The sequence below is a fragment of the Thamnophis elegans genome, chromosome 6 (genome assembly GCF_009769535.1).
Source record: "Thamnophis elegans isolate rThaEle1 chromosome 6, rThaEle1.pri, whole genome shotgun sequence".
Lineage (NCBI taxonomy): Eukaryota > Metazoa > Chordata > Lepidosauria > Squamata > Colubridae > Thamnophis > Thamnophis elegans.
This window is the reverse complement of record NC_045546.1, coordinates 69,234,576-69,522,933: the sequence shown is the minus strand read 5'-3', so window position 1 is coordinate 69,522,933 and position 288,358 is coordinate 69,234,576. Positions and strand designations below refer to the sequence as shown.

At 40.4% G+C, this 288,358-nt stretch overlaps 16 protein-coding genes across 16 annotated transcripts; all 16 read left to right on the top strand.

The window, feature by feature from the left end:
* The first annotated feature begins 24,594 nt into the window (after window positions 1-24,594).
* LOC116510791 (protocadherin alpha-10-like) lies at window positions 24,595-28,468 on the top strand. Its single transcript, XM_032220443.1, has 2 exons — window positions 24,595-26,952; window positions 28,385-28,468. Exons 1-2 carry the CDS (start codon window positions 24,595-24,597, stop codon window positions 28,466-28,468), a joined length of 2,442 nt encoding a protein of 813 aa, XP_032076334.1.
* A 5,747-nt stretch (window positions 28,469-34,215) lies between these two features.
* Window positions 34,216-39,190, top strand: LOC116510790 (protocadherin alpha-5-like; the record flags this gene model as incomplete). Its single annotated transcript, XM_032220442.1, has 2 exons — window positions 34,216-34,254; window positions 36,833-39,190. Coding segments are annotated over 2 exons (2,397 nt in total), but the record flags the coding sequence as incomplete, so codon positions are not given.
* Window positions 39,191-47,783: 8,593 nt separating this feature from the next.
* Window positions 47,784-56,548, top strand: LOC116510789 (protocadherin alpha-3-like). The gene is made up of 2 exons (XM_032220441.1): window positions 47,784-50,290; window positions 56,516-56,548. The coding sequence occupies exons 1-2, from the start codon at window positions 47,933-47,935 to the stop codon at window positions 56,546-56,548; spliced, it is 2,391 nt and encodes a 796-aa protein (XP_032076332.1). The 5' UTR covers window positions 47,784-47,932.
* A 1,611-nt stretch (window positions 56,549-58,159) lies between these two features.
* On the top strand, window positions 58,160-60,658 carry LOC116510788 (protocadherin alpha-5-like). The gene has a single exon (XM_032220439.1). The coding sequence runs from the start codon at window positions 58,286-58,288 to the stop codon at window positions 60,656-60,658; it is 2,373 nt and encodes a 790-aa protein (XP_032076330.1). The 5' UTR covers window positions 58,160-58,285.
* Window positions 60,659-63,530: 2,872 nt separating this feature from the next.
* Window positions 63,531-65,985, top strand: LOC116510787 (protocadherin alpha-5-like). The gene has a single exon (XM_032220438.1). It carries the CDS (start codon window positions 63,607-63,609, stop codon window positions 65,983-65,985), a length of 2,379 nt encoding a protein of 792 aa, XP_032076329.1. The 5' UTR covers window positions 63,531-63,606.
* A 5,877-nt stretch (window positions 65,986-71,862) lies between these two features.
* Window positions 71,863-86,271, top strand: LOC116510786 (protocadherin Fat 4-like). The gene is made up of 2 exons (XM_032220437.1): window positions 71,863-74,224; window positions 83,812-86,271. Exons 1-2 carry the CDS (start codon window positions 71,864-71,866, stop codon window positions 86,269-86,271), a joined length of 4,821 nt encoding a protein of 1,606 aa, XP_032076328.1. The 5' UTR covers window position 71,863.
* A 7,209-nt stretch (window positions 86,272-93,480) lies between these two features.
* LOC116510785 (protocadherin alpha-5-like) lies at window positions 93,481-101,626 on the top strand. The gene is made up of 4 exons (XM_032220436.1): window positions 93,481-95,917; window positions 99,795-100,269; window positions 100,624-100,781; window positions 101,363-101,626. Exons 1-4 carry the CDS (start codon window positions 93,557-93,559, stop codon window positions 101,624-101,626), a joined length of 3,258 nt encoding a protein of 1,085 aa, XP_032076327.1. The 5' UTR covers window positions 93,481-93,556.
* A 6,121-nt stretch (window positions 101,627-107,747) lies between these two features.
* On the top strand, window positions 107,748-110,320 carry LOC116510784 (protocadherin alpha-5-like). The gene is made up of 2 exons (XM_032220435.1): window positions 107,748-110,212; window positions 110,315-110,320. Exons 1-2 carry the CDS (start codon window positions 107,852-107,854, stop codon window positions 110,318-110,320), a joined length of 2,367 nt encoding a protein of 788 aa, XP_032076326.1. The 5' UTR covers window positions 107,748-107,851.
* A 3,429-nt stretch (window positions 110,321-113,749) lies between these two features.
* LOC116510783 (protocadherin alpha-3-like) lies at window positions 113,750-116,761 on the top strand. Its single transcript, XM_032220434.1, has 2 exons — window positions 113,750-116,104; window positions 116,738-116,761. The coding sequence occupies exons 1-2, from the start codon at window positions 113,750-113,752 to the stop codon at window positions 116,759-116,761; spliced, it is 2,379 nt and encodes a 792-aa protein (XP_032076325.1).
* Window positions 116,762-122,941: 6,180 nt separating this feature from the next.
* LOC116510782 (protocadherin alpha-5-like) lies at window positions 122,942-125,410 on the top strand. Its single transcript, XM_032220432.1, has 2 exons — window positions 122,942-125,302; window positions 125,405-125,410. The coding sequence occupies exons 1-2, from the start codon at window positions 122,942-122,944 to the stop codon at window positions 125,408-125,410; spliced, it is 2,367 nt and encodes a 788-aa protein (XP_032076323.1).
* Window positions 125,411-131,319: 5,909 nt separating this feature from the next.
* Window positions 131,320-133,773, top strand: LOC116510781 (protocadherin alpha-5-like). Its single transcript, XM_032220431.1, has one exon. It carries the CDS (start codon window positions 131,320-131,322, stop codon window positions 133,771-133,773), a length of 2,454 nt encoding a protein of 817 aa, XP_032076322.1.
* Window positions 133,774-140,883: 7,110 nt separating this feature from the next.
* LOC116510370 (protocadherin alpha-1-like) lies at window positions 140,884-143,295 on the top strand. Its single transcript, XM_032219899.1, has one exon. The coding sequence runs from the start codon at window positions 140,906-140,908 to the stop codon at window positions 143,279-143,281; it is 2,376 nt and encodes a 791-aa protein (XP_032075790.1). The 5' UTR covers window positions 140,884-140,905; the 3' UTR covers window positions 143,282-143,295.
* Window positions 143,296-149,400: 6,105 nt separating this feature from the next.
* On the top strand, window positions 149,401-151,930 carry LOC116510780 (protocadherin alpha-5-like). Its single transcript, XM_032220430.1, is given in 3 exon segments — window positions 149,401-149,409; window positions 149,454-149,502; window positions 149,505-151,930. Coding segments are annotated over 3 exon segments (2,484 nt in total).
* Window positions 151,931-160,872: 8,942 nt separating this feature from the next.
* LOC116510589 (protocadherin alpha-5-like) lies at window positions 160,873-287,482 on the top strand. Its single transcript, XM_032220198.1, has 6 exons — window positions 160,873-163,158; window positions 183,682-183,692; window positions 200,535-200,547; window positions 263,844-263,902; window positions 267,212-267,300; window positions 286,002-287,482. Exons 1-6 carry the CDS (start codon window positions 160,873-160,875, stop codon window positions 286,310-286,312), a joined length of 2,769 nt encoding a protein of 922 aa, XP_032076089.1. The 3' UTR covers window positions 286,313-287,482.
* On the top strand, window positions 202,087-204,796 carry LOC116510181 (protocadherin alpha-C1-like). The gene has a single exon (XM_032219651.1). The coding sequence runs from the start codon at window positions 202,313-202,315 to the stop codon at window positions 204,794-204,796; it is 2,484 nt and encodes an 827-aa protein (XP_032075542.1). The 5' UTR covers window positions 202,087-202,312.
* On the top strand, window positions 231,459-233,457 carry LOC116509980 (protocadherin alpha-C2-like). Its single transcript, XM_032219298.1, is given in 4 exon segments — window positions 231,459-231,547; window positions 231,690-231,916; window positions 231,919-232,639; window positions 232,641-233,457. Coding segments are annotated over 4 exon segments (1,854 nt in total).
* Window positions 287,483-288,358: the final 876 nt, after the last annotated feature.

The following is a 288,358-nucleotide window of genomic DNA, read 5'->3' as shown; positions in this document are numbered from 1 at the left end:
ATAATTTTTTGGTTGAGTAACATCTTGATCTTCTTTAGGTATCAGGGATATGAAAGCTGCCTTCCAAGATGGGGGTACCTTCCCTTCCATTTGAATCTTATTAAATAATTCCTTAAGAGGTTCTACCATTTCTAATTGTAGATTTTTGTAATAAACCGCCGTCAAGCCATCTGTACCCGGTGCTTTCCCTGCCTTTAACTGTTTAATTACCTGTAAAATTTCCCCCGAAGTTATTGGTTGGTTCAATCTTTCTCTCTGCTCATCTTTAACTATGGGTATTTTTTCTTTATCCAGGTATCTATCTATATTGAGGCCTTGAATTTTATCACTCTTGTACAATCCTATAAAGAATTCACGAAAGACCTTTTGAATCTCATCCTGTTGATACACTTCCTTCCCTTTATAATGTAATTTCGATACATTACGAGATCTCTGTTTTTTCCTAATCAGATATGCTAACCATCTACCAGATTTATTTGCATTACAGAAAGTGTTATGTTTTGCATATAGCAGATTGGTAGCTACCTGGTCTGAAATCAGCATATTAAATTGGTCTTTTAATAAAGTAATTGCTTCTTTAATCTTTTTATCTCCTGGTTTTAAAATTAACTCCTGCTCTTTCTTCCTAATTTCATCTTCAAGTTTGATTCGCTTTCCCCCCTGTTTACGTCTATGTAATCTATTTAGATTTATCAAAACTCCTCTCATATATGCTTTACTTGCGTCCCATACTATTTCCATAGATGTACCCTTGTTCATATTAAAAACAAAGTATTCTCTTAACAATTTTTTACATTCATTAATATATTTCTCATATCTAAATAAATTTTCATTCAATCTCCAAGTCCTTCTTGCTTGCATCCCAACTCCCAACTCCATTCAAACCGGATTATGATCTGATAAAACTCTGGAACATATCTTTGTCTTCTTTACCCTAGAAAGCAAATCATTGGTGGTTAGTATGAAGTCAATCCTGGAAAAGGATTCGTGTCTATCAGAAAAGAAGGTAAAGTCATATTCTTCTGCATTCCTTTCTCACCAAATATCTCTCAGTTCAAAATCATCTATCATGTCGAAAAAGGACTTAGGTAGTTTCGCTCGCATTTGAATATTTTGCCAAAAAGGCTTCTTGTCTTTCTTGGTATCCATAACGCCGTTCCAGTCACCCAGTAATATGCAGGATCTATAATCCCAATGTACTAACTTAGCATGGAGCTTTTTATAAAATTTATCTTGTTGTTGATTGGGAGCATATATTCCCAATAGCAGTATCCTTTTCCCTTCTAATACCAGATCTATTGCAATGTATCTTCCTTGGGAGTCTGCTTCAATTAATTCAGCTCTCATGTTCTTCCTTAAGTAGATAACTATACCATTTTTCTTCTCTGGAGCAGAAGCTATAAAGTGTTGTCCAAGTCTTGTATTAATCAAGTATTTTTGATCAGTTGATCTAATATGGGTTTCTTGCAAGCAAATTATATCATTCTTGAATTGTTTAAGATAGTGATTAATTTTCTTCCTTTTCTGTGGGGAATTTAAACCATTAACGTTCCACGTTAGGAACTTAGTTGTCATCTTTAGCTCCCTGAAGCTTTTTAAGAGCCATCTGGACATCCTGGAATTTAATCTTTGGCCTGGCTCCTCCCACTGCTTCTAGACTGGTACCTGTAGCTTCTTGACCGGTGGCAGGTTTTTGTTGTAATTGTTGCTTTTTTAATTCTTGGTCCATTCGTCTGGTAATCACATGGGCTTGTCTTTGTTCCTTGGCTCCTTGTACCTCTGAGAGAGAAAGTTGATCCAACCTTGTTGATACTTGTGTGGTTTGCTGTCTATCCTGTCCTTATTGTTCTCTTTCTCTAGGTCCAGGCCGGGGGGGGGGGATGTCCAGCCTTCAATATGTTATTGTAGAAATCTTGAGCCTTCCATACTGAATTAAGATGGTATCTTTGCCCCTGATAAATGAGTGCTAGTCCGGCTGGCGCGTCCCATCTGAACTGTAACTGACAATTTTTAAGCTCTTCAACTAAAAAAGCACAGTCTTTTCTTGATCTCAACATTTTAGGTGGAATCTCCTTCAAAACAGTCACCTCCTGACTCCCAATTTGAAGCTTAGTTTTATAAGACTCTTGCAGTATCTTATTCCTCATGTCTCTTGTAGCAAAGTACACCACAATGTCTCTTGGTAATTGCTTTTGTCTGGCAAGCCAGGAGTTAACACAATAAACCTTTTCAATTTGCCATTCATAATTCCCACCTGGCCTTCCCATCAATTTATCAAAAGCTTCTGAGAAAATCTGCTTCAAATTTTCTTGATTATTCTCATGTAGGCCTTCCATACTGTTGGAACTGATACTGATAAGATAAGAATCTTATTCATACTGATAAGAATCTTATTCTTAAAGCAAATTCCATTTGTCTATACTGTAACATAATAATTTCATTTTCAGAGTCGCCAACTTTTTGTTGAACCACATCCATTTTCGTTGCCAGGTTGATATTAGCATCACTAAGATCTTCTAATCTGTCTTCAATTCCAGACACGTATCCCGAGAGGGAATTAAAAGCCACCGAAATATCGTCCCTAATCCCCTGGTTCTGAGTCACAAGCTCTTCAGACAGTTCTTTATAAGCAGCAGATATCTCCTCCTTAATTTTAATTTCCATCGCAGCTGCATGATTTTTTAAGGTTTCAGCCAATTCTTTCTGCAAAATTTCTCTGGTCAGGGGCTCCCCTGCAGAACTAGGGGGGGTAGTAGTGACTGTAATTTAGTAGCGGGAGCAGGCGAGCTACCCGCACTTCTGGATGTGTTAGGGGGGGGGGGAGGAAATTTTTGCTTAGAAGCCATTCCAAGTTTAATCTTCTTCAGCCAATTAGTAAATCTATGCAAGCCGATTATACAGCAATTGCTGTTTAGTTTGATGATAAATCACTTCCTTTTCTTTAAATGTTCTGAGCTCCGTAAAAATATTGTCAAAGCCCAATCCCTGCTACGAAGCTGCTCGGCGCCATTTTGTGTGTCTCTTTAGCAAGTAAATTATCAGAAGGAATTCTTTAAAAATGAAGCTAAGATTTATACATACAATTAGGAATTCACGAATAAAAATTCTGCTCGTTCTGGAATCAGCAATAAATCAAACTTGTGCTGAGGATGGGCGGATGCCTTTGTTCTGCAGATAAAAGCAGAAGAAATTCTTGACATGGAGAATACTACGCTAACGGGTGCCCCCCCTGCGTTCCAGATTATAGTCTGGGAAGGTTAGTTGGAGCACTGCCCAAGCATAATTAACTCACCTTCTTCTTCTAAGCCCAAAGAAGAGGTAATCAAACTGCCAAACAGCTGATGAATTGCTGTTTAGACAGTTTGACGCAGCCAAGATTCTGGAGCTGTTAAGAACAACAAGCTCCCTCAGCCCCCCCACTGGAAGTGGTGGACTATATCTTTTTTCAATGTCTCTAAATCATGTTGGATGGCAATTAGTTGTTCAAATATTGAAACCACCATTTGTGCTGTGAATTATGGCATTGCTTTGCCATAAACTCTGTTGAATTTTCCCAAGGTGTACGCTCCATACTCTGAATTATCTTATTCTTTACTTTTTTAGCCTTTAACTCAGACTCCATACAGGATGTAATTGGACTAGTTGTCTGTGAGAACAGCTGGCTTTCATTTTGTTCCTTCCCCCACCAGATCAGGAAAGTATAGTAGCTGCTGTTTTGCCAAACCTCTGATGGAGGTCAGAAGTGACTTCAGGCTTTAGCAGACTACAATGAAAAATGGGGTAGACTTGCCATAATGACTTAGGAAGTTGCAGTTTCACCATTTCAGGGTTAATAATGTGGGTGATAGGAGAAGGACCAATGTACTTAGGTGGTTGCAAGGATTTTAGAAATCTGGTGGAGAGGTAGACCTTATCACCCATCCTGTAAGACTTAGGTTCAATTCTTTTCTTGTCAGCTTGAGCCCTATAGACAGCTCTGGCTTCATCAAGTGCCTTGTGGACAACTGGCCAGGTGGTTTGCAGGTGATTTAGCCACTGTTTCAAAGTGGGAATTTCAGGTTCCTTTGAGAGCAATTCTGGCATGACGTTAAATTCTTGCCCCAAGGATACTCTGAAAGGGTAAATCCAGTGCTAGTGTATGTACAGCATTGTTACAGACAACTTCTGCAAAAGGCAGTAGTTTGGTCCAGTTGTCCTGTTGCTAATTAATAAAACAATGCAGGTATTGTTCTAGAACCAAGTTAGTTCATTCCATCATCCCATTTGTTTGCGGATGATGACTAGAACAAAGCCCCTGTTCGGTTCCAAGAAGGTCCAAGAAGGCTTTCGAGAACTTGGAGGTAAATTGGACCCCTCTATATGAAATAATGCATTGAGGTGCACCATACAAATGGCAGATGTGCAGTAAAAATAAGTTAACTAGGGCTTTTGCTGTATGAATCTTTTGGCATGTTATGATATGGACCTGCTTTGAAAAGAGATCAGTGACAACTCAGATTATTGTGTCCCCGGAGCTCTCGGGCAATTCTATCATAAAATCCGTGGAGATCTCTCTCCAAGGTGCTGAAGGTTCTGCCATGGATAGAGTAGACTGGGGTGTAGGGTTCTGCCTCTACTCCCCAAATCAATAAAGTATGGACTCTTGAAACAGCAGCATTTCAAAAGGAACCTTTTATTGAAAGGAAGTGTTGCAAGACAAAAGCAAAGCAGACTCTAAGGTCTCCTTAAGCAATTAAATTAGGTTAAAGGAGTTAGAAACGCTTCCCCTCAGTCCAATGTTGAATGAGCCAATCCACAGGTGTGAAGATGTTGTAAAGACAGTTATCCTGGGAAGAAGATAAGGAACTGTTCACAGGCGCTTCTTTCAGGAGGCTTCAAAACAGATGTTGAGACAAAACAGATGGTCCTTCTCCCTTACACATTCCCCAAATGTAAATCAAAGCATAGGGCAGATAGGTGTCAGAGCTAGAGTTATAAAATAAGGGATTACAGGATATGTAGGAAACAGGAAGAGGGTAATAAGTGAATAAATGAGCCAGGCCCCACTCTCAACAGAAATGGCAATATCACGATAGGGATCTGACAGCTATTTCTTGTGATAATCTATAGAAGTGAAAACTGGACTTTGAAAAAGCAGGATAGAAAGAGTATCATTTTATGCTTTACTGTGTTGAGCTTTCCCATGTACACAATTCTTATGTTCAGTGTTTCCACTGTAATTTGTCTTTGCAGTTTTGGATTTTGTTTTCCTACATAGTAACATCAGCAACTAAAGATCCTGAAGATTTTAACCTAGTGACATTATAAATGCCATTAGTGCTCTGAATAGTTCTCTGCTTTTTGTTGGTAACATATTGACTGCCATCTAACCTGAGTGGGCTTATCAGCTGGCACAATGTCATCAGTTCCTTTATAATTTCTATGCATGCGGTTTCCTTGGGTTCACCGACAAAAGAGCGAACGACAAAAGTGCACCCAACTAAACCGCGCTGACAAAACCGCAAGTTCTAAAGCGCGGTGATGAATGAGCGCTGAAGCGCGGCCACAACAGTGTGGCGAAAGAAGTGCGCTGTAACCCTAACCCGAAACCTAACCCTAACCTTAAACCTAACCCTAAACCTAACCCTAAATGTAACTCTTACCTTAACTTAAACCATGCTTCTGTTGGCGCGCTGTTGTTGCCGCATTGATGACGTCACGTTGATGACATCACGGTTTCAGCGCCGCGGTTTTGTTGGTGCGCTTTTGTCGTGCATGCATTTGTTGGGTCACGGTATCCATGGTAAAGTGCAGGAGAGGTTTACCGTTGCCTTCTTCTGAAATTATGCTTTTGAAATTATTATTAAAGTGAACCTGTGCCTACAGCATCTTCCTATATCACTGCTGCCTCATATAGGTGCCTGCTTGGTTTAGTTGGGCAGCTGGGATAATCTTCAAAGTTTGGGTAACCCTGTTGCACTTATATACTCTTGGCAAACATTCCTGAAATTCTTCACTTATCCTTCCCAGAAATACATCTCACCATTCATCTTGAGTCAATGCAGCAGGATGTGAGGGGGTGTCAGGTTTCCAAGTAACACCTCCAACTACAGAAGACTCTGAGGCTAGCAATTCCTCAAAGTTCCAATTTATGAGAGATGTCATATCAGCACATCTGGGAAAACATGAATCTGAGAATTCCAGGTTTTCCCCACCCAAAAGAACGTCAAAGATCCATCCCCAAGTCTGTCACATAGTCCAATGATTTAAATCCCGAGGCAACCCCCAAGTCACTCCCATCCAGGTGCGGGATGCGTGTCCTTAACTCCCATAGAAAATAATGTTGTTATGGCTAATCCTCCACTGGGTCCTTGCAATCCTTCCTCCCATTTTCCCAGGCACTAAATGTGGCAGCTCTGAAGCTCCAGTGAAAAAGATGGCTTCCAGGACTGACAGCCCTACCCCTCAGTTGAAAACCATGTCCTGGAATGAGAGGAAGGCAGGAGGTTAATTCAGTCAGCATGTGGTCTATTTACCACCCCCCCACAGGAGGACCCTTTGGCTTATGGGGAAATTTATCATGAAGTTCTTTCACTAATGAATCCACTTTCACATCCCAACCAATGTTCCCTCTAATTTTTTTTCAGTGTGGGCAGAAAAGTATAGTGTTTGAGCGGCACATTTTCATGCCTGAGCACCTGAATTTTTTTCACAGATGTCACCCAAGACCATTCTAGTTTAAACTTCCAGCTGCACTTTTTCTTCGTAACAACATTTACTCCAGCTTTACGTTTTGACATCAGCACTGACTGATGATGTACCTATAGGGTTAGGGTTTATCAATTATTACAATTATCTTTTCAAATTCATTTTGGATTAAATAAAAAAGAGCTTTGAAATGAATATATAAATGGCACTTAATACCACTAATATTAAAATAGTAAATGTTTGATATACTTCATTTTAATGAATTTCACTTGATATACTTCATTTTAATGAGTTAACATTCAATTGCAAAAATTGTCTATACACTAAGGTGACCAGATTTTCAGATTGGAAAAGAGGGACGCCCTTGACCGGGGGGGGGGGAGGGGCCTTGATTAAAAAAAAAATTTTTTTTGTCAAAAGGTCACCCCAGGACACTGAAACCAGCATAAATACGAATCTGTTGCCAAACAAAATTTGGATCACGTGACCATGAGGATGCTGCAACGGTCGCTAAGTGTGAAAAATGGTCGCAACGGTCACTAAGTGTGAAAAATGGTCATCAGTCACTTTTTTCAATGCCATTGTAACTTTGGTCACTAAATGTTTTCCCCCTCCTCGAGACTCCTCACTTCTTCCTTCATTCCTCTTGCTTATCTACCTTCACCTTATCTGTCTTCTGCTCTTTCCCTCTCTTCCTTCCTTCCTCCCTCCTTCCATCCTCTTCTTTCCTCACTCACTCCCTTCCTCCTTTTTTCTCTTCCTTCCTCCTTCCATTCTTTCAGCTTCATTTCTTTTGCCTATCTACCTTCTCTTTCTGCTCTTTCCATTTCTTCGCTTCTGTTCCTTCCTCCTTCCCTCCTTTCCTATTTCTTCCTTCTTCCTTCCTTCTGCCTATCTACCTTCACCTTCTCTGTCTTTCTGCTCTTTCCCTGTCTTCCCCTTTCCTCCCTCCCTCCCTTCTTTCCTTTCTAGTTCCATCTTTTCTTCTTTCCTCTCTCCCTCTTTTTCTTTTTTCCTTCCTTCCTCCTTCCTCTTGCCTATCAACTTTTTTATTTTTTTTGTTACATAGAGGACACATACCCACAACAATAAAAACAAAACAAAACAAAAAGAAAAAAACCCATCATCACATATAGCATGTCGTTTGGTTACAAGTGTTTTAACATTTATCATTCTTATACATTTATTATTTCATTTAATAGGTTATAATATACAGTTTGGGTTGCTTTGTTTACCATCCCTTCCTCCTGTTATAACACCACCTTATTTTCCCTTTCTTTTCTCCCTTCCTCCCTTCTCTACTTTCTTCCTTCCTGCTCTCCTTTCCCTTCCTTCTTCCTGTACCTTTCTCCTACTCCTGCTCTTCCTCATCTCCTTCCTACCCTCTCTCCTCCTCTTTCTCTCCTTTCCATCCTCCTCTCCTTACCTCTTTCTTTTCACCCTCTCTCCCTTCTCTACTTTCTTCCTTCCTCCTCTCCTTCCCCTTCCTTCTTCCCTTACCTCTCCTTTGCTCCTGCTCTTCTTCTTTCCCTTCCTACCCTCTCTCCTTCCTTTTCTCTCCCTTCCATCCTCCTTTCCTTTCCCTTTCCTTTCTCCCTCCCTCCCTTCTCTACCTTCCTCCTTCCTCCTCTCCTTCCCCTTCCTTCTTCCCTTACCTTTCTCCTACTCCTGCTCTTCCTCTTCCCCTTTCTACCCTCTCTCCCCCTCTTTCTCTCCTTTCCATCCTCCTCTCCTTACCTCTTTCTTCTTTCCATCTTCCTTTCATTCTCTCCTCCTTTCTCCCTTTCTCCCAACTCCCTTTCTGGGAGTTGAAGTCCACACACTTTCAAGTCTCCAAGGTGGAGAAAGACTGATCTATCTAATTAATATAATTATTTCTCCCTCTCTTTTTCACTCTCTCTCCAGCGCACACACGCAAATGCATAGGGCAGCCCACCTCACACACAGGTAACTCCGGGCGGCTTACGGGAAGAGGACAGCCGACCACTCAACCACGTGGGGGGGGCAGGATTTCGCCAAGAAAAGTTAACTTTCTTGCGAAAGGGGCCGGCAGCCTCTCAGCTCTTCCCGGCCGGGGAGACCTCCCCCCACTTCCACTCCTGCGACCCTCCTCCCGCCTCCTCGGAGCTTCAAGCAAGCTAACTGGGAAGGCCGGGGAAGAAGAAGAAACGGCGGCGCGAGGTCAGCGGTCCTTGGGGGCATGGCGGAAGCCCTGCCAAAGTGTCCGTTCCCCAGCCCGGCTGCCGTTTCTCTTGCTGAGGGCGGAAGGGGAGGGGGAGGAGGAGAAAGGTAAAGTGGCGGCCCTGTCAAAACGCACGTTTCCCGCCTCAGCTGCTGAAGGGATCGTGCGGCCGCCACTTTACCTTTCTCCGCTGCCCCCACGCTCTCAGAGGCGGCGATCCCATTCACGAAGAGGCAGGAGGAGAGGTGGGGGCGCTGGCAGCCGCCCGCAGACAACTTCCAAGCGGTTCAGGGGCTTCTGCCAGGCAGCGGGAGCCCCGGAAGCGAGAGGAAATTGTCTGCGGGCGGCTGGCAGCGCCCCAACCTCTCCTCCTGCCGCACGGATCCATTTTGATTCACGAACGGACTCCCCGGCAGGAGGACATGTTGGGGCGCTGCCAGCCGCCCGCAGACAACTTCCAAGCAGTTCAGGGGCTTCTGCCGCGCGGCGGGAGCCCCGGAAGCGAGAGGAAATTGTCTGCGGGCGGCTGGCAGCACCCCAACCTCTCCTCCTGCTGCGCGGATCCATTTTGATTCACGAACGGACTCCCCGGCAGGAGGAGAGGTTGGGGCGCTGCCAGCCGCCCGCAGACAACTTCCAAGCGGTTCAGGGGCTTCTGCCGGGCAGCAGGAGCCCCGGAAGCGAGAGGAAGTTGTCTGCGGGCGGCTGGCAGCACCCCAACCTCTCCTCCTGCCGCGGCGATCCATTTTGATTCACGAACGGACTCCGCGTTCCCCACCTCTCCTCCTGCCTCTTCGTGAATGGGATCGCCGCCTCCGAGAGTGTGGGGGCAGCTGCAGCCGCCCGCAGAGAACTTCCATGTGCTTCGCTTCAGGGGCTTCTGCTCTGCGGGCGGCTGCAGCTGCCCCCACGCTCTCGGAGGCGGCGATCCCATTCATGAAGAGGCAGGAGGAGAGGTGGGGGCAGCTGCAGCCACCGTCAGAGAACTTCCACGTGCTTCAGGGGCTTCTGCCGGGCGGTGGGAGCCCCGGAAGCGAGAGGAACTTCTCTGCGGGCGGCTGCAGCTGCCCCCACCCTCTCCTCCTGCCGTGGCGAGCGGAAAATTCGATTCGAATTAGATTACTCACCAGTCAGCGCAGCTGCAACCTCTTTCGTCTTTTGGCGAAAGGAAATGGAGACTCGCGCAGGCGTGCTGAAAATTTCCCATCCCAGCCAGCTCACTGATTGGCTGGAGTCCAGGCCAATCCAATCAGTGAGCAGCAGGCTGGGCTGGCTTAAATTTGTAGGAGGTAAAAGGCTAAAAGCACGCTTTTTTTGGCGCTCGCCGCTCCCGCCCATCAGCTGCTAGCTTGCTGGGCTGGCTCATCTGGTAGGATAGAGAACAGAACGATGAGCCAGCCCAGCAAGCTAGCAGCTGATGGGCGGGAGCTGCGAGCGCCAAAAAAAGCGTGCTTTTTAAAAAAGCGTGCGGGACGCGGGAAAATGCATTGGAAAGTGGGGGTGTCCCGCCAAAAGCGGGACATCTGGTCACCTTACTATACACTGTATGCTTCTGTGAATGTATTATATGCAATTTGCTATTTTAAATGAGTAAAATTATTAAAATCACCATAATTAAAGTCTCATTCACATCTAAGAGTTTTCTTCCATCGTTAATTTGTAAACTCAAGGATTTATTGCCTGCATGTTCAACAATGCTTGTTGATTGTTTAAAAATTTGTGGGAATTTGCTCCTTTCTGTGCAGAGGGTTTCAGTAACCTACTACTACTGCAAAACTAATTTCTAAACTGCATACTACTTGCAAATATAAATAGATTGTTAAAATGGCTCTAACCATAACCAAATAAGAGAAAAAAACACCTTCCTTTTGTTTATAAAGTAGTGATTTTAGTTTGCTCTATGGAAGTCACTATTTTAAACTGACAGATAGGAAGTTTAATTAGATTAAAAGCAAAAATATTCTCAATGACTTTGAAAATCCCAATGAGTTATCAAATATAGGTACTCCTTCGTTACAACGTGGGACTGGAATTTTTATTACTCAGCAATGTGGTCACAAAGCTGATATGTGTCATGACTCATGTGACCGGGCTCTCTCGCCTCTTTCCAACTCCGAGGGCATCAATCATGTTAGCCAAGGGATCTGCAAAGCTGGCTCTTTTAAGACTGGGGGACTTCAACTTCCAGAATTTTGAGAGTTGAAGTCCACCAGTCTTAAAACAGCCAACTTTGCAGATCCCTGTGTTAGCCCAAAGCCTGGCACTGGGCTTTGCTCCCCCATTGGTGGAGCCCCGAGAAGCGAGGAGGGAGAAAAAGAGCTCAAAAGAGCTACATTGTTGCTAAATGTAACCGGGGAGAGCCAGCCCAGGCAATAGCAAATTAGCCGATCTTGCAGCAGGTCTGAAGGGGGGGGGAGCAAAACTCCAGGCAGGGCTCTCTGACTTTTCTAATTCCCCATGAAAACTGTTGTTGCCTCTGAAGCATTCGCTCCAGTGTTTTAAATCTTTAAGATCCCTCTCCCTTCCTTTTTTCTTTTCGACCTACACAGAATCACAGATTAGAGAATCCTGAAGTCGGGCGGGGCTGAGGAGGGAGAAAAAGAGCTCAAAAGAGCTACATTGTTACTAAATGTAACCGGGGAGAGCCAGCCCAGGCAATAGCAAATTAGCCGATCTTGCAGCAGGTCTGAAGGGGGGGGGAGCAAAACTCCAGGCAGGGCTCTCTGACTGTTCTAATTCCCCATGAAAACTGTTGTTGCCTCTGAAGCATTTGCTCCAGTGTTTTAAATCTTTAAGATCACCCTCTCCCTTCCTTTTTTCTTTTCGACCTACACAGAATCACAGATTAGAGAATCCTGAAGTCGGGCGGGGCTGAGGAGGGAGAAAAAGAGCTCAAAAGAGCTACATTGTTGCTAAATGTAACCAGGGAGAGCCAGCCCAGGCAATAGCAAATTAGCGGATCTCGCAGCAGGTCTGAAGGGGGGGGAGCAAAACTCCAGGCAGGGCTCTCTGACTGTTCTAATTCCCCGTGAAAACTGTTGTTGCCTCTGAAGCATTTGCTCCAGTGTTTAAAATCTTTAAGATCCCTTTCTCGTTTTTCTTTTCAACTTACACTGATTAGAGAATCCTGAAATCGGGCGGCAATGTACTGCAGTAGAAAAGGTTTAGCTGGAGGAGGTTTTGATTGCGATCGCTCTGTAGTTCTGTCCAGATACCTGCCCCACGTGCCTCTGTGCGGCAATTAGAAACTACTGCGCGGGCTATTGCAGCTATGTGCGCGGCCGCGCAGGCGCGCACCTTAGAGGGAACAGTGATCCCAACTTTTAACCCAGGTAGCTTCTGACAAAGGGTATCCTTTCCAATGAACTAGATACTGTAATCTGCCCCTGTGTAACTTAGAGTCCATTTTTTTTAAATTTCATAGTGTGTCTCATCCTGTACTACAATTGGTTTGGGAGATGCTGCTTGCTGCAGTCTCAACCTTGAACTGAAAGCTAACTTTAACAAGCTGCAATGGAATACTGGATGCACTTTCCCTAGTATGTGGGGGAGGCTGAGCTGCACTGTTACTGGGTTAATTACTTTCACTATGGAGAAAGGTCCCAAGAATTTAGGTCCTAGCTTCTTATTGGGCAATTTCAGCCTAATGTATTTTGTTGACAGATAAACTTGGTCTTCCACCCAAAAGGGTGGCTGAAGAGATTTGTGTTTATCAGCTTGCTTTTTATATGCTTCTGCGGCATCAGCCAGCACCTTTTTTGTGTTTTTCCAACACTTTTTAAATGACATTGAAGGGTTATATCTGCCAAGAAAAATAGGGGGCAGGGGGGACCGTGGTTCCTGTGACACAGATTGTTGTGGCCAGCAGGTGGCGGTAGGATTTTGAACTTGGCTTGACAACGGGGTTGGTTGAATGACTTCTTTGCTGGTCGGAACTTGAACTGAATCAGGCAGCCTGGTGGGTTCATTGTCTTTTGGCTGTTCACAGTGCTGCAACTGATCTATGTGATGCCGCCACATCCATCCATCATCTAATCGGACCCTATAAGAACAGGGCCCAGTTTCCTCCGTTATTACACCCAGCACCCACTTTGGATCCCCAACACAATTTCTAGCGAACACCCAGTCCCCAGGTGTAAAACTCCAGTTTTTTTTCCATCACCTCCTGTGGCATATTTGCTACATGTGTTGGATGCAGTCCGTCCAGTACAGATTGCAGTCGTCGGCCCATCAGTAGCTCAGCCAGACTTTTCCTTGACTCTGGGCAAGGAGTTATGTGTTGTATTAACATATAGTGGTTGAGTTTATCGGGTAAATTTACAGACTCTATCCTACCCAGGGTGTCCTTAGCTGAGCGCACTGCCTGCTCTGCCATGCCATTACTGGCAGGGTGGTATGGAGCCACCAAACATGGCAAATCCCAGATCTCCCCTGAATGCCTGGAACACTGCCGAGGTTAACTGCGGCCCATTGTTGGACATGATGATGTCTGGCAAACTGTGTGTTGCAAAAAGGCCTTGTAATGCCCTGACAGTAACCTCTGCCATAATAGAATGCATGGGTGTTAACTCCACCCACTTAGGAAAGGCATCCACAACTATCAATACCATGTGACCTTGAATTGGCCCCACAAAATTCAAATGAGTTCGGGACCAGGGGCCGCGGGGCAGCTCCCACTCCCTGGGAATGGCAGTGGCTGGTGCAGACCTGGAGGATTGACAGGGCTGGCAGCAGAGCACCCACTCCATTATAGCTTCATCCATTTTGGGCCACTAGACATAGCTGCACCCCAAAGACTTCATACACATTATGCCTGGGTGGCCCTCATGGAGGAAACTAAGGATCGATTGGCAGAGCAGTGAGGGCACCACTACCCTGCTGCCCTATAGTAGGCAATCCCTTACTACAGACAATTCAAGCCATCTCCTGTAATATGGTAGGAAATCAGCAGCCAATCCCTTTCCCAGCCAACCCCTGCTAACCCAATCTAGCATTTTGGAAAGAATAGGTTCTTTTTTAGAGTGGCTGGCAATATTGGACGCCGTTAGGGGCATTTGGAGGTCGTCGATCATCAATACCAAGGACTCTGGGGCCAGGTCTTGTACCATCAGGGGCAGAGGACAGCGGCTCAGTACATCCACATGCCCCATTTGTTTTCCTGGTCTTTATTCCAAGCGATAGGAGTAGGTGGCCAAAAAAAATGGCCCATCGGGACATACACGGAGACAGTATCTCCAGGGTTGGCTGGTGCCCCAAGAAAATCCCCAAAAGTGGCTTATGATCAGTTAGAAGCAGGAAAGAACGGCAATAAAAGTAATTGTGGAATCTTTTGATTCCAGCCACGCTGCCAATGTCTCTTTATCCAATTAACTATAATTTCGTTCCGCCTTGGATAAAGTGCGCTAAAAATAGGCAATTGGAATCTCTTAGCCATTTGGATAGCGGTGTCTCAGGACTGTCCCAACTCCATAGGGAGAGGGGTCACAGGCCAAAACCCTATATTGTATAAGAACGGCCGAAGAAGTTAATAAGGCTTTAACAACTGCAAATGCCTTTGCTTCACAGCTGTCCCAATTCCAGGCAGCTGAACTATCCAGCAGCCTGTGCAAAGATTCAGCAACCAAAGCCTTATGTGGCAAAAACATGGCATAGAAGTTCAGCAAACCTAAAAAGGCTTGCAGCCCTAACTTATTTGTAGAACAGGGACCATTTTAATGGCCTCCACTTTGTCAGGGGCTGGATGGATTCCCTTAGCATCAATCAAGTACCCAAGAAACTTCACCGCAGATACCACTATTACACTCTTAAGTTTGTTTCTTAGCTCAGTTTGACTGTTTGTCGAAATTAAAACATCATCAAAATAGGGAGTCACCTCAGGAATGCCATGCAGCAGTTGCTCCATGATACTCTGGAATATTCCTGGGGCGACGCAGACTCCAAACTGGAGCCAGCAGTCATGAAAAGCCCCCCTATGGGTAACAATTGTCTGGGTGTCTGCTGTAGTGTCGTCCACAGGTAATTGCTGGTATGCCTGGGTCAAGTCAAGTTTGGCAAAAATCAAACCCTGTCCCAAGGAATGGAGCAGATGCTGCACCATTGGGACAGGCTAAGGGTTAGCCTGTAATGCCTTATTTATTGTTGATTTATAGTCGCCAAGGATCCAAATGGATCCCTCCAACTTTATTGGTAGCACAATAGGGGTTTCCTACTTCATGTAGTCCACAGGTTCCAATATGCCTTGAGCAAGTAGTTTATCAATCTCAGCATCTACTTTGGCTCTCAATGCGAAAGGAACTCTCCTTGCATTAAGCCTAATGGGAGGGGTCATTATCAGTTTAATCCCACTTGTATTGCCTAAAAGGTTTCAGATGCTGCCTTGCTTCTAATGGTTTCCATCCTGACTGATTAAAGGTTCCTTTTGAAATAATCTGTTTCAAGAGTCTTTACTTTCTCAAGTTAGGAGAGGAGCCATTACAGTTTCCCTTTAAAGAATGCATGTTCCACTTGGAACATTCTACAGCCTAAATTTTTTATACGATTACCCGATAGTCCCTTAATTTACATTGACAATTGGTTAATCTGCTTCGTTGTATAGAGGGAATTAATGCTTTAAGGATGCTCCAGGCAATTATGGACTTGGGAGACCCCATGTCTATTTCCATGTTACATGAATCCCCTTCAATAAGAACATTTAAATACATCTTCTTTGGACCCGGCTTCCTATCAGTTGCGTTGTTGACAGTTTAGTATTGGCTATTACAGGTGGCGACGCAGTCCCCTCTGGGTCGATTCGTCCCTCTATTCGGCACGTGAGTGGTCATGGTTGTCATCAAGTCAGCTGAAGGCAGGATCGCTCGGCAAATGTACTCCATATGCCCCTTCTTCCCACAGTGGCGGCAAATGGCCCCTTTATATTTGCAAGACGATCTCAAATGTTTCCTGCCACATCTGAAACACCCGGTCTGAGGTAATTTCAGAGACCATTTGTCTCACCTTGGCTGGCCCATTCTGAGGTGGCTTATCTCATCCTCCTCCTCAAAGTCATCCCCCTCCTCATACTTCTGTTGATTAATGGAGAGGAAATAGGCACTTGGCCAAGGGCCATCTGGTAATGCTGTATTTTGGCTGCAGAGCGATCGGAAATTTTCGCGGTTGTAGCCTCTTCAATCCCCATCTGCAGTGTTAATTCAGAGAGGGCCAATAAATGACGCTGTAAACACAAATCACGAACCCCGCATACTAATTGTTCCAACAAGGCTTCATCCAAATCATTAAAATAACAATGGATGGCCTCAGTTCTCAGCGTAGCCATATACTGACTGACTGACTCACCTTCTCATTGAGTACACTGAGGGAATGAGTGGTGTCTAGCTATACGCAAAGGGGTCAATGCGTAGTGGCCCCTTAATTTTTTAATCAGCACCTCCCATGGAACAGCATACACTGCTATGGAAGTTGCCAGAGCCCTGACTGTAGAAAATATTTCTGGCCCACAGAAGCCTAGAAAAAACCCCTGCTTCCTTTCATCAGAAATTTATGTGTAATCCAATGTGTAATCGTTCGCCTGCAAATAGCATTCAAATCTTTCAACGAATGCCTCCCATGACTCCTTCGCTCCCCCTGGAACGAATGCTGCAAACTGGGAAATAGCTGCCATTATTGAAAACAACCAAGTGGGCAGTTAAAAGCAGTTTTCCATCCATCTCCCTCTTTAATTCTGACTCTGTAATAGGCTTCTTTTAGGTCCAATTTCATGAAAATCTTTCCTTTACCCAATTGGACCAACATATCTTTCATTAAAGGTAGGGAGTAGACATTCTGTATACACACAGCATTAAGGTTTTTGTAATTAACACAGAGACGAAAGGAGCCATCTTTCTTTTCTCTGAACAACACTGGGATAGCCACTCGGGGCCTAGCAGGTTCAATAAACCCCCTTTGCAAATTTTTGTCAATAAACTTCCGTAATTCATCCATTTCACGGGGGGTTATGGAATAGATCTGGGTTTTGGAAGTTTTGCCCCGGGAAGAATATCAATGCTGCAATCAGTGGCACCTGGTGAGGGTAATTTATCACTGAAAACATCTCTTAGGTCCCAATATTCTTTTGGGATTTTCTCCTCCCCCTCAATTTTCTCTTGCCCTGTGGCTGCTAGGTTAGAGTCAGCGTTATTATGTTTGGGAGCCCCCCTTCTCCCTCAGGGGGTATAGCAGATCGGATGCGCACCCACCCTTTCCTCTAATTGATGTGTGGGTTCCATTTACGTATCCAGGGTAAGCCTAATATAGGAGCATAGTGGCTCTTAAGTTTGGCTGTCAGCATTTTCCAAGCTATGGAATGCTCCTTTAATGGAGCCACCAGGTTTTTGGCCATCTGAAATACCCCCATGCTGCAAAAGGTTAAAAAATATACTTGCTTTCTATCTATTGGAATATCTGCCAAATTGTTAGCAACTAAAAAACACTCAAATTTGTCAAGGTAATGTCGTAAGCTTCCGATAGTGAGTTAAAAGGGGCGAAAAATGGTAGCGCAGCCATCCTCAAATTTTGGTGCCTCTGACAGCATTTACCTCAGCCTTCCGATGTAGCATGACCTCTCATCGTGTGATCTACAGGTCAATTTGAGCCAACTCTTTCAAGTTTTGTTTGTTTTGTTTTGCCTTTATTTGTATGCCGCCCTTTTCCCTGGGGGGACTCAGGGCGGCTCACAATTCAAAAAAGGGGGGGGGAGAAGACAAACAATAGACAATACAGCATGTTAAAAAGAAAACACAACAGTCACACAATTCGAGTGGGGCTACAATCTTAACCCCAGGCCAGCCGGGACAGCCAGATCTTTAAAGCGGCGCGGAAGGACTGGAGGGTGGTGAGGGTCCGAATCTCCACGGGGAGTTCGTTCCAAAGGGTCGGAGCAGCCACCGAGAAGGCTCTCCTCCGGGTAGTTGCCAGTCTGCACTGGCTAGAAGATGGAATTCGGAGGAGGCCTAATCGATGCGATCGTATCGGTCTAGTGGAGGTAATTGGCAGTAGGCGGTCTCTCAAGTACCCAGGCCCACTACCATGAAGGGCTTTATAGGTGATAAGTAGCACCTTGAAGCGCACCCAGAGATCAACAGGTAGCCAGTGCAGCTCGTGGAGGATAGGTGTTACGTGGGTGAAGCGAGGTGCACCTACTATCGCTCGCGCGGCAGCATTCTGGACTAGCTGGAGTCGCTTAATGCTCTTCAAGGGCAGCCCCATGTAGAGCACATTGCAGTACTCCAGCCTGGAGGTCACAAGGGCACAAGTGACTGTTGTGAGGGCCTCCCGGTTCAGGTAGGGATGCAACTGGTGTACCAGGCGAACCTGGGCAAATGCCCCCCTGGTCACAGCTGACAAATGATGTTCGAAGGTCAGCTGTGGGTTCAGGAGGACTCCCAAGTTGCGAACCCTGTCTGAGGGGTGTATAATTTGACCCCCCAGCCTGAGAGATGGAGTACTTGGCCAATTCGTGGGAGGGAAACACAGCAGCCACTCGGTCTTTTCTGGATTGAGCACAAGCTTGTTGACCCCCATCCAGTCTTTAACAGCATCCAGCCCCTGGCTCATCACATCTATCGCTTCGTTGAGTTGGCACGGGGCGGACAGATACAACTGAGTATCGTCCGCATATTGATGGTACTTTATCCCGTGCCGTCGAATGATCTCACCCAGCAGTTTCATGTAGATGTTGAAAAGAAGGGGGGACAGGACCGAACCCTGAGGCACCCCACACGTTAGGGGCCTAGGGGTCGATCTCTGCTCCCCAACTAACACCGACTGCGACCTGTCCAAGAGGTAAGAGGAGAACCACTGTAAAACAGCGCCTCCCACCCCCACCTCCCGCAGTCGTCGCAGAAGGATACCATGGTCGATGGTATCGAAAGCCGCCGAGAGGTCAAGGAGCACCAGGATGGAGGCGTGGCCTCCATCCCTGGCTCTCCAGAGATCATCGGTCAACGCGACCAAAGCGGTTTCTGTGCTGCAGCCAGGTCTGAAGCCAGACTGGAATGGATCGAGATAACTGGCTTCCTCCAAGGACCGCTGGAGCTGAAAGGGCACCACCTTCTCAACAACCTTCCCCACAAAGGGGAGGTTGGAGACTGGACGATAGTTATTTAAAACAGCTGGATCCAAGGATGGTTTCTTCAGGAGGGGTCTCACCACCGCCGCCTTTAAAGTGGGGGGAAAGACCCCCTCCCGTAGAGAGGCGGTAACAACCACCTGGATCCAGCCTCGTGTCACCTCCCTGCTGTTTACAATCAGCCAGGAGGGGCACGGGTCCAGCACACATGTGGAGGCACCTACAGCTCTCATGGCCTTGTCCACATCCTCAGGGGTAACAGCTTGAAACTCAATCCAGCGATGGCTTACCAGATCATCCCTTAGTGCCTTGGCTGGTTCTTCAGAATTGGAGTCCAGGTCCGCCTGGAGCCGAGCAACCTTGTCTGCGAGGAATTGGACATAGTCCTCAGCCCTGCCCTGCAGCGGATCGCCCGTATCCCTCCTATTTAGGAGGGAACGGGTTATCTTAAACAGGGCGACTGGGCGCGACTCAGCAGACACAACCAGAGAGGCAATGTGTGTTCTCTTAGCCGTCCTAATTGCCCAAACGTAATCTCTGGTGTAGGTTGTCAAAAATGCTCGGCTCGATTCGGATTTACTGGACCTCCATAGGTGCTCTAGGCGTCTCCTTTGGCGCTTCATCTCCCGGAGTTCCTCAGTGAACCAAGGAGCCTTCCAGGATCCACTGCCTCGGAGCGGCCGTAGAGGCGCAATCCGGTTAAGAGACTTCGTCGCTGCCAAATCCCAGGCAGCAACCAGGGTCTCCGCCGGACTGCGGGCGAGAGTATCAGAAATAACCCCAAGCTCCGACTGGAACCGCAAAGGGTCCATAAGTTGCCTGGGGCGGAACCACCTGGTCGGTTCCTCCTCCCTACAGTGGGGGTTTGGTCTCCGAAAGTCAAGCCTCAATAGGTGGTGGCCTAATAAGTGACCAGCTCTTGCTTGCTACACTTCAGCCTCTGTATTCCATCTTCATTGCCAATATTGAGAACGTTGGGGAACAGACTGAGGCAATAGGCAGAGTGAAGGCTAACAGGTTTATTAACTCTAACACAGAATGCTAACCAGTGGCTGTCGGCTAATACAACAGCAGCCAGAATGCCCATCTGACAGCTCTTTTTTATTGGGCTGTCAGATGACCCACCAATCAGGAACAGACTTCGTTTTCTTGGCTGCCATTAGGGGGAGCGAACCCGGGAGGAGACTCAACAGCCATCATAAACACACTGTAATCCCTCAGCTGTGGGGAATCCTCATTATGAAGGGCTATCATCCAATCCACCACAGTCCCTTTCAGGGCCCTGGTGACACATCTCCCTTTTGCTGCTTCTTTTTTTTTTAAATATAAAAAGTTTTTATTTTTAAACAAACATAAAACAAACAGACATAAACACACATAAAATAAAAACCCTTCTCCAATTACTTACAGTGTGTTGATTGGTTACAAAATGTTTGTGCTTTCTCCCAATAGTCTTCACTTGCAATTTACATAAAGACTCATATCATCATTCTAATATGCATATATACAATTGTTGTAGTTATTAAACATTCATTTGACTATAACTATTATTACATCATTTTTATGTAAAATATTGTAAATTTAAAATAAATTTATATTATGGCATTTTGTTACATCATCCTGAAATATCCAATATTATTACAGCTTTATATTCTATTCTGTATAGAATTATTTATCTTTTGTAACAAGCTTTTCAACATCCTCTCCATAGTCCTCACTTACAATTTATATAAAATTTCATATTATCAATCTAGTGTATATATATGCATTATTATCATTATTAATCATTTATTTAGCTACAACTATTATTACTTTATTTTATACATAATACTCTAAATTTAACTAAGTTTAACTTAATTTTTATTCTAACATTTCATTTCATCATCCTATATCCTTCCAATAATAGTGCAGTCCTATAACTCTTGCCATTTGTGGTATTTGTATTCTAATTATTTTCTTGATAAGTCTTATGTGGACTTCTCTTGGCACCTTGTTGTTCATTGTGTATCTTGTAAAAACTTGAAACCCTCCATCTGTTCCTTCCATCAGCTTGCCTTTAGTTATCACCATGCTTCTGCCAGAATTTCTCTCATTGTTTCTGCCAAATTGAGATAGGGTTCCAGTTCGTTAATCTCAACATTCCACTCCTGTCTTTTCCAACCATGCTCGCTTTACTGTCAATATCAACAATTTTCTTCCCACTTTGTTCATATTTTCCTTCAATTTTTTGAACTTTATCCTCAAATTTTATCATTGTTTTATAAATATACTCAACTCTTCCCTCAATTTTTTCTGTTTTTTGTTCTATGTTCTCCATCCTCTTTTCAATGTTTTTTGTATTATTTGTATTATTTGAATTTCTTACATAATCATTTGCAATGTTAATTCTTTTTCTTCTTCATGTTGCGCCATTCTTCCAGGTTATAGATACTGCCACTAAAACATCCAAGGCTTTTTTGTTAAGTTTCAAACAAGGTCACTATAATCTTTCAAGTCAAGGCTTTCTCTTTGCTCCAATCCAGCTATTAATAGTACTCCAGAAGAGCACCTGCATAAACAATCTGTACTCTTCCCACTAACCCTTTCAATAAACAAAATCAAGAGCCTTGAAGTATAAGGTATGAGTCAGATGTTTAAAGGAAAAAGAAAACAATGCTTCCAAGCCTCCAACCTCTAGATGGCAGTGTTGCTTCTTTTTCCTCTGCTTTTACCCCTCCCTTTAAATTCCAAACTTAAGAAGAAGAAAAAAGTGCTCAAAAGCAAACAATCCAGCTGAGCGTTGTAAAAAGAAAGAAAAATTTAATCCACAAATATGAAAAAGAGGAAAAATAGAAGAAGAAGAGAAAAAAGAAACAAGTCTAATTTAAAAAGTAAGAGGCATTTGTAAAAATTCCATCCATAAAAAAAAAGATAACACACTAATTTTATTTCAGGTTTAATTCACCGCTTGCTCTCTTCTGTCTTCAATTTTAATTTTACTCTAAGTCTTTTTGGGTGTTCTCTTCTCTAATAGTACAATTTGTCTCACCATTTTGACATTCTCTCCTGCTTTCCTTCCATTCAGAGGCTGTCCCAACCTTCTGCAGCTTCAATGGTTGCTTCTCTTTTGCCGGAAAAAAGAGCTTCTCCTGGATCAATCAGGAACTTTGCGATGTCCCTGATATCAGCAGGACGTGCCCTTCTCTATCACCGTCTCTACGGGATGGTTTAGATCCAAAAGGACCGTCCAGCAGCAGAGATATTGACAGCAATCCTGGAGCTCCAAGATTGCATGTCGTGTCATCATTTCTACTACATGAACTGCATTATGGATTCAATTGAAGGTATTGTTTTTGATCCTTAGAGTCTGTCATGCCACAGAGTAGGGTTATTTAAGGACTGCCTCGTCACAATTGCATCTTCCCATTCCACTAGATCTGGCAGAAAGGTATGTTGGGGTCCTGTCTGTTAAGAATTTACATCTGGCAGGACCCAGGAGATGGTCTTTTTCTGCCATGGCATCTGCCTTGTGAAACATCATTCTTCACCAAGATGAAACTTGTCCCATCCTTGGTATCTTTTTGGAAGTTTTTTTAAATGTGTTAGTATCCACAGACTTGGCAATCTCAAGAAAATTGTGAATATAGGCTACATATTGCCTATAACATTGAACTTGCACTCTCATAATCTTTTAATGTTGTTTGAGGGGTCCTTGGTGCTCTCTGAATTTGATTGTTTTCCAGCAGATGTTTCATTACTCAAACTAGGTAACATCATCAGTACTGTAACATCATCAATGTGACATCTTCATTATCATCATCCCTGTAACATCAAGAGTAATGTTGTTTTGTTAATTGTAGAATGCACTTGTTTTTTAGTGTATGGCAGTCATGTTTGTGTGATGAGTAGATATATAAATAGAAAGAAGGGAGGAAGGAAGGAAAGAAAGAAAGAAGTAATTAAAAAACTTTCTGCCAAATTTCAAACTTTTATTTGAAAGTCAAAAATTATAGTTATTGTGTTATTTCAGCAGTAAAAAAAAAGAAAAGAAAAAAAAAGAATAAGTCTAGAAGAATGGCAGTATTATGGAGATTCTCAGTCATCCAGATCATGGTTGTTCCAAAGAAGCTTTTCAAAAGTCAATTGAACCATCTTTACATTTCCTTGAAGATACTGCCATTTGAAAAAGCACCTTTGGGACAAGAATGGGAGTAAAAAGGGTTTTGTTAAAAAATTTACAGCTTGTGCACACATGTATGTGAATATTGATTCCTGTATGTAGAAACTTACTTTTGTAAAAACATGTTTGCATGTATAAATATTAGTACACATATATAACATTTCTAAATAGAGGAAGACATGGCAAGAAAGGAAAGAGATTTGAAGCTGGTTTTTTTGGGGGGGGACGGACAGAAAGGCAGGAAGGGTCAGCACAATGAGAATTGTCCAGTGGAAGGATTGAATACCTTGCAAGCTTGTTACTAGGTTTATCAGTCCAAATATACTTTAAAAACCAGCTTAAGATCAAATCAGCACGAGTACAGGACATCAGTTTTAAACAGCATGTACTTTTAATTTGCTTTGATTTTTTGTTACTTTTAATGGATGTTAGCCATTGCGGCTTGCATGGTAAATGTGTGGCCATCAAAACTGAATAAAAAGAAATAAATAGATGAGGAATATTAATGAAGAATATTATTCTTCAAAATATTGCCTTCGTATAGTTGCATCTGATGGAAAGCAGGTAATACTGTATATGTGGAAAAAAGAGAAAGTGATTTATAACACTTTAAAAAATGAGAAATGCTTTTCTTTTCTTTAACAAAATCAAATGTCAGAAGAACTTGCAACCATAAAAACTGAAATACTGTGAAATGAAAAGACAAAAGAAGAGCAAAAAGAAAATGTATAGAAGTACACATGCACAATAATATACATACTTTTATGTGAACAATTGGCACTTTACAACAATATATGAAATGGAATTCATTAGCTTATTTATCCTGAAGCCCCTTGTGCAAAGAATCACATACTTCATTGCAAATAAATAAAAGTATGTATGTATGGTATGTGTGTGTGTGTGTGTATGTATATATATATATATATATATATATATGTATATGTATGTGTGTGTGTATTATATACATACATAGATACTTTTATTTCTATTCCTTGCAGTGAGGTGTGTGATTGTATGTATGTATGTATGTATGTATGTATGTATGTGTGTGTGTGTATATGTATGTGTGTGTGTGTGTGTGTGTGTGTGTGTGTGTATAGATAGATAGATAGGTAGAGAGAGAGAGAGAGAGAGAGAGAAGTATCTATACATAAAAGGAAACAAATTAATATAGTCTATAGGTGTACAAAAAATAAGTCTTTTTTTCACAATGGAAACATTTTTAATTATAATCACAAGAGGTCACTGTTTCCTAAGTGAAACTGAAAATGCAGAGCTCCGCCCTTAAAGGTACTGAGATTTCTGCCAGCAAGATCCACAGTGGGAATATCAAACAACAGAAAAAGCCCAACAAGCTAAGATTCAACCTCTAAACCAGTATGGCTGGGGTAGGTGGGCTCTGCTCCTCACACCTTTAAGGCAAGATATTTAGAGAAAGAAGAGCTTGCTGGTGTTGTGTCTGCAATGCTTACCTGGCCGAAGGGGCTGCTGCAGCTGCTTCTGCTACACACAGCCTGGAAAATGGGGAGCGGCCAGCTCCATTATTCTGTGCTGGAGGAATCCCAGCACGGCACCTTTGTGGGCCGCATCGCCCAGGATCTGGGATTGGAGGTGAGCGAGCTGGTGCCTCGGATGTTCCGGATGCTGTCCAAAGGAGAGAAGGACTATTTTGAGGTAAACCTGCAGAATGGGATCTTGTTTGTTAATTCCCAGATAGACAGGGAGGAGCTGTGTGCCAAGAATGCAGACTGTGTCCTTCATCTGGAGGTGATTGTGGAGAAACCTCTGAGGTTCTTCCATGTGGAGGTTGAAATCAAAGACATGAATGACAATGCTCCCATCTTCTCTGCCAAGGAACAGATCCTGAGCATAGCAGAACTCATAATGTCTGGCACCCAGTTCCTATTAGAAGGAGCATCTGATGCAGATATTGGTACTAATGCTCTGATAACATATAAGCTCAGCCCAAGCAACCATTTTGCTCTTGATTCAGGAAATGATGAAGATGAGAGTAAATCTGTAGTTCTTGTATTGAAGGTTCCTCTTGACAGAGAGGAGAGCCCTGTGCATCATTTAGTACTGACAGCCACAGATGGGGGTGAACCAAAACTCACAGGAACTGTTCAGCTAGTCATCAATGTGCTGGATATAAATGACAACCCTCCTCTATTTAATCAACCTGTTTATAGGATAAAGTTGCTAGAAAACACAGTCAGTGAGTCATTAGTTATTACTCTGAATGCTACAGACTTAGATGAGGGGATTAATAGGGAAATCTCTTATTTTTTTAGTAATAAAGTACCTCTACATTTTAAAAACACATTTGGTATTAATTCTGATACTGGGGAAATCAAGGTGATTGGAAAATTGGATTATGAAGACACAAATTTCTATGAACTTCATATTGTTGCAGAAGATAAAGGCAGTCCTCCATTGTCCAAACAATGTAAAGTTCTTATTGACATATTGGACATAAATGACAATATTCCTGAAGTATCTGTCAATTCTCTCTCAGTGCCATTGCTAGAGGACTCCCCTCCAGGGACTGTGGTAGCCATCATCAGTGCTTCTGATAGGGATTCCGGCAACAATGGACAGGTAAGATGTTTTTTATGGCCCACTGGAGTACCCTTCAAACTCATGTCCACGTTCAAGAATTACTACTCCCTGATTCTTGGTGCAACATTAGATCGAGAGCAGGTGGCTGAGTACAGGATGGTTGTGACAGTGGAAGATCAAGGTGTTCCACCACTGTCTTCTAGTATCACCCTGTTAGTGCCTATTAGTGACATAAATGACAATGCACCTACTTTCACTCAACCCTCCTACACAGTCTTTGTGAAAGAGAACAATCCCCCTGGTGCTCACATCTTCACAATATCTGCCTTGGACCCAGACATAGCTGAGAATGCCCTGATCACCTATTGGATAGATGAGAAGCTCTGGCCATTGTCAAGCTACATCTCTGTGCATTCGGAGAGTGGAAAACTTTACGCTTTGCAGTCCTTGGACTATGAGGAGTTGAAACTGCTGGAGTTCCAGGTGAGAGCCAAGGATGCTGGAATCCCCTCCTTATGTGGCAATGCGACAGTTCAAGTCTTTGTGATGGATGAGAATGACAATGCACCTGTTGTGTCAAGATCATCAGAAGAGAACCTGATTCTTCTAGTGGTCCCTGTGATGCCTGGGCATATTGTAGGCAAGATCCATGCCTTGGATGCTGATTCTGGATACAATGCATGGCTAAGGTATGAACTGGTTGAAGAAAGCAATAGTCTATGGACTGTGGGGCAGTATAGTGGTGAGGTGAGTACCAAAGATTATCTGGATGAGTCAGAAGAAAGCAAAATCCAGAGTGTGTTGGTTCTTGTGAAGGACCATGGAAAACCTCAACTCTCATCTACAGCTACCCTGAGTGTGTCACTGGTGAAAAATGCCCAGGCCATCCTAACAGAAATTCACCTTTCCAGGTCTGGGGAGAACTTCATGCCCCTGGTGGAGTCAATCAACATCTATCTGATCATTGCCATCTGCTCTGTTTCTAGCCTCTTTCTGCTGGCTATTTTCATCTACGTGATCCTGCGATGCCACTCCAAGGCAAAGGAACCCATGGTGTATGGCCCTGGTATGGCCACCCTGGTGTGTCCTGGCGAAGTGGGAAGCTTGTCCTATTCCAATTGCCACAGTCACATCCTGGCAGGAGTGAATGCAGATGCTGGTGCCAAGAGTGACCTTATGATTTTCAGTCCCAACATTCCTGTTTTTGCAAATAATGGGGAGCTTAGGAATGGGACAGAATTGATCCCAGATTCAGCTAAAGCGGTGAGTTGTGCTCATTGTGGAGTCTTTGACATTAAGTCAACACTCTATACCTGTGCTTCTAATTTAGGATTAATCATAATGCAAAATATTGTTTCAGTTAAATTTAAAAAGATAGTCTTCTCAATGAAACTCTTCCAGTTGATTTAAAAGTCATTAATTCTTAGAAATTTTGGAATATAAGTGGCTACTGAAGTACATGTTAAGTATGTAGTTTATTTAATAGTTATCAAAGTTGTTTCTATAATAGAAAAATAAGCTTACTAGTATTATTTTATTTAATATGGCATCACTGCATCAAAAGTGACTCTGGGTACTTATTAAGTTTTGCAACTTACTGTTTTTGTTCATGATTCATCTACTAAACAAATGGAACATTAATAATGATTCTGCCTTTGTGAATGATTTTATTCTTTAATGAATAAAGAATGAATTCTCAGTCTGATGGGTTTTTTGAACAATATTTATAGATGATGCATGTATTGCAAACTTAAAAGAACATTGCTTGTGAATGTTAGCAACTGGAAGGAATTAATAAACAATACAATTTGAAAAGAAGCAAAGCAGAAACATGTTTTAATTGTAGATTGTTTCTGCTACATGTATTTTATCTGGTAACTATATCTTATTATTAGAAATCATATTAAATTAAGCACAATTTTATAATTTTATTTTTATTTATAAAGTATTCTTCATGTTGAATGAATTCTTAACTTGATTCTTTTTTTCAAACCAGTGTTCATGCTATGTACATGGATTTTAAGTTTACTTAAGTATTTGGACTTCCTTAAGTTTGCTCTTAGACTTTCTAATGTTTTTCATATGTTGCTGATACTTAAAGTTATTGGATGCAATATTCTAAGTGTAGTCTTACCAAGACATTATAACATAGCCATATGATCTTGATACTATCTCTCTGTTAACACAACCTAGGCCTGCATTAGCTTTCTTGCAATGGTGGGTTCCGGATCCCGTTGCAACTGGTACGGTGCAACGGGGCCGGGCATCCACCACATGCATGCATGCAGCACGCACGCATCGCACACATGCATACTTATTGCCTGTGATGCTTTGTGATGCCCCAGCTGCTTGGCGGAGCGTCGCGCAGGCTCCTTACACTCTGTGCATGTGGGCGAAAGCCCCGTTCGGCTCAAATACAGGTAAGGAGGGCGGGTGGGCCATCCAGAGCACCATACCGGAATGGTACCTGATGCTCCCAGCAGGCACCGGTATGCCTGTATCCCACCACTGCTTTCTTGGCATTTACAGCACACTGCAGGTTCATATTTAAGTGGTTGCCCATAGGACTGCAAGATCCCTCTCAAGTTACTGTGTTGAGCCATGTACCACATATTCTGTACCTATGTATTTGATTTTTCTTGCCTAAGTGGAAAAGCACACCTTTTTCACCGTTGAATTTCATTTTGTTGGATAGGAATACGATAGGAATAAGATTCAAGTCTGTCAAAATCCTTCTGCAGTGCCTGTCCAGCTGGGAAAATATATTGCTGGTAATTGACTTACATTTTGTGTTGATGGAGGGAGATACAACAGTATTTCTTTATGCAGGACATTTTTGCAGCTATTCCACCACTGCAAATATAATCAGTAGTATATGTTTTTCTTCACTGCCCGCCTCATTGCAAATGACATGCAGAATTCATAGCCCTCCTTTTTATTCATTGAGAAGGCTGGACCAAAATGAAAGTTCTAATTTAATTTTTTAAACTATGTAGCGAAGTTCTGTTTGATTGCAATTGCTTCAATAGCTCAACTGTGAGTAAAATCATTCCACCTCAAGTAACTAGATAAATAGTGCCCCTCTGATTTTTAAACAAAAAGCCCAGAAGGAAAACTAGCTTGCTCAGGCAAAAAAAAAATTAATAAAACTGAAACACATTGTTCCTTATAATCTCCTTAGATTACTGTAATATGCTTTACAAGGGGCTGTTTTTAAATAGCATTTGGAAACCTCAGCTGATGCAAAATGTGACTGCATGGATAATGAAAACTATAAGGCACATGTAACACCTCTGCTCTGCTCTGCTCTGCTCTGCTCTACTCTACTCTACTCTACTCTGAGCAGCACTGGTTGCCAGTGTATTTCTGGGTGCAATTCAAGGTACTGTCTGTCATCTTTAAAGTCCTGCATAGCTTGGGATCAGGTTACCCAAGGGATCATCTTTTTGCAAAAGTTTCTACTCGTTCAATCTGATTTAATAGACTCAGCATGCTACAGACCCTGTAAGCCAAAGAGTGCTGACAGGCAGGAACTAGAAGATGGGCTTTTTCTGCCTTATGGAATATCCTCTCCTCAGAGATTACAATGGTGCCAACCTTGTTAGCTTTTGGCAAAGCTCTAAAAACATGGCTATGTACCCAGGCCTGGGGCTCCAAATGTGTGAGCCATTACTTGGCTTTATGATTAGCTAATGAATCATCGTGGCTGCTGTCTATACTTATTTATTTTACAATACAATACAATAGCAAAGTTGGAAGGGACCTTGGAAGTCTTCTAGTCCAACCCCCGCCTAGGCAGGAAACCCTATATCGTTCCAGACAAATGGCTATCCAACATCTTCTTAAAGACTTCCAGTGTTGGGGCATTCACAACTTCTGGAGGCAAGCTGTTCCACTGATTAATTGTTCTAACTGTCAGGAAATTTCTCCTCAATTTTAAGTTGCTTCTCTCTTTGATTAGTTTCCACCCATTGCTTCTTGTTCTCCCCTCAGGTGCCTTGGAGAATAGTTTGACTCCCTCTTCTTTGTGGCAACCTCAGAGATATTGGAACACTGCTATCATGTCTCCCCTACTCCTTCTTTTCATTAAACTAGACATACCCAGTTCCTGTAACTGTTCTTCATATGTTTTAGTCTCCAGTCCCCTAATCATCTTTGTTGCTCTTTCTAGAGTCTCCACATCTTTTCTACATCATGGCGACCAAAACTGAACACAGTATTCCAAGTGTAGCCTTACCAAGGCATTATAAAGTGGTATTAACACTTCACGTGATCTTGATTCTATCCCTCTGTTTATGTAGCCTAGAACTGTGTTGACTTTTTTGGCAGCTGCTGCACACTGCTGGCTCATATTTAAATGGTTGTCCACTAGGACTCCAAGATCCCTCTCACAGTTACTACTATTGAGCAAGGTACCACCTATACTGTACCTGTGCATTTCGTTTTTCTTGCCTAAATGTAGAACCTTACTCTTTTCACATTTAATTTCATTTTATTAGTTAGTGCCCAATGTTCATGTTTGTCAAGATCCTTCTGTATCTTAAGCCTATCTTCTGGAGTGTTGGCTATTCCTGCCAGCTTGGTGTCATCTGCAAATTTGATGAGTTCCCCATTTATTCCCTCATCCAAATCATTGATGAAGATGTTGAAGAGAAACAGAGTCTTGGGGTACTCCACTGCATACTTCCCTCCATGTAGATGCAGTTCCATTGAGGACTACACGTTGAGTGTGGTTGGTCAGCCAGATACGAATTCATCTGGTGGTGATGCTGTCTAACCCACATTCTTCTACTTTATCTAGTTATGGTTATGATCTACAGGTTATTGTGGAAGTTTTAATTTTTAAAACAATTAAATTGGGGTCATTATTAACATTTCCTTAAAATTAGTCTTCCGGTTGACATCGTAGCACTTTTAAGACACAGGAGGATGGGGCTCTACATCCTGTGCTGAATTCTTCCTGTTTGTGAGCTCTCTGAGGGGCCAAAGCCACCCTGGAGAGATGATGAAGCAAAGAGGGGCACTATGTGAGATTAAGGGGAGTTACAGCTCTCCTGGAACCCTGGGGTTTACTTTACCTCTTAGCCACAGCAAGAAGAAGAGGCAGCTAAAGATGGCTGCTGTGACAACTGATGACCATCTAAGACTGGTGCTTGAGCGAAGCAGGTGAACAGTGGCTGGATCTGGGGGAAGGATTCTCTTTAAATTTAATCCCAAAGGACAATTTGGAACTATTTGCTCAGAACCAGGGGTGGGTTTCAACCGGTTCGCGGCGGTCCCTGCGATCCGGTTGGTCGCCGAACCCGGAAGTAAGTAACTTCCGGGAACGGCGAAGCCCCCCCCCGCGCCCACGCGCGCCCGCGCCCGCTCCTTACCCGGTTTTGATGAATTCTGCGCTTCCACGCATGCGCAGGACGCATACAGCGCCTGTGCGATCCTCCAGGAGCAGCTGGAGCATCGCACAGACGCTAGTACGCACGCGCGCGCCGCACGTGTGCGCGAGGACGCCGCACACGTGCGCGAGGACGCCGCCGGCCTCGTTCCAACCGAACCGGTTGGAACGGGGCGAGAAACCCACCCCTGCTCAGAACTATCTATAAAAGTGGTGTCCAAGCATTCTGAGAATTTACCAAACTGGAAGTGAGGGGTGTGGGAGAGAAAGATACAGAAAATTGGACTCTTAAATTGGGAGAAATGGTACAGAGAAGGCATTTTAAAATGCTGGAATCATTTACTTACAAAACCTATTCTGCTTTCACAATCATTCTATAACCAGAAGAACCTCGACTAGTGGCAATACTGAAACTTACACTTGGAGTGCCAACTGCTGACGAAAGGAAATTTACAGCATGGGAAGACCTGCATGAAAAATTGTGAAAATATCCATTGGATTATTTTTAACTATCCTATGACTACTGGAAATCCAGATAAGGCCCCCTGAATGATATGTTAGAAGATTGAATTTGTAAAGGGGATGCAAAGAGGCTTTGGTTAACCTTTGGGTTTATTTAAATGGAACTGACTATTTATCTACGGGATACAGAAAACTGGGACTAGCACACTCCTTGAAGGGCAACTTAAGGACTGAATAAATAGTTCTTGGATTGTTGGACAAAAGTTGAATTTTTTAAAAATAAAACAATATACCTTATAGGGCAGAAATGGGTGGAATTTCGAAGGAGATGGCATTACTCTTTCAACGTGGCATGACATAAGTGCGAACGTCAAAATCACGACGATAAAATCGCGGCGCTAAAGCTGCGACGTCATCACCGTGCGTCATCACCGCTGCGACAACAGCGCGGCAACAGAAGGGTGCTTTAAAACGGCGCCGCGGCAGAAAGCCGACTTCATTTAAGGTAAGCGTTAGGATTAGGTTTAGGGGTTTGTTTTAGGGTTAGGTTTAGGGTTAGGTTTAGGGTTAGGTTTAGGGTTAGGTTTAGGGTTAGGTTTAGGGTTAGGGTTAGGTTTAGGGTTAAGTTTAGGGTTAGGTTTAGCGTTAGGTTTAGCGTTAGGGTTAGGGTTAGGGTTAGGGTTAAGTTTAGGGTTAGGGTTAGGGTTAGGGTTAGGTTTAGGGTTAGGTTTAGGGTACTGAGTGCTTGGGAATGCGCGATTTTGCCCTCCGCGATTATGTCATCGCGGTAGGGTCGCGTTTTTCCTTAGCGCTTAGAACGGTGTGAATTAGTCTTTGCGCTTATGTCTCCGTGCAGAAGGGCTTTGCAGATTTGTGGTGGAACCCTCTTTCAAAGCACAAATGACACCATGGAGAAAGGATTTAAGGAAATTATGGGAAAAATGGAAAATACCATATGAGGGATGATGAGTAAAGAACAAGATGCCCTGGAAAGGGAGGAGTCAGAAGAAGAAATGAAGGAAGAAGAAGACAAAGAGGAGATAACAATGGAAATAACAGTGACTGATGAATTAAATCAGGGGGAAAATGTATTAGGAGAATTGGAAGATATATTTGAAAGGTAGTCAGGGACATGGGCAGAAAATTTGGGAACTAGGCACTGGAAGAGGGTAGGAGTGGGAGAAATACTTAGATTGAATAGCCCAAAAAACAGATTCTGACAGAAATAAAGAGCCAAGAAAGGAATTTGAGAGGCAACTTGAAAGAAGCATAGCAATTAAAGTACTGAAGCGGGCAAGAGATGATGGATAGATAATTTTGTTGTTGATGTTCTGATTTCCTTTTCCTCTTCTCTCTCTTTCCTTTAAAGCATAGCAATTAAAGTATCGAAGTGGGCAAAGATGATTTCTCTTTTTTGTTGCTGTTCTGATTTGTTTTTCCTTTTTTCTCTCTCTCTTTTCTTTTCGTAGGTGGGTGACATGATTAGAAATTAGACAGAATAGAAAGAAAATGCCTTTTAATAAAGGGTGACAGGACTAAAGCTAGAATAAAGAAATAAGAGAAGGAGGAATATACATTTTTATATAATAAAATAAAAGTAATAACAAGAGAGACATGGAATAATTGAATAATGATAGATTGCAATGTAATATAAATGTGTATTATTATTAGAAAAACATAAGTTGATTGAATGTAATAATTATGATTAACTTTATCAGTTTTACTTGTATTACAAAGAATATATGACACCCAGGTACCACACTGTCTATGCATTGATTCAACATATTTGTAAAAAATAAATTAAAAAAAACCTCAACATACAGCATTTCCTTAAAGTTATTTTGTTTATGTAGTTCTTTTTCAGGATTTTTTTCTTTTCAATTTTGAAATTAATTAGTACTTTTGTTTGTATTAGTTTTTCATGTATCTGAAATGTAGTATACCATGACTTGCACTCTGAATGATAGGAAATAGGCCCTTACCTTGTTTTATGTTTAATTGTTAACTAACATATTATTGTTCCATCTTCCCTTCTTAAGAATTCCCAGTTCCTTTAATTAGCTTGTATTCAACTATCATCCTTGTTCTCATCTGAATCTCTTCAGTTTATCTGAATCCTTCTTAAAGTATGCCAAGAACTGAACACAGTACAAATGAGCTGATTGCAGGTAAAGTGGAATTTGGGATAAAACATTGATCACATTTAGGAAAATTTGCTGAACTAATAAGTGTTAGTGTCCACAATTTTATTAATAGACCACAATAAAAATGGTCTTCCCATACCTTTTAGAATAGAGAATTGAGACAAACCTGAACAATAGTAGAGTTAATTATTTGCTAGAAGATTGTATTATTGTTATAAATAAAGCTCTAATAAACATAGTCTATGAATCAAAGAGACATAGAAAAAACCTTGGAAATAAATTAGATAAACTAATGCAGAGATACTGTCAGATGCAAGGAACTATAATAATGATATGATATGATTATTGTTGCTTGACTGTACACAGGGGACTTTTCAGAGTAAAGCACTACAAAACTACTAGGGTAAATACCATATTTTTTGGACTATAAGACGCACCAGAGTATAAGACACACCATGATTCTTAAGAGGTAAACTAAAAAAAGTTTTTGCTATCTTCAGGCCTCCCAAACCCCCTGCATGCCTTGTTTTTTGCAAAACAAGGGGCATGCAGAGCTTTGGGAGGCTTGTAGAGTGCTCCTGGGGGCTGGGGAGGAAACGAGCAAAAAAACCGGTCCATTTTTTGCAAAAATGGGCCATTTTTTGAAAAAAAATGGGAGCATGCAGAGGCTCTTAGAGCGCTCCTTGGGGCTGGGGGGGGGGCAAAATGCCCCAGTTTTGTGCTCTTTTTTGCCCTCCCCAGCCCTCAGGAGCACTCTGCAAGCCTCCCAAATCCTCTGGACATCCATTTTTGCAAAGGGTGCGGAGTTTCGGTAGGCCAAATATGCTGTATAAGACGCACCCAGATTTTCACCCTCTTTTTTGAGGGAGTCTTATACTCTGAAAAATATGGTACTTTAAAGTTTTAGGAGAGATCTCCCTTTAGCAATTAAAAGGGACTCAAGGCTACTCAGCTGTTTCACTCCTGTCATTTCAGCATCAAAAATTGAAATTTAATAAATTTGTATGCCGCCCAATCCCATACGACTCTGGGCGGCTTACAGAGACAAGATAAAACAGTTAAAAATTAAGAATAAAAATACAGTTTTTAACATAACACACCATCCATTCTGTCTAGGTGGGGCTGGACATTGATCAACAGCCCCAGGCCTGCCGGAACAGCCAGGTTTTGGTGGCTTTTCGGAAGGCCGAGAGAGTGGGAAGGGTCCAGATCTCTATGGGTAGATCGTTCCACAGGGCCAGAGCAGCTACAGAGAAGGCCCTCCCCCCAGGGGCCGCCAGCTGGCATTGTCCAGCCGACAGCACCCGGAGGAGGCCCAACCCCATCAGATTTCAACAGGAATACATTACTACAGCATTCATACATATGACCATCTTGACTCTACTTATATACTTCTAGTAAAGTAGCATTTACACCTCCAGCTGTGCCTCCATTGCTGAACAACTCTTACAATATTTTCTGGCAGACCTCCTGTGATGGAACACCCACAATTCTGGGAGGCAAGTTGTTCCATTGATTAATTATTTTTACTGTCAGGAATGTTCTCCTTATCCAGATTAAATCTTTTTTTAATGAGCTTCCACCCATTGTTTCTTGTTGCTGCCAGTTGCTTGGAGAATAAGTGGACCCCCTCCTCATGTGACTACTGGAAGAAAGCTATCATGTCTCCTCAATCCTTCTCTTTGTTAGGCTATACTTAGTTTCGTTAACTGTTAATCATATGGTTTAACCTCTAGCTATCATTGTTAACTCACGAAGCATTCCTGACCTGCTCTTCAGTTCTATAGGCAGGGTGATGGGGAATTGAGCATCGCAGCTGCATTGAGGAACTTGCATTTCAGTCAAAACAAAGCACATTCCAGCCAGCAATGTCAAGGTCATCTTCAGGGAGACCCTCAGTGGCTGGAGGGAGTGACTTCTACAACCTATACAATTGCTTCATTGGGGAATGTGACTTATGACACACATTGTGGGGAGGGGAAACAGGGTCAGAGTCAGGGCACGAATTAAGTGAGGTCAGATGTAATTAATTTGTTTCTGGAGACTTAAACTTGTTTGTGGTTTCTAAATGCTCTTTAAATTTCTCTTTATTTTTCTTAGTTGTCACTTCATCTTTATAGCAATTACTCTACATTCTTTGAGCTCTGAGCTCTCCCTCTCACTAGTTATTGTTTTACCATCCTGTCATAACACCAGATCCCCCCCTTTCCTTTCATATATTACTGACGAAACCCAAAACTGATTTTGGTTGCTCTTAGTTTTCCTTGGAACCTAAAATACGTTTTAAATTTTAGCCTTTCTTATTTTCTTTTTACAGACATGTCTGCTTGCTAATAAACTTATTTGATGATAATGCCAACATTCTATTTTCTATACATGTTCTTTCAGTCTTATTTCAGTCCAAAGCTTCCTATATATCCACAACATTTTTCTAAATTATACCTTTTTTTCTTCTCATGGGAATAGTATGCAATTGTATCAACAACATCTTAATTTTGAGATGTTTCTAAATATCCTTTGACCTGAGGATTTCTTCCCATAATCTTGAGCCTACTAAATCTCCAAATATGTGGAAATCAAGTATCTACTGTATGTATGATAAGACACACATTTCTCTCTGTAGTGCCTAGTTATTTTTTCCTCTCATTAGATACTTGTTAACAGTATTGAATCTGTATGCTGAAACTTAGCTTCTTAGGGCTGATTCAATGATTAGAGGAAAAATGACAATGAAAGTTACACCAATACAGAAATATATAAATTAACTCCAACCAGTCTATGGAAACATATATGCTCATCAATACTGGAAGTTTATTAGAAATCTGTTGTGAATCAAGAATGGAAATTTGTTTCATCGGTTAGAAATTCAGTCACAAGAGGTCGCTGTTTCCTAAGGAAACTCTCTAAGTGAAACTGAAAACACATAGCCCCTCCCTTAAAGGGACAGACATTCCTGCCAACTGGATCCACAAGGGAAATATTGAACAACAGAGAAATCTCAACAAGCCAAGATTCAACCTATGCATTGCCAGTATGACTGGGGTAGGTGGGCTCTGCTCCTGACACCCTTGAGGCAAGATATTTAGAGAAAAAGAGAAGAGCTTGCTGTGTTGCCCCTGTGTCTGCAATGCTTACCTGGCCGAAGGGGCTGCTGCAGCTGCTTCTCCTCCACACAGCCTGGAAAATGGGGAGCGGCCAGCTCCATTATTCTGTGCTGGAGGAATCCCAGCACGGCACCTTTGTGGGCCGCATCTCCCAGGATTTGGGGTTGGAGGTGAGTGAGCTGGTGCCTCGGATGTTCCGGATGCTGTCCAAAGGAGAGAAGGACTATTTTGAGGTAAACCTGCAGAATGGGATCTTGTTTGTGAATTCCCGGATAGACAGGGAGGAGCTGTGTGCCAAGAATGCAGACTGTGTCCTTCATCTGGAGGTGATTGTGGAGAAACCTCTGAGGTTCTTCCATGTGGAGGTTGAAATCAAAGACATTAATGACAATGCTCCCATCTTCTCTGCCAAGGAACAGATCCTGAGCATAGCAGAAATGATAACATCTAGGATACGATTCACTTTAGAGAGAGCCTCTGATGCAGATATTGGTACTAATGCTTTGTTAACCTACAAGCTCAGCCGAAACAACCATTTTATTCTTGATTCAGGAAATAATGAAGATGTCAGCAAATCTGTAGTTCTTGTACAGAAGGTTCCACTTGACAGAGAGGAGAGCCCTGTGCATCATTTAGTCCTGACAGCCACTGATGGGGGTGAACCAAAACTCACAGGAACTGTTCAGCTAGTCATCAATGTGCAGGATGTCAATGACAACCCTCCTGTGTTTAACCAATCTGTTTACAGGATAAAGTTGCTAGAAAATACAGCTAGTGGATCATTAGTTATTAATCTAAATGCTACAGACTTGGATGAGGGTATTAATAGGGAAATCGTTTATTTTTTTAGTAATAGCCTCCCTCTAGATGTCACACGGCTCTTTAGTATAAATTCTGATACTGGGGAAATCAAAGTGATTGGAAAATTGGACTATGAAGATATTAATTGCTATGAACTTCATATTGTTGCAGAAGATAAAGGCAGTACACCATTATCAGGACATTGTGAAGTTTTTGTTGATGTATTGGACATGAATGATAATATTCCAGAAGTATTTGTGAATTCTCTCACTGTTCCATTGCCAGAGGATTCCACTCCAGGGACTGTGGTAGCTATCCTCAGTGCTTCAGACAAGGATTCTGGAATCAATGGACAAGTAACCTGTGTACTACAACCCTCTGAGCTGCCTTTCAAAATAGAGTCCACATTCAAGAATTACTACTCCCTGATTGTTGGAGCACCTTTGGATAGGGAGCAGGTGGCTGAATACAAGATAGTTGTGACAGTGGAAGATCAAGGCATTCCACCACTGTCTTCTAGCATCACCCTGTTAGTGCCTTTGAGTGACATAAATGATAATGCTCCAGCTTTCCCACAGTCATTCTACACGGTCTTTGTGAAGGAGAACAATCCCCCTGGTGCTCACATCTTCACAATATCTGCCTTGGACCCAGACATAGCTGAGAATGGTCTGATCACCTATTGGATAGATGAGAAGCTCTGGCCATTGTCAAGCTACATCTCTGTACATTCAGAGAGTGGAAAACTTTATGCTTTGCAGTCCTTGGACTATGAGGAGTTGAAAGTGCTGGAGTTCCAGGTGAGAGCCAAGGATGCTGGACTTCCCTCCTTATGTGGCAATGCAACTGTTCAAGTCTTTGTAATGGATGAGAATGACAACGCACCTGTTGTGTCAGGATCATCAGAAGAGAACCTGATTCATCTAGTGGTCCCTGTGATGCCTGGGCATATTGTAGGCAAGATCCATGCCTTGGATGCTGATTCTGGATACAATGCATGGCTAAGGTATGAACTGGCTGAAGAAAGCAATAGTCCATGGACTGTGGGGCAGTATAGCGGTGAGGTAAGTACCAAATATTCTCTGGATGAATCAGAAGGCAGCAAAATCCACAGTGTGTTGGTTCTTGTGAAGGACCATGGAAAACCTCAACTGTCAGCCACAGCCACCTTGAGCGTTTCACTTGTGACAAGTGGTCAGACAATCAAAATGGATATTAATCTTCAAAGATCAGGGGAGAGCTTTGTGCCCCTGGTAGACTCGATCAACGTCTATCTGATCATTGCCATCTGCTCTGTTTCCAGCCTCTTCTTGCTGGCCACTCTCATCTACGTGGCCCTGCGATGCCACTGCAAGTCAAAGGAATCCATGGTTTATGGCCCTGGCATGGCCACCTTGGTGTGTGCCAGTGAAGTGGGCAGCTGGTCCTATTCCAATCGGCACAGCCACATCTTGGCAGGTGTGAGTGCAGAGGCTGGTGCCAAGAGTGACCTTATGATTTTCAGTCCTAACATTCCTGTTTTTGCAAATAATGGTGAACTTAGGAATGGGACAGAATTGATCCCAGATTCAGCTAAAGAGGTGAGTTTCTGGTTTTGAAGTTGTTGATAGTCATTCAAAATTGTATTTTTGTTTTATCACTTTAGGATCAAAGTGAAAACAGAATTTTAGAAATGCCTGTAAATTTATTAAAAAGAAATAACTGAAATATCACATTGGCATAAGTATTCAGACCCTTGACTCAGTACTTTGTTGAAGGACCTTTGACAGCAATTACAGACAAGATTCTTTTTGAATGTAATGCAACAAGCTTTGCACACCTCGATTTGGGTATTTTCTGCCATTCTTCCTTGCAAAACCTCACACGCTCAGTCAGGTTGGATGGTGACAACCAGTGGACAGCCATTTTCCTGTCCCTGAAGAGATATTCAATAGGGTTCGAGTCAGGGCTCTGACTGGCCACTCTAGACATTCAGAGTCGCTCCTAAGTGACTCCTGTGTTGTCTTGACTGTGTGTTTAGATCGTTGTCATGTTAGAAAGTGGACCTTTGGCCCAGTCTGAGGTCCTGAGTACTGTGCACCATGTTTTAATTGAGGACATCCCTGTACTTTGTTCCATTCAGCTTTCCCTCAACCCTGACCAGTCTCCCAGTCCCTGCTGCTGAAAAACACCCCCACAGCATGATGCTGCCACCACCATGCTCCACTGTTGAGATGGTATTAGGCAGGTAATGAGTGGTTCCTAGGTTCCTTCAGACATAATGTTTAGAATTGGGGCCAAACAATTCAATCTTGGTTTCATTCAATCAGAGAATCTTGTTCCTCACAATTTGAAAATCCTTTGGGTGCTTTTTTTGCAAACTCCAAGTGGGCTTTCATGTGTTTTCCACTGAGTAGAGGCTTCTTTCTAACCATTCTGCCCTAAAGCCCAGATTGGCGGAGGGCTACAGTAATGGTTGTTCTTTTGGAAATCTGTTCCATCTCCGCACAGGATCTTTGGAACTCAGTCAAAGTGACTATTGAGTTTTCGGTCACATATCTTACCTTCTGCCCGATTGCTCAATTTGACCAGATGATCAGCTCTTGGAAGAGTCCTGGTTGTGCCAAACTTCTTCCATTTGAGAGTTATTGAGGTCACTGTGCTCTTAGTATCCTTCAGTGCAGCAGAAATTTTATTATAGTCTTTACCAGATCTCTGCCTTGCAATAATTCTGTCTCTGAGCTCTGCAGGAAGTTCCTTTGTCCTTATGGCTTCTGCTGTGCTACAATATGTGTTGTCAGCTGTGAGGTCTTTTATAGAGAGGTGTGTGCCTTTTCAAATTATGTCCAATCAATTTACCACAGGTCGACTCCAATCAAGGTGTAGAAACATATCACCAATGTTCAAGGGGAAAAGGAGGCACCAGAGCTAAATTTCACATGTTGCAAAGCATCTGAATAATTATGCCAATGTAATATTTCAGTTTTTCTATTTAATAAATGTATAGGCATTTCTAAAATTCTGTTTTCACTTGGTCATTATGGGTACTGAGGGTAGGTCACAGGTGTCAAACTCGATCACATCTGGTAACGGCAGCTGTTATCACAATGTTTTTTGCCATTGCGGAGCCAGGGTGGGTGTGACCTGTGTTTGATGCATCTGGGCCAAGGGCATTCAGTTTGACACCCCTGGTGTAGATTAATAAGAAAAAAAGGAGTTTCAACAATTGTAGAATCCGGTTACAGCATAACAAAACTGAACGGGATCTGAATACTTTCCGAATGCTTGCTTGCTTGCTTGCTTGCTTGCTATCTACCTACCTACCTACCTACCTACCTACCTACCTACCTACCTATCATCTATCTATCTATCTATCTATCTATCTATCTATCTATCTATCTATCATCTGTCTGTCTGTCTGTCTGTCTGTCTATCTATCTATCTATCTATCTATCTATCTATCTATCTATCTATTTATCTAATCTCATTTTACATTTACAATAACAGTCGGTAATATCTAAAAATGTGAGCTTATAATGCATTTGCTAAATCAGGATATTGAGTTGCAAATCTATAATATTTTTTTTGTAAGGAAATACATTTGAAACAATAATGGTATTCAAAGAGTTGCTTCAAAATCATATTTTATTTAATAATCTGCATGATATGAATATAAATAATTTTTATTCTTCTAATGTTCTTATATTAATTCTATGCGGATTCAAACAATGTTTCTCAGACTTGGCAACATTCAAATAAGTGGAATTCAACTCCCAGTATTCTCAGCAACAGGAATTATTGGAAATGAAGCCCCTACTCTTTTAAGCTGCCAAAGCTGAAACTGAAATACTAATCTGTAGTTCATGAAACGGTCAACCAATATATTCTAGAAATCCAAGCAGAGTTTTTCAGGACAATTTTTATCAGGCTAACCTTTTTAAAAAATTAAATAACTTCTTCAGCATATAGATATGTTCTGCCACTGCCTTTGGCTAAAAAAAATTTAACCTCCCAATTTAGCCCATAAACCAGGTGTCTCCGGTTGCTCCTTAATCCAAATACTCAAAATATGCAGATGTAACAATTGGAGAACCCTTAGGCTTCCAATAGAAAATGTGTGAAATCTTGCAAGATACAGTTCCAAGACTCCTGATGATTGAGGGAAATAAAATAAAAAAAGTTCTGAAAAAAGGTGGATTGAATCATTTCTTAAATAGACAAATCCTTATACACAATGAATTGAGTACCATACAGCAGGAGGCTTAAGATCTTGGCCTTCAACAGTTAATTGAGGCAGATATGGAAGTATTACCTTTATGGTTTGCAAATCTAATTAATTTGTTGTGCCTTTTATCAGAAGTTGATTTATTTGATGACTACAGAAGGCCAATGTTTGGAAGTAAATCCTAGCATTTGCTCAATAGATCTATTGTTAATATTTCAATTATGGAAAAAATAAATGCTTTTTGGTGAAAGTTGGGACTTTTGTTTTACAAAACCAATTTCTATTTTTTCTTAAACAAATAGAATTAAGGCTTCTAGATATCTGTGAAGTCCGTCTTTGGATGGAGAAAAGATAGCAGCAATCTCTGCATAGAATAGAACAAAAATAGGCTGGTGGATGAGGATAGAAGATGGAAGTTAGATTTAGAAAGAGGCAGGACTATATCTCTGGTAACACAGTAGAGAAGCAAAAATATACTGTGGCTTAGCTTATTTAAAGTTAAATTGGGCAGGCTATTGCTTAGTGTGTCTGCATCTGATTTGCCTAAAGATATTATCATGTAACAGCATTTTCAGCCTCAGAAGACAGTAGATTATGTAGGACAGATAGGCAGAAGGTTAGCAGAGCACATCCATAAACACCAACTAGTAGTCAGAATAGAGGATGAAAAATTCTTAATTTCACAACATATGGACAGACCCAACCATAGTTTCAACTGGGAAACTATGAACTTAAACCAAGTGAAATCCAAAAATGCTACAGAATTTGTGGAAGATTAGCACTCAGACAAATCAGTCATCAACAGACACAAAGAGATAAACCACAATTACACACCATCACAAGAGACAACAAAACATAAAGAAGGAAAAAGCCTAAAACACATTCTCTCCAACAGCCAACACACCCAGATACAGTAAGCAGGGATTAACACCAGAGAATGAAATAGAAAACAACATCCTAATCAAGGAACGACCTAGGATGGGTGTCAAACTGGCATCATGTGCAGGCCATGCCCATCCCAGCTCCGCAAAGAAAAAACATTGTGATACGTTGCTATACATACAGTATATTCTCTTCTGTTGAAAGACAGTAAGCAGATAAAGCAAGTAACCTCCTTGACACTCACTCTTGAAAACTGAACAAAAAGACACATTTTCGTTGATGAAGGCAAGATAAAAGAGCGTTTGAAATATCTGGACTACTTTAAGATGCATAGGTTTCAAATCTAGAATTCTCTAGCCATGGCTATGGGTAGAGAATTCTATAAGCTGAAGACAGCAGATGCCAAAGTTACTCAAGTTGGGAAACACTGACATAAAGGACGGCCTCTTGGAAGACTTGAATATTCCTTAGCCAGACTATAAGTCAGAGGTACCTCTGAAGATAAAAGTTCAGCCATGTCTTGGTGAGGCTGACTATCTGCCTTCAGGAGAAGATTAAATGATGGAAGATGGTCACTGTCTATATGGGAATCAACAATAAAATCTCCATAATAGGCAATAGATCTTTCTCATACTAACATACAGTCAAAGGTAGTTGCTGCTCTGCTGGCTGGAAGTAAGTTCTCTCAATGTCTCCCCTGGAGTCAAGCCTGTTAGTATCTAGGGCCCAAATATCACCTCTGGGTGGAATAATCTCCAGCCTTCAGGCTAATATCTCGAAGCATTGTAGAATAAAATGAGTGGTCTAATAATATAAAAAGAAAATGAGATGTTCAAATGTTGAAGAACACACTAATCACTGAATTCCTTTCTGAAATGAGAATTACTGGATGCTATTATTTCTGAGTTTGTGCACTGGATTTTCCGGTTGGACAGTTACTGTATTTGCGGGGCAGTCAGGGAGATGAGGAGATTGACTTATTCTACAAAGCACCTGAGTATAGGATGAGAAGCAATGGATGGAACGTCATTGGAGGGAAAGTCAACCTGGAACTCAGGAGCAATTTCCTGAGTGACAACAACAATTAATCAAGGGAACAGTTTGTCCCCCAGAGTTGGAGATATGCAAGAAAAAAAATCAGATGACCATTTGTCCAGGATGCAATAACATCTCCTGCCTTGAAGACCTCTGGTCCCTTCCAGCCGTATGAGTCATGGTTTTCTATAATCATAGGTACAACGGCTCTTAGAAATCTTTCTGTAAGGTAGGACGATATACCGTATTTTTCAGAGGTTTTGAAGAGGCAATTTTTTTTTAAAAAGTAGGTAGGTAGATAGAGGGATAGAGAGGGAGAGAAAGAGAGAGAAATACAGTAGATAAGTAGGGAGAGAGAGAGAGAGAGAGAGTAGGTAGGTACATAGGTAGATAGAAGGGGAGAGCAAGCGAGTGAGAGAAATATACTAGAGAGGTATGGATAGAGAGTGAGTAGATAGAGGGATAGAGAGAGAGAGAGAGAGAGAGAGAAATACAGTAGGTAGGTAGGTAGGGAGAGAGAGAGAGAGAGAGAGGGAGAGGTAGATGTTTCCAGGTGTATTTATCCATGTGCTGGAGAAGGAAATCGCTGACAATCTGCAGCATCTAAGACTTTGTTTCTGCTGCCACAGCACTTGATCAATCTAATTCTCATCAATTACTTTAACTACAGAGCTTTCCGAAAGGAAAAAAAGTTTTTGCACTCTGCAAACCTCCCCAAAATGGCCTGTTTTTCGCAAAAACGGGTCCGTTTTTTTCAAAAAAGGCATGAATAGCCCGGGGTGTGTGTGTGTTGCAGAATGCTTCTAAGGAGGTGGAGAACCCCAAAATGAGCAAAAAACAGCCCATATTTCACAAAAACGGGCCCATTTTTTGTCAAAAAATTGCATGCATAGCCTTATGGAGGTTTATAGAGTGCTGCTGGGGACTGGGGGGGGGGCGGCCTGTTTTCTGCTCATTTCTGCCCTCCCCAGCCCCCAGGAGCTCTCTGAAAGCCCCCATAAGGGTATGCACAGCCATTTTGGTGAAGGGGCGGGGCTTCAGGAGGCAAAAAATGCTGTATTCAGTGTATAAGACGCACCCAGATGTTCAGCTTCTTTTTTGAGGAAAAAGGGTGCGTCTTATACTCTGAAAAATACAGTACGTTGATTAGAAAAATATTTAGGGGCCCAATTTTTTAAGTCAATGACCTGCACTAAAGAGTCACAATGAATGAATGAATGAATGCTTGGATGGATGGATGGATGGAAATCAGGTACAGAATTTGGAGGAAATAAGAATATTGACCTTTCCAAGAGCTTGTCTGCTTTTCTGGTTGTATGTTGCAGAGAGAAAAAAAATGTACAGAAGTTGTCCAGTTCCAAGAGTTCTAAATCAAACTTGTACAGATAAAATTGGGCTCACTTTATTTAGCTTGCCAGTCTGCTATGTTCCAAGATAGTAACTGTGCAGCAAGGTAAAACGATAAAGGTCATAATTGGAGTTAGCCACATTGTTGATTTGGAGGCATCCGATATAGCTACTGGTAACACTGAACTAGCTAATTGACAAACTACTTAAATGTGAGCTTGATGGGCTGCCTATCTAAGTGACTAGCTGGTTTGAGACCTTTAATTTAATAAGTTGATCAACAGCAACTCATCTGACTTGAAGCAAATATGAAAGGTTGGGCTCCTATGGTCACTACTTGGCAGAAAAATAGTATTAATATTGTATGAAGAAGGGAAAAATACATAATACACTGATCGAATAGTTAATTTTGTGTATTTTGCCACTGTAAAAGAGTAATCTCTTTGAAAATCTATAATTCTTTATACATATAGAAATTATCAAAAGACGGTATAATGGAAAATCAGATATTAAAACCATATTAAAAATAAAGTTAAAGGTTTTCCCTATCCAGTCATGTCTGACTCTACAGGGCAGTGCTCATCTCTGAGGGAGCCAACATTTTCCAAAGAAATTTCTGTGGCCATGTGACTAACACTACTATATGACAAAGGTGCATGACACTGTTACCTTCCCACGAAGTGGTACCTATTAATCTACTTGCATTTGCATTCTTTCAAATTACTAAGTAGGCAGGAACTGAGGCAAGTAGTGGGAACTCACCCCATCATCACACAGTGCTTGGTCTTGAACCGCACCGTCCAGAAATTACTCTTACTCAAAGCCACATTAGATAAAACATGGATATTAAAACAAAATGCAAAATACTTTGGCAAGGGAGGATGCCAACTTGAAAATAAAAAGGAATTTCCTGACAATGAGAACTATTAAGCAGTATAACAGCTTCCCTCCTGGAGTTGAGGGTGCTCTATTGCTGGAGGTATGGAGGAATAGATTTGACATCCCTTTGTCCAAGATTTATTTATTTGTTTGTCAAACATGTACAAGTATAGGTATGAACATAAACATGAACAAAGGAAGCAAATACAGATAAATGGTGACAGTCAGACAGGGACAGTAGGCACACTGGTGCACTTATGCACACCTCCTTTACGGATCTCTTAAGAATGGAATGAGGTCAACTGTAGACAGTTTGAAACTGAAGCTGTGAGGATTTGAGGTGATCACAACGGAGAACATTCCAGGCGTTGACCACTCTGTTGCTGAAGTCATATTTTCTGCAATAGAGTTTGAAGCACTTTACCATGAGTTTGTATCGATTGTTTTCCCGTGTGTTATTGTGGTTGAAGCTGAAGAAGTCGTTGACAGGCAAAATGATATAGCAGACAATTTTGTGTACTATGCTTAGATCGAACCAATAAAGAAGATGATACGAAAACTCCTGCCTTGGGATTGAATTAGAAGACCTCCAAGGTCCCTCCCAATCCTGTGATTCTAAATTAGATTTTCAGATTATTATTTTTAGATTATAACACAATACAGTCCATTTCAGACAGCTGAAAACAAAGGGGAAAAGAGAAAATTTGAACATTGTGACAGTTTAGATGATTATAAGTTGAAGTATACAAAGCAAAACATATCACATATTAAAACAGGAGAATATGTAAAGAGCATAAAAAGGGAAAAAATATGAATCAGTTTATGAAAAGCAAATTATCAAGATTGCTAGACAATTTTCTCACAGCAATATTGGCTGCAAGAAATATGGCAGCTATTTTAGAACATGGGGCTTCTTCCCAAACATTTTTGAAGTGTGAATACAGTAGCTCTAATTATTAATTATTAATCTAATAAATTGTTCATGCAGAAATATATTATACACAATTGATGACGAGTGGCAAACCATGGTAGTTAGTGGTAACAAGTTCCATTTTTAGGGCAACACAGTTCATCAGTTGTCTAAGTCTTGTCAAATAAGTTGCTTTATGTGCATTGCTGTTGAACTTATTATGTCAGTAACATATGGCAAGCAAAAAAGGAATATATTTCTATGATTATTCAATTCATCATTTAAAAATGTACTCAATGGGAGACTCATTTAGACACCAAATTAAATATTTTAGAAATCTGCTTTTCATCTATCTATGATTTCAGAGCTCCATACAATGGACAAGAAAAAAACAAAACAAGGACAGTATTTTATATTTATTTCTATCTTTTATGTACCTCTGAGCTTCTGATGTTTTATTATTCCTCGCGTTGCTCAAAATTGCTCAAAAGGTTTGAAGCCAATTCAGTAGTCCCTCAGTGGCTTCATAGTCACATCTTTGAAGAATGGATGACATCATAAAAGTTGCAGATAATTATACATCTTATTCCTGTCCATACTAATAAAAGTACTAGCCAATAAATATATGCAGTCACATTATGAAAATTAACTTACTCTTTTTAATGACTGTTTGCTATTTAATTAACCTCTTATATTTGGTTTGATTTTTATATGTATGGTCAGGAATGTACACAAGCACTGCATGGATCTGTGCATGAAGACTGGATAATTATTAGAAATTTGTCACGAACACAGAAGGAAAGTCTCTTTGTCCATTTTGAAATTCAATCACAAGAGGGCGCTGTTTCCTAAGAAAACTCTCTAAGTGAAACTGAAAACGCGGAGCCCCTCCCTTAAAGGGACAGACATTCCAGCCAGCCAGATCCACAAGGGAAATATCGAACAACAGAAAAATCTCAACAAGCCAAGATTCAACCTATAAACCAGTATGGCTGGGGTAGGTGGGCTCTGCTCCTGACACCATTGAGACAAGATATTTAGAGAAAAAGAGAAGAGCTTGCTGGTGGTGTGCCTGTGTCTGCAATGCTTACCTGGCCGAAGGGGCTGCTGCAGCTGCTTCTGCTCCACACCGCCTGGAAAATGGGGAGCGGCCAGCTCCATTATTCTGTGCTGGAGGAATCCCAGCACGGCACCTTTGTGGGCCGCATCTCCCAGGATTTGGGGTTGGAGGTGAGTGAGCTGGTGCCTCGGATGTTCCGGATGCTATCCAAAGGAGAGAAGGACTATTTTGAGGTAAACCTGCAGAATGGGATCTTGTTTGTAAATTCCCGGATAGACAGGGAGGAGCTGTGTGCCAAGAATGCAGACTGTGTCCTTCATCTGGAGGTGATTGTGGATAAACCTCTGCGGTTCTTCCATGTGGAGGTTGAAATCAAAGACATTAATGACAATGCTCCCATCTTTTCTGCCAAGGAACAGATCCTGAGCATATCAGAACTCATAACGTCTGGCACCCAGTTCCTATTAGAAGGAGCATCTGATGCAGATATTGGTACTAATGCTGTGTTAACTTACAAGCTCAGTCCAAACAACCATTTTGCTCTTGATACAGGAAATGATGAAGATGAGAGTAAATCTGTAGTTCTTGTACTGAAGGTTCCTCTTGACAGAGAGGAGAGCCCTGTGCATCATTTAGTTCTGACAGCCACTGATGGGGGTGAACCAAAACTCACAGGAACTGTTCAGCTAGTCATCAATGTGCTGGATGTCAATGACAACCCTCCTGTGTTTAACCAATCTGTTTACAGGGTAAAGTTGCTAGAAAACACAGTCAGTGGGTCATTAGTTATTAATCTAAATGCTACTGACTTAGATGAGGGGATTAATAGGGAAATCTCTTATTCTTTTCATGATAGTGTAGCTGCACAAGTCACAAAGTTATTTAGTATAAATTCTGATACAGGGGAAATTAGAGCAATTGGAAAATTAGATTACGAAGAAAGCAAGTTTTATGAACTTCCAATTGTAGCAGAAGATAAAGGCAGCTCTCCATTATCAATGCATTGTAAAGTTCTCATTGAAGTTTTAGACATGAATGACAACATTCCAGAATTATCTGTGAATTCTCTCTCTGTGCCATTGCCAGAGGACTCCCCTCCAGGGACTGTGGTAGCCATCCTCAGTGCTTCTGACAGGGATTCTGGCAACAATGGGCAAATAGAATGTTTTCTCTGGCCCACTGGAGTACCCTTCAAACTCGAATCCACATTCAAGAATTACTACTCCCTAATTGTTGATGCAGTCCTAGATCGAGAGCAGGTGACTGAGTACAGGATGGTTGTGACAGTGGAAGATCAAGGTGTTCCACCACTGTCTTCCAGTCTCACCCTTGTAGTACCTATCAGTGACATAAATGACAATGCACCTGCTTTCCCACAGTCATTCTACACAGTCTTTGTAAAAGAGAACAACCCCCCCGGTGCTCACATCTTCACAATATCTGCCTCGGACCCAGACATAGCTGAGAATGGTCTGATCACCTATTGGATAGATGAGAAGCTCTGGCCATTGTCAAGCTACATCTCTGTACATTCGGAGAGTGGAAAACTTTATGCTTTGCAGTCCTTGGACTATGAGGAGTTGAAACTGCTGGAGTTCCAGGTAAGAGCCAAAGATGCTGGAATCCCCTCCTTATGTGGCAATGCAACTGTTCAAGTCTTTGTGATGGATGAGAATGACAATGCACCTGCTGTGTCAAGATCATCAGAAGAGAACCTGATTATTTTAGTGGTCCCCGTGATCCCTGGGCATATTGTAGGCAAGATCCATGCCTTGGATGCGGATTCTGGATACAATGCATGGCTAAGATATGAACTGATTGAAGAAAGCAATGGTCCATGGACTGTGGGGCAGTATAGTGGTGAGGTGAGTACGAAATATTCTCTGGATGATTCAGAAGGCAGCAAAATCCAGAGTGTGTTTGTTCTTGTGAAGGATCATGGAAAACCTCAACTGTCAGCCACAGCTACCCTGAGTGTTTCACTTGTGACAAGTGGTCAGACAATCAAAACGGATATTAATCTTCAAAGATCAGGGGAGAGCTTTGTTCCCCTGGTGGACTCGATCAACGTTTATCTGATCATTGCCATCTGCTCTGTTTCCAGCCTCTTCTTGCTGGCCACTCTCATCTACGTGGCCCTGCGTTGCCATTTTAAGATAAAGGAACCCATGGTTTATGGCCCTGGTATGGCCACCCTGGTGTGTGCCAGTGAAGTGGGCAGCTGGTCCTATTCCAATCGGCACAGCCATATCCTGGCAGGTGTGAACGCAGAGGCTGGTGTCAAGAGCGATCTCATGATTTTCAGTCCTAACATTCCTGTCTTTGCAGATAATGGGGAACTTATCAATGGGGTGGATGTGCCCCCAGATTCTACTAAAAAGGTGAGTCCAACTCTTGGAGTCCCAGTCATTCACTCAGTATCTCATTTCTATACTTATAATTTTGAATTAGTTTGGGGGCAATTTTTTTTTTTGAATTGTTAGACTTTGACACCGATGGTAAATAAACTGAATTACAAATCATTAATACTTTTTTAAGATGAAATATTTTTTGAATTTGAGAAACTATGGAAAAGTGCAAAGAAAGTTTGTAGTTTACAGTAAGTAAATTTGTCTTATAATGAAAGTAAACGTAAGTAGGCTCTTCACCTGATATTATCATTTTGGCCTGCCAAGCTTTTGTTAATCTTTGTCTTGTTTACAGAAGGACATTAATGAATGGTTTTTCTTTTGTTGATTGTTTTATTATTTGATGGATCAGTTCTCAATGTGATGCCCCTTTTTGTGAAAATATTTGTGTCTGCTGCATAGTAGAGAGGATTGGAAGAGGGAAATCCTTGCAACCTTCAACAAAATAAGATTTGGGAATCTAAGGTTTGGGCATTCTGACATTGGGAGCCTTAGCAGTGTTTCTCAACCTTGTCAAGTTGTAGATGTGTGGTCCTGAGCTTCCAGAATTCTCAGCAAAGGGCAGCTGGCAGGGAATTCTGAGTCTGCAATCCTACATAGCTGAAAATTATGTAGCTCAAGGAATTTCTCTTGTATTCTGAGAAGCTCATAGAGTGGTAAATGCTAACGATCTGCTTGGATTTTTCAAGAACATGTTAAATGGAAACTTTATTTGTTAATAAGATAATTTTCTGTTTAGATGTGCTTTACCAGTCCTTTAATTCTGTGAGGTATTTTTATCTTTGCAATCTCTTTTATAAACCTGGGATGTTTTGGTGGTTCCCCATCTATGTATTCACAGTTCAACTTTCTTGAGATCAGCCAAAGTCAGCTGGGTGTTGCATCAACTTACTGAAATTGTAGGAATTATATGAGTATCTTACATACTGATTTCACCAAGGCATTTGACAAAATACACTGTGACTTTCTGATTAATAAACTTGTTAAATGTGAATTTGATACCTTGCCAATTCAATGAATCTATAACTGACTTGAAATGTATATTCAAAGCATGATCATCAAAAGCTCATCAAACTGTAGGCAAGTATGAACAGTCAAACTTCTGTGGCTTATACTTGGCAATAGATCCCAAGTCTCCCAACTTTACATCACTAAATTTGTTTCCCTTTAGCCAGGGAAGGAAGGAGAGAGGGAGATCATCAGAAATATAATATTGACCTGCCTTTATATAATACAAATAAATATGATAGATCCATATATCAATATGATGATGAATTTATCTTTCCTACATAATTCTAGCCATCTTTAGGCCACTATTTTTTCCAAAGCTATTGTATCATACATACAGACATTAAACCAAAATGCAATAATAGTGGGGTAAGCTCAAATCATGTGTACTTTGGTACCAAGCTGTATATGATTGTTCATTCTTCCCTACAATGGAGTTATAAAAAAGGCCAAAAGTTATTGATGATATAGTGCCGTTTATTGTGCCCCTTATGTTGGATGGCACTCAGCAAACTACTTAGCTAGTTGAGTAGATGTCAACTAGATGTCAGGACCAAACTTAACAAGGAATTTCAAGGAACTTTTAGAAGAGACCAGAAGCAGTATTACAAGATCTGTGAGAACATATAAATGGAAACAGACATGGAAAAAAATATCTTTCAAAAAGTCTCCAAACTCAAAAGGAGGTTCCAATCTTGAATTGTACTAATGGGGAGATAGTAACTGATTCACTCAATCAAAAGTTAAAGAAATCATAGCAGTGTGTTTTCCGCTGTTTTGAGGAAGCTTCACTGGATCCATCTGTACTCAACCATTATGGGCCAGTTTCCAAGAGAAGGATGAGAAGGTGGTAGTGCTACAATTCTAGACAACCAAAGGATCCTTAAAGTCAACATTCATCTTAACCTTGTCATACCATAAGTAGGCATGTCATCCAAACCTTAATTCATGGCCCTTTAATTCCAATAATCTCTTTTATTTGGAGAGTCACCTATTTTTATAAGAATCAAAGTAAGAATCAAAGTACAATTTCAAATTTGGTCAGCCTAAACCTCTTCTTTCTTTGGCATCTTGCAGTAATTTATATCTAACTATTAGTTTTTTCCTTTGTCATATGAATGCAGAAATATCTTTTTGCCACTGTTTAAATGGAGTGATGCATGACAATATTGGTAAAATCTGAAATAAAAATAACATCTTTGGTAAGACATCAATAAGAATTATCACATCTTAATAAGGCCTTTTTAATATAATTCCATACAAGTACAAAATTGTTTTGAAACAGTTTGGTGTTTGTATTTGTCAATGTAACCTAATTGTATTTAGACTTTTTCTCCACCTTAAAACTTGAATCTTTTGTCAACATTTCATGTTCTTGAGAAGCCATATTCTTAACAAGCATTTTTGTTTCTGATTATTTATTTTGAAGCCTCTTAAACCTCCAAAGTCATTTAGCTTCTTCATCAAGTGTTTTGAGTCAAGTGTTTTGAGTCTTGCAAGTGTCTTGCAAGAATCTGTAACCAAGTCATCAGTGAAAGCTCTTCATTTATAAACTTCTTTTCTGATTTTCATGCCGGTTATGCATTTATCCTCTCAGACACCATTATTCAAAATGTCCAACACTTACATAAATAACAGTGGAGATAGATTGTCTCATATTCTTTTGAATATCATATGTTATAGTTAAATCTCCATTAATGATAACATTTGCTTGCTATGATGATTATATTATCTTAACCCTTTGGATAAATTTCTCTTCAAAATCCATATCTTCCAAAACTTTAAACATAAAGTCCCAATTTAAGTTATCAAAAGCTTTCTCTGCAACCAAAAATATTGAGCTGCTTGCTTTTCAGTATGAAATTGTAAATATTCAATAACATTCAAAACTCACCAACTCACCCACTCACCCACTCACCAACTCATTGTTTCTCAATTGTCTTTCTGGCAAAAAAAAAGAGTCAGATTGACCTTTACATCTTGTAGTACACAATCCATTGTATCCTTAATATAATCCATTATATCCTTTATGAGTTATAGGAGTTTCCCCTCAAAATATTTGTTATACTGATCTGTGAGGCCATCTGGACCTGGAATTTTACCTGTTTTCCTTTTTAATAGCTTCCGATTTTTCAAAGGTAGTTTCTGCAATCACACTTGAACTCTCTCCTTGAACTCTCACTACATTTTGCTAGCATCAATCATAGCATCCTTCTGGCCTGCCTGAAGGGATTGGAGCTGGGAGGTACAAGTTACAAGGGTCTCCTCCTTTTCCTGTAGTTGGGTTCAGTTGGTGTGGACAAGAGAGGTGAAATTGAATCTGAAGCCTTTGGTTGATTGGGTACCTCAGAACTCTGCTGTATACTCTTTTCCCTTTGGTTTACCATCTACATGAAGGCACTGGGTGAAGGAAGTATGCAGTGGGGTACATCAAGGCTCTGTTTTAGGCCCAATACTCTTCAATATCATCATCAATGATGTGGATGAGGAATAGATGGGGGAACTCATCAGGTTTGCCTGAAGCCACTCAACTCCATTTGTTTGAAATCAAGTGTACTTTTACTAATTATAAACGAACAGTAGCAAAGCTAAGATGAAAGTGAATAATATCATGTACAATTCAATCCCCTCCCCTTGGCACCCCAGTCCATAGTCTGATCAGGACAAGGAAGAAAGAATGGAGCTACCAGAAGAAACAGAGGGGAAAGTGGTGAGAAATCAGCAAGAAGACGATAACAAAGAGATGTTGGCAAAACGAATAGTGATTAAGGAACTAAAAAGGGAGGGAAATAATCTAAAAGATTTAAAAAGGGAATGGGAGAAACAGGAAGAGATCTGAGGAAAAGAGATAGGAAGTGGAATGGATAGTTCTGGAATTAGAGAGTGGGAAAGGATAGAGTTGGGAGGAAAAGTTAGATTGCATAGTCTATTAATATATATATTAATCTAAACAGGTGTATTAATAATAGAATTATATGGATTGAAGAATTGGAAAGAATATTAATAGAAATACCCTAAATGTATGAATGATCATGATTGATACTAAAACTGTATAAGGGGTTATTGAAAAATGGAAGAATGAAGGATGATTTAACTAAGGAAATATGAACAACAAAATAGGTGGAAAAGATGTCTTTGAATATTATAATGATACGAAAGGGGAGAGTTAAAATACGGATAGAAAATAGTGGGGAAAAATAATAATTATATATTAATATATACAAAAGGACAGAAAGATGGTTCAAAAAGGAAGGTTGATAATAAAAGACATGTATATAAATAATATGAAACAATGGAAATGAAATGTAATATTTAGGAATAATAAGACTATGTTTATGTGTGCTGAAATGTATATTACCCAATTACCACACCATTCACACAATGATATGTATAAAGAATATAAGAAAATAAAAATTTGATTTAAAAAAAGAATCAAGATCAAGTAAAGTGTTAATATCATTTTATAATGCTTTGGTAAGACCACACTTGGAATAAAGCATCCAGTTTGGGTTGACACAATCTAAAAAAGATGTTGAGACTCTAGAAAGAGTGCAGAGAACAGCAACAAAGATGATTAGGGGACTCCAAGAAAAATGGAAGAATGAAGGATGATTTAACTAAGGAAATATGAACAACAAAATAGGTGGAAAAGATGTCTTTGAATATTATAATGATACGAAAGGGGAGAGTTAAAATACGGATAGAAAATAGTGGGGAAAAATAATAATTATATATTAATATATACAAAAGGACAGAAAGATGGTTCAAAAAGGAAGGTTGATAATAAAAGACATGTATATAAATAATATGAAACAATGGAAATGAAATGTAATATTTAGGAATAATAAGACTATGTTTATGTGTGCTGAAATGTATATTACCCAATTACCACACCATTCACACAATGATATGTATAAAGAATATAAGAAAATAAAAATTTGATTTAAAAAAAGAATCAAGATCAAGTAAAGTGTTAATATCATTTTATAATGCTTTGGTAAGACCACACTTGGAATAAAGCATCCAGTTTGGGTTGACACAATCTAAAAAAGATGTTGAGACTCTAGAAAGAGTGCAGAGAACAGCAACAAAGATGATTAGGGGACTCCAAGGCTAAAACATATAAAGAACATTTGCTAAAATTGGGTATGTCTAGTTTAATGAAAAGAAGGACTAGGATGACATGATAGGAGTCTAATATCTCAGGGGTTGCCACAAAGAAGAGGGAGTCAAGCTTTTTTTCAAAGCATCTGAAGGCAGGATAAGAAACAGTGGATGGAAACTAATCAAGGAGAGAAGCAACCTACATTGTATGCACAATGATTAGGCAAGTGAGTATTTTAACAATATCATCATTTTATGCATATTTTTCATCTCCAAGCTGTGTAAATTTGAATGCTTAGTGGATATAAGCATATCAGGTGAAGTATATTTGTGTAATGAGGGACAGTGTTGCCTAAGGAGATCAACCTCCTATATCAAGGTGTGCATAATTATTAGGCAACTTTGAGCCAAAAAGATTTAACTGACTCTGAAAAGTAAAAAAACCTTAAAAGTCTTTCAGAGGGATTCAGCACTCCTGAAATTTGCTAAGATTTTGGGGCATGATCACAGAACCATCAAATGTTTTGTTGCAAATAGTCAACAGGCTCGCAAGAAACATGCTAAGAAAAAAAGGCATGCATTAACTGCCAAAGAATTGAGAAGAATCAAACGTGAAGCTACTGGGACCCGTTATCCTCCAGTGCTGTCATATTCCAGAACTGCAACCTACTTGGAGTGCCCAGAAATACAAAGTGTTCAGTTCTCAGAGAGATAGCCAAGGTAAAGAACGCTGAAACTTGACCACCACTGAACAAGACATATAAATTGAAATTGCAAGGCTGGGCCAAGAAATATCTGAAGACAGATTTTTCAAAGGTTTTATGGACTGATGAGATTCGAATGCCTAAGATTTCCCCCACCAACACTGAAGCGGCAAGTCACTAGAATATAAATTGACAGCAAACAGCACTGATTACTAGCACTGATGATGTTATCTAGTTAGGGTATGGGTACATATGCAAGAAAACAAGCTCAGTGAGCTCCAAGGACATCACGTTTCAACCCTGAGCTACAAATATTTTCCTTTATTGTTTTAGTTATATGCCCCTACGTCCATTTTTTTATATTTGATTTTTTTACCCTTAGTTTGTCAAAGAGCTCTTTGTGCAACCATACTAGTCTTTTATGGTGTCTTTTGTTTTTCTTTCTCTGGGGTGGTGTTTTTGCTTGGCCTTTCATTAACTCAAGGTTTCCCAGGCAGGGAACAGCGTTTCCCTGTTTTTTTCTTTTAGGATGTCCATCCAGGGAATTATTTCTAGTCTCTTAGCTTGTTGAAGTTATCTCTTTTACAGTCTAAAACAGTAGTCTCACTTGATTCATTTCCTTGTACAGCAGTTGCATTATGGTGAATTCAAGTATGATACGTAGCTCTCCCCTAAAAGTTATTATAACTTCCATTCCCTCAACCATACGGTCCCTATTAGTAAAAATTAAGGCCAGTATAACTGTCCCTTTAGTTCCTTCTTCTACCTTTTTATGACAAATTTGTCAGCTAGGCACACTTGGAAACTGTTTAATCTCCCACTCTCTGCAGAATTTTTTCCCCAATTAATGTCAGGGTAGTTAAAATCCCTCATTACTATAGTGGTGTGTTCCCTGCATACTTCAGCTAACCAATAAACTGAAACAGAATTGCTCATGTATTTCCTCTAGTTGTTTGACTGGCCCCTAGTACATATCTATATCAAAGTCACTTTTTGGTCCTCCCCATCTCCCTTCCCCCCTCCCACATTTCTGTTTCTTTTGAGCAATTTATATACTTCTAATTGTGTATTCCAATCATGGTTGTATCCCACCAAGTTTCAGTAATAGTTACAATTTCATGTTTGCCTTCACATACTAGGATTTCAAGCTCTCCCTGTTTGTTCCCTATTGTATGAGCATTGGTATATAGGCATTTGAGCCCTTTATGGTTGACCCCAGTGTTGATACTCTTCTTGGATTTTTTGTCCCCTGAGTGACATGTTGCCATCAGGCCTTCTCTAGGCTATATTTTTCCTTGTTGTTGTTTCTTCTTTGCTGTGTTTTGTTTAAACATAGACTTTTGAATTCCTCATTTTTATGGATGAGACTCCAAGTGGCTAGATGTGCCTCTAGACTCTACACTTTCTCCTCTAGCAATCCCATCAGATTACATTGGACTCAGGTATACTTTGAGGTATAATCCTCCACAGGCAGGAATATAAACACACCATACATATTGCAGGTCTTCTGCTTTCATAGCATTGAAATACCATTATGAGTTTCTTTAGAATTAATGTTCCAATGCTTGTGATGTTGATCAAAGGTCTGCTTCAAATGGTTTGCAACTTCTTCAATTCCCCACCCCCCCCTCCGTCTATCTGGTGCTCATCTATTGGGAACAATGGGAGAGATGGCCAGAGAACCAGACAAATATCCATTCCATTATAATGCATTTCCATGGAAGCACCAAGGGATCAATATGAGATCTAAATTAATATAATAGTTAAAGAACAAAAGAAGGAAAGCTACACATCGGAGATACATGAAGGCTTCAAGCAAGTCCTTGAAATCTTAAGGAAATAATATCACAGAGGCTCAGTGAAGAATAGAAGTCTGTTTGTCCATTTTGAATTTTGATCACAAGAGGTCGCTGTTTCCTAAGGAAACTCTCTAAATGAAACTGAAAATGCAGAGCCCCTCCCTTAAAGGGACAGACATTCCTGACAGCCAGATCCACAAGGGAAATATCGAACAACAGAAAAATCTCAACAAGCCAAGATTCAACCTCTAAACCAGTATGGCTGGGGTAGGTGGGCTCTGCTCCTGACACCCTTAAGGCAAGATATTTAGAGAAAAAGAGAAGAGCTTGCTGGTGTTGTCCCTGTGTCTGCAATGCTTACCTGGCCGAAGGGGCTGCTGCAGCTGCTTCTGCTCCACACCGCCTGGAAAATGGGGAGCGGCCAGCTCCATTATTCTGTGCTGGAGGAATCCCAGCATGGCACCTTTGTGGGCCGCATCTCCCAGGATCTGGGGTTGGAGGTGAGTGAGCTGGTGCCTCGGATGTTCCGGATGCTGTCCAAAGGAGAGAAGGACTATTTTGAGGTAAACCTGCAGAATGGGATCTTGTTTGTGAATTCCCGGATAGACAGGGAGGAGCTGTGTGCCAAGAATGCAGACTGTGTCCTTCATCTGGAGGTGATTGTGGAGAAACCTCTGAGGTTCTTCCATGTGGAGGTTGAAATCAAAGACATTAATGATAATGCTCCCATCTTCTCTACCATGGAAAAGATCCTGAGCATATCAGAACTGATAAAAGGTACTCGATTCTCCTTAGAGAGAGCATCTGATGCAGATATTGGTACTAATGCTCTGTTAACTTACAAGCTCAGCCCAAGCAACCATTTTATTCTTGATTCAGGAAATGATGAAGATGAAACTAAATCTGTAGTTCTTGTACTGAAGGTTCCTCTTGACAGAGAGGAGAGCCCTGTGCATCATTTAGTTCTGACAGCCACTGATGGGGGTGAACCAAAACTCACAGGAACTGTTCAGCTAGTCATCAATGTGCTGGATGTCAATGACAATACTCCTGTGTTTAACCAATCTGTTTACAGGATAAAGTTGTTAGAAAATACAGCTAGTGGGTCATTAGTTATTGCTCTGAATGCAACAGACTTAGATGAAGGGATCAATAGAGAAATCTCTTATTTTTTTAGCAATGAAGTTCCTTTACATGTCACAAAGCTCTTTAGTATAAATTCTGATACTGGGGAAATCAGAGTGATTGGAAAATTGGACTATGAAGATATTAATTGCTATGAACTTCCAATTGTTGCAGAAGATAAAGGCAGTTCTTCATTATCAGGACATTGTGAAGTTTTTGTTGATGTATTGGACATGAATGATAATATTCCAGAAGTATTTGTGAATTCTCTCACTGTTCCATTGCCAGAGGATTCCACTCCAGGGACTGTGGTAGCTATCCTCAGTGCTTCAGACAAGGATTCTGGAATCAATGGACAAGTAACCTGTGTACTACAACCCTCTGAGTTGCCTTTCAAAATAGAGTCCACATTCAAGAATTACTACTCCCTGATTGTTGGAGCACCTTTGGATAGGGAGCAGGTGGCTGAATACAAGATAGTTGTGACAGTGGAAGATCAAGGCATTCCACCACTGTCTTCTAGCATCACCCTGTTAGTTCCTATTAGTGACATTAATGATAATGCTCCAGCTTTCAATCAACCCTCCTACATAGTCTTTGTGAAGGAGAACAATCCCCCTGGTGCTCACATCTTCACAATATCTGCTGCAGATCCAGACATAGCTGAGAATGGTCTGATTACCTATTGGATAGATGAGAAGCTCTGGCCATTGTCAAGCTACATCTCTGTACATTCAGAGAGTGGAAAACTTTATGCTTTGCAGTCCTTGGACTATGAGGAGTTGAAAGTGCTGGAGTTCCAGGTGAGAGCCAAGGATGCTGGAATGCCCACCTTGTGTGGCAATACAACTCTTCATGTCTTTGTGATGGATGAGAATGACAACGCACCTGTTGTGTCAGGATCATCAGAAGAGAACCTGATTCTTTTAATGGTCCCTGTGATCCCTGGGCATATTGTAGGCAAGATCCATGCCTTGGATGCGGATTCTGGATACAATGCATGGCTAAGATATGAACTGGTTGAAGAAAGTCATAGTCCATGGACTGTGGGGCAATATAGTGGTGAGGTGAGTACCAAATATTCTCTGGATGAATCAGAAGGCAGCAAAATCCAGAGTGTTTTGGTTCTTGTGAAGGACCATGGAAAACCTCAACTGTCAGCCACAGCTACCCTGAGTGTTTCACTTGTAACAAGTGGTCAGACAATCAAAACAGATATTAAGCTCCCCAGGTCAGGGGAGAGCTTTGTGCCCCTGGTGGATTCAATCAACATCTATCTGATCATTGCCATCTGCTCTGTTTCCAGCCTCTTCTTGCTGGCCATTCTTATCTATGTGGCTCTGCGATGCCACTGCAAGTCAAAGGAATCCATGGTTTATGGCCCTGGCATGGCCACCCTGGTATGTGCCAGTGAAGTGGGCAGCTGGTCCTATTCCAATCGGCACAGCCACATCCTGGCAGGTGTGAGTGCAGAGGCTGGTGCCAAGAGTGACCTTATGATTTTCAGTCCCAACATTCCTGTTTTTGCAAATAATGGGGAACTTAGGAATGGGACAGGATTGATCCCGGATTCAGCTAAAGAGGTGAGTTTCTGGTTTTGAAGTTGATAGTCATTCAAAATTGTATTTTTGCTTTATCACTTTAGGATCAGTTTTGATATTTATCTATCTACCATATATTCAGAAAGTATTCAGATCCCCTTCACTTTTGTCAATTTTCTTATGCTGCAGCCTGATTCTACAGTTGTTGACATTGTTTTTTGTCATAAGAAAAATTTGTCATAACAAATTTGATAAAAGTGAAGGGGGTCAGGATACTTTCAGAATTCTCTCTCTCTCTCTCTCTCCCCTCCTTCCATCTCTCCCTCCCTCCCTCCCTTCCTCCCTCCCTACATCTACATCTACATCTACATCTATCTATCTATCTATCTATCTATCTATCTATCTATCTATCTATCTATCTATCTATCTATCTATCTATCTATCTATCTATCTATCTACATACATATCTATATCTATATCTATGTCTTTCTATCTCTTTCTTTCTTTCTTTCTTTCTTTCTTCTTTCTTTCTTTATAGATTTTCACGGGTACATGTATGCAGGTCTTGGCTTATTTGGGTCTTTTCCCATGCAAGAGTGAGAGTATCTTGGCAATGTTTCGATGAGGTCCCACTCGCCATCTTCAGGCTGGTGCCTTCGGCTTCATGTTTGTGCGAGCAAAGCCTGATTGGACCTCTCGTCTTTCTATAAATATTGGTGTGTGTGTGTGGAGTGCTGGCTTTGTTGCTATAAGTGAATTGGTTGGCTGTGTTGTAACATCTTGATTAGTTGATGGAGTTGATGTTTGCAGATTAGTCAGCTGTTTCTTAACATCCTGTGTGGCTGAGGTACTGACTGTGTGCCTATTGTTCTTTTGTGTTGTAACGACCTGGGTAATGGGCTGTGTGATGACATCCTGAGCTCTATTGTAGTGATATCCTGAATCCTGTGCTGCAACCTCCTGGGGGTTGGCTGCATTGTAACATCCTGAGCCTTTGCGTTGTAACCTCTTGAGTTCTGTGATGTAATGTCCTGAGCAGATAGCTGTGGTGTAACATCCCAGGCTTTGGTTTGGCTCCAAGTTTGCAGTCTTCATGTGTTCATGGCGTGTGTCAGTTTGCTTTATGTGGGGGTCGAAGGGGTGGTGGTGCAGCAGTTGGTGATGCCGCCGTGGTTTGGCTTCTGGATGGTGGTTATTTTCCACCATATTTTCCTTTATTGTTTTAGTTATATGCCCCTACGTCCATTTCTTTATATTTGATTTTTTTTACCCTTAGTTTGTCAAAGAGCTCTTTGTGCAACCATACTAGTCTTTTATGGTGTCTTTTGTTTTTCTTTCTCTGGGGTGGTGTTTTTGCTTGGCCTTTCATTAACTCAAGGTTTCCCAGGCAGGGAACAGCGTTTCCCTGTTTTTTTCTTTTAGGATGTCCATCCAGGGAATTATTTCTAGTCTCTTAGCTTGTTGAAGTTATCTCTTTTACAGTCTAAAACAGTAGTCTCACTTGATTCATTTCCTTGTACAGCAGTTGCATTATGGTGAATTCAAGTATGATATGTAGCTCTCCCCTAAAAGTTATTATAACTTCCATTCCCTCAACAATACGGTCCCTATTAGTAAAAATTAAGGCCAGTATAACTGTCCCTTTAGTTCCCTCTTCTACCTTTTTATGACAAATTTGTCAGCTAGGCACACTTGGAAACTGTTTAATCTCCCACTCCCTGCAGAATTTCTTTCCAAATTAATGTCAGGGTAGTTAAAATCCCCCATTACTATAGTGGTGTGTTCCCTGCATACTTCAGCTAACCAATTAGCTTAAACAGAATTGCTCATGTATTTCCTCTAGTTGGTTGGCTGGCCTCTAGTACATATCTATAACAAAGTCACTTTTTGGTCCTCCCCCTCCCCCTCCCCCCTCCCACATTTCTTTTGTTAGGCCTGTTTCTTTTGAGCAATTTATATACTTCTAATTGTGTATTCCAATCATGGTTGTACCCCACCAAGTTTCAGTAATAGTTACAATTTCATGTTTGCCTTCACATACTAGGATTTCAAGCTCTCCCTGTTTGTTCCCTATTGTATGAGCCTTTATGGTTGACCCCAGTGTTGATACTCTTCTTGGATTTTTTGTCCTCTGTGTGACATGTTGCCATCAGGCCTTCTCTAGGCTATATTTTTCCTTGTTTTGTTTCTTCTTTGCTGTGTTTTGTTTAAATATAGACTTTTGAATTCCTCATTTTCATGGATGAGACTCCAAGTGGCTAGATGTGCCTCTAGACTCTACACTTTCTCCTCTAGCAATCCCATCAGATTACATTGGATTCAGGTATAATTTGAGGTATAATCCTCCACAGGCAGGAATATAAACACACCATACATATTGCAAGTCTTCTGCTTTCATAGCATTGAAATACCATTATGAGTTTCTTTAGAATTAATGTTCCAATGCTTGTGATGTTGATCAAAGGTCTGCTTCAAATGGTTTGCAACTTCTTCAACTCACCCCCATCTATCTGGTGCACACCTACTGGGCAATGGGAAAGATAGGGAGAAAACCAGACAAATATCCATTCCATTATAATGCATTTCCATGGAAGCACCAAGGGTGAGATCTAAATTAATATAATAGTTAAAGAACAAAAGAAGGAAAGCTACACATCGGAGATACATGAAGGCTTCAAGCAAGCCCTTGAAGCCTTAAGGAAATAATATCACAGAGGCTCAATGAAGAATAGACGTCTGTTTCCTCATTTTGAATTTTGATCACAAGAGGTCGCTATTTCCTAAGGAAACACTCTAAGTGAAACTGAAAATGCAGAGCCCCTCCCTTAAAGGGACAGACATTCCTGACAGCCAGATCCACAAGAGAAATATCGAACAACAGGAAATCCCAACAAACCAAGATTCAGTCTAAGAACCAGTATGGCTGGGGTAGATGGGCTCTGCTCCTGACACCTTTGAGACAAGATATTTAAAGAAAAAGAGAAGAGCTTGCTGGTGTTGTGTCTGCAATGCTTACCTGGCCGAAGGGGCTGCTGCAGCTGCTTCTGCTCCACACCGCCTGGAAAATGGGGAGCGGCCAGCTCCATTATTCTGTGCTGGAGGAATCCCAGCACGGCACCTTTGTGGGCCGCATCTCCCAGGATTTGGGGTTGGAGGTGAGTGAGCTGGTGCCTCGGATGTTCCGGATGCTGTCCAAAGGAGAGAAGGACTATTTTGAGGTAAACCTGCAGAATGGGATCTTGTTTGTTAATTCCCGGATAGACAGGGAGGAGCTGTGTGCCAAGAATGCAGACTGTGTCCTTCATCTGGAGGTGATTGTGGAGAAACCTCTGCGGTTCTTCCATGTGGAGGTTGAAATCAAAGACCTGAATGACAATGCTCCCATCTTCTCAGCCAGGGAACAGATCCTGAGCATAGCAGAATTGTCAACAGCATCTGGTACCCAATTCCGGTTAGAGAGAGCATCTGATGCAGATATTGGTACTAATGCTCTGTTAACTTACAAGCTCAGCCCAAGCAACCATTTTATTCTTGATTCAGGAAATGATGGAGATGAGAGTAAATCTGTAGTACTTCTATTGAAGGTTCCTCTTGACAGAGAGCAGAGCCATGTGCATCATTTAGTACTGACAGCAACTGATGGGGGTGAACCAAAACTTACAGGAACTGTTCAGCTAGTCATCAATGTGCTGGATGTCAATGACAATACTCCTGTGTTTAACCAATCTGTTTACAGGATAAAGTTGTTAGAAAATACAGCTAGTGGGTCATTAGTTATTGCTCTGAATGCAACAGACTTAGATGAAGGGATCAATAGAGAAATCTCTTATTTTTTTAGTAATGAAGTTCCTTTACATGTCACAAAGCTCTTTAGTATAAATTCTGATACTGGGGAAATCAGAGTGATTGGAAAATTGGACTATGAAGATATTAATTGCTATGAACTTCATATTGTTGCAGAAGATAAAGGCAGTGCTCCATTATCAGGACATTGTGAAGTTTTTGTTGATGTGTTGGACATGAATGATAATATTCCAGAAGTATTTGTGAATTCTCTCACTGTGCCATTGCCAGAGGATTCCACTCCAGGGACTGTGGTAGCTATCCTCAGTGCTTCAGACAAGGATTCTGGAATCAATGGACAAGTAACCTGTGTACTACAACCCTCTGACCTGCCTTTCAAAATAGAGTCGACATTCAAGAATTACTACTCCCTGATTGTTGGAGCACCTTTGGATAGGGAGCAGGTGGCTGAATACAGGATAGTTGTGACAGTGGAAGATCAAGGCATTCCACCACTGTCTTCTAGTATCATCCTCTTAGTGCCTATTAGTGACATTAATGATAATGCTCCAGCTTTCAGTCAACCCTCCTACATAGTCTTTGTGAAGGAGAACAATCCCCCTGGTGCTCACATTTTCACAATATCTGCTTCAGACCCAGACATAGCTGAGAATGGTCTGATCACCTATTGGATAGATGAGAAGCTCTGGCCATTGTCAAGCTACATCTCTATACATTCGGAAAGTGGAAAACTCTATGCTTTGCAGTCCTTGGACTATGAGGAGTTGAAAGTGCTGGAGTTCCAGGTGAGAGCCAAGGATGCTGGAATGCCCACCTTGTGTGGCAATGCAACTCTTCATGTCTTTGTGATGGATGAGAATGACAATGCACCTGTTGTGTCAAGATCATCAGAAGAGAACCTGATTCTTCTAGTGGTCCCTGTGATGGCTGGGCATATTGTAGGCAAGATCCATGCCTTGGATGCGGATTCTGGATACAATGCCTGGCTAAGGTATGAACTAGCTGAAGAAAGCAATGGTCCATGGACTGTAGGGCAGTATAGTGGTGAGGTGAGTACCAAATATTCTCTGGATGATTCAGAAAGCAGCAAAATCCAGAGTGTCCTTGTTCTTGTGAAAGATCATGGGAAACCTCAACTGTCAGCCACAGCCACCCTGAGTGTTTCACTTGTGACAAGTGGTCAGACAATTAAAAGGGATATTAACCTCCCCAGGTCAGGGGAGAGCTTTGTGCCCCTGGTGGATTCAATCAACATCTATCTGATCATTGCCATCTGCTCTGTTTCCAGCCTCTTCTTGCTGGCCATTCTTATCTATGTGGCTCTGCGATGCCAGTGCAAGTCAAAGGAATCCATGGTTTATGGCCCTGGCATGGCCACCCTGGTATGTGCCAGTGAAGTGGGCAGCTGGTCCTATTCCAATCGGCACAGCCACATCCTGGCAGGTGTGAGTGCAGAGGCTGGTGCCAAGAGCGACCTTATGATTTTCAGTCCCAACATTCCTGTTTTTGCAAATAATGGTGAACTTAGGAATGGGACAGAATTGATCACAGATGCAGCTAAAGAGGTGAGTTTCTGGTTTTGAAGTTTATAGTCATTCAAAATTGTATTTTTGCTTTATCGCTTTAGGATCAGTTTTGATATTTATCTATCATATATTCAGAAAGTATTCAGATCCCCTTCACTTTTGTCAATTTTCTTATGCTGCAGCCTGATTCTACAGTTGTTGAAATTCTTTTTTGTCATAACAAAAATTTGTCGTAACAAATTTGATAAAAGTGAAGGGGGTCAGGATACTTTCAGAATTCTCTCTTTCCCCCCCTTCCATCCCTCCCTCCCTCCCTCCATATCTATAGCTATAGCTATAGCTATAGCTATAGCTATCTATGTCTATGTCTATGTCTATGTCTATGTCTATATCATATCTATCTATCTATCTATCTATCTATCTATCTATCTATCTATCTATCTATCTATCTATCTATTTGTAGATTTTCACGGGTACAAGTATGCAGGTCTTGGCATATTTGGATCTTTTCCCGTGCAAGATTGAGAGTATCTTGGCGATGTTTCAACAAGGTCCCACTCACCATCTTCAGGCTGGTGCCTTCAGCTTCGTTTTTGTGCGAGCAAAGCGTGATTGGACCTCTCGTCTTTCTATAAATATTGGTGTGTGTGTGTGGAATGCTGGCCAAGAGCCAAGGTGGCGCAGTGGTTAAATGCAGCACTGCAGGCTACTGCTAGATCAGCAGGTCAGCGGTTCAAATCTCACCGGCTCAGGGTTGACTCAGCCTTCCATCCTTCCGAGGTGGGTAAAATGAGGACCCAGATTGTTGGGGGCAATATGCTGACTCTCTGTAAACCGCTTAGAGAGGCCTGAAAGGCCTATGAAGCGGTATATAAGTCTACTGCTATTGCTATTGCTATTGCTATTGCTGTAAGTGAATTGGTTGGCTGTGTTGTAACATCTTGATTAGTTGATGGAGTTGATGTTTGCAGATTAGTCAGCTGTTTCGTAACGTCTTGTGTGGCTGAGGTACTGACTGTATGCCTATTGTTCTTTTGTGTTGTAGCGTCCTGGGTAATGGGCTGTGTGATGACATCCTGTGCTCTATTGTAGTGATATCCTGAGTCCTGTGCTGCAACCTCCTGGGGGGTTGGCTGCATAGTAACATCCTGAGCCTTTGCGTTGTAACTTCCTGAGTTCTGTGATGTAATGTCCTGAGCAGATGGCTGTGGTGTAACATTCTGGGCTTTGGTTTGGCTCCAAGTTTGTGGTCTGGCCATGTGTTCATGGCATGTGTCAGTTTGCTTTATGTGGGGGTCGGAAGGGGGGGGGGTGCAGCAGTTAGTGATCCTGCCATGGTTTGGCTTCTGGATGGTGGTTGCATTTGGTCTATGGGATGGGTTTGGGTTTGAGTCTGGTGAGGGTGATTGGTGGTTGCATCCTGTGTTGTTCTGGGTCCGGTGTCGGTTTTTGTTGCTGGGACTCGTTTGTTGACTAGGGCTAGTTTCCAGATGTTTGGTAGGCACGAGGTATTGTATTGTTAATTCATTTTGTGGGGGTGTTTCTCTATTTCGATGGCTTCCATAATTATTCTCTTGTTGAAGTGTTCAGTTTTGGAGATTAATTTGGTTGTTTCAAAATCAATTTCATGTCCTGTTGCTTTAAGGTGCTGGAAGAGGGAGGAAGTTTTTTCTTCTTTTCTGATTGTGTTCTTGTGTTCTGGGATGCATGCATTTATTCTACTATTAGTTTGTCCAATGTATGTGGCTGGGCAGATTTTGCATGGTATTTCATAGACTCCTTGGTTTTCTAGCTGGATTTTGTCTTTGGGGTTTCTTAAGATGTTGACTATTTTTGGTCAGTGTTGAAGGCTGTCTTGATATTGTGTTTGTGGATAATTTTGCTGATTTTATCTGTGGTGCCTTTAATGTAAGGGAGGAGGGCAATGCTGTTGTCCTGTTCTGTGTCTTGGTTCTTGGGGGGTGTCTCCTTTTGGATTAGGTTGGTAATTGTGTTTCTTTGGAATCCATTGGAAATTAATACGTTAGTGAGAGTGTGTAATCCAGTTTTCAGGTGGTCTTTGTCAGCTAGGCGTTTAGTTCTGGAGATGAGGGTCTTGGCTACAGAGTTGATCTGTGCAGGGTGGTGATGGGATTGTGCGTTTAAGTAGTGGTTGGTGTGTGTTTTTTTTCCAGTAGATGGTGTGTCCTAAGGAGCCATTGGTTTTTTTGTAGATTAGGACGTCCAGAAAGGGAAGTTGGTTGTAAGCTTCTATTTCCATAGTAAATTGTATTTTGGGGTGTAGGCTGTTAAGATGTCTGAGGAAGTTGTCCAGTTTTTTCTTCCCGTGTGGCTAGATTATGAAAGTGTCATCTACATATCTAAGCCAGAGTTTGGGTTTGTGTTCAGATTTACCCAAGGCATTGGTTTCAAAATGTGCCATGTATAGGTTTGCGATGACGGGTGAGAGGGGTGATACCATAGGTACTCCTTCTATCTGTTTGTATCTTTGTCCATTGGTGATGAAGTATGTGTTGGTTAGGCAGTGGTTGGGCAGATCTAGGATGTGCTTAGGGGGATTGTATTTGTTTTGGATAGCTGTCAAGGCTTCTTTAATAGGCACTTGGGTGAAGAGGGATATGACTTCGAAGCTCACGAGTAGGTCGCTGGGTTGTAGGTTTTGTTTTTTATTGTTTCTATGAAGTGGAGTGAGTTTTGTACATGTGAGGTGACGGATTCTGTGTAGGGCTGAAGTTGTTTGGCAAGAAATTTGGCAAGATTCTGTAGAGGTGAGCCTATCGAGCTCACTATGGGTCTGAGTGACTACTCACCAACCAGTAGTCAAAATAGAAGATGAAAACTCTTTAATTTCACAACATATGGACAGACCCAACCATAGTTTCAACTGGGAAACTATGAACTTAAACCAATTAAAATCCAAACATGCTACAGAATTTGTGGAAGCTTAGCACTCGAGCAAGTTAGTCATCAACAGACACAAAGAGATAAATCACAATTATACATCATCACAAGAGACAACAAAAAGTAAGGGAAAAGCCTAAAAACACATTCTCCCCAACAGCTAACAGTAAGCAGGGATTAACACCAGAGAATGAAATAGAAAACAACATCCTAATCAAGGAACGACCTAGGATGGGTGTCAAACTGGCATCATGCGCAGGCCATGCCCACCCCAGCTCCGCAAAGGAGAAGCTTTGTGATACGTTGCTATACATACAGTATATTCTCTTCTGTTGAAAGACAGTAGTCAACAGATAAAGCAAGTAACCTCCTTGACACTCACTCTTGAAAACTGAACAAAAAGATACTTTTTGGTTGATGAAGGCAGGATAAAAGAGAGTGTTTGAAATATCTGGACTACTTTAAGTTGCATAGGTTTCAACTCTAGAATTCTCTAGCCATGGCTATGGTAGAGAATTCTATAAGTTGAAGACGGCAGATGTCAAAGTTACTCAGGTTGGGAAACACTGACATAAAGGATGGTCTCTTGGAAGACTTGAATATTCCTTAACCAGACTATAAGTCAGAGGTACCTCTCCGATAAAAGTTCAGCCATGTCTTGGTGAGGAGGAGAGGGAGAAAAGAAGAAAAAGCATTGACTTCTGACTCCCTCTGTTGCAGTAGAATAAGCATTAACATCAAACCTCAATTTTTTACTTTTCCATAGTAATATAAACTAGCCGTTTCTATAACTTTTCCATCTCTAACACAAAGTTCAGAAATAATCTCCATGTAGCAACAAAAGTACCTATATTCTTTTCTTTAATCAAAACAGTCCATTTAGCCATCTCTTCCAACTCCATCATCTTCTGTAGCTATTTGTCCATGATAGGAATTGAAGTGTCCTTCCATTTGTGTGCATATAGTAGTCTTACTGCTGTTAAAATATATAAGATCAAAGTTCTAAAAATTTTTGCCAAGTCTTTTTCTATTAAACCCAAAAGAAAATTTCTGGTTTCACCTTTATCTTCATTTAAAGAATTTTCTGTATTAAAATATGAATCTTCAACATTTCTTTGCTTTATCATATGTCCACCATAAATGATAATTTCCAACATTCATTTGAAATACCTTTATACATTCTAGATAACTTATTCGGTGTTAAATACCAGTGATACATCATCTTATAATTTTTTTCTTTTAAATTATAGTTTAGTGTGAATTGTGTTAGACTTTAAGAACAGTGGAATGCTTGCTTACAGAGATTTGTAAGCTGAACCAAATCAAAGTACAGTATTTCTTTTAAAAGAGAATACTACATTGCAAATTGTTAATTTTTTTGCTCCTATTAGTCACTTAAGAGGAAAACCTTCCGTCCACATATTATCAATGTGGAACCCTGGAGGCCATCTTTCCACACTTAGTGCTGTGGGAAACTGGGATGGAGGATTGCATGGAGTGGTAGAGATATTGAGCCATAACAACCTTCTTTTCTCTGGGAGTCAAGGACATCTAGCCTGCAGCTGGAGTGGTGTGACTAGGAGGCATCTTTAGTTGGGATGGTGGATTGATTGGACCATGTGATGGACATGTTTGTGCAGGGGAAGGGATTGGGGTGGGGAAAACGCGGAAGCTTTCAGAGTTGGGTTTTCCCAGATGTGCCAACACAACATCTTTAATAAAATGGAACTTTGAGGAACTTCTAGCCTTGGAGTCTTCTTCGGTTGAGGGTGTTACTTGCAACCCTGACATTCCCATTGTTCAAGCATCACATTATATCCAAAGTTTCTTGCCCACTGAATCATACAGTGTTTTATAAGTTCACTTTTCAAATTCAGTTTCAGTAACATTTTGTAAGCTTTAGCAATAATATGCTCATCCCTACCACACAGTAAGATTTCCAATTCATTTTTAATAAAACCAAGCCAATGATGTTTTTTATCTAGTTTAAATTTTTCTTTCAGTTGTTGATATGTAAATCAAAGGCAAATGTAACCTTCTAAATCCAGCTCTTCCCTCGACTTTAGGGTAGGATCACCAGAGTTGAAAGATATTATTTTACCATAAGTCCACCAGTTTGGCTTCATCACCGTTTCTTTTTTAAAAAAAGCTTCCTGGAGAGAAACCCGAAGAGGCAACTTTGTAGAAAACCTTGTTTTATATTTATTCCAAACTCTTAGTATGGCATATCTAGCAAAATGATTATTAAAATCAACATTAACTTTAACTTTCTCATACCATAGATAACTATGCCATCCAACCTTAATTGATGGTTTTCTAAATCAAGTAGCCTCTTGTTCTGGAGGTTCACCCACTCTTTTAATCAGGCCAGACAGCATGCATCAAAATATAATGACAAATTGTACCAAAATTGTGTTTGGTAAACCCAAACCCCCGCTTACATTAGCATCTTGCACTAACTTGTATCTAATTCTAGGATTTTCCTTTTGCCATATAAACATGGAAATATCCCTTTCCTAATGTCTTATTCCTATCCTTTCAAATAAAAATACTAAACAATGAATACATAGAGTGACTTAATATAATAATTAATTATACTTTTCTTAATGACTGCAGGGGATTAAACCCTTATGGTTGGGTTAGTTTTTATATGTATGATCATGAATGTACTCAAGCACTGCATGGAAAAGGTATATGTTTCTGTGCATGAAACCGGACAATTATTAGAAATCTGTTGTGAATACAGAATGGAAATCTGTATCACCGGTTTGAAATTCAGTCACAAGAGGTCGCTGTTTCCTAAGGAAACCCTCTAAGTGAAACTGAAAACGCAGAGCCCCTCCCTTAAAGGGACAGACATTCCTGCCAACTGGATGCACAAGGGAAATATCGAACAACAGAAAAAGCCCAACAAGCCAAGATTCAACCTATGAAGCATTGCCAGTATGGCTGGGGTAGGTGGGCTCTGCTCCTGACATCTTTAAGGCAAGATATTTAGAGAAAAAGAGAAGAGCTTGCTGGTGTTGTGTCTGCAATGCTTACCTGGCCGAAGGGGCTGCTGCAGCTGCTTCTGCTCCACACCGCCTGGAAAATGGGGAGCGGCCAGCTCCATTATTCTGTGCTGGAGGAATCCCAGCACGGCACCTTTGTGGGCCGCATCTCCCAGGATTTGGGGTTGGAGGTGAGTGAGCTGGTGCCTCGGATGTTCCGGATGCTGTCCAAAGGAGAGAAGGACTATTTTGAGGTAAACCTGCAGAATGGGATCTTGTTTGTAAATTCCCGGATAGACAGGGAGGAGCTGTGTGCCAAGAATGCAGACTGTGTCCTTCATCTGGAGGTGATTGTGGAGAAACCTCTGGCGTTCTTCCATGTGGAGGTTGAAATCAAAGACATTAATGACAATGCTCCCATCTTCTCTGCCAAGGAACAGATCCTGAGCATAGCAGAATTGATAACAGCATCTGGTACTCGATTCCTCTTAGAGAGAGCATCTGATGCAGATATTGGTACTAATGCTCTGATAACATATAAGCTTAGCCCAAGCAGACATTTTGCTCTTGATACAGGAAATGATGAAGATGAGAGTAAATCTGTAGTTCTTGTACTGAAGGTTCCTCTTGACAGAGAGGAGAGCCCTGTGCATCATTTAGTACTGACAGCCACTGATGGGGGTGAACCAAAACTCACAGGAACCGTTCAGCTAGTCATCAATGTGCAGGATGTCAATGACAACCCTCCTGTGTTTAACCAATCTGTTTACAGGGTAAAGTTGCTAGAAAACACAGTCAGTGGGTCATTAGTTATTACTCTGAATGCTACAGACTTAGATGAGGGGATTAATAGGGAAATCTCTTATTCTTTTCATGATAGTGTTGCTCTACATGTCACAAAGTTGTTTAGTATAAATTCTGATACAGGGGATATTAGAGTAATTGGAAAGTTGGATTATGAAGAAAGCAAGTTCTATGAACTTCCAATTGTAGTACAAGATAAAGGCAGCTCTCAATTAACTGGGCACTGTAAGGTTCTCATTGAAGTATTGGACATGAACGACAACATTCCAGAATTATCTGTGAATTCTCTCTCTGTGCCATTGCCAGAGGACTCCCCTCCAGGGACTGTGGTAGCCATCCTCAGTGCATCTGATAGGGATTCTGGCAACAATGGGCAAATAGAATGTTTTCTCTGGCCCACTGGAGTACCCTTCAAACTCAAATCCACATTCAAGAATTACTACTCCCTAATTGTTGGTGCAGTCCTAGATCGAGAGCAGGTGACTGAGTACAGGATGGTTGTGACAGTGGAAGATCAAGGTGTTCCACCACTGTCTTCCAGTCTCACCCTTGTAGTACCTATCAGTGACATAAATGACAACGCACCTGCTTTCCCACAGTCATTCTACACAGTCTTTGTAAAAGAGAACAACCCCCCCGGTGCTCACATCTTCACAGTATCTGCCTCGGACCCAGACATAGCTGAGAATGGTCTGATCACCTATTGGATAGATGAGAAGCTCTGGCCATTGTCAAGCTACATCTCTGTACATTCGGAGAGTGGAAAACTTTATGCTTTGCAGTCTTTGGACTATGAGGAGTTGAAACTGCTGGAGTTCCAGGTGAGAGCCAAGGATGCTGGAATCCCCTCCTTATGTGGCAATGCAACTGTTCAAGTCTTTGTGATGGATGAGAATGACAATGCACCTGTTGTGTCAAGATCATCAGAAGAGAACCTGATTCTTCTAGTGGTCCCCGTGATCCCTGGTCATATTGTAGGCAAGATCCATGCCTTGGATGCAGATTCTGGATACAATGCATGGCTAAGATATGAACTGGTTGAAGAAAGCAATGGTCCATGGACTGTGGGGCAGTACAGTGGTGAGGTGAGTACCAAATATTCTATGGATGATTCAGAAAGCAGCAAAATCCAGAGTTTGTTGGTTCTTGTGAAGGACCATGGAAAACCTCAACTGTCAGCCACCGCCACCTTGAGTGTTTCACTTGTGACAAGTGGTCAGACAATCAAAACGGATATTAACCTTCAAAGATCAGGGGAGAGCTTTGTTCCCCTGGTGGACTCGATCAACGTCTATCTGATCATTGCCATCTGCTCTGTTTCCAGCCTCTTCCTCCTGGCCACTCTCATCTACGTGGCCCTGCGTTGTCACTGTAAGATAAAGGAACCCATGGTTTATGGCCCTGGTATGGCCACCCTGGTCTGTGCCAGTGAAGTGGGCAGCTGGTCCTATTCCAATCGGCACAGCCACATCCTGGCAGGTGTGAGCGCAGAGGCTGGTGCCAAGAGTGATCTCATGATTTTCAGTCCCAATATTCCTGTCTTTGCAGATAATGGGGAACTTATCAATGGGGTGGATGTGCCCCCAGATTCTACTAAAAAGGTGAGTCCAACTCTTGGAGTCCCTGTCATCCACTCAGTATCTCATTTCTATGCTTATAATTTTGAATTAGTCTTGGGGCAAGATTAATTTGAATTGTTAGACACTGATGGTAAATAAATTGAATTACAAATCATTAATACTTTTTTAAGATGAAATATGTTTTGAATTTGAGAAGCTATGGAAAAGTGCAAAGAAAGTTTGTAGTTTACAGTAAGTAAATTTGTCTTATAATGAAAGTAAACGTAAGTAGACTCTTCACCTGATATTATCATTTTGGCCTGCCAAGCTTTTCTTAATCTTTGTCTTGTTTACAGAAGGACATTAATGAATGATTTTTTTGTTGTTGATTGTTTTATTATTTGATGGATCAGTTCTCAGTGTGATATCTCTTTTGGGGACAATATTTATGTATGCTGCATAATTTGAAAACTTTTAAAACGTTATTAATCTGCTAGATATGCAGATCTTTATAACTTTTTTTCATATATTGTTGGTACCTTTAGAAATAGAAAGTATAAGGTTGTTAACAAGTAGATATAAGTAATATATTTGTAATACAGAATTTATAACTGATAACTGGATTGTCATATTCCTAAAATGATCAAATATTACTCTGTACTAGAGCTCTGTGATCCTGGAATGGTCTTGTCAGTTTAACAACGATTAGGTGAATTCTTTTATCCTGTTTCTGTTGCAACATCTGCAGTTTCACACTTTGTGAGATTAGAAGGAATCAAATAATCTTCCTAAGCAAAAGTCCCTCCCAATTCTTAATTATATAATTCAAATCTTTGAGAAGGGTGCCAACTTAGCATGTCTTTTAAAAGTGGGAAAGGATTATATTATATGAAAACCCAGGTCTTTATGTTATGTAGCTGAATGAATAATCTGAGAGAATAGATGAAATATGAGGGAATTGGTAGCCTTCAACAAAATAAGATTAGGGGATGTACAGTTTCGACATCCTGACATTGGTCCTGGGGAGGCTTAGCAGTGTTTCCCAACCTTGTCAAGTTGTAGGTGTGTGGTCCTGAGCTTCACAAAGTCTCAGCAAACGGCAGCTGGCAGGGAATTTTGAGTCTGAAACCCTACATAGCTGAAAATGATGGCACTCAAGGAATTCCTGTTGCATTCTGAGAAGCTCATAGATCTGCTTGGATTTTCCAAGAGCATGTCTTTATTTGTTTAATCAGACAATTTTCTCAGTATAGATGTGTTTTGCCAGTCATTTAATTTTGTGAAGTATTTTTATCTTCGCCATCTATTTTAGAAGCCTGGTCCCCCATATACATACTCATAGTTCAACTTTCTTGAGATCAGCCAAGGTCAGCTGGGTGTTGCATTAACTTACTGAAATTGTAGGAATGATATGAACATCTTACATACTGATTTCACCAAGGCATTTAACAAAGTATACAACTTTCTGATTAATAAACTTGTTAAATGTGAACTTGATACCTTACCAATTCAATGAATCTGTAGCTGACTTGAAATATGTATTCAAAGCAATATCATCAAAAGCTTACCAAACTGTAGATATGAACAGTCAAAATTTCATGGCTAACTAATTTTTGGCAGCAGATTCCAAGATTCTTAACTTTAGTGGCTAAATTTGTTTCTCTTTAGCCAAGGAGGGAGGAGGAGCAGGGGATGGGGAGGGAGGGAGGGAGGGAGAAAGAGAGAGAGAGAGCACATCTGAAATGAATATTTAAAACAGGAAAACAAGGACTTCAATAGTTAATCGTTGATTGTGTTGAGTAATATAATATTGACTACACTTTACATTACGTAAATAAATAAGATACATCCATGTGATGAATTCATTTTTTCCCATTTAATTCTAAACATGGCCTCAACTTTAACCCTAATGCCCCTGCTGCCACTCAAAAAGGCTGCTTAACACTGTCCCAAAGATGTCCTAGACTTGGGTAACAGTATTATTTCCCTGTGACCCAGCACTCCCCAGCATCTGCCATGTGCCATGTATCTTCCAACAGTGTTCTCTTTCAGTAGATAGGCCCCTGTGGCCTGCCCAAGGCTGTTCCAGACAGACAGAGCTTTGTTATTGAGGTGGTTTCAGAAAATGCTCTTCTGAAGCCTCTGTGGCCTCCAAAAACCACACCGTGCCCCATTCTCATGTGATTTTTGGATGTTCCAGAGGCTGGGCCCCTACCTCTCACATGATTTCTGGAGGATCAAATGCTAATGGAAGAGCACACACCATTCTTATTCAACCTCTACAGTCTCCAAATTTGTGTGAGAATGGGGCATATTTTCAAGAATATTCGTCAGAAGTTGGTGATTGCTGATGTGTCGTCCAAAACATTGTGATGTATCATCCTTGACACACCTATCAGAGGTTTGCCATCACTTCTCTAATGTGACAATTATTCATGTTTATGCTCCCAAAACTGATGTAGAATATGAGGATGTTAATACATTTTATAGCCATGTTTAATAGAACTTGCAAGCAGAATGCGCTGCTTATAGATACTGTGATGCCAAAGTTAGAAAAATTAAGGAAGAAAATAAGAGTTGGACTCTATGACCTAGAAAATTGAAATGAAGTAAGGGCCAGCAGGTAGGTTGGGTGGGGGCATGTAGAGAGCTTTGCCCATTGCAGCCATTGGAGGGCAATAAGCCAGCTCTCAGGGAAAATAAGTTGTAGATGCTAGACAGCTCCTCCCTGGCTGGGAAATAAATAGTAGGGTTTTGGGAGTGGTCTGTTGTCTCAGACAACCATTCGTTTTCCAGTGTACATCAATCAAGTTGGATTCCTTTGCCAGAACCAGGTTTGCTCTGTATTTGAGATGCCAACTGAGTCTCCCTGCTGAGAAATAATAGGTAGTGAATTTGCCTCACCTGGGGTGAACAGGGACTTTTTCTGCTTGGCTTAATCATTGAAGGACTTTTTATCTCACTTTCTCATGTGAACAGAGACTGTTCGTGCCCTTTTCAGAAGGGGAAAAGACTCTCATTTGTGACTAATTATTTTTGGTTTTGTCTATCCAATGTGAATAAAAAATGTTCTTGCCCTGTGTTTAAAAAGGGGGTTGTTTTACTTGTGAGTAAATGGTTTATCATTGTTTGCTAAGGCTGAGCCAGAACAGTAAGTCATCAGTGAAAATTCTTCATTTATAAACTTATTTTCTAATTTTTATGCCAATTATGCATTTATCCTCTCATACACCATTATTCAAAACGTCCAACACTTACATAAATAATAATGGAGATAGAGGACATCCTTGTCTCATATTCTTTTGAATATCATATGTTGTAGTTAAATCTCCATTAATGATAACATTTGCTTGCTATGATGATTATATTGCCTTAACCCCTTGAATAAATTTCTCCCCAATATCCATATCTTCCAAAACTTTAAACATAAAGTCCCAATTAAGTTATCAAAAGCTTTCTCTGCATCCAAAAATATTAGAGCTGCTTGCTTTTCATTATTAAATTGTAAACATTCAATAACATTCAAAACAGTACTCACTCATTGTCTCTCAATTGTCTTTATGGCAAAAAGTCACATTGTCCTTTGTGAATGTAAGACTAGAAATTTCTTCAATCCTGCCGCTAGTATTGCAATAAAACGTTTACAATTCTTGTTTTAATATTGAAATTAGTGTATAATTTTTTATCCTCAGAACATCTTGACTCTCCTTTGATAATAACACAATATTAACTTCTTTCCAAGTTTGAGGCATCTTTACATCATGTAGTACACAATTCATTAAACCCTTTAGTGGCTGTAGGAGTTGCTCCTCAAATTTTTTATTATACTGGCTTTTGAGGTCAACTGGACCTGGAGCTTTACCTATTTTCATTTTTAATAGCTCATTACGTTTCAAGGGTAGTTACTAGAATCACACTGATTCTTCTTGAACTCTCACTACATTTTGCTAGCATCAACCATAGCATCCTTCTGCCCTGCCTGAAGGGATTGGAGCTGGGAGGTACAAGTTACAAGGGTCTCCTCCTTTTCCTGTAGTTGGGTTCAGTTGGTGTGGACAAGAGAGGTGAAATTGAATACGAAGCCCTTGATAGATTGGGTACCTCAGAACTCTACTGTATACTCTTTTCCCCTTTGGTTTAACATCTAATGAAGGCACTGGGTGAGGTCCTCTGCTGGTTAGTGGTCAGATATCATCAATATATAAATAAAAGCCAATTATTTAACATGACCCCAGATTGATGAGGCACTATGGTCTGAAGGCTGTGGGAGACTGGATGGGGAGAAAAAGGTTTAGGGTCAACCCTGATAAAACTATTTAGCTAAGAGTTTGGGGACAACGTGAAGCTGCAAATGTTTCACTTTTACAAGTGCTCACTTAACAATCATTCAGAATTATGATGGTGCTGAATGAAGGGACTTACAATCCATGCTGAAAGTTTTAGTCATTGTAGCACCCCTACAGTCACATGATTGTGAACTGGGTGCTTGGTGACACATTCACACTTACAACTGATTGCGAAGTGCTCCATGAACATGTCATCACCATTTGCAATCTTTCCTGCTGGCTCCCCCAGAAATTCAATGCGAAAGTCAGAAGGGAAGGTTGCAAGCTCCCACCACCTACCAAGAGGATTCCCTCTGATTTCTGAGACTGGCTGAAAAAGGTCCACCCCAAAAACCAAGTAGGATTTTTAGCCATGGAGGATTTTCCACCCCAGAGTGGAGAAACTGGTAGCAAGATAAGGAATGCAGAGTACCTCACAGGGAGAGGCCCTGGGAGATATGGCACAGGTCTAGTGCTGGCGGCATGTGAATGTCTCGCTACTGAGGGAATGAAAATTCTCCTTGGATTTAATAGGGATATTTATTATATAAAGATTTTTATTTTTTCATTTTCATAACAAATAACCACATACTATTACATAACCAACATGGTATTATATTATTAAATATTTAAATCAATTCATCTTACCATCAACTTCCAAAAACAATTATTGGCTCTTCTGCTCTTCATACACCATATTTGTACCTTATCCATCACTTTCTTCTCTCTCTCTCCTCCTCCCTACCTCCTTTCTTCCCTCTGTCATACTTCTCTTCTCTACTTCCCTTTCATCTCTCCTTCTCCGCTCTCCCCTTTCCACTCCTTCTTTCTCTCCTCCTCCCCCCCTGCCCTCTCTCCTATCACTTTCCACTTTCTTCTTCCCTTACCTCTCTCTTCTCCTTTATATTCATCTCATTTACTTGGTGTATTTCAGCCTCTGAGCGAGCTCCATTTTATGTTGATGGTATTTATAATTCCTTTTCAATATACATCTTTAATTTTAACATGTATCTTCCTCCTTCTTTTTTAAAAGAAAAAAGTATACATATATAGTAATTATATTTTTAAACATCCCCCCCCTGCCTATTTTTGGCTGAGATTTAGACCTGGTTACAATTCCCAGCTATTCTCATCATTATATTTATATAATTATGCATCCTTACATGCCCCAAATTTGTAGTTCTGTCTTAATAATCTCAATACTTTCCCATTGTAAGTATATTTCATGTTCCCTCTCCCTTATTTGTCTTTAAATAACAATCCTTACTGTTCAATGTTCATTACAATTCCTTTAATCTACTATATAGAATAACAAGTGACACACATCTCACTTTGTTCATCATCTTAGGAGTTCTATATGTGTCCATATTTCATATATTTTAACCCATACTTAATTGTCCTTCCCTTTTTTATATTCAATCAATTAGCAACTGAGTTTAATTATCATGTATAAAAGTGAATCACATACCTCTGCTTTACTTTCTCCGCATAACAGTTTCATATTACCGAGGTGGGTAAAATGAGGACCCGGATTGTTGTTGGGGGCGATATGCTGACTCTGTAAACCGCTTAGAGAGGGCTGAAAGCCCTATGAAGCGGTATATAAGTCCACTGCTATTGCTATATTTGTCCCTATTCCATATATTTTAACCTTTATTTTATTATCTTTCCATTATCATATTCAATCACTTAGCAACTCAGTTTTATTATCATGTATAGGAGTAAACCACATAACTCAGCTTTATATTTCCCATATAGCAATTTCTAATTGATTGATTTTTCCTAGTAGGTCTTTTGTCCCACTTCTCTATTCCTGTCTTCTCCCTTTTCTGTGTTTTGACATGTTCACCTTCTTCAATTTTCCCCAAGCCACTGTCAAACCCAGTGAAATCTTTTGTATTTCCCTTTGTTGGGGCATAACCTCCCTCTTCAGTTTTCCCTATGCCATTGTCAAACTCAGTAAGATCTTTTGTCTGCTTTTTATTTCCTTTTGTTGGGACACATTCCCCCCTTTTCAATTTTCCCTATGCCACTGTCAAACCCAATGAAGTTTTTTTGTCTGCTTTTTATTTTCCACCATTTCTACCCCTTCACTATTCCCCCACTACTTCCTTCACTTCTTCCTTCATTTCCTGTTTTTCCTCAATATCTGATTTCAAAAATTTATTTAGATTTGATTTTAATGATTTATGCATATTTTTATAATTTCATGTAGTTCTTCAAATTCCCACCTTTCCATAATATCCAGTTCCAAAGTTACAGTTAGTTATACAGTTATTATTTCAGAGTTCTGGTCCACCTTAAATTTAGCTAGTTCAGCTGATGTGGAGAGGAAGTGAGACGGGAGCCATCTTGATCTTTTATTCTTCCTTCGGCAACAACCCCCCCAAAAAAACCTTCCTACTTTCCCAGCTCTGAATTTTACCCCCCCCCCCCCCATTTGTTGTCTTAATGTCCAGTTCCAAAATTACAGTTAGTTATACAGTTCTTATTTCAAGGTTCTGGTCCACCTTAAATTTAGCTAATTCGGCTAATGTGAAGAGGAAGAGAAGTGGAGCCACCTTGATCCTTTGTTCTTCTTCTGGCAGAAAAAAAACCCGTCGTATTTTCCCAGTTCTTGATTTCCCCCCCTTATTGCCTTCCACCTCTACTACTTAATGACTCACAAGATTGCTTAATGACTGCAACTGTGACCCCAAGATTACTATTGTTGAATAAAATGGTGTCATGATGTCTTGCTTAATGATTGCTTCACTCAACAACAAAGATTCCAGACCCAATTGTGGTAGTAAATAAGAACCACCTGTAGTTCTTACCCATTTGGGAATTTCTAGGACTCATGGCTCCTGCTTAAGGATCTGGTGGCAGGGGCACACCTTAGGAGAAATCCAACTTGTATGTCAATTACCTGGTGTGCTGCTCCACTCTCACACACATGTAACTGTGGTTTAGTGAGTTTATTAATGTTCCCCAGCAATTCCCCTTCACCAAGACTCAAGGAGGCCAAGATTAATCCATAAAGCAATGGGTCAATAGTCCATTAAACAAGTTTCTCAAACAAATAGCTCTGCCAAACAAACTTAAATTCACCAGGCAAAACTTAAATGCACACACAAAAGCTCACTTGGCAAGAAAAGTTCAGAGTGTCCAAGGCACAATTCCAAACATGGTAAAACAGGAAGCACATTGATTAAACAGCCAGCAAACCAACATGTTCTTCCCAACAATGTGTCTCCCTGCCGGCTGTCATAAATAGCCAGCTTTCTGGTACAGCCCATCAAGATGGGCATAGCCTTTTCCTCTCAAGTAGTCTAGCTAACCTCCATTGCTCCTGCCTTTTCTCTGCATTGTGTGCTCTCAGATTAGGGACAGAAGGCAGTTCCTCCTCCTCTTCACTGGCCATCTGCCCCTGCAAGAATTCCCCAGCTGAAGCCTCCTCCAATTCTCTTGGCTGTTCAGAGCCATTAATCAACTTAGTCCCTGATGTGCCAGGAATGATCTCATCCTCCCTTGAGCTGAGGAAGAAACTGGGGAGTCATCCAAGGGAGACATCACACTTGGATTGGGAGGTTCTTCAGAAAATTGCTCATACCTGGTTACCTTGCATGAGGACTGCTGCAATCCAAGATGCTGGTTATTACCTGTAAATATCTTAATCACAGTCATGGTCTGGTCATTTTCTCTGCCTTCTATCCAGCTGATATCATTACGCAGATTTGAACATAGAACATCAAACACAGAATCATGAGGTTGGAAGAGACCTCAGAGGTCTTCTAGATCAACATGCATGAGACCTTATACTATACTGGAAAATGATTGTCCAGTCTATTTTGAAAATCTCCAGTCATGGAGCACCCACAACTCTGGGAAAAGCTATTCCAGAAAATCTATCCTTTTAGGTTGAATAAGCTAACACCCATTACTTCTTATCCTGTCCTCTAGTGCTTTAGAGAATAAGTCAATCCTCTCTTCTCTGTGACATGCCTTCAAGTACTGAAGGGCAGTTATTATGTCCCCCACAATTCGCTTTGATAGGTTAGTCATCTCCCCAACTGTTCATTGTACAATCTAACCTCCAGACCCATTATCATCTTTCGTACTCTTCCGCATACTTTCTGGGGTCTCAGCAACTTTTTTGTATCAAGATGTCTAGAACTGTTTGCAGTATTCAAAGTCTGCCTATAATATAAGTTGGCCTTCTATCTGTAGTGATTCAGATGCTTAGCTTCCCCCTTCTCATGAAACTGATTGTTGAATGTTAACATAATGCATGCGCAGAAGCAAACCAGTAGTAAAATAAATTGAAACCCACCACTGGTGTGGGTGTTTAAAGGAAAAAAAAACCAATGAAAAATTCTTATTTGAAATAAGAATAAGAAGGTTATTTAATGGCAGACTCGTTAAGTCACTTGAAATGAAATAAAAAAGATTAAATGTTTGAATTTCAGTATCTTTTCCTTCTCAAAAGATTTAGCACAAAATTAAATAGGGGTCATAAGAAATACATGTTAGAATTAATTGTAATATATGTTACAATTAATCTACAGATTACAATTAATCTACAGGTTAGATTAATTATAAAGTAATCTATTGTAATTGTAATCTATTTCAGGAATAAACCAGTTAAGACATCACATGAATTTTGGGAACTTGGCCTGCTTGTCATTTGCCTAAAAGGTTCAAGAGCTGCATATCCAGCCAAGACTCAGAAATAAAACTAGAAAAGTACTTCTGCTTTCATAGCATCGGAATACTATTATGAGTTTCTTTGGAATTAATGTTCCAATGCTTGTGATGTTGGTCAAAAGTCTGCTTCAAATAGTTTGCAACTACTTCAACTCCCCCCCCCCCCGTCTATCTGGTGCTCATCTGTTGGGAGCAATGGGAGAGATGGCATTATAATGCATTTCCATGGAAGCACCAAGGGATCAATATGAGATCTAAATTAATATAATAGTTAAAGAACAAAAGAAGGAAAATTACACATCGGAGATACATGAAGGCTTCAAGCAAACCCTTGAAATCTTAAGGAAATAATATCACAGAGGCTCAATGAAGAATAGAAGTCTGTTTCCTCATTATGAATTTTGATCACAAGAGGTCGCTGTTTCCTAAGGAAACTCTCTAAGTGAAACTGAAAATGCAGAGCCCCTCCCTTAAAGGGACAGACATTCCAGCCAGCCAGATCCACAAGGGAAATATCGAACAACAGAAAAATCTCAACAAGCCAAGATTCAACCTATAAACCAGTATGGCTGGGGTAGGTGGGCTCTGCTCCTGACACCTTTGAGGCAAGATATTTAGAGAAAAAGAGAAGAGCTTGCTGGTGTTGTCCCTGTGTCTGCAATGCTTACCTGGCCGAAGGGGCTGCTGCAGCTGCTTCTGCTCCACACCGCCTGGAAAATGGGGAGCGGCCAGCTCCATTATTCTGTGCTGGAGGAATCCCAGCACGGCACCTTTGTGGGCCGCATCTCCCAGGATTTGGGGTTGGAGGTGAGTGAACTGGTGCCTCGGATGTTCCGGATGCTGTCCAAAGGAGAGAAGGACTATTTTGAGGTAAACCTGCAGAATGGGATCTTGTTTGTTAATTCCCGGATAGACAGGGAGGAGCTGTGTGCTAAGAATGCAGACTGTGTCCTTCATCTGGAGGTGATTGTAGAGAAACCTCTGAGGTTCTTCCATGTGGAGGTTGAAATCAAAGACATTAATGACAATGCTCCCATCTTCTCAGTCAGGGAACAGATCCTGAACATAGCAGAATTCATAACAGCATCTGGTACCCGATTCCCATTAGAGAGAGCATCTGATGCAGATATTGGTACTAATGCTCTGTTAACTTACAAGCTCAGCCCAAGCAACCATTTTATTCTTGATTCAGGAAATGATGAAGATGAGAGTAAATCTGTAGTATTTCTATTGAAGGTTCCTCTTGACAGAGAGGAGAGCCCTGTGCATCATTTAGTACTGACAGCAACTGATAGGGGAGAACCAAAACTCACAGGAACTCTTCAGCTAGTCATCAATGTGCTGGATGTCAATGATAACCCTCCTGTGTTTAACCAATCTGTTTACAGGATAAAGTTGTTAGAAAATACAGCTAGTGGGTCATTAGTTATTGCTCTGAATGCAACAGACTTAGATGAAGGGATCAATAGAGAAATCTCTTATTTTTTTAGTAATAGTCTCCCTCTAGCTGTCACAAAGCTCTTTAGTATAAATTCTGATACTGGGGAAATCAGAGTGATTGGAAAATTGGACTATGAAGATATTAATTGCTATGAACTTCAAATTGTTGCAGAAGATAAAGGCATTTCTTCATTATCAGGACATTGTGAAGTTTTTGTTGATGTATTGGACATGAATGATAATATTCCAGAATTATCTGTGAATTCTCTCACTGTGCCATTGCCAGAGGATTCCACTCCAGGGACTGTGGTAGCCATCCTCAGTGCTTCAGACAAGGATTCTGGAATCAATGGACAAGTAACCTGTGTACTACAGCCTTCTGAGCTTCCTTTCCAAATAGAGTCCACATTCAAGAATTACTACTCCCTGATTGTTGGAGCACCTTTGGATAGGGAGCAGGTGACTGAATACAGGATGGTTGTGACAGTGGAAGATCAAGGCATTCCACCACTGTCTTCTAGTATCATCCTCTTAGTGCCTATTAGTGACATTAATGATAATGCTCCAGCTTTCAGTCAACCCTCCTACACAGTCTTTGTGAAGGAGAACAATCCCCCTGGTGCTCACATCTTCACAATATCTGCCTCGGACTCAGACATAGCTGAGAATGGTCTGATCACCTATTGGATAGATGAGAAGCTCTGGCCATTGTCAAGCTACATCTCTGTACATTCAGAGAGTGGAAAACTTTATGCTTTGCAGTCCTTGGACTATGAGGAGTTGAAAGTGCTGGAGTTCCAGGTGAGAGCCAAGGATGCTGGAATGCCCTCCTTATGTGGCAATGCAACACTTCATGTCTTTGTGATTGATGAGAATGACAACGCACCTGTTGTGTCAGGATCATCAGAAGAGAACCTGATTCTTCTAGTGGTCCCTGTGATGCCTGGGCATATTGTAGGCAAGATCCATGCCTTGGATGCGGATTCTGGATACAATGCATGGCTAAGATATGAACTGGCTGAAGAAAGCAATAGTCCATGGACTGTGGGGCAGTATAGTGGTGAGGTGAGTACCAAATATTCTCTGGATGAATCAGAAAGCAGCAAAATCCAGAGTGTTTTGGTTCTTGTGAAGGATCATGGAAAACCTCAACTGTCAGCCACAGCCACCCTGAGTGTTTCACTTGTGACAAGTGGTCAGACAATCAAAACAGATATTAACCTTCAAAGGTCAGGGGAGAGCTTTGTGCCCCTGGTGGATTCAATCAACATCTATCTGATCATTGCCATCTGCTCTGTTTCCAGCCTCTTCTTGCTGGCCACTCTCATCTACGTGGCCCTGCGTTGCCACTGCAAGTCAAAGGAATCCATGGTTTATGGCCCTGGCATGGCCACCCTGGTATGTGCCAGTGAAGTGGGCAGCTGGTCCTATTCCAATCGGCACAGCCACATCCTGGCAGGTGTGAGTGCAGAGGCTGGTGCCAAGAGTGACCTTATGATTTTCAGTCCCAACATTCCTGTTTTTGCAAATAATGGGGAACTTAGGAATGGGACAGAATTGATCCCAGATTCAGCTAAAGAGGTGAGTTTCTGGTTTTTGGTAGTAATTCAGAATTGTATCTTTATTTTATCACTTTAAGATCAGTTTTGATATTTATCTATCTACAGTATATTCAGAAAATGTTGAGATCCCCTTTACTTTTGTCACTTTTGTTATGCTGCAGCCTGATTCTACAGTTGTTGACATTCATTTTTTATTATTAATGTGCAGTTAGTATCCTATAATGACAAAGTGAAAATAGAATTTTAGAAATGCCTGTAAATTTATTTAAAAGATAAAACTGAACTATCACATTGGCATAAGTAGTTAGACCCTTGACGCAATACTTTGTTGAAGGTCCTTTGGCAGCAATTATTCCCAAGATTCTTTTTGAGTATGATGCAACAAGCTTTGCACACCTGCATTTGGGCATTTTCTGCCATTCTTCCTTGCAAATCTTCATAAGCTCAGTCAGGTTGGATGGTGACAATTGGTGGACAGCCATTTTCATGTCCTTCCAGAAATGTTCAATAAGGTTCATGTCAGGGCTCTGGCCACTCTAAGACACTCACAGAGTCGTTCTCAGAGGTGAGTTGCTACCGGTTTGGCTCGGTTCAGGCAAACCAGTAGTGGCCTGTAGCAGCTGAGAGCAAACAGGTATGCTGGCTCTTTCGGTCCGCCCACCCGTGCTCTATACCTGTTTTTATGGCAAAAGGCAAATTGCACACGTGCGCATAGTGTGTGGTGGCTGCGTGAGCCCCGACAATCAGCTGGTTGTTGCAAGAGCAGTGGATTGTGCACACGCACACAGTGTGAGTCAGGCACGCTTGCGAACAGAACACGTGCGGGGATGATCAGCAAACTGGTAGTGAAATTATGTGCAACCCACCACTGGTCATTCCTAAGTGACTCCTGTGTTGTCTTGGCTGTGTGCTTAGATCATTGTCATGTTAGGGTTAGGACCTTTGCCCAGTCTGAGGTCCTGAGTACTGTGGAACAGGTTTTCATTGGGGACATCCCTGTACTTTGCTCCATTCAGCTTTTCCTCAACCCTGACCAGTCTCCCAGTCCCTGCTGCTGAAAAACACCCCCACAGCATGATGCTGCCACCACCATGCTCCACTGTTGGGATGGTAATAGGCAGGTGATGAGTGGTGCCTAGGTTCCTCCAGACATAATGTTTAGAATTGGGGCCAAACAGTTCAATCTTGGTTTCATTGGATCAGAGAATCTTGTTCCTCACAGTTTGAGAGTCCTTTGGGTGCTTTTTTGCAAACTCCAAGGGGGCTTTCATGTGTTTTGCACTGAGTAGAGGCTTCTTTGTTGCCCTAAAGCCCAGATTAGTGGAGGGCTGCAGTGATGGTTGTTCTTCTGGAAATCTGTTCCATCTCCACACTGGATCTCTGGAGCTCAGACTGAGCATCAGGTTCTTTGTCATCTTTCTTGTTAGGCCCCTTTTGCTCAGTTGCTCAGTTTCACCAGGTGATCAGCAAGAGTCCTGGTTGTGCCAATCATCTTCCATTTGAGAATTATAGAGGCCACTGTGCTCTTAGGAACTTTCAGTACAGCTGAAATTTTATTGTAGCCTTCCCCAGATCTGTGCATTGCAATAATCCTGTCCCTGAGCTCTGCAGGCAGATCCTTTGACCTCATGGCTTTTGCTGTGCTACAGTATGCATTGTCAGCTGTGAGGTCTTTTATAGAGAGGTTTGTGCCTTTCCAAATCATGTCCAATCAATTTAATTTACCACAGGTCAACTACAATCAAGGTGTAGAAACGTGTCATCAATGATCAATAGAAATGGGAGACACCAGAGCTAAAATTCATGTTGTGCCGCCTTACTCATTCACACTTACACATTTGTGTGGCTTACAGAAGGTTTCATTTGTCTTCTCCAACAGTTCTTTTCGCACAGCTTTATAACTGTCCCGACCAAAGGCAACCACGAACTAGTGCAGATTAATTCCCCAGGCAATGGCTAATTAGTCCATAACACAAATAGCAAGCTGCTCAAACAGTGAGTCCAATAAACGAACATAAAACTCCCCAGGCAAAACCTAAACTACATCCATGTTTGCTCACTGGTTATAGATAGCAACCCCCTCCCCGCATGCATTAAAAGCTCATACAAGTATGAGCTTATAATGCATAGGCTAAATCAGGATTGCAAATCTATAATATTTTTTGTAAGGAAATATGTTTGGAACAATAATGGTATTCAAAGATGTTTCAAAATCATGTTTTATTTAATAGTCTGTGTGATATAAATATAAATAAAGTTTATTCTAATGTTCTTATATTAGTTCTATGCAGATTCTACCAATGTTTCTCAGACTTGGCAACGTTCAAATATGTGGAATTCCCAGTATTCTCAGCAACAGAAATTATTGGAAATGAAGCCCCTACTCTTTTAAGCTGCCAAGGCTGGGAACTGAAAAACTAATCTGTAGCTCATGAAACGGTTGACCAATATATTCTAGAAAACCATGCAGAGTTTTTCAGGACAATTTTTATCAGGCTAACCTTTTAAAAAATTAAATAACTTCTTCAGCATATAGATATGTTCTGCCACTGCCTTTGGCTAAAAGATTTTTAACCTCCCAATTTAGCCCATAACCCAGGTGTCTCCGGTTGCTCCTTAATCCAAATACTCAAAATATGCAGATGTAACAATTGGAGAACCCTTAGGCTTCCAATAGAAAATGTGTGAAATCTTGCAAGATACAGTTCCAAAAAAAGTTCTGAAAAAAGGTGGATTGAATCATTTCTTAAAGAGACAAATCCTTATACACAATGAATTGAGTACCATACAGCAGGAGGCTTAAGATCTTGGCCTTCAACCATTAATTGAGGCAGATATGGAAGTATTACCTTTATGGTTTACAAATCTAATTAATTTGTTGTGCCTTTTGTCAGAAATTCATTTATTTGATGACTACAGAAGTCCAATGTTTGGAAGTAAATCCTAGCATTTGCTCAATAGATCTATTGTTAATATTTCAATTGTGGAAAAAATATATGCTTTTTGGTGAAAGTTGGGACTTTTGTTTTACAAAACCAATTTCTATTTTTTCTTAAACAAATAGAATTAAGGCTTCTAGACATCTGTGAAGGCCGACTTTGGATGGAGAAAAGATAGCAGCAACCTCTGCATAGAATAGAGCAAAAATAGGCTGGTGGATGAGGATAGAAGATGGAAGTTAGATTGAGAAAGAGGCAGGACTATATCTCTGGTAACACAGTAGAGGAACAAAAATATATTGCGGCTTAGCTTCTTTAAAGATAAAATGGGCAGGCTATTGCTTAGTGCTTCTGCATCTGATTTGCCTAAAGGTATTATCATGTAACAGCATTTTCAGCCTCAGAAGACAGTAGATTATGTAGGACAGATAGGCAGAAGGTTAGCAGAGCACATCCATAAACACCAACTAGTAGTCAGAATAGAGGATGAAAAATTCTTAATTTCACAACATATGGACAGACCTAATCATAGTTTCAACTAGGAAACTATGAATTTAAACCAAGTGAAATCCAAAAAGGCTACAGGATTTGTGGAAGCTTAGTACTCAGACAAATCAGTCATCAACAGACACAAAGAGATAAACCACAATTACGCACCATCACAACAAAAAGTAAAGTAGGAAAAAGCCAAAAACACATTCTCTCCAACAGCCAACACACCCAGATACAGTAAGCAGGGATTAACTCCAGAGAAAGAAACAGAAAACAACACCCTAATCAAGGAACGACCTAGGATGGGTGTCAAACTGGCATCATGTGCAGGCCATGCTCACCTCAGCTCCGCAAAGGAAAAACATTGTGATACGTTGCTATACATACAGTATATTCTCTTCTGTTGAAAGACAGTAGTCAACAGATAAAGCAAGTAACCTTCTTGACACTCACTCTTGAAAACTGAACAAAAAGATACTTTCAGGTTGATGAAGGCAGAATAAAAGAGTGTTTGAAATATCTGGACTACTTTGATCCATAGGTTTTAACTCTAGAATTCTCTAGCCATGGCTCTGGGTAGAGAATTCTATTAGCTGAAGACAGCAGATGCCAAAGTTACTCAGGTTGGGAAACACTGACATAAAGGACAGTCTCTTGGAAGACTTGAATATTCCTTAGCCAAACTATAAGTCAGAGGTACCTCTCCGATAAAAGTTCAGCCATGTCTTGGTGAGGCTGACTATCTGCCTTCAGGAGAAGATTAAATGACGGAAGATAGAAGATGGTCACTGTCTATATGGGAATCAATAATAAAATCTCCGTAATAGGCAATAAGTCTTTCTCATATTAACATACAATCAAAGGTAGTTGCTGCTCTGCTGGCTGGAAGTAAGTTCTCTCAATGTCTCCCCTGGAGTCAAGCCTGTTAGTATCTAGGGCCCAAATATCAACTGGGTGGAATAATCTCCAGCCTTCAGGCTAATGTCTTGAAACATTGTAGAATAAAATGAGTAGTCTAATGATATAAAAAGAAAGTGGGATGTTCAAATGTTAAAGAACAGGCATGGAATTCCCTTCTAAAATGAGAATTACTGGATGCTATTATTTCTGAGTTTGTGCACTAGACTTTCTGTTTGGACAGTTACTGTATTTGTGGGGCAGTTAGTGAGATGAGGAGATTGACCTATTCTACAGAGCACCTGAGTATAGGATAAGAAGCAATGGATGGAAGGTCATTGGAGGGAAAGTCAATCGGGAACTCAGGAGCAATTTCCTGACAGTGACAACAATTAATCAATGGAACAGTTTCTCCACCCCCCCCCCCCAAAGTTGTGGGTGCTCTATCACTGGAGATATGCAAGAAAAGATTGGATGACCATTTGTCTAGGATGCAATAACATCTCCTGCCTTTGGCAGGGGGTTGAGCTAGAAGACCTCCAAGGTCCCTTCCAGACATATGAGTCATGGTTTTCTATGCCTTTTTAATCACAGGTACAATAGTGTTAGAAATCTTTCTGTGAGGTGGGAAGATACGCGTTGATTAGAAAAATATTTAGGGTGCCAATCCAGTTCCAAGTGTTCTAAATCAAACTTGTACAGATAAATTTGGGCTCACTTTATTTAGCTTGCCAGTCTGCTATGTTCCAAGATAGTAACTGTGCAGCAGTGACGTGCAGTCAGGGGAGGCAGAGGAGGCAGAGCCTCACCACTGTCATCATGAAAAGAAAAAAAAATGTAAAAGGAAAAAGGCTGAGCTAGTTGCTGCCAGAGTCACAGTGGATGACTCTGCTTAATGCTTAACTGTTTAAAAAAGCCTCTAAAAAAGTGCCCTCTACAGGAGGAGCCAGGAGAACCACATGCCTCATCTAGTCTGACTTTATGATCACTCAAGCAGAGTTAAGCAAGGGTTAAAAGCCGAAAAATTCCTTATATAAATGAGGCACATGGTTCTCTTGCCTCCTCCTGCAGAGGGCGGCTTTTTTAAACAGTTAAGCAGAGTCATCCATGGGGACTCTGGCAGCAACTAGCCCAGCCTGACCTTAGCAGCTCTTGCCTTTTTCCTTTTACATTTTTACATTTTCATGATGGCAGGCAAGAGCAGAGTTGAAATCCTCTGTGAAACAGCTGGAAAAGGTATGTGGGTCGGAGGGAGGGGAAGGAATTCAAAATTAATCCTCCTGGTGCAACTGTGTGTATGTGTGTGTGTGTGTGTGTGTGTGTGTGTGTGTTTTCACTCAAACAAACACTCAATTTGAGAGAGAGTTTGTTTGAGTGAAGAGAGGGAAGGGGGTAGGAGAGGCAGGGAGGGCAGCCCACCAGCTCAGGTGGGCTGCTGCTTTCTTTTGCCCAGCTGCCGCTTTCTTTTGCCCACCTCTCTTTTGCCTGCTGCTTTCTTTTGCCTGCCTCTGTGTCCATGGCTGCCATGGACACAGAGGCATTCTCTCAGAGGCATGCTCAGGCATTCTCTCCTCTCCCCCAACATCCCACTGTCTAAAGCGCTTTCTTTTGCCCACCTGTCAGAGTTCAGGTGGGCGAAAGAAAGAAAGCGCTTTAAACAGTGGGATGTCGGGGGAGAGGACTGCCTCACCAGCCATAAACCTCACCGCATGTCACTGCTGTGCAGCAAGGGAAAACAATAAAGGTCATAATTGGAGTTAGCCACATTGTTGATTTGGAGGCATCCAATACAGCTACTGGTAACACTGAACTGGCTAATTGACAAACTACCTAAATGTGAACTTGATGGCTTGCCTACTAAGTGGTCCTGTAACTGGCTTGAAACCTTTAATTTAAACAAATTGATTAACAGCAACTCATCTGACTGAAGGCAAATATGAAAGGTTAGGCTCCCATGACCACTACGTGGCAGGAAAATAAGAGCACTCTGAACTTTATATGGTTTAAACTAGTCTCCATTTTTAAAATTCTTTTTAATATACATAAAGAGGAAAAAAATACAGAATCCATTGATCCAAGGCAAATTTTGTAAATTTTGAGTAATGATAGTCTTCTTGGTATTGTCAATAAAGTTGCTTAAGGTGCATTGCTAGTGAAATTATGTCAGTATCATGTCAGTATTATTATGGCAAGGAAAAAGGGAATAGATTTATATGGTTATTGAATGCTTCATAATTTAAAACATATTCCTAATGAAAGACTCATTTGGACATCAAACTACTTACATTGGAAATTCATATGTTGCACTGCTTTTTTAAAATCTGAATTATTACAACTCCATATGCTAGGCAAGAAACAAAAAATAACACAGACATTTCATATTTATCTCTTAACTTTAAACTTGGCACCGATGTTTATTATCCTTCATTTTGCTCATAACTAGCTCAGATGGTTTGAAACCAATTCATTGTTCCCTCATAGTACATGAGATCACAAAAGTTAGAGATAATTACAGGTCTCATTCCTGTCCATAAAAATAAAAGTACTAAACTATAAATATATGGGGTAGCTTAATCTAATATTTAGTAATACTCTTTTACTGACTGCAGGGAATTAACCTCTTATATTTGGGTTAGTTTCTTATATGTATGGACATGAATTTACTGAAGTACTGCATGGAAAATGTATATGCATCTATGCATGAAGACTGGATAATTATTAAAAATCTGTCATGAATATAGAAGAAAAGTCTGTTGCTCCATTTTGACATTCAGTCACAGGAGGTCGCTGTTTCCTAAGAAAACTCTCTAAGTGAAACTGAAAATGCAGAGCCCCTCCCTTAAAGGGACAGACATGCCAGGCAGCCAGATCCACAAGGGAAATATCGAACAACAGAGAAATCTTAAGCCAAGACTAAACCTATGAACGCATTGCCAGTATGGCTGGGGTAGGTGGGCTCTGCTCCTGACACCCTTAAGGCAAGATATTTAGAGAAAAAGAGAAGAGCTTGCTGGTGTTGTGCCTGTGTCTGCAATGCTTACCTGGCCGAAGGGGCTGCTGCAGCTGCTTCTGCTCCACACCGCCTGGAAAATGGGGAGCGGCCAGCTCCATTATTCTGTGCTGGAGGAATCACAACACGGCACCTTTGTGGGCCGCATCGCCCAGGATTTGGGGTTGGAGGTGAGTGAGCTGGTGCCTCGGATGTTCCAGATGCTGTCCAAAGGAGAGAAGGACTATTTTGAGGTAAACCTGCAGAATGGGATCTTGTTTGTAAATTCCCGGATAGACAGGGAGGAGCTGTGTGCCAAGAATGCAGACTGTGTCCTTCATCTGGAGGTGATTGTGGAGAAACCTCTGAGGTTCTTCCATGTGGAGGTTGAAATCAAAGACATAAATGACAATGCTCCCATCTTCTCTGCCAAGGAACAGATCCTGAGCATAGCAGAATTCATAACAGCATCTGGTACCCGATTCTTCTTAGAGGGAGTCTCTGATGCAGATATTGGTATTAATGCTCTGATAACATACAAGCTCAGCCCAAGCAAACATTTTGCTCTTGATACAGGAAATGATGAAGATGAGAGTAAATCTGTAGTTCTTGTATTGAAGGTTCCTCTTGACAGAGAGGAGAGCTCTGTGCATCATTTAGTACTGACAGCCACTGATGGGGGTGAACCAAAACTCACAGGAACTGTTCAGCTGGTCATCAATGTGCTGGATGTCAATGATAACCCTCCTGTGTTTAACCAATCTGTTTACAGAGTAAAGTTGTTAGAAAATGCAGCTAGTGGGTCATTAGTTATTACTCTGAATGCAACAGACTTAGATGTGGGGATTAATAGGGAAATCTCTTATTTTTTTAGTAATAAAGCACCTCCATATGTCATGAAGCTATTTAATATAAATGCTGACATTGGGGAAATTAGAGTGATTGGAAAGCTGGATTATGAAGAAAGCAAGTTCTATGAACTTCCAATTGTAGCAGAAGATAAAGGCAATTCTCAGTTATCAGGGCAATGTAAAGTTCTCATTGAAGTGTTGGACATGAATGATAATATTCCAGAATTATCTATGAATTCTCTCTCTGTGCCATTGCCAGAGGACTCCCCTCCAGGGACTGTAGTAGCCATCCTCAGTGCATCTGATAGGGATTCTGGCAACAATGGACAGATAACCTGTTTCCTCAGGCCTACTGGAGTACCTTTCAAACTTGAGTTAACATTCAAGAATTACTACTCCCTAATTGTTGGATCAGCTTTGGATAGGGAGCAGGTGACTGAGTACAGGATGGTTGTGACAGTGGAAGATCAAGGTGTTCCATCACTTTCTTCCAGCATGTCCCTCTTAGTGCCTATTAGTGACATAAATGACAATGCTCCAGCTTTCACACAGCCCTCCTATACAGTCTTTGTGAAGGAGAACAATCCCCCTGGTGCTCACATCTTCACAATATCTGCCTTGGACCCAGACATAGCTGAGAATGGTCTGATCACCTATTGGATAGATGAGAAGCTCTGGCCATTGTCAAGCTACATCTCTGTACATTCGGAGAGTGGAAAACTTTATGCATTGCAGTCCTTGGACTATGAGGAGTTGAAACTGCTGGAGTTCCAGGTGAGAGCCAAGGATGCTGGACTTCCCTCCTTATGTGGCAATGCAACTGTTCAAGTCTTTGTAATGGATGAGAATGACAATGCGCCCGTTGTGTCAAGATCATCAGAAGAGAACCTGATTCTTCTAGTGGTCCCTGTGATGGCTGGGCATATTGTAGGCAAGATCCATGCCTTGGATGCGGATTCTGGATACAATGCCTGGCTAAGGTATGAACTTGTTGAAGAAAGCAATGGTCCATGGACTGTAGGGCAGTATAGTGGTGAGGTGAGTACAAAATATTCTCTGGATGATTCAGAAGGCAGCAAAATCCAGAGTGTGTTGGTTCTTGTGAAGGACCATGGAAAACCTCAACTATCAGCCACAGCTACCCTGAGTGTTTCACTTGTGACAAGTGGTCAGACAATCAAAACGGATATTAACCTTCAAAGGTCAGGGGAGAGCTTTGTTCCCCTGGTGGATTCGATCAATGTCTATCTGATCATTGCCATCTGCTCTGTTTCCAGCCTCTTCTTGCTGGCCACTCTCATCTACGTGGCCCTGCGTTGCCACTGTAAGACAAAGGAACCCATGGTTTATGGCCCTGGCATGGCCACCCTGGTCTGTGCCAGTGAGGTGGGCAGCTGGTCCTATTCCAATCGTCACAGCCACATCCTGGCAGGTGTGAGTGGAGAGGCTGGTGCCAAAAGTGATCTCATGATTTTCAGTCCCAATATTCCTGCCTTTGCAAATAATGGGGAACTTATCAATGGGGTGGATGCGCCTCCAGATTCTGCTAAAAAGGTGAGTCCAGCTCTTGGAGTCCTTCTCATCTGTTCAGCATCTTATCTGTATGCTTATAATTTTGAATTAGTCTTTGGACAATATTGGTTTTGAATTGTTAGGTTTAGAAACCAATTTGATAATAAATTTAATTACAAAGCACAAATATTAGAAAAAATATTTTACCAATTTGAGAAGCTATAAAAAGAATATAAGTAGGCTCTTCACCTGATATTATCATTTTGCCCTGCCAAGCTATTCCCTGATTTTTGTCTTGTTTACATATAGACATTTATTAATGATTTTTCTTTTATGGATAGTGTTGTTATTTGATGAATCAATTCTCAGTGTGACCCCTCTTTTGTGATAATATTTATGTCTGCTGCATGGTTTGGAAACTTATTAAACTTTATTAATCTGTCAGATACACATATCTTTATAAGTTTTTTCATATATTGGTCATAACTTTAGAAATGGAATGTATATTATTATACAGGGGTAAACAATTGGATAGTAGTAATGTAATTACAGTACAGAAATTCTAACTCATACCTGGGTAGTCCTACTCCTAGAATGATAACATATCATATTATACTAGACCTATCTACTCCAAACCGGAATGGCCTTGGCAGTCTAACAACCATTAGGTGGATCCTTTTGTACTTTTTCTTTTGCAGCACCTGTAGTGTTACATTTTTTTGAGATTGGAAAGAATCAAGTAATTTTGATCAAAGTCCCTTCTAATCCTTACATTCTATCATTCAAATTTTCGAGAATGGTGACAAATTTGCATGTGTTTTGGGACTGGGAAAAGATTATGTTATATAAAAACTCAGATCTTTATCTTATATAGCTGAATGAGTAATCCAAGAAACTATATGAAATTTGAGGAAATTAGAGACCAAACTTTGCAACCTTCAATAAAATAAGATTAGAGGTTTTATAGTTTTGACAGCTTGACATTGGTACTGATACTACATTGGTATCAGCGGTGTTTCTCAACCTTGTCAAGTTGTAGATGTGTGGTCCTCAGCTTCCAGAATTCTCAGCAAAGGGTAGCTGGCAGGGAATTCTGAGTTTGCAAATCTATATATCTGAAAATGATGAAGCTCAAGGAATTCTTGTTGTTTTCTGAGAAGCTCATAGAGCAATTAAGGAATAAATACTAAAACTCTGCTTGGATTTTTCAAGAATATATCAAATGGGAACTTTATTTGTTTAATCACACAATTTTCTCAGTATAGATGTGCTTTTCCAGTTCTTTAGTTTTGTGAGCTATTTTTTTATCTTCACCATCTGTTTTATAAGCCTGGGATGTCTTGTTGGTCCCCCATCTATGTACTCACAGTTCAACTTTCTTGAGATCAGCCAAAGTCAGCTGGGTGTTGCATCAACTTACTGAAATTGTAGGAATGATATGAGCATCTTACATACTGATTTCACCAAAGCATTTGACAAAATATACTGCAACTTTCTGATTAATAAACTTGTTAAATGTGAACTTGATACCTTGCCAATTCAATGAATCCATAGCTGACTTGAAATATATATTCAAAGCAAGATTATCAAAAGTTAATCAAACTGTAGGCAGATATGAACAGTCAAACCTTCGTGGCTTACTAATACTTGGCAGTAGATCTCAAGGCTCTCAACTTTACGTGGCCAAATTTGTTTCTCTTTAGCCAAGGAGGAGAGGGGGAAAGGGATAGCCGGAGGGAGGGAGGGAGAGAAAGCAGATCTGAAATGAATATTTAAATCAAAGGGAAACAACGACTTTAGTAGTTAATCATTGATTATTTTGAGTAATATAATAATGACTAGACTTTATATTATGTAAATAAATAAGATAAATCCATATGATGAATTCATCCTCCCCCCACTTAATTCTAAACATGGCTTCAATTTCAACCCTAATGCCCCCACTGCCACTCAAAAAGGCTGCTTCACACTGTCCCAAACATGTCCAAGACTTGGGGGGAAAGTATGATTTCTCTACAACCCAGCACTTTGAAGCATCTGCCATGTGCCATGTACCTTCCAGCAGTATTCTCTTTCAGTAGACAGGCCCATGTGGCCTGTCCAGGCTGTTCCAGACAAAAGCTTTGTTATTGAGGTGGTTTCAGAAAATGCTCTTCTAAAGCCTCTGTTGCCTCCAAAAATCACACCATGCCCCATTCTCATGCAATTTTTGGAGGTTCCAGAGGCTGGGCACCTACCTCTCACATGATTTCTGGAGGATCAAATGGTAATGGAAGAGCACAGCCCATTCTTATTCAACCTCTACAGCCTCCAAAAATTGTGTGACAATGTGGAATGTTTTCAAGAATAGTTGTCAGAAGTTGGCGTTGTGATGTATCATCCTTGACACACATATCAGAAGTTTGCCATCGCTTATCTAAGTGACAATTATTAATGTTTATGCTGCCAAAATGGTTGCAGAAAATGAGGTGGTTAATAAATTTTATAGTCATGTTCAATTTGAATGTTTGATAGAACTTGCAAGCAGAATGCGCTGCTTATGGATATTCTGATGCCAAACCTAGAAAAATTAAGGAAGAAAATAAGAATTGGACTCTATGGCTTAGAAAATTTCCAAGTAGAACAGAATTGCTTTGAAGCCCTGAATGTCAGAGGTACTGTGGAACAGTTCCATAGAACAAAAATAGAAATTTCCCAGAAAAGAAGCCAGAGCCAAGAAAGAGAAAGATGTCAGGACCAAACTTAACAAGGAATTTCAAGGAACTTCTAGAAAAGAAGCAGTATTACAAGATGTAAAAGGAAACAGACACGGAAAATTGAATATCTTTCAAAAAGTCTCCAAACTCAAAAGGAGATTCCAACCTTGAATTGTACTAATGGGGAGATAGTAACTAATTCGAAGAACTCAATCAAAAGTGAAAGGAGTCATAGCAGTGTGTTTTCCACTGTTTTTGTGAAACTTCACTGGATTCATATGGACTCAACCATTTTGGACCAGTTTCCAAGAGAAGGACGAGAAGGTGTTAGTGCTACGATTCTAGACAGTTCTGGGGACAACTGATTATTTGGATTTCTTTCAGTCAGGTTTCTGGCCTGGACATAGCTTGTCTATGCTGGTGTATGATCTTTGATAGAACTAGGATTGTGGTTGTGCATTCATACTGGTTTTTTTTAAAAAAAATATACAATTTCATTAAACTTATTAGAGTATAAAATTGAAATGAAAATAGTGGGAAAATGGGAAAGGGGAAAGAGAAATGTCGGATGAAGGGGAGAAAAGAAACAAGCATTAACTTCTGACATTTTAACATTAGAATTAATTTCTGACATTTTTGTCAATTTATTAGGTGTTAAATACCAATGGTGCATCATATTAAAAAAATAGTTCAATTTATTTTTTTCAATGTAAATTTCAAACCTTTGTTCACATGTGTTCCCATTGTTCAAGCATTATATTATACCACAGATTCTTTGCCCATTAAATCATGCATTGGTTTACATATTCGTTCTCCAAATTCAATTTCAATGACAGTTTATAACTGTCATTATAAACTTTAAACTTGTATTTGGCCAAGTATTTCACACCATCCAAATTCAGTCCCTATTAAAGTCTGGGCAGAGAGGCAAGACAGTGAGAGAGGTCAACATCAATCTTGGGGATTCCAAAATGCTAACGGCTAAAGAAACCAAGCCCTCAGCTAACAAGGTTAGAAAAAGATGAGGACAATAAAAAAGAATGGAAATGGGGATGAATGGAAAACTGCTTTCAATTGTTCTTTGGGATGCTTCCAGTTCAGGGTACTCCTGTTTGGTCTGCAGGGGGTGCCACCAGTTTTCATGCAATTAATAAATGAAGTTTTGCATGATCACCTGTACAAGGGTGTGTTAGTCTATCTCGACGACATCCTTATCTACACAGAAAAACTTGACTTTGGTCAGCTCAGTCCTCAAGAAACTCCGAGCTGCTGAACTTTATGTGAAATTGCCTAAATGTGAATTTCATCAGGAGAAGATCGATTACCGTATCTCCTACAAAGGCATCGAGATGGACCCGGCAAAAGTCCAGGCCGTTACTGATTGGGCGCCTCCTCACACCCACAAGCAATTGCAAAGTTTTCTGGGATTTGCAAATTTTTACCGTCAATTTATTCCCTCGTTCGCTAACATCGCTTTGCCCATTACAAATCTTCTAAAATCTAAAGGAGAAGCAAAACCTAGGCCAGGGAAGCCTTTGAACTGGACTATGGAGTGTCAAGGCGCTTTTGAGAAATTAAAGCGACTCTTTGCAGCAGAACCAGTTTTGAAACACCCTGATATGGATGTGACATTCGTGGTACAGGCTGATGCCAGTGACGTGGCGGTGGGGGCAGTATTAGTTCAAGCAAACACTGACGGTAAATTGCAACCATGTGCTTACACCTCACGTAAGGTTACAGAGACAGAAAGGAGATGGGCCATATGAGAGAAGGAAGCTTTTGCTGTTAGATGGGCTTTGATGACGTGGCGAAATTTCCTGGAGGGGATGAAACACCCTTTTGAAGTATGGACTGATCATAAAAATGTAGAAGCGTTGAAGACCCCACAAAAACTGTCATCTAAACAAGTGCGTTGGGCACAACACTTCAACTGGTTCAATTTTAGCTTGAAATACATCCCTGGGGGCAGGGAAAACTTTATGGCTGATGCCTTGTCCAGGCTTCTCCAGTACAACAGCTCTAAACTGAGCATGGTTCATCTGGTCATCCCAGCTAGAAATATTGCTGCACCAATGATTACTAGGAGCCAAGGCCCAGTAGACTTGGATGTAACTATGGACCTAATGAACAAACTCAAAGACGGCCTTGAATCCGATAACTGGTTCAAGGAACATTCTGATGAATGTACCATGAAAGATGGACTGGTGTGGGTAAGAGCTAAACTGTATGTTCCGGCTGACCTGAAACCTGTCGTACTTCAACGGGCCCATGATTTGAGAATGGCGGGCCATTTTGGATTTGTAAAGACTTTGCATCTGATTAAGAGGCACTTTTGGTGGCCTTCATTGAAAAAAGACATTGAGTCCTACATAGCCAGTTGTCCCGTCTGTGCGGCCGCAAAAAGACCACTGGGGAAGCCCCAGGGTCTCCTCCAAAGTGTTGCCCATCCTGGGGCCCCATGGAAAAAGATATCAATGGACTTTATTGTCGAGTTACCAGAAAGTCTGGGAAATACCGTCATTTGGGTTATCACCGACTGTTTTCCAAACAGGTTCATTTTGTGCCGTGTTCCAAGATCCCACCAGCAAAGTTGTTGGCTAAATTGTTTATTTCACATGTATATAGGTTGCATGGAGTGCCTGAATGCATTATTTCAGACAGGGGGGTCCAATTCACCTCCCTCTTTTGGAAAGAGTTCCTGAAATTGATTGGCTCCACCCAGGGGTTAAGCTCCGCCCACCATCCTCAGACTAATGGGGCTTGTGAATGGACTAACTCTGTTTTGGAGCAGTACCTCCGATGTTTCATCAATTATCAACAGGATAATTGGGCTGAACTGTTACCACATGCAGAGGTGGCGTACAATAATTCGGTACACAGTAGTACTGGCATGACCCCTTTTAAAGTTGTGTTTGGCCAGGACTTTGTGCCAATTCCTGAATTGCATCAGGAGAAACCGCAAATTTTGTCCTTGTCTGAATGGAGTGATCAACTTCGGCAGTTTTGGGCCATGACCCGCAAAGCGTTAGATGCAGCGCACCAGGCTCACAAATGACAAGCGGATAAGAGAAGGGTTAAGCCGAAAGAATACCAAGTTGGGGATAGAGTGTTTTTGTCCACCAAGTTTCTGCAAACCACCCAAAAGTCGAAGAAGTTGGGGCCAAAGTATGTAGGTCCGTCCCCATTGTAAAAATCATAAATCTGGTATCGGTGAAGTTGGACATGCTGAAAAACCTTAGCAGAATTTATCCTGTGTTTCATGTGAACCTGTTTAAACCAGAGCATACTTCTTCCTTTCATCCGCTTCAACCTTCACCTCTGGTCCCTTTTCTTATTGAGAGAGAGCAACATTTTGAAGTTAAAGAAATCGTGGACACCAGAAAACATAGGGGTCGCATTCAGTATTTGGTCTCCTGGAAACATTTCCCCCCTTCCCAGGCTAAATGGATTGACAAATCTCATGTTAGAGCTCCCAGACTTTTGCAGAAGTTCTACACCAGTTATCTTGATAAGCCTTGATTTTATAATAGATGTATATGCTATATTGTTATTTTGTATTGTTTTTCCTATCTCTTTTCCTGCAGGGATGATATCTCTTTCTGAAGGAGGGCCAGATGTCAGCCTCTGTTTTGGTTACTTGCTTACAGCTGCTTTGCTATGCTTGCTTACTATCGGCTGCCATAGGAACTGGGGGGCATGGTATTGGGGAAGGGAATAATATTGTACTGGAGGAGTCTTGTTCTCACCATCTTCTGTGCATGCTGGTGGCTGATGTTTGGACTTGGTCAAGGCCAACTGTCTCACATACCAACTTGATGAGGCTGTTTGAAGATGCACCCCACATGACACCTTAGGGAGTTGCAGATTAGACACTGGGTTGGGGAATTGGGGATAAGGTGCTGGGTAAACATTTGATATGTATATGTTCCTGCCTTTCTGGCTCAGATCTTGCTTTCCTTTTAGCTGCTTTCACTTCATATCTAGTAAAAATACTTTATCTCTATTAATATGGAGTTGAGGTTTTTCTTTCTTGGATATTGAAGGAGGCATGCCTGACAGTCTCTCAATTGTCTTTCTAGCGAAAAACCAGATTGGCCTTTGTGAATGTAAGACTATAGAAATTTCTTCAATCCTTCTGCTAGTATTGCAGTAAAACATTTACAATTCTTGTTTTAATGTTGAAATTGGTGTATAATTTTTTATCCTTAGAACATCTTGACCCTCCTTTGGTAATAACACAATATTAGCTTCTTCTCAAGTTTGAGGCATCTTTACACCCTATAGCACACAATACATTATATCCTTTAGTGGCTGTAGGAGTTGCTCCTCAAAATATTTGTTATACTGGCTTGTGAGGAGCTAAAACCTGGAGCTCTACCTATTTTCATTTTTAAAAAGCTTCTGATATTTCAAAGGTAGTTACTGGAATCACACTGTTTGTCTTGATCTCTCACTACATTTTGCTAGCATCAACCATAGCACCTTTCTGGCCTGCCTGAAGGAATTGTTTTGGGGAGGTACAAGTTGCAAAGATCTCCTTTTTTCCCTGTGGTTGGGTTCAGTTGGTGTTGACAGGAGAGGTGAAATTGAATCTGACGCCCTTAGTGGATGGGGTACTTCAGAACTCTGCTTTATACTCTTTCCCCTTTGGTTTAATATCTACATGAAGGCACTGGGTGAGATGCTCTGATATCTGGTCAGATATCATCAATATATGTCAAAAGCTAATTATTAACATGACTCCAGACTGATTAGGCAGTATGGTCTGAAGGCTGTGGGAGACTGGATGGAGAGAAAAAGGTTTAGGCTCAACCCTGATAAAATTAATTAGCTAAGAATTTGGGGACAATCTGAAGCTGCAGTTGTTTCATTTTTTTACAGTCTTCACTTAACAACCATTCAGAATTATGATGGTAAGGAAGGGACTAATGACTATGTCCAAAGTTACTGTTGTTGTGGCACCCCACAGTCAAGTGATTATGATCTGGGTGCTTGGAACTCATTCACATTTACCATTGGTTGCCAAGTGCCCCATGATCAAGTTATCACCATTTTCAATCTTTCCTGCTGGCTTCCCCAGAAATTCAATGGGGAAGCCAGCAGGGAAGGTTGCAAGCTTCTACTACTGGCCAAGAGGACTCCCTTTCTTTTCTTGGACTGGCTGAAAAAGGTCCATTCTAAAAGCCAAGCAGGATTTTCAACCATGGAGGATTTTCAGCCCCAGAGTGGAGAAACTGGTAGTAAGATATGGAATGCAGAGTTCCTCCTAGGGAGAGACCCTGGGAGATACGGCACAGGTCTGTCACAAGCCACATGCAAGTGTGTCTCTGCTTTTGGCTGAAAATTCTGCTTGGATTTAATAGGGAGTTTTAGCTCTGAAACTGTGAGACACTTGTGCTGTCAGTTGACACTATGCTGTCTTTCATTACCAGGGTCTCTTTTCATTTGATGACCCACAAGATTGTTTTATGACTATAACTGCATGACTGCCACGATTACCGTTGTTGAAGAAAAAGGTGTAATGATGTCTAGCTTAATGATTGCTTCACTCAACAACAAAGATTCCAGTCTCAGTTATGGTAGTAAATAAAGAACCAGCAGTAGTCTTTTACCCTTTGGGACTGAAGCACATTTGGGAATTTGTAGGACTCACGGCTCCTGCTTAAGGATCTGGTGGCAGATGCACACCTCAGGAGAAATCCAAGTTGTATGCCAATTACCTGGAGTGGGAAGTTCTTGAGACAATCACTCATCCTTAGTTACATTGTATAAGAACTGCTTAATCCAAGATGCTGGTTATTACCTGTAAATATCTTCATGGCATTCATGGTATGATTGTCTTTCTTGGCTTCTACCCAGCTGGTATTATTGGGCAGATTTGTACATAGAACATCAAACAGAATCATAGGGCTGGAAGGGACCTCAGAGGTACAGATACAGATTACAGATTAACAGAGTTTGAAAAGATTTTGTAGATCATCTAGTCCAACTCGCTACCCAAGCAGTCCCTACACCATTTCTGACAGATGGCAGTCCAGTCTCTTCTTGAAAGGTTCCAGTGATGAAGCTCCCACAACGTCCGAAGGCGAGCTGTTCCATTGGTTGATTGTTCTCACTGTCAGAAAAACTATGCTAGGTTGAATGTCTCCTTGATCAGTTTCCATCCATTATTCCAGTGGTGGGTTTCAATTTTTTTACTATCTATTCTGTGGGCGTGACCTATTCTGTGGGCATGGCTTAGAGGTCATGTGACTGGGTAGGAATATGACTGGGTAGCAACTTGATGTCACTCACCAGGAGATGTCATGGATTGGGTAAAATGCGTTGAAGCTCACTTAACAGCGCTCTTGCTTAGCAACCAAAATTTTGGGCTCAGTTGTAGTCATAAGTCAAGGACTATCTCTATCTTCCTCTACATGGCAGCCTTGTCCTAGTAAACTCCTTCTCCTTTCTGGCAATTTTCTTCTCTGTTAGAGGCATCAAAATAATCCAGACAATGTAAGGTTTCCTGCTGCAGTAGGGGATTGAACTAGATGACCTCTGAATAGCCGCCTAGCCCTAAATTGCTGTGCTGTTTTTCTTTCTTTCTTTCTTTCTTTCTTTCTTTCTTTCTTTCTTTCTTTCTTTCTTTCTTTCTTTCTTTCTTTCTCCCTTCCCTCTGTGGGAAGCAACCATTCCCCCCCCCCCAATAAAATATTACTCCCAGAAAGGCTCATTCCACATCCCTGCCAGATAGATAATGAGATAATGAGCCTATATAAAGTTTGGCTCCATTCACAAGCAGGGAATGATCCAAACTCTTTTAGAAACACAAAGCCTATATTGCACAAACCCCAAAACTTCAAAAACATAGAACCAGATAAGAATTCTACCTTTTAACCAGTTTGTTGTTCAGTTGACCCAGAAACAAACTGCTGAATGTCATTTTGCAAACTTCCTTTTTCAATTTAAAGCAGGTTTCAATTTAACGTTTGCAGCATTAAGACTTATGGACTTCAATTCCCAGAATTCCACAGCCAGCAAAGCAACCTTGGCAACTTTAAGGTTTGTGGACTTCAACTCCCAGAATTCCACAGACAGGCATGCTCAGTTCCAATTTAAAGCAACAGCATTTTTTCTACTTTGCTGAATCCCGATAAAAAAGTGAGATTTCTTCTTTCTTTCTTTCTTTCTTTCTTTCTTTCTTTCTTTCTTTCTTTCTTTCTTTCTTTCTTTCTGTCTTTCTGTCTTTCTTTCTTTTTATTTATCTTTCTTTCTCCCTTCCTTCCCCCCCCTCTCCCCTCTTTTAGTTTTTAAAACCTCTTTTCCCTTGCCTGAACCGGTGTAATCCATCAGGTCCTGGTGATTTGTATTCATCAAGATCAGACAGGTGTTCTCTTATCATCTTTTTGCTTATTTTAACTTTTATTTCTAGTCTGCCTTTTACAGTTATGTTTTTGGTAGGTTGGACTATTGTTCCTTTTTGCGTGAAGACCGATGCAAAGAATGAGTTAAGCAACTCTGTTTTCTCTCTGCTGCCTGTTACTTCCTTGCCCTCTTCTCTCTTTAGTGGATTGACTGTTTCCTTAATTTTTTTCCTTATTTATATTTATGTCTTGTAGACCAACCCCCTGCTCAAGTTAGGAGACCTTATACTGTCCTGGAAAAATGGCTGTCTGTCTATTTTTAAAAACCTCCAGTGATGGAGCATTCACAACGCTGCGAAAAGCTATTCCAGAAAATTTCTCCCTCTAGTTTGGACCTCTGTTTAACAAGCTTCTACCCATTACTTCTTACCTTGCACTCTGCTGCTTTGGAGTATAAGTCAATCCCCGCTTTTCTGTGACAACCCTTTAAGTACTGGAAGACAGTTACTGTATCATGTCCCCCCCCCAAAAAAATCAGCTTTGATAGGCTATTTATCCCTAACTTCCTCAACTGTTCATTGTACGATTTAGTCTCTAGACCCTTTATCATCTTTGTTGCTCTTCTCTGCACACTGGGGTTTGGTTTTTTTTGGTCATCATTAGAAGTTGGTCATCATTTGGTCATCATCATTTGGACATCATTAGAAATCTGGTTTCACTAGTGCACTAGTGCATTATAAAGTAGCATTATCACTTCTCCTGATCTTGATATTATACATTCGTTAATGCAGTCTAGGACTGCATTGGATTTTTGGCAGCCTGCTCATACTTAAGTGGTGGTCTTCTAGCACAGTAGTCTCCAACTTTAAGACCTGTGGATCCCACGGTAGAGGAAATAGTACTGTGGGTTCTGACTTCATGAATCCCCCCCCCCAGGCTAATTAGGTTAATAGATTTGCTATTGTTTTCTTCTGTGATATGAAAAGTGAAGGCACACATTCCTTTATGATGGTTAGATGTTCAGCTTGTCTGTAGAAGTGTGTGCATAAAGGAAAAAATGAAAAATTCTTATGTGAGGTTATTTAGCGACAGGCTCATTAAGTTACTTGAAATAAAATAAAAAGGTTAAATGATTGAATTTCAGTATCTTCTTTTTCTAAAAAGATTTAGTACAAATTATATAAGCTAAACAGGGATCATATGAAATACATGGGTTAGATTAATTGTAACATATAATCTATTTCAGGAATAAGCCAATTAAGAAATCACATAAGTTTTGGGAACTTGCCCTGCTTGTCATTTGTCTAAAAGGTTCAAGAGCTGGATAGCCAGCTAAGACTCAGAAATAAAACTAGAAAAGTACTTCTGCATTCATAGCATTGAAATACTATTACAAGTCTTTCTTTCATAATTACTTTCAAATTAAGGTTCCAATAATATTAATGTTCCAATGTTTCTCATCTTGGTCAAATTCAAATTGTTTGCAACTACCTCAATTTCTCCCCATTGGTCTGGGAGCAATGGGAAACATGGCCAGGAAATACCAAGGCATCAGTATAAGATTTAAATGAATATAATATTTAAAGACCAAAAGAAGGAAAACCACACACCAGAGATACAGGAAGGAACAGCTCTTGAAGTCTTAAGGAAAGAATATCACAGTTTCTCATTTTGAAATTTAGTCACAAGAGGTCGCTGTTTCCTAAGAAAACCCTCTAAGTGAAACTGAAAACGCAGAGCCCCTCCCTTAAAGGGACCGACATTCCTGACAGCCAGATCCACAAGGGAAATATTGAACAACAGAGAAATCTCAACAAGCCAAGATTCAACCTATGCATTGCCAGTATGGCTGGGGTAGGTGGGCTCTGCTCCTGACACCCTTAAGGCAAGATATTTAGAGAAAAAAAGAAGAGCTTGCTGGTGTTGTGTCTGCAATGCTTACCTGGCCGAAGGGGCTGCTGCAGCTGCTTCTGCTCCACATCGCCTGGAAAATGGGGAGCGGCCAGCTCCATTATTCTGTGCTGGAGGAATCCCAGCATGGCACCTTTGTGGGCCGCATCGCCCAGGATTTGGGGTTGGAGGTGAGTGAGCTGGTGCCTCGGATGTTCCGGATGCTGTCCAAAGGAGAGAAGGACTATTTTGAGGTAAACCTGCAGAATGGGATCTTGTTTGTAAATTCCCGGATAGACAGGGAGGAGCTGTGTGCCAAGAATGCAGACTGTGTCCTTCATCTGGAGGTGATTGTGGAGAAACCTCTGCGGTTCTTCCATGTGGAGGTTGAAATCAAAGACCTGAATGACAATGCTCCCATCTTTTCAGCCAGGGAACAGATCCTGAGCGTAGCAGAATTGACAACAGCATCTGGAACCCAATTCCCTTTAGAGGGAGCCTCTGATGCAGATATTGGTATTAACGCTTTGATAACATACAAGCTCAGCCCAAGCAACCATTTTGCTCTTGATACAGGAAATGATGAAGATGAGAGTAAATCTGTAGTTCTTGTATTGAAGGTTCCTCTTGACAGAGAGGAGAGCCCTGTGCATCATTTAGTACTGACAGCCACTGATGGGGGTGATCCAAAACTCACAGGAACTGTTCAGCTAGTCATCAATGTGCTGGATGTCAATGACAACCCTCCTGTGTTTAACCAATCTGTTTACAGGGTAAAGTTGCTAGAAAACACAGTCATTGGGTCATTAGTTATTACTCTGAATGCAACAGACTTAGATGTGGGGATTAATAGGGAAATCTCTTATTTTTTTAGTAATAAAGCACCTCCACATGTCACAAAGCTATTTAGCATAAATGCTGATATTGGGGAAATTAGAGTGATTGGAAAATTGGATTATGAAGAAAGCAAGTTCTATGAACTTCCAATTGTAGCAGAAGATAAAGGCAGCTCTCCATTATCAGGACACTGTAAAGTTCTCATTGAAGTGTTGGACATGAATGATAATATTCCAGAATTATCTGTGAATTCTCTCTCTGTGCCATTGCCAGAGGACTCCCCTCCAGGAACTGTGGTAGCCATCATCAGTGCTTCTGACAGGGATTCTGGCAACAATGGACAGATAACCTGTTTCCTCTGGCCCACTGGAGTACCCTTCAAACTTGAGTCCACATTCAAGAATTACTACTCCCTAATTGTTGGAACATCTTTGGATAGGGAGCAGGTGACTGAGTACAGGATGGTTGTGACAGTGGAAGATCAAGGCGTTCCACCACTGTCTTCTAGCATGACCCTCTTAGTGCCTATTAGTGACATAAATGACAATGCTCCAACTTTCACACAGCCCTCCTATACAGTCTTTGTGAAGGAGAACAATCCCCCTGGTGCTCACATCTTCACAATATCTGCTGCAGACCCAGACATAGCTGAGAATGGTCTGATCACCTATTGGATAGATGAGAAGCTCTGGCCATTGTCAAGCTACATCTCTGTACATTCGGAGAATGGAAAACTTTATGCGTTGCAGTCCTTGGACTATGAGGAGTTGAAACTGCTGGAGTTCCAGGTGAGAGCCAAGGATGCTGGACTTCCCTCCTTATGTGGCAATGCAACTGTTCAAGTCTTTGTAATGGATGAGAATGACAATGCACCTGTTGTGTCAAGATCATCAGAAGAGAACCTGATTCTTCTAGTGGTCCCTGTGATGCCTGGGCATATTGTAGGCAAGATCCATGCCTTGGATGCGGATTCTGGATACAATGCATGGCTAAGGTATGAACTGGTTGAAGAAAGCAATAGTCTATGGACTGTGGGGCAGTATAGTGGTGAGGTGAGTACCAAATATTCTCTGGATGATTCAGAAGGCAGCAAAATCCAGAGTGTCCTTGTTGTTGTGAAAGATCATGGAAAACTTCAATTGTCAACCACAGCCACCTTGAGTGTTTCACTTGTGACAAGTGGTCAGACAATCAAAACCGATATTAACGTTCAAAGATCAGGGGAGAGCTTTGTTCCCCTGGTGGACTCGATCAACGTCTATCTGATCATTGCCATCTGCTCTGTTTCCAGCCTCTTCCTGCTGGCCACTCTCATCTACGTGGCCCTGCGTTGCCACTGTAAGACAAAGGAACCCATGGTTTATGGCCCTGGTATGGCCACCCTGGTCTGTGCCAGTGAAGTGGGCAGCTGGTCCTATTCCAATCGTCACAGCCACATCCTGGCAGGTGTGAGCACAGAGGCTGGTGCCAAGAGCGATCTTATGATTTTCAGTCCCAATATTCCTGTCTTTGCAGATAATGGGGAACTTATCAATGGGGTGGATGCGCCTCCAGATTTTGCTAAAAAGGTGAGTCCAACTCTTGGTGTCCTTGTCATCTTATTCAGCACCTCATTTCTATGTTTATAAATTTGAATTAGTCTTGGGACAATATTGTTTTTGAATTGTTAGGTTTAGGCACAGATAGAAAATAAATTGAATTACAAATCACCAATACTTTTTAAATAAAAAATATTTTTCCAATTTGAGGAGCTATAGTGTAGAAATGGGCAAAGATAGTAAATCTTTGATAGTAAATTACAGGTCAACATTAATGAATGATTTTTGTTTGTTAATAGTTTTGCTGTTTGAGGAATCAATTAGTATGTTGCCTCTTTTTGTGACAATATTTATGGGTAACAAAGTTTGCAACTTTATTAATCTGCTAGATGACAGAGAACTTTCCTTTTAAGTTTGTTTGTGGAAGTTTATATCTTGTTCATATATTGTTAAATTTAAAAATAGAAAGTATAATATTGTAAAGGCGTTAACAACTGGGTAGAATTAATACATTTATAATACAGAAATTTTAATTGGTAACTGGATAGTCACATTCCTAAAATGATCAAATATCGCCTTGTACCAGAGCTGTTTACTTCAAACTAGAATGGTCCTGTCAGTTTAACAACCAATGTGGATTATTTTATTCTGTTTCTATTGCAGTATCTGCAGTGTTACACTTTTTGAGGTTGGAAAGAATCAAGTATGGTTCCTAAGCCAAAGTTATACCAATCCTTACATTCAGAGGTGGGTTGCTCCCGGTTCGGCCCGGATCGGGTGAAGTGTTAGTAGTGGTGGTGAGAGGCTCTGCCCACCCGCCCGGATGCTTCTGTGCATGACCACGCGCAGGAGTGCTCCCGAACCGGTAGTAAAAAAATTGGCAACCCACCATTGCTTACATTCTATAATTCTCTTCAAATCTTTGAGAATGGTGTCAACGTAGCATGTGTTTTGAGAGTGGGGAAGAATTGTATTTTATGAAAACCCAGGTCTTTATGTTTTGTAGCTGAATGAATAATCTGAGAGAATAGATGAAATATGAGGGAATTGGTGGAGGGAAATCCTTGCAACCTTCAATAAAATAAGATTAGGGGATCTACAGTTTTGACAGCCTGACATTGGTATTGGGGAGGCTCAGCAGTGTTTCCCAACCTTGTGCCAGCAAAGGGCAGGTGGCAGGGAATTCTGAGTCTGCAAACCTACATAGCTGAAAATGATGGGGCTCAAGAAATACCCATTGTGTTCTAAAAAGCTCATAGACAGTGGTGGGATTCAAATAATTTAACAACCGGTGCTCTGTCCTAATGACCAGCTGGGCAGGCAAGACTGGGTGGTCATGTGACTGAGTAGGGGGCTAGACTATAAGTCCTCCAAGATCTACCAACTCTGTTATTCTGTTTGATATTATCAGTTCTCACAGTGTAGATGCTATTCCTTTGTTGATGCAGCCTAGGACTGCATTGGTTTTTTTGGCAGCTGCAATACAATGTTGGCTCATACTTAAGTGATGGTCCACTAGGACACCAAGATCTCTTTCACAATTACTACTGTTGAGCCAAGTGCTGACTATTCCATACCTGTGCATTTGGTTTTTCCTACCCAAGTGTAGAACCGTACTTTTCTCACCACTGAACTCATCTTGTAGGATTGGGCCAGTGGTTGGATTCAGCCAGTTTGCACCTATTCAGGAGAACCACTCATCCCTTACATTCCCCAAGAGGTGAGAAATAGCCAGGAAGTGGAGGCGCCACTTCCTGATCTTATAAATCAGGTGAAAGGTTATACAAGAATGCAATGCAGAACATAAGATACACCTAAAGGAGAATTGCACATAAATGTAAGACACTGCAACCCCCCCCCCCCATTTCCTCTGAAGAATGGCAGATTCACGAATCTGACAATTACTATCTTTTACACGCATGGACAAACATTTCTTATTGGCTGGTTTCTATATTCAGGCTACTCTACCTAAGAAATAAAAAAAGTAAAGGTTTGTGAAAACAAACCCAGATAGACTCCCTAGATTAAAGGTTGACTAGTGGGTTTTTCCACCAGGCTAATGAGGTTAACAGGTTTGCCATTGTTTTCTTCTGAGCTATAAAAATAAAGGTGTGATTTCCTTTATGATGGTTAGATATTCAGTGTCTCTGTATCAGTGGTGGGTTCTGGATTCCGTTGCAACCGGTACTGTTGCAACGGCGCCCGGTGTCCTCCACATGAACGCATGCAGCGCGCACATGCATCACACCTTCCAGCGAAACCTCCACAGGCCTCCTTAACGCTCCAGTTGCTCAGCGGAGTGTCATGCAGGCGTTGTACACGCCATGCATGTGTTCGGAAGTGCCGAAGGCTTTAAAGGACAGGTAAAGGGCACAGGTGGAGGGGTGGGCCCCCCCGGAGCCCCGTACCAGAACAATACCCGGGCAGGCTCCGGTACGCCTGTACTGGGGAATACCACCTGCAACCCACCACTGGTCTGTATGTTTATGTGTATAAAGGAAGCAGCAGTGAAAAAAATCTTATGTAAGGTTATTTAGTAACAGACTCATTGTTACTTGAAGTGAAATATAAAAATTGAAAAGTTTGAATGTCTGTATTTTCTTTCTTCTCAAAAGATTTAGTACAGGACAGTACATATCAAACATAGGAAAATAAGTTGTGGAAAAAGGTGATTAAAAAAATCTATGAAAGTAAAAAAAAAAGTGATGCAGAATAACAAAGGGAACTAAATAAAAAAAGAGTATGCTACTAACAAAACAGAAACATAGATACATAATTTTTATACCAATAGAATATAATTTACAAGGGCTCACACAAAAAGAATTTTGAAACTGGTTTCACTACCTAATTATTTATTGATTCTGGGGCAGGGACTTTATTGATCACATAGAATGTCTTATATAGATTGCTAAAAATAATTTTGGCAACATAACGCTGGTAAGGAATAACATTTTATAGACTCAGTGATGGCACTGAAAGCAACAGATTAATCTGGGAAAGAACCAAAAGTTACTACCCTCTGAAAATGCACTGTAATACATGGTTTAGATTCAGGGGTGGATGGCTGTCGGCATTACTGCGGGTTCGGTACACAAAAAAATTGTATCTAGTGTTCATCTATTGGCAGTGGGAAAGTTGCCCAGGAAATACCAAGGCATCAATACAATGTTTAAATTAATATAATATTTAAAGAAGACAAGAAGGAAAACTACACATCAGAGATGCATGAAGCAATATAGCAAGCCCTCAAAAGAAAAAGTATCACAGACTGTCAATAAAGAATGGAGGTCTGTTTCTCATTTTGAAATTCAGTCACAAGAGGTCGCTGTTTCCTAAGGAAACTCTCTAAGTGAAACTGAAAATTCAGATCCCCTCCCTTAAAGCGACAGACATTCTAGCCAGCCAGATCCACAAGAGAAATATCGAACAGAGAAATCTCAACAAGCCAAGATTCAACCTATGCATTGCCAGTATGGCTGGGGTAGGTGGGCTCTCCTCCTGACACCCTTAAGGCAAGATATTTAGAGAAAAAGAGAAGAGCTTGCTGGTTTTGTCCCTGTGTCTGCAATGCTTACCTGGCCGAAGGGGCTGCTGCAGCTGCTTCTGCTCCACACCGTCTGGAAAATGGGGAGCGGCCAGCTCCATTATTCTGTGCTGGAGGAATCCCAGCACGGCACCTTCGTGGGCCGCATCTCCCAGGATTTGGGGTTGGAGGTGAGTGAGCTGGTGCCTCGGATGTTCCGGATGCTGTCCAAAGGAGAGAAGGACTATTTTGAGGTAAACCTGCAGAATGGGATCTTGTTTGTAAATTCCCGGATAGACAGGGAGGAGCTGTGTGCCAAGAATGCAGACTGTGTCCTTCATCTGGAGGTGATTGTGGAGAAACCTCTGCGGTTCTTCCATGTGGAGGTTGAAATCAAAGACATTAATGACAATGCTCCCATCTTCTCTACCATGGAAAAGATCCTGAGCATATCAGAACTGATAACAGGTACTCAATTCTCCTTAGAGGAAGCCTCTGATGCAGATATTGGTACTAATGCTCTGATAACATACAAGCTCAGCCCAAGCAAACATTTTGCTCTTGATACAGGAAATGATGAAGATGAGAGTAAATCTGTAGTTCTTGTCCTGAAGGTTCCACTTGACAGAGAGGAGAGCCCTGTGCATCATTTAGTACTGACAGCCACTGATGGGGGTGAACCAAAACTCACAGGAACTGTTCAACTAGTCATCAATGTGCTGGATGTCAATGACAACCCTCCTGTGTTTAACCAATCTGTTTACAGGATAAAGTTGCTAGAAAATACAGCTAGTGGGTCATTAGTTATTACTCTGAATGCAACAGACTTAGATGAAGGGATTAATAGGGAAATTTCTTATTTTTTTATTGATAGCCTAGCTCTTCATGTCACAAAGATATTTGGCATGAATTCAGATACTGGGGAAATTAGAGTGATTGGAAAATTGGATTATGAAGAAAGCAAGTTCTATGAACTTCCAATTGTAGCAGAAGATAAAGGCAATTCTCAATTATCAGGGCACTGTAAAGTTCTCATTGAAGTTTTGGACATGAATGATAATATTCCAGAATTATCTGTGAATTCTCTCTCTGTGCCATTGCCAGAGGACTCCCCTCCAGGGACTGTAGTAGCCATCCTCAGTGCTTCTGACAGGGATTCTGGCACCAATGGACAAATAAACTGTTTCCTCTGGCCCACTGGAGTACCCTTCAAACTCGAGTTAACATTCAAGAATTACTATTCCCTAATTGTTGGAACACCTTTGGATAGGGAGCAAGTGGCTGAATACAGGATGGTTGTGACAGTGGAAGATCAAGGCGTTCCACCACTGTCTTCTAGCATGACACTCTTAGTGCCTATTAGTGACATAAATGACAATGCTCCAACTTTCACACAGCCCTCCTATACAGTCTTTGTGAAGGAGAACAATCCCCCTGGTGCTCACATCTTCACAATATCTGCTTCAGACCCAGACATAGTTGAGAATGGTCTGATCACCTATTGGATAGATGAGAAGCTCTGGCCATTGTCAAGCTACATCTCTGTACATTCGGAGAATGGAAAACTTTATGCTTTGCAGTCCTTGGACTATGAGGAGTTGAAACTGCTGGAGTTCCAGGTGAGAGCCAAGGATGCTGGAATCCCCTCCTTATGTGGCAATGCGACAGTTCAAGTCTTTGTGATGGATGAGAATGACAACGCACCTGCTGTGTCAACATCATCAGAAGAGAACCTTATTATTTTAGTGGTCCCGGTGATGCCTGGGCATATTGTGGGCAAGATCCATGCCTTGGATGCGGATTCTGGATACAATGCATGGCTAAGGTATGAACTGGTTGAAGAAAGCAATAGTCTATGGACTGTGGGGCAGTATAGTGGTGAGGTGAGTACCAAATATTCTCTGGATGATTCAGAAAGCAGCAAAATCCAGAGTGTTCTTGTTCTTGTGAAAGATCATGGAAAACTTCAATTGTCAACCACAGCCACCTTGAGTGTTTCACTTGTGACAAGTGGTCAGACAATCAAAACCGATATTAACCTTCAAAGGTCAGGGGAGAGCTTTGTTCCCCTGGTGGACTCGATCAACGTCTATCTGATCATTGCCATCTGCTCTGTTTCCAGCCTCTTCCTGCTGGCCACTCTCATCTACGTGGCCCTGCGTTGCCACTGTAAGACAAAGGAACCCATGGTTTATGGCCCTGGTATGGCCACCCTGGTCTGTGCCAGCGAGGTGGGCAGCTGGTCCTATTCCAATCGGCACAGCCATATCCTGGCAGGTGTGAGCGCAGAGGCTGGTGCCAAGAGCGATCTCATGATTTTCAGTCCCAATATACCTGTCTTTGCAGATAATGGGGAACTTATCAATAGGGTTGATGCGCCTCCGGATTTTGCTAAAAAGGTGAGTCCAACTCTTGGAGTCCTTGTCTTCTTATTCAGCATCTCATTTCTATGCTTATAATTTTGAATTAGTCTTGGGACAATATTGTTTTTGAATTGTTAGGTTTAGGCACTGATAGAAAATAAATTGAATTACAAATCATCAATACTTTTTAAATAAAAAATATTTTTCCAATTTGAGGAGCTATAGTGTAGAAATGGGCAAAGATAGTAAATCTTTGATAGTAAATTATAGGTCGACATTAATGAATGATTTTTGTTTGTTGATAGTTTTGCTGTTTGAGGAATCAATTAGTATGTTGCCTCTTTTTGTGAAAATATTTATGGGTAACAAAGTTTGCAACTTTATTAATCTGCTAGATGACACAGAACTTTCCTTTTAAGTTTGTTTGTGGAAGTTTATATCTTGTTCATATATTGTTACATTTAAAAATAGAAAGTATAATATTGTAAAGGGGTTAACAACTGGGTAGAATTAATACATTTATAATACAGAATTTTTAATTGGTAACTGGATAGTCACATTCCTAAAATGATCAAATATCGCCTTGTACTAGAGCTGTTTACTTCAAACTAGAATGGTCCTGTCAGTTTAACAACCAATGTGGATTATTTTATTCTGTTTCTATTGCAGTATCTGCAGTGTTACACTTTTTGAGGTTGGAAGGAATCAAGTATGGTTCCTAAGCCAAAGTTATACCAATCCTTACATTCAGAGGTGGGTTGCTCCCGGTTCGGCCCGGATCGGGCGAAATGTTAGTAGTGGTGGTGAGAGGCTCTGCCCACCCGCCCGGATGCTTCTGTGCATGAGCACGCGCAGGAATGCTCCCGAACCGGTAGTAAAAAAATTGGCAACCCACCATTGCTTACATTCTATAATTCTCTTCAAATTTTTGATGATGGCGTCAACGTAGCATGTGTTTTGAGAGTGGGGAAGAATTGTATTTTATGAAAAGCCAGGTCTTTATGTTATGTAGCTGACTGAATAATCTGAGAGAATAGTTGAAATATGAGGGAATTGGTGGAGGGAAATCCTTGTAACCTTCAACAAAATAAGATTAAGGGATCTATAGTTTTGACACCCTGACATTAGTACTGGGGAGGCTCAGCAGAACCAATTGTTAACTTTCTAAGCAGTTCGGATAACTGGTTGTTGGAAGAAATCTCATTTTGTTTTTTCCCCACTTTAAATGGCTAATCCTGTAGGGAAGGCAGGAAGAAACATTCTGGTGTTGTTTCTAGCCTAATTTTATTGCCCTGCTTACAGAATCTGCCTCTCCAGTTAACCCTTATTACATTACATAACAGCTAAGGTGAAGCACCCATAGACATGAGTGACATTGAGTTGGCCATGCCCACCCAGTCACATGACCACCGAGTCATGCCTACCCAGCTGGTCATCAGGGCAGAGAACTAGTTATTAAATTATTTGAATCCCATCACTGGATAGGGCTCAAATCTGTCAAGATCCTGAATCTTTAATTTATCTTCCAAAGAGTTAGCAACTCATCAAACTGAAGACAAGTACCGTATTTTTCAGAGTATAAGATGCACCTTTTTCCCTCAAAAAAGAGGCTGAAAATCTGGGTGCGTCTTATACACTGAATACAGCATTTTTCTTCCTCCTGAAACCCCACTCCTTCACCAAAATGTCTGTGCATAGCTTGTAGGAGGCTTTCAGAGAGCTCCTGGGGGCTGGGGAGGGCAGAAATGAGCAAAAAATGGGCCATTTTTTGCTCACTTTTGCCCCCACAGTCCCCAGGAGCACTCTATAGGCTTCCTAATGCCCTTTTTTTCACAAAAAATGGGCCCGTTTTTTGCTCATTTTTGCCTCCCTCCTCCAGGAGCACTCTACAAGCCTCTTAAGAGCTATTCATGCCCTTTAAAAAAAACAGACCCATTTTCATGAAGAATGAGGTTTTTTGGGGAGGTTTGCAGAGTGCAAAAAACTTTTTATTTGTCTCTTCAAAACCTTGGTGTGTCTTATACTCCGGTGCGTCTTATACTCTGAAAAATATGGGTATGTCGAATCAAATTTCTATGGCTTATATTTGCTGGTGGATTCCAAGACTCCCAACTTTACCTGGCTAAAATAGTTTTTTTTTTTGACACTTTAGGGGAGGGATGGATTGGGTGAAAGACAGAGCCCAGAAGAAAATAATATTTAAAACAAAGGAAAAAAGAAAATGGAAACAATATACTTGAAACTTCAGTACTTAATCCTCAATTATATAGTATCTAAAATCTAATAGTTTTTATATTATGTATATAAAGATGATAAATCCACATTTCTTAATATGGTGATATATTCAGCTTTTTGTATATAATTCTAAATATTTTTATCCATATTTTTTATCCATATTTCTCTTTCCAAAATCATTGTAAGGAAGTTACAAACCAAAATGCAATAATAATAGGACAAGCCTAAATCATGTGGATATGTGTGCCCTTCAATATTTTATCCTTTTTTGGGATATGATTGCTGCATGCAATATTGTAATAACTTTGAATGGACATCCTCGAAGCATTGTACATGATAATTTCAGGGGGGGAGAGAAATCTGTTTCATTAAAAGCAGCTTCTTTAGTAAAATCTATTTTGATACCATGTTGAAAGAAAAGTAATTGTTGAGTTATAATAATTGTTGATGCTATTGGAACATGAACAGATATTACTACATCTTTAGCTAACTAATGATTTAAGAATAGGAATACTAACGAATAACCAAGAACCAGCTTGATTTTATTTTTTTAAATTATTTATTTTGCATTTATTTGCTTGGACCGATGAAAAAATCACCATATATCTGTCAGATGGAGCTCCATCATATGCTTTTGTAATATTTTCCATGTAGGACACTTAAACAGAGTTGGGATAGTATTATGGGCTACAAATACACTTAAACCTTATTTCTTTATTTTATTTTAATTTTAAATGTCATATGGTCTTTTGAAAAGCACCTTTGGGACAACCACGACCTGGATGATTGAGAATTTCCATAGACATTGCAGAGATTAATTAAGTTATATAAAGCACCTGATGGAAGCAAGATTGTCCTCTATCTACAGTGTTGCAAATACTTCGCTTTCCCCTTCTCATGAACTGACAAGTTCTTTGTGTAGCTCTTGGTGGCCTCCCAAGTTGATTGTAGGGAGCTGATTGCTGGGAGCAGAATCTCAGTAATTGAAGCCCCTTAAATCATCCATGTGTCCAAGCGGAAAAGCTGTCTTCGGGGCTGACAGACAAACCACTCATGAATTCTTGTCTGAAGCCTTTGCTGAATTTTTAGATAACGCAGGCAATGCAAATGCCATAAGAATATATAACTTTACTGAGAACTGTCATGACCTTTGAGGTGGAATCATGCTGTGCTTTTGAGATGCTGGAGCTGGAGTGGACAAGTATACCTCCAAGTGCTTCAAGACTTGAGCAGAACAAGAAGTGAAGAAAGCAGACCATGTGCCTTGGATTGTGGAAGAGAAGGCAGAGAAGCAGAAAGCAAAGCCTGTGCTTTAGAGCTGTGGTTGGAAGGAGATCTTACCAGAGAATCCAGGGTTATGCTGCACCAGCCTCAAGATGTAGCAATAAGTATGTGCAGAGAGGCAGATGATAAAAAGATGACCAGGGAAGCAACACAGCAGCACTAAAGGAGCCAAAAGAATTGAACTTCATTTTTAGCATGAACATAGAGCAACACCATCTGGATGCAGTCAATTGATTAAGAAGAATGAAAAGGTGGGCCCACAGCTGGAAGGTAACATGGCATGTGGTGCAGTTGTTCAAGTAGTGGATGTCCCCCTTCCTTGCTTTGGACTGATACACAACAAATAAGTATTTGCGGATGCAAAAGAATATTGGCACTTGTTAAAAGCAATGGGAGAGCCTTTCACCCAATATTGGAAGGATATTGAGGTGCCTCAGAAAAGCATTAACAAATTTTAGGATGATTTTGCCTATCAATCTGTAAAGCAGCTCCCATTAAACAAATTACATTACGAAGGTGGAGCCATAGAGATCCCAACTACTATTCAATGTGACGTGTTTGAAATGGCAGGCACTCCTACAGTTATAGAGACTAATTTGATTTTGAATTTAACAACAGCAGCAAGACTGTTGGTGGCGCAGTACTGGAAGAAGGAAGAATTACCTACTATTCAAGAATGGACATTAAAAGTAACAAACTTAGCAGAGATGGCTAAAATATCAGCATATCTTAAGGACCATTCAGATGAGAAATACAAGCTGGAATGGAGAAGATGGACTGATTATATTCAAAATAAATATGGGACTAAGAAACTCCAGATTGCTTTTGACTGAATGAGCAAAGAATGATACAACTTGTTTAAGATTAGCTTTACAAAAAGGGAATTAAAGTACAAGTGAGGGATGATGCTAAAGTCTGTTAGTTTATTTTAGAATATGGATGTTAATGTTTATACCCTGTATTTGCTCTGGGAGGTGGGGGGGGGAGGTTGGGGGAGGAGTTGGGTTCCGGGAGGGGGGGGGGAGGTGAGGTATATATTTGTAAAACTTTTTTAAAACTTTTAATAAAAAAAAATGGCAGACACTCCCATTCCAGCTCAGCTCTATGGAGCAACAAACTGTTGATTCTTAACGTAAGTACCAACATTGGCTCTTGGCTTATTTTTCACAGGTAGTAAAGTGAAACGTTTAACTTATTTTCTTGATCGCAGGGTGGAGGAGATAGAACAGTGAACAATTACTGTAAGGCTCAGCCTGTCCCCCTTATTTAACAAAGTAAAGACTCTTGAATTTAGCATTTCAAAAGGAACCTTTTATTGGGTTCATTCAAAGCAGGCTCTGAGGTCACTCAGGATAAACAATTAGAAATAAAGGAATTAAAGACCCCTCCCAAAAGTCAGATGTGGATTCAGCCAATCGGCAGAAGAAGAAGGTGTGAAGATGGTATGCTCCAGGTTGTTCTGAGAAAGAGATAAGAGAGCTTTCTCAGGGCCATCTTTCACATGGCCACTCCATCCCTTACATTCCCCAAGAGGTGAGAAATAGCCAAGAAGTGAAGGGCAACTTCCTGATCTTATAAATCAGGTGAAAGGTTATACAAGAATGCAATGCAGAACATAAGATACATCTAAAGGAGAATTGCACGTAAATGTAAGACGTTGCAATTCCTCCCCCCGCCCCATTTCCTCTGAAGAATGGCAGATTCAAGGATCAGACAATTACTATCTTTTACACGCATGGACAAACATTTCTTATTGGCTGGTTTCTATATTCAGGCTACTTTACCTAAGAAATAAAAAAGTAAACCCAGATAGACTCCCTAGATTAAAGGTTGACTAGTGGATTGACTAATTCATGTTTTTTTCCACCAGGCTAATGAAGTTAACAGGTTCGCCATTGTTTTCTTCTGAGCTATAAAAAATAAAGGTGCGATTTCCTTTATGATGGTTAGATATTCAGTGTGTCTGTATCAGTGGTAGGTTCTGGATCCCGTTGCAACCGGTACTGTTGCAAAAGGGCCTGGTGTCCTCCACATGAACGCACGCAGTGCGCGCATGCATCACACCTTCCAGTGACGCCTCCACAAGCCTCCTTGCCACACCAGCTGCTCAGTGGAGCATCATGCAGGCATTGTACGCGCCATGCACATGCGCGGAAGTGTCGAAGGCTTTAAAGGACAGGTAAAGAGCACGGGCGGAGGGGTGGACCCTCCGGAGCACCGTACCAGAACAATACCTGGGCAGGCTCCGGTACCCCTGTACTGGGGAATACCGCCTGCAACCCACCACTGGTCTGTATGTTTATGTGTATAAAGGAAGCAGCAGTGAAAAAAATCTTATGTAAGGTTATTTAGTAACAGACTCATTGTTACTTGAAGTGAAATATAAAAATTGAAAAGTTTGAATGTCTGTATTTTCTTTCTTCTCAAAAGATTTAGTACAGGACAGTACATATCAAACATAGGAAAATAAGTTGTGGAAAAAGGTGATTAAAAAAATCTATGAAAGTAAAAAAAAAAGTGATGCAGAATAACAAAGGAACTAAATAAAAAATAGAGTATGCTACTAACAAAACAGAAACATAGATACATAATTTTTATACCAATAGAATATAATTTACAAGGGCTCACACAAAAAGAATTTTGAAACTGGTTTCACTACCTAATTATTTATTGATTCTGGGGCAGGGACTTTATTGATCACATAGAATGTCTTATATAGATTGCTAAAAGTAATTTTGGCAATATAACGCTGGTAAGGAATAACATTTTATAGACCCAGTGACGGCACTGAAAGCAACAGATTAATCTGGGAAAGAACCAAAAGTTACTACCCTCTGAAAATGCACTCTAATACATGGTTTAGATTCAGGGGTGGATGGCTGTCGGCATTACTGCGGGTTCAGCGCACAAAAAAGTGCTCATCTATTGGCAGTGGGAAAGTTTCCCAGGAAATACCAAGGCATCAATACAATGCTTAAATTAATATAATATTTAAAGAAGAAAAGAAGGAAAACTACACATCAGAGATACATGAAGGAAAAAGTATCACAGACTGTCAATAAAGAATGGAGGTCTTTTTCTCATTCTGAAATTCAGTCACAGGAGGTCGCTGTTTCCTAAGAAAACCCTCTAAGTGAAACTGAAAATGCAGAGCCCCTCCCTTAAAGCGACAGACATTCCAGCGAGCCTGATCCAAAAGAGAAATATCAGACAACAGAGAAATCTCAACAAGCCAAGATTCAACCTATGCATTGCCAGTATGGCTGGGGTAGATGGGCTCTGCTCCTGACACCTTTAAGGCAAGATATTTAGAGAAAAAGAGAAGAGCTTGCTGGTTTTGTCCCTGCGTCTGCAATGCTTACCTGGCCGAAGGGGCTGCTGCAGCTGCTTCTGCTCCACACCGTCTGGAAAATGGGGAGCGGCCAGCTCCATTATTCTGTGCTGGAGGAATCCCAGCACGGCACCTTTGTGGGCCGCATCTCCCAGGATTTGGGGTTGGAGGTGAGTGAGCTGGTGCCTCGGATGTTCCGGATGCTGTCCAAAGGAGAGAAGGACTATTTTGAGGTAAACCTGCAGAATGGGATCTTGTTTGTAAATTCCCGGATAGACAGGGAGGAGCTGTGTGCCAAGAATACAGACTGTGTCCTTCATCTGGAGGTGATTGTAGAGAAACCTCTGAGGTTCTTCCATGTGGAGGTTGAAATCAAAGACATTAATGACAATGCTCCCATCTTTTCAGCCAGGGAACAGATCCTGAGCATAGCAGAATTCATAACAGCATCTGGAACCCAATTCCCTTTAGAGGGAGCCTCTGATGCAGATATTGGTACTAACGCTTTGTTAACCTACAAGCTCAGCCCAAGCAACCATTTTTCTTTTGATTCAGGAAATGATGAAGATGAGAGTAAATCTGTAGTTCTTGTACTGAAGGTTCCACTTGACAGAGAGGAGAGCCCTGTGCATCATTTAGTACTGACAGCCACGGATGGGGGAGAACCAAAACTCACAGGAACTGTTCAGCTAGTCATCAATGTGCTGGATGTCAATGACAACCCTCCTGTGTTTAACCAATCTGTTTACAGGGTAAAGTTGCTAGAAAATACAGCTAGTGGGTCATTAGTTATTGCTCTGAATGCAACAGACTTAGATGAAGGGATTAATAGAGAAATCTCTTATTTTTTTAGTAATAAAGCACCTCCACATGTCAGGAAGTTATTTAGTATAAATGCTGATATTGGGGAAATTAGAGTGATTGGAAAATTGGATTATGAAGAAAGCAAGTTCTATGAACTTCCAATTGTAGCAGAAGATAAAGGCAATTCTCAATTATCAGGGCACTGTAAAGTTCTCATTGAAGTTTTGGACATGAATGATAATATTCCAGAATTATCTGTGAATTCTCTCTCTGTGCCATTGCCAGAGGACTCCCCTCCAGGGACTGTGGTAGCCATCCTCAGTGCTTCTGACAGGGATTCTGGCAACAATGGACAGATAACCTGTTTCCTCTGGCCCACTGGAGTACCCTTCAAACTTGAGTCCACATTCAAGAATTACTACTCCCTAATTGTTGGAACACCTTTGGATAGGGAGCAGGTTGCTGAATACAGGATGATTGTGACAGTGGAAGATCAAGGCGTTCCACCACTGTCTTCCAGTCTCACCCTCTTAGTGTCTCTGAGTGACATAAATGACAATGCTCCAGCTTTCACACAGTCATTCTACACAGTCTTTGTGAAGGAGAACAATCCCCCTGGTGCTCACATCTTCACAATATCTGCTGCAGACCCAGACATAGCTGAGAATGGTCTGATCACCTATTGGATAGATGAGAAGCTCTGGCCGTTGTCAAGCTACATCTCTGTACATTCAGAGAATGGAAAACTCTATGCATTGCAGTCCTTGGACTATGAGGAGTTGAAACTGCTGGAGTTCCAGGTGAGAGCCAAGGATACTGGACTTCCCTCCTTATGTGGCAATGCAACTGTTCAAGTCTTTGTAATGGATGAGAATGACAATGCACCTGTTGTGTCAAGATCATCAGAAGAGAACCTGATTCTTCTAGTGGTCCCTGTGATGCCTGGGCATGTTGTAGGCAAGATCCATGCCTTGGATGCGGATTCTGGATACAATGCATGGCTAAGGTATGAACTGGTTGAAGAAAGCAATAGTCTATGGACTGTGGGGCAGTATAGTGGTGAGGTGAGTACGAAATATTCTCTGGATGATTCAGAAGGCAGCAAAATCCACAGTGTGTTGGTTCTTGTGAAGGATCATGGAAAACCTCAACTGTCAGCCACAGCCACCTTGAGTGTTTCACTTGTGACAAGTGGTCAAACAATCAAAACGGATATTAATCTTCAAAGATCAGGGGAGAGCTTTGTTCCCCTGGTGGACTCGATCAACGTCTATCTGATCATTGCCATCTGCTCTGTTTCCAGCCTCTTCCTCCTGGCCACACTCATCTATGTGGCCCTGCGTTGCCATTGTAAGATAAAGGAACCAATGGTTTATGGCCCTGGCATGGCCACCCTGGTCTGTGCCAGTGAGGTGGGCAGCTGGTCCTATTCCAATCGGCACAGCCATATACTGGCAGGTGTGAGCGCAGAGGCTGGTGCCAAGAGTGATCTCATGATTTTCAGTCCCAATATTCCTGTCTTTGCAGATAATGGGGCACTTATCAATGGGGTGGATGTGCCTCCAGATTTTGCTAAAAAGGTGAGTCCAAGTTTTGGAGTTCTTGTCTTCTTATTCAGCATCTCTTTTCTATGCTTATAATTTTGAATTAGTCTTGGGACAATATTGTTTTTGAATTGTTAGGTTTAGGCACTGATAGAAAATAAATTGAATTACAAATCATCAATAGTTTTTAAATAAAAAGTATTTTTCCAATTTGAGGAGCTATAGTGTAGAAATGGGCAAAGATAGTAAATCTTTGATAGTAAATTATAGGTCGACATTAATGAATGATTTTTGTTTGTTGATAATTTTGCTGTTTGAGGAATCAATTAGTATGTTGCCTCTTTTTGTGACAATATTAGTAATGACAATGTTAGTAGTGGTGGTGAGAGGCTCTGCCCACCCGCCCGGATGCTTCTGTGCATGAGCACGTGCAGGAGTGCTCCCGAACCGGTAGTAAAAAAATTGGCAACCCACCATTGCTTACATTCTATAATTCTCTTCAAATCTTTGAGAATGGCATCAACATAGCATGTGTTTTGAGACTGGGGAAGAATTGTATTTTATGAAAACCCAGGTCTTTATGTTATGTAGCTGAATGAATAATCTGAGAGAATAGTTGAAATATGAGGGAATTGGTGGAGGGAAATCCTTGTAACCTTCAACAAAATAAGATTAGGGGATCTATAGTTTTGACACCCTGACATTAGTACTGGGGAGGCTCAGCAGAACCAATTGTTAACTTTCTAAGCAGTTCGGATAACTGGTTGTTGGAAGAAATCTCATTTTGTTTTTTCCCCACTTTAAATGGCTAATCCTGTAAGGAAGGCAGGAAGAAACATTCTGGTGTTGTTTCTAGCCTAATTTTATTGCCCTGCTTACAGAATCTGCCTCTCCAGTTAACCCTTATTACATTACATAAGAGGTAAGGTGAAGCACCCATAGACATGAGTGACATTGAGTTGGCCATGCCCACCCAGTCACATGACCACCGAGTCACGCCTACCCAGCTGGTCATCAGGCAGAGAACCAGTTGTTAAATTATTTGAATCCCATCACTGGACAGGGCTCAAATCTGACAAGATCCTGAATCTTTAATTTATCTTCCAAAGAGTTAGCAACTCATCAAACTGAAGACAAGTACTGTATTTTTCGGAGTATAAGATGCACCTTTTTCCCTCAAAAAAGAGGCTGAAAATCTGGGTGCATCTTATACACTGAATACAGCATTTTTCTTCCTCCTGAAACCCCACTCCTTCACCAAAATGTCTGTGCATAGCTTGTAGGAGGCTTTCAGAGAGCTCCTGGGGGCTGGGGAGGGCAGAAATGAGCAAAAAATGGGCCATTTTTTGTTCAATTTTGCCCCCGCAGTCCCCAGGAGCACTCTATAGGCTTCCTAATGCCCTTTTTTTGACAAAAAAATTGGCCCGTTTTTTGCTCATTTTTGCCTCCCTCCCCCAGGAGCACTCTACAAGCCTCCTAAGAGCTATTCATGTCCTTTAAATAACCAGACCCATTTTCATGAAAAATGAGGCGTTTTGGGGAGGTTTGCAGAGTGCAAAAAACTTTTTATTTGTCTCTTCAAAACCTTGGTGTGTCTTATACTCCGGTGCGTCTTATACTCCGAAAAATATGGGTATGTTTAATCAAATTTCTATGGCTTATATTTGCTGGTGGATTCCAAGACTCCCAACTTTACCTGGCTAAAATAGTTTTTCTTTTTGACACTTTAGGGGAGGGATGGAGTAGGTGAAAGAGAGAGCCCAGAAGAAAATAATTTTTAAAACAAAGGAAAAAAGAAAATGGAAACAATATACTTGAAACTTCAGTACTTAATCCTAAATTATATAGTATATAAAATCTACCAGTTTTTATATTATGGATATAAAGATGATAAATCCACATTTCTTAATAAGGTGATATATTCAGCTTTTTGTATATAATTCTAAATATTTTTATCCATATTTCTCTTTCCAAAACCATTGTAAGAGAGTTACAAGTGTTAAACCAAAATGCAATAATAGTAGGACAAGCCTAAATCATGTGGATATGTGTGCCCTTCAATATTTTATCCTTTTTTGGAATATGATTGCTGCATGCAATATTGTAATAACTTTGAATGGACATCCTCTAAGCATTGTACATGATAATTTCAGGGGGGGGGAGAGAAATCTGTTTCATTAAAAGCAGCTTCTTTAGTAAAATCTATTTTGATACCACATTGAAAGAAAAGTAATTGTTGAGTTATAATAATTGTTGATGCTATTGGAACATGAACAGATATTACTACATCTTTAGCTAACTAATGATTTAAGAATAGGAATACTAACGAATAACCAGGAACCAGCCTCATTTTATTTTTTAAAATTATTTATTTTGCATTTATTTGCTTGGACAGATGAAAAAATCACCATATATCTGTCAGATGGAGCTCCATCATATCCTTTTGTAATATTTTCCATGTAGGACACTTAAACAGAGTTGGGATAGTATTATGGTCTACAAATGTCCTTAAACTTTATTTCTTTATTTTATTTTTATTTTAAATGTCATATGGTCTTTTGAAAAGCACCTTTGGGACAACCACGACCTGGATGATTGAGAATTTCCATAGACATTGCAGAGATTAATTAAGTTATATAAAGCACCTGATGGAAGCAAGATTGTCTTCTATCTACAGTGTTGCAAATACTTAGCTTTCCCCTTTTCATGAACTGACAAGTTCTTTGTGTAGCTCTTGGTGGCCTCCAAGTTGATTGTAGGGAGCTGATTGCTGGGAGCAGAATCTCAGTAATTGAAGCTCCTTAAATCATCCATGTGTCCAAGCGGAAAAGCTGTCTTCGGGGCTGACAGACAAACCACTCATGAATTCTTGTCTGAAGCCTTTGCTGAATTTTTAGATAACACAAGCAATGCAAATGCCAATTGATTAAGAAGTATGAAAAGGTGGGCCCACAGCTGGAAGGTAACATGGCATGTGGTGCAGTTGTTCAGGTAGTGGATGTCCCCTTCCTTGTTTTGGACCGATACACAACAAACAAGTATTTGCGGATGCAAAAGAATATTGGCACTTGTTAAAAGCAATGGGAGAGCCTTTCACCCAATATTGGAAGGATATTGAGGTGGCTCAGAAAAGCATTAACAAATTTTGGGATGATTTTGCCTACCAATCTGTAAAGCAGCTCCCATTAAACAAATTACATTACAAAGGTGGAGCCATAGAGATCCCAACTACTATTCAATGTGACGTGTTTGAAATGGCAGACACTCCTACGTTATAGAGACTAATTTGATTTTGAATTTAACGGCAGCAAGACTGCTGGTTGCATAGTACTGGAAGAAAGAAGAATTGCCTACTATTCAAGAATGGACATTAAAAGTAACAAACTTAGCAGAGATGGCTAAAATATCAGCATATCTTAAGGACCATTCAGATGAGAAATACAAGCTGGAATGGAGAAAATGGACTGATTATATTCGAAATAAATATGGGACTAAGAAACTCCAGATTGCTTTTGACTGAATGAGCAAAGAATGATACAACTTGTTTAAGGTTAGCTTTACAAAAGGGGAATTAAAGTACAAGTGAGGGATGATGCTAATGTCTGTTAGTTTATTTTAGAATATGGATGTTAATGTTTATACCCTGTATTTGCTCTGGGAGTTTAGGGGGGGAGGTTGGGGGAGGAGTTGGGTTCCGGGGGTGGGGGAGGGGAGGCATATATTTGTAAAACTTTTTAAAAACTTTTAATAAAAAAAAAAAAGAAATGGCAGACACTCCCATTCCAGCTCAGCTCTATGGAGCAACAAACTGATTGTTGAGTCTTAACGTAAGTACCGACATTGGCTCTTGGCTTATTTTTCACAGGTAGTATAGTGAAACCTTTACCTTGTTTTCTTGATCGCAGGGTGGGGGAGATAGAACAATGAACAATTACTGTAAGGCTCAGCCTGTCCCTCTTATTCAACAAAGTAAAGGCTCTTGAATTTAGCATTTCAAAAGGAACCTTTTATTGGGTTCATTCAAAGCAGGCTCTGAGGTCACTCAGGGCAAACAATTAGAAATAAAGGAATTAAAGACCCTTCCCAATACTCAGATGTAGATTCAGCCAATCCGCAGGTGTGAAGATGTTATTGTCCAGGTTGTTCTGAGAAAGAGATAAGAGAGCTTTCTCAGGGCCATCTTTCACATGGCCCACCCATCCCTTACATTCCCCAAGAGGTGAGAAATAGCCAAGAAGTGAAGGGCAACTTCCTGATCTTATAAATCAGGTGAAATGTTATACAAGAATGCAATTCAGAACATAAGATACATCTAAAGAAGAATTGCATGTAAATGTAAGACGTTGCAATTCCTCCCTGCCTCCTTTCTCTGAAGAATGGCAGATTCACGGATCTGACAATTACTATCTTTTACACACATGGACAAACATTTCTTATTGGCTGGTTTCTATATTCAGGCTATTCTACCTAAGAAATAAAAAAGTAAAGGTTTGTGAAAACAAACCCAGATAGACTCCCTAGATTAAAGGTTGACTAGTGGATTGACTAATTCATGGTTTTTTCCACCAGGCTAATGAGGTTAACAGGTTTGCCATTGTTTTCTTCTGAGCTATAAAAAAAAAAAGGTGCGATTTCCTTTATGATGATTAGATATTCAGTGTGTTTGTATCAGTGGTGGGTTCTGGATCCCGTTGCAACTGGTACTGTTGCAATGGGGCCCGGTGTCCTCCACATGAACGCACGCAGCGCACGCATGCATCATACCTTCCAGCGACGCCTCCACAAGCCTCCTTAATGCTCCAGTTACTCAGCGGAGTGTCATGCAGGCGTTGTACACGCCATGCATGTGTTCGGAAGTGCCGAAGGCTTTAAAGGACAGGTAAAGGGCACAGGTGGAGGGGTGGGCCCCCCCGGAGCACCGTACCAGAACAATACCCGGGCAGGCTCCGGTACACCTGTACTGGGGAATACCACCTGCAACCCACCACTGGTCTGTATGTTTATGTATATAAAGGAAGCAGCAGTGAAAAAAATCTTATGTAAGGTTATTTAGTGACAGACTCATTGTTACTTGAAGTGAAATATAAAAATTGAAAAGTTTGAATGTCTGTATTTTCTTCCTTCTCAAAAGATTTAGTACAGGACATTACATATTAAACATATGAAAATAAGTTGTGGAAAAAAGTGATTAAAAAATCTATGAAAGTAAAAAAAAGTCATGCAGAATAACAAAATGAACTAAATAAAAAAAGAGTATGCTAATAACAAAACAGAAACATAGATACATAATTTTTATACCAATAGAATATAATTTACAAGGGCTCACACAAAAAGAATTTTAAAACTGGTTTCACTACCTAATTATTTATTCATTCTGGGGCAAGGACTTTATTGATGACATAGAATGTCTTATATAGATTGCTAAAAGTAATTTTTCAATATAACGCTGGTAAGGAATAACATTTTATAGACCCAGTGATGGCACTGAAAGCAACAGATTAATCTGGGAAAGAACCAAATGTTACTACCCTCTGAAAATGCACTCTAATACATGGTTTAGATTCAGGGGTGGATGGCTGTCGGCATTACTGCGGGTTCAGCGCACAAAAAATTGTATCTAGTGCTCATCTATTGGCAGTGGGAAAGATGCCCAGGAAGTACCAAGGCATCAATACAATGTTTAAATTAATATAATATTTAAAGAAGACAAGAAGGAAAACTACACATCAGAGATACTTGAAGTATCACAGACTGTCAATAAAGAATGGAGGTTTGTTTCTCATTTTGAAATTCAGTCACAAGAGGTCACTGTTTCCTAAGGAAACCTTCTAAGTGAAACTGAAAACGCACAGCCCCTCCCTTAAAGGGACAGACATTCCAGCCAGCCAGATCCACAAGAGAAATATCAGACAACAGAGAAATCTCAACAAGCCAAGATTCAACCTATGCATTGCCAGTATGGCTGGGATAGGTGGGCTCTGCTCCTGACACCCTTGAGGCAAGATATTTAGAGAAAAAGAGAAGAGCTTACTGGTGTTGTGTCTATGTCTGCAATGCTTACCTGGCCGAAGGGGCTGCTGCAGCTGCTTCTGCTCCACATTGCCTGGAAAATGGGGAGCGGCCAGCTCCATTATTCTGTGCTGGAGGAATCCCAGCACGGCACCTTTGTGGGCCGCATCTCCCAGGATTTGGGATTGGAGGTGAGTGAGCTGGTGCCTCGGATGTTCCGGATGCTGTCCAAAGGAGAGAAGGACTATTTTGAGGTAAACCTGCAGAATGGGATCTTGTTTGTAAATTCCCGGATAGACAGGGAGGAGCTGTGTGCCAAGAATGCAGACTGTGTCCTTCATCTGGAGGTGATTGTGGAGAAACCTCTGCGGTTCTTCCATGTGGAGGTTGAAATCAAAGACATTAATGACAATGCTCCCATCTTTTCAGCCAGGGAACAGATCCTGAGCATAGCAGAATTGACAACAGCATCTGGTACCCGATTCCCTTTAAAGGGAGCCTCTGATGCAGATATTGGTATTAATGCTCTACTAACTTACAAGCTCAGCCCAAACAACCATTTTGTTCTGGATTCAGGAAATGATGAAGATGAGAGTAAATCTGTAGTTCTTGTACTGAAGGTTCCTCTTGACAGAGAGGAGAGCCCTGTGCATCATTTAGTACTGACAGCCACAGATGGGGGTGAACCAAAACTCACAGGAACTGTTCAGCTAGTCATCAATGTGCTGGATGTCAATGACAACCCTCCTGTGTTTAACCAATCTGTTTACAGGGTAAAGTTGCTAGAAAACACAGTCAGTGGGTCATTAGTTATTACTCTGAATGCTACAGACATAGATGAAGGGATTAATAGGGAAATTTCTTATTTTTTTACTGATAGCCTAGCTCTTCATGTCACAAAAATATTTGGCATAAATTCAGATACTGGGGAAATTAGAGTGATTGGAAAATTGGATTATGAAGAAAGCAAATTCTATGAACTTCCAATTGTAGCGGAAGATAAAGGCAATTCTCAATTATCAGGGCACTGTAAAGTTCTCATTGAAATGTTGGACATGAATGACAATACTCCAGAATTATCTGTGAATTCTCTCTCTGTGCCATTACCAGAGGACTCCCCTCCAGGGACTGTGGTAGCCATTCTCAGTGCTTCTGACAGGGATTCTGGCAACAATGGACAGGTAACCTGTTTCCTCTGGCCCACTGGAATACCCTTCAAACTTGAGTCCACATTCAAGAATTACTACTCCCTAATTGTTGGAATACCTTTGGATAGGGAGCAGGTTGCTGAATACAGGATGATTGTGACGGTGGAAGATCAAGGGGTTTCACCACTGTCTTCCAGTCTCACCCTCTTAGTGCCTCTGAGTGACATAAATGACAATGCTCCAGCTTTCACACAGTCATTCTACACAGTCTTTGTGAAGGAGAACAATCCCCCTGGTGCTCACATCTTCACAATATCTGCTGCAGACCCAGACATAGCTGAGAATGGTCTGATCACCTATTGGATAGATGAGAAGCTCTGGCCATTGTCAAGCTACATCTCTGTACATTCAGAGAGTGGAAAACTTTATGCTTTGCAGTCCTTGGACTATGAGGAGTTGAAACTGCTGGAGTTCCAGGTGAGAGCCAAGGATGCTGGAATCCCCTCCTTATGTGGCAATGCGACACTTCAAGTCTTTGTGATGGATGAGAATGACAACGCACCTGTTGTGTCAACATCATCAGAAGAGAACCTGATTATTTTAGTGGTCCCGGTGATGCCTGGGCATATTGTAGGCAAGATCCATGCTTTGGATGCGGATTCTGGATACAATGCATGGCTAAGGTATGAACTAGCTGAAGAAAGCAATAGTCCATGGACTGTGGGGCAGTATAGTGGTGAGTTGAGTACCAAATATTCTCTGGATGATTCAGAAGGCAGCAAAGTCCAGAGTGTGTTGGTTCTTGTGAAGGATCATGGAAAACCTCAACTGTCAGCCACAGCCACCTTGAGTGTTTCACTTGTGATAAGTGGTCAGACAATCAAAACGGATATTAACCTTCAAAGGTCAGGGGAGAGCTTTGTTCCCCTGGTGGACTCGATAAACGTCTATCTGATCATTGCCATTTGCTCTGTTTCCAGCCTCTTCCTGCTGGCCACTCTCATCTACATGGCCCTGCGTTGCCATTGTAAGATAAAGGAACCCATGGTTTATGGCCCTGGCATGGCCACCCTGGTCTGTGCCAGTGAAGTGGGCAGCTGGTCCTATTCCAATCGTCACAGCCACATCCTGGCAGGTGTGAACGCAGAGGCTGGTGCCAAGAGTGATCTCATGATTTTCAGTCCCAATATTCCTGTCTTTGCAGATAATGGGGCACTTATCAATGGGGTGGATGCGCCTCCAGATTTTGCTAAAAAGGTGAGTCCAAGTCTTGGAGTCCCTGTCATCCACTCAGCATCTCATTTCCGTCCTTATAATTTTGGATTAATCTTGGGACAATATTGTTTTTGAATTGTTAAGTTTAAACTCCAATGCAAAAATTTAATTATAAACCACAAATACTTTTTATATTAAATATGTTTTACCAAATTGGGAAGCTATAATTTCTAGTTTAATTGATAGTAAAATTTTCCTATAATGACAGTAAACATAAGTAGGCTCTTCACCTGATATTATCATTTTTCCCTGTGAAGCTATTCCTGATTGTATTGTTTACAAGGGACATTAATGAATATTTTTTCTTTTGTGGATAGTTTTGTTATTTGATGAATCAATTCTCAGTGTGATGCCTCTTTTGTGACAATATGTATGTCTACTGCATGGTTTGGAAACTCTTTAAACTTTATTAATCTGCTAGATACACTGATATTTACAGGTTTTTCATATATTGTAACTTTAGAAATAGAAAGTGTAGTATTGTGTTAACAATCGGATAGCAGTAATATAATTGTAATACAGAAATTATAACTGATACCTGGGTAGTCCTATTCCTAGAATGATTTAATATCACCTTGTACTAGAGCATTTGCTGGCTGGGGAATTCTGGGAGTTAAGTCCGAACATCTTCAAGTTGCCAAGTTTGGGAAACACTGTACTAGAGCTACCTACTCCAAACTGGAATTGCCTTGTCAGTCTAATAGCCATTAGGTGGATCCCTTCATCCTGTTTCTATTACAACATCTGCAGTGTCACACTTTTTGAGTTTGGAAGGAACCAAGTGATCTTCCTATGCCGAAGTCTTTCCCAATCCTTCTATTCTATAATTCAAATCTTTGAGAAAGGTGTCAAATTAGCATGTGTTTTGAGAGTGGGGAAGGATTATATTACAGTATATGAAAACCCAGGTTTTTATGTTGTATAGCTGAATGAATAATCGGAGATAATAGATGAAATATGAGGGAGTTGGTGGAGGGAAATCCTTGCAACCTTCAACAAAATAAGATTAGGGGATCTATAGTTTTGACAGCCTGACATTGATACTGGGGAGGCTTAGCAGTGTTTCCCAACCTTGTCAAGTTGTAGATGTGTGGTCCTGAGCTTCCAGAATTCTTAGCAAAGGGCGGCTGGCAGGGAATTCTGAGTCTGCAAGTCTACGTAGATGAAAATGTTGGAGCTTAAGGAATATCTGTTGTATTCTGAGAAGCTCACAGACAGAATAGAACAGAGTAGAGCAGAACAGAACATAATAGTGTGATTGGACACACAAGGAATTTGTCTTTGGTGCATAGGCTCTCAGTTTACATAAAAGAAAAGATACATTCCTCATGAATCATAAGGTGCAATGCTTAATGATAGTCGTAGGGTACAAATAAGCAATCAAATCATATTAGGAAACAATCAATTTAAATTGTAAGGATACAAGCAAAAAAGTTATAGTCATACAGTCATAAATGGGAGGAGATGGGTGATAGGAATGATGAGAAGATTAATAGTAATGCAGATTTAGTAAATAGTTTGACAGTGTTGAGGGAATTATTTGTTTAGCAGAGTGATGGTGTTTGGGGAAAAACTGTTCTTGTGTCTAGTTGTTCTGGTGTGCAATGCTCTCTAGCATTGTTTTGAGGGTAGAAGTTGAAATAATTTATGTCTAGGATGTGAGGGGTCTGTAGATATTTTCACAGCCGTCTTTTCAACTTGTGGACTATACAGGTGCTCAATGGAAGGCAGGTTGGTAGTAATTGTTTTTTCTGCAGTTCTAATTATCCTCTGAAGCCTGTGTCTGTTTTGTTGGGTTGCAGAACCAAACCATACAGTTGTAGAGGTGCAGATGACAGGCTCAATAATTCCTCTGTAGAACTGTATCAGCAGCTCCTTGGGCAGTTTGAGCTTTCTGAGTTGGTGCAGAAAGAACATTTTTTGTTGTGCTTTTTTATTATGTTTTTGATGTTAGATGTCCATTCTAGGTCTTGAGATATGATAGAACCTAGAAATTTGAAGGTCTCTACTGTTGATACTGTGTTGTCTATTATTGTAAGAGGTGGTAGTATGGGAGGGTTTCTCCTAAAGTATTCTACAATTTCTATGGTTTTGAGACTGTTCAGTTCCATATAATTCCAGTTGCACCATGAGGCTAATTGTTCAACTTCCCGTCTGTATGCGGATCCATCGTTGTGTCGAATGAGACCATTCACTGTTGTATCATCTACAAACTTCAGTAGTTTTAACAGATGGATCATTTGAGATGCAGTCATTGGTATATAGAGAGAAGAGAAGTGGAGAGAGGGTACACAGCCTTGAGGGAGGGCAGTGCTAATTGTACAGGTATGTGACTCTGCTTAGCTTCACCTGCTGCTTCCTGACTGTTAGGAAGCTTATGATCCACTTACAAATGTGTTCCGGTACCGCTAGCTGGTTTAATTTAGTTATAAGAATGTCTGGAATGATGGTATTGAATGCTGAACTAAAGTCTACAAAGAGGACCCTTGCGTAGATCTTTGGAGATTCGATATGTTGTAAGATGTAGTGTGGAGCCGTATTAACAGCATCATCTGTCAATTTATTTGCTAGGTATGCAAATTGCAGGGGATCTAAAAGTGTATCCTTGATGGTTTTCAGGTGAGATATCACTAGCTTTTCAAAGGTTTTCATAACTACAGATGTTAGAACAACTGGTCTGTAGTCATTCAGTTCCTTAATAGAGGGCTTCTTTGGCATTGGGATGATAGTAGAGTGTTTGAAGCAAGAAGAAACATAGCACTAATGCTTTATTGAAGTTTCGGGTGAAGTTGGGGGCCAATTGGTCAGCACAGACTTTTAAGCAAGAAGGAGTTATCTTGTCTGGCCTGATGATTTTCCTGGCTTTTGTCTGTGAAATAGATCTTGCACTTCCTTTTCTGTGATCCCCAGGGGTTGTGAACCCAATGGGATGGGGTCAGTTGTAGGAGGTTTGGCTGTTGTTGGTGTGCTTGAGATGCGGGTTGTAGAGATAGGTGGCTGTAGTTTCCTTTCAAACCTGCAGTAAAACACATTCAGGTCATCTGAGAGTTATTGATTTCCTTCAGCCTGGGAAGGAGGTTTGCCATAATCAGTGATATTTTTAAGAGTTTTCCACATGTTTGCTGATTCATTTGTTGAGAACTGATTCCTTTTCAGAGTAGCTTCTTTTTGCTACTCTGATCTCTCTTGTTAAGCAGTAAATGCTAAAGATTTGTTTGGATTTTTCAAGAACATGTCAAATGGGAACGTTATTTTTTTAATGAGACATTTTTCTCAGAATAGATGTGCTTTGCCAGTCCTTTAATTCTGTGATGTATTTTTATCTTAATCTATTTTATGAGGACCCATATGAGATTGGGTCCTCATTTATGAGATTGTTGGGGGCCATATGCTGACTGTATAAACCACTTAGAGAGGGGTGGAAAGCACTGTGAAGCGGTATATACCGATAGGTCCAAGTGCTATTGCTATTGTTATACGCCTGGGATGTCTTGGTGTTTCCCTAGCTATGTACTCACAGTTCAATTTTCTTGATATTAGCCAAGGTCAGTTGGGTGTTGCATCAACTTATTTAAATTGTAGGACTGGTATGAACATCTTACATACTGATTCCATCAAGGCACTTGACAAAGTATACTGTAACTTTCTGATTAAGAAGCTTGTTAAATGTGAACCTGATACCTTGTCAATTCAATGAATCTATAGCTGACTTGAAATATGTATTGAAAGAATGCTGATCAAAAACTGACTGCAAAGGACCTTGGAAGCCTTCTATTCCAACCAGTTGCTCAAGATAAAAGATCATATTCTATTGTGGACAAATAGTTGTTCTGTTCCTGAAATGCTATTGTGATTGAGCACCCACAACTCAGTGATGAGATTCAAATAATTTAACAACCGGTTCTCTGCCTCAATGACCATCTGGGTAGGTGGGGCTCGATGGTCATGTGACGGGGTGGGCATGGCCAACTCAAGGTCATTCAGGTCGATGGGCGCTTCGCCTTAGCTGTTACAATATAATAAGGGTTAACCGGAGAGGCAGTTTCTGTAAGCAGGTCAATAAAGATTAGGCTAGAAACAACACCAGAATGTTTCCTTCCTGCCTTCCTTACAGGATTAGCCCTGTAAAGTGGGAAAAAACAAAAGGAGATTTCTTCCAACAACCGGTTCTCTGAACTACTTAGAAAGTTACCAACCGGTTCTCCTGAATAGGTGCGAACTGGCTGAATCCCACCACTGCCACAACTCCAGGCAGCAAACTTTTCCCTTGATTAATTTTTCTCATTGTCAGGAAATTTCTCCTTAGGTGAATATATCTTTATTAAATTTCCACCTATATTTCCTAGTTCTTCTGTTCATTAGACTAGACATACCCAGTCCCTGGTACCATTCATCATATTCTATGGCCTCCTTTCTCCCTGCTATCCATCATCTCCTTGCCATCTTCTCCCATTTATGGACAAATTGTTTCCTTGACTTTTTTTTCTTGTTTTTCACTTGTTGAAAGAAATGTTGAAAATTTATATTTTGAAAGAAATACTAAACATAGCCAGTTCCCTCAACCGTTCATCATATGGTTTATCCTCAAGTATCTTAATCATCTTTGTTGCTCTCTTTTGCACTCCTTTTAGAGTCACAACATCTTTTTTATAGTATAGTGACATGCGGTATTCCAAGTATGGCCTGACTAGGGTGGTATTAAGTGGTATTATCACTTCTTGTGATCTTGATGCTGTCCTTCTGCTTGATACATCTTAGGACTGTGTTATGGCCCAGCAGGAGCCATTGGAGCTGCCACCAGACTCCGACAGCGAGGGGCCCTATGAGTCGGCTCTGGAGGATGTGGAGAACCCTGGACAGGGTTCCGACTCCGAGCAGGGTGCAGAGAGGCTGGTTGGCCACCAGGAGGCACCTTTGCCTTGGACCAGTGGGGAGGAGACAAGGGAGAGTGAGCCAGAAGCCAGTAGTGAGTTGTTCCTGGATGCACGGTATCGAAGAGCTAATAGGCATCAGGAACAGTTGCGCAGTTACAGGAGGTAATTGCACTCAGCTGGTGGTCATTAGGCTCCTCTCCAGACTATAAAAAGACTACTTGTGCACACGCCCCTCTTTGCAGAAGTCAACACAGGATTGAATATCGGAGAACATTGTTAGAAGCTTGGCAGGCTGGATTGCTGCCAAGCCTTATCTGTGTTTATTGCTGCCCAAGCTTGTCTGTGCCGGTTTGCTGCCAAGGACCTGTCTGTCTGTTAATTAAATGCCATAACTTATCTTTGACTCGGAGTGTGCTTGGGTGTGGAATGAGGGGGGTCAGAACAGGACTGCATTGGCTTTTTTTGGCACACTGCTGGCTCATAAATGATAGGACCACTAGGACACTTATATCCCTCTCACAGTTAGTACTGTTGAGTCAAGTATCATCTATTCTAAACCTGTACATTTGGGTTTTTTTAAAGTGCAGGACCTTATTTTTCTCACAGCATCTTGTTGGATAGGGCCTAGTGCTCAAGTCTATCAAGATCCTTTTATTGTGACCAAATCATCAACTGAAGGCAAGTATGTAGTGTGAAGCTTCCATAACTAATATAGTAGATTTCAAGGCTCGCAACTTTACATACCTATATTTATTTTCTTTTTTGTCAGTTTAAGGTAGGAAAGGAGGGAAGTGGGAAACACATCAGAAAAGAATACGTAAAACAAATGAAAAACGGAGAAAGGGAAAGGGAAACAAACTTAACTGTACTTCAAATGTAATAATTAATCCTTGATTATATAGAACTGGTGGCCTGCAGTCTGGATGCTTTGCGAAGGGAAAAACGTTGTGATACATCACATAATGGTAACATGAAGCAGCAACGTGACAGCAACGTGATGTGGCATGATATAGAATTACATAATATTGAGCAGTCTCTATATTATGTAAATAAAGAGGATAAATCCATATTTCTTAATATGGTGATGAATTCAATTTTTTCACTATAATTCTTAATGTCTTCAAACCATATTTCTCTTTCCAGAACCATTGTAATAAAGTTACAAGTGTTAGACTAGAATGCAATAATAATGAGGCAAGTCTAAAACCTGTACAGTATATGTATGCCCTTCAATAATTAATCTTTTTTTTAACAGTAGACAATTGCTATCTGTTACATGCACAAACAAACATTCATTATCAGCTGGCTTCTATGTTCTGGATACTCTAATTAAGCAATAAAAAACTACAGTAAAAGTTTGTGTAAAAAAAAAACATCAGACCCTCTTAATTCAAGATTGACTAATGGTGATTGTGTTCATGAAATTTTCTTTCTGGGCTAATGACAATTGTTGTGTGAGTTTATTCAACGAAAGACTCTTTGTAACTTGGAATGAAACGTAAAAGAGTAAATGTTTGAATTTCTGTACGTTTTTCCTTCTCACAACATTTAATACAAAACAGTACATGCTAAACAGGGGTTGTGGGGAAATCAGTTGTGGAAAAATGTGATAAAAAACCCTATGAAAGTTAAAAAAAATGTATAGTCTCCTAAAAATAATTTTGGAAACATAATGCTGGTAAAGAATAACGTTTTATAGACTTAGGGATGGCACTGAAAGCAACAGATTAATCAGGGAAAGAACCAAGAGTTACTACCCTATGGAAATGCACTCTGATACATGGGTGAGATTCTGCTTTCATAGGAGTGGAATACCATTATGAGTTTCTTTGGGATTAATGTTTGTGATCTCGGTCAAAAGTCTGATTTAAATGGTTTGCAACTACTTCAATTTCCCACCATCTGTCTGGTGCTCATCTATTGGGAGCAATGGGAAATATGGCTAGAGAAGCAGACAAATATACATTCCTTATAACGCAATTTCATGATAGCACCAAGGATTCAATATAAGATCTAAATCAATCTAATAGTTAAAGAACAATGGAAATCTATTTCTCATTTTGAAATTCAGGCACAAGAGGTCGCTGTTTCCTAAGGAAACTCTCTAAGTGAAACTGAAAATGCAGAGCCCCTCCCTTAAAGGGACAGACATTCCTGCCAGCCAGATCCACAAGGGAAATATCGAACAACAGAAAAATCTCAACAAGCCAAGATTCAACCTATGAACGCATTGCCAGTATGGCTGGGGTAGGTGGGCTCTGCTCCTGACACCTTTAAGGCAAAATATTTAGAGAAAAAGAGAAGAGCTTGCTGGTGTTGTCCCTGTGTCTGCAATGCTTACCTGGCCGAAGGGGCTGCTGCAGCTGCTTCTGCTCCACATCGCCTGGAAAATGGGGAGCGGCCAGCTCCATTATTCTGTGCTGGAGGAATCCCAGCACGGCACCTTTGTGGGCCGCATCTCCCAGGATTTGGGGTTGGAGGTGAGTGAGCTGGTGCCTCGGATGTTCCGGATGCTGTCCAAAGGAGAGAAGGACTATTTTGAGGTAAACCTGCAGAATGGGATCTTGTTTGTGAATTCCCGGATAGACAGGGAGGAGCTGTGTGCCAAGAATGCAGACTGTGTCCTTCATCTGGAGGTGATTGTGGAGAAACCTCTGCGGTTCTTCCATGTGGAGGTTGAAATCAAAGACATTAATGACAATGCTCCCATCTTCTCTGCCAAGGAACAGATCCTGAGCATGGCTGAATTTGTAACATTAGTTACACAATTTCCATTAAAGGGAGCCTCTGATGCTGATATTGGTACTAATGCTCTACTGACTTACAAGCTCAGCCCAAACAACCATTTTGTTTTGGATTCAGGAAATGATAAAGATGAGAGTAAATCTGTAGTTCTTGTACTGAAGGTTCCACTTGACAGAGAGGAGAGCCCTGTGCATCATTTAGTACTGACAGCCACTGATGGGGGTAATCCAAAACTCACAGGAACTGTTCAGCTAGTCATCAATGTGCTGGATGTCAATGACAACCCTCCTGTGTTTAACCAATCTGTTTACAGGGTAAAGTTGCTGGAAAATACAGCTAGTGGGTCATTAGTCATTACTCTCAATGCAACAGACTTAGATGAAGGGATTAATAAAGAAGTCTCTTATTTTTTTACTGATACCTTAGCTCTTCATGTCACAAAGATATTTAGTATGACTTCTGATACTGGAGAAATTAGAGTGATTGGAAAATTGGATTATGAAGAAAGTAAATTCTATGAACTACCAATTCTGGCAAAAGATAAAGGTAATTTTCCATTATCAGGGCAATGTAAAGTTCTCATTGAAGTATTGGACATAAATGACAATATTCCAGAATTATCTGTGAATTCTCTCTCTGTGCCATTGCCAGAGGATTCCCCTCCAGGGACTGTGGTAGCCATCATCAGTGCTTCTGACAGGGATTCTGGCAACAATGGACAGGTAACCTGTTTCCTCTGGCCCACTGGAATACCCTTCAAACTTGAGTTAACATTCAAGAATTACTACTCCCTAATTGTTGGATCAGCTTTGGATAGGGAGCATGTGACTGAGTACAGGATGGTTGTGACAGTGGAAGATCAAGGCGTTCCACCACTGTCTTCTAGCATGACCCTCTTAGTGCCTATTAGTGACATAAATGATAATGCTCCAGCTTTCACACAGTCATTCTACACAGTCTTTGTGAAGGAGAACAATCCCCCTGGTGCTCACATCTTCACAATGTCTGCTGTAGACCCAGACATAGCTGAGAATGGTCTGATCACCTATTGGATAGATGAGAAGCTTTGGCCATTGTCAAACTACATCTCTGTACATTCGGAGAGTGGAAAGCTCTATGCTTTGCAGTCCTTGGACTATGAGGAGTTGAAACTGCTGGAGTTCCAGGTGAGAGCTAAGGATGCTGGAATGCCCTCCTTATATAGCAATGTGACAGTTCAAGTCTTTGTGTTGGATGAGAATGACAACGCACCTGTTGTGTCATTATCATCAGAAGAGAACCTGATTCTTCTAGTGGTTCCAATGATGCCTGGGCATATTGTAGGCAAGATCCATGCCTTGGATGCAGATTCTGGTTACAATGGATGGCTAAACTATGAGCTTATTGAAGAAAGCAATGATCAATGGTCTGTGGGGAAATATAGTGGTGAGGTGAGTACCAAATATTCTCTTGATGAATCAGAAGGAGGAAAATTCTACACTGTTCTGCTTCTTGTCAAGGATCATGGGAAGCCTCAGCTCTCAGCCACAGCTACCTTGAGTCTGTCACTTGTAACGAGTTTCCAGGCCATCAAAACAGATGTTCATCTCTCCATGTCAGGAGAGAGCTTCTTGCCTCTGGTGGACTCAATCAATATCTATTTGATCATTGCCATCTGCTCTGTTTCCAGCCTGTTCCTGCTGGCCGTTTTTGTTTATATGACTCTACAATGCCACTGCAAGGCAAAGGAATCCATGGTGTATGGCCCTGGCATGGCCACCCTGGTGTGTTCCAGTGAAGTGGGCAGCTGGTCCTATTCCAATCGCCACAGCCACATCCTAGCAGGTGTGAACATTGAAACTGGTGCCAAGAGTGATCTTATGATGTTCAGTCCCAACATTCCTGTTTCTACAGATATTGGGGAAAATAGAAATGGAAGTGAACTGCTTCCAGATACATCCAAAGAGGTATGTTTTCTTGTTTGAAATTCTTTCATCTTTATATTTTGCTGCTCCCAATTTTGCATCATTGTTACTACAATATATGTTCCAAAATGTTATCATATATAATTTTTATAGTAATAGTAATTCATTGCTGTAATAGTTGGTTTCCTAACTTAAGCCATTCCTTTACGTATATCTAGTAGTCTTTCTGATTAAATATTTTTGAAATGGAGTGGCCACAAATTGATCTTACTTTTTTTTTACAGTTAGCAAATTTGTCCTGTTCAACTCAGCTATAAAGAAAGATGTTCATTGTTTCCAATTCTTTAATTTGTAATTTGTATTGATTTTCCTTTTTATCGATACTGATTCTTTAATGAATGGAGTACCAATTTTCAGTTATATTTTTAATAAATACTTTTTAAAAATGGTTAAAACATTTGATGTTGCATGTTTTTTAAAATTTCTCATGCTTGTTTGTACCTTTAAAAACATAATTTTCAATACAGGTAGTCCTCACTTAGACCACCAGTTAACCAATCATTTAGTCACCATTCAAAGTTATGATATCACTGAATGAGGAGACTTAACTACCGGTCCTCATAGTTGTGGCCATTGTAGCATCTCTGCTGTGATTTGACTGCATATCTTGCACTTCGCAATGGGCTCTCAGTTATGATGACTGCAATATCCTGAGGTCATATGTTTGCTGTTTGTGATCTTCACTGTTGGCTTCTGTCAAAGACAATGGGAAAGCCTGCAGGAAGCTGCTAATGGCAATCACATAACATTGTGCTTAATGACACAAAGGGATTTGCTTAAAAGCAGCAATTGGAACAATTGCAACTGGTATCATAAGTTGATGTGAACATGTGACATTGTCCTTTCTGACCATCATGTATAGTGATGGAGTTGCTTCCCAATTATCACAGTTAAGCAAGGACTACCAATATTGCAAAAAAATTGCAATATTGCAATTGACTGAAAAAATTCATTAATCAACAATACTCACATTATATCTGTTGACCAGACTATCATATCTCTGGAATAAAAGTCATCCAAGATTACGTTCCACAGGAAAGTCAATTTTTCTTCAATGAATTTAATGGACTTAAATGGCTTTGTTGAAATAAATGTTTTTATATGGATTATTTAACAGAATAACAGAGTTGGAAGAGGCCTTGAAAATATGAATTATGGTACTGGATAGAAATTTTGAAATAGACATTTGAGATTCATCCATCAGAATTCCTCCAAAGCTTTACACTCTATTCTTGTATCAAGTCTTTGCCCCCTCAAGTTCTCTGTGCTGCCTCATCATGCTAAGAAGTTGCTCTTGGGCGAAGAAGTGAAGAACACCAGCAGTTTATTCCAAGGATATGTAATTACATACTATGCAGGAATATATCACTCTAGTAATCTACCAAAAAAACCCACGTTGATTTAAAGTATAAAGTAATAGACAATATAATGCCAGATGCTTTAATGAATGACATTCAACAGGCTACTGAGGAAGAGCTGAGAATCTTTTAGAACATTAATGGTGTTTATAACATAACTAGATTAAAGTTTTCAGAATATCTAATTGCTGATGTTGCTATGCAGGAAAAGAAAATCTGAAGCTGCAAAGATAGAATTATAGTGAGAACATGAAGTATAGGAGTCACACACATGAGAAAGCTCGAGATAGTGAAAGATGAAATTAATCAACTACATATTGACATCTTAGGACCAGATAATTGAAATAAATCAGAATTCGACACTTTCAATCAGAGGATCATACTATTTACTGCTCAGAACATGAAAAACAAGGAAGGAATGATATTACTTTCATAATCAGAAAGGTTATAGTAAGAAAAGTACTTGGATTCAAAGCGGTCACAATAACTGAATAATTAGGTTTTGTGGAGAGCTTTTTAATATGATCATTATCCAGGTTTATGCTGTAGGTACTAATGCAGAAGAAGAGGATGATGATCAGTTTCATAGTCAGGTTCAGACTGAAATAAAACAGTATTAGATGTGTTGCCTATGATTGGACAATGCTGGAATACTAAACTGGAAATAAGGAGGTCAATGTAACTGGACTATGTGGCCTAGGAAACCAAAATGATCTAGAAGAGCAACTCTTCAATTTCTGCTTCTTGGCTAATATAGTCTTCTAGCAGTTAAAATGATGCTTATATACATGAATATCATTCCATGGAGAACACAGAATGAAAATTGCAAGCTCCAAGTAAAATTCAAGTTCCAAATAAAGAAGGTCAACCAGTTTCCATAATATTATCATAACCTACCATTTTCAAGAAGAATGTCCAGAATCACTTCAAAAACTTCATTGATAAGGAAGCAGAGGAACTGTTTGAAAGAAATCAAAGTAGTGGTTAAGGATGAACATGGAAAGAAACCACCAAAGACCAAGAAATATGAGAAAATATGGATATCAGAACTCTGGAAATTGCCAAAAAGGGAAGAGACGTCAAGGATAAGAAAAACAGAGATGTCAGGAAGGAACTTAAGAACAAATTAAAAAAAAATATTAAAAGAAACAAGCCATATTACAACAATGCCTGCAAATATGTTGAAGATGGAAAGAGATATGGAAAAACAAGAAAGTCTTCCAAAAGTTTTTTTAAACTCAAAAGGAAGTTCTAACATTGAATTGGTATACTAAAGGATACTAATGAACAGTGAGAAATTGATTCATAGAAGATCAAACAAAGATGGAAAGATGTCTATTGACATTCTTGCAAGAGAAATGTCTACATCCAAGATACTTAGAAGATATTCTTTACTTCTAAGAATCTCTAGTACTAGAATATGTAGATAGATCAGCAATCTGTTCATTACAAATTTAGAAGGTTACAAAAATATTTGAAGAGTCTACAGAAATACAGTAAGTGACAGAAGATGACTATCTAAAGATTCTAATGAAATTATAGCAGCAACTCTGAAGAATGACACAATGTTCAAGAAATGGGAAGAGAACAGTCTGTTTATCAATGCCAAAGGGAAGAGACTTAATAGAGTGGGCAAATCATTATGCAATATCATTTAATTCACATGTTAGGAAAATCATGCTTAAACAAGTCTAATCTGATCCAGATTAGAATCTTAAATGGAAAGGGAGATGCCAGATGTTCAATATGGCTTTAGAAAAGCCTGAAGAAGAGACACATTATTGCTGATACACTCTAGATAAATGAGAAAGCAGAAAATATCAGAAAGAAGGCAACACATTCTTCACTGAATATAGAAAAGCCTTCCATTATGTTTAACTGTGGAATGTGTTTAAGAAAATGGGAATATTTTAGCCATATGAAACCTATACAGATCAGGAAGCCACAGTCTGGAAGGAGCATTGGTGAAACAGACTCATTCCAGATTAGCAAAGAAGTGACACAAACCTGAATATTCTCCCCTTCTTTTTAAAATCTATAGACTGAGTGTCTATTATTAGAACCAGACTGAAAGAACACAAATGCAGTTTTAAAACTGGAGGAAGAAACATCAATAACCTGTATTATGCTGATGATACTCAACAGCTAAACAGCTGAATGATCTGAAAACTCTGGCAATAAAAATCAGATTGAAAAAATTGGTCTACAGTTAAATATAAAGAAGACCAAACTAATGACATGTACATTAACCAGGCTTGGAATTGATAATGAAGATTTTTCGCTTTAACCTTTTTTTTTTTTCATTTTATTAAGCATTTATAGGCCGCCCTTTTCCCTGAGGGGACTCAGGGCGGCTTACAATAATAGGGGAGGGGAGTGCAGGACAAAACACAAAAAGAAAATGTGAATAAAAATAATTAGCAATAAAAAACCCAACATTCATTCAACATTCGGGAGGGGCGAGAGTAAAGTCTTATCCCCAGGCCTGACGGGATAGCCAGATCTTGAGGGCTGTGCGGAAGGCCTGGACGGTGGTGAGGGTGCGGATCTCCACGGGGAGATTGTTCCATAGCGTCGGAGCTGCAACTGAGAAGGCTCTCCTCCGCGTAGGACTGACTATTAACAAAAAGGAATATGCAGTGAAAAAATATGCCATTGTGATAGTGTGTGGGAATAATCTTAGGAGACAAATAGAAGAGCTATAGATTAGACAAAGGACAGGCAAACACCAGTTGAGTTCCCAGAAGCAATGGGGCCATGATAAATGTCTCAGAAGGGACCCCCTCAAATTTCTTGGATTGAAAAGGCAAGGGGGGGGGAGAGATTGTACTTTCAGACTTGCATGAGATATGTCATTCTTACAATGTAATCCAGATAAGAAGCGTACCCAGAAGTATTACCATATTTTTCAGAGTATAAGATGCACCGGAGTATAAGACGCACCAAGGTTTTGAAGAGACAAATGAAAAAAAAAGTTTTTGCACTCTGCCTGTTTTTTGGCAGAAATGGGCCAGTTTTTTTTAAAAGGGCATAGATAGCCTTTAGGAGGCTTGTAGAGTGCTCTTTGGGGGGGGGGCAAAAATGAGCAAAAAATAGCCCGTTTTTTGCAAAAATGGGACTGTTTTTGACAAAAAATGGGAGGCTTATAGAGTGCTTCTGAATTATTTTTGTTAGGAATTATAAAAGGAAATTATGATTAAAAATATTAACTATTTAATTCTACATATAATCATGACAGCGATAATTACATTTGTACAAAACTGGAAAAATAATTATACACCAACAAAAGAAAATGTAATAAAAATATTGGAATGTGCAGAGATGGATAGACTCACGAAAGAACTAAAAGAGAAAGAAGAATCTAAATATTACTCTGTATGGGATTTATGGTATAATTGGCTAGAGGAAAGGGGGAAAAAGTAGGAAAGCAAAAAAGAAAGGAAGAAAGATCAACAAATTAATAAACAACTATGAAACCAGAAAACGATTAAAAGAAATACGAGATAGATTGTAGCAAAGGAATATTATACAAAATGACTCAAATGTAGTAAAGGCTGTTATACATAGAATATATAGAATATTATATGTAGAATAAAAAAAGTATGAAATAATATAAATGCAAATATATATAAAGTTATAGTTATAAAAGATTTATTTGTATAGATAAAAAAATCACAACAGATATATAAAAAAGTGTAATGTGTTGCAAAGATGTGAAGTTTGTACAAACAAAATAAAAAGTGGCCCATTTTTTGCTCATTTCTGCCCTCCCCAGTCCCCAGGAGCTCTCTGAAAACCTCCTAAAAGCTATGCACTGCCATTTTGGTGAAGGGGGCAGGGTTTCAGGAGGCAAAAAATGCTGTATTCAGTGTATAAGACGCACCCAGATTTTTAGCCTCTTTTTTGAGGGAAAAAGGTGTGTCTTATACTCTGAAAAATACGGTAGCTCTAATTTTATTAGGATATAGTAACAGAATCTTGCAATTGTTGCAAGAAACTTACTGATTAGTGATGTAGAATGTCTACTAGAATCACCTAAAAATCATTTTCGTAATATAATAGTGGCAAGGAATAACATTTTTTAGACCCAGCAATAGCTGGATGATGCTAAAAAAAGTGCTGTAACAGCCTAATCAATGGACAGAACAAAAAATCACTACATTTTGGAAACACAAACTAGTGCAGAAAATTAATTATCTATTTCACCAGTATATATAATTGTATCAGGTAAAACTGCTTTTTGTTCTAAAATTTGTCATATTGCTAAGGCTTATCACAAATATTATTCAAAGGATTATTGCAAAAAAATGGAAATGTACCTCTAAATTTAGAAAAGTGCACTTAGTTAAAACAAATTTGGTTTTCAATGGGAGACTGAACCAGACCCGTATTTTTGTCTTAATATGAAAAATATATGTCAGTTAAGACATCAGATGAGTTTGACAACTTGCCCTACTTATATTTGCCTAAAAGGTTCAAGAGCTGCCACAACTCAGAAACAAAACTAGAAAAGTAATTCTGGTCACTGCCCTCAAAGGAAAAAGTATCAGACATCAATAAAGAATGGAAGTCTGCGTCTCATTGTGACTTTTGGTCACAAGAGGTCGCTGTTTCCTAAGGAAACTCTCTAAGTGAAACTGAAAATGCAGAGCCCCTCCCTTAAAGGGACAGACATTCCAGCCAGCCAGATCCACAAGAGAAATATCAGACAACAGAGAAATCTCAACAAACCAAGATTCAACCTATATACGCATTGCCAGTATGGCTGGGGTAGGTGGGCTCTGCTCCTGACACCATTAAGGCAAGATATTTAGAGAAAGAAGAGCTTGCTGGTGTTGTGTCTGCAATGCTTACCTGGCCGAAGGGGCTGCTGCAGCTGCTTCTGCTCCACACCGCCTGGAAAATGGGGAGCGGCCAGCTCCATTATTCTGTGCTGGAGGAATCCCAGCACGGCACCTTTGTGGGCCGCATCTCCCAGGATTTGGGGTTGGAGGTGAGTGAGCTGGTGCCTCGGATGTTCCGGATGCTGTCCAAAGGAGAGAAGGACTATTTTGAGGTAAACCTGCAGAATGGGATCTTGTTTGTAAATTCCCGGATAGACAGGGAGGAGCTGTGTGCCAAGAATACAGACTGTGTCCTTCATCTGGAGGTGATTGTAGAGAAACCTCTGGCGTTCTTCCATGTGGAGGTTGAAATCAAAGACATTAATGACAATGCTCCCGTCTTCTCTGCCAGGGAACAGATCCTGAGCATAGCAGAACAGATAACAGGTACCCGATTCTCCTTAGAGGAAGCTTCTGATGCAGATATTGGTACTAATGCTCTGTTAACCCACAGGCTTAGTCCAAACAAGCATTTTGTTCTGGATTCAGGAAATAATGAAGATGAGGGTAAATCTTTAGTTCTTGTACTGAAGGTTCCTCTTGACAGAGAGGAGAGCCCTGTGCATCATTTAGTACTGACAGCCACTGATGGGGGAGAACCAAAACTCACAGGAACTGTTCAGCTAGTCATCAATGTGCTGGATGTCAATGACAACCCTCCTGTGTTTAACCAATCTGTTTACAGGGTAAAGTTGCTAGAAAACACAGTCAGTGGGTCATTAGTTATTACTCTGAATGCTACAGACTTAGATGAAGGGATTAATAAGGAAATCTCTTATTTTTTTAGTAATAAATCACCTCCACATGTCACGAAGCTATTTAGTATAAATGCTGATATTGGGGAAATTAGAGTGATTGGAAAATTGGATTACGAAGAAAGCAAGTTCTATGAACTTCCAATTGTAGCAGAAAATAAAGGCAGTTCTCAATTATCAGGACACTGTAAAGTTCTCATTGAAGTGTTGGACTTGAATGATAATATTCCAGAATTATCTGTGAATTCTCTCTCTGTGCCATTGCCAGAGGATTCCCCTCCAGGGACTGTGGTAGCCATCCTCAGTGCTTCTGACAAGGATTCTGGCAACAATGGACAAATAACCTGTTTCCTCTGGCCCACTGGACTACCCTTCAAACTCGAATCCACATACAAGAATTACTACTCCCTAATTGTTGGAACACCTTTGGATAGGGAGCAGGTGGCTGAGTACAGGATGGTTGTGACAGTGGAAGATCAAGGCGTTCCACCACTGTCTTCTAGCATGACCCTCTTAGTGCCTTTGAGTGACATAAATGACAATGCTCCAGCTTTCACGCAGCCCTCCTATACAGTCTTTGTGAAGGAGAACAATCCCCCTGGTGCTCACATCTTCACAATATCTGCTGTAGACCCAGACATAGCTGAGAATGGTCTGATCACCTATTGGATAGATGAGAAGCTCTGGCCATTGTCAAGCTACATCTCTGTACATTCAGAGAATGGAAAACTTTACGCTTTGCAGTCCTTGGACTATGAGGAGTTGAAACTGCTGGAGTTCCAGGTGAGAGCCAAGGATGCTGGAATCCCCTCCTTATGTGGCAATGCGACAGTTCAAGTCTTTGTAATGGATGAGAATGACAATGCACCTGTTGTGTCAGGATCATCACCACTGATTCTTCTAGTGGTCCCTGTGATGCCTGGGCATATTGTAGGCAAGATCCATGCCTTGGATGCAGATTCTGGATACAATGCATGGCTAAGATATGAACTGGTTGAAGAAAGCAATAGTCCATGGACTGTGGGGCAGTATAGTGGCGAGGTGAGTACCAAATATTCTCTGGATGAATCAGAAGGAAGCAAAATCCAGAGTGTCCTTGTTCTTGTGAAAGATCATGGAAAACCTCAGCTCTCAGCCACAGCTACCCTGAGTGTTTCATTGTTGACAAGTACTCAGGACATCAAAAACTATAATCAACATTCAATATCAGCAGAGAGCTATATGCCCTTGGTGAACTCAATTAATGTCTATCTGATCATTGCCATCTGCTCTGTGTCCAGCCTATTCCTCCTAGCCACTCTCATTTACATGGCTCTGAAGTGCCACTGCAAGGCAAAGGAATCCATGGTGTATGGCCCTGGCATGGCCACCCTGGTGTGTGCCAGTGAAGTGGGCAGCTGGTCCTATTCCAATCGCCACAGCCACATTCTGGCAGGTGTGAGTTCAGAAGCTGGTGCCAAGAGTGACCTTATGATTTTCAGTCCCAATATTCCTGTCTTTGCAGATAATGGGGGCCTTAAGAATGGGACAGAAATGCCCCCAAATGCATCTATGGAGGTGAGTTGGTCTTATTTTAGAGTTTTTGACATTTATTCAAGTCATATTTTGGGGCTAACAATTTTGAAACATCTCTATAGAAAGCATTTCTTTTGATAATTGTTATCCTTAAAATCACAATATATAAGTAAATGGATAGGTAATTCTTATTTCCAGGGAAACATTTTTGAATGGGATAATAGAAAAAGAACCTTTTCAGAAGTGTATTTTATTTAACAGTGACTAGTTTTGTCTTTCAAAAGAGTAAAAAGTAAATAAGATCTTCACTGCTCTTTTAATCTTTTGTTTATAATCACCTACTGAACAGATGATGCATTGTTAATTTCTTTTTTAAATTATCATTTCTATTTTTTAATAATTAAATATAAATAAGATAATTTTAATATGTTTAAGTTGTTAAAATACTTTTTAATACAAATAAAAAAAAACCCAATCCTTTTCAATCCAAATGGGAACACAGTTTCTGGTTTTGTCCTCCAGGGAGTCCTCGATGTCTGTCAAATGCAATGACCATTTGCAGTTACAACAGTGATGAAAAAGTAATTTTGTGACTATTCCTCACTTTTTTGACTTTCATTGGTCTGTAAGGAAAGGAAACCTGAAGGAAGATCATAAGCACAGTTAAGTTTTACTTAGCAACCACTTCACGACTGAGTTGCTGGTCCCAAATTGGTGGCTAAACGAGGACTACCTGTACATATTTGCATAAAGTTAAGTTTTGATAATAAACAAATAGCCAAAATTGGGGGTATCAGTTCTTTTCTAAATCCAGAAATTGATTTGTACATTAATAATCATTCTCCTCTTAATATTTCATTTAATAAACAGGTGGGATATTAGTAATAATACCCTTTCTTCTTTCATTTCTTTACGAACTCCCAGTAATGCCATAGATAAGGTTTGTCAAACTGGCGCCCTGTGGGCCAGATACGTCACGTGCACCACAGCTCCGCGAAGGGGAAAAACGTCATGATACGTCATGATGGTAGTGTGATACCGCACGTTTGACATCTATGCCATCGATAGATAGTTCATTCAGATAAGAAACTTCTTCAGAGACAATAATGCCTCTTTTTAAAACAATATTTGTGTCTGGACATGGATTCGTCATTGCCATTAGGTCATATGGGTAGCAAATGTTTCCCAGCTATTTTGATCATTCACAGCATCTTCAGCATCGCCTCAGGGACATTAATAATGTTAATATCTTCCTTAAGTGTTTGGTACCCGATTTCCCAAGGCTAGCCTGGTTTCCTCCTTTTTCTAGAAGGTATCCAATGTAGTGCAATTTTTGGATGCCACTCTTTAGGCATACCTAAGATATGGCCAATAAGCTGCATTTGAAATTCATTCACAGTTCTCAATAGGGGTTCTAAATCTGCTGGTTGTAGTACCTCTTCATTAGTCAGATGGTCACGATGTGAGATGCGGAGGATTATATACTTTTAAAATATTATTAAGTTGCTAGGTTTAATAAGGTTAATAAGTTTAAAATCACATCTTAGTTGAGGAATATTGGCTTCTTGGAAATGTGTAATAATCAAATGTTATTTTTTTAAATATTTTTTTTATTTTTTAATTTAAAACTAATACAACATCCTTCTTTACATGCTATAGAAAGTGTATCAGTTGGTTACAAAAAGACTTTCGTGCATCTCTTCCACAGTCAACAAACATAATTCATGTTAACTCAAGCATTTTAACTCAAATATTCATACATGTCACCATCATCATATCTCCATTTTCATTTGACTATAATTGTTTAAGCGTCCTTCATCATAAAATATACCAAAATTTAATACATAATCACATACTGGCCTTTCAATTACTATTTCTAAAATCCTCCACTAACACTAAATCCTTATGTCCTATTCTAGCTAAACATCCATAATATTTAATAACAAAGTTTTCTAATCCTCCTTTCCAAATCACTATTTAAAGATTACATCCAGTTTCCTTATGTTATATCCATATCTATATATATGTTGTTATTCTTATCCCTCTTTTATTTGACTATATTCTGTATCATAACATTTTCCCCCTAATAATCAAAACTTTAACTGTATCTAACTTAGTTCTTTTTTTAAAATTGTTATTATTAACCTTTATATATAATCCAAAGGGATTGCTAATCTTCCTTACATGGGTACCATTCAATATCCAATTATACTCATCATAACACTACACATTGTATACATTAGTAACATTAGTAACATTATCAATTATTTATTTAAATTATATCTATTGTCAATAAATTTCACTAAGTTTAACTAGTTTTAAATTATATTCTTCCATTTATCAACCTGTATCTTTCCAATAGCAAAACAGTCTCATATCTTCTGCCATTTGTGGTGCCAGTCCCCTAATCATCTCCTTGATCAACTTGGTATGGACTCCTCTTAGCAACTCCTTGCTTATAAGATCTCTCATGTAATCTTGATGCCCTCTTTCTGTTTCCTTAGTCAGCTTATCTTTGGTTGTCAGCAGTGTTATCAATGCTTTTGCTAATAGAATTTCTCTCTTTAAATCCATAGATTCTTTGGTTTCTTCTTCTTCTGTATCTTGCCCTCTGGGATAAATTTCCTCTCCATTTAATTCCTCTTTCAGTATTCCATTCTTTCCATTTTCAGTGATAAACCAATCACCATAAATATCAGCAGATTTAATCTCTTTATATTCATTTTCCACTTCGATATTTTGAGATTTAACCACCATATTTTGCATTTGATAGACATTCTCTACTTCTTCATCATATTTTGCTGTTATATGCTCTAAATCTTTCAGCTTCTTCTCTATCCTCTAATATGTATTTGATAATTTCTGTATTTCTGAAAGTATCTTTTGCAAGCTTAAAATTTCTGTTTGTTTTTGAAATTGTGCCATTCTCTCAGCTAACAAACACAGCTGCTCTAGCTTGGAAGGTTAATAAAATTAAACATAGATTCACAAAAGCATTTGTTTTCACTTTTCTCTGGTTAAAGATATACTTCAACGGGACATCTGTGTGCTTCCCTTCTTATCACTCTCTATAGCCAAGCAGTGAGACCTTGTAGTGCCCGCCTCCGAGTTGCTGTGTTATTGTTGCAAATTTCCTTATTTCTTTTGTATCTTTTTTGTATTTAAAGTTAGAAAAAAGAGTTCAATTTTTAAATGGGTTAGAAGAACACCCACAGTAATGAAAGAGGAAAATTTTAGACCATAGGTTACAGAGAATAATAAAAGAAAAAAATAGAAGAAAACTTAATCCATTTGTTTTAAAAGGCTTACATAAATTCCATCCATGAAGATAGTATTTAAAAAATAAGATAACCACTGTCCAAAAACATTCCAAATTTAATTACGCCTCTTGATTCTTCTGTTCTCCAATTTAAATTAATTTTAAGTTTTTTATAGACAGTCTCTTTTTAAAAAAGTAAAAGTTCCTCACCAGCTGGAAACACCTTCTCTTTCCGTACCCTTCCATTTTGGAGCTGCCCCGACTTCGTCAGCCTTGGCTGGATTTTTTGTCACCGGCTTGAAGAACTTCTCTTGCATCCATCAGGGACTTTGCGATGTCCCTGAAGTCAGCAAGACACATTCTCCCTGTTCACCATCTCTTCGGGATGGTTTAGGTCCGATTGGACCACCCAGCAGCAAAAGTATCGGCTGCAGTCTCGGAGCATCGAGACCGCACGTCCGTATCGTCACAACGTTGGCTCCTCCTCCAATAGTCAAATGTTATTGATACCTTTCTTAAATGGAAAAATATGTGGTAGTAAGTCTTAAAAATACAAAAAAAATGCAAAGCATAAACTAAAAAGAGAAGCTAAAAACCAAAGAACTAATTCTACATTGACTTCAAATATATTGAAAATATAGTGTAGAACACCCTCCCTGCGACTACCCAGGTAGTCTAATACACAGGGGGATCTTTTTTATTGCAATGGCCGAGACCAATAAATTGCTCTGGACAAAGAACAATATTTTCAGAATCCAGGAATAAACAATAATCAGTAGAGAAAAATATGTTTGATATATTTACACATTTTGTTAATTCCTGGATTGCCGAAAGCAGATCTGAAAAATAAAATCATCATCTTTAAATTTTACTGAAACTTCCAACTTTCTTAGAAAGAAGATTATGATCCCATATTATAGATCTTAAAAATCCATCCCAAATAAAGCTGGGTTTCTGTACGAATGGAAGCAGACATATATCTAATAAGCAGTTTCAATTCCCAGCTTGTATTCTAGTTGTAAGTGAAAAGAAATAGAAATTCCTACATGATAATTATAGATGGATCTTGGTTGGCATTGTAAGGAATATTTTAAAATAATAAATTATTTCCGGGAAGTTATCATTGTCATTTATTTATTTTCAATTGTGACATATTGCCTATAGAAGCGTTGAGATGGATGATTTCTTTTTTTAATTTAAAACTTAATTCTGCCATTATGTGAAAGGAATAATCAATTCTTTGCTTCATCTACAAAACAATATTTCCCTTATCCAGTACAGTTTTTACCTGCATTAATTCTGTCTTTTTCAAAGAGTGTAAATCAGCAGAAACAACTTTTACAGACATACACGGCTCTATATAGTTCCCTTGTGTGTAACTCTCTTATGTTCTGTTGTGAGTTAGAAGTTATCCATATATTTCTTCTTTCAATTCCAACTGTTTGTATGCTCTTTGATGAATGGAATGACTTTTATTTTATTTCTCTTCTTAACTTCAGGTCCTAAATTTATCTGTACAGAGCAGTAATTTAAACAAAGACAGTCAAAAGGAAGTAACTCCCTAAACCCATAGAGGAACCCTTTCCTAAATTTGGTGTATCACCATTATCAAGTAAAAGTTCCTATACTTATTTCCTAGGAAAGAACTTAACAAAAACATCAGTCACATTTCACCTAGACAAGAACTTAATTGCAGACAATAATAATGATCTATAAAGCTGTGCAGCCAACTATTGCTAGATATTTATATAACTTCAACTCAGCCCTAAGAAATGCTGGAATATGGCTTTTCACATGAAGGATGGTACAGTACCACCAAGTTTGAATATGGGTCTACTACTTTTCCACATTTTTGTTAATGATCTGAACAAGGAGGTGCAAGAAAACAATAACATTTGTAGATGATTCAGATGAATATTAGTGAGCAGAAATGTGATCAGTGCACATGAGATAATAGTGTGTCAGAACAAAAAGAGAAATATAATTTTAGACTGCAATAATATAAGTTTAGTTTTCAAGTTATGGGGATCAGTAATACTACTTTATTCTGCATTTGTCAGACCCCCTTCAAATACTACTGTATGTCCAGTTCTGTAGAAAACACTGTATTTTTTGGAATATAAGACGCACCCTTTTCTCTCAAAAAAGGCTGAAAAACTGGATGCGTCTTATACACTGAATACAACATTTTTGCCTCCCGAAACCCTGCCCCTTTCACCAAAATGGCAATGCAGAGCCTGTAGAAGGCTTTCAGAGAGCTTCTGGGGACTGGGGAGGGCAGAAACAAGTGAAAAATGGGCCTTTTGGGCTCAATTTTCCTCCCCCCCAACCCTCAGGAGTACTCTACAAGCTTCCTAAAGGCTATGCATGCAATTTTTTTTGACAAAAAACAGGGCCGTTTTTGAGAAAAATGGGCCATTTTTGCTTGTTTTGCCCCCCCCCCCCAGGAGCACTCTTCAAGCTCTCTGAAGGCTATTCATGCCTTTTTTTGGTGGGGGGGATGGGCCCGTTTTCATGAAGTGCAAAAACTTTTAAAAAAAAATTTGCCTCTTGAAAACCTTTGTGCGTCTTATACTCCAGTGCGTCTTATACTCTGAAAAATATGGTATCAAATTTGTGCAAATAGTGTAAATGAGAATTATCAAGAGACTTGAAAGAAGGCTTTAGGAGGAAAGAATGAAGAATGTGGGTAAAGTTTAACTTTAAGGAGGTTTAAGTTTTCCTATAGCTCAAGGCCATAATTGAGAGATTGCATCCTGATAATGGCATATTCCAATTTCCATACATAATTTAGGCCAAACATTTGACATAAAAAATTGTCAGCTGCTAAAACTATTCACCTGTTATAAATAAAAAAAACCCTTTATCTTGATAGCAGATTTAGATATAGTTGCTTATATAGTTGTCTGTATATGTATGGGTGCTCCAGATCCCATTACAGTGGAGTACATCTTCTTGTTATTTGAAATGATATTGCTGATTTATCTTGTTTACTGTCCACTATTTAGTTGTATTTTTTAGTTCTGTTTGCAAACATTACTTTGGGTTTTTTTTTGGAAATTAATAGTTAGACACTGTTCTCTGCAATAGGTTTACAATATATTTTAAAGTTGTATTGGGGCAGAGATGACATCTGCATCATTCACATATAGAAATTGCAAAACATTTTTTCTTCACCCATAACAGTGAATGGTAGTCAGGAATTGATATAAAAATTAAGCAATAAGGGTCCCAAAATACATCCTTGCATAACCTCTTGATTTGATGAAATTGATCTTGAAAGAAACCTCTGGGGGTTACATCTCAATTCAAGGTTGCATTTGTGTGCAGTTTCTGTCTTAAAAAGAATAAGTCTTTTGTGGTATCTGTGTTTTTCCTACAGAATAACTCTAGAGATTGAATCAAATTTGAATTTGAAACTGGGGAAAATTATGTAAAAACACATCTGCATATACATCTACAAGTTAATTTTTTAAAAAACAAAACAATTTTTTCCCCTACAAAATAGTACACAACTAATATATTACTTTAATGTTCCTAGCTAAATCTTGCTGGTTCCTCCCCAAGTGTACATTTTTAAAAATTCCAGACAATTTGCTAATATGTGGCTCAGATATTTGCATATTGTTTACTGTTAGGGCTCAGCAGGTGCCGTTGGAGCTGCCACCAGACTCCGACAGCGAAGGGCCCTCTGAGTCGGCTCTGGAGGATATGGAGGACCTTCGACAGGGTTCTGACTTCGAACAGGGCGCAGAGAGGCTGGTTGGCCACCAGGAGGCACCTGAGCCTTGGACCAGTGGAGAGGAGACAAGGGAGAGTGAGCCGGAAGCCAGTAGTGAGTTGTTCCTGGATGCACGCCATCAAAGAGCTACTAGTCAGGAAGAGTTATGCAATTACAGGAGGTGATTGTACTCAGCTGGTGGTCATTAGGCTCCTCTCCAGACTATAAAAAGCTACTGGTGCACATGCCCCTCTTTGCAGAAGTCAATGCAGGATTGAATGTCGGAGGACATTACTGTGAGCTTGGCAGATTGGATTGTTGCCAAGCCTTATTTGTGTTTATTGCTGCCTGAGTTTGTCTGAGTTGCTGCTAAGGTCCTTATCTGTTTGTTCGGCTTGGCTTTCAGCCACCGAGGTCTTGGTGTCTTGCTATTAAAGTACATTCCAGTTAAGCTTGTCTCGGCATTCGTTACTGGATGGAGGAGGGGGTCAGAACTAACTATGACACCTGAGTTCTTGGTGTGGATGCTATTTTGGGGTTGTTTTGCTTAAGCCTGGACTTCAGAGGGAAGCACAGAGAACGGAGGTAGGTCCTGAGGGTTGAGAGGCCAGATGGGAGACCTTCCTCCACTCAGACTTGTATTGTGTAGCTTTGCTTCTCTTTTGTTCCTGTCTGGTTTTCATCATTCTTGCCAACCTCTTTTTCCCTTTTGCCTCTTTTTTTCTTGTTTTAATGTTTTTATTTGTGAGCCATCCAGAACCTTGGGAGTAGAGTATTGTTTAATAAAACAATAAATTATACTTAGGAGGCTAAGTGGGTGATAGAAATTGTTGTTTCTATTTTTTTTTTTATATTGATATTCCAACAGTTCCACCCAAAACCTTGGGAATACATGAGTGGTAAAAGAGATATGATCAGGCAGGCCATAATTCAGAATTATTTTTTTTAGTTCAGATAATCCATTCTGTTTTCCAAATGAAGAGCACACGTTTTGCAGCAGTGGAAAAATATACATTGAGATGTATAAAAAAAGCTACTCATTACTGATTAGTTAAACTGTTAGCTCCTATTTGAGGAGAACTGTAACCCACCACAAAGTTAACCCTTAACCTCTTGTGTATTTTTGCCTGGAAAATGTATTAACACAGCAACATCAGAAATGTGATTTGTGAAGCAACTTTTACTTCCTGAGGCTAGCACGGAAGCCCGATAAAGATATGCTGGTTTATTTAGTGGCACAGAGGTGCTGTGCTCATGCAAGAGCCAAAACATTTCTTCCCAATATATATATAATATTTATACACTGTGCATATGCTCAAAAGGATATATCGGCCTATTTGGTAATGTATAACATAAGATGTCTATGTAACATTTGTCACATTTCTAAGTACTATGGTAAGTAAGAAGGAAATGAATCTATATGCATAGACAAGTGTCCTGATCATTTTTTACACTTCCTGTAGAAGCCTGAGACTAATTTGGGTTTGGCATTATCAATAGATTCTTCCTCATCTTGGTCGAAACTATGGTTCAAATGTTTCAAACCAGTCCAATCTTCTTTTAATGGCATCACAGTCACTTGAGCAATGGAGAAGGGAACAAGTATACTTGTCATCACTATATATATAGAAATGAAAATACTTATCCAAAAAACCTACAAGGTGAATTAATATAATGTGTACTCAGTGAAACCAGAATAAATGCATGTATGAGATCTATAAACTCTATGTAAAAGTCTCTTTACTTGAGAATGAAGATAGAATGATTATTAGAAATTTGTCATGAATACAGAAGGAAATCTGTTTCTACATTTTGCAATTCAGTCACCAGAGGTCGCTGTTTCCTAACGAAATATTCCACGTGAAACTGAAAATGCAGAGCCCCTCCCTTAAAGGGACAGACATTCCAGCCATCCAGATCCACAATGGGAATATTAAAAGAAAAAATATCGAACAACAGAAAAAGCTCAACAAGCCAAGATTCAACCTATATACGCATTGCCAGTATGGCTGGGGTAGGTGGGCTCTGCTCCTCACACCTTTAAGGCAAGATATTTAGAGAAAAAGAGAAGAGCCTGCTGGTTTTGTGCCTGTGTCTGCAATGCTTACCTGGCCGAAGGGGCTGCTGCAGCTGCTTCTGCTCCACACCGCCTGGAAAATGGGGAGCGGCCAGCTCCATTATTCTGTGCTGGAGGAATCCCAGCACGGCACCTTTGTGGGCCGCATCTCCCAGGATTTGGGGTTGGAGGTGAGTGAGCTGGTGCCTCGGATGTTCCGGATGCTGTCCAAAGGAGAGAAGGACTATTTTGAGGTAAACCTGCAGAATGGGATCTTGTTTGTAAATTCCCGGATAGACAGGGAGGAGCTGTGTGCCAAGAATGCAGACTGTGTCCTTCATCTGGAGGTGATTGTAGAGAAACCTCTGAGGTTCTTCCATGTGGAGGTTGAAATCAAAGACATTAATGACAATGCTCCCATCTTCTCTACCATGGAAAAGATCCTGAGCATATCAGAACTGATGACAGATACTCGATTCTCCTTAGAGGAAGCCTCTGATGCAGATATTGGTACTAATGCTGTGTTAACTTACAAGCTCAGCCAAAACAACCATTTTGCTGTTGATTCAGGAAATGATGAAGATGAGAGTAAATCTGTAGTACTTCTATTGAAGGTTCCTCTTGACAGAGAGGAGAGCCCTGTGCATCATTTAGTACTGACAGCAACTGATAGGGGTGAACCAAAACTCACAGGAACTGTTCAGCTAGTCATCAATGTGCTGGATGTCAATGACAACCCTCCTGTGTTTAACCAATCTGTTTACAGGATAAAGTTGCTAGAAAATACAGCTAGTGGGTCATTAGTTATTACTCTGAATGCTACAGACTTAGATGAAGGGATTAATAGAGAAGTTTATTATTTTTTTAGTAATAACCTACCACAAAATGTCAGAAATACATTTAGTATAAATTATAATACTGGGGAAATCATAGTAATTGGAAAGTTGGATTATGAAGATATTAGTTTCTATGAACTTCAAATTGTGGCAGAAGATAAGGGTACTTTATCTGCACATTGTAAAGTTCTCATTGAAGTATTGGACATAAATGACAACATTCCAGAATTATCTGTGAATTCTCTCTCTGTGCCATTGCCAGAGGACTCCCCTCCAGGGACTGTGGTAGCCATTCTCAGTGCTTCTGACAGGGATTCTGGCAACAATGGACAAATAAACTGTTTCCTGTGGCCCACTGGAGTACCCTTCAAACTCGAGTCCACATTCAAGAATTACTACTCCCTAATTGTTGGATCACCTTTGGATAGGGAGCAGGTGGCTGAGTACAGGATGGTTGTGACAGTGAAAGATCAAGGCATTCCACCACTGTCTTCTAGCATCACCCTCTTGGTGCCTTTGAGTGACATAAATGACAATGCACCTGCTTTCACACAGTCATTCTACACGGTCTTTGTGAAGGAGAACAATCCTCCTGGTGCTCACATCTTCACAATATCTGCTGCAGACCCAGACATAGCTGAGAATGGTCTGATCACCTATTGGATAGATGAGAAGCTCTGGCCATTGTCAAGCTACATCTCTGTACATTCGGAGAGTGGAAAACTTTATGCTTTGCAGTCCTTGGACTATGAGGATCTGAAACTGCTGGAGTTCCAGGTGAGAGCCAAGGATGCTGGACTTCCCTCCTTATGTGGCAATGCAACTGTTCAAGTCTTCGTGATGGATGAGAATGACAATGCACCTGTTGTGTCAAGATCATCAGAAGAGAACCTGATTCTTCTAGTGGTCCCTTTGATGCCTGGGCATATTGTAGGCAAGATCCATGCCTTGGATGCAGATTCTGGGTACAATGCATGGCTAAGATATGAATTGGTTGAAGAAAGCAATGGCTCATGGTCAGTGGGACTGTATAGTGGTGAAGTGAGTACCAAACATTCTCTGGATGAATCAGAAGGAAGCAAAATCCAGAGTGTGTTGGTTCTGGTGAAGGATCATGGGAAGCCTCAGCTCTCAGCCACAGCTACCCTGAGTGTTTCATTGTTGACAAATTCCCAGGCCATCAGGACAGATATATATGTCCACCGATCAGGGGAGAGCTTTTTGCCCCTGGTGGACTCGATCAACGTCTATCTGATCATTGCCATCTGCTCTGTTTCCAGCCTCTTTTTGCTGGCTATTCTCATCTATGTGGCCTTGCGATGCCACTGCAAGCCAAAAGAAACCATGGTTTATGGCCCTGGTATGGCCACCCTGGTCTGTACCAGTGGAGTGGGAAGTTGGTCCTATTCCAATCGTCACAGCCATATTCTGGCCGGAGTAAATACAGAATGTGGTGCCAAGAGTGACCTCATGATTTTCAGTCCCAATGCTCCTGTTTTTGCAAATAATGGAGAACTTCAAAATGATACAGAACTGCCTCCAAATGCATCTAAAGAGGTGAGTTTTGGTCCTTTTATTAGTGCTTGACATTCAGTCAACACTCCATTTCTCTGATTTTGAATCACTACTTTTTTCATAATGAAGTGTTACATTTGTAACAGAAATTTTTTAAATACATGGATAACTAAAATATAGTATTCTACATTACTGTTTATCATTTCTTTTTAACTTACACAGTTTTCGTGAATGAGTTGCAATTGAGAGTACAGCAATTATTTTGATTTGTTTGTTAATATTAGAATCAGAATAGAGCTGGAAGGAACCTTGGAGGTCTTCTAGTCCAGCCCCCTGTTCAAGCAGGAGTTCCTATACTATTTCAGACAAGTGACTGTCCAATCTCTTCTTAAAAATCTCCAGTAATGGTCCGCCCATAATTTCAAGCTGTTCCACTGGTTAATTGTCCTCACTGTTAGGAAGTTTCTCCTTAATTCCAGATTGCTTCTCTCCTTGATTAGTTTCCATCCATTGTTTCTTGTCCTATCCTCTGGTGGTTTGGATAATAAATTGACCCCCTCCTCTTTATGGCAGCCTCTCAAATACTGGAATATTGCTATCATGTCCCCCCTACTTCTTGTTAATAAATAATAATATTGTATTAATAATAAATTATTAATGATTATTTTTATCATTGCTCTTTATTAATAAATTAATAAATATCATAACTCTGGGTACTGGGTCAGGTGACAAAGGTAGTTTGGAACTACAGAATTGTAAAGTTGGATAAGGTAATTCAGGTCCTCAAATCCCCCTTCCTGTGCAGAAATCCAAAGTAAATCATGATTTACCTAGATGGCTGTCTGAAATACAGTGTACCTTGGTACTCATCTGCTTTGAAACTCATCAAATTTGGTAGTCAATGCATTTTGATATAATTTTTTTGTCCAGGTACTCATCATTTGTTTGGTACTCAATACAGAAGCTAGAACTTGTCATTGTCAGTTGCCTTGTGACTCACTACATTATTCTTACCAAAAATACGTTTGTACTTATTGTTTTTGGAACTCATTGCACCTCCCAGAATCAATTAACAATGAGTACTGAGGTACCACTTTATGCCCATATTTGTATATCCTATAAAGAGAAAACTATTTTCATACTATTTCAATATTATTGTTGTCTTCCGTTTCAGAGCTTTGATAGTGCAATTTTTTTCACCCTAGATCAGGCTTGTCAAACTGGCATATCCACCCAGCTCTGCAAAGGAAAAAAAATCACAATACGTTACGATTAGTGGTGGGATTCAAATAATTTAACAACTGGTTCTCTGCCCTAATGACCAGCTGGGTAGGCGGGGATCAGTGGTCATGTGACTGGGTGGGTGTGGCCAACTCAACGTCACTCAGATCGATGGGAGCTTTGCGTTAGCTGTTACAATGTAACAAGGGTTAACTGGAGAGGCAGTTTCTGTAAGCAGGGTAATAAAGATTAGGCTAGAAACAACACCAGAATGTTTCCTTCCTGCCTTCTTTACAGGATTGGCTCTGTAAAGTGGGGAGAAAAAAACAAAATGAGATTTCTTCCAACAACCGGGTCTCCAAACTGCTTAGAAAGTTAAGAACCAGTTCTCCCGAATAGGTGCGAACTGGCTGAATTCTACCACTGGTTACGATCCATCCTGTGACGGGATCGAATTTGACACCCTTGCCCTAGATCCTCAGATCTTATTTCTGCATTCTTTTTTTAATCTAATCGTTGAAGAATTCAGTTTGTCTCTATCAAAAAGTGGTTTTATTTTTCAAACAGGTACAGTTTATTGAACTTTCAAATCATAAGTGATTGCTAACGATGCATTTTCTTTTTTATTTTAAGATACGGTGCCTGTCAATGATGCCTTTTATATTATTCTTTTTTTAACCTTTAAAAAAATTCAGTCTTCCTTATGCTATTTTAAATTTCAAATACAATATGGTATCTTAGTGCAGGAAATAAGAGTATAAAATATTTTGCAACTTTATGTTGCTTTATGTTTCATACATAATATAGAAGTTTCCATACCTAACCTTTATTTAATACTAGATTGATTTTGATATTAATTGAGAGAAATCTGCATTGATGTTTCTAGATCCTAGTAATAATTCTGATAAATTTATAGTGTTTCATTTTGTGTTGTTTTTGATTTAAAAAATGTCCAGTGCAATGATTCCTACAAAATTTCTTGTTCTGAGACGTTTAAATTTAGTTCCACTTTTGGTGGAAATGCAACAAACAGTAGTTTCATTTGAAGGCATTCTTAAACTACTTATGCTGGCTTGATATTAAATTGGCTTAACAAAATCCAGTCTCCACCTGGAAGATTCCTACTCTTCGATTGATATCTGCTAGCAGCTCTTATTGGCTATCTCCCATGAATGGAAAAATGATTAAACATTGTATCGGTGTCAAAGAAAACAAAAGAAAGAGAAAAGAAAAGACCCCAGCTTTTTAGTTGGTAGCTAGGGAATCAATAATAGTATTTTTTTTAAAAAAAAACTGCCAAGGATATAATTGCTGAGTTCAAAGGAATTTTTCTTCTACTCCCTTAACAGATTGATTTTATGGATTACAAAATATAATTGGCTTTGAAGAAATAACTGGATTTTGGGATTATTGTCTTTTCTTCTTTCTAAACTTTTTTTTAACTTGTAACTTTTTATTTTTTTATTTTTAAGAAGTCCAACAGCTTTAGAATAGATCCAAATGTATTAACTTCTCAAAAAAAATACTCAAAGGTACAGATTTAAAGTATATTCTCCTTAAGTACAAACTGATTTTCTTGAGATGCATTGCATCCATTTTTCGCATCTAGCTGGAGGCAAAAGGTTTGTTCGCTTGTTTTCATTGCATCCTGGCACAAACACAGGATAGTGCTCAGCATACAGCTTCTTTCAGTCTTCTCCAACCTGGTCCCTGCAAGATGGATTGGGCTACTACAATAGCCCTAAACTTATGGGGGATGATAGAACCTGGGCACCAGGTTAAAGGAAGGCCGGTCTTCTTCATTTTTAACAAAGTTCCAACAGAATTTTTAGTACACATTTTTTTTAAAATGTCCTAAACTTTTTCCACTGTAATGTTGTAGAATAATGTTTCTCAGCCTTGGCAATTCAAAGACTTGTGGACATCAACTCCCAGAATTTTCTAGCCAGCATAGCCCTCTCTCTTGTAATCCCTTCCTTTTCAATCTCACCAGGTGTAAGAGAAAAAGAAGTAGACATAGCTGGCTGGAAAATTCTGGGAATTGAAGTCCATGCATCTTAAAGTTGCCAAGGTTAAAAAACACTAATATAGGGTTTTTAAAAAATCAGAAACAAAGAACATTAATTGTCAGGGGCCATAGCTGTTGTGGCCCAGCAGGAGCCGTTGGAGCTGCCACCAGACTCCGACAGCGAGCGGCCCTATGAGTTGGCTCTAGAGGATGTGGAGGACCCTGGACAGGGTTCCGACTCCGAGCAGGGTGCAGAGAGACTGGTTGGCCACCAGATGGCGCCTGACCCTTGGACCAGTGGGAGGAGACAAGGGAGAGTGATCCAGAAGCCAGCAGTGAGTTGTTCCTGGATGCACGCCATTGAAGAGCTACTAGGCGTCAGGAACAATTATGCAATTACAGGAGGTAATTGCACTCAGCTGGTGGTCATTAGGCTCCTCTCCAGACTATAAAAAAGACTGCTTGTGCACACGCCCCTCTTGCAGAAGTCAACACATTGACTAAAGAGAACTGATTTAACTAACTTGGCAGGCTGGATTGCTGCCAAGGTTTGTCTGACTTGCTGCCAAGGTTTGTCTGACTTGCTGCCAAGGTTTGTCTGACTTGCTGCCAAGGTTTGTCTGACTTGCTGCCAAGGTTTGTCTGACTTGCTGCCAAGGTTTGTCTGAATTGCTGCCAAGGTTTGTCTGAATTGCTGCCAAGGTCCTTATCTGTTTGTTTGCTTTGCTTTCAGCTACTGAGATTTTGGCTTCTTGCTATTAAAAGTACATTCTAGTTAAGCTTGTCTCGGCTTTCGTTACTGGACGGAGGAGGGGGTCAGAACACATAGCTATTTTAAAAAATGCACAAAGGATTACTCAAATCTTCTTTGCTTTGAAAACCACAGTAAAAAAAAATCACTGTAACTTCTGACACTAGGCCAACTAATCAGGATCCTCATGGAAATTTTAAAAATTAAATGGAAATATTAAAGCACAAATTAAATCTAATGGAAAAAGAAGAATTGGCACAACAAATCAAAAGAGCAAAACTTTTTTTAAAAAATGCCAATAAACCAGGAATATGGTTAGTATATAAACTGAAGAAAGAGAAAGAGAAGAAACTGATAAGTAAACTACAAAATGAGAGAGGAACTTTACAGTACCAAAATGAATCCAAAAACAAAATAATTCAGGACTTCTATGGGAAATTACAGTATATGATCAAGAAAAAAACTTAGAGGAAAAGATAAAGCAATATCTAGAGAAGCTAAACTACCAAAAACATCTGAAAACATAAGAGCGATGTTAAATGGAAGAATAATGATGATAGAATTAACAAAGGCAATAAATAGACAAAAGAATAATATAACACCAGGGCAAGATGGACTACCCACATAAATAAATAAATACCTTCAGGATACACTGAATTTGCCAATGCTGGAGGTTTATAATGAAGTATTATTGAAAGCTAAGATGCCAAACTTGTGGAGAGAAACAAATATTATCTGAATACCAAAAGAAGACTCAGATTTAACACAGGTAAAGAACTACAGATCTATAACACCATTAAATGCAGATTATAAAATATTCACATCAATAATCACAGAAACACTAAAAAGATTTTTGAATGAATTTATCCATTCAGATCAAAAAGGATTTTAACCAAAAGACAAAATCATGCTACAACAGTTAGAATGTATGGAGTGTGGTGAGAAGTTTATGAACATGATTAAGACAATATATCTCATGCCTCCATAGCCCGGTCAAGAAAACACGGATACAGGTTTAATGAGTCCAAGGTCCTACACGAATGAGACCTTAGCAGTTGCAATGTCAGCACTGGGAGCTATCGCCTACCAGTGCTGTAAATAGCCATCAAATACCTACGGCCCAGCCCCACCCCTGTTAGCCAGCTTCTGGCATCTTTCAGTCCTCTTTCTGGTTTCCTCCCAGTTACTAGCTGCTTTGCTGCAATCAGTGTGAGTCAGCTGTTCCGGCCACCTTGCATTTAGCGCCAGTCAACTGTAGTTGGACAATGACATGCTGGTATGAACGAGCAGGCAGTTATCGGCCATGTCACAGGAGCAACCAGGATGCCATCCACTGGACTCACACAGTTTCCACATTTCTGCCTTTCCCCCCTGCCCCCCAGGTATGGCAAGCTGGCCACACCTGGAAGACAGTAAACAGATATATGTTAATCATGGTAAGCCCCAGGTTCTTAGGTCCTGCCCCTCCCTTTTGGCTTATGGGGATAGGCCTTATGGAATTTGCGGATCAGCTGGGCAGCCTACATGCCTTTCTCTGCCCCCAGGTGGCGTCTGTCGAGGGATACCCTTTCCATGAGGTATTGCATGTGGTCTCTGTGGCCCCAGGAATCTAGTATGCAATCTATCTCATAGTGGTTGCCACTAATAGGTCCAGGCGGCCGTGGTGGTGTCCTGATATGAGTGTCATCTACTCGCTTTTTAAAAAACTTAAAAAAAACTTTTTAAACACAAATATTACAATAGTACATATAAAACTGAATACATAAAAAAGAAAGACAAAAGAAAAAGGAAAAAAGCACATATTATAGTGCATCCCCCATCCCCTTGGAGACCTTTCCCCACTTTATATTTCTTAGATATACAATATATTCCAATTGTGCCCTTATACCTTCCAAAATAACATATATGCTTGAGAAGGTGTATTCCCTTTGCCTTCCAATAGTAAGTGTCATCTACACTTATCTCATATCAGGGTTCGGTCTTATCCCCCCTACTATTCAACATCTACATGAAACCGCTGGGAGAGATCATCCGCAGGCACGGGATTAGATACCATCAATATGCGGACGATACTCAATTGTATCTGTCCGCCCCGTGCCAACTCAATGAAGCGGTAGATGTGATGGGCCGGGGCCTTGAGGCCGTTATGGACTGGATGAGGGTTAACAAGCTTGTGCTCAACCCAGAAAAGACCGAGTGGCTGTTGTGTTTTCCTCCCAAAGATTTGACTAATATTCCACCACTCAGGCTGGGGGGTCAAATTTTACACCCCTCAGAGAGGGTTCGCAACTTGGGAGTCCTCCTGGATCCACAGCTGTCATTTGACCACCACCTAACGGCTGTGACCAGGGGGGCATTCGCCCAGGTTCGCCTGGTGCGCCAGTTGCGACCCTACCTGAATCGGGAGGCTCTCACAACAGTCACTCGGGCCCTTGTGATCTCTAGGCTGGAATACTGCAATGTGCTCTACATGGGGCTGCCCTTGAAGAGCATCCGGCGACTTCAGCTAGTGCAGAACGCAGCCGCGCGAGTGATTGCGGGTGCACCTCGATTCACCCGCATAACACCTATCCTCCGCGAGCTGCGCTGGCTGCCTGTCGATCTCCGGATGCGCTTCAAAGTGCTATTAATCACCCATAAAGCCCTACATGGCAGTGGATCTGGATACTTGAGAGACCGCCTTCTGCCAATTACATCCCTGCGACCAATAAGATCCCATAGACTAGGCCTCCTCCGTATCCCATCGGCCAGCCAGTGTCGGCTGGCAACCACAAGGAGGAGGGCCTTCTCAGCAGTAGCCCCGACCCTTTGGAACGAGCTCCCCGTAGAGATTCGTACCCTCTCCACCGTCCAGGCCTTCCGCATAGCCTTGAAGAACTGGCTCGCCCGTCAGGCCTGGGGATAAGGATAGTTGCCCCTCCCGAATGATGAATGTATGTTGCCTACCATTTTATTATATGTTTCTATCTTGATGTCTGTATTCCCCTTTCCCGGTTTTATGTGAGCCGCCCTGAGTCCCCTCAGGGAAAAGGGCGGCCTACAAATTCTAATAATAAAATAATAAAATAAATAAATAATACTGGCTTGAGCAGAGTGCTATGTAAGACAGGATGAATACGTCCCAACATGTGAGGCAACTGTAGCTCCACCATAAATGGGTTTATTACCCATCCTTCTTTTCTTTAAAGAGCACTGGAGCTGTGACCCTTGACTGTGCTGGCTATATGAAACCCCTGGCCAACTTCTTGTTGATGTAATGCCACAACTCATCCATCTCTTTTGGCATCATGGAGTACATCCACGGCTTCGGAAATTTCACCCCAGGGATGAGTTCGATAGCATAACTGGTGGGGTGAGGTGGATAGATGACGCACTCCCATTCACTAAAGACCTCCTCTAGGGTACATAGACCAAGGGATAGGAGGGGACACACTCCTTTCTGACCCCATCAGCCTTGCTCCCCCCCGATTTTCTCCTATTGGGGAAGCCTAGGCCTGACTCCTTTTTTTAAAAAAGTTTTTTATTAAACACACAATAAAAATTGGACACAGTGTAACCGTCCTGGCAATGTCTTTGCCATACATACTAAAATATAAAGTTAAATATCATCACCACCTTGCTTATTTGCATTTGGTCTATTCAGTATTTACAATATAAAGACATCCTACATCTGTTCATATTACTTTGATCTTGTCTTACACATTTTCACTGTTATAGTTACATACATAATTCCAACTTTCCATTCTATAGATCCTAGTCATTTCTTATTTTGGGTCCCTCTTTTCTCTTCCAACCATTGATTAAATTTATCCCAGATCTTGTAGTATTCTACTTCGTCTTTATTCTTCAATTTCCATGTCAGTCTATCCATTACAATGCACGTCAAAATTTTCCTAATCACTTCCTTTTCTTGTGGAATTTCCCTGTTTTTCCAGTTTTGGGCAAAGACCATTCTTGATGCCATTATAATATGTATTGTTAAGTCATGGGCCCATTGAAGAACAACAGTTTTCAGGTTGGCAGGAACATACAAGTTAGCTCCTAACCAAGCCAGTCCATCTTTCATGGTGCATTCATCAGAATGTTTTTTGAACCAGTCATTGGACGCATGAACTTTGTGAAAATTCTCCCTTTACCCAACTGGGCCAACATGTCCTTCATAAGGGGGGAAAGAGGGTATATGTTTTCCCACGCAAATGACATTGAGGTTCTTATAGTTTATGCATAAATGAAAGGAGCCATATATTTTCTCTCTGAACAATATGGATGCAGCCACCTGTGGTCTAATGGATTGTATAAACCCTCTTTTTAAATTTTTGTCAATGAAATTTTGTAATTCCTCCATTTCACGTGGGGTCATCAAATAAATATGAGGCTTAGGTTTTTTTTTCCTGGGAGGATCTCAATGCTGTATCAGTAGCATGGTGGGGAGGTAGTTTGTTGGAAGGCCTTTCACTGAAAATCTCCCTGAGGTCCCAATATTCTTTGGGGATTTTTTCCTCCCCCTCAATTTTCTCATTCGCCGTGGCAGCTTGGTTTGTTTCATTGCTGTCTATGTGGGAGATCCTCCCCTCCCCCCTGGGGGTTTAGTGGAACAGATGCGTAGCCAGTCCCTTTCCTCCAGTTCACGTATGGGTTCCATTTCCGCAGCCACAGTAATCCCAGTATGAGGGGCTGATCCATCCCAGGTGCAATGATGAAACTCAAGGTTTCTTGGTGATCTCCCATCCACATTTCTACTGGTTCAGTTACAAAATGGGTGCCCCTCCAGCCACTGATCTGTCTAATTGGCAAAAGGCAATGGGCACTTTCAAAGTCCTCAGTCTTAAACCCATTTTCTCCACCATTTCTGGGCTAATTACACACTGGGGACATCCAGAGTCTAAGAGGGCCAGCATTTTCCCCTGGGCTCCAGTAGAGGACACTTTAAGTTCTACTGGAATGGTCATGGGGTCTGTTTGGGGACTTACCAAGTGGTTGTGAGAAAAATATCCCAGATATATTTTCTACATATCCCCCCCAAAAAATGGTCAAGGAGACTATGATCAACAAAAAGCATCTATTTTATTACACTTGCAAAAGTGGATTCCCAAACAAAAGAGAATAACTACAAGGTGCATAGGCGCACCTTAAATACACAAAATGACATATCAAATGCTTCATAACTTGGATACAAAAATACAGTTGTGTTGAAAAAGTACAATGTGAAAAATGTATGGAAATTCCCCAAATGTTCTTAACAATCCAGGTAAATTCCAGTAACATACGTGTTCAGAAAGTCCCCAAAGACCTCGCTTTCCCAGAGCTAAACAATAAGATCATTACCTGCTTCCTGCAAAACATCTACTGTTCCAACCCATAAGGCTATTTTTGGTCAGGTCACTATAACTTTCTGATTTTACTCCAAGCTGTGATTTTCCATAGTAGCTTGCTGGCTAGTCAGATATTTGAGATGGAGTCTATCAGGTTCCTCAAATAATCTCAACCAATTTACTCAAATGACTACCGTGTTTCCCCAAAAATACAACATGTCCTGATAATAAGGCCATGCCTTATTATCATTTTTGAGTGGGCAAAAATGTAAGCCCTGTAAGATCTGAGCCAGAAAGGCACGAACAAGTACATATCAAATGATTACCCAGCCCCCTCCCTCCAATGACCCCACCCCAGTGTCCAATCTGTAACTTCCTAAGGTGTGGGTTGCATCTTCAAAAGGCATCATCAGGTTGGTATGCAAGACGGTTGGCCTTGACCAGGTCCAAACACCAGCCAGCAGCACGCACAAAAGATGGTGAGAAGAAAACTCTCTTCTTCATATCTCTCCCAGTACCATATAATTCTCATCCCAAATATCATGCTCCCACCCTCCCCGTTTCTATGGCAACCGATAGCAAGCAAGCGAAGCAGAGGCTGACACGATCATTCCAACTCTACCCCTTGCTCTTTTAATTTTTGCCTCGATTTCAGTCTCTCTTCTTTGTTTATTATATCCTTATAGGTAGCCTGTTTTCCCTGATTGATAAGGTTTGGATGCACTAACACTTCTAATGTGGATAACTAAATCGGAACCTTGCTATAGGTTTTTTTTTGCTTAAATTTATTCCATATCTCCAATAACACCTGTCTTATAAAATGTCTTTGAAAATATTGTGTGCTATTTGTTTCCCATGCCACAAAAATGCATGCCATCCTAGATGTAAATCGTGGTCCTCTAACATTAGCAATCTTTTATTTTTAACTCTATCCATTCTTTTACCCAAGTAAACATTGTTGCTTGGTGATATAACTCCCACTCTGGTTCGCCAAATCCTCCTCTTTCTTTTACATCTTGCAAAAGTTTAAATTTAATCCTTGGTTTCTTCTCTTGCCAAATGTATTATGATGTCATTTTATTCAGTTTTCCAAAATACTTTTTATCCAATTTATTAGGGGACATTTTGAAACAAGAAGAGTTTCATATTGAGTAGAATATTCATCTTGATCACCGCTATTCTTCCCATTAAAGAAAGTCTCAAATTTTTCCACCTCTTCAAATCTCCCTTTATATAATTTGTTAGCTTAACATAATTGTCCTCTTTGATTGATGTGCATCTTGCAGTTATATAGATTCCTAAATGTTTCATTTTCTTCACAATCTGTATGTTTATTCCCTTGGCCAATTCCTCCTCCTGTTTATCCATCATATTTTTAACTATTGTTTTAGTTTTATCTTTTTAAATTTTAAATCTGGCTGTTTCTCCATAATCTTCTAATACCTCCATAAGCCTCAACCCGAATTTAGTGGTTCTTCAAGAATAAAAACTAAGTCGTCTGCAAATGCTTGCAATTTATAAACTTCTCTCCTAATTTCCAAACCTTTAATTTGTGTTTCTTTCCGTATTATCCTCGTTAACACTTCTAAAGTCAATATGAATAGCAATGGGGATAAGGGACACTCTTCCACATACCTTTCTGTATTTTGAACTTTTTTGTCACCTCTCCATTCACTATTACTTTGGCTTCTTGTTTAGAGTATATTTCCAGGAAAATATTTAAAACTTTGTTGCCAAATTCCATGTATTTTAATTGCTGTAGCATGAATTCCCATTTAATGTTATCAAAAGCTTTTTGGGCATCTAAAAACAACAATGCCACCTGTGTTCCACTGTGTATCTCGTAATATATAAAGAGATCTAATATTATTCTCATGTTATTTTTCATTTGTCTTTTTGGTAAAAAACCATTTTGGTCAGTGTGTATAAATTCATTTAGGAATCTTTTTAAACGTTCAACTATTATTGATGTGAATATCTTATAGTGTGTATTTAGAAGAGATATACAGCTGGGTGAAAAAATCCTGCACGCTTTCAGTTTTAAGCTGTATTTACATGTTTAATCAACTTTTCACTCATAGAAACCACATAAAATTAGTACTTTGATGAAAATTTCTGTAGTTGGATTGAGAGGCATGATTTTTATTAATATAACCAAAGTCTTTTTAAGGTTTTGAGTGAATTTATGTGCTAAAACAAACACAACTTGAATTTTTGAGAATGTTAGGATTGAAAATAGCCATCAGCAGCGAGCTTTGGCAGCCAATAAAAATGCACAGAGGCTAAATCTATAAGCCAATCAATGTTGTCATACTCTCTGTCTATAAATAGGCATGAAAAGCATCGAGAAATTTAATTTAGCTCTGACTGCTGGCAAGGATGAAGGCCTTTGCTTTCCCCAGTACTAAGCAGCGGCATCGCATAATTGTGCTTCATGAAGCGGGTTACTCCTGTACAGAAATAGCCAAGAGAGTGAAATGCCATCGCACCACAGTGAACAGAGTGGTTGAAAAATATCAAACAACTTGTTAAATTGATGACAGGCTCCACTCTGGAAGACCAAGAAAGTCAACAAAATGGCAAGATTTTGTTCTGCAATACATTTCAATGGCTGACAGGAAGCTCCTGTAGCAATTTCTACTTGACTGGGAATCAGTGCAATAAGTATGTCAGAAGATTTTCAGCTGAAGAATTTAGGTCATACTACCTGAATCTATCTGTGAAGCATTCATTGCACGTGATGATCTGGGGCTATATCGCTGCTTCTGGTATTGGTCGGATACAAATCGTGCAGGGAATCATGAATTCCAAGCAGTATGTTGAAGTCCTGGAATAGATCATGTTTCCTTCAGCTCAGCAACTTGTAGGGAAGGACTTTTACTTCCAAGATGACAATGCTCCTTGTCATCGAGCCAAGTCCATCCAGCAGTGGATGAACAAGCATGGTGTTTGACTCCTGGATTGGCCAGCTCAGAGCCCAGATTTGAACCCAGTTGAGAACTTGTGGGCCAAGATTGGTTACGAAATAAGCAAGAAGCATCTGAAGACCAAGCAGGAGCTGATTAAATCCATTATTGCAGCCTGGCACCACATTGTCACCAAAGATCACATGAAAGTCTTATACAGTCTATGCTGAAGCAATGCCACCTGGTGATAAGCAATAAGGGCTGGCTAATTTCATATTAGTAACCATGTTTGGTTACCTAAATGGTCCTTTTCAGGGCCACAAACAATAAAAATGTTAACAAAACACTAGCATCAGCCTTAGTAATTGCAACACATATGCCACTGGGTATGCATCAGTTAATCAGTTTTCATAGTCACTGTAAGCATGCAAGAAAATTCACAATCCCTATCCAAACAGCACCAAATTGCAAAAAGCTTATGCTTTTCACTTAAAAACCACCAGTATTTATTTAAATATAACAATATTTGCATAACAGTTAGCATAAAATATCATAAAATCAATGGCCTATCCCAAAAATGTCATAAACCGTAAACCATAACCGTAAATCATGCAGGACTTTTTCACACAGCTGTAGGCCTATAGGTCTTAATTAGTGTCCTGTCCGAATTCTCTTTTGGTATGAGTGCAATAGAGGCTAAAAGATGACTGGCAGCATGAAGAAAGTGGAACATTTTAATTCCCTCTTGCATCTGTAACCCAACCTATCAAAAGCAGCACGGTGGGAGACAGAATAGGGATGCACATCAAAATAGGTAAGAAATTGGTAAAAGAACACCTATCCATTTTAGATGAGTTGAAATCATATAGACCACATGCTTTGTGTCCCAGGATGCTGAACTGGCTGTGATCTTAAGACAAAATCTTCCAGAGCTCCTGAAACAAAAGGGAACTCCAGAGGACTGGAAAAGAACTGATCTGGTTACAATCTTCAAGAAGGGGGGGAAAATGGAATCAGGAAACTGCTGGCCAATTAGAATAGAATAGAATTAGAAGAGAAGAGAACTTTGTCACTCTTAATGTACACTAATCAGCATACATTAAAATGAAATTTCATTGCATTCAGCTCTCAAAGGATAACCATTATGCATGTACCCACATACATACACATATATGACACAGAGAAACATTACTGTCTAGTTCGAATGTATACATATACATGGTGGGGAAAAAAGAATCCTGCAAATTTACAAGACGGATGACATAAGGAACAAAGCTGTTACAGAATCTAGTAATCCTGCTATAGTAAGGTAAAGGTTTCCCTAGCACATATGTGCTAGTCATTCCCGACTCTAGGGTGCAGTGCTCATCTCTGTTTCAAGCCGAAGAGCCAGTGCTGTCCGAAGACATCTCCGTGGTCATGTGGCTGGCATGACTAAATGCCAAAAGCACGCAGAATATTTATAACTTCCCACCAAAGGTGGTTCCTATTTTTCTACTTGCATTTTTACATGCTTTCAAACTGCTAGGTTGGCAGAAGTTGGGACAAGTAATGGAAGCTCACTCCGTTACGTAGTGCTAGGGATTCAAACCGTCGAACTGCTGACCTTTCTGATTGACAAGCTCAGCATCTTAGCCACTGAGCCACCACGTCCCCTTAATCCTGCTATAAATACTTTGAAACCTTCTCTTAGAGGGGAGCAACAGAAACAGATCATGAAGTGGGTGTGTCTAAACACATAGCACTTATAAGCAGTATCTCAAATAAAGGAAAATGAGCTTTCTATAATCTCAACTGTTCTTACCATTCTCTGTATGGACCTTCTGTCTGAGGCACTGCTACCACCAAACCAAATAGTGTTAAAATGCTTGACATCAATACTTGGGAAAATCCTGGAAAAGATTACTAAGCAGCAGATTTTTGAGCACCTAGAAGTAAACAAATGAACAAGCAAATGAGTTTGTTAAAAACAGATCCTGCCAGACAAATCTTATTTTCTTCTTTGATGAAGCTAGGGGTATAGTTTACTTGGACTTCAGTAAGGCATTTGACAAAGTAGACTGCATCCTACTTCTTGGTGAGAAAGAACAATGTGGGATAGACAGTACCAGTACCAGATGGATTCAAAACTGGCTGATCAATCACATTCATCATGTAGTCCTAAACTGAACTATAACTTCATGGAGGAAGACATGCAGTGAGTACCTCAAGGTTCTGTCTTGGACCCAGTGCTTTTCAACACCTTCATAAATGATCTAGATGAGGGCGTGGAAGAGGAAATTATCAAAGTATATAAGTATGAGCAGCAGTGTACTATAGCTGCCAAAAAAAGCAATGCAGTCCTAGGTTACCTCAACAAAGTAATAACAGCAAGATCATGAGAAGCGATAGTACCACTGGAAAGCACACTTGGATTACCATCCTGTTCCGATTACCACAATAGAAAAAGATACTGAGATTCTAGAAAGAGCGCAGAGAAGATCAGCAAAGATGATAAGGGGTCTCAAGGCTAAACTGTATGATGAATAGTTAAGGGAATTAGGTATGTGTAGCCTAACAAAGACAAGAACTACAGGTGACAAAGTAGCTTCCTTCCAGTACGTGAGAGGCTGACATCATGTGAGCACATCACTTAGTGATAGAAATCCCAGTGGTTGTTTAGGCAAGGACCTATCCTAATTCAAGTCAATCTTTTCTTGGTTACTCTTAGCCCCAGTCCTAAGTAAGGTAAGGGTCTGCCTCCTCTTTCTTGTCTTCAACTCCCCCATCTCTGCCTTTTTGGCCACCTGCTGCCCATTCCCACCATATGTTTTTACTGACCAGCCCTACCTGCTGCCACTGTGCCCACCACACTGCAAATCAGTCGGAGTTTTCTTTTGTATAGCTTTCTTTTGCATCAGTGCAGTTAGGGCTTCTCTCACACACCAGCTAGAGACCCCATTCCTACCCTGACAAGGTCTTTGTTCATGCTGTGCTGAGGACCAAGGCCTCCATTTGCATGCCAGGCAGGACCTTCTTTCCCAAAAAGGCTGTCAGGTAAGAAGACCCGGGCTGCACCAGTTCAAAAGAAGGCCCTATTATAGCTGTGTCCTCCTTTCGACTAGTGCAGCTGAGGCTTCAGTCACATGCCAGCCAGGGCCTTCTTTTGCAAAAGAAGACTAGCATGTGAAAGAAGTCCTCAGTCACTGCAGCAAGAAAGAAGAGTTACTGCAACAACTGGAGCTTCAAGGACTGGGTCATAAATCCCTTCATTCAATGATGCTGTAACTTTGAATAGTTTCTGAATGAATGGCTGTTAAGTGAAGACAAACTGTTATATTACCAGCATTCCCAAGTCAACTACAGAATTTACATGATTTAAAAATGAGTGGGGACTTATTTTCTTTTACTTTCTTTTGACCCCAGAAATAAGCACTTGGCCTTATTTTCGGGGAGGTCTTATTATTTTTGAGGTGCAGGAGGCGGCTAGCATGGTCACCTCATGGCTGCTGCTGTGTTGCAATATTTTCAGGGAGGACTTATTTTTGGGAAAGGGCTTATTTTAGTGCATGTGCTCAAAAGTCTGATTGGGCTTATTATATGGAGAAAAAGGATATGGAAACAACTTAGTAAAAAAAACAGTTGTTTGTCCATAAAAAACCAAAATGTTTCAAGTTATACATTGATGATGAAAAATTACATATTTATTAAATTTGTTTGCTGTTCATCTCGCTGAAAGGCAACTCCAGGCAGCTTGCTACATTAAAAATAAATCTTTCTTTTTTAGAACAAGTAGATGGAGTTCTGTATCTTAATAGAATGTTTATTAAATATTGGATTTTGAATTGCTGATATATATTAGATAATAGAGAATCAGAAAGTTGTTGGTAAAATCTTCTTTGGAATAACTTTTCATAATTTTATTAATATAGTCTAGTGCTATATTAGAAGCATTTTTTAAAAAGTTAGAATTTAAAATGAGTTACTTCAGAACACTTCTTATTAATGTATTTAATGTAAGTATTACATTACTTAGACTCTTGAGTTCTCATCATTGCTCCTTTTGCAAAGCTATTTGTATTTAAAAAATTGTCTTAAACTATTTACTAATCTGAAATAGAAATTAAAAGAAGTAAATTAAAGTGGTATTAATTATTTAAGTGAACTTTACAATAACACATTGGGATTCTTTTAAGTAGAAGGTGATTTTAAAACTGTAAAAATAGTTACATATTTTATTATAAAACATGATAGATATTTTTGTTTTGATATGCAACCAAATCTTTCCTAAAAGTTTATTTAGTAAAGATTGCTTATATTGTTGTAAATGCAGTTCAGAAGTTGGAACATTTTTATTTCAATATTTTGCTCTGAAATACATAGAATTATTTACATAACTTGGCTTTGTTGTTTCTTGGTCATACTGTAAGTTCTCCTTGGGTATTTTTTAATATATCAAACTTATATGGCTATTCATTTTGCAGAAAATGACTCTGGGTGGCTTACAAGAAGATAAAGTAATTAAAGTACTTTTTGAACAATATTAAAGATTAATATAATATTAATCAGTGTTGTCTGATTATGCCTCTAGCACCGTGATGATGACCCTATGGCACATGTGCCAGAGGTGGCGCACAGCTCTCTCTGTGGGCACACGGGCCAGCCAGCTGCTCTTCTGGTTTTCAGCGCACGTATGTTTCTGGTGCTCCAGCGTGCGCACGTGTGCATGAGTTCCAGTTTGGGCAATTGATGCTGAAAAGGTTCGCCATCACTGTTCTAGCATCTGTTCATCTTTGGTCCCAAACAAGAATTTATCTTTGAAAGTAGCAGTATACAATAGTTATAGCAATGATGAAACAGCAAATCTCCAGAGGTTTTGAGGCCATGTTATGACATTATAACTCTAAAAATAGGTCATTAAAAACATAAAGTAGATGCAGTCAAAAGTGGCTTAGGATGACCTTTTTAAAATTTACCTGGGGATAGAAGGACTTTCTCCATGCTCCAGTACCTGAGTGATACAGTGGGGGGAAAAAACCATGGTAAAACCTATTAAAGCTGTTAGTATTTACATCTGGAAACAAAAAAATAGGAACTGAGCATTTTAAAATTGTATCTTTTTAAAAAAAATGCTGTCCGGATTGCAATAAGAGTAGATTTTAAATAAACAGCTTGTACCAAGGTTTAATGATCAGTTGGAACAAACAAACAAGCACTCTCCGCCTAATACCCCCTAACTATTCCAATTAAACAGTGACTGTAGCAGTAACCATGGGGAGGGGGTTTCAATAAAATGAAACTGGTGATCACAGCAGTGCAATTGAACCCCAATTTGTATTGTAGTTGTGTGTCATATTGATGCACATACAAATGGGCGAGTCTCGATCAGACTGCCGCAAAATCCAGTTCAACTATTACTTGTCTTACTCGGATTGCTTCTGAATCATTCAGAAGCATTTTTGTATCTATATATTTTGGAGAAGTCCAGTAGGAATGCAACAACTCCAGCAAGATAAGAACTAAAGCACTACTGACCTCCAATCAAAATTGCAGTGCAATTGAGAATTCCTATGCTTCCTGTCCAGAATTTTCAAAACCTTTATGCCACTGTAAGTTACCATTCTTCTGATCAGAACATGAAAAACTGGTATCACTAATTGGGGACTCTGGAGATCGATATGAACTGCTTTTAACTGATTGGAACTGTTGTCTCAAATTCAAATCTCACCTGAAAAATTAATTACTTAGAGGTCCAACTTTGGCCCTGTAAATCTTTTGCAGACATAAAAAAAATATTATCTTATTAAAAAGAGACAATGGAAACATTAAGCAAATGTCAAAATGCTGCATTAATGTAAGACAATGAACTAGACAAATTAATATAAGTGAAGAAGAAAGATGTATAAAATGAAATATATTGCATAACATTAGCATAATCTTATTACTTGAAAAGTTTAAAACATTTATAAGTGTTATAAAATGGTTATAATAGTTGTATTAAATAATGGAAGAATTTCAAAAGACGAATAGCTAAGTAAGGCTGAAGATGCAGAGTTCCACCCTCCTGATCGCCTCCTCATGGAATCGTTAAAGAGACACCATGTAAGGACCTGCCTCCTCCCCTTCCCTTCAAAAAAGCCTAGACTCTTGAAAACCTGGTATTTCAAAAGGAATCTTTTATTGAAAAGGAATGAAAGAAAATCAACATTCAAAACAGGCTCTAAGACCCTCAGGCTATACAATCCACGATAAAGGGTTTTAGGAACCCCCTCCCAATGTGGATCCACAGGTATTTTTGTATTGGCCTCTCTGAGAAAAAGCTAAGTAGGGATTCTCAAAGATCATCTTCTGGTGTTTCAAACCACATGGCTTCCTTCCCCTTCCCTGCATCCTCCAAGAGGTGAGGATTTTCCGGACCTCTGAGGTGCCAGCAATGGTTATAAATTGGGCGAAAGGTTGTATAAACAGACAAGGCAAGACATAAAAAAGAGAAAGAGTAAAATGCATCAAATCCAACCCCCCCTCTTTGTCCACTGAAGAATGGCAGCTACATGGATCTGACATATTGCCCTCCTCAGAAAAATGGAAAGTCCAGCTGGAAAGACATAAAACATATAATACATTATGACTTAGGATGATTTTTGAGGGTATTGCAGATGGAATTTCGTTAACAGTGTGGGAGCTTTTACATGTTTTTTGGCTACCCACTTGTTCTGAGAGGATGGTAGGTGTTTCCATGCCACTAAATATTGCGTGGAGCCGTGGTGAGTGTGGGAGTCCAGGATATTTTTAATTTCAAAATGTTGTTCTCCTTCCACCATAATGTGGGTTGGGGGTCTGATCTTTGAAATGATTTCTGGCTTGAGTAGGCTGCAGTGAAACACTGGATGAACCTGCCTAATTGTCTTAGGAAGGAGGAGTTCTACCATGACGGGGTTAATGATTCTGGTGATAGGGAATGGGCCAATGAATTTTGGTCCCAGTTTCTTAGACGGTTGTAAGGATTGTAGAAACTTTGTGGATACACAGTCCCTCACTTTGAATTGTTTGTGTTCACAGTGTTTCTTGTCAGCTTGAACTTTAAAAACTGTTCTAGCTTCTTTTACAGTCAGTCTGACCACTGGCCAAGTGGATTGTAGATTGTTTATCCACTCCTTAAGGGAGGGGATGTCAGGTTCCTTAGCTGGTAGCTCTGGCATGAGGTTGAATTCTTGTCCTGTGGCAACCTGGAATGGGGTAAAGCCAGTGCTGCTGTGTACAGAGTTGTTGTAAGCTACTTCAGTAAAAGGTAACAGGTCAGTCTAGTTGTCCTGTTGGTAGTTAATAAAACTTCTTAAATATTGTTCCAATACACCATTGGCCCTTTCAACCTCTCCATTTGTCATGGGATGGTGCAAAGAGGATTGCCCCTGGGTGGAACCTAACAAGTTTAAGAAAGCCCACCAAAATTTGGAGGTGAATTGGACACCCCTGTCTGAGATAATCCATTGGGGAGCTGCATGGAGGCGATAAATGTGGACTAAATTTTTTTTTGCTAGTGCCTTGGCTATTGGGATCTTCTGGCAGGGTATGAAATGGATCTGTTTTGAAAAGAGGTCAGTTACAACCCAAATAACTGTGTTTCCTGTGCTTTCAGGCAGCTCCACTGTAAAATCCATTTAAATCTCTCTCCAGGGTGCTGAAGGTTCTGCTACCATTTGTAAAAGTCCTGGGGATTTTCCTTGCTGTTTCTTTGCAGCTGTGCGGGGGGGGGGGAGCTAGCAATATAGCTCTCAATATCTTTTTTAAGGGATGGCCACAGAATTGTCTTTTGATGAGATGTAGAGTTTTCACAAATCTAAAATGTCCAGCTATCCTGGAGTCGTGGCATCGCTTCATGAGATCCAATCTTTGGCTAGCAGGGATGTAAAGTTTCTTTTCTACACAAGCTGTCATCTGTGAGCAAATAACTGTTTTTGTGTGCTTGGAACCAGTCATCCTTAAGTAGAGCCTCCTTAAATTTGGAGACCGTTGCATTGTCAGCAAGCGGTTCTTTTTGGCTTCTGCTCGGTAATTACTTTGGTGGCTAGCTGGGTGTTTGGAGCATAGGTTTAACAATTTCAGTCTTTTTGTTGTTGTATTCGGGTTTTCTGGGTAGGAAATAAACTAAGACAATTTTCCCTCGTGGGAGATATTTGAGGGTGAAATTAAACTGTTTAAAGTATTGTGCACAACGTACTTGTTTGGGGAGAGCTTTTGTAGAGCCTTCAGAGTTGCTAGGTTTTTATGATCAGTCCATACTTCAAAGGGGATTTTGTCCCCTTCTAAGAATTGTCTTCATGTGAGGAGGGGCCATCGTATTGCATAAGCCTCTTTCTTCAATATGACCCATCTTTGCTCGTTTTCTGTCAACTTTTTGGAGGTGTATGCACACAGTTGCAATTCTCCCTGTTCATTGTTTTGCAGTAGGACCACTCCTACTGCCACATCACTGGCGTCTGCTTGGATGACAAATGGTTGTTCTGGGTATGGATGTTTTAGGATTGATTCAGCTGAGAATAGTTGTTTAAGTTTTTCAAATGCAGCTTGGCATTCCATGGTCCAGTTAAGGGGTTGCCTTGATTTTGGTTTCTCCCCCCCACTTTTTGTCTTTATCAAGTTCATAATGGGGAGAGCAATTCTCTCAAAGGCTGTAATGAATTGAGGGTAAAAGTTAACAAAACCCAGGAAACTTTGTAGTTGTTTAGTGGTTTGGGGTGGCCCCCAATAAATGGTGGCTTTTACTTTTTGTGGATCCATCTCTACTCCCTCCTGGGATATTCTGTATTCCAGGTAGTCAATTTTTTCTTGGTGGAACTCACATTTAGAGAGTTTTGCATAGAGTTTGGTGGCTTGGAGTTTTGCTAGAATTGCTCGGGCTAGTTTCATGTGTTCTGCTTTTGTTTCGGTGTAAATGAGAATGTCATCAAGATAAACAAGGACCCCTTTGTATAAATGTTCATGGAGCACCTCATTAATTAGTTGCATAAACACAGCAGGGGCCCCTTGAGTCCAAAAGGGAGTACTTTAAATTGGTAACACCCCAGAGAGGTGTTAAAAGCAGTCTTCCACTCATCCCCTTTCCTAATTCTGATGCGGTAGTATGCCTCTCGTAAATCTAGCTTTGAAAATACTTTTCCTTAGAGAGGTGGGCCAGCATGTCCTTCATGCGGGGAAGTGGGTACATATTTCCACGTTAACAGATTTACAAAGAGATATTGTTAAGTGATAATATTTGTGTTTTACCTTTTTGTTGGTAAGTAAGGAATGTTATTAAAGTGATGCCATCAGATATGTCTTTGATGGGGAATGGGAGTACAAGCTTAAGCAAGCTTTTCCTTTTCTAAAAAAATATAAAAATTGTTAGAGCATCTCCTGATATAGATATAGGGATTTAAAAGCTGATAAACAAATATAGACAGTAGTCTTGTATCAATGATGGATGATGAGAAATTATGGAAATTATGTTGTCATCAAAGAGTAGAGGAATGACAAGTATAGAAGAACCAGCAGGTGGGGAAAATGATGCGCTATTTCCTTTCAAGTCACTGGACCTTATCAGTTGTATGCTTTTATAAAACATTTATTAATGAAAGCCAGCCCATACCTTTCCACTTAAGAGTAAGCGATATTCATGGATATCACTGAATCTTTAACCTGGTATCTAGAATTAAGTCTCCTCCTAGTTGCCTCTGTGTCTTTCTTTATCTGAGTCACATTACTCGATCACATGTGACTAAGTCAAACTGCAGCAAGTCATTAACTGACTAATTAATTTTCAGTTACTGAATATATTTTATTCATGAATAATTGAACCTATTACAAATGGAAAGTTTTTAATCTATAGGAGGGATCAAACTGATAAAAGGAGAGGTCTCTTTTTATCTTCCAGTGTTCCAGGTCCTATCCTCAACCCTTCTGATTTGAATTTGTCAAACTCATCTCTTGGTTTCTCAGTAAATGTTCTATCAATGACTAGGGTAATGAAGTCTGGATCCAAGCATCTGTGTCAGCAATGATTTGTTGATTTATTTTAAAAAATTAGCCCGTTATTATAAATGTTGTATTTTAAACTTCATGCAATACACAATCTTTTTGCTAAGTAAATAATCCAAATAACTAACTGAATATGAGCTACAATTTAAAAGAAATAGTTTTATATAACTATGTGTTCTGACACCACCACCCCCAGTCTGTGAATAAACTAGACCACAGGCTTGGCTGTTTGCCACTATTTAATGAATGCAATAACCAGTCCTTTGGCTGAATCCAAGGCAAACTCACGTCCAAGATAATCGGTTGGCAGCAACCCAGAAGCTCTAAGAAAGCAACTCAGATAATTCCACAAGACACAACTAGAATACAGATTTCTTCAATAAGCTTCAAACGGTTGTTTCCTGCAAATGTCCCCTCCCAACATCCTTCCTTATAAACCCTCTTGGCAGGGGCCCAGGCACAACCACCTGTGCGTAATTATCGTCTATGAGACTGCCTACGGAGTTGCTGCTTCCGTTTCTCAGCTCGATGGACTCTAGCATCAGGGACAAACTGCCTCTGATCTTCTCCACTGCTCCATGCCTCAGGCACCTCCTGGTGGCCATCCAGTCTCTCTGGTCCTTGCTCCGAGTCTGAACCGTGCCCAGGGTCCACATCTTCCATGGTAGACTCATATGGTTCCTCGCTATCCGAGTCCATCAGCAGCTCAACCGGATCCTGCTGGGCCACAACAACTATGCATACTAATATTTGAAGCATGTTGTTAAAAATAATTCATTGACATCATTTGGAGTTGTGTTCTTAAGATTCATTGGGCTTTGAACTGCATGATACATAATACATAGAACACAGAATAATAGTGTTGGAAGGGACTTTGGAAGTCTTCTGTTTCAAACCTCTGCAGGAGACCCTATATCATTTCAGACAATGGATATCTCTTTTTGAAAACCTTCAGTAATGCAGCACCCACAACTTCTGATGACACATTGTTCCATTTTTTAATTGCTCTCACCATTAGGAAATTTCTCCTTAGTTCTAGGTTGCTTCTGTCCTTGGTTAGTATCCAAACAATGTTTCTTGTCTTGCCTATTGGTGCTTTGGAAAATAGTTAGACCCCTCATCTTTATAGGAGACCCTCAAATATTGGAACATTGCTATCATATCCTCCCTACTCCTTCTTTTCATTAGACTACAAACCCAATTACTATAACTGTTCTTCATATGTTTTAATCCTAATCATTTTTGTTGCTCTTCTTTGCAATGTTTCCAGAGTCTCAATATCTTTTTTGTATTGTGGTGATCAGAACTGGATGTAGTATTCCTTTTTTTAAAATATGTTTTTATTAGGTTACTAGCAGATAATCCGGCATTGTCTGGGTATTTATTTACCCCAATCCTGCATTAGACAGGAAAAGAAATTAATTACATGTATAGTGTCAAATCAAAGTAATCTTATTTACAGGCATTTGAAAGTATAAGAAAAGTATACAAATTATAAAGTAAAATGTTTACTGCCAAGTTGCAGTAATGTTTTATTGATCATGGCCATACATTTGTCTTCAAGAATAATCAAAGCCTTGTTGAAAATGTCTGGACTAAACATAATTTCTAATGTTGGATTTTCCGCCCTACCAGAGGGGGAACTGTGGAGTACTCCTTGTAGAGTACTCCTTCGGGAGAACCGGTTGTTAAGTTTCTGAGCAGTTTGGTGAACTGGTTGTTGGAAGAAATCATTAGGGCAGAGAACCGGTTGTTAAAGTATTTGAATCCCACGGCTGGAATAAGGCATTAACAAGAAATCCATACTTTTTGTAGTATGAGCCAGTCATTTCTAGAAAAGCCTAATCTGTAAAACCCAGAATCAAAATTTCATTCTTATCTACCTTAAGCATGAAGTTCCAAAGCGGTTTCCATGTGGAAATGAAAGTACTTATGTTCTTTTCTTTGAGCAGAATAGTCAATTTTGCCATTTCAGCCAACTCCATCAGTTTCTGCAACCATTCTTCTGTAGTAGGAATCGAAGTGTCCTTCCACTTGTGTGCATACAGTAATGTTGCTGCTGTCAACATATATAGTAACAAAGTTCCAATTTCCCCCCCAATTCTTTTTCCATTAGAATCAAGAGGAAAAGTTCTGGTTTCATATTTATCTCCATTTTCTGTATTAAGATATGGATCATAGTCCAAATATTTTTTGCTTGATCACATGACCACCATAGGTGGTAAAAGGTCCCTTGTTTATTTTTACATTTCCAACATACATTTGACATACCTTTATACATCTTAGATAACTTATTTGGTGTTAAATACCAATGATACATCATCTTGAAAAATTCTCTTTTAGATTATAATTTAATGTACCGTATTTTTTGGTCTGTAAGACACACTTTCCTCCACCCCAAAAATGGACTGATATCCGTAATCACCTTTTGCCTATCACCGCCTCCATGGGCCCCATTTTCGGCCTCCATGGGCCCTATTTTTGGCCTCTGTGCATGCTTGGCATCTTGCAATATTATATTTAATTCTTGATTTTTCCCCGTGCCATATAAACTTAATGATATCCTTCTGCCATTGTTTAAATGGGTTATCGAATGTGAGTATTGGTAATGTCTAAAATGAAAAAAGCATTTTTGGTAAAATATTCAACTTAATTACGGAGATTCTTCCCCTTAGTGATAAATGTAATTGATCCCATCTTTGTAGATCTTGTTTAATATCCCTCCACAGAGGAACATAGTTATTTTCAAACAGTTTTATGTTTGTGTTTGTCAATATAACTAATATAACTTTTTCTTTACCCTAAAACCTGACTTTTTATTCAATATATATCACTATCCTGAAAGGGCATATTCTTAATCAACATTTTTGTTTTCTGTTTATTTATTTTAAAACCTGCCAAGGCCTCAAACTCATTCAGTTTCCTCATCACATGTTCTATATTACTTTTGGGTCCTGTAGAAATATAACCAAGTCATCCTCAAAGACTCTCAATTTATAAACTTCTTTCTTTATACCCCTTGTTTTATCATTCTGTCTAATATCTCTATTCAAGACTTCTAAAGTCAAAATAAACAACAAAGGGGACAAAGAACATCCTTGTCTTGTACCCTTTTGAATTTCACGTGACTTAATTTGACAATTTTAGCCGCCTGTGATGTGTAGATCACTTTAATTCCTTGAATAAAATTCACATTCAGTTTATTTTTTCAAGCACTTAAACATAAAGCCTCAATTCAGATTGTCAAAGGCCTTTTCTGCGTCCAGAAAAATCAAGGCACCCTGTTTCTCATTATCATATTGTAAATATTCAATGATACTTAAAACAGTCCTCACATTATCTTTTAACTCTCTTTTCGGCAGAAAGCCTGTTTGATCTTCATGTATATATACCTGTAAAATCTTCTTTAGTGTTTCTGCCAAGATAGCAGTAAAAAGTTTATAGTCATTGTTTAATAATGAAATCAATCTATAATTCTTTGTCTTTGTAACATCTTGACCCTCCTTTGGGAGCAACACAATATTAGCTTCTTTCCATGTCTGGGGTGTATTTCCGCCCTGTAATATAAGATTTATTGTATCTTTCAGTGGTTGAAGAAGTTCATCCTCAAAGCACTTATAATATTGACTTGTACGGCCATCTGGGTCTAGGGCATTGCCTGGTTTCATTTTTTTAATAGCTTCTGATATCTCAAAAGCCGTTATCGGGTCATTCATGAGTTTTTAACTGATTTTTTAACAGATTAACAGAGTAGGTCATCTAGTCCAACCCACCCACCCAAGCAGGAGACCCTACACTATTTCTGACAAATGGCAGTCCAATCTCTTTTTGAAAGCCTCTAGTGAAGGTAAGGCCTCAAGTAAATGAAGCAGTCATTGGGCAAAACATTGTATGACATTGATCATGGGACCATGGGACTCTGCAATGGTTGCAAGTGCAAGAACAGTTGTAAAGTTACTTTTACAATGCGGTTGCAACTTTGAACCATCCCTAAACAGGGCAATCATTAAGTGTGAACTACTTGTACAATTTTGTTATATTGCTTTTACTCTGTTTTTGAATATTGTTAGCTGCCCAGGTTTTGGTATTTGGAGATGGGAAGCCCTACAAATTTTATAAATACATAACATAAAAATTAAAAATTAAAATTAGACCCAGAGAATTTTGGTCCCATTGAGTAACAATGTCTGCCCTAAATTTGGGGCTACTAGTAATAATATGGATGTCAAGTTCCGAAGGATTAAGGAAAACAGCCAAACGCAGAGACGGATTGAAAATGTAGTTTATCTTCCTCCGGCACAAACTGGCCAACAAAGCACTTAAGGCAATGAATAAACTGTCACAGCTGACATCAGGTGCTCCCCACCACCTTTTATACTTTATTATGTATTTAGGCTAAACCCCATCCCCATCCCCGCACACACGCACACCCATCACCTCGTGACCCAGAGTGAAAACCACCCAGCAATCAGTCATGGCTTGTTCTCAGTTTATCAGTTATGGAGAGTTCTCAGCTGGATTGCATGTGGAGAAGGGAGATCCCCAGTTGGTAAGCACGATTCCTGGCAGCAGTGCCCACAGCCCCCCCCCCTCTCCCCCGAATGGCAGCTCCAGACCCGTGGGTTCGCTGGAACTGACAATGGATGGGTGTCCTTTCATTCAGTATCTGTTCTCTGAAACAGGAATCCACAACATTGGGAGGCCCACTGTATTTTCTACAATATAACAAGTTCAGAAATGTTGCTGGAATGGAAGTAGAATAAATATTAGTGGTAGTAGTAATAGTAGTATAATACATTTCTCTTATTGATTACAGTGATAGTATATTTCTGCACTGGGCAAGAGGTAGGACTAGGATGTCTCCAATTCCAAGCCTTTACATTCTGTGATATATTCATTTCATTTGACTCAATTATGTTTCCATCAAGTATTTATGAATACTTGAAAACAATTATCTCAGGATAAAATTGATATAATATTGTAAAAACTGAATGTTCCTAATAGGGTTTTTAAAAAATGTATTCAAGAAATATCTACATCAGATGAATTACAAATATGAATTTTTGGCAGTAAAACCAATAAAGATACTGTACTTTCACAGCAATAAGGTGAGGTATCAGGAAAGGGAATTTCTATGAGCAACTAAGGGCCAGCCTGTGAAAGAATGATGTTATTATTTAGAAAGGGCTGTAGATAATTGATTATGCATTTGAGTGTTTTAAGTTGACAGTGGTGGATAATGCTTGTAGCAAGGTAACTTGCTAGTATGGATATGCTCTGAAAGGGAAAAAGAGAACCCCTGGAAAGTAATGTATCCCGTACACATATCTCCCAGAAATCCAGAAGAATAGCACAATCAGTTATACTAAACGCCACCAAAAGCTCAAGAAGAGAAGTATGTCAGCGTCATTGTAATTAAGTTTAATAAATATATGAAATATATAATATATACGTTTAATAAATAAATGAACACTGAACTCCAGATAAAAATCATCCACCAGACTGACCAAAGTAATCTGAATCCCAAAATCTGCTCCAATACCATTTTGGAATGGATCTATTTGCTTTCTCCAGGGTTGCCTCTAAAAGAAAAATTACCGATTTCAAGATCACCTTATCCAACATAGGCAGTTGGAGATTATCTATAGTTGCCCACTTCTGAAAAATTCCTTAAGATAAGTTTGAGTGATCATCTCCTTTAACCCAAAAGGAAATATATACCTCCTATTCATCCAAGAGACATTTATAATACTATTAACATATCTCTTACAATTTGTTAACAAAGTTTAAGGCTATGTTAGGCAAAGTCCAGCAGCACAATGTATAACACTCCATGGATTGACACTTGAGTGTCATACATAAAAATTGATCCAGCCTGATCATAAAAACCCCTTCATGGATCAGCTGCCTTGTCGTGCCGAAGGGGTTTACATAACTCAATGAAGCTATGAGCTATGCCATGCAGAGCCATCCAAGGTGGACAGGTCATAGCAGAGAGGTCTGGCAACACGTGATCAGGAAGGAGAAGGAAATGTCAAACCCATTCCAGTATCTTTGCCATGAAAACCCCATGGACAGTACCAAAAGGCAAAAAGATATGATGCTAGAAGATGAGCCCCTCGGGTTGGAAGGTGTCCAATATGCTATTGGGGAAGAGCAGAGGACTAGTACTAGTAGTGCCAGAAAGAATGAAGTGACTGGATCAAAGCTGAAAGGACACTCAGTTGTGGGTGTATCTGGTGGTGAAAGGAAAGTCCAATGCTGTAAAGATCTATACTCCGTAGGAACCTGGAATGTAAGATCCATGAATTAAGGCAAGCTGGATGTGGTCAAACAAGAGATGACTAGACTGAATATCAACATCTTAGGAATCAGCAAACTAAAATGGACAGGAATAGGTGAATTTAATTCAGATGACCACCAGGTAACTTCTGCGGGCAAGAATCCCTCAGAAGAAATAGAGTAGCTTTCATAGTCAATAAAAGAGTAGGAAAAGCAATACTGGGATACAATCCCCAAAATTTCAGAATGATCTCAGTTCAAATGGATTATCCATGATAAACCATTCAATATCACAGTAGTCCAAGTCTATGCCTCAGCCACTGGTGCTGAAGAGGATGAAGTTCACTGGTTCTATGAAGCCCTATAACACCTTATAAAATTAACACCAAAAAATAATGTCCTTATTATCATGGGGGATTGGAATGCTAAAGTAAGAAGCCAAAAGATAATCAGAATAACAGGCAAGTTTGGCCTTGGAGTACAAAATGAAGCAGGGTAGAATTTTGTCAAGAGAATATGAAAATCATAGCACATTTTTCCAACAACCCTAGAGACGACTCTACACATGGACATCACCAGACGGTGAACACAGAAATCAGATGGACTATATGCTCTGCAGCCAAAGATGGAGAAGCTCTATACAGTCAATAAAAACAAGACCAAGAGTTGACTGTGGCTCAGATCATGAGTTTCTCATTGCAAAATTTAGGCTTACATTGAAAAAAGTAGGGAAAAGCACTAGGTCACTCAGGTATGAACTAAATAATATCCCTGATGAATATACAATAGAGGTGACAAATAGATTTAAGGAATTAGATCTTTTCTACAGAGTGCCTGAAGAACTATGGAAGGAGGTTCGCAACATTGTACAAGAGGTAGCAACTAAAACGATCCCAAAGAAAAAGAAATGCAAGAAAGCAAAATGCCTGTCTGAGGAAGCTTTGCAAATAGCCGAGGAAAAAAGGGAAGCGAAAGTCAAGGGAGAAAGAGAAAGATACACCCAACTAAATGCAGAATTCCAGAAATAAGAATGCCTTCTTAAATGAACAGTGCAAAGAAATAGAAGAAAGTAATAGAATAGGGAAGAGGACCAAAGATCTCTTCAAGAAAATTGGAGATATGAAGGGAACATTTCATGCAAAGACGGGCATGATAAAGGACCAAAATGGCAGGGACATAACAGAGGTAGAAGAAATTAAGAAGAGATGGCAAAATTATACAGAAGAACTGTACAAGAATGAACTTAACGTCCCTGATAACCATGACCTCAGGCCAGATATCCTGGGATGTGAAGTCAAATGGGCTTTTGGAAATCTGAGCAACAACAAAGCTAGTGGAGGTGACACTATTCCAGTTGAGCTATTCAAAATCTTAAAAGACGATGCAGTAAAAGTGCTACGCTCAATTTGCCAGAAAATTTGGAAAACTCAACAGTGGCCGTAGGATTGGAAAAGGTCAGTTTTCATTCCAATTCCAAAGAAGGGCAATGCCAAAGAATGGTCAAACTACTGCACCATTGCACTCATTTCACATGCTAGCAAAGTTATGCTCAAAATCCTACAAGCTAGGCTCCAGCAGTATGTGGATTGAGAACTACCAAAAGTACAGGCAGGATTTCAAAGAGGCAGAGGAACTAGAGATCAAATTGCCAACATACACTGGATCATGGAGAAAACTAGGGAGTTCCAGAAAAACATCTGTTTCTGCCTCATTGACTTTGCTAAAGCCTTTGATTGTGTGTGTGACAACAAATTGTGGCAAGTTCTTAAAGAGATGGGAGTACCAGACCATCTTATTTGTCTCTTGAGAAACATATATGCGGGTTAAGAAGCAACAGTGAGAACTGGACACAGAACCACTGATTGGTTCAAAATTGAGAAAGAGTTTGGCAATGCTATACACTGTTGCCCTGCCTATTTAACTTATATGCAGAGCACATCATGAGAAAGGCAGGGCTAGATGAATCACAAGTTGGAATTAAGATTGCCAGGAGAAATATCAACAACCTCAGATATGCAGATGATACCACACTAATGGCAGAAGAGGAACTAAAGAGCCTCTTCATGCAGGTGAAGGAGGAGAGTGCAAAAGTTGGTTTGAAACTCAACATTAAGAAAACTAAGATCATGGCATCCAGCCCTCTCAATTCTTGGCAAATAGATGGGGAAGAAATGGAGGTTGTGACAGATTTTATTTTCCTGGGCTCCAAGATTACCACAGATGGGAAGTGCAGCCAAGAAGTTAAAAATCTGGACAGCATAGTAAAAAGCAGAGACATCACCCTTCCAACATAAGTCTGTATACTCAAGGTATATGGCTGTGAAAGTTGGACCATAAGAAAGGCTGAGTGCCAAAGAATTGATGCCTTTGAACTATGGTGCTTGAGAAGACTCTTGCGAGTCCCTTGGACTGCAAGGCGATCAAACTGGTCAACCCTGACTGCTCTTTAGAAGGCCAGAACCTGAAGATGAGACTCAAATACTTTGGCTACCTAATGAGAAGAAAGGACTCACTGGAAAAGTGCCTAATCCTGGGAACGATTGAGGGCAAAAGAAGTAGGGGACAACAGAGCAGGAGGTAGCTGGATGGAGTCACTGAAGCAGTCGGTGTGAGCTTAAATGGACTCTGGGAGGCAGTAGAGGACAGGAAGGCCTGGAGGAAAGTTGTCCATGGGGTTGCGATGGATCGGACATGACTTCGCGACTAACAACAACAAATCATATAAATTTAGTTCCCTATGGTAATTAACCTAATGAGTTTCCTGTTCTAGGTTTCAACCAAGGCAGTAGTATAATAATGGGTAGAACCAATTACAAATTCTTCCAGCCCTCTTTAGAACACATCTGGCCTTTTGAGGCATTCATTGTACAGGTAGTCCTTGACTTATGACCACAACTGAGCCCAAGTTTCTGTTGCTAAGTGAATTTTGCCCCATTTTATTACCTTTCTTGCCACAGTTGTTAAGCCAATCACTGCAATTGTTAAGTTAGTAACACGGTTGTTAAGTGAATCTGGTTTCCCCAGTGACTTTGCTTATGAGAAGGTCTCAAAAAGTGATCACATGACCTCAGGATACGGCAACTGCCATAAATATGAACCAGTTGGCAAACATCTTAATTTTGATCACATGATCATGGGGATGCTGCAACAGTCATAAGTGGGAGAACAGTCATAAGTCACTTTTTTTAGTGCCATTGTAACTTTGAATCGTCTCTAAACAAACTGTTGTAAATCAAGGACTACCTGTAATTAGGGCCTACAGAGGTGGAAAGAGTTATTTCAAGTATGACCATTGCCACCTGTGAACTTGATCCCTGCCTTCCTTGGATACTTCTGGGACTGGAAGAGGAAGTGAATTAGTTGAATTATATCTCTCCATGAAGAGGGTGTGTTGGTTATATTATTGAAAAGGGTGGTTCAATAATTTCCATAGAAGAAGCTATCTCTGGATTCAGATGTTTTTGCAGTCATTCTATTGAGGGAACATTTTGGTAATGAGCTAAAATGATTATTTGGTTTTTTTCAGTCATGATTAAAGAATGGACATTGGATTGAGATACTATGGGTTGATAACCTCTGCTGTTACATGCCCAGGATAGGACCTCTTAGTTATATTAGACCTCTTAACAGTATTTGGCATGATCAAATAAAGTACCCTTGTAGCTCATCCATTAGGATTGATGATAAAAGACACTGTTCTGCAGTGCTTCTGCTTCAGTTCCAGTGATGGTGAGGGTGGGAGAGAGGAGAGAGAAGCAGTTGGCCAGGGAGCTACCCGAATGCAAAGTGCAGTAGGGTTTAATCCTCTTCCTCCTTGCTTTTCAATATGTATATAAAACTGCTGAGGGGGGGGGATCATCTGTCAATTTGTGATGTGGTTTTATGAATACAGTATGATAACCAGCTAAACATCACCAACCTCCAGCTCAGAGAGCATTTGGGTCAACTGATTGAAGCTGCTGGCTATATTTATTGGTCATAACAGAAAAATGATTGGTGAAAATGACATAATTAGCAGAGATGGCAAAATTCAGTTGTCTGGTGAGGGAAAGAAAAATAAATAACTTTCATTATAAGTACAATAAATAAATAATAAATAGCAATAGCACTTAGACTTATATACTGCTTTACAGTGCTTTATAGCCCACTCTAAGCCGTTTACAGAGTCAGCATATTGCCCCCAATAATCTGGGTCATCATTTTACCCACCTCGGAAGGCTGAGTCTGTTAGGACAGGGGTCTCCAACTTTGTCAACTTTAAGCCTGGCGGACTTCAACTTACAGAATTTCATTTTGTATTGTTTATATACTTTTAAAAAATAGTTAATAAAATTAAATAATAAGCAAATAAATAAACCTATAAATGTACATTTTAATCCTTTAGTACAGAGTTCCTCAACATTTCCAGCTTTTCACAGGTGGGGGGGAGGGGATGGTTCCATGTGAGTGGCAAGCACATGTGCATGCAGCTCCATTTATGTGAGCAGCATGCACAAGCGCCTGACATTCATCCCTCATGGCTCAAAAATGGGCTATGGCCCATAGGTTGGGGACCTATGGTATATCCCTGTTGGTTTCCCTGTCGGTTTGGACTATAGAGATGTGGCTTTAATCAAAGGGCCTAACTGACCATGATGGATGTTATGGTATGATTTACAATAAGAAAAGATGTATAACGATCAGTAGGTTTTCTATGTAAGTTGGTGTTTATCTGATAGTTGTATTCTCCCCAAATCACTCATGCCACTGGCACAACAATAACTATGGTGAGTGCAAAGAGGCTGAGCATGAAAGCCAGATTTGTGGTATATATGAGGCAGTGGTGGGTTCCGGATCCCGTTCCAACTGGTACGGTTGGAACGGGCTCAGCTTCACCCACATGGACGGGTGCAGCGCGCGCGCACATACACGCAGCACGCACATTTATTGTACCTGTCAGCAACGCTTCCGCAAGCCTCTGCAACGCTCCAGCTGCTCGGTGGAGCATCGCGCAGGCGCTGTATGCACCATGTGCATCTACGGAAGCATTGAAGGCTTTAAAGGACAGATAAGGAGCTCGGGCAGGCGGGTGGGCCCTCTGGAGCACCGTACCGGAACGGTACCCAGTGTTCCAAGCAGGCTCCGTACCAGGGCGTACCGCCTGCAACCCACCACTGATATGAGGGGTAATGACCCTCCTATCTGGTATTTCATCTGTCTTACAGGTGGCTGGACAGCATAACCCTGAAATGGAAAATTAGCTGGTTCAAAAATAATACTCAAAAAGTTTTCATCACCACATTGAGCTGGACTGAGTTAACGTGTGGGGAGCAACAAGATTTAGCTCTGAGTTCCTTATACTTCAATATTTTTAATAATATCATTGATAAACAAATGGAGATAAACATTATTGGGTGAGATAGGTAGTACCCTAGAAGTCAGAAAGAAAATTCAAAATGAATTTGATAGTAGAGAAAAACCAGCTGAAAATAACAAATATAGACATATGCTTAAATACAGGTTACCTATCATCTTGGTAATAGTACCTGGAAAAAACCTTTGCATTTGTGCTTTTAATATTCTCTTATTTTTTTAGGAGCTTGCACCCAGTTTGAGCTCCTTTTCCTATTAGCATCTGCTGCCACAGAATCCTGCTGATCGGACTATATTAAAATTCAATTTCTTGAACTCCAAGATCCATGTTTAACTACCCTTAGTTTTAATTTCCTTTCAAAATCAAGAACTGCAGTTTCACATGGTTACTTTTTAAACATATGCCTGGAAAAAGATGTGAAATCCAATGTGAAGCTTTCAGAATTTTTTTTCTATGAAAAATGTTCCTACTCTGCTGCACATAAGTCTCTAACCTCGTAACCTGGATTTATATCTAACATCCTCAAAACATACCCAGGAAACATTTTTCTATAATTTGAAATTTATGTTAAAGTAAAAAAAAAATTTAATGGACTAAAATACTGCTTTGTTTAAGCAGGATGTTTTTTTTTCTTGTATCAAAAGATCATTCTACAAGGGAGAACAAGAACAGCCATTGGATATAATATACAATTACTGGACTCCCGCCCATGTAAAACTAGACTTGGAAAGACTTGGATTGTGAAAGAAAATAGAAAATGTAATGGCTTTTAAAAAATTTGAATATGTTGCTTCTTCTGTTATATTATTTAGAATACTAAACAGATCTTTGAAATGGAAGAATAGATGTGGGATTGGAGTGATGGCCCCTTGGACTGCAATGATAGGGATGGGATGGAAATCCCTTCTCTATCTAGCTCTGCAATTAGAATAGCAGCCCTTGTTTAATGACAGCCTGTCTCTGTTCTGTAATATTCATGTGTAATTAATTGCATTAATGATACCAGAAAAAGCATTTCCTTCTTATATGAACCTTAATGCCAATATTAACATCTGTTCTTTTAGGAAGTTTAAAAAAATATTGGAATTTTCAGGAAGGAAAAATTGCTAATTCATTCATCTCAAAGTAGTGCAAAGGATTTTGCATTAAAATACCAAATGAAAAAAAATGAAAACAGTTAATAAAAATAATTAGATATTGATAGTCATAAATAAGCCAAATTATAGGACAATAGGATAGCCCTAAATACAATCAGATGAACTAGTGGAGAGATTTTGCACCAGAAAAACAATGAGATTCCTGGTAAAGCCATTCAGATTAGATATTTCTCCTTCCTCATGCATCTCTCTCTCCATATGATTTTATTCCTGTTTGCTCTGAAAATAAAAGTTCTCTGTTCTAGGAATCTCACTACAACAAATATGTAAAATTTCACTTCCCAACCAATTCACTTAACCTGACATACTAGCAGAAAGCTCTCTATTTGCTACCCTTATTCCATCACCTGGTCTTGCATGTAGCCCTTAGGATAGAAAAGGTTGAGCACCTGTAAAACTAAAGAGAAAATTTAAATGGATGAGATTTAAAAATATGAACAAGAAGTACATTTATACAACTCAAAATCAAAATATAATAAACTTTTTTTGTTTATAAAATGTTGGAGCAAAAGTATTATATAACATAAATAAAGGTGCCTGTTATGCCACTAACATAAATTTTGAATTAGAGATAAATTTTCAAAACGGAGAAATAAGATAACTAATGTATCTAAAATATAATCAACTGAATGTTCTTTTAACTTCCTCTTACCAGAAGAGATTTGATTATTTCTTTTTTATGAACTAATCACAGGATTAATATGTTTTGCAAATATTTTTTGTTGTGCATTCCCACTACACAATAACATTTTTTCCATGCTTGTTTAAAAGTAACCTCACAATGATAGGTGGAAATGGACTTTCAGGCAGCTATCTCCTTGTTATTATGCATATATAATACATTGTTTCAGCCAGGGAAATTGCATTACAATTTTTGCCCATCCTTCTATTCTCAGAGCCATCCTAACATTTGTGGTACTCACATTTAACATTCAGTGTGGGCATATTTATTAATTAGATCAGTTCACTGGTTTAAAAAACATTTGTACAGGTTGTTTATCAATGGATTTTAACTGAATTTGAATGAACTATCAAATATGGAATCATATTTGACATAGTGGGTAAGGAAGTGGAAAGAATGCATATCAAGGAGCAGATAATTCAAAACTGAACAGGAATAACTAATTCTGTGGAGACAGAAACAAAATCTTCATTTAATTAATTTAACCAACTGTAAGTTTTTAAAAGTGAAATAAAGTAAGAGAATGAAATTTTACAGAAAAAAATAAAAATTCTTAACTAATTGAATGCAGAAATACAGAATACTTGCATATGTGAAAAACCTTTTGGAGTTGTAATTGATTGTAAACTGAATATGAGTCATAACATACTGTAGCTGTGAAGACAAATGTAGTTTTAGGCATCATTAAAATAAATATGATTTCCAAATTATGGAACCAATAATTCTACACTATTTTTCATTAATTAGATTATCTCAAATACTGTGGCCACTTCTAAGGATTTCATATTGAGGGGGATTAAGATAAACTGAATGCAAAAAAGGTAATGAAGATCATTAGTCTCTGGAAAGTAAGGATGCATCCACACACTATTACTTACAGTCTGAGTTCCTCAAAATGAAATTCAAACTGAACTACAGCCATCTTCTTTCCTACCAATCTGGAAATATGAATCAAACAATGTTCTATTGAGCTAACCAACAGGAAAATGCAAAGGATATCAGTTAGTGCTCCACCCCAATTTACTAATTTTGAAGCAGCAGAAACAAAGGGAATTTAAAAAATGGTTGGTACTTGCCCTTCCAGTTCTTGTTTCTGATACAATATGTCCATTTATTTGCTTTGTAAAAACAGAAACAACAAAAAACACACCCTCAGTGGAGTTAAAAAAGGAAGATATCTGTCTCAAACATCCATTCCTCCTGCATTTAAAATCTCTTGCAAATTATGAAAGTAAGATGATAGTGTGTTAGCAATTTTGCAACCAGTTGCTATGAGAATATTTAGGAAACAATGTTGAGATGAAACTTGAGATGAGATACCTGTCAAACTCAATTTCAATGAGGCCACATCAGGGTTGTGTTTGACCTCGGGAGGGGGGGATGGGCATGGCCAGCTTAATGTCACTCGTGTGGGGGGAGGGGCTGTGGTGACCTAAGCACTCTGCTCCCGAGCTCCATTTTTGGCTGTGATGGTGTCCTACAACCCTCTGCCAGCAAAAATGGAGCTCAGGAGGGCCGCCCACATTTTTGCTGGCAGAGGCACCACGGACCGCTCCTTTGCTATTTCCAGGGGCCAGATCTAAGCACCCCATGGGCCGGATCTGGCCCCCAGGCCTTGAGTTTGACACCCCTGAGATACCTGTTCAATGACCTATTTCAGAGTGTAGGACACAGAATGATGGTCTTCAAGTACAAGTGACAATGTCACCTAGAAGACTAAGGACTCTTCTCACGAATTGGTTGAAAAATGCTAACTTTAAGCTGGGTGAAAATTACATTAGCATAATATTCATTACTCCACTGACAATCCCTATTTTTTCACAGCATAAACCAACAAAATGTATTATTCTTCTTTGCTCTGTGCAGGCCATATTAAGGACAGATATTGGTGATTTTCTTTGCCTTTGTTTCACTTTCCTCATATTAAACTCACCAGCTACCTGGAAAATATTCCCCATCTTTTTCTGCTTAGCATGGTTTTGATGAATGGCCACACTGGTGAGTTGCTCTGGTTCTGTGCCAATGTTTTTTTCTGTGTGGGTTTTGTATGTGTGTGTGTGTTAAGTGCATCTGGAAGAGAAGTTTAATGTCAGCAGGAAAAAAATAACACTTTGCAGGAGCTGTGTTAGGTGGAAGTGGCAAAAGACCCCAAGACTTGTTCTGTTTCATTCTGTTTAGTAGGATATAGAATAATGTATTTTAAGTTACAGAACGATAGACTGTGATTGAATAGTGGCTGGATGTGCTTATGAATGTAGACTCATAAAATGACAGAATCACTGGGCTGGAAGGGACTGCGGAGATCTTCTGTCCAACCACTTGTTTAAGGCAGGAGCCTTATGCCATCCCAGTCAAATGGTTGTCCAGTCCATTTTTAAAAACCTCCAGTGTCTGGAAACACTGGAGCCTAGACAGTCATTTGTCAGGGACACTTCGATTTCGATGCTTGGGCTGAATTCAGTGGCTTAAAGGGCCAATTTTTAACTCGATACAATCTGTTTTTCTAAAAAATACAGCAAAAGTAGCAATCCAATCCAACTAATTTTATTTCTGTGGATAATTTCAACCTATTTCAGAATCATGTTTATGTTTTATCAGCAGTTCATTTTTGGCATCATTACAATGAGTAGGACTATCTTTCCCAGCTGCTATTATTTCCTATCATCTTTTTTGGCTTTCGGGCTTAAGGTGTAATTACTTAGGCGTCAACTATATGCCGCAGACAGTGGAGGAAACAGAGACTCTTTATTTTAAAAAATCCGTTATTTCTTCAGGCAGCTTTTCTGAACGAAGCCCCTTCAGAAGGCTGATCTTGGATCTCTTTCGCGCCGCTGCTCCTTCGAGATAAGCGTCCCTTTTCTATGCCGCTCCGCCTGCTTTGGCTGGTCATTTTCCAGCTGAGGAAGCAACTAGGAGCAAGGTCGGAGAAATGTTTTCCTTTTCTAAAACGGCTCCATTTTCTGTCAATTCCGGAGAAGAAGATGGGGATGTTCTCACCCGCAGCCCATGATTTTGCAGAGTTGGCGATTCCGCTCCCCTCGTTCTGCTCTGGAGCCTCTCCATTTCCCGGAGACCTCGTGATATACCATAGAAAGGGCTACGGATCTCGCCGTTGTGGAAGAGGCCTCTAAGCGGCGCTGTGTCCCAGGGTGGTGCCGGCTCCGGTACAGCATTCCTCTTTGCACATGATCTCATTTCGAGCCGGCAGCGTCAGCGGCGTCTGCCTTGGCGGAGGACTCGTTCGAGCCGGATCAGCACGGGAGGGCCAAGGGCGAGCCATGTCTTCGGCCGGCGCCTGGAAGAGCCCGTGCATTCCTCTTGCGTTTAAGCAAGCGGGCTTCATGGCTTGGCCTTTTCTCCCGTCAGCTGCGGCATCGCTTACTTCAGCTCTTTGTTGAAAACGGGGGATTATGTTACGACTGAGACGATCTGCAGGGAGGTGAGCGGGAAGGAAGCCAGGGAAAAAGAATGCGGGTCTATTTAATGGTGTGCTGCCTTATTTTCTACACCGTGCGTGGACAAGTAGAGTACTCAATCGCCGAAGAAACTGAGCGCGGCGCGCCCGTCGGGAACCTAGCACAGGATTTGGGTATAGATGCAGCTAGGCTGCCCTCCCGCAAATTCCGCATGATCACCAGTTCAAGTAAGCAATATTTCAACCTGAATGCGAGCACCGGAGTTTTGTCTGTTAACGAGCCCATCGACAGGGAAGAGATCTGTGCACGACAGCCTACCTGCTCTCTGAATTATGAACTCGTGTTAGAAACCCCCCTGGAACTTTATAAACTGCAGTTTAAAATATTGGACGTGAATGATCACACTCCTACGTTTCTGCTAGAGGAATATCATGTGAATGTCGCCGAGTTCCTGGCTCCGGGAGTTCGGTTTACTCTCCCGGTCGCCCAAGATCTCGACGAAGGCATCAACGGTGTCCAGAGTTACGTTTTAAGCCCCAACCAGCATTTCAGGCTGGAAATGCAGACTCGCGGGGATGGGAGCCGATATCCTGAACTGGTTCTAGAAAAACCCTTGGATCGGGAGCAGCAGGTCACACACAGGCTTACTATCACAGCTAAAGATGGAGGAAGCCCCCAGAGGTCTGGAGATACCCAGGTTGTAGTAACTGTTCTGGACACAAATGACAATGCCCCTATTTTTGAGCATTCTGTCTACAGGGCCAGTGTGTTGGAAAACTCTCCTAGAGGCATTCTGGTCACTAGGGTGCGAGCCACAGACTTAGATGAAGGACAGAATGGAGAGGTCTTCTACTCCTTTAGCAACAGTACACCCCCTGAGCTACAGAAGATGTTCAGCATCAACCCCCAGAATGGGGAGATAAAAGTCAACGGTGCTTTAAATGTCCAAAAGCCCCTGCTCGAGATGTTCATTGAGGCAAAGGATAAAGGAGTCTTTGGCATGTCCACTGTAGCCAAACTGTTGGTGGAAATTACTGATGTGAACAACAATGCCCCAGAGATTACACTCACTTCGCTGTCCAGCCCCATCCCAGAGGATTCTTTGTTGGGCACGGTGGTGGCTCTTTTGAGTATTACTGATGAAGATCCTGGTGAGAATGGGAAAATCATTTGTAAGATTCCTGTTGACATCCCCTTCCAACTCAAGTCCTCTTTTGACAATTACTACAGCCTGATCACAAGTGGTCTTCTTGACCGAGAACAGGTCAGTGAATACAACATTACAGTCACTGCCTCTGATCTGGGTTCCCCTCCCATTGCCACTCAGAAAGCACTGTGGGTGCAGATTGCGGATGTGAATGACAATCCTCCCAAATTCCTCAACCAGATGCGTGAAATCTACATAGCAGAGAACAATAAGCCTGGGGCATCTGTTTTCCAGGTGTCAGCTTCTGATCCAGACCTCCGGGAGAATGGTCGGTTATCTTACTTTCTCAGGGACATTGACATCCAGGGCAGCTCCTTGTCCAGATATTTAGCCATTAATGCAGACAATGGAATCATCTATGCAAAAGACACTTTTGACTTTGAGCAACTCCAAAATTTTCATTTCCAAGTAGAGGCAAAGGACAATGGCTTCCCAATTTTGACTGCTACTTTTATTGTCAGTGTTACCATCTTAGACCAAAATGATAATGCCCCAGTCATCTTGTATCCAGATGTGAGAAATGCTTCAGTGGCAGTTGAAATTGTGCCACGCTTGGCAGATGCGAACTATTTCGTGACCAAGGTGGTAGCCCATGACCCAGACAGTGGACAGAATGCTTGGCTTTCTTACCACCTTCTGCACTCTTCTGACGCAAGCCTATTTCAGGTTTTACCAAATTCCGGGGAACTTAGGACTAGTCGTTCAATGAGATCTAGTGACCCCATCAAGCACAAAGTGGTGATCTTGGTGACAGACAGTGGGGATCCTTCCCTCTCCTCTACTGTATCTTTGGGAATTCTACTAGCTGACACTCTCCCACAAGCACTCCCAGACTTTGATGACAGCCTGGAAACACATGGGCAGCAGCTGTCTAACTTGAACTTCTACTTGATCATTGCTCTGGGCTGCCTTTCCCTTGTCTTTTTTGGATTTATCATTTTCCTTTTTGCTGTTCGACTTTTCCACTGTAGGACTAACCCCTCTTGCAATTGTTGTTGCCCCACGGATGAGTATGAAAAGTACCGGTACAATGTGCGGATGCTCCCAAGCTCTCATTTTACCCCAGAGATGGTTGAGATTGCAGGAATGGGGAAACTTACACACACCTATTTATATAGGGCAGCCCTAGGTGTAGGGACTAGCAATAACAACTCGATGTCCAACAGAGATGCCGGGAGCCTTTCCAAGGGGGCGGGATTATTGCAAGTGCCAGCATCCTGCATTCAAGTACAGAAGGTGAAGAGTGACCATTTTAATGCCATTCTGGTGGTAAGCAGCTCTTTCAAATATCTATTGTCTTTCTTGGTATTGGGTGGGATGGGAAAGTAAAGACCAAAAAGTATGTCTTGATCCAACAATGAAAATTAAGAAAATGATTTAGAGAAAAAAGGCCTGGAATGGATGTCATTTCATTCGCAAAAGGAAGATGGTTTGTCCTCCCAACTTAAAAACAAAATAAATGAAATGGGGTAGCTTGAAATCCAGTGTCCTGCAGTAACCAATACCTAAAATGATAATCCAGGAAAAAGGATGGACATAGGTACAGCCTATGAGCTGATGAGTCATGATGGAAGTGCAACTTTTCCCTCAGTATATTTTCTTATTTTTAGAAATGTTTCATAGGGCTGGGTGTATATATTGGGGAGGATCCAAAACAGAGTGATTAAAGAAAAGCTCATGATGAACAGTTCAAGACACTATGTATATTCAACTTGAAAACAAGAAAATTGGAGAAACCTAATAGCCATCTTTACGTTTCTGGAAGTTTCTTGTCATATTGAAAATGGGGTATAATTGTTCAGAGTTATTCCAAGAGAACCAAAAACCAATCGCTTTAAATTATAAAATAAAAAAATAGTAACTGGGGGTTATTTTTGGAGATGCTAGAATTTTCTTTTCCTGGAGATGTTTAAGCCCAGGTTGTATTATTGTCAGTTGGAAATGCTATAGTATGGGGTTACTTCACTGGGCAAAGAGTTGGCGTTCCAATATTTACATTTAATTATTCTATAATGAAAAATGCTCATGTTAGTATTTATTCTTTCTGCAACAAAAGTGTCTATTTGCAAATGAAAAAAACAAACTGGAATAAGATCATTAAATGTAGGGCCTAATATTATCATTCCTCTACTGACCCAGTGATGAATAGAATAGGGCAAAGGTTCCCTTCACGCATATGTGCTAGTCGTTCCCGACTCTAGGGGCCGGTGCTCATCTCCATTTCAAAGCCGAAGAGCTAGCACTGTCTGAAGATGCTCCGTGGTCATGTGGCCAACATGATTAAACGCCGAGGGTGCATGGAATGCTGTTACCATCCCACCAAAGGTGGTCCCTATTTTTCTACTTGCATTTTTACATGCTTTCGAACTGCCAGGTTGGGACAAGTAATGGGAGCTCACTCCATTACGCAGCACTAGGGATTTGAACTGCTGAACTGCCGACCTTTCTGATCGACAAGCTCAGCATCTTAGCCACTGAGTAACCGCGTCCCTTTAATGAATAGAATATGCTCCTTTATATCCCCCCCTTCTTTCATGATAGTATTGTTTAGGATTCTCATTGGATATTAACTCATTCCATCTCAAAGGAATAGCAGCTGGTTAGAAAAGTGGAGGAACCATTTTATTCACATGCTGTTTATGAATTGCCAAATACCATCTGGCTTGCAATTTGAAATACTAATTTAAATGAAACCTCGTTCTAGTCCATCCAGGCTGTTCTTGCCTTGGTTTTTACTGAAAAAGCTGTATTCTATGCCATTTCATATAAAAATTGATGGTTATAGTTGCTCCTTTTTAAAGAAAAAATGTTTGTGTCTTCTTAAATAAAATTTACAAAATGAATATACCACAGGTACCACAGATTCTTTAGAGAGTTGGTTTCATGCGTGGGTTAAATCATCAGGCTGGAAAATGGGAAACTTGAGTTGTAGTCCTGCCTTATGCGTGAAACCAGCTGGGTGATTTTCAGCCAATAACTCTCCTTCTGCCCTAGGAAGAAAGCAAGGGCATGCCACTCCCCAAACCATTGCCTGGGTTTTGTTTGTAAACCTACCTCCTTCCCTCCCTTCCCCACAAATCAGGCATCCTGCAATTCCTTGAGGGACTTTGGGTATTTGTAGGCCTTAAGACAAAGCCTGAATTCAGAACAAATGTGTACTGTCCAGAGACTAAACAAATGACACCTTGCCCTGCCCCAATTAAGAAAACTTCTACAAAGTTGTGCATGATAACTTTGGTTTTTCTGGGGCTACAGGACTCTGAAAAGGGACAACATGAAGATTTTGGTATGTGCTTATCAAAATTCCTTGGTGGGAAGGCAGGGGTGGGTTGCTGCCGGTTTTACTACCAGTTCACAACCTGCGCGTGTCACTAAAATCCAAAATGGCGGCGGCCCAGCGATGGCAAGGGAACCAGTTTAGGGGAATGGCAGGCCTGGGTCGCTGCCAGTTCTGCTACCCAGGCCTGAATTCCACTACTGGTTTGGCTGAACTAAGCCGAACCGGGAGCAACCCACCTTTGTGGGAAGGATAAAGGAGGGAAGGCAATTGCATCTGCTCGTTATTGGATTTATGTAACTCAGACCTTTAGGATGGCTGGTGAGATAATAGAATTGATATTGGATAGTACAAAAGATCAACTAGCAAACCTTTCAGAAGACCAGTCAAATTGCACTCAGAAACAATTACTGATTGCTTTGAAAACGTTGTGGATGTGATTCAAGCGTGTTGGTTCTTGTGGCCAAAGAGCAAAGAAATATTTCAGTACAAGATGTTATGAGAGATTGTGCAACACTCATGCTGAAGATTTAGAAGACTTTTCCTAATTTAAAAAAAAAATGGGTAGGCGTATACAGTGGGGCAAAAAAATATTCAGTTAGCCACCAATTGTGCAAGTTCTCCCACTTAAAAAGATGAGAGAGGCCTGTAATTGACATCATAAGTAGACCTCAACTATGAGAGACAAAATGAGAAAACAAATCCAGACAATCACATTGTCTGATTTGGAAAGAATTTGTTTGCAAATTATGGTAGAAAATAAGTATTTGGTCAATATCAAAAATTCATCTCAATACTTTGTTACATATCCTTTGTTGGCAATGACAGAGGTCATATGTTGTCTGTAAGTCTTCGCAAGGTTGGCACACACTGTTGCTGGGACCATTCCTCCATGCAGATCTCCTCTAGAGCAGTGATGTTTTGGGGCTGTCGCTGGGCAACACAGACTTTCAACTCCCTCCAAAGGTTTTCTATGGGGTTGAGATCTGGAGACTGGCTAGGCCACTCCAGGACCTTGAAATGCTTCTTACGAAGCCACTCTGTTGCCCGGGCGGTGTGTTTGGGATCATTGTCCTGCTGAAAGACCCAGCCACATTTCATCTTCAATGCCCTTGCTGATGGAAGGAGCTTTGCACTCAAAATCTCATGATACATGGCTCCATTCATTCTTTCCTGTACACGGATCAGTCGTCCTGGTCCCTTTGCAGAGAAACAGCCCCAAAGCATGATGTTGCCACCCCCTTGCTTCACAGTAGGTATGGTATTCTTTGGATGCAACTCAGCATTCTCCTCCAAACACAACGAGTTGTGTTTCTACCAAACAGTTCTACTTTGGTTTCATCTGACCATATGACATTCTCCCAATCCTCTTCTGGATCATCCAAATGCTCTCTAGCAAACTTCAGATGGGCCCGGACATGTACTGGCTTAAGCAGGGGGACATGTCTGGCACTGCAGGATCTGAGTCCCTGGCAGCGTAGTGTATTACTGATGGTAGCCTTTGTTACATTGGTCCCAGCTCTCTGCAGGTCATTCACTAGGTCCCTCCGTGTGGTTCTGGGATTTTTGCTCACCGTTCTTGTGATCATTTTGACCACACGGGGTGAGATCTTGTGTGGAGCCCCAGATCGAGAGAGATTATCAGTGGTCTTGTATGTCTTCCATTTTCTAATTATTGCTCCCACAGTTGATTTCTTCACACCAAGCTGCTTGCCTATTGCAGATTCAGTCTTCCCAGCCTGGTGCAGGTCTACAATTTTGTTTCTGGTGTCCTTCGACAGCTCTTTGGTCTTCACCATAGTGGAGTTTGGAGTGTGACTGTTTGAGGTTGTGGACAGGTGTCTTTTATATGCTAACACGTTCAAACATGTGCCATTAATACTGGTAATGAGTGGAGGACAGAGGAGCCTCTTAAAGAGAAGTTACAGGTCTGTGAAAGCCAGAAATCTTGCTTGTTTATAGGTGACCAAATACTTATTTTCCACCATAATTTGCAAAAAAAATTTCTTTCCAAATCAGACAATGTGATTGTCTGGATTTGTTTTCTCATTTTGTCTCTCATAGTTGAGGTCTACCTATGATGTCAATTGCAGGCCTCTCTCATCTTTTTAAGTGGGAGAACTTGCACAATTGGTGGCTGACTAAATACTTTTTTGCCCCACTGTATGACTGCATATAGCTACTGGGTTCCAATAGTTTCTCTTGAAGAATAATGTAAAGAAAGTGCTCTGAGGGATGATGGGTTTTTTAAATTATATGTCAAGAATCCTCCCAGCAAGAACAAGTGCTGCATTTTTCTAAATTTAAGTTCCAGAAATGGGAATGAGTTTACTAAAACTTTGGACAAAAGGTGAAATATATTTCATCAATAAAGGGCTTGAATAAAACAAAAATTGGTTGTCCTTCAATTTTGTGTTGCTTTGGTAAAATCATGTCTACTAATACTAACTTTACAAAATTAAAACATAGTTTAAGATAAAAGTCAGGGCTTTTCCACATTTGCACCAATCTAGGATTGGTGTTTGAGTTTTCATCCATCAACAGAGATAAAACATTAAATAACATCTAATAATTAATACTCTTAGTTTGACTTCCTTAAAGCGTCTGTTTTGTGAACATCCACTGAAGTTGTCATCTTGTTGAACAAGAGAATTGATATAATCACAGTCCATACAACTGAAATCAGTTTGTGTTAATATTTACACAAAATACGATGCTAGATTACACTAGCAATAAGAATTATCCTCAGTACTGTTGTAGCATTGAAATGAAGGTGTTATAGTACATTTCATTCAAAATTTCATTCAAAGTTAGCCACTTTGGCCTAGTGATTAAAACATCAAGCTAGAAACTGGTTTAGCCTTAGGCATGAAATGAAATCTGGCTCGGTGACTCACTTCACCTCCCAGGGATGTTGTTATGGCGAAAATGGGAAGGTGTATTAGATACGTTCACTACTTTAATAATAAAGATAGGATTTTAAAAAAATTTCAATAATCCTTACTACTGCAGTCATGAAAACTGATCAAAATTAATGCCCTCCCACATTTTATAAACTTGGGCAAAGAAAATAGATTTCCAAGAAAATTCATAATTGATTTGACTCATAAATTTGTTTTTAACATATATTGCACTTGATATTTACTCATATAAGACATTTTAATATGTTCTTGGTGATTTATTTATTTGTTTAACTGATTGCAGTATACACCCACTTCTATTATTCTTCAATTGTAGATTTAAGGCTAATCTAAGATTAACAAAATAATAAGAGCAACATGAAAGGCCATATGCTGATATTATTAAAAGATAATAGAAGTCTCTATTATAGCATTAATAGCAAATACGGTGAATCATGTTGGTGGTACAGTAAATCTGTGTAAAGGTATTCAAGTAATAAAGATTGCGAGTATCTTTTGTTGCCACTACTTGGTATCTTTGTTGCTATATCATTATAGATATCTGGCAGTGAAATGATACAAATAACTTTATTTATTTATAATTTATATATTTTAGATAAATAACTTTATGTATTGTTATATTTCTTGTTTAATTCCAATTGTGTTTATTTACATTTGTTATAGTCTGTGACGGAAATAAATCTTTTGAATCTGACTGATGAGCTGTGTGTTCATGTACATTTAAATCTCTCAAAGAATCAGGGTATTCATTTATTTTTATTGCTTTGTGGGGCAAATTTTAGTATGTGCTCTTCTCTTCCATGAAAATAAATGGGAAATGCATTTTGTTTTGCATGGATTGTACAGTTTTTATACCTTATACAGACCATATATTTCTAGATGAATTATTGATTTATTCTTACTATCATTACCAAAAGACAATTATGATGAACAGATAAATAAATAAATATTATTAAACATGCCATTTGAAGAACTATAAATAAAAATAATGAGTTTGTTGATACAGTATGTTCCTTGCCTTTTTTTTTGGTGCCTCTAAACCAGTGTTTCTCAACACTGGGGAATTCTGGGAGTTGAAGTCCAGACATCTTCAAGTTGCCAAGGTTGAGAAACACTGCTCTAAACAATTCATAGTGAGGTTTTCAATGATTGCACTGAAATGTCCAGATATAATTTATGACTTTATTCAGTGCTAGACTTCCTTATAGCTGTATGAAGGAAGAATAAACCATATTTACTCCCGATATCAAATAAAAAGAATTAAGTAGTCTGGGGTTTCCATTTCTTCTGGACAGATATTTTAAACAATTGAACAATAACTCTTGGATATATTTTGAACTTGCAAAACTGCTTGCATAAATTGAACGTTTTTAACCTACAGGTTTTTTTTTCATGAAGTTTAAACTATTTCTTCTGAACTGCATATCACATTTTGTTTCAGTGTTTATGATTGATTGATTGATTGATATCCCCCCCTTTATTATTTTTACAAATAACTCAAGGAAGTGAACATATAAACACACTTTTCTCCTCCTATTATGTACACTAGCAAATACAATACCTGTATAGATGTCCTTATTTACATAAAAACAAGATTACATTCAGAATGAATATATATCTCATTCGAAATAATATGCATCTATTATGATGAAAAAGCTGGGTCATAATGTATATTTTTTTGATGAGTAAAGGATTAAAATACTAATCTTCTTTTGTATATAAAGCACTTTCACTTATTTACCTTTTATTATCTACTGTAGTCATATTCAGGAACTGCAGAAATAGGACTGTAAAAATGAATAATTTTCCAAAAATGGTTATTTTGGGGCGGCTGGGGGGAGGGGGAGAAATTGAAATGGCATATTTTAATGACTTTGTAAGGATTGCTTCTCCTTACTAACGTAAGAAAGTGAAAACTCTTAAAATGAAGTATTTCAAAAGGAACCTTTTATTAAGCAGAAGTGACAGCAATGGTTTCAAAGCAGCATCTGAATCCCATTAGGCAAGGCAAGTAGAATTAAAGCAGTAGAGACCCCTCCCTTTAACCAAATGCAAATTCAGCAAACCCACAGGTGTGAAGATGCCATCCAACCAGCCACCCTGAGAAACAGAATAAGCATACATTCCCATGGCTATCTTCCATTAGCTATCAAAGTAAAACAACCCAGATGGCCATTTCTCCTATACATTCCCCAAGAGGTGAGAAGATCTCAGGGTGCTTCAGTGCCAGGATAGAAGTTATAAAATATCAGTTGTCACAGGCAATAGTAATGAATCGAATCCAAGCCTCCCCCTTCTCCCAATTGAATGGCAGTATCACTTAGGGATATGACATGCTGCATTCCTTAGAAAAAAGAGATCCACCTGTGAAAAGATAGAAACAAAAAAATTCCATTATAGTATATTAACAAGGTTTGTTAGGTTATCTGGAATGGATTTTTTCCAGTAAGGTAGCCTAATTTGGTTTTTAGCAACCCATTCATTTTGGGATGAGGGTAAATGTTTCCAAGCAACTAAGTATTGGGTTTTCCCTCTGTGGATCCTAGAGTTAAGGATTTTCTTAATTTCAAAGTTTTGTTCACCTTCTATTATGGTGGGAACAGGTGGTGTAGATTCAGGTGGTCTGAGGGATGAGATTACCTCTCGTTTGAATAAACTAACATGAAATATTGGGTAGACATGCCTGAGTGTCTTTGGAAGGAGTAGTTCTACTGTTACTGGAATGATGATACTAGTGATAGGGAAAAGTCCAATGAACTTCAGCCCTAATTTCTTTGGTGGCTGTAATGATTAGATTAAAATTAAATAGATTAGCTTTAAAGGAAGCTAATTAGATTTTGTAGATAAGAATACTCTATCTCCAACCTGGAAAGGGTTGGGTTCCATTCCTTTCTTGTCAGCTTGAATTTTGACAGCCTCCCTAGCTTCCTTTAAAGCTAATCTAACTACTGGCCATGTGTTTTTTAAAGTATCCATCTATTCCTTGAGTGAGGGGATAGTGGGTTCTTCTGTGGGTAGTTCAGGCATGAAATCTTGGCCTGTTGCTACTCTAAAAGGGATAAAACCAGTACTTGAGTGTATAGAATTATTGAATGCAACTTCAGCAAAAGGTAAAGGTTCAGTCCAGTTATCTTGTTGAAAAGTGATAAAACATCTTAGACATTGTTCTACACCAAGTTAGTCCTCTCAGATTGGCCATTAGTACACACGTGATGTGATGAGCTCAACCACTGGACGGTGCCAAGTAAGCTCAAAAATGCCCTTCAAAGTTTGGAGGTGAATTGGACCCCTCTGTCAGAGATGATTCTTTGAGGGACTCCATGAAGATGATAAATGTGTATTAGGAATAATTTGGCTATATTTTTGGCAGTTGGGATCTTTTGGCAAGGTATAAAATGTGCCTGTTTTGAAAGCAGGTCCATCACGACCCAAATGACAGTCTTCCCTGCACTTTCTGGCAGTTCTACAATAAAGTCCAAAGCAATCTCTCTCCAGATGCTGAAGGTTCAACTACCTTCTGTAAGAGTCCTGGGGTTTTCCCCCTGTTGTCTTTTTGCTGCTGCACAAATGGGGCAGCTAGCTACCTCGGTCTCTATGTCCCTTTTTAGTGATAGCCACCAAAACGTCTTTTAATTAGGTGTAAGGTTTTCACAAAACCAAAGTGTCCAGCTAATTTAGAGTTGTGGCACCAAATTCATCAGACAACTGGCTTTGTGGCTCACAAACCATCAGTTGCCAATGCGTTTTTAAAAGTTGGGTGGTGTCATTGTCCATCAATGTTTCTTGTTTTGCCTGGGATCTAGTAATTACTTTAGCAGCTAGTTGATTGTTTTGTACTATGGGCTTGATTACATCTGGCTTTGCACTATTGTATTGTGGTTTTCTGGATAGTGCATCTGCCAGAAAAAATTCCCCCTCAGAGAGGTATTTGAGAATAAAATCAAATTGTTTAAAGTACTGCGCCCACTGTATTTGTTTTGGGGAGAGTTTCCTTGTGGTTTTTTGAGGGCTTCTAAATTTTTGTCATCAGTCCAGACTTGGAAATGGATTTTACTCCCCTCTAGGAAATGCCTCCAGGTTAAAAGCGTCCACCGAACTGCATAAGCCTCTTTCTCCCAAATGGCCCCCCTTTGCTCAGTTTCATTCAACTTTCTGGATATGTAAGTGCATGGTTGTGGTTGGTCCTGCTCATTTTCCTGAAGCAGGACTGCCCCTATTGCCACATCACTGGCATCTACTTGTATGATGAATGGTTTCTCTATGTCCGAGTGCTTTAGAATTGGATTTGCTGAGAACAGCTGTTTAAGTTTTTCAAATGCAGCTTGGCATTCCATTGTCCAGTTCAAAGGCTGTTTCCGTTTTGGGTCCCCCCCCCTTCATTTTTAAGAGGTTGGTAATGGGGAGGGCAATCTGAGCGAAAGTGGTGATAAACTGGTAGTAAAAGTTGGTGAATCTCAGGAAGCTTTGTAACTGTATACATGTGCAGGGTGGTTCCTGTTAGGGATGTAATCTTAATCTTGGGTTGGATATGTATGTATGTATGTATGTATGTATGTATATGTGTTTGTGTGTGTGTGTGTGTGTGTGTGTGTATGTATACACGTACATATATACATACATACATACGTACACATACATATACATATATACATACATACATATGCACATACATGCACACACATGTTCAAGTGAGATGTGATTGGATGCTGTTGCTTTAATCAGCCATAAGAGGGAGTGGGAACTACTACTGTTTGTTCCTGGTTGTTCCTATATGTTCTCCATGCTTATTATTGGAGTTGAATACTGTATATTGGATGGTGACTACTCTGTATATTAGTTACCTGTCTACATGGTGAATCGTGAGTTGAGCATCTGTAAACCAATGTGTTGTATCATAGACTGTGTATGTAATTCAAGACTACTTATCGCTTGTTTTGGAGAATGTTTATCCTACTTTATTTTTGTCAATGCAAGTAAAGTTATCATTGTTTTAACTTCGGCGGCTGTGAATGATAGTGTGACTATTCAGCGGTACATTCCTTGCTACCTTCTGCTACTCAACTCTAGTCTCCCAAAGGAGATATACTTAACAGTTCCCAACCATGTACAGCCTGCACTTTTTGAGGGTCCATTTCTACGTCCTGGTGTGAACGTGTTACTCCAAATAGTCAATTTTTTCTTGGTGGAATTCACATTTAGAGAGTTTAGCATAAAGTTTGGCGGAGTGGAGTTTGTTTAAAACAGCCCGGACTAGTTTTACATGTTCTGCTTTGGTCTCGGTATATATTAAAATGTCACCCAAATAAACTAGGACTCTCTTATACAAATGCTTATGTAGCACTTTATTTATTAATTGCATAAACACTGCACCCTTGTAGCCCAAATGGGAGCACTTGGAATTGGTAGCACCCAAGGGGAATGTTAAAGGCCGTTTTCCACTCGTCCCCCTCCTTAATTCTGATTTGGTAGTAAGCCTTCCTTAAGTCCAGCTTTGAGAAAATGTTCCCTTTAGCGAGGTGTGCTAGCATATCTTTCATAAGGGGTAGAGGAATACATGTTTTCCACACTGATTGTATTTAAATTTCTAAAATCCATGCAGAGATGTTTTGAGCCATCTTTTTTTTTTTCTCTAAATAACTGGGGCTGCGATTTTGATTGGGCTGGCTCAATGAAACCCCTTGCTAGGTTTTTCTCAATGAATGCCCTCAGCTCCCGCGGAAACATGCTATACATCTTGGGTTTAGGGAGTTTGGCGCTTGGTAGAATTTCTATCACACAGTCAGTGGAGCGGTGGGGAGGGGGAACTCATCAGAGGCTTTTTCACTAAAAACCTCAGCCAAGTCCTGGTATTCTTTAGGTATGCCATGGGTTGGCATGGTGTAACCAGGCATTGCTGTTTCTTGGTGCTATGCCCCCTCAGTTTCTTTATGTGGATTCTCAGCAAAAAAACATGTGCATCTGGAATTTTATGATGCCTTGCTTCCAATTAATTTTGGTGTTCCATTTTTTCAGCCATGCAACGGCCAAGACTAGCAGCCATTCCATGCCAGAAGCCACTATAAATGTAAGTATTTCTTTGTGGCTCCCAATGCCTATCTGTAGAGGCTCTGGCAAAAGAAGCTGGTTCCCCTTCTGTTATTGACCCATCTAGTTGACAAAAAGCTTCCTTATGTTAATCCTCAACTTTCCTACCAGGTTTGGGCTGATCAAACAGCGGGTGCACCCTGAGTCCACTAAAGCAGAGTTTTTTAATCTCCCTGTCCCTGTTGGGGATAAACAGTCTTAAGGGGAAGGTAAGCGGTTTAATTGGCTTGCTTACTAGTGATTCATACTCTGAATTGCTCCCGAATGAGTTTGATTCTTCCTGCTGAGGTGCTGGAATTTCCTCCCCAAAGATGTTGAGGGGGTGGAAACTCTATGGTCTCCCTGCTCCTCAGGGCAGTCTCCTTCCCGTGCTGGCCAGGTTTTGCAGGTTTCTCCCCCGATGGGCATTCTGGTTTCTGGGTGGGTGTTTGAGAATGACATTCTGCAGCTTGGTGACCCTCCTTTCCACAGGCTGAGGGTTTCGGCGAAATTGCGGTTGAATGGCTCTTGCTTCCATTGAAGTGGGGATTTCTTCCACACTCGTCCTGCTCAGTACTGGTTTCTGGCCATATTGATCACAGCTTCTTCGGCGGTGAGATACCATTTATGTAGGTGATTCGGTGCACCTTGGGCTAGGCAGGCATTGTAGAGGTCATCACTCAGCCCATCCTTCAAACAGCTTACTAGGATATCCTCGGGCCAGTTCACCCGAAATGCGAGATCTCCGAATTCTTCTATATACTCTGCCACTGGCAGAGTATGTAGGGTCACCATCCATCTGGCAGCGGTTCCCTCCAGGGCTAGGGTAACAACTTGCACTTGGGATCCTTGGGTTTGAAAATCACGCCCATACTCTTGCATGTAGGTAGCAGGTATGCCACAAAAAATCCCAAATGTTGCAGATCCCCATCAAACTTCACCCCAAGGGACAGAGTTTTTCTTTTGAGTTGCGGGGCTCATGGGGAATGGGGAATGGGCCCTAATGTGTGTGCTGCCCATGGGAGGGTTTGCTGGGCCCCTTGTTGCTGCTGCTGCGCCATCCGGTTGACTGCCGGATCCCGGAGGGGGCTGCCTCCCTGCATCATCCACCATTGCTGTCCTTTCAGTGCTCCTTTGCTGCTGTTCTTGTCCACTTTGATGTTGAGTTTTTCCAAAGTCTCCATCATCAACTGGGTTATATGTCTCTTCAGACGATCCTCTCTCAGCGATGCTTCATTTAGTTCCTCCTGGTCAAAGAGGGCTTCTAGCTCCAATTTCCACCCCAGTTTTCGGTTACTGCGGGTGAGGGTGACTCCTCTTGTTCTCCCATCCCAGCTGTCTTTCTTCCCGATGCCAATCTACCAGTAGGGCTTTTTGCGGTCCTCCAGGGTCACCTCATCTTCTCCGATGGGGTACAGGAAGCAGACATCTGGCTGGGTGGTGGTTGATGTCTCCCCCCAGCATTTGGCTTCTCCCTGCTCACTGTTTTGCTCAGACATGGTTTGCAGGGTCCCCTCGGTAGAACGAAGATTGCTTTTTCGAGTTGACCATTTTGCTGATGTTGCTTTCTGTACAGATTGCCTCTCCTCCTAACTTAAGAAAGTGAAGACTCTTAAAATGAAGTATTTCAAAAGGAACCTTTTATTAAGCAGACGTGACAGCAATGGATCCAAAGCAACATCTGAATCCCCTCAGACAAGACAAGTAGAATTAAAGCAGTAGAGACCCCTCCCTTTAGCCAAATGCAAATTTAGCCAATCCACAGGTGTGACGATGCCATCTGACCAGCCACCCCGAGAAACTGAATAAGCATACATTCCCATGGCTATCTTCCATTGGCTATCAAAGTGAAACAACCCAGATGGCCATTTCTCCTATACATTCCCCAAGAGGTGAGAAGATCTCAGGGTGCTTCAGTGCCAGGATAGAAGTTATAAAATACCAGTTGTCACAGGCAATATTAATGAATTGAATCCAAGCCTCCCCCTTCTCCCAATTGAATGGCAGTATCACTTTTAGGGATCTGACAGACTTAGTATGATTCCTGCCAATGATAAGTTGAGATCTACAGCAGAAACACAGTGGACGGTTGCTAACAAATAAGTACTGAAACTATTTGAAAAATTTGCATATTCCAGAGAAGCTGACATTTACAATAAAAACAAGACATAGAAACAGTTTGGGAGATACAATATAACAATAAAAGAGAAACAAAGTAGAAATGTCAATATCATCATCATTATCATAATCATCTCCAGCAATATTGTTAATTTTATTATAAATGAGCTTACATATAATCATGGAGCTGGAAGGGACTTTGGAAGCCTTCGAGTACAAATCCCTTATAAAAGTTAATTTATATTCAATCCCCCCCCCCCTAGGTTTTTAAAAACACAATTAGCTTCCATTCTATCAAATCTTTTAATAATATCTTAAGAGGTTAGTGGAGTATATTTCTAGAGAAATATTAATTAATAGGACATTTGGATATGTTTTTAAATACGTAGCAATAGACCACAAAAATTTAGAATATTGCCTTTTTTCATCACTTTGATATCAAAGAGGAAGCTATTTTAAATCATACAATTTAATTAAAATTAAGTTGAAATACTTGAGAAATGTAGTGGGTTTTCAAGGAAATTTTTGGGGGTCTTTTAATGAGCCGATAATCCCTTACATCGGGGTGGAGTCAGGGCAGCTGAATGGAGCTGAGTGTTTACTGGCCGGATGCTCTTCCTGTCGCAAATGCAGAGTTTGCAATTATTCACTGTGCCCAGAGAGAAAAATAATCGCCACTACTTAGGATCAAAATCACCAGTAGTAAAGCTCAGTTCAAAGAACAATTTATATTTTTATCATTTAGATTATCACCAGGTAAATTTACAATTTCAGATGTCCTAAAAATAAATGCAGAGGTTTTGAATTTCATTCTTTACAATATGGTTTATGAATACTCTACCTCCATAGTCCTTTTTTTGCCTGTTGCTGCGAACTCTGCATAGGTATCAGGAAGGGCAGGAGATGAAATCTTGCTAACCGGAGATGAAATCTGCAAGAAAGATTTTTATGTAAGATATTTATGAGAGTGGAAAGGTTCTAGATTGTATAGAAATCAAGGCAGGGATTTAAAAACAACCATCATAACTGAGGCTTGTTCAGATTATTGTTATAGTATTCTCAGTAATCCTTCTGCCAATGAAAGACAAAAGAGCGGAATGGGAAACTAAATTGTTAAGCAATATTTTATGGCAATATTTGATGTTTTATGATTACATTCAAATTTGTAAATAAACAGTACACTTATTTGTAATAATTGACTAGGAAAATTACTGTAATTGTTTTTCATAATTAAAACAATTCATGTCTCATGACCGAAATTACGATTGCCTTCTGTACTTAGTTCCAATAAGCTATGTTTTACCCTTAATGCAACCAGAAAATGAATGTAGAGTACCACATGACCTGAATAAGATATGTGAGAAGTAGGTTGAAGAAAGCAACAATAAGAGAGTAGAGTTTTAGAGATAGCTATCTTCTCTTTCAAATGCATTTTAATGCAGCATTGCAACTCAATGACGGGCTTTAGATTTTATCAGCTTTGATTCTATTGCTTATAACTGAAAGCTTAATTTATAGTTAGAGGTTAAGCTAAACCTTATGTATGCTGAACTTAAGGGTTGATACATGTAAGGACAAGAGCACGGAATCTCCATACTTTAACTATAAAAGGATTTCCCAAAATGAGTAATTTACATTGTAAGTAGTGATTTTTTTTCAGGTTCATTGCAACTTTAATAAGTAAAGATGAGCTTCGAGATAAAAAAAAATAAGGAGAGTAAAAGATTAGTGCTAATGCACAATTTAAGAGGAAAGAATTGAGATCAGATACTTTGAGGGAAAACGGTTGAAAAAAGATAGAAAGAGAAAGGAATAAAATATGAAATATTTCAGATGACACATTAAATTAGGGAGAGCAGGAAATAATAAAACATTAAAATGTAAATATGCGTGGAAAAATGACATAAGTGGAACTAATATTAGAAATAAAATAAATAAAACGTATTTGTATAAAAAGATAAAGTTGGAATGCCACCCTGAGAACCCATCAGAGAAAGTAAATAAGCAAGGGCAACAACGGAAAGAGGAGGGGATGAGGAGGGAAAAGAAGAAAGGACAAAGCAGAGAAAGTAAGGGTGGGGAATTAAGAATAGGAGAGAGGTAAGAAAGAGAAGGGAGAAGGAGATGGGAAAGAGAGAGAAAGAAAAAAGAAGGAAGGAGAGGAAGAAGGAAGAAGGTAGAGAAGGGAGGTTGAGAAGATGGAAGGAGAAAGGTGTTGCAAAACAAGATGGAGGCACGGGGTGGCAAGAAGGTGACCCAAATATTATATATATATATATGTGTGTGTGTAAAAATGAATATGGAGACTATGATGAATAGACAAATGTTAAATAGTAATTATAAGAATGTATACCTATGAATGAATTTGAAAGGGAAAAATAAAAAACTTTTAAAATCAGATACTTTGAGGAAGAAAATGATGCAACGATTCTATAATGCCAGTATAAGAAACTTTTTAGTTCCAAATTTAATTTGTGCTGCTTAATATGGCTGAATCTTGTACTCTACAATAACTTCTTAAACAAAATCTTAATGAAAACCATTATTTTCTCCATAGTGAGGGGAGGAGTATCCAGGATGGGTTGACCTCATCCTCTCATTGATTGGACTGAATCAGCTAAGCTCTTGGTATACGTCCCTGGTCTACCAGGCACCACCCAGTTATCAACTCAGTCCCTCTACTGGACGGTTTGCCATCCTGGATCTCCGATAAATTTGAAGATATTTGAAGAAAGGGAAAAAATTCAATTGTCTCCCTACTGCAGCAGCCACATGCGAACTGGAAGCTCCCTGAGCTGCGAGGGATTGCCAACCCCCCCCCCCCAGGGGGCGGCACACTGCCCAGGCCTCTGAGTGAGACAAGAATCACTCAGAAAAGAAATCTGCCGGGCAAGCAGGAGACAAAAGGCACAAGCCTTCCAAAGGCAAACCCCGCCGCTGAGGCTCCAGCGGCACTAGAGCATTCTGCCGCTTCCCACAAGGGTCAAGCGGCAAGCCGCGGCTGTTTAAAATGCCCCAGAGTGCCTGCGCTTGCAGTGATCACCAGAGAACAAGGTGAGAGCCAGAGAGGCTCAGAAAGCTGCAGGAGGCAGGGGTAGCGGAGAGAGAGAGAGCTCCCAGCAAGCCACGTGGCAGCCTACAAAGGCACAAGCCATTTCCATGTCCTCCAGCAAAGAGGAGCTTTTTGAATTTGGAGCCGGGGCCATTTTTGAAACCACGTGGCCAAAATGGTGGCCCCCAGCAGCTCAGAGGAAGCCGGCAGGAGCCGAGCTCTCAACCCTGCAGCAGCAACCACCGGAGGCACTGAGGAGCCCTTAAAAAGGTTAGAGACCATCACAGAGGCATTAGCCAAGGGGGGGGGGAGGCAAGCAAAGGCCAAAAGGAGGCATATCTCCATCAAGGGGGGTAAAGAGGCAGGCTGTGGATCAATTCCCCCCCAAAGCCTACCTCCAAGAATGAAAGCAGAGGCATCTGCCACAAGGCCTGCAGCACAAAGACCCCCCCCCCCAACCTGGAACCCGAGGAAAGATTACCAGGTTTCTCTTCATCTGGCAGGGCTGCAGAAGGGAACCCCTCCCTCCAGGTGAGGATTCCCTTCAGCTTTGTCATCCTGTGTTCCGGCAACCTTGCTATCATGATTTATGCAAGCCCTATTCAATCCTTTTCTGAGTGCCTGACTAGCCGGAGAAGCCCAGACAGGGCAACGAGACTCAGATAATTGCTGAGGCTTCCCCTTTAAAGAAGATCTTCCCTTTAAGGAAAAACTTCCCCTTTAAAGAAGAGAAAGGAAAACAGCGGAAGGGGTGGGGCAAGAAGGCTCTCAGCGATCTGCTGTTAACAGCAGGAGGCCACAGGTGAGAGCGGCAGCTCTTAGTAGCACAAGCCGGGTTTTTTTCAAAGTCCCAAGGGCAAGGCTATTGTATTTGCCCCGCAGAGCCATTTGAAAAGAAGGGGGAGGAGAGGCCCCACGTGGCCCAAGATGGCGGCCCCCTGCAGCGCGAAGGACACAGGCACATAAGAGCCTCCAATCAGGTTAGAGATTACCCCTGAAGGTCCATTCAAGGATGGGAGCGACTAGGCAAAGAGCAAAATACAATTCAATACAATACTATAGCAGAGTTGGAAGGAACCTTGGAGGTCTTCTAGTCCAAACTCCTGCCTAGGCAGGAAACCCTATACCGTTTCAGACAGAGGGCTATCCAACATCTTTTTTAAAAACTTCCAGTGTTGGAGCATTCACAACTTCTGGAGGCAAGCTGCTCCACCGATTAATTGTTCTCACTGTCAGGAAATTTCTTCTTCGTGGCAGCCCCTGAGATATTGGAAGACTGTTATCATGTCTCCCCTAGTCCTTCTTTTCATTAAACTAGACAGACCCAGTTCCTGCAATCGTTCCTCATATGTTTTAGCCTCCAGTCCCCTAATCTTTGTTGCTCTTCTCTGCACTCTTTCTAGAGTCTCCACATCTTTTCTACATCGTGGTGACCAAAACTGAATGCAGTATTCCAAGTGTGGCCTTACCAAGGCATTATAAAGTGGTATTAACACTTCACGTGATCTTGATTCTATCTCCCTGTTTATGCAGTCTAGAACTGTGTTGGCTTTTTTGGCAGCTGCTGCACACGGCTGGCTCCTATTTAAATGATTGTCCACTAGGACTCCAAGATCTCTTTCACAGTTACTACTGTTGAGCAAGGTACCACCTATACTGTACCTGTGCATTTCGTTTTTGTTGCCTAAATGTAGAACCTTACTCCTTTCACCATTGAATTTCATTTTACTAGATAGTTCCCAATGTTCAAGTGTGTCAAGATCCTTCTGTAACCTGTCTTCTGGAGTGTTGACTATTCCTGCCAGCTTGATGTCATCTACAAATTTGATGAGTTCCCCCACTGATCAGCATTTAACAAACAGAGAGGTAACAGTCATTCTGGCTCCATCTTATGGCCGCTTGAGGTAACAGCATCCAATCACATTTACAGCAGTACTTAAAGAAACAGTATCATGGCTTATATATTGCTAACCCAACTGTTAGCTTATATACCTAACACCCTCATCCAAATCATTGATAAAGATGTTGAAGAGTACTGGGCCCAAAACAGAGCCTTGGGGTACTCCACTGCATACTTCTCTCCATGTAGATGCAGTTCCATTGAGGACTACATGTTGAGTGCGGTTGGTCAACCAGTTACAAATCCATCTGGTGTGATGCTGTCTAACACACAGTCTTCTACTTTATCTAGTAGTAGGTTATGGTCTACCTTATCAAAGGCCTTACTGAAGTCCAAGTAAACTATATCAACGGCATTCCTCTGGTCCACTAATTTTGGCACATTAACAAAGAATGCAATAAGATTAGTCTAGCATGATCTGTTTTTGACAAACCCATGTTGACTTTTGGCTATTACTTTGGTGGCTTCTAGTGTTTGCTAATTCGTTGCTTGATTATCTTTTCCAGAATCTTCCTGGTATTGAGGTCAGGCTGATAGGTCTATAGTTTTCTGGATTTGTTGTTCTCCCTTTTCTGAAGATGGGAACCACATCAGCAATCCTCTGGTAGTTCCCTGGTGCTCCAGGATCTCTGAAAGATATAGTTCAGTTGTTCAGCGATCTTGTCTGCCAGTTCCTTCAGAACTCTGGGGTGTAATCCATCCAGTCTTGGTGATTGGAACTCGTCTAGGGTAGACAGGTGCTCACTTAACATTTTCTTCCCTATTTCAACGTGTTCTTAATCTGATTTTTGTGGTGCTGTGTTTGACAGGTTGGACTGTTTTATCCCTTTGTGTAAAGACAGAGGCCAAACATGAGTTAAATAGTTCTGCTCTCTCCCTGTGGCTTATCACCTTCTTGCCACTTTCTTCCAGCAATGGACCAATTGTTTCCTTAACTTTTTTCTTGTTTTTAACATGTTGGAAGAAGCCTTTTTTTGTATTTTTTTTTACTTTTATGGCAAGCCTTTCTTCATTGTGAGCCTTAGCTTTCCTCACTTCATCTTTACACACCCTCTAGTGGCTGACCAGTGAACTGCGTCTGCGTCTACAAAGTCTGGCAATGCACCCTAGAGGCTGACAAGTGAATTGAATTCAAAGAATTCATAATACATTCAAAACATTTTTTGAACTAATCCTAGTCATAGAATCATAGCACCCATCTAGCCATGGCAAAAGGGTCAAACAGGCCGGTCCCCATGCCGGAACCCACCACAATCTCAGAATGGGATGTCTGGCTATGAGACATCGCAGAAACACCTCAGTTAACCTATGATTTTAGACAGCATTCGCTGAGGGCAGGCCCTCCGTTTGATCCATTACGTACTGTCTCTCTGAAGTTCCTGACACTTAAGATGGACTTTTTAGTGGCCATCACCTCCACCAGGAGGCTATCCAAACAGCAGGCTCTGTCTACCAGGGAAGATCTCTGCGTGTTCCACCAGGACAGGGTAGTGCTAAGGTTCGACCCCTACTTCATACCCAAGGTGTACTCTTGATTCCATTGCTCGCAGGAGCTGAAATTGCCAATTTCTGCCTGGACCCTTCTCACCCATTAGAGAGGAAGTGGCACACCTTGGACGTAAGGAGGGCTCTGAGGATTTACCTCAGAAGAACCAGGCCGAACAGGAAGTCGGAAGCCCCATTTGTTTCCTTCCAGCTGGAGTCCCTGGGTAACAAGGTGACCTCCACCACAATAGGCAGGTAGTTAAGAACCTGTATGGATTCTGCCTATCAGGCACAGGGCCTGCAAACACCGAAAACTATCACAGCACATTCTACACACCATCATGGCCACTTTGGCAGCCTGGGTCACGCAGGCCTTACTATCTGAGATCTGTAGGGCAGCCACGGGGTCTTCCCCCTCACCATTCGTGAGGCAATACAAGTTGGACTCCTTTGCTTCTGCAGAAGCCTCATTTGGACGTAGGGTGTTGCAGGCTGTTCACAAGGTGGGGGAGAGGTCTCACCCGGCATAAGTTTGGGCATAAACTCAAATGTGTAACCCTCCCTAGGGACGTGTAGGCTTTAGTACGTCCCATCCTGGATACTCCTCACCTCACTATGGAGAAAGGGCGTTGATACTTACCTGATAAGCCTCTTCTCATAGTGGGGGAGGAGTATCCAGACCCTCCTGACATGGTAATGTAACATGTTATGAGGGATTGTTGCACTAATATGTTAAAGTTATAACTCAATAAAAAGTTTGAAACCATAACAAAGGTCTGGAGTGGATGGCACAACGAGTCAGATAGAGTTCTTTGCCGATAACTGGGCGGTGCCTGGTGGACCAGGGGCATATACCAAGAGCTTATCTGACTCAGTCCAATCAATGCGAGGATGAGGTCAACCCATCCTGGATGCTCCTCCCCCACTATGAGAAGAGGTGTATCAGGTAATTACCAATGCCCAATTTACGACATTTTGAAGCTATTTAGATTCATGGAGAAACAGACTTTTCTCCAATTTTTCTCTGAACTGTAAACCTTTGTTTCAGATATATGTAGAAAGGAACCTGGAAAATAATGGCTTGCAAACAATTCATTACTAATATAGTAATGAAATAAATAATACAATAAAGAAAAGAAGAAAATTGCCAAGGAAAAGCTAACATATATCTCATTCTATTTTCTAAGTGGAAGAGCATTTCTGTGTGGTTTTACCTAACAAAACCTTGATAAGATAGGTGCAGATACTGTATGCCATCATAGTAGGAACTAGTTAGTTAGTTTACTTTATTGTCATTGCACATGATATAACGAAGTTAAATGCCATCTTCAGTGTACATTACAATTATAAAAATTAAAACACAAATATACATCCTTTACATTCCATATAATTGAAATTGAAAACTCGATATTGCACTATACTGTAGAATTCAGTCTGGTTATTGCCCTGGGATAGAAGTTGTTTTTCAGCCTGTTTGTCCTTGTTTTTATTATCCTGTACCATCTGCCAGGTGGTAATAGTTCAAAAATAGAAAGTGTCCAGGATGAGATGGACCTTTGAGAATGTTTTGAACTTTCTTAAGACAGTGGGAGCTATAAAGCTCTTCCAAAGAGGAGAGAGGGCAGCCAATGATCCTCTGGGCAATGATGTTGACCCTCTGGAGTGCTGTCCTATCTGCCACTATGCAATTGGAAAAGATGCAGTAAGTTAGAATACTCTATGGTGTAGCGGTAGAAAGTCAGCAGTTTTTCATTCAGTTGTTGTTTCCTGAGAAGTTTCAGGTAGTATATTCTCTGCTGGGCCCTTTTGATCAGTGCTGCAATGTGAGTACCCCAGATCAGGTCCTCTTTTAAGATAAGTAAGAGCCAAGGTGGCGCAGTAGTTAGAGTGCTGTACGGCAGCCACTTCAGCTGACTCCCCCGCCCGAATGTTGAATGAATGTTGTTTGATCTTAGCTATATACTGTATTTTTATGTTATTGTACGTCTTCCCCTCCCATAAGTTGTTAGCCGCCCTGAGTCCCCTCAGGGAAAAGGGCGGCCTATAAATAAACGCAACTGAACTGAACTGTTATCTGCAGTTCAGCTGTTCAAATCTCACCGGCTCAGGGTTGACTCAGCCTTCCATCCTTCCGAGGTGGGTAAAATGAGAACCCAGACTGTGGGGGCGATATGCTGACTCTGTAAACCACTTAGAGAGGGCTGAAAGCCCTATGAAGCGGTATATAAGTCTAACTGCTATTGCTATAACACCCAGAAACTTAAAACTTCCCACTTGCTCCACTCGGTCTCCATTGATAAGCAAGGGCTGGATGTCTGATCTATTCCTTCTATAGTCCATTATAAGCTCTTTGGTCTTATTTGTGTTAAGGAACAAGTTATTGTCTCCACACCATGAAAGCAACTGTTCCACCTCATCTCAATAGGCAAACTCATCCTCCCCAGAGATTAGTCCCACCACGGTTGTATCATCTGCAAATTTAGTAATAGCGTTACTAGCATGAGTGGAAATGCAGTCATGCACGTAATAAAGTAAGGGACTCAACACGCATCCCTGTGGTGTACCAATGTTAAGAATAAGGGCTGAAGAAATATGATCTGAGAGATATAATCCAAAGACAGATTGAATACGAAAGCCCAAGATTCATAAGTTTAGACACTAGTCTAGGTGGAATTATTGTGTTAAATACAGAGCTAAAATCTACAAAAAGCATCCTCACATAGCCCCCCCCCCCCCACTGTTCTAAATGTGTCAGAGCAAGGTGAAGAGTGATGGCTATAGCATTCTCTGTAGATCTATTTCTTCTGTATACAAACTGGTATTTATCAAATGTATGTGAAAGTCCAGAAATGATGTGCCAGTAGACAAATTTCTCAAAGCACTTCATGATAATAGGAGTGAGTGCCATTGATCTGTAATCATTGAGGTTATTGATAGGGAACTTCTTTGGTAGTGGAACAGTGGTGGAATAGTGGACTGGAATAAAGACTGATTGAAGATTTTGGTAAAGACTCCAGTCAACTGATCAGCACAGTCTTTAAGCACTTGGCCAGGACCAGCAGCCTTTCCAGGGTCCACAGCCCTCAGAATGCTCCTCACCTCCTTTTCCTCCACAATGAGGTGGGGGCTACAGTGGGTTGGTGGCTGTATTATAGCTGTCTCTGATGTCTCCACTTCAAAGCAAGCAAAGAAATGATTCAGCACTTCTGCCAATGAAGCATCCCCCTCAGCAGGAATGACATTGGTTGTTTGATGGTTGGCAATTTGTTGAATCCCTCGCCACACCTGCCTCATTACTATAAAAATTATCCTCAATCTTCCTCTTATAATCAGTTTTGGCCTTCGGAATACCTTTCTTCAGACTAGCTCTTGGAACACTGTATCTTGCCCCATTACCTTGGAGTGAGAGGCCTTGGTCCTCTCACTCAAAAGGTGCTGGACTTCCCTGGTCATCCAAGGCTTCTGATTGGGATAGATCCTAATAAGTTTATATACAGTGATAGTGCCTGTGCAGTGTTCAGTATAGCACAGAACAGTTGCAGTGTGCTCCTTTAGATCAGGGTGGTAAAAGATGTCCCAATTTGTGTTCTCAAAACAATCCTGAAGTTGTTGGGAAGCATCTTCTGGCCAAGATTTCACTGTCTTTATTATAGGCAGAGCCCGTCTCCCAAGAAGGATGTATGCTGGTGTTAAAAGCTGTGATATATGGTCTGATTGTTCCAAATGTGGTAATTGTATAACCTTATAGCCATGTTTAATGTTGATATATACTTTGTCCAATATGTTTGCTCCTCTAGTAGCACACTTAACATGCTGATCAAATTTAGGGAGCACTGCTTTTAGATCAGCCTGATTAAAGTCCCCCGCTATAATATGCACAGTATCAGGATACTTATTCTGCTGATTACTAACAATGTTATATAAGAATTCCAAAGCTATGGTAGTATTGGCATCAGGTGGGATATGGAACAGTAATCAAAACCACGGTGAACTCCTGTGGAAGATATATGGGTCTACATTTAAGAGTCACGTACTCCAGATCCATGGAACAGTGCTGTTTACAGTCTTTATATTGATACACCAGTTTTTGTTCACATTAAGGCTTAAACCTCCCCCTTTGCTCTTGCTGGATTCACTATTCCTGTCCTGTTGATGAGCTATGTAGCTTTCCAGCTAAACAGCTGCATCCAGAGTGAGTGAATGAAGCCAGGTTTCTGTGATTAGCAAAACATAGCAGTTCTTGATGTATTTAGTCTTTGCAATATGTAGCCTTAATTCATCCATTTTGTTAGTAAGAGATCTTGCATTGGTAAGAAATATACTTGGAATTGAAGGCTTGTGTGGAAACCTACTCAGCTTAAAAAGAATGCTTGCATGACATCCTCTCTTTCTCTTCTTGTCCCTCCATTTTCTCTGCCTCCTCCTTCTTCCTGCAGGGATAGTAATCCATGGCTCCCCCAGAGGCCTAGCTGCCTCCTCCGGTATTTTATTTTAGGAGATCGGCAGAAAGACGAGACGAGAGCCAGGACTGCCGAACAAGAGATTTATTTAACTATTTACAAGCAATTCAGCACCATCCCTGCTTGACAGCTATTTAAACGAGCTGTCAGAGCAGGGATAACCAATGGGCGTGCTTTCAGCATCTGGCAACTGATGACGCTGCGCCTAAACCAATCAGGGCACCTCTAGCGGCTAGCAACAGGCGATGCTGCACCCCAGCCAATCAGGTTGTATGTCGAGGACTTTCCGAGTCCTCAACATTTATGAGAATGTATAAAATTGTCTGTAATAGTCTTTTTACATTTCAATCCAATTTGTAACAAGGCTTGTCGACTATAGATGCCCCTTGCCCCACAGGATTCATCCGTGTGCACAGGCATCTTGAATGGCAGTTTGAATTCACTTAACTTCATTAAGCTCCTTTGTGTGTTCTTCTTCTAGAGATGTTGAAGGATGATGTAGTGGCTAGCTTTTCCAAAGGCTAAATAAAGGCTTGCCTACTATAGATGCCCCTTGCCCCACAGGATTCAATCAAGGGGGGGGAATCCAATCCACACTATACAGTGAAAAAAGGAGTGCCCAGCCGCAGCATCCATGTGTGCAGCCATCTTGAATCCTCTAACCCTTTAGACTAGTTGCACCAGTCAACTTTGTCATAAAATGTGCAATATTACTGCCTGTAAAACAGTACATGGCCAAGAATTGCTTCTTCACAAGCTGCTTCTCATTTCTGATAAAGTACATATAGGGAAAAAGAGAAAATAATCAAGTATATTACAGAAGCTAAGATATCTATAAATATAATAATTTGTTTTAGAAAAATATTTATAATTAGCATTTTAATAACATCATAAATAATATACTTAAAATGTTATTTATAAAAATTACATGGTTGCTACATGTAATGAATATATTTGGACTGCATTATTCTCAATATCAGTTGATAGAAATTTGGATGGGAGAAAGCTGTTAAGATACTTCATTGGCCACTACAGTATGCTGGACTAGATAATTTTGATTTCTCTGAATTCTCAAAATACGGGGCCCATAACTGGCCAAATACTTTTTTGGGAGGAATCTAAACCATGCACAATAGACAAATAATTTACAAATAATGAATTTGTATTTTCTATCAACTACATTGATTGTATCAGTATTTGCATTTCTGGAAGCCACATTATATTGTTGACTCACACTCTGTTTGTGATCAACAGAATCAGTTCAGTTTTTACAGTAGAAGTTCAATAGAAATATGAAACCAGGAATCCACTGTCCCTGATCTGTACCTTTGAATTTGATTTCCTAAATGAATGTTACATTTTTCTCTATCAAAATCTAATTCTGTTATATACAGCCATTTCTCTAATTCATCAAGTTTGCTTCCCATTTTATTTCTAATTTCAAAAATATTAGTTACATCAGCCAACACAAACTGTGAACATTTCTTTCCATCTTTAGTCTAAATAATTAGTGAAAATGTTTGATTGTAGCATCCAGATAATACCTCCATCCACTTTGCTGAGGATGCATCATTGATCTTAATAAGGTTTTCTTATTATCTTAATAAGATAATATAGGATGTATAATATAATATAATATAATAGGATGATAATCTTCATCATCTTAATAAGGTTCTATTTTAAAAAATGATCCAATTATTAGGAATGCTATTCCTGTTGATAATGCAGCTTGTAGACCTATAACAATCTACTTCTTTCTATTTGCCCTTACCTATTTTAATTTCATAAAAATATTTCTGTGTTTTAGAACATTAACTCTCCCACTCACTTTTGTATCACCTGCAGGATTGATATGCACTACTCTACCTCTTTATACAAACCAAATAAAAATGTGGAAAAATCTTAAAATAATAGAAAAGTTAGAATGGCAGTAGAAAACAACAAACTTGTTTATCTTTTATAGATTTCAGGATTATTAAGAGAGTGAATGAGATCTGGGAGGAGAGGAATCTGTTTCCCAAGTATATGCAGACATTCAGTTTGAATATGTCAGTTTTTTGTATTCTGACACAGTACAAATCTCAAATATTTGCAGTTTAAGTGCTAGGGGGTGGCTTTCGCGGTCCAGGGCAGGGAGTTGCTATATCTAAAGCTCTCGGTAGGCAAGGATTCCGCTTCAACTCTTGCTGTTTGTAGCTTAAAAGCTTCCCAGGACCAAGGCTAGGAATAATTTGACCTGTGAGGTGCAGTGAGCGGAGAAGCAGCATCTTAGGGATCATTGAAGTATTTTTTGAGAGTGAGCGTGCCTTGCCTGCCTTTCCTCCTCGTGTCTCGACTGCTCACTGCTGGTCTGGATCGTTGCTGTTCCCAGACTAAGTGCTGAAACGGAGTTAGCCAAGTCACCCCACCTCTCCTCTCACTCCTGGTAAACCCAGCGGTAACAGCAGCAGCAAAAGAACAAGCCAGTGACAGCATCACCCGCCAAGGAAGGAAGCAAACGGAGAGCAGACAGGCTGTACTCAAGGACTAGAGGCTATTGCAGCTGCAGGCCGGACTGAGAGACCTGGGCGGATCAGTGCAGAGCAGCATTGGCGGCAGTGCCAGGGGCTGCAGACGGGGCTCGGTAATGCCACCCTCTCACTGCACCTGGGCAGCTGAGAGTGCGCCTTCCCCTCTTTTATGATATCAGGCTCCTGGTGCTGCCGTTGGGCGGAAATGCGTAGGCTTATCCTGCTGCTGCCGCAGCTGCTGCACCTAGGACTCGCTGCTGGGCAGCTCGTCTATCAGGTAAGGGAAGAACTACTGTGAGGCGCTGTGGTAGGCAAGGTAGGAGAATATTTGGCCCTGGAGCCTCAACGTCTGGTGTCAAGAGAAGCCCGGTTGACCTCGGGAAGTGGGAAGCAGTACTTATGTCTGGATCCTGGCCACAGACTCCTGGTGGTGAAGGAATGAATCGACCGGGAACTTCAGCGCTTCCTGCTTCCTTAGCTTGGAGTTAGTGGTCAAGCAGCCTGTACATGTTCATGATGGAAAAGTGGAGGTACTGGACATCAATGACAACGTCCCCAGGTTCCCCCGGCAGGAGTACAGCTTGGAGATCAGTGAATCTGCTATGCCGGGGTCTTGCTTTCTTATGGAGAGCCTGCAAGATCCCGACGTGGGTTCCAACTCGGTCAAAATTACCAGCTCACCCCCAGTGAGCACTTCGGGCTGGATCTGCAGAACTTGAAGCCTGGCAGCAAACTCTTGGAGCTGGTACTGCTCCAACCCTTGGACCGAGAACAGAGCACTCACCAGCAGTTGATGCTGGTTGCCTTGGATGGAGACAATCCTGCTAAATCTGCCACTGCTCAAATCTCTGTGGGGGTCTTAGATATCAATGGCAACAGCCCAGAATTTGATCTTAGCATTTACATGACGACCCTATTAGAAAACATAGAGCCAGGCATGCTAGTTGTAAAACTGAAGGCCTTGGATCCAGACGAGGGCTCCAATGGTGACTTGCTGTATTCTTTCAGCAGCTACACTCCACAGAAAGTGTGTCAACTGTTCACTGTGCATCCAGTATCAGGAGAGATGAGGGTCAATGGATCTTTGGACTACGAGGAAGACATCTCCTATGAAATCTATGTGCAAGCCACGGATAAGGGCTCTGTTCCTATGATTGGTCACTGCAAGGTGCTCATTAACATTGTGGATGCCAATGATAATGCCCCTGAAGTGGTGCTGTCTTCCTTGTACAGCCCTGTTTCTGAGGATGCTCCGGTTGGAACTGTAGTAGCTGTGCTGAATGTTATTGACTTGGATTCTGGCCTGAACAGGCAAGTCAGTATAAACATTCCTGCCAACCTTCCTTTTAAACTTAATTCTTTCAAAAATTCTTATACTCTTGTCACTGAGGACTTCTAGTTACAACATTACAATCACTGCCACAGATGCTGGAACACCTCCACTCTCTTCCCATAAAATAATTAAAATAGATGTTTTTGATATCAATGACAACTCACCACAGTTTGAAGAACTCTCTTACTCTATTTATATACCTGAGAACAATGCTCCTGGATCTACTCTATGCACAACAAAGGGCATTGATTGTGATGCTAATGCAAATGCCTGCATTTCCTACACTTTGATAATGGAAGAAATCCAAGGGCTACCTGCGTCCTTCGATGTCTCTATTTATGCTGTCAGATCCTTTGACTATGAAACACTGAGGAAATTCCAGATTGTTGTGCAGGCTAAAGACTCAGGGATGCCATCTCTCAGCAGCACAGCCACTGTACACATCTATGTGCTGGATCAAAATGATCATGTGCCACAAACTTTTTACCCCATCTCTATGAATAATTTAACAGCCATAGAGATGATTCCTGACTCAGCCAGTTCTGGATACTTAATCACTAAAGTGATAGCCATTGATGGAGACTCAGGACAAAATGCATGGCTGTTTTTTCATCTAGCCCAAACATCTGTTCCAAACATCTTTAGAGTAGAGGTTCACAGTGGGGAAATTTGGACTACTGAAAAACTGAGGGAGGCAACAGAGGCTACGTTCAATCTTACCATCATAGTGAGGGACAATGCAGAGCCACCCTTATCTTCCTCTATGTCAGTCATCGTTGTGGTGAACAGGGCTTCCCAAATCATTCCTGACTTTGGAAGACACGTTACAGGTTCCAGAAATTATTCTGAAAAAACTTTGTTCTTGTTGTGATGAAGTGCCACAAAGACAGTCTATATATCGGCCCTTGTTGTATAGGTTTCTTCGGGTCTTCTAAGGAAAGGTGCCCATTTGAAGCAGACAAACAGACAAACAGCAGTGTTACTACTGGGATGTCACAATCTCATTTGGTTGAAGTGAGAGGCAATGGGTCTCTCTCCAAGACTTACTGCTATATAAAACCTGTGTGTCAGCTGGCTCAGAAAGTGACACCTTCATGTTTTATCATCCAGGGGATGCCACAGGAATTAACCCTCATGCTGTGATGATAAGAGAGACACCTAACTGGAGAAAGTGGACTGAGCTCTCCAAACTTTATCATTTTTAAAAGTGATCTCATTGCTCCAAATGAGGTGTTTCCTTTGAAACATTAAAAATGAATGTTCAGGATTGAATGAGTTGTGGGAAAATTGGAAAGTGAAAAAAAATAAGATTGCCTTTCATCATTTTGGTAAACAAAATTTTGTTAGGGTTTAAATTTCTTCTAATATGTTAGCTCAGAGAAATGACTTTTCAGCAGTGTAACATATAGGTAAAAGGAATACAATACAGGAACAGCCAGGCAATGGATATGCAGTATAATGGATCTATAATATAAACTATTTACTAGCAGGGTTTATTTCTAGGGATATGTACTGTACATAGCAGTATAGCTTTGGTTATTTATTTCAAATTTTGGTTTCTAGGTCACAATAGGGACAGATTAGGCTTTGTGGTTATGTATTTAAATGATCCTGAATTCTAATGCATTTATTCAACTTGGTGCATATCATTTTTCTTCTCTTGTCTTTCTTTTTTTAAAAAATTTTTATTTTATTTTTGTTACATAGACAACATAATCACATAACAATAGAAAAAGAAAGGCAGAGGGAAAAGGAAAACAAAAACCCCCCACACACAAAAAAGGAAAACAAAACCCATCATCCCATACAGTATGTCATTTGATTACAGGTGCATCCCTACTACGTTTCCTCCCATACACACACCCCATATCTCTCTGTTATATATTTGATAGACGCCACAATAACCTAGGGTTAAAAAAAAAAGGGAAAGAACACAAAAAAGGGGGGGGGGAAACCATCATCACATGCAGCATGTCTTTTGGTTACAAGTGTTTTAACATCTGCAAATAATATTTACCATCTCAAATGTTTCATCTAATATAACTAAAGGCCTCATTTTCATTCTACAATATATATTCAGTTAACATTAGCATTATTTCCCCCCAGAAAGTATACTTATATTTATTGTTAACCTTGCATTTCATACCTTCAAACAGAGATCTTATTCCTTCATTTTTCAACAAAACATTGCTGCCTATATATACCAGTTTTCATTTGTTCCCCTATTAGAATTGCTTATCAGCAGCGAAATATCATTATAATAAGTTCTTAACCTTATACATTATATCACCAGACCTTATATTAATTCTTCATTGTGTCATTGTTAGATTATTTCACAGCATAATTATATCATCATTTACTTTCTTCAATTATAGCATAAGTATATCATTTTTCATTTCCAAAGTTTTTTTTTCCCCCTAGCCACCGATAAAACAAATCCCATATCTTATAAAATTGTTCATCCTCTTGCTCTCTAATTTCAAATGTCAATTTACTCATTTCAGCACAGTCCATTATTTTTCGGATAACTTCTTCCTGTTTTGGTATTGTTTTGTTTTTCCAGTTTTTTGCAAATACAATTCTGGCTGCTGTTAACACATTTACAATCAGATATTTTAAGTCTTTGTTGTAGATTTCTGGTATGATCCCCAATAAAAAGACCTCTGGTTTAAAGTCTATTTGTTTGTGTGTCATTTTCTCCAATCACATGTGGATTTTAGTCCAGTATCTTTTAGCTTCAGTGCAAGTCCACCACATGTGGTAGTATGAGCCAGGTATCTGGTGACATTTCCAACACTTTTCTGATTTATTCTTGAACATTCTTGCGATTCTGGTCGGGGGTAGGTGCCACCTGTAAAACATCTTATACAAGTTTTCTCTATATGCAGTAGACATTGTCATTTTGTAATTTTGAGACCACAATTTCTGCCAATTCTCTAAGTCAATCCCATACCTAAAGTTTTTTCCCCAGGCTATCATAGTTTCTTTAACTTGTTCTTCATGCAATTTAAACTCCAATAAATATCTATATAGTTTTTTAATTACTTTTTCATCAGTGCCTGTTAAAATTTTGTCTAACTCAGTCATTTTATTATAAAGACCTTTAGTTTTTCTATCTTCATTATATCTAGATTGTATCTAGATGTACATATGAATACCAGCTCATATGAATACCAGTTCATTTCCATCCCTTCTTGTTTCAACTCTTGAATAGATTTGAGCTCACCCTCTGTATTCAATAATTCTATATATCTAACTGTTTGTTCCTTTTTTATATATTATTGGATATGAAAATGCTTCAATTGTTGATATCCAGACTGGAATTTTCAAATAGTGTAATCTTTTAACCTTTTCCCAGTTTAACAACAACACCTCCCTTATATAATGTCTTCTAAAGTAACCATGTGATTTAGTTCCCTTATACCATAAGAAAGCATGCCATCCCAACAGTAAGTCATGACCTTCTACATTCAATAATCTAGAGTTTTTTTAATGATATCCATTCCTTAATCCACATCAAGTTTGTTGCCTGATAGTATAGCTCCCAATCAGGTAGCCCAAATCCTCCTCTAGATCTAGCATCTTGTAGTAATTTAAGTTTTATTCTAGCTTTTTTCCCTTGCCAAATAAATTTCAAAACTATTTTATTTAGATCTTGAAAAAAGTCCTTACCCAATCTTTGTCTTTCATGTTCCTTTCAAAGTAATCACATATTTCAGCATCTGTGCTGATGAGTCCTTTGCCATATAGTAACTTGAAACTGTTATTCTGGTTTAATACCAACAGCTGGTCATTAATTGATCAAGCTCTTCTGCAGTGATACATACTGGTGAATTTAATTCTCGACAATATATACTACACTTTCTACAGCAGTTCCATTTTAAAGAGTCTTCTTCTGTTTCTACGATACCAAACAGTAATGTGTGTTGATTACATCTAGTATTGAGTTCGGTGAATGGAATGATAATCACTGTTTTTAGGCTGTAGTCTTACAGCCACTTATTAGAATATAAGGTTCATTGAAATATTTGGCACTTATTTTAGAACAGACTATATAGGATTATAGTCAATCAATTGTTTATAATTAATCTATTTAGAACCCATTTTTACATGTAGTAGAAAATAAAGTCTGTTCAATATCAATATTTCATATAATTATAGAACCAATAAAAGTAATGCAATTGAAAATTAGCAGTCTATAAAAAAGTAAGTTACTTGTCCATAACTCCCCAAACTAAATATTCTGTAATGAGATTGTTTCATTGTGACACATTTTCTAAGAAAACTTCCTTTTTAAAAATAATTTAACACACACATACCCCAATCACAGGCGTGCACGGAGCATGTATGCGCTTGAGGAGGGTCTACCCACTTGTGCGCACCCTCCTGGCCCCACCACAGCCAGCCAGGGGGTCGACACACACACACACAGCTTACATTGAAAAGCGTCTTCCGGGCGGTGAGTCCCCCATGCACGTTTTAAAGCCATGGCTGGTTGCTGCAGGCCCCTTTCTGTCATTCCGTCCTCTTGGATCCCATTACCACCCTGCCAATCCTCATGTTAGCGAGGTCGGTGTTGATCATGGCCAGGTCGGGCCAGTGTCTTGGGCAGGGACGTGCAGTCACTAGAGGCAAGGGAGGCATGGCCTCACCAGTCATGAGGAAAAGGAAAGAATTTTAAAGAATTTTTTAAAAATAATTAAAGCCAAGGTAGTTGCTGCCAGATTCACAGTGACTTGGAACAGTGCTTTGTGTTAACCATAGGAGGAGGCCAGAGAACTAGGGGCCTCTTTTGCATAAGGAATTTTTCGCCTTTTAAGAGTTAAGCAAGGGTTAACAAGCAAAAAATTCCTTATGCAAATGAGGCATGTATTCTCTCGCCTCCTGTAGAGGGCATTTTTAGAGGCTTTTTAGAGTTCTCTGGGAGCAACTAGCTCAGTCTGACAGAGCTCTGGCCTTTCATGAGGGTAGGGGAGGGCAGGGCAGGGCAGGGAGAAGCAGAGTTGAAATCGTCTTTGAAACAGCTGGAAAAGGTGCCTGTGTGGGGAGGGGGGAGGAATTCAAAAAGTTTGATCGGAAGGCAGTAGGGGAAGGGAGGGGTATGGCAGAGGAGCTGCTTTCAAGCCTTTGGAAAATATATCCAATCCAACTTCTGTGTTTGTGTTTGAGAGTGAGTGAATGAGAGAGGGATCCAAGTTCTCTGTGTGCGTGTGTCTGTTTGAGAGAGGGGGAGGGAGGGAGAGAGGGAGGAAGGAGGGGGGGAGAGAAGAAAAAGAATGGGAAAACTTATTTTGCAAGGGGGAAAAATGCTGTCACTTTAAATCAGAACTGAGCATGCCTGGCTGTGGAATTCTGGGAGTTGAAGTCCACAAGTCTAAAAAGTGCCTCACCAGCCCTACAGCTGACCGCACGTCACTGGTCTTGGGGCAGAGAGCAGGTTGCATATCACCCCAAGTGACTGAGGCACGCCCATCACCAACAAGGGCTGGAAGAAGCTCCAGCAACAGTGAGGCACCAGAGAATCAGCTCCAGCTGCTTCTCCATCCCCACTGTCATCCTTACCTTCTCAGGCCAGGCAAGAGTGACTGGGAGGGGAGGGCGAGGGGCAGAACCAGCCAGTGGTGGGATCACCCAACAGGGAGCCACAGCAGAAAGCCACAGGTAAAGAGCCGCATGAGGCCCCAGAGCCGCAGGTTGCCGACCCCCAGTCTAGTGGTTAAGGCACCAGGCTAGAAACCAGGAAACTGAGTTTTAATTCCACCTTAGGCATGGCTGGGAGATTTTGGGCCAGTCTCTCATTCCATGACATCAGGATCAGGCAACAAACTGATTTCTCAATTCCTGTCACAACCAATGATTCAACAACTTGTTGATCTGAAAAAAGTAGATATTGCACTTGTGGTAAACAGCTAGGAAGAAAATAAATCTACACTGTGATAAACATTATTTATAGTATTAGCAAGTTTAATAGATTTTGTATTTGTTTACCACATATCTCAATATTAAGTGACTCTAGACAAATTCTTGAACCTATTGTTACAGCCTCCTAATTTCCAAATGTTTAAAATTTACATACATACATACATACATACATACATACATACATACATATAAAATTTACTGAAAATACATATAAATTAAGATTTATTTACCGACTGGTGCTCCAAAACTAAATTGATTTGTTGTAAGGTTGAACTACATGAGATATCAGAGATTTGTCCAATTACTGACTTTTTACATTTTGATAAATAGCAGCTGTAAGAAGTAGAAAAGACAGTGGTGCTAGTGGAAGCAGTGGAGATAAAGCTATATTTTCACAACAATTTTCTATGGGTTTTCCCCCCCAACTCTGCAAGTACATGTCACTTCTCCTTAATAGGGCTTTTCCATATCCCCAATCTGGACTGGAATTTCAATATTTAGCAGTATTTAATGAGTCTGCATAATGGATCTCTTCTGTCCTATCAAGTCAGTTTTTAATTTCCATTGTTTACTCTCTTTTATAGCAAATTCAGCTGCTGAGTGCCAACAACCTTGTAGCAAAACAGGAACTGTCAGCGTTCCAAATACCATGCAGAATTAAATCAGAGTCAAAGGCAAAACTATCCTTAAAATTCCAATTTAATAAGACAGGCATGTTGGCATCGTGCTATGGAATTCCAATACTGGAAATGACATCAGAATTCCACCCAGTTAAAAGTTCATGATCTTGTCCCCATACCCACAATCCATCACAAGGTTTAATCTTCTTCTTCCACGCTGGCGTCTCCACCCAGCTGCTTCCGGTTAGGTGTGAAAGTGCGGAGAAAAAGGATGATCTTGGCTTCTAGTAAAGAATGAAAATAATACATTCCACAATCCTGCTCCTTCTATTCCCCCCTCCCATCGACTATAGTAAAGAAACAGCATAATGAAATAAGAGAAAGTGTGGCAGGCCAAAATTCTAAAAGGAATATAATTGCAGGCCTGACAGGAACATTAAAAGACTCAGAGGAAGTTTAACATTTGCAGAAATACAATAAATATTTGAGGAAACCTCTTAGGAAGCAAAACAAAACCTAAAAGCAACCCCCCAAAAAAGTTAACTTAAATTTTTTGGCCATAGGGCACTCTGTGTGGAAAACCTTGAAAACTAATGGATGGAGTGGGAATGAAACTGAGGACCCAGATTGTTGTTGGGGGCAATATGCTGACTCTGTAAACCGCTTAGAGAGGGCTGAAAGCCCTATGAAGCGGTATATAAGTCTAACTGCTATTGCTATTGCTATCTTGGAGTCTGGTTGGCTGAAATCCTAAACAAGGATATTTGGCATTAACATTAGTTGCATTTAAATGTCTTTGAGATTTGAATATTACTGGAACAAGAAATTGGGTTCTACATGGTTTATTCAAAATTTCTAGAGATTTCTATTAGGTATGGAAAATCAGTCCTTTGGAATCTTAAAGCATTTTGTTAACTTTGTCTTGCAGTAATAGCATCTGCATTCAAGTATTTTTAGCAGATGTCCCCCTGCAGATACGTATCTTTTGCATATTGTTTGGAATCCTGCTAATAAAAGAGAACAAAATGTTGAGTAGTATTAAGCATTGGTATTAGATATATACAGTAACTAACTTGGTTAATTTTTTTATTACATAAAATGTATTTTATTTATTTGAATATATCAAATAATCCACATTTATCATTCATCTTTATTTTCATTTGGGTGGATGTTCTACCCAAAGGAAAAAAAACATTAATACATTAATGGTACATGAAAATAAAATGCAATTAATTAATGACAATACTACAGTACTGGAATGGCTAAATCCACATCCCTCCCCCAGAAGCCCTCTGAGTGTCCACTCTATCTCCTCCTTTGTGGCTTGATCATTCCAAGGACTTAAGTGTGTGATAGGGATAGGGTTCCCACAACCTGTACTGCCTTTTCAGAGTTGAAAAGGTAATTAAGAAAACCAAAACACTATAATGCAACCTGCTGTCTAAGTAGCATACAAGTCATCCTCATTTAGCGACTACAATTAGGACTGACAGCTGGACCATTAAGGAAAGAAGTCACTAATATATAACAGCAAGAAAGAAAAGAGAGAAGTAATACGTATAGAATAATTCTTAGAGCTTATCCTCTGAAGGCACTCTCTCCATTCCCAAGGGTGCAAGTTGAACATACGTGCCAGTGTCTGAAATCTCATCTGCATCATAGGGATGTGGGGCAATCCTATGGTCAATAAGGCTTTCCATCAAAACTAATTCCTTTTCAACCTGTATTTCCTTTACTGACTTCATAACTAGTTGCTTGAGTAAGGGTATTATGCAAGGAAGAAAGGCTAGGCTTGCGATCCCACATAGCAGTAGAAATAGCATTTGTTTAATCCAACGGACCCCGGTAACCAAGAGAAACATGCGCCTGTCCCTTGCAGCCTCTGTCCAATCGAGGATGCTCGGTCCTGCCATTCTTTGGCTACTCCTCGGACTACACCTGATTTATTCATATAGAAACAGCAGTCTTCTCCCAGGAATACACATAGTCCACCTTTCTCAGCGGTTACGAGGTCTATGGCACGCCGGTTTTGTAAAACCACTGCTGCCAAGGAGTCTATTTGATCTTAGACCTCAACCAAGGTCCCAGCAATTTGGTTTAGGCTTTCTTGGAATTCCTCTGACAGCTGCCTAAACTGTGTGATGGAGTGTGTTATTCCACCCACAGCTGTTCCAACTGCTGTCCCTATTCCCAGATTCACTAACAGTGGGATTAAGAGCGGCACCCTTTTCTGGACATATCCCATTAGAGGTACAGGGAGAGTCTGTTCCCTGCTTACCACACCCATTTTGGGGAGGAGATATATCAGGGTACATGTTCCAGTCCAGTTGGAAGGTAAGCATAGATATGCATTTTTCCGACATAAGAAGAAGATTCCGTTTTCTCCCACACATACGCCTATGTTCATGGAGAAGGAATGGTCTTGGAGGTTACTTTCATTAGTCCAGATCTGTAGGGTTTCTGCCAGGAACATACCAGTCAGGGGCTGTAATGGAACCTATTGGTTAGGGTCCATTTGCTTATCCCTGAGGACTGGATGTTCAAAGTGGGAGCTGGTGTTTCCAGGGGAAAATGAACACAAACTCCCGTAGTGGATTGAATCAAGAGCCAAACAGGGAATTGGGATGGCTGAAATGGCCTTGGGCATCTTCCAGTAGTCAAATTCCCCTCCCAAAGGTTAAAAATGAGGTAGGGGGGGGGGGCAGAAGCCAGAAAGTGATCTTCTATTGGAAGAGGTTGTGAGCAGATGGAGACATCCTGTGGGTTAATTTTACACCCACAAGTGTCTTCCTAGTGGCAAGGTACATTTCAGATGGGCACTGTTCTTCTGAGAGTGACCCCACAGGAATGCCAGGTTCCTGATAACGTTTGATGCACAAGGAGGGTGACCCTATGATCTCTACACCCAGGGCTATGGGGCCAACAATGGGGAGACGGCTCATCCTCAGTCTTTTAAGTGCATTGTACAAGTCACCTTGCAGCTGGGCTTCTGCCGCTTTGGTTCCCCATCTACCACCCTTTTCAAGGACTATCGTGGCCTTGGTCCTTTCCCCAAAATCTGGCTCAATTGGAACAGCAGGGTAAGATGAAGGGCCAGCAGATAAATACAACCAGCATTTTTGACCTAGGGCAATGTCAGACTGATTAATTAGGCTTTGACCTAACTCCAGCACGCTTAACATATAGTTCCCTTTTATCAATTGTTGCAGGGGCCCATTCTCCCTATGTTCTATCCTATTTCTTATAGAGATTGTCAGATGATTGACCTTAGGTGTTGGAGTTGGCTTACACAGTACCCCCACTCTTTCTCTCTCACACACATACCTTCTAGTTGGCAAAAAATTCTGTTTTGCCAGTTGGGAAGCTGCCAAAGAAGCCTCGTTTTCCCTGCCACCTGCAGCTCTTGGAGGATGAAGGGAAGCGAGCCCCGGGCCTCAGCTCTGCCTCCTTCCTCAAGAGCTGGCTTCAGGGACAGCCAGCCTCTCCCATCACTGCACCCTTCACTCGCCTTTCATCCGGAGGATCTGCCAGTGGAGTGCCTGCCATTTCATCTCCCAAGAGAAGCTCGGGAGAGACATGCAAACAGCCGCAACTCGAGGCTCCTGAGGAGGATGCTGGACACCAGGGGTGGCAGTGGCACCCGCTGCTGCTCTTCTGCTACTCCTGGTAATGCAGGCTTCTTGGAGAGCATTAAGTTGCAGGCACACTGATTCCAGCAGCTGCATTTTCCCTTGAAATTTGCTGTCCCAGCAACCCGAAGGGGACAATCTCCCAGTGGCATCTCAGGCGCTCCCACCCTTAGCTGCGAGGGAGTGAGGACGGCTGGGTGCAGTTTGGCACCTCCCAGCTTCCCTCAGATTATCAAGGGGCCTCGCGCGCCTGCTCACTCACATGGCTTGCATGCTTCCAGCAGAAATGGGAAGCGTGGGGATCTTAATGCAGTAGGACGGGGGAGGCTGGAGTGGGAGATTAAATAAACAAATTTGGCTTCGCTTCCTTGCCGGAACAGCAAGTTTCAAGGCAAAACCCAGCTTCCTTGCTCGGCAAGAGAGAAAGTTGTCTGAGATGCCGCTGGGAGGATGTCCCCTTTGGGTTGTCTCCTTAGAGCCCCCCTGACGCCCCCTGCCTCTTAGTGCCCCTTGCCACCCCCCTTGCCTCTTACCGCTCCTCTAAGTCATCCCACTGCCCCCTAGGCGCGGTACCGCCCACTTTGGGAACCACTGATCTAGGTTTTAGATTCTCCCCTTTCAAGTGTTTCACCCAAACTCGGTCTCCCACCTGAATAATATGCCTAGAAGTCATCAGAAATGGTGGGGTAAGAGAAACACAGTATTGCTGGATTTCTTGTATTTGCTTATTAAATTCTCCCACCATTTGATTCACCCATGAGGTCCCCAATTGTCCTAGGCCCCCTATGTGATTTTTCAAATTAGGGCTTATAACCGGTGGCCTTCCAAACATCATTTCAAAAGGAGATAACTTAAGTCCCATGCATGGCGTTCATCTCACAGACCAGAGAGCCAAGGGTAAGGCTTCCACCCATTTAAGGTGGGTGTCAAGGCACACCTTGGTTATCTTTTCCTTACCAGTGTGGTTCCCGCGTTCAGCACAACCCCACTTTGGCGGTGTAGGGAACGATGAAGCCTCCATCGGGTCCCTAAGGACTTGCTAGCTTTTGAATTACTTGGTGCACAAACTCAGGGCTGTTGTCTGATGAATGAGGGAACTCCATATCGGGGCACAATATCTTTAAGTAGGATTCTGGCCACTTTGCATGCCTGCTTTGTGTTTGTGTATAATTACACACCATGACCAGCATAGCTTTATAGAGTCCACACTTGGGCATATTTGTGAAATCAACAACTAATAAATCCATGGGGTAATATCCTCTGGGTTGGCTTCCAGTGGGGAGTCTAGGCCCTTGCCTTGAATTAACTTGAGTACATCTCTCGCTCGCATGGGCACATAGTGAGTGGAGGTAGTCGATGTAAGATATACGTTGAAGCGCTTCGTCTAAAGCAGTTTTGCCCATATGCGTTGTTGAATGAGAGTCTTTTACTATTGGCCAGGCTAAGTTAGCCGGTACAAAAATCCTTCTGTAAGGAAGTATATACCACTCTCCTTGTTTTTGTCCCCTCAAGTCTACAGTTGCCTGGAGTTCCTCTGCCTTGGAGTATCTGGGGGCTCAGTCCCTTCAGCATCTCCAATGCTACATAAGCGGTCATGTCAGGGTGGCCCTGATCGTGTCGGGTTGCCGATAAGGAAGGGGTGTTTGATTTCTTTTCCTAAGGCTGTTAAGAGACCTCTTTCCCTATAAATGGCTGCATGAGCATGCAAGATGAGGAAGGCATACTTAGAGTCAGTCCAGATGTTCACGCTCTCATTCTTTGTCCTTTCTAGTGCCCGGATCAGAGCCCACAATTTCGCTACCTGGGCGCTAGTGCCTTTTGGAAGTGGTCCGCTTTCTATGACTCAGGTCAAGCGAGACTACCATATAGCCTGCATAGTGTTCTTCTGTAGAGATGAAGCTCGACCCATCTGTAAACAAGTTATGGTCTGCAGGTTTCAACAGTATATCAATTAAGTCCGCCCTGCATGAAAACTGGCTCTCAATGACTTGCATACAGTTATGTTCAATTTCAGATCCCGGTATTGGCAAGAGAGTGGCTGGATTTAGGGCATTCGTTTGCTTCAAGGTTACTTGCGGATTCTGAGTAAGGAGAGCCTGATACTTGTAAATTCTGGGGTTCGTTAACTGTAAATGGCCCTTTGTTTCTAAGACTCCTTGAATTGCATGGCTGGTGTAGATAGTGGTTGGCTGTCCAAAGGTTAATTTATTAGCTTGCTCCATCAAAAGAGCCATGGCGGCCAGGATTTTAAGGCAGTGTGGCCAGCCTTTCGCCACACCATCCAGCTGCTTGGACAGATAAGCCACAGGCTGCTGCCAACTTCCCTTTTCTTGTGTCAGGACTCCCAGCGCTGTATTGCCTTTTGAGTCCACAAAGAGATTAAAGGGTTTTTCCAGATTGGGAAATCCCATCACTGGAGCCTGGGATAATTTTGACTTTAAGACTTCAAATGCCCGCTTCTGTTCCAAACCCCAAACAAAGGGTTTTTTTCACCCCCCCTTTGAGGATTCGTAAAGGGGTTTGGCTAGAAGAGCAAAATTAGGGATCCATATCCTACAAATCCTGCAGTGCCCAAAAATCCCCGTAATTCTTTCCTAGTTGTTGGTTCGGCAATTCGGCACATAGTTTCTTTTCCCTCATGTCCTATTGCCCTCTGTCCCTGACTTATGGTGTAACCTAAGTATTTAACCTGGGGCTTCACCAACTGAGCCTTTTGCCTTGAGGCATGATATCCCTTGTCCATTAACAGATGAAGCAGTTGATTGGTATTGTCCCAACAAGTCTCCGTCTGTCCAGTTACTAAGATATCATCTACATATTGGAGTAGCACATCTCCATCTTCGCAAGGCTGGAAATCTTCTAGGTCTGAGGCTAAGGCTTCACCAAAAAGGGTGGGTGAATTTTTAAATCCTTGGGGAAGCATAGTCCAAGCATATTGCCTCTTTCGACCTGTTACTGGGTCTTCCCACTCAAAAGTAAACAGTTTCTGACTGCCTCTATGTATTGAGATGGTGAAGAAGGCATCCTTCAAATCTACCACTGAGAATCAATTGGCTGAGGCTGGGATCAGGCTCAAAAGAGTATATGGGTTGGGAACGATAGCGTGGACAGTGATTGTGGCTAAATTCACAATCCTCAGGTCTTGGACTGGCCTGAAAGAGCCATCAGGTTTTTGTATGGGTAGAATTTGGGTGTTCCCAGGGAATTGTATTGTTCTTAGAATGCCTGCACTTAAATATTTGACAATATGATCCTGAATCGCCTGTGCAACAGGGTGAGGATAACTTTTCTGCCTGAGGCGGACAGGCACTGCTTGAGCCTTCACTTGTATAATTATTGGTGCATGATGAGATGCATGGCCTGGTGGACTATCTTCTACCCACAACTGGTGCACTTCGAACTCCTGCCAAATATCGGGGACCTGACTCTCTTGAGCCACCATTACTCGCCATATCTCATCTGAGGGGTGCCTCATCACCAGGGCCATCTTATCTTCCTCAAAGGACAGGGTGGCTCCCATTTTGCATAGGATGTCATGACCCAAAAGAGGAACTGGACACTCAGGCATATAGAGGAATTGGTGTATATATTTCTTCCATTCAGGGAACATTTCAGGGGCTTTAATACAGGGCGGCGATTTATAAGACCATTGACCCTTTGGATATTTAATACATTATTGGAAAAGGGAGCCAAGGGCTTTGTAATCACAGATCTAGATGCTCCTGTGTCTACTAAAAAGGTTACAATATTGCCCCTATCTTCATTCGGACCAAGAATTCACGGGGGGCTTGACTAAACCCTGGTCTCCTTCAGTCTTCAGACCACTCATCTATTGCGGCCAAGCCTATAGCTTCTGTCCCTTTTTGGTGCCGACTTTGACCTTTGCCCTGGAATCCATGGGGCTTCATTCCTCTTTCCCTTTTTCCTCTCTGGGAATCAAAAAACTTGACTTCTCGAGTCAAATGACCACGGTCCACTCTTCTATTCTGTCCACTCCCCTGTCCTCTTATTCTGACTTCAAGTCTCTTGGAATATTCTTGTTGCCAGTGGCCTTCTTCCTTACACCAATTACATCTATCTCTTTCCCGGGTTTTGGAATTATTTGACAACACAACTGCCAGCAGTTCAGCCTTACGTTGCATCCTATCATCTTTCTTCCTTTCTTCCACTTTGTCTCTATTCACAAAGACCCTATGTGCAATTTCCATTAATTGGCTCATATTCATTCCTAAAGCTTTTTCTTGCCTCTGGAGTTTCCATTTAATGTCCGGGGCACTCTACGATATGAAAGCCATGGCTAACATGCTGGCATTTTCAGGATCCAGGGGATTGATTGGGGTGTAGGTTTTATATGCTTCAACCAGCCTTTGGAAGAAAGCTTCGGGACTTTCGTCCATTTTTTGTAATACAAGAGAAGGCTTGGACATCCTCTGGAGGCTTTCCCCATGCTCCGGAGGCTTTCCTGAAGCCTGGGGAGGGTGAAAACAGCCTCCAGGCCGAAAATCAGCTGACCGGTGCTAGAGCTGATGGCTCGCATCCTGGTACATATGGCTCTGTGTTCCACCTGTGGCACATGTGCCATAGGTTTGCCATCACAGATCTAGACAGTCACTTATTTGAAATAGTATAGGTTCTCCTGCTTGAGCAGGCAGCTGGAAAAAGTTCCTTCCAGCTTAATCTATCCCTATTCCTATCCCTATTGTATCCTATCCTATTCTAGAGGAACCTGAGTTTCCATGACTGATCATGAAAGTCGGTGTCAATTTTTCAAAACACAGGGAACTAGCTTTCAACATCACCTGGTTCTGGTGTTTTTAGAAACTATTAGAATACAAAGTAATTGAAAGATGGAATTTATGGGAAACCTGTCAGGATAAATGGATGTATAATCAGATATTAGAACACAGATTTACATTAAAGACAGCCATTAACTGTGCAATAAGCTGCTAAGAGGTATTTCTGATAAGTCTTTCTCTGAAAAATTTGGAAAAAACTAAATATAGATACTGTATGTGCTAAATATCAAGGACTGTACATTGATGCTTTGTGTTAGACCTCCTACAGGTAGGTCCCTTAGGTAAGAAAGACCCTTGACTCCATTTGGTTGAAGTGATAAGTTCTTTTACTAAATTGCAGCAAAGTCAGACTTAGAACTACCATATTTTTCAGAGTATAAGATGCACCGGAGTATAAGACGCACCACGATTTTGAAGAGGCTTTTTTTTAAAAAAGTAGGTAGGTAGATAGAGGGTTAGAGAGGGAGAGAAAGAGAGAGAAATACATAGGTTGGTAGGGAGAGAGAGAGTAGTTAGGTAGGTAGGTAGGTAGGTAGGTAGAGGGATAGAGAGAGAAATAAAAAGATAGAGAGAGAAATACAGTAGATAGGTAGGGAGAGAGAGTAGGTAGGTAGGTAGGTAGGTAGAGGGATAGAGAGAGAGAGAAATACAGTAGGTAGGTAGGGAGAGAGAGAGAGGGTAGGTAGGATGTAGATATTTCCAGGTGTATTTATCCATGTGCTGGAGAAGGAAATCGCTGACAATCTGCAGCACTTAAGACTTTGTTTCTGCTGGCACAGCACTTGGTCAATGTAATTCTCATCAATCGGTTAAAGAGCTTTCCAAAAGGGAGAAAAAAGAGTTTTTGCACTCTGCAAACCTCCCCAAAATGGCCTGTTTTTTTGCGAAAACGGGTCTGTTTCTCTCCTCCCCAAAATGCATGAATAGCTTTGGGGGAGAGCTTGCAGAGTGCTCCTGGGAGAGGGGCAAAAATGAGCAAAAAACAGCCCATTTGCACAAAAGTGGGCCATTTTTTGTGAAAAAAATTGCATCCATAGCCTTCTGAAGGCTTATAGAGTGCTGCTGGGGGCTGGGGGAAGTAAAAAACAGCCTATTTTTTTGCTCATTTCTGCCCTCCCCAGCCCCCAGGAGTTCTCTGAAAGCTTTCATAAGGCTATGCACAGCCATTTTGGTGAAGGGCGGGGCTTCAGGAGGCAAAAAATGCTGTATTCAGAGATGCACCCAGATTTTCAGCCTCTTTTTTTGAGGGAAAAAGGTACGTCTTATACTCAGAAAAATATGGTAATAATAAGTTTTTCCATGTGTAAAAGTTATAAATTGTTCCCCTCATCCCAGCCCTCCCCCCATGATCAGTTCATCTTCAGCCAATGAAGTACGCATAGGTATTTTGATAAATGCTGACGTGTTTTGGGGTAGTTCACATTCCACTCTCAGGGTACATGGCCTTGAGTGCTGGCACAAACCTTTTCTGTGCGTCTCTGGTCTTCATTACACTCATCCTTCCTCCCTATTTCCCATCGCATTCCCATACATGTTTATTGCCCATTTGTTCATCCCATGCCTGTCCCTCATTACTTTTGATGGCAGGATGCCAGCAAGATGCAAAGCCGAAGATGGCAGATCTGACACTTTGGAATGATTGGATGATAATATCTTTGGTAACCTTTAAGAGCAGTCCTATTCAGGCATTGCATTAATAATAGATGTAAACACTACTGGGTAATTTCCACCCTGATTTTGTATGTGGTTTCTCCTCTGATGCCTCGAAATATAACAAGAATATCTTCAGGCAGAAAATCTTTTCATAAACAGTTTCAGGTGCCCAGCTGAACAAAAGATTTCATGCAGTTTGGCATTGGCATTCAGCTAAATCAATTCCTTTCCCTGCAGTACTTTGCACTGCTAGTCTAAAAGTCCAAAGGAGGAGTTTTTCATTGATAGATATATTTGCCATGACAGTGTTTACCATTTACATATTTATTTTCTTTTATTTACAAAAATACAAAACAAAAAAAAACAGAAAAACGAACACAACACTGGGAATGAAAAGGAAAGAAAAAGCTTGTGTACAAAAAAGAAAAAAGATTCAAAATGTCAAAATAAATCTAACATTAAACATAAAGAATTCATCCTGGATGGATGCTGAAAAGTAAGTAAAAAAATCCAAAAAATCAATAGGCTCTCCTCCCCTTACATCAGGGGTGTGAAACTGGATATCTTCAAGGGCTGGATCTGCATTTTAGTTCTCCTCTATGGGTTGGGGGGGAGGGAGGGGGGGAGACAGGACAGATGCCTCCTGCCACATCCTGCCGGCCAAAATGGGTTAGGGGAGGCACAAGCGGGCCCCTCTGCCCTGTTTTTGCCCTGAACGGCCTCCTGCAGCACTTTACCTGCCAAAACAGGGCGTGCAGACCGTGTGAGTCTCCCCCACCTCGTTTTCACCCTCCATGGCTCCTGTAGCACTCTGCCAGCTATAAATGGGCCACACAGAAGCCTCCTGACTGCTGCAGGAGGCTATGGAGGCTGAAAACAGGCCGGGGGGGGGGGGGGAAGGCCTCTGTGCATCCCATTTTTCGCTGACAGTGTGCTTCATGAGTCCATGGAGGGAGGAAATGAGGCATGCGGGGGTGCAGAGGTACTGCGGACCAGTGCTTTGATATTTCCAAGCCAGCCCCGTGGGCCATATTTAAGCACCTGGTGAGCCAGATCTTGCCCGCTGGCCTTGAGTTTGACACCCCTGCTTTATATGATGGGTCTACAAATAGTTATAAGCTTTCCCAACCATATTTATGAATAATGCTATATAAAATAAATATTTTGAATATGGAAATATGTCTAATTAGACATAGAATAACTTTATTGTCACTTTAAATGTACACTAATTAGCATACATTAAAATGAAATTTCATTGCATACAGCTCTCAAGGGTCACCACCTTCAATACACATTACATAAACATGACAGAAATAAATAAATTATCCATATACCCACTTATATTATATGACACAGAGAACAACACAATTTAATTTGGTTGAATACATGTACATGGCAAGAAAAATGAATTTTGTAAGTTTATCAGATGGATGGTGTAGGGAACAAAGCTGTTACAGGATTGGGTAGTTCTATTAGAAGTACTTCGAAATACTCCCCAGAAGGGAGCAACAGAAACAGACCATAAAATGGGTATGTGGGGTCCCTGACAATGCTTTGAGCTCTAAGAACATAGCGATTATAAGCAGTATAATGAATAATGGGAAGCGAGCTTCCTATAATCTTCTCAGCTGTCCTTATTACTCTCTGTATGGACTCTCTATCTGAGGCACTGCTGCCACCAAACCAAACTGCATCACCCAAATAGTGATGCAGTTTGTTAAAATGCTCTCAATCATGCCTCTGTAAAAAGTGGCCAGACAGAAGGGGAAAGATGTGCTTCCTCTCCTCATCCAACATAGGAAATGCAGATGCTGGTTTGCATACTTCACTAAGGGTGATGTGTTGAGAGATCAATTCAGATTGTAAATTATCTGCACCCCCCCAGATATTTAATAGTGTTGACCACCTCTATAGCTCTGTAATTGCATCCTTGATGCTGGGTGGAGTATGACTATGCCGGGTCTTTCTAAAATCTCCTTTGTTTTATTAATGTTTAGAACCATGTTACTTTTATTGCGCCAGTTCACCAGAGCCTACATCTCTTCCCTATAAACATCTTCATTGTCATCCCAGATAAGACCTACCACTGCCATGTCATCTGCATACTTCACAATATGATTCATAGCAGATTTGGCACTGCAGTTGTGAGTCATCAAGTTGTGAGTCATCAAATTATCCAATCTTTTAACCATACCAAACAACAGGCATCATAATATAATTTAAGACATGGCAAATTCAGACCTCTTCTTTCTTTAGCATCCTGCAAAAGCTTATATTTAATTCTTGGGTTTTTTTAAATTTTGCCAAATAAATTTAGATAAATATATCTCTGTCACTGTTTAAAGTAGTATTTAATCAATATCAGTATGGTCTGGAATAAAAATAACAATCTTAGTAATGCATTCATTTTAATTACTGAAATTCTTCCTATCAATGACAAATCTAGTTTTCCTTATCTACTTAAATCCAACTTTATCTCCTTCCATATTTTAACATAATTCTTTTTATATAACTTAGAAATTTTCTTAGTAAGAATCATCCCCGAATACTGTAGCTTTTTCAGAACTTTTAAACCAGTTTTACATTCCAATTTGTTTTGTCTTCTGCATTAGTCAAAGTTGATATCTTTAGTTTATTTATTTTTAAACCGCCATCTCTCCAAAATTTTAATCTTCCTCTTAACATATTCAATATTATCTAGTGAATCTTATACCATCAATACCAAACCATCAGCAAAAATATAAGTTTGTACTAATGTGCATTATTTTGTAGTCCTTTTACTCTAATATTGTCTATATATTCTATATTGTCTAATATCCTATTTAACAGTTCCAACATCAGAATAAATAGTAACTCTAAACAGCTTACAGTATATATCAATTAAAATTTCCATAAAATCATAATAAAACAATTCATAATCAAAAAAATCTTCACCACTGTTAATAAAAATAACGCCTACCATTAGGAAGACCTTCCTGCTTGAATGCCCTATAAAAAGCTTCCTCAGTCATTTCAGCTCACTTAATATTAAAAAAATAATAATTCCACAGGCAAACATTAACTCCACCAATTTATTTCACTTAAAGAACCTGTGTCAGTTTAGGACCACCACTGGTTTTAACTGCTGAGTGTTTTTTTATCTCCAGTGGCGCAAGGGTAGTGTTTGAATTGCAGAACTGTGATTTTACTGAGCTTCACTGACAAAAGGGTGAATGACAAAATCACGCCGCGATGACAAAACCGTGTGTTCTAAAGTGCTCCGACAAATGAGCGCTGAATCGCTCCGACAACAGCACGGCGACAGAAGTGCGCTGTAAAACTAAAACTAACCCTAAACCTAACCCCTAACCCTAAACGTAACCCTAAACATAATGCTAAACCTAACCTTAAACCTAACCCTGAACCTAACCCTAAACCTAACCCTAACCCTAACATTAAACCTAACCCTAAACCTAACCCTAACCCTAACCCTAACCCTAACCCTTACCTTAAGTTAAATCGGCTTTCTGTCGACACGCTGTTGTAAAGCGCCCTTCTGTCTCCGCGCTGTTGTTGCCGCGTTGATGATGTCGCGGTTTTAGCGACGCGGTTTAGTCGGGCGCGGTTTTGCCGTTCGCCCTTTTGTCAGGTCACAGCTTCTGACCAATCCATTTTCCCACTTTCTGGAACTACTATACTATCAGATCCCACATTCCATTTCTGAGCCCTTCTGTTGCTCCAGTTTTTCAAGAAAAAAATGGCTAATCTGACAAATATGGGTGGCGTGAAACAAGGACATTGATTGGGGAAATGTTTTGCAAGCAATTTATCTATTCCCCCTCCCATCTTTGTCTGTGTGTGTGAGAGAGAGAGGGAGGGGAGGAATGCTTGTTTTTCAAGAAACTCTGAGGAGGGATTTTTTGCTTTTTGCTTTTAGCATTGTTAGATCAGCGACAGTGTATGTAATTTTCAAACTGTTTTAAAAAGTTTGGGAAGTAGAAATGGAGTGGTGAGTGCAAAGAAAGTGAATCTTGCAAATTCCAGTGCAGAAGGCCGTATCTGTCTAATGCAACCTAGCACAGTATTTCTACTGTAGCACTCTCATATTGAGCATTGTTAGGTGTGAGAAAGAGATGGGGGCTAATGGCATTTGTGATCTTGGAGCTGGAGGGAATTAAGATCCTAACAACGAAATTCCATCTACCAGCGCCATTTTGAATTTGACATTTGACCTAGTTTCTAAATTAACAGACCAGCTTTTGCTTTATGTGACTTGCAAAATGCCATCAATCCACATTGCCTTAGAATAAAATAGAGCAGAATTCAGCTGTCAGTACAATTTCACACTTCTCTGAATATTCAGTTGCACTTTTCAGCAATGTAAATACATAAATACATACATGTGTATCTAAATATATAATCGCATATATGTTAAAACATATGAAATAAGCATCTTTGGTTTTGTGGAATTCAAAATTAGATTTGTCTTTCGCTAAATCCTAGCATCAACTACAACAGAAGAAATACTTTTCTTTCTTAAGCATGCATGTGAATTCTTGGTGATGATGTCCCTAAGGGCATACATATAATTCATTGGTTCCAAAGTGTTTAATCTGTCTGTGACAGATTAAAATAGACCATGATGCTTATTTGCAAAGAAGAAAAGAAAAGGGAAGGGAAGAAAAAGGCATTTCGAGGCATTAAAAGCCAAGATCCACCAGGCAGCAGAGCCTTCAGAGACAAAGCTCAAGATATCAGCAATGCCACAATTAAAGTTCGTCACTGCTGATGAACAGGGGAATCAGGACAGGATTAACACATTGGATGACAAGAAGTTCTGGCAAATGTTCTTCTGTATATACTTTTTTATTTTCCATTTTCATAACATACAATCACATGTATACTATTACATAGCCAATATCCTATTGTATTAAGTAGTAATTACATCAGTTCCTCTTGTCATCAACGCCCAGAAAGATAGAAACCCATTATTAGCTCTTCTGTTCTCCATACACCTCTTTCTTCTACCTCTCTCCTACCTCCTTTCTTCCCTCCAACATCATTTCCTACTCTACTTCCCCTTCCTTTCTCCTTCTCCTCTCTCTACATTCCACTCCTCCTTATCCTCCTCATCTTCCCCCCTTACCCCCTCTCCTATCCCTCTCTTCCCATCTTTCTTCTCTCCTCTGCTTCCCACTCTTCCTCTCATTGGTGTATTTCCGCTTCTGGCAAATGTTCTGTAGTGAAACATTTTGAGATTGAAATCTGGATCTCTTGCAGGGGGAGGAAAGACGTTTTGCCTGAGTATTGGGCTTCTCACATATCCAGCGCTTTGTTCCATTCATAACTCTTTAAAAGACTAAAGGGCTTGCTACTACCATTCAGCATGTGCTGCAGTACCTAAATGATAAATCAGTTCCATTCCTGCCTTCTTCTGCTGCCATCTTCTGTTCTCTTTCTTAGGAAGGGTTGCAGAATATCAAAAGCAATTTGGAGGAAAAAAAATCTGGATCTGCTTTAAAACTAAGGGGAAAATTTAGAGCTGCATTTCATTTCCTTAAACATTTTCAAATGTTATCCATAAATGTCTCCCAGTTCTCAGTATTCATGTATTTACTATTTGTGCAGATCATATAACAGTGGAGAGATGATGGGGAGTGAGAACTCAGGCTTGAGCTGATGGGCATTTGGAGATATTTGTGTCACTACTAATCCAACAGTAATGGTAGAGGAGAGTCTTAAAAGGAATGACGAGGAAACTTGTTTCTTTGACTACAGATGATTATGGTGATGGAAAGTCTGCCTGATTATATTAATGAAGTGTATCTACCAGATGAAACCGAACACTAGAAGGAAGAAGCTGAAGAGAGTACTTACTGAAATATCAATAAAAGATACCAAGCAAAATAAATTGCTTTCATAATATTAAAAAGGAAAAGAGAAATATAACATTTTGAGCTTAGTAACAAAAGTTCTATTTATAAATAGTAAAAGAAAAGAAAGGGGTGGGGGAGAACAAAGTAAATTTGAATAAATGTTGGATTTTAAAAACTTTCATTTCTTTGTTCTCCTATTAATTTTCAGCATCTATTGGTGTAAACTTTAGAAGTCATGCTCTAAATATTTATATTTGCCTTGCTGCATAATGTATAATATATATGGGAGTCACTCTAGCTTGAATTTAGTTAAATTTGTGCTTGTATGTACTGTATACTTTCAGTTTTGCTGTTGTTATATCTTCTCCAAGATCATTTTCATCAGTGCTATGCCTTTTTTCTAGAGTTGTGCAAAACATTTGCAGCCATAAGCATACATCTTAAAAATTATCACATCTTTATTGATATGTTCTGGAATTATAACCAGTTACAAAAGTTTTATTTTGAATTTAATCCCTAAGATTCTCTGAAGAGTACTTTGCAGGTAGTCCTCAACTTACGACCACAATTGAGCCCCAAATTTTTGTTGCTGTGAGATATTTGTTAAACGAGTTTTATGACCTTTCTTGCCACAGTTGTGAAGTGAATCATTGCAGTTATTAAGTTAATAACGTTGTTAAATTAATGTGGCTTCCCATTAACTTTGACTGAAAGTTACAAAAAGTGATCACATGACCCTGGGACACTGCAATTGTAAGGACCTGCCCCAGCTGGTTCCTCAGGAAAGTAAAACTCTTGAATCCATTAAGTTCAATCAAAAGAACTTTTACTGAGAGAAAGTAGTTGCAGCAGAGCAAAGCGGAACCTGAAAAGTACTCATAAAGCACAAAGCAATTCTTCCGTTTCCCCAAACCAAACCCGCCTGACTAGTCCACCGGCAGCCAATGTGATGCTGCAAGGTTACTCAGAGAATGCTGAGGTGCTTGGAAGATAACAGTTTACTCTCAGGGCACAATGGTCTTGGAACCAGGATGGAACTGACTGGGAGGAAGTCTGCTCCATTTCTGAAGACAATCCCTCCTCCCTAATTCCCACGCAGTTACAGCAAAAGCATGCGAAAAATGCCAGCAAGCCTTCCTTCTCCCCACCTTCCAATAGAATGGCAGGTGGACCTGACATGCTGCCCTACTGAACAGCAACACTAGTCATGGAGAACAAAACAAAACAAACAGGGAGAGAGGAAACATAAAACAAGAGAAATGTCATTTGGGTTTGGACCCAATCAGGACACTGATTATGGAAGCATTTGACAAGTTAGGGGCTCTAACATGGTGATAGTCAACTCATTCTGAACTGTTGGGAAATCTTTCCAGGCCATTACGTACTGAAGGTTTCCCTTATGCTTATGGGAATCTAGAATTTCCCAGATTTCAAAATGCTGCTCCCCTTTTATCATGAATGGCTCCAGGGTTGGTGGAAGCTTAGGTTTAAGGGGAGAAGAACATCAGGTTTCAATAAGCTGCAGGGAAACACAGGGTGTATCTGTCGGAGAGACTTGGGCAAGTCTAGTTCTACAGTTAATGGGTTAATGATGTGTTTGATTGGGAAGGGCTCCACAAACTTGGATCCCAGTTTCTTTGATGGTTGTAGAGACTATAGGAAGTGGGTGGAAAGGTAAACTCGGTCACCAATCTTAAATGGCTTGGGTTCCTCATGCGTCTTGTCAGCTTACTTCTTATAAGACTCACATGCCTCTGCCAGAACCTTCCTCACCACCAGCCATGTATTTCGTAGTTGAAAGACCCACTCTTTCAGTGACGCGACTGGAGGGGGGGCACTGAGGGGCAATTCAGATGTAGGGCTGTAGTCCTGTCCAGTAGCCACCCTAAAATAAGTGAATCCAATGCTACTAAGCATAGAATTATTATGTCATTTCAGCAAAAGGCAACAAATCAGTCCAATTATCTTGCTAATATATAACTAATATAAAATATTAGATACCTGAGAGTGAAGACATCCGAGATGTGGGGATTGTTATTAAATACAATGGGAATTGAAAATATGCCCAATGAGAATAATTAACTGAAACGCTAATGAGAGAGTTAAAAATTAGGGTGCTTAACGATATATAACTATGTAAAATTAATATAAGTTTAGCGGGAAACATGAATCCGGCTCACACTTTGTCCAAAAAATAGGCTTTTTTGGGGGGGGAGGAGAATCAAATAATGGACTTTTGAAATATGCATGCCACTAAAAAGAAGATGTATGTAAAATTATAAATATGAAAGATGTTTATTGGAATTTAATTATCAGTACCAGCAAATATTAAATGAAGTGTGCTCAGATGCTGAAATACACCATGTAAATTAATTGGAGAGAGTGGAAAGGAAAGGTAGAGGTAAGAAGAAAGATAGGAGAGAGGGAAATAGAAGGGAGAGGAGAAGTAGGAGAGAAAGGAGTGGAAAGAGAAGAGAGAAGAAGATGAGAGGAAGGGAAAGTAGAGAAAAGAGGGATGACAGAGGGAAGAAAGGAGGTAGGGAGGACGAGAGAGGGACAGGAGATAGGATGGCAGTGAAATAGGGTATAATATGGTGTATTGAAAGCAGAAGAGCAAATGACAGCTGTTCTGGGTTCAGGGACTGATATAATAATGGACAATACAAAAAAAGTTCTGTTTAGATGTAATGATATACTTGTGGTTATATGTATGAAATTAAAATTTAAAAAAACTTTCCCCCCCAAAAAGATACCTGAGATATTGTTCCAACACTGAGTTTGTACATTCACACCTCCCATTAGTTTGGGATGGCGACTTGAGCTAAGCCCCTGGTCAGTCCCAAGTAGGGTAAGAAACATCCTCCAAACATAGAGGTGAATTGCACCCCTCTGTCTGAAATAATACATTGGGGTGCTCCATGTAGTCTATAGACATGATGCAAGAATTGTTTGGCCAACCAATTCATGCATAGACGAAGCATCCCATCATTTTCATGGAACAGGACAGGGGCCACCACCTGGCGTCGGGCCAGTTGAGTGAACCTATAGGCAAGGTTTTTGTCAATGAACAAGCACGGCCCACCTTAACTCCCTCAAAGTCATTGAATACAGTTTCAGCTTAGATACTTTAGCTCCAGATAAGATTTCTATAGTACAGTCCACTGGCTGGTGAAGAGGGAGTTCACCCAAACCCTTTTTGCTGAACACCTCTCTTAGATGTCAATACTCTCTGGGGATAGTGGGACGATCCTTCTCCCATCTCTGTACTTCTGCCCCAATTTCCCACCATGGAGATGCTGCCTTCCGGATTCTATCTTGCTCTTGGGGAGGGCCACTCATTTGGATTTTTAGCAGTCTCCTTCTCCAGTTTACATAAGGGTTATACTTCTTTAGCTAAGCCAGCCCTAATACCAGGGGCTGTTTCATTCCTGTGGCTATTATCCAGCTTAAAGTGAGCCCCATCCACATCTCATCATGTTCAGCAACAAATGTTGCTGAGATGCTATTCATCCATCTAGTTCGCAGATGCAATGGGTACTTTCAGCTGCCTCCAACTTCTCAACCAGGGCTGAGTTAACCACCTGGTGCAGCCTGTGTCTAAAGGTGGCTTTTAATCTTGAGGTTTAGAAACATAGGTTTATGGGAAGCATCACTGGTGTGACTGGACCACTTACCAGGGGGTCATTGTCAGTGTCAATATCAGTCATCACCTGGCCATCAGCTGGTGGGGTCAGATTTCCCTCATCTTGCTTTGGTGACGGGGTGAACTTGACTTCCATTCCCTTCAGCATTGTTTCTCTGGCCTACTGTGGAGCCTTGGTGGCTTTTTCCAGAGGGCCAGGAAGAGTTTCTTGACTAGTCCGCTGATCTTGCACTCTGCTGCTCGGTGCCCCTCCTAGCCACACTTGAAGCAAGAGGGGCTGTGGGTTTTGTGGTTTTGCCACCACTCTCTTCTCCGAGGGTGACTTCTTCCATGGTTGGGTCAAACGGTTGTTTTCCACTTCCTCAGCCAGGACATACTAGTCGTGAAGGATGGCAGGGGCTCATCTTCAGATGCATGCATTGTGCAGGTGATTGTTTAATCTATATTTGAAGCAACTTATGAGAATGTCCCCCAGCCAGTCATTAAGTCAGCATGTCAGGTCACAGAATTCCTTGGTGTATTCTGCCACCATTCTGCAGCCTTGATGCATGATTTTGATGCAGTCCCTCACTTTGCAGTCAGCTAGGGGTCTTTGATTGAAGTTTCTCAGCTCCGGTGCATTCTTGTTGTGGAGTGTCACCAGCCAGCAGGCTGTGGCCCCTTCTAGTGCCAGGATGACGCTTCTCACATTGGCACCCTTGGTAGGGATCTCCTGCCTATATTCTTGCTTGTATATCAGAACATGGACTAAGAAGAATCTTAACTGCTGGGGATCTCTATCAAACTTCATGCCAAGGGGTGGGCCTTCCAGTGCTTTGCTTTCACCTAGTCAACTCCCACCAGGGCAGTAGCCCCAACACACACACAAACACACACACACACACACACACCCTTGGCACTGTGCCTATAGCAGTTGTGGAAGTCACTGAAACTCAGGCTGTGGTGACTAGTGCCAATGCTCATCCCCCATCTTCTTCCTCTTAGGTTTGTTAAGCCTCGCTAGTAACATCCATGGCATGTGCCTAATGTGCTTTCAGGGTTTGGAAGTTGTTCATCATGAACTGCATGGCTCGCTTCATCATTAGGTTGGCATGATCGGCTTCTCCACCTTCCTTCTCCTCATCCTCAAGCTCTTCCAGCTCTGGTTGCCTTTCTTGCTGCTGACCACCTCGGCTGATGGTCACTCCTTTCCTTCTTCCTGCCCAGTCTTCCTTCTTCCCAACTCAAATGGACAAACTGGGTCTTGATGAATCTCCCAGGCTCTCGATCTCATCCATCCACTTGGAGAGGTTCTGGATGAGGCTTCCCTCCAGCACTCAGCTTCCTCCTGGTTGCTGCCTTGGGCTGACATCATGTGCACAACCCCCACAGTTGGGCAGTGTGCCTCTCTGGGTTGAACGACTTTGTAGATTCTGCCTAATGTAAGGACGTCCCCAGCTGGTCCCTCAGGAAAATAAAACTCTTGAATCCATTAAGTTGACTCAAAAGAACTTTTACTGACAGTGGTTGCAGCAGAGCAAGGCGAAGTTCTGCGTGAAGTACAAAGCAATTCTTCCTGACCAGTTCAGCAGCAGCCAATGTGATGCCACAGCATTTTGAGAATGCTGAGGTACAAGGCAGATTACAGTTCACTTTCTGGGCACGATGGCCTTGGAACCAGGCTGGAACCAGCTGGGAGAGAGTCTGCTCTGTCTCTAAAGACAGTCCCCACTCCCTAATTCCCAAACAGTTACAGCAAAATCAAAAGCATGCAAAAAAATGCCAGCAAGCCTTCCCACCCCCCCAAAAGAATGGAGGACATAATGGTGGACCTGACAGCAATCATCATAACTATGAATCAGTTGCCAAGCATATGAATTTTGATCATTTGACCATGCGGATGCTGCAATGATAATAAATGTCAAAAACAGTCATTAGTCACTTTTTTCAGTGCCTTTGAATAGTAACTAAATGAGCTGTTGTCAGTCAAGGACTACCTGTATATGTACCTTTATGTCCTTTCTGGCTCATGGCATTTCCAGTATTAATTACTATATAATAGAATAACAGAGGTGGAAGGGATCTTGGAGGTCTTCTAGTCCAACACCCTGCTCAAGGAGAAGACATATCATTTCACACAAATGGCTGTCCAAAATCTTCTTAAAAATCTCCAGTAATAGAGCACCCACAATTTCTGGATGCAAGCCATTCCACTGGTGAATTATTCCAACTGTCAGGAAATTTCTCCTTAGTCCTTAGTTCTAGGTTGCTTCTCTCCCTTGATAGTTTTCATCCATTGTTTCTTGTCCTGCCTTCAGGTGCTTTGGAGAATAATTTGACCTCTTGCCTTCTTTCTGGCGCTCTGGCCAGTCTCATAGTTTCCAGCCAGTCTCTGAAACTTCCAACGAGCTCTTTCACAGGTTGCCCGGCTTGCTTCAACTCTTGGATTTGTGCTTCCATTTCCACTTGATGGCCTACATTGTTGAATCTGACTTGCATCAGTTGAACAAATCCATCGGCAGCATCTAGCTCAGGAGCTGCTTCATCATGGAGCTCAGCTATCCATAAAACAAGATATAAGAAAATTGGAGATATTGACAGTGGATTCAGTGTGATTGAAAAAGACAAGAGTGAAATATTGGAATGGGAGATTGACAGACTAGAATTTTACCTCAGATTCCAGATTATAGTAAAAGAAAAGGGGAAAAATTTGGCAGAAGTAATGATAGAAATTAAGCAGAAGCATTGGTGATAACCAAAGGGAAGCTGAGGGGTTTCGAGCCTTTACAAGATATGCAGTGAAATACAAGTTGCCAAGAGATGTCCATACAAGACTTACTAAAAAAGCAATTAGAATACAAATACCACAAATGGCAAGAGATAAAAGATTGTACTACTATTAAATGGATATAGGATAATTTTGAATTTATTTAAATTTAGAATATTTTGCATAAAATGAGTAATAATAGTTATAGTCAAATAAATGTTTAACAATGATAATAATTGTATACATATATATTAGATTGATAATATGAGATTCTATATAAATTGTAAGTGAAGACTATGGTGAGGATGCACAAAAGTTTGTAACCAATCAACACACTGTCTGTGCTTGTTTGTTTAAAATATATAATATATAAAAAGAATCCTATTCCAGTCTCCTTCCCACCCAACCCCCCCCCCTCTCTCACACACACATATTTAGTTTTATATTGTATCCAACAGATATTAAATTTCTTGGGATTCTGAATATTTTCTTTTTTCTTAAAGTAAGAGTTGGATTGTTAAAAATATAAGCTCCGTTTCAGCAAATATTTATTCTTCTGAACATTTGCTTTTGTTTTACCAAAAGAAAAGCAAATCTCCTATCAGCTCTATCTATGCAATTTACCTTGCAATTGTTGGTCAATAGCTTTTCAGATAATACAGATTTATTTTTCTTGCTTTGTGTCTGGTAAGAAAGGAAAAGATGTCTCTAGTGTGATCCTAAACATATTACATGTTTTAAATTTCTAAGAAATTCTAAGAAATTTTAAATTCTTACTCTATGTTTTATTCCTCTTTATCCTAGACCTTACGAATACTCCTTGACTTACAACTGTTTACTTAGTAACTGTTCAAAGTTATGACAGACCTACCTTGGGTCTACATACAACGCAGATTCAGTATTATGATGGTCACAGCCCCCATGGTCATGCGACTGACTTTTGGGCCCATGGTATCTTGAATGTAGCATGTTTGTGGCATTCCATGTCACATGACCATGTTTTACAAGTGTTTTGTTGAGAAGTGGCATTTATTTCTAATTTTCAGCAAAATTGACATGTTTGATTCGCTTAATGTCTGCCACAACAAGGTCATAATATCAGATCAGTCATGTAACAATCACGGTGGTAAATTGAGAATTACCTGTACTTATGATCAAATTGCAAAAACAGGACCCTGATTTAAAAAGAAAAAGAAATTATAGATACTTTGAGTATAATTCTTCTTATTTTCTTAAACAAACAAGCAAACAAAATAAAATGGTATATCTGATGTAGGTTCTTGATGAGTAAAACCTACCACTTTAAAAGATCTGCCTGGATCTCTTAGCAACTTCCTTCTGAAAACAAAAGCATAACATATAGAAATAAAAAGTTGAAGGCACCCTTCAGGCGACCTGAGCTCTAGAGCTAAACTGAGTTTCATGCAGAATATTTCTGGAAATAGTAAGGAAATAGTTTTTGCCTGAGGTTTTTCTTTTCCTTTTCTCCATTTAGTGTGCAATTTTGGAATCTGCTGGTCATCGCTTTCCAAATGCTAATCATGTCTGACCTTGTTTTTTTCCCCTAAGATCAGCTAAATTGACTAGATCAGTTATGGCAAACCTTTTTATTGTTGGGTGCCAAAAATGCGAGGGCACACACCCAATAGCATGTGTGTGCTGGCGCCCAAAGTGCAAAGCTTGCCCACACATGTGCATGCTTGTACAAACTCCCCCATGCTCCCTCCACGCGCGCCGCACTGCTTGCTTCCAAGCTGGGCTTGCTTTTTCCTCTGGGGGCTGGGGAGGCTGTTTTCCGGCCTCCCCAGGCTCAAGGAAAGCCTCCAGAGCCTGGGGAGGGCATAAAATGGGCCCAATGGGCCAACTGGAAGTTCGGAAATGCATCGAAAACATCTTCTCCCGGCCCTCCAGAAGGCCAAAAATCAGCTTGAGCTGACAGCTCGTGTGCCAGCAAATATGGTGCCATAGGTTCGTCATCACAGGATAAAATGCTGATTGATCTTTTTAAAATTATCATTTCCGCTTTTAAATATTCTGTCCATTTTCAAATATTGTTAGAGTAACTCTTTTTATGTACTTTGAAAACCAGAATGGATTTGAGGAAAGAAATAGTTTAATTAATTAAAGAATTTAAAAATTAGAAAAGCTGCTTTTTTCCCCCTTTTCCATCTTTTTTTTTACCAATTAAATATAAAAGCATGTTTTTCTCTGTTAAATGAATTGGGGATGAGGGGATTGCAGATTTTACTGCATTCAACTAAGTAAGTTATTTATTTGCTCTTTTGGCAAAGAAAAATTGAAACAAGTGATCAAATTGAAGTGTGTTGTGCATGGCCTTTAAAGCATGTTGAGGAAAATTAACACTGATATGTGTTTTTCTTTTCACTTTGCAGCCAAAACCACCCAATCCTGATTGGCGTTATTCTGCATCTTTACGAGCTGGAATACAAGGGTATGTACAGTCACAACATTTTTGGGCTATTGTGTTGCTTTAAATGAAATAATTCTCTAGGTAGTTCTCCTATCTGTGGTTCTCTGGAAAAGTTTGGAAAATTAGAAGTGTGTACCAATCATCAGATTCAATACAAATGTAAAATATAATAGTTTGGAAACATATTTTAATTTGAGGCTACCTAATTCAGAATTAAGAAATCTGAATTTATGTGATTCCAGCTGACTAACACTGAAGTCAAGAATGCTGTTGGAGAGCCCTGTTAGTCCTGTTAGTGGCAAAAAAAAATCAGATGGAGGTGCTACAAGATTGCTTCTTAAGTCAACAACAATGTTTTCCCCCCTGAGTTTTAAAACAAAAGTAGCTATAAAATACCATTCTGCATGGATTAATCGTGTATATTTCAGATGAATAGCTTGTAGCAAATTTTATAAAACACAGTGTTTAAAAAACAGTATCATTTTATAAACACAACAAAAAGCATAGAAGATGACCAATAGATTGTAAAATGTACAAGCAACAGCCTTGTGAAAGAGGAAGGATTCTTTATTTTTCTCTTTATGTGTAATCTTTTGTATTTGTGTGAAAATAAGAAATATCAAGATACAAGAAAGATGCTTGCTTCATTCTCCACTGGCACGTGCAGGGCAAGAAAAGTGGTTTATGGGACTACTTCTAACTTCACGAGATCTTTTTTTTTTTTTTTTGCGAGAAGTTGGAAAGTATTTTCTGTATTTTTTCTACCATAGTCTCTGTTCTGACCCCCCTCGTCCCACACCAACACACACTCTGAGCCACAGATACGTTACGGCACTTAATTAACAGACAGACAGGTTCCTTGGCAGCAAACCGGCACAGACAAGCTTGGGCAGCAATCCAGCACAGATAAGCCCTGGCAGCAATCCAGCCTGCCAAGCTCACAATAATGTTCTCCGACATTAGTTCCTGCGTTGACTTCTGCAAAAGGGCATGTGCACAAGCAGTCCTTTTATAGTCTGGAGAGGAGCCTAATTACCACCAGCTGGGTGCAATTACCTCCTGTAATTGTGTAATTGTTCCTTACGCCTATTAGCTCTCCAGTGCCGGGCATCTAAGAACAACTCCCTTGGCTCCTCCCCACTGGTCCAATGCTCAGGCGCCTTCTGGTGGCCAACCAGCCTCTCTGTGCCCTGCTTGGAGTCGGAACCCTGTCCAGGGTTCTCCACATCCTCCAAAACCGACTCATAGGGCCCCTCGCTGTCGGAGTCTGGTGGCACCTCCAACAGCTCCTTCTGGGCCACAACAGTGGCACAGACTACTTTTCTTGTTTTGCACGTGCAGCAGAGAATGAGGCTGGAAAGCAAGTTAGTGAAGGGATGTGGCTGCCTTGGAGGGGGTGGGGTTATGTGAGGTTGTGTTTGTCTGTGTGTGTGTATAAGAGAGAGAGACAGGTCCAATCCAACCTCGGAGAATTACTATATACCAGGGCTGGCGGCATTGTACTCTCTCTGTCTCTCTCACACACACAGAGATTTGATCTTTCACTCTCTCTCCCTTCCTTCCTTTCACTGTGAGGTTTTGCGTGGAGGAGCAGATTGCTTCCTGCAGGATTGGCCTCAGCATCCCCTTCAGATGACAAACAGAAGAGCTTTGCTCTTTTTCTCCAGGTCCTTTGAAATTCCCCCCCCCCTCCTCGCTTTCCTGCCATAAAATTCTGGGCACTGGCAGTGGGGCTGCTTCATCCTTTCCATGGGATGGCCTTCCCCTCCCCCTGCGCAGTCCCCAGGGAGTGAGAAGGGGTGAGAGAGGAATGGGGAAGAAACAGAAAGGACATCCGGGCTCGCGACACTTTGATTTGTGTGCACGTTGTGTCTCCTGCGAGGCCTCATAGAGAAGCAGTGCGGCCAGGAGAGCAAAGAGCCCCCACGAGGCCAGAGCAGCACAGTCAGCTGTTCGGCAGCCAGCTAGCAGCAAGACCAGCAAGCAGGGCAGGCGAAGGCCAGGGCACACACTGGCTCATTGCAGCCGCAGGCAAGCAAGTAGTGAGATGGAGAGGGTGGGGCCAGTGGGCTTTGTGCCTCCTGCACCTGAAAAATAATAAGACCTCCCCGAAAATAAGACCAAGCCCTTATTTAGGGGATCAAAAGAAAATAAACCCCTGTCTTATTTTTGGGAAAACATGGTAGACTTTGAGGATAATGGTTACAAATGTGATGTTTATATGATGTTTATAATGTTTGATATTATTAACTAATTATAGACAAAAAGGAACAGAGCATTTAATTAAATAACAGAAAATGTTTAATAAGGATAAGTGAAGATAATAGTGAATAGACTTTGAGAATAATGGTTATAACTATTGTGTGTATAAGATTTATTATTTGTATTTAAAAGATTGTACCCAGACAGTACACTGCCATTGTGGTTATGGAAATTTTATATATAATAAAGGAAATTGCATAATAAATAATAATAATAATAATTTTAAAATAACAAGAAATATATTGTGCTAGAAATTTGAAATGCTTCAGATCTTTGGAGACATGGTATTTTCATAAATGAAACCAGTTTACGGATTTTTATTTTTGTGGTCTGACAGCTTTTATTTCTGCTGGGATGCAAGCTAGGTCTCTCCCTCTCTAATTTTCTGATGAAGCTAAGACGGTTGAAATTGTTTCAGCCTGTTTGATTGAACCACCATTTAATGCACTTCCAGTTTCAAATTCCTTGAAAGCACTTTGAAGATAATCTGTAATAGCCTTTGAATCTGCCATTCTTTAAATGCTGGAACTGCTGGTCCTGCAGAAAAAATCCTTCAGCTCCACTCCGCCTAAAATGAAAATTATTGCACACCCCCTCCCCATTTTTATTGCATGCATTTGTCTGGTATAACATACAAAAATAACTCTTGTGAGGGGAAATTACCAAACCAAAGCACCTTTCCATTTGAAAGATCTGAATCCCAGGAGTCAGAAAAGTTGGTGAGAGAATAGTTCTTGCAAGTTGGGAAATGTGCTCTCTACATGCTCTAGAACAGTGGTCTCCAACCTTGGCAACTTTAAGACCTGTGGACTTCAACTCCCAGAGTTCCTCAGCCAGCAAAGCAGCCCAAAGAGCTTTGGCAGCCCAAAGCAAAGCTGGCTGAGGAACTCTGGGAGTTGAAGTCCACAAGTCTTAAAGTTGCCAAGGTTGGAGACCACTGCTCTAGAGAGCTTTGGTGAAAGTGATCAGCTGTTGATTCAAAGAGTTACTGAGTACAGATTGGTTATTTATATTAAAAGGAACTCTTTTTCTGAGAGGTGTGTAATTTAAACTTTGTGATTTGTTTAGTGCTGTACATATGGAAGAGACAGGAGGCCTGCGTGTTGGATCAGGAGCACCTGAGCAACAGTGGCCAACAGTATCCAGTGCAACAACTGGTAAGGAAATAACAGTATGATTGATTTTATGTATGTGTGTGTGTGTGTGTGTGTGTGTGTGTGTGTGTGTGTGTGTGTGTATTTAAAGTCACAACCCCTGGTATGCCCAAATATGGGAGGAAGGTCACACTTCCATTCTCTGTCCTTCGGCTCGTCACAAGAGACCATCCAGACAGAAACCCAATATTTTTTACTGTTGCCTTTTTGTTACATTTGTTATATTTGTGCTGATAAATAAATAAAGGGAGACTAGTATAGATCTATTTCAAGCTATTTAGCTCTCATCAGCTAGCCATACCCTTACTGGGAATCGAACCTGTGCTCTATTGCCTCTTAGGCAGATGTGTTAACCATTGAGCTACAGAGCTCGACTCCTTATCAGCCAGTGGCTGATGGTTAACACATCTGCCTAAGAGGCAATAGAGCACAGGTTCGATTCCCAGCAAGTGTATGGCTAGCTGATGAGAGCTAAATAGCTTGAAATAGATCTATACTAGTCTCCCTTTATTTATTTATCAGCACAAATATAACATATATATGTGTGTGTGTGTGTGTGTGTGTGTGTGTGTGTGTGTGCGTGCGTACATACATACACACACACACATACATACATACATACATACATACATATATATATATATATATATATATATGCTACTGTAAAGAGTACTTTTGAACTGATTTAGAAAGCATGCACTTGTTTGTTCATAAATGAATAACTACAGGTGGTCCTCGATTTATAACCACAATTGAGCCCAACATTTCTGTTGCTAATCAAGACAGTTATTAGGTGAGCTTTGCACAATTGTATGATCTTTCTTGCCACAGTTGTTAAGTGAATCACTTCAGTTGTTAAGTTAGTAATTATTGGTTATTAAATTAATTAAATTAAAGATTGAAAAAAGTGATCACATGACCCTAGGACATTGCAACTGTTAAAGCATCTGAATTTGGTCATGTGACCATGGAGATATTACAAGAGTCGTAAGTGTAAAAAAATGGCCATAAGTCACTTTTTTCTGTGCCATTGTAACTTCAAACAGTCACTAAATGTTGTAACGCAAGGAACAGGGTAGGAGATAATAGGTAGTAGATACTGGCTGAATGAAGTCTCACTATCTTATTAGCTCATAATTTGGGGAGATTCAGTGCAGGAATTTTGGCTTGAAGGAAACATTTTTATGTATTTATGTATTATGTAAATGTATTTTGATTGAAGACCCCCTTCCTAAAAATTAGCATTTCATTTCTTAAATGTGAAATAAATTATTTTGTGAAATGAGCCAAAATAATACAATATTACAAATAATTGTAATTTATGTTAGAAAAGATTTAAGGGCACGGGAGTGTGACGTTACCATTGAAATATAACGTGATTTGTTTCAAATAAATGCAGGGCAATTTGAACATTACTAACCTAAACTCATTTTAGAGCATTACTACATATAGTGTTTAGCTATCATTATCCTTAATCTCTAGTCATGTGAAGGTAGGAGTTGGAATCCAGTCACATGGGAACCATAGGTTCCCCATTGACATTTTACAATTTTTGGAGATGATGCAAATTTAGATGTGTAGTTTAGAGGTGGTATTAAGCTGGTTTGCATCGGTTCGGGCAAACCAGTAGGGGAAATTTGAGCTGGTTCACCAAACCAGTAGCGACCTCTGTCTGGCCCCGCCCACCTGGTCACCACTTGTTCGCCCTGCCCACCTGGTTGCTCGTTCGCCCTGCCCACCAGCTCAATGCTCGTCCTGCTCACCTGCTTGCCCTGCCCTTCCCAGCCCTATAAATGTTCCCTTCACCATGCGGCCCAGCTAATTACCTCGCCAGTCACCTCTGCACCTCACCTGCTCTGCTCAGCTTACCAAAAGTAAGCATGCCACCCGCTTGCCCTTTGCCTTGGTTCGGTGGCCGGGGTCCAGATACTCACCATTCCCTGAGGCCCTGGAACCTCCACCTGCTTGCCATTTGCCTTGGCCTGGTCGGAGAATGTGCCATTCCCTGGCTCTGGCCTTCCTGAGGCCTCCTCCTGTAAGCTGCCTGCTCTCCCTTTGCCAGTCCTGTTTCCACTCCTAGAGCCGCTTCCTCCCCAACAACCGCCTCTTTCTTCAGGCTTACCTTCCTCCCACAGCAGCTGGTCCAGACTCTGGAAGGCAAGCTCTCTTTTTCGATGCAACTGAGAAGCCTCACAGCCGCTGCTTCTTTGCCAGCCGCTTCCCAGCATGGCAGCTGGCTGAATGTGCTGAAAAAGCCGCTACCACTGCTGCCCTGTTCTTCACACTGGGAAATGGACAGGGGCCTGGGAAGGAAGCCATTCCACCACCACCCCTGACAGCCGGACAAACCTAGGCAAAAAACCAGCCCTCTCTGGCACCTAGCTTCTACAACAGCAGGCGTAGAAAGGGCAATTGTGAACTTCTGCCTGCATCAAGCTAGACTGGGAAGGTAGAGCACAAGCAGCAGGAGGAGGAAAGCTGGGCAAAGAGGTGAGCAAAGGGCATTCACAGTATGCCATAGCATAAGCACTTTCCCTCAGCCTGACAGACTTTCTAAGGGAGGGAGAGAGGGAGCAAAGGAGGGAGGGAGGGAGGGAGAGAGAGAGAGAGAGGGAGATCCAATCCAACTTTTCTCTCTTTCTCTCTCTCTCTCTGTCTAACACACACACACACACACACGTATGTGCACGTGCACGAGCGCGCACACACAGGTTGGATCTTTCTTTTTTTCTTTTTTCCCTCCTGCCCAACCCACTGGAGGCCCCTGGATTCCCTTCCCACCCCACCCCCTGGCCCATACAGGCACTACCCACGCGACTGACATAATGTTGGCCACACCCACTCAGTCACATCACCACCCAGCCATGCCCACCCAGCTACTCATTAGGAAGAACCAATTGTTACATTACTGCAATCCCATCACTGAACAGGGAGATTTGTGTAGGACAAAAGTACAATGGGTGAACTAAATTGCTGTACTTGTTTCAGCAGAGGATAAAAAACAGTTTGATCTGAAACCAGAAAACTGGGTAAATATTGCCTTCTTATTGGGCTAGGGGTAGGCTAAGAATGTTATCCATGTCTGCTCTCCCAAAATGGTGGCCTGTTCTTGTGCAAAGTGTGGATCAGTCATTTGTCCCTCATTAAAATGCACCTTCTGCCATTTTTATTTCCTGCTGAACTGGGAGCAATATTGGCTGAATGATTGCAAAGAGCAATTAAACAATTGCCTTATCTTGAACAGGCAAGATGAAGACTATTGATCTAAAAATGTCTTATTTGGATCTTTTAAGCCAAATTGTCAGTAATTGTCATTGGAAATAATATGGGAAGTTAGATCTAGCATGTTATACTCTATTTTTCTTTAATTGAGGCAATTTTACTGATATGCTATTTATGCATCATTTGAAAATATACTTATGGGTTTCAGAATTTCTGTGGTTCTTTCTATTTATTGGCACCATATAAATGAGGTGATGAAATAAAGTCAGGGAATTATCAAACTGTGAATAACATCAGAACAAAAAATCTAATAATTCTGAACTAAAATCTTTAATCAGAATTAGAAATTTGCTTCATTTAATTACACATCTGTTTAAATGTCTTGGAAATGTATTAGAACATAAAGTATAGAATAGCATGGTTGGTGGAAGACTTCTACTCCAACCCTCTGCCATCTGGCTACTACCCGGGGGAGGGCCTTCTCTGTTGCAGCTCCGGCCCTTTGGAATGAACTCCCCGCGGAGATTCGGGACCCTCACCCCTCTCCAGGCCTTCCGGAAAGCCGTCAAAACCTGGCTGTGCCGGCAGGCCTGGGGTTGATGAGCTCCCCTCCCCTCTCGACTTGTATGGCCGTATGACTCTTGTGCATTTTAATTATATGTATTGTGTTTGTATCCCCTTTCCCCTTTTGAGTTGTTCGCCGCCCTGAGTCCCTCCCGGAGAAGGGCGGCATACAAATAAATTAAATCTGAATCTGAATCTCTGTTTAAGCAGGCGAACCTATACCATTCAGGAAAATGGCTGTCCAATCTCTTCTTAAAAATCTCCAATGATGGAGTATCCATAACTTCTGGAGATAAGCCATTCCACTGATTGATTGTTCTCACTATCAGGAAATGTCTCCTTAGTTCTAGGTTGTATCTCTGCTTGATAGGTTTACAGGGATGGGTTCCTGCAAATACTACTGCCGGTTCGCTCATATGCGTACCACACGTGTGCATGCGCAGCACAATTAAAATTGTGCTGTGCATGCGCAGAACCAAAAAACAAGATGGCGCTGCCCGGAAAACCGGTTCGGGGCCGTGGCAGGCCTGGGTCGCTGCTGGTTCCAGCGACCCAGGCTGCCAAACCACTACCGGTTTGGCCGAACCGGTCCGAACCAGTAGGAACCCACCACTGGTTTACATCTGTTATTCTTGTCCTGCTGTCAGGTGATTTGGAGATTACAATATCCTCCTCTTCTCTGTGACAGCCTCTTATTAGAAGATAGCTATCATGTAACTGCAACCTTTCTCTTCAATAGGCTAGACATATCTAATTCTCTTAACCATTCATCATACAATTTAGCCTCCAAACACCTTATCATCTTTATCGCTCTTCTCTGCATTCTTTCTAAAGCTCAGCATCTTTTTGTATCATACCAACCAAAACTGGATACACTGTTTCAAGAATGACTTTAGTAGCCTTATCGTTTCTTATAATCTTGATGCTGTCCCTCTGTTGATGCAATCTAAGACAGTATTGCCCTTTTTGGCAGCTGCCATACACTGCTAGCTCCTACTTAAGTGGTGCTCCACTTAAGTGGCACAAAGATCCCTTTTACAGTCATTACTGCTGAGCCAGGTACCATCTTCTTTATACCTGTATGTTTGGTTTTTCCTATCTAAGTGCAAAACCTTTCTCATCACTGAATGGCATCTTGTTGGATAGGGCCCAATGGTCAAGTCTGTCTAGATCAGTGTTTCTCAACCTTGGTGACTTTTAAGTCCTGTGGACTTCAACTCTCAGAATCCTGGCTTGGGAATTCTGGAAGTTGAAGTCCTTAAAGTCACCAAGGTTGAGAAACACTAGTCTAGATTCTCTTGAGTCTATCTTCTAAAATGTTGGCAATTCCCCTTAGCCTGGTGTCATCTGTAAATCTGACAAGTTCCCCTTCTATCTCCCCATCAAAATTTATGAAAACTCATTTATGAAGTTATTGAACAGTACTGATGCAGAATTCATTTACCTACCCAGAGGCTTTGGTGATAAGTATTATAGATATCTAATTTATTCATTGGAAAAATTCAGGGACTGGGTGTTTTTTTTTCCATAATGGAATGAAATTTGCAGGAAAGAGCAAAATGTGAGTGGCCAGTTCCGCTAAATAAAAGAGCAAGTTTGTTCTAGCACTTAAGGTGCTAGGCTGGAAACCAGAGAACTTCAAGTTCTAATCCCGCTTTAGGAAATCTTGGGCCAGTCACTCTCAGCTCCCCCATTTTTGTTGAAAAAAAAGGGAGGAGTAAGGAGTAGGAGATAGCCTTGAGCTATTTATGAGCATAATAAAGATGGAATCTAAATAAAATAATAAAATAACATTAAAATAAATTTGAGATAGTCCCTAGCAATCTGACTTTTAAATGTGCCATGTCTCTTGGTTTTTTGATGGAAATTGTTTAGAAAAACCTGATCATTATGAACGGAATAATCACTTCAAATTACAAAATAATCATTATGGAAGTATTGAAGCACTTGCTTTAGAAGTCTAATCTAAATCTCTGTTATAATAATTACTGTTAAATGGAGTGTAATGAATTTACTATGATAATAGCTTCCTAGACTGAGCAATAATTCAGATATTTCAGAAGGCTTGGTTGAGGGAAACTGTTTTTCTTTTCAGTTTGTATTCTCCCCCTCTTTGAAAACCATATAAAGCTTGACAATAATTGACTGACCTTTCTGTAACCCCAGAGTTGAAATGGAGTGATGCCTAATCTGTGCCAAAGAAGCCACTCTAGTTTGAACCTTAAGCTTCATTCCAATCTAATGCACACTGCTAATATGAAATAAGTAGAACATTTTGTTTGGAGATAATGAGACAAGAAGAGGCTTGGAAACTGTTTAGAAATATTATTTTCATAATATTTTAGATATTATTTCAAATATTATTTATTGAAATAGAAGCATCACACAGATGGTCTTCCGTGAGGACAGTGAAAACCTAACTGATGGCAGGCTCTAACCTTTGGCATCCTTGCCATGAAAGCTGATCCAGATGTTTACAGAGGAGAAATTCCATGTAATCCCATAAGCATCTATATGACCTCAGGGCATCTGTCAGTCAGGGAACAAGACATGAGATCACAAGAGAGAAGAAACTATCTGCTTTTAAAAAGGGTCCTCTTTTTTAGGAAGGCTGAGTGAATAGATTGCAGTGTAATACGTTTAGCTACTTTTCTGTTAATTGCAATGTTTATTACTTTTTTATATGCAACTAGTTTTTATGGAAAATTTAATCCAGAAAAGGCTTAGAAAAAGACTATTTTTAATATTTGCAGAGAAAGTCATCCAATGATTTGCATATTGCCCATGTACTACACACACACACACACACACACACACACACACACACTCCCAGCTATGTTTATGCTCTGCAAGCTTTTCAGAATTAATGCAGACAATATATGACTTCTTTGTAACAATAAATATTCATCATATCAGCCAGAGGAAAAAACAGCAACCAGCATAACAATGAAAGATAGGAAAATCAGGTTCTTGCAATTTCCTGCCAGCTCGCCTCCTCCCCTGTGATTTAAAAATGCCTTTCATATTGGCATATTTTCAAATGGTTATGGCTTAACCTAATATAATTCTAGATGGTAAGAAGATGATAGCCTTTTGGAGCTATAGCAACAATATATGAGACAGAGAAGAGAATACAATGTAATGACTTGAAAAAAGATGTGGAGACGTGCATTCTGGAATAAAATCAATGAACTAAAGAATATATCTGCTTGGAATGGCAGTTACATGGTTCCTGATTCTTTCAGATTTTGAAAAGCTCAATTTTTTTAAAAACAGAAAGGTATTCATAGAAAACCAGAGGGATCTGAAGCAGAATTTCTGTGCTGCAGCCTCACCTTATTTAGGAAATAACAGACTGGATTTACGATTGTGCAGAGATGATAAGTGTATGCCCTGTTCCACCTCCAAGAGAAAGATTCAGGAGGGAGGGAGAGCAACAGGGGAAAAATATATATTTCTGGCGTTGCTCCCACAACCCTGCAGTCCTAACCCTCTGCTTCTTGCTTTGCTCTTTCTTTGATAAGCAGCCATCTTGAGGTAGGGTTTCCAAGGCTGGGCTGCAGAAATTCAAACTACATAGCATCAAGTAGCCACAAAGAGACATAGAGGTCTGTAACTCTTTGCTGCCTGTTTTTGCCCAATTTGTACTTTTTTCAAAACAGATAATTAATGAATCTTTTCTGGGCTATCTATTCATCTTCTGGTTTTTTTAAAAATCCCTTCCCTTCTCCTATCATTCTTCCCTCATCTTTTCTGCTGATTTTGTGAATAAAGTAGTTAGCTAGAATGTGCCACATAAAAAAGATTATACTAAAGTAATTGTGTTGTTAGCACATAAAAGCAGGATCAGGTACATGATCTCAGCTATTGTGAGCAATTTCATCAAGGCTACTTCAGAGGTGGGTTGCTCCTGGTTCGGTAGTTATAATTGGAAGTGGATCACCGAACCAGTAGTGACAGCTTGCTAGCCACACCCCCTAACCAGCCCACTTTGACACACGCCCTGCCTCACCTTCGCCACATGCATCCACAGAACTGTCGCCTGCCTACACTGGTAAGCATTTCCACTAGCCTAGCTTCCCTCCTTCCCACTGGCCAGCGTCTCCCAAAGCCACTGCCAATGCCACCATGGCGGGGATGGGGTAGCATGCTGGAGAGGGCAGTGGTGGCAGGAGAGGGCGGCACCCCAAGTCCTGGGATGAGAAACCGGAAGAGACGCCTCCCTTGTGCTCTATTTGCTCCCCGCTGGAAATGTCTGGATATAGTTTGGATCTGGGGCCCGCCAAGAAGCCGCTCAGCTTCATCAAATTCCTACAATGCGTAAGTTGAGCAGTGGCAATGGGAGGCACCCAGCCAAGGAGGGCGCAGGCGGGCTGCACAGAGCCAGAAAAAATGATAAGTTTCCTAGAAGGAATTGAAGCATTCAACTTTGCAGCCAGTGGGACTCAAAACCAGATTGCATGCACACGTTTGTGCCCTGTAGTCACATATGGTGCTCCCACCCCACATGGGTTCCCCTTTTTGTGTTCCGTTTTCGTGCCTTTGGTTGGAACAGAGCACAGAGCCAGGATGCCAAGCAGGGCCCGCTTCCCTCCACCTGAAGGCATGAAAACGGAACGCAAAAGGAGGAACCTGGGGTGGGGGCATTATGTACGATTGCAGGGCACAAGTGCACACATGCAATCTGGTGTCGCCCCCCACCCTGGGTTCCTCTTTTGCGTTCTATTTCCGTGCCTTCGGGTGGAGCAGAGCGCAGAGCCAGGATGCCATGTAGGGCTTGCTTCCCTCCACCTGAAGGCATAAAAATGGAATGCAAAAGGCGGAACCTAAGGTGGGGTGGGGACAGCATCAGATTGCATGCACTTGCTTGTGCCCTGCAGTCATGCGTGGTGGTGAGCAAAGTGAGAGCCTGCAAATACCGACAGCACTTCTCTATTGGTGGGGTAGGGAGTTTTGACATCCAGGCTCTGTGATTTCCCATGACTCCCATCGCGCCTGGGGGTGTTTTGGGGGGGTTGCAGCTGGTTCCTCCTACCCCCTTCTCCTGAGCCAGGATCGGGCAAACTTTCCTCCCTCCCTCCTGCCCTGCTTGCACAGTTCAGCACCTCCATCAATGATGTGCGGTGAGTTTTATGGCTGGTGAGGCAGCAATTTTTTTAGACTTGTGGATTTCAACTCCCAGAATTCCACAGCCAGGCATGCTCAGTTCTGATTTAAAGCGACAGCATTTGTTTTTCTCCTTTGCTAAATAAGTTTCTTTCTTTTTCTTTTTCTTCTCACATACATACAAAGTTGCACCAGGATTCAGAAAATTTAGGTTTTCCTCCTCAGCACATGTTAGCATACCACTAGCAGCATTTTGGCTGTCAGGTGTAAGTAGAAATGGAAATTCATTCTACTGAAAATATTGTTTTTGCTTATGATTGGATAATTAAAATTTCAGAAGACCCAAAGGCATAGTATTAAGAGTGTTACATAGTGCATAAACTAAAGAACTGTCTCAATATGCTCCCTCCCCCCTCTCTCAAACACACACACACACACAAAGTTGCACCAGGAGGATGAAGTTTGAATTCCTCGCCCTCCCTCCGACCCACATGTACCTTTTCCAGCTGTTTCAGAGAGGATTTCAACTCTACTCTTGCCTGCCATCATGAAAAGAAAAAAAATGTAAAAGGAAAAAGGCAAGAGCTGAGGTCAGGCTGAGCTAGTTGCTGCCAGAGTCACCATGTGAATGACTCTGCTTAACTGTTTGAAAAAGCCTCTTAAAAAACGCCCTCTACATGAGGCAGGAGAACAACATGCCTCATCTATGTCAGGAATTTTTCGGCTTTTAACCCTTGCTTAGCTCTGCTCGAGTGATCATAAAGTCAGACAAGATGAGGCACCTCATTCTCCTGCGGCCTCCTGTAGAGGGTACTTTTTTTAGAGGCTTTTTTAAACAGTTAAGCACTAAGCAGAGTCATCCATGGTGACTCTGGCAGCAACTAGCTTAGCCTGACCTCAGCTCTTGCCTTTTTCCTTTTACATTTTTTTTCTTTTCATGATGTCAGTGGTGAGGCTCTGTCTCCCCTGCCTCCCCTGATTGCATTTCCCTGACCTCCACCTACATTTTTTCCTATCTCCCACCCTTTCCTTCCCATTGTTCTCTTCTCCCCCATACTTACCTGCTGGATTTAAACACAGGCATGGCCTCCGGGCTGCAAAGTTGAATGCTTTGATTCCTTCTAGGAAACATATGGCTTTTCCATACCCTAAATCCTCTGGCAGTCTATTTTGGGGAGTTTTCCCTCTCTCTTCTCCCTCTTCCTCAGAGTCCCAAAATTTTTTGCCACTGTTTCAGTGGCCGTGGCTTGGGGGTGGTGGTGTTGTCATGTGACTGAGTGTCATGTGAGTGATGCCAAGTTGGCCATGCCCATTCAGTCACATGCCCTAGCCACACCCACAGAACCAGTAGTAAAAAAAATTGAAACCCACCTCCTTGTATGTGAGGATGATCCTGGGAGACCAGGCAAAGAGATGCTGCTTAGGAAATGGTCAGATAAGAGAAAGCATAGCTTAGTGCATAGTGGCTGGAGCAAGAGGCTCAGGAGGGACCCTCTGTACATTATCAAATTGTAAAGGTGATGACAGTGGAAGCATTACACTTTCAGAATTGCAAGATTCTGTTAATGTAGCTTTTCAATAAGGTATATTTAGCTTATGTGGCTGGATTTCCTGTCTGGTCCACATACTGACACTCCCTTCTTCTTAAACAATGATGGAGGGGATTTTGCATCTTAATCTTCTGAATGGATATTTATATTCAATAAGAAAAAAATTAATATTGGGTTTTCTGAATATCACTAATCATATTTTTCAATGGAAAAATATTGAATTAATACAATGTACAGCAAAGGCTGAACATATTATGACATAATTTGAATATTAAAATAAGTTTAGAAACACTGGACTCTTTGGAAAGTAATATTAGCAAAAATTAAATGTTATATTACAAAAGAATTTCTGTAGAAATTCATATTGAAACACAAAAAGAAATATAATATTTACTTATAGATGAATTAGTTACAATTGTTCTCGTACAAGAGGAATGCAAACTTTTAAATATTATAGTCATGTCTTTATAATGTTCAAAAAACCATCCTTTTTCTTATTTTTCATTAGCATATTCATGTAGTTTTATGGCAATTCTGTAACACGTTTCACTCTGTTCCACGCAGCTTCCATGTTTCTTTTTCATTTTTTATTCATTCTGCAATATATTTTTTCCACCCAGGACTTGTATTTTCTATTCCTGCAGTCATTCTATTTTTACAGTGTTCTTTTTTTCCCCTTCTGTGCCCTTTTTTAACCCCACAAGACTCCCATGTCATACAACCCAAAAGATGATCTGTCCTACATTCAGAATTTTCCATCACCTTTGTATCTTTTCACTCTTTTATTAAAATCAATCAAATGAATCATGTTTTTAGATTCATCTCCATTTCATTGTTATTCGTATGTTTGAGTAGACCTATGCTTAAACAACTGTTTGAAATAAATATTCCTTTTTCTAAGCGAATAGTTGTCACATAATCATCATTCTCATTCATGCTTGGGTTTCCATTTGGCTGCATTTTTCTTGCTCTCCTGCACCATCCCAACCATACATGTCACTGGGCAAAATTATATGCAACATGCTAGAATAATGGTATATTCCCAACCTCCATTCTTATAATCCAGCAAAATAGTATATATGTAGATTTAAAAAAAAACATAGAACCATATCACAAAAATTGGAGATGTATAAACACTGGGGAATAAAGCATGTTTGTGTCATGTACTAGTTCAGGATGTACAGATATAACCTGAATTAATTCTTGCCATTTATAGCCTAATGACAAACAATAGAGCAACTACTTAGTTTTTTGTTTTAATCCAAGTCTGTCAAGCACAAAGAGCTAATGCAAATAATTGTACTTCTTTCAGTCTTCCATTTTGTATTGATTTGATTTTTAACTAATCAGCTATGGAAGATTACAAATAATAGCAATAGCACTTAGACTTATATATCGCTTTACAGTGCTTTACAGCCCTCTCTAAGCGGTTTATAGAATCAGCCTATTGGCCCCAACAATTTGGGTCCTCATTTTACCCATCTCGGAAGGATGGAAGGCTGAGTCAACTTGGAGCCTGGTGAGATTTGAACTTGCAGGCAGCCGGCACTCTCACCAATGTGCCACTACAGGTCTTAATTCAAATGAAACAGCTTTGATCTTTGTGAGGTAGTTTTAATGTGCAGTAATATTCAACCTATTGGACACAAGCCTTTGTGGGCTAGAATCCAGTTTGATAGATGCATGAGGTGGTTATTAATATAAAATTAATATAAATATAAATATATCATCTTAATTGTAATTTGGCAATTCAAATTATAGATTTCCAGGGCTTTAAAAAAAACATTACGGAAATGTGGTTTCTTTTGATTAGAGAAGATAAATCCCACCTGTGAAAACTTAATATGTACCCGTAGCATCATTTTGACCCTTATTTGAAATAATTCTTAGAACAGTGTGAGATATTAAAACCCAAGTTTTATGCTCACAATTCAAAAGACAAGTCTGGTTCACAATTCAAAAGTTTTTATTGCAAAGAAATTGAATAAGCGGTTGCGAGTGCGGCCTCCCAGATTCTTCCCCATGGCTTGAATACTAGGAGCGCAAAGACAGACTTCAAGTAATACAATTTATACCTTTCTAAATCATTACGCTTGACGCCTAAAGAAGAAGCCCTCCCCATTTCTTATCTGTGCTTTTGTTATTTCAATTTAGGAGGCGGTTGTTACCAATTGGTGTGGTTGTCTGTATTTCAATGTCAAAGGAATTTTAGCAAGTCATCCTGTATTGACTTTATTGCTTATATTTGTGCTTAAATTTACAATCAAGAAAAACAGCGCCAAGAGTCTCACACCTTTGTGTTACATTTTACACTTCATATGAAAGAGTAACTTATTATTTATTTCCTTCAAATCCAGCCTTGTTCTTTTCTACCTATATTACTCTTTTATACTTGTATTAATTCATAACTCCCTATCGTTTCTTCGGACTCAGGTGGAAGCAAATTCTTATATTCTGATTCCTCTTTTTCTAATTTTCCCATTTTCATTATTAACATTGTCTCCTTTTTCCCACACCTGTGAAGTTGTTATTAGGGTCATACTCTTCATGGTCCTTGTTATTAACAGTTGTATGAGAGGAATTAAACATGATAGGAACATAACAGCCAAAAATCCTAATATTGCAAATTTCGCTGGTTCTTTCCAGTTTGTGAACCAACCACCAAACCAATTATTTAGCTAGCAAATAATCTAAAACTAATCTATTCTGCATAATATAAGTCCGAGACTTTACACTCTCCTTAGCTAAATGTTTTAAAGTACTTATCATGTCATTAGTCAATACTTCCAGCACTGCTTTTAATTGAATTACCCTATTTAAAATATATATTGGCTCTCTAGCTCCTAAGGTACCATCTTCTGCCCATGTGGGAGGTCCATAATGATTGATTACCTTCTTTGGAGTCCATTCATCATCTTTCCACTCTCCAATCTGTATATCACTTGGTTGTACAGATCTTTTTTTTCAATTTCTACTTGATAAATCATCATATACCGTTAATTCCAGCAGTTGTTTTTGTTCAATGGGGAGGAGGAAAAAACTTGGTTTTATTATTCCTAATATGCAGGATCCAAACTACCCCTTGGATAGAACCCCATACACATATTTACCACATATCCAATACATTCCTCCGGGCGCAATCCATTTCAGGGTGTCATTTTCTGGATCCTTTAAGTAAGCCATTTCAGTTATTTCACTTAAGGCTTCCTCCTTTGTGGTTCCACTTCCTCCCCACCAACTGCGATTATTCCATGTAGTCAAGCAAATCATGTCCCCTACTGCTACCTTTCTGTTTCCTTCTTCATAACACCTTTCCTACTAAATTAGTAGTTAAAGCCCATGTTCCTTCTTTACTTTTCGTGAATGTTAAAGTTTTATTGTTCCACATCTCTACCACTGTACCATGTTTTAATTCATGTGCTTCCTATGGCCACTGCTCTCCCATTTTTTGTTCCTCCACACACAAAACAGTTCTTTACCGTAAGAGTTTTCTTTTTCTTCAGCCAATTGTACAAACATATTTACAACTCTCTTGGGGAATTCAGGCAATTCTAATTTTTCAAATTCCTGGTATTATGACTAAATATACTTTTGTGTATTGGTTTTAGTTTTGTGGTTTCTATTTTCAATACTAGCCAACCTTATGGATCTTTTCCTTTTCCATCTATTCCAATTCCAAATTCTTTATATTGTGTTCCATTTCCCAGTGATTAATTGGTGTATAAACACCTTACACCCAACACACAAAACACAATTGATACAATGAGAAGAAGAACAACATCCACAAGTACAATTACAAAACCAGGACATCCGAGAGGGCACGCAATGGAATTTGTTCAATCATAGTTTTCTGCAGTTGAGGGAAGAGCATAGGCAACCACTCTGCTCTACATAGCAAAAACACAAAAATTAGTCCGAGTGCAAATATTACCCTTCCTATCGGTAGCATGATTGTCCAACAGTCCATTTAGTCCATTGAAACCTCAGCTTCAGTGGGTCTCCTTGGTGAGATTCCACCTTCCATTCCTTTAGGGCTGACACAGGCCCTCTCATTCAGAAGTAATGAGTCCCTTTTTCAGCAGTCCGAATTGCAGTTTCAGTAGTTAGCAACACAATGTAAGATCCTTCCCAAGTTGGAGTCAGTTTCTCATTTTTCCAAGCTTTTATAAGTACTCACTGTCCTCCTTTATATTGGTGTACAGCAAAGTCCAAGGGTGGTGTTTGTGCATGAATGCCTTTCTGTTTTAAGAGAGAAAAACATCTGGACAGTTCCTGTACATATTTTCTAAACATTTTGTCTTTTAATTCAATTTTTGGTAAACCTTCCCTCCCCATATTTGGTATTCCAAATAACATCTTAAATGGTGATATTCCCACTTCTTTCCTCTGGGTAAAGATATGTTCCAACAAAATTCTAACAGTAGTTTGCATTTCCATTTCTCCCACCATCGAGTCAAATGATCCACAATAACCAACAAATATTTCATCCTCCCCATCCTATTCTTCATCCTCATCCATCAGTCAATATACTTGCTGTTCCCTCTCTCTTTCTACTTCCTTTTGTGGATAGTTTCTAGAAAAATGTCTGTCCTTTCCACATCTAAAACACTGAGTTCTTCCACTTTGTCCTGCCCACATTCCTCTTCCCCTGCCTTGCCACCTTCTTCTCCGTTATCCTCAATTTCCAAAGTCCCTTCTCTGTCTTTTCTGGTCTCCTAACCTCTTATCCATCATTACTCCTACAACTGACAACAACACTTTCTTATCCTCTCTTCTATCTTGTCCATCTCTATTCACATATACTTTCTGAGTTTCTGCCACAATTTCCATTCCACATTTCCCATCTTTTAGACGTTTTTTCCTAAAAAGGCAACAACTTGTGATGCCCAAACAAAGCATTCAAAATGTACTCAAACATAAAGACATTTAAGGAAGGGGAAAAATAGGGGTAAGAAAAACAGCTTCAAAAATAAAACAAACAATCTAAATGAAATACTTTGGGTCCATGCTCTGAAATATATTTGGATTAAACTTTTGTGTCAGTTCTCTGCTTTTAGTAAAATGTGAGTTAGGTTCAGATTCCATTCAGATGGAATCAAATTCTCATTAAGTAGGTTACAACATGTACAAATGCAAACAAAATCTTTCAAAATCATTTCTTTTTATATAGGTTTAGTTTAACATCTTAAACCTCAAAGCTTTCCCAGAAAAAAAACAAAATCAAAAATATATTCAGAGCAGAAGAAAATATAAGAAAACCAAAACAATGAAAGGCAAAGCTACATGAGCAGTTCACCCATTTGCCCCTCCGTTCTCGGACAGAAGGGTAAAGAAAAAAAAATTGTTAAAGGGAGCAGAAAAGCTGCACTCCCCCTTCCCTTTCCTGCTACTCACTCTTCAAATAAAAAAAAGTCCTTGAGTTAACAACCAACGTGGACAAGGGGAAAAAATTAATAGCCCACACAGGAATCTCACTCCTTTTTTTCCCACTCTGTATTCTCTCAACAAAATAATTTTCTCAGTTTCTTTAAGCGAAAGGTAATCACAGTACATTCACACCAACTTTTTACTCTCAACATTTGCACTGCAATCACTGCACTGCTTATGTAAACTAATTTCCCATGTAAAAATCCCATTTCATGCAAACCAATCATTACAATTGTTTCAGGTCTAGAAATGATTACACACAAACATATACACACCCATATACATCAACCCCCCATATTTCCAGCCTGTGGAGACGAAATTCCTTGTTCAATCGGCAGCTCATTCTTCAAGTAGTGGGAAAATTCAGGAAGTGATTTTAATCAAAAATGTGATTTTGGGCACTAATCACTGCCTGTTTCACACAGCTTCAAGCCCAAACAGAGAATTTTTTTCCCCACAATTTGCCAACCAGCCAAACATATCACACTCAATTCAATCCCATTCAATTCAATTCAATACAATACAATACAATAACAGAGTTGGAAGGGACCTTGGAGGTCTTCTAGTCCAACGGCCTGCCTAGGCAGGAAACCCTATAACATTTCAGATAAATGGCTATCCAACATCATCTTAAAAACTTCCAGTATTGGGGCATTCACAACTTCTGGAGGCAAGCTGTTCCACTGATTAATTGTTCTAACTGTCAGGAAATTTCTCCTCAGTTCTAAGTTATTTCTCTCCTTGATTAGTTTCCACCCATTGCTTCTTGTTCTACCCTCAGGTGCCTTGGAAAATAGTTTGACTCCCTCTTCTTTGTGGCAACCCTTGAGATATTGGAACACTGCTATCATGTCTCCCCTAGTCCTTCTTTCTATTAACTAGACATACCCAATTCCTGCAACTGTTCTTCATATGTCTCCAGTCCCTAATCATCTTTGTTGCTCTTCTCTGCACTCTTTCTAGAGCCTCCTATGGCCACTGCTCTCCCATGTTTTGTTCCTCCACACACAAAACAGTTCTTTACTGTAAGAGTAAAGAGTCTCCACATCTTTTCTACATCGTGGTGACCAAAACTAAATGCATTCAATTCTTCACACTATTATTCTAGATGCACATTTAAGAATTTTTTAACAAAAATCACATCAAATTGTTAAAAGTCAAATTATCAGAGCCTTCCCATTTAGACAGGCTTTACCTTTTTTATTACCTGCTAAACCCTGGGTAGGGAAAAACAATAAACTTTTCTTCTTTATTCTTAGTTCTTTCAGAATTTTCTAGCTCTTTTGAGAATGGTAAATTCTCAAGATCTTTATAACACTGCAGTATTTCTTTCCTTCTATTCCTAGGTCTTCCTACCAAACATAACAGCATAAGCTAACCATATCTTCTTTGGTCAGCCCCAACATATGGGTCTATTTACAATTCAGGATTCTTCCTAATTATTTTAGTAATTTCTCAATTTTACTTGACATTATACCCATTGTTCTATCTCCTCAAGCAATTGATTGCTGTTACATATTTCTGCCCTGGGGGTGAAACCTTCTATCTCTGTTGAATCTCCCAGCTTCTCTTTAAAGATCAAGATGTATAGAGACTTTCACATGTTGTTTGCACCTGGCCAAGGCTTTCACGCAAATTTGAACTCAACTTTTCTTTTTAAAGAAAACTTTTCAATGTGTCCCAGTGGGCTAACACAGCCCTAATTTTTTCTCTAGTTTCAAACAGTAGTTCCAAACTACTTAACCCTAAGTTTAACACAACAACTACAACTATTCCCCATTCTCTCGAGAGTTTCCCTACCTATGGTTTCCTGAGGTTCTCAATTTTACGGCCACCCCAAATCTATCACCAGTCCGCTTCCCTTCAGGCTGGTCTTCCCCCTCGCAGAAGTAAGGAACCACAACCTTTCAGGTTCGCACTTGCTCTGGACCACTAGTGTTCCCAGAACACAGTCCAGCACACACACACTGCCGTTATTGAAAAACCTCCCACAATCGCTCTCCTGACCACCCAGGTACAATTGCATGTTTCCCTCCTTCGGAGCAAAAGTTTCTTACCTGGGTCTGTGCACAGAGTTGCCTAATCCTGAGGTCTCAGTTGTTGACTCCCTCTGTTTCCTTTTGATAATGCAGACCAGAGCTGTCAATTTAGTTGGCTCGGGGCCCGCAACTGGAAGTTAAATCTCAAATAACTCTAGGCAGTTGAAATCAACAGGCCCGCCCCAGAATTACTGAGGATCACCCCCAATTGAAGCCCTCGAGCCCCACGTTGGCCGCCAAGATTGTGAGATATTAAAACCCAATTTTTATGCTCACAATTCAAAAGACAAGTCTGGCTCACAATTCAAAAGTTTTTATTGCAAAGAAATTGAATAAGCGGTTACAAGCGCGGCCTCCCAGATTCTTCCCCATGGCTTGAATACTAGGAGCGCAAAGACAGCCTTCAAGTAATACAATTTATACCTTTCTAAATCATTGCCTAAAGAAGAAGCCCTCCCCATTTCTTAGCTGTGCTTCTTTTGTTATTTCAATTTAGGAGGCGGTTGTTACCAATTGGTGTGGTTGTCTGTATTTCAGTGTCAAAGGAATTTTAGCAAGTCATCCTGTATTGACTTTACTGCTTATATTTGTGCTTAAATTTACAATCAAGAAAAACAGCACCAAGAGTCTCACACCTTTGTGTTACATTTTACACTTCATATGAAAGAGTAACTTATTATTTATTTCCTTCAAGAGTACTAACAGGTGCAAGTTACCTGCATGTATTTCTAGCTGAATAATATTTCAATGCTTTATTGTATTGTATTATATTGTATTTCCTTTTTTTTCCCCTTAGAACCTGAAGCTGGTGAAGTGTCCCCTCCAGTGGGAGCTGGCGTGAACAGCAACAGCTGGACTTTCAAATATGGGCCTGGCAATTCCAAGCAGCCAGGCCCAAGTGAGTTGCCAGACAAGTTCATTATCCCAGGATCCCCTGCCATCATCTCCATTCGTCAAGATCCACCAAATAGCCAAACTGATAAAAGTGACTTCATAACCTTTGGCAAGAAGGAAGAGACCAAGAAAAAAAAGAAAAAAAAGAAGGGAAACAAGGCTCAGGATAAAAAAGAAAAGACCAACAACACCACTGACAACAGTGATCAGTGAGGGGTTTATACTGAACAATCGATTAGCCAATTTTTGCAATTTGGAAGAGCTCTCCCATGTAGCAACTCCCAACTTCTTCCTACTGTTAACTAATTTTCTGTATGTGCAAGACTTCAAAAATCTGCAGGGAATTCACAATGTCTTTTGCTTAACAGGTTTTTTTCTTGAAAGCTTTATCACACCTGACATTAACTATTATTCTCTACCCTGTCTTATTTTCAGATTATTAAAAAAAGCAGATTTGTTTCTTTTCTCCTACTCTGGAAAAAGAAACTTTTCACAACATAGCCCAAGCAAAATTGGAGTCTGTAACCCTATCCTGATGACATATATGGGGGTGGAGAGTTAAACAGTTTTGTTATTGTGCACCCTGTAACTGACTGAAAACTCCTTGCACTGATGGCTGGCTGGGTGATGCAAGGTCAGGTTAATATGATGCAAAAGCACTCATAAAACATGAACAAATTACTTGTTAAATCAATGTGCCCGGAGATCTACCTTAAATTTGTGATTATTTTGTATTCCATCAGATTTATTCATGTATGTTGTGAGTGCAAGCTTTTCTATATTTTATATGCACACTCCAGCAAAAAAAAAACCAAGTTTAACTCAGACAACTCATATGAGAAACCATGAGGTATGTCTGCTTCCAAGCCATTGACCATATTGCCGCAACAAGGCCTTTGATCTCCTAGCAAGGATGTCCCTCAGGGAACGTCTGCATGGCAACCTCCCAGATCCTTGACTCTCTAGTGTAGAGCTAAACAAGGTGTGTGGAAAATCTCCCTCTTGGGGAAAAAAAAACACAAGTAACTTTGGAGAGTGGGGATTCCTTATTCCTATCTTGTATGCAGCTGTGTGGATAGAAGTGTCTATAATCCAGACAACTGAATGTCCCGCTGGGGACATTGTCCAAGGCTGTTATGAAACCACCATGCTGAAAAGCTCTCAGAGTTTAACAAAGGAATTAAGGGCTGGCATCTCAGGAATGTAAATGACTGTGATGTTTCCTTTATGCCCTTGTTTCCACTCTATTTAACATTCCTTTGCACAGAGCATCTCTGAAAATATCAGAGTATTTCCATAAAACATATGCAAAAATATAGAAGGAAGTAGTCTTATCCATGCTATTAGTGATTTAATATATTTATAAAGGGAGAATAGCTGTAAATGAAGAAATATTATGTCCTTTACCCCCAAACCGAAGTAAATTTACAGCCATTAGAAAATATAATTGCTGCTAATAAAGTGCTTTAGAAAAAATGCCTGAAACACTGTATTATATCTGCCAATCACCGCTTTATTATATCAGGTCACTAGATTGGGAATGGGGGACTGCCTCTTGCATGCATTAAAGAAATACAAGATTTTCTTGCTCTCATTTTGCTTTCCTTATTCTGCACTTTCGAGTACACTCCTTTTGTAAAAATAATAATAATAATCAGGGGAAGTGGAAATAAATTCTTTCTCACCAAGCAACTTTACTAATCTGCTAGCTCTGTTCAGTGTCTTGATGTATTTGCCTACATGATCTTGGGTTTAGTTTCTCTAAGATTTTATGAATTTCTGACCCTTCAAATTATTGCTTATTATGTAAAATTAAAATACTGTATGTATGCAACATGCTCTTATAAGTATCCTAAAATATTTATTCTGTGCTTATGTATGTGAATGTCAATGCAACTATTATCTAGTGTGGACATTAAGCTTTAGTAGTTGAATGTAAATTTATTATTTTTTGTACATTTGTGAACAAGTGGAGTAGCGTTAATATTTTTAAGCACTGTTAGTAACCAGTTTTTGTGTATGAATTGAAACACAAGTAAAATACCTTTCCTAAATCAAGAAATCAGTAAGTTGCAAGGTACTTTTTTGAGCTCAGACCATTATATGAACTGTGACTATTTTGTAAACTAAACAGCAAACAAAATAAATTTCCTGGATATTATGCTGCACATAAAGCTGCCTAAAAATCCACAAGGAAGGCAAGAATCCTCTATAAAATATATCATTAATAAAATATGAGAAATCTATACAAGTACTCCT

Coding starts and splice junctions, on each gene's coding strand:
- LOC116510791 (XM_032220443.1), top strand. CDS start 24,595: ATGCTTACCTGGCCGAAGGGGCTGCTGCAGCTGCTTCTGCTACACACA. Junction 26,953..28,384: donor TCCCAGATTCAGCTAAAGCG/GTGAGTTGTGCT, acceptor TTTGTTGGATAG/GAATACGATAGGAATAAGAT.
- LOC116510789 (XM_032220441.1), top strand. CDS start 47,933: ATGCTTACCTGGCCGAAGGGGCTGCTGCAGCTGCTTCTGCTCCACACC. Junction 50,291..56,515: donor CCCCAGATTCTACTAAAAAG/GTGAGTCCAACT, acceptor TTTTACCCTTAG/TTTGTCAAAGAGCTCTTTGT.
- LOC116510788 (XM_032220439.1), top strand. CDS start 58,286: ATGCTTACCTGGCCGAAGGGGCTGCTGCAGCTGCTTCTGCTCCACACC.
- LOC116510787 (XM_032220438.1), top strand. CDS start 63,607: ATGCTTACCTGGCCGAAGGGGCTGCTGCAGCTGCTTCTGCTCCACACC.
- LOC116510786 (XM_032220437.1), top strand. CDS start 71,864: ATGCTTACCTGGCCGAAGGGGCTGCTGCAGCTGCTTCTGCTCCACACC. Junction 74,225..83,811: donor CCCCAGATTCTACTAAAAAG/GTGAGTCCAACT, acceptor CAAGATATTTAG/AGAAAAAGAGAAGAGCTTGC.
- LOC116510785 (XM_032220436.1), top strand. CDS start 93,557: ATGCTTACCTGGCCGAAGGGGCTGCTGCAGCTGCTTCTGCTCCACACC. Junction 100,270..100,623: donor AGTTCAAGCAAACACTGACG/GTAAATTGCAAC, acceptor TGGTCATCCCAG/CTAGAAATATTGCTGCACCA. Junction 100,782..101,362: donor TGAAAGATGGACTGGTGTGG/GTAAGAGCTAAA, acceptor GTTTTGGAGCAG/TACCTCCGATGTTTCATCAA.
- LOC116510784 (XM_032220435.1), top strand. CDS start 107,852: ATGCTTACCTGGCCGAAGGGGCTGCTGCAGCTGCTTCTGCTCCACATC.
- LOC116510783 (XM_032220434.1), top strand. CDS start 113,750: ATGCTTACCTGGCCGAAGGGGCTGCTGCAGCTGCTTCTGCTCCACACC. Junction 116,105..116,737: donor CTCCGGATTTTGCTAAAAAG/GTGAGTCCAACT, acceptor TTTCTATTGCAG/TATCTGCAGTGTTACACTTT.
- LOC116510782 (XM_032220432.1), top strand. CDS start 122,942: ATGCTTACCTGGCCGAAGGGGCTGCTGCAGCTGCTTCTGCTCCACACC.
- LOC116510781 (XM_032220431.1), top strand. CDS start 131,320: ATGCTTACCTGGCCGAAGGGGCTGCTGCAGCTGCTTCTGCTCCACATT.
- LOC116510370 (XM_032219899.1), top strand. CDS start 140,906: ATGCTTACCTGGCCGAAGGGGCTGCTGCAGCTGCTTCTGCTCCACATC.
- LOC116510589 (XM_032220198.1), top strand. CDS start 160,873: ATGCTTACCTGGCCGAAGGGGCTGCTGCAGCTGCTTCTGCTCCACACC. Junction 263,903..267,211: donor TTACGAGCTGGAATACAAGG/GTATGTACAGTC, acceptor TGATTTGTTTAG/TGCTGTACATATGGAAGAGA. Junction 267,301..286,001: donor AGTATCCAGTGCAACAACTG/GTAAGGAAATAA, acceptor TTTTCCCCTTAG/AACCTGAAGCTGGTGAAGTG.
- LOC116510181 (XM_032219651.1), top strand. CDS start 202,313: ATGCGGGTCTATTTAATGGTGTGCTGCCTTATTTTCTACACCGTGCGT.